This window comes from Euleptes europaea, chromosome 13 (genome assembly GCF_029931775.1).
Source record: "Euleptes europaea isolate rEulEur1 chromosome 13, rEulEur1.hap1, whole genome shotgun sequence".
Classification (NCBI taxonomy): domain Eukaryota; kingdom Metazoa; phylum Chordata; class Lepidosauria; order Squamata; family Sphaerodactylidae; genus Euleptes; species Euleptes europaea.
Window position 1 is genome coordinate 26781711 of NC_079324.1, and position 288358 is coordinate 27070068.

The window sequence follows — 288358 nt, forward strand, 5'->3', positions numbered from 1 at the left end:
GAATTTTCTCTTTGCAGCTGAGGGATCGTTCAAGGCTGCTCCTCAGTTCGCACAGACACACCGCATTTTGTTCCGTGACACACACACAGCAAATTACAGCAAACACACCGTCGGAATGACTGTTTTCTTTTCCAGAGGGCAGATCACTCGCTTGGAGAGCCTTACAAATGCTGGATCTGCCTTTTACCGAACGCTTTCTTCCGCTGCCGCCAACGAGCAGAGCAGGCATCAGTCAAGCCTCGTATCGTATATTTGGAGCAGCAGGTGGCTTTGTTCCTGGAAATAAAACAAGCGCAAGGACTGTACCAAGCATCACAAACACAGTTTCATTGATTAATGGATTCAAATGAATTCAGAAAGTAATGTCCCCTGATTATATTGTACATCTGTCGCTGCAATGCAAGTGAGAAGGGCGGGCAGACGGCGGCTGTCGGCGACCAAAACACAGCAGATTTCATTTGAATTAAAAAATGCCACATCCCAAATTTAGCGAAGGCGGTGCAGAATCAAGAGAGGAGCACAAAGCACATATATAACCCCCAGAGTTGCAGGCACAACTACATGCACACTTTTAGTTCCTGTGTTAGGGTTGCCCACTCTGGGTTGGGAAATTCTTGGAGATTGGAGGCAGAGTAGGGTTGCCAACCTCCAGGTACTAGGTGGAGATCTCCTGCTATTGCAACTGATCTCCAGCCGATAGAGAACAGATCACCTGGAGAAAATGGCCACTTTGTAGGGTTGCCAACTGCCAGGTAGTAGCAGGAGATCTCCTGCTAATTCAACTGATCTCCAGCCATAGAGATCAGTTCACCTGGAGAAAAATGCCCATTTTGTCAACTGAACTCTATGGCATTGAAGTCTCTCCCCTCCCCAAACCCCGCCCTCCTCACGCTCCACCCCAAAAACCTCCCGCTGGTGGCAGAGAGGGACCTTGCAACCCTACTGCTTTGGCCATTGGACTCTATGGCATTGAAGTCCCTCCCCTCCCCAAACCCCGCCCCAAAAATCTCCAGGAATTTCCCTACCCAGAACTGGCAACCCTAGGGTGGAGTTTGGGGAAGGCAGGGTTTGGGGAGAAGAGAGAACATGGTGGGGTGAGATGCAATAGAGTCTACCCTCCAGAGCAGCCATTTTCTCCAGGGCAATTTGTCTCTGTTTTCTGGACATCAGTTGTAATTCCTGGAGATCTTCAGGCCCCACCAGGAGATTGGCAGCTGTGTGATGGGGATTGTTACCTTTTCCCCTGACCCCTTTTTATCTGTGCCTTTAAGAGCAGCTTAACATGCTGGGGAGTTTTCTTTATTGCCATAGGGTGAAACACTAATTTCTATACCACCAGCTGTTGTTGAAGATGTAGTAGAATGGCCCTCCTGGCTTGCCATACTAGGAATGCAGCATCTTAACATGATGATTTTCACTTCCTATTTGCAATTCAATTTCATTCTTGTTAGCAACTAGTTCAGCCCAAGGTTTCATCCTCTGGTTAAAACAAAGTTCCTGTTAGTTATGTGCCTTTCATATGGCCTCCGCATTACAGAGCCAGTGCAGTGTAGTGTTGCCCTGGGAGTTGGAAGACCTGAATTCAAATCCCCATTTGGCTGCTGAAGCTTGCTAGGTGACTCTTGCCACCCAGCCTACCTCAGAGAGTTGCTGTGAAGATAAAATTAGGGAGAAGCATGTACTAGGGTTGCCATCCTCCAGGTACTAGCAGGAGATCTCCTGCTATTACAACTGATCTCCAGCCAATGGAGATCAGTTCACCTGAAGAAAATGGCTGCTTTGGCAATTGGACTCTATGGCATTGAAGTCCCCTCCCTTCCCCAACCTGACCCTCCTCAGGCTCCACCCCAAAAACCTCCCATCTGGCAATCCTAGCATGTACACTGGTTTGAGCCCTTTGAAGGATGGTTGGGATAAAAATGTAGTGGATTGAAGACACAAGAGCAGATCTTCAGCTAGTACCTGGAGGTTGGCAACCCTATTAGTGGAACCTCTGGGCTCTGCCATTTATTTATTTGTTTGTTTTGTTTCAATTTTTATCTCATCTTCACTCCCCAGCCAAAGCCGGGCTCAGGGCGGCTAACAACTGCTTGAAACTCTCCTCAGTAGGAGAGTATTGAATGTTTAAATTGGGAACAACCTCTGGGATCTGCCTTTTAGAACTGCTTTGACACTCTCTGCAGTAGCATCAGGGTAGTATATGTTTAAAGTGGGAACACCTTTTCATCTTCTCTCCCCGTGAAAATTGCTTGTCCCAGTAGGCTGGAGCTGTAAGTGCCTTCATTTCTCTCCCTGGCTCCAGCCAAATAGCTGTCTATCAGTGATTTAGGGCCAAGCTGAACAGTATCTCCATCATGAAAGGATCTGTGAACGCTGCCCCCCAAAATATAACTGGGGTGAAATATTGTCTCAGATTATTTCCAAAAGAAAAAAAATGGCGGGAGCTCTGTTCATGGTACTTCCAGTGTTGTCTCTGGAGTGGTCCATGGTGTATGGCAGGGGTGGGGAATGTCAGGCCCGGGGGCCATATAAGGCCCGCGAAATCATTTGGTCTGGCCCTTCATGGGTCCTGGCAGATCTCTAGCTCAGAAGGATGCTGCCCTGCCTGAATCTCTTGGGCCCAGCTGGGGTCAGCAGAGCTCAAAAGTGAGTCGCTCTATGTGGCAGACACTCGGAGTCGTCTCCAGTCGTGCCCCTTGGCTAAATGTTTGACCAAATATAGCAGGCTAATTTTTAAGTTGATAATTTTGTATGGCCCACAAATGATGTTATAAATATCCGAATGGCCCTTGTCAGAAAAAAGGTTCCCCACCCCTGGTGTAAGGGATAGGTTTGACCAGATACCCTCTTCTGAGAATGTTTATGCACTTTCACTTACATTCGCTCCAGTCTGTCTCGGTGTTCCTTGGAGTTAAGCATGAGTTTTCCGTCCATTAGTGATGACCTTGCTGCCAGCCCTCATAGGGTTGCCAGTTCCCTCTTCACCTCCGGTGGGAGGTTTTTGGGGTGGAGGGAGGGGAGGGACTTCTCTAGATGAACTGATCTCTATCGGCTGGAGATCAGTTGTAATAGCAGGAGATCTCCAGCTAGTACCTGGAAGTTGGCAACCCTAAGTCCTCGCAATGCTTAGGTCTTCCCATTCCTCTGTTAACCTGACTCTTCCATCTTCCCTGAGCAAAGCCCGGGTGAACTGAAATCTCCATGCAGAACGCAAAGTGTTGGGCATGCAAGCTTAGTTTTGCTCACAGCCAATTACAAACCAGTATGTCCAGAGGCAGGGATTCAAATACTTTCTGCTTCCTCATAGCTGTTTCTGAGCACAAGAAAGGCTTTTTAAAACTGAGGGTTTGATTTCTCCCCCCTCCTTTCAGATTTTTTTTTTTTTTTTTTTTGGTTCTTAAAATGCTTTTTTATGTGGCAATTGGGTTTGGGGAGGGTTTTTCTCTCACAGTAAGCTCTACAAGTAAGCCAATTAAAAAGCATCATTTAAAGGGCGGGCACTTGATTTGAGCTTGGAGACTGCTGGTGCACAGGTTCCCAACAGGAAAGTGTGAGCCCAACCAGCACCGAACTTCAGGCAAAACTCCCATGCAAGAATGACCTGAGTGTTGTTTCCCTGACCTGTTTCAGGTTTCTCCAGCGGGTTTGAGAGAATGATGTGCTGTGCCTAGATTGACTGTAATATGAAGGGGAAAGTTATGTGATTATAGTCTTTATCTGAAAGGAAACTTTTTTTTTTGGTCTGAAGCACTCTTCCTTTATATATGCAGGTACACTGCAGTTTTTTCTATTTACAAAGGGTGTTAGACACTCTGAGCATTTGGTTATAAATGAGCTACTCTTTGGAATTATAAAAAATAGGAGAGTGTGGAAAATGCTTAAAGAGTAGGCTTGCCAACCTCCAGGTGCTAACTGGAGATCTCCCACTATTACAATGGATCCCCTGCCTATAGAGATCAGTTCCCCTGGAGAAAGATGCCGCTTTGGCAATTGGGCTCTGTGGCACTGAAGGCCCTCCCCTCCCCAAATCCCACCCTCCTCAGGCTCCGCCCCAAAAACCTCCCACCAGTGGCAAAGAGGGACCTGGCAACCCTATTGAAGAGTTATGACTGATTGCTTATGTGGTACTTGGGGTTTGCAGGGTGCCTCACAAATGTCTGTGTGGAACTTGCTGGATGGGGTGTGATATATTCCTGGTTCTTCTCTGATAGTAAATTTTGAGGGAAGGATATGGCTTTTCTCATCCGAGTTTTCCATGTTGTGAAATGGGGCTGTGTACAGTTTCCGTTGCTTTTCCATTTTGGGGAACGGGTGGCAATGCATTTGGATACTTCTTATTGTTACAGAGATTGCATTTTTTCTGCTATGTATGAAACACTATCAAAATGGACATTGTGTTTGCCGCCGCTCCCTGAAAGGCACAGTGAGTCATTGGAAGGCTAAGGAGCAGCACTGAATGAGTTAAATTCATCCAGTGCTAGGTAGGGTTGCCAGGTCCTTCATCATCACAAGTGGAAGGTTTTTGGGGGTGGAGCTTGAGGAGGGTGAGGTTTGGGGAGGGACTTCAATGCCATAGAGTCCAATTGCAAAAGCGGCCATTGCACAGGATACCACCTCCAGCCCAGGAGATAGAATCCAGGTTTTTAACTACAAAAGCCAAACCACAAGTAATTGAGTAGGTAGCAAGCCAGGGTAAGGGACCTCAGACTCAGGCACGGAGTCTTAACAAAGGCAAAAAGCACCACACACAAAACTTAGAATGTTTTAAGGAAATTTATTTCGTAACAAGCATTGCAAATCAAGAATACTTTGGCAAATGGAGAAATCCATAAAACAAACAAAAACTATCAAGAAGCTAGCTCATACAGTTTAACAAAATACCAAAGTTACCAAAGTCCATAGGTTCAGGTTGCATTCAGCATTCCTCCTACAAGAAAGCATACAAGAATAAGCAGAGCCTCTCTCAGGATGCTGGGAGGGGTTGCTGATTCTACCAGGTGTATCCAGTACCTGATTAGGAAGCCAAGAACTTTAGTGGTTAACTACCCTCATCTGAAATTAAACACTAAAAGAAAAGGTCACTCTAATCTACTCCAGGAGATATCCATTTACAGCTAGGCATCTCCCACACAAAGCAGTCAACAACCTCAACCAGTTAATCAGTTAGAATACCCACCCAATATGGCACAAAAATCCTAAAAGGACCTATAATCTTAAAAACAGCAATTCATAGTTATTAAAACAAAATAATTAAACATTAATTATTTACAGCCATTTTCTCCAAGCAAACTGATCTCTATCAGCTGGAGATCAGTTGTAATAGTAGATCTCCAGCTACTATTTGGAAGTTGGCAACCCTAGTGCTAGGTAGGACATAGTTTCCGCCGGATTGCTTCAGGACCCTCACGAATCAACAAAAGCCGGGGTGATCATTTTGCATCCTTTGACCTCCTTCTTTCCTCAGTAGCTGCATGGGAATGATACAGATTGGTATATAAAAAGACCATTGTCTTATCCTATTTTCACCTTGGGGAATCAGAACAGTGAGACCTGGACTCTTTCAGCCCATCTTTCCCACGTTGAACTTTAATCTTGGACTAAAGCAAGTTGGTTTTGTTCCGTCACCGAAGCAGCGACCGTAGCAAAAAAGAAAATGCAATCAGATTGTGAACAAGAGTCTCTCCTTGTTTGTGGGGCTTCACTGGGCAGTCAAATAGACTTTTCAGATCTAGAAAGTGCACAGAAGTCTAATGGAGAATTGGCTAAAGGAATCTGTAGGCAGCGATCAAAGAATCCCATTGCTACCATGGGGCCAGCAATTTTCCAGCCCCTCATGCCAATGCTTTGATCTGCAGTATTGGAAAATGGAAAAGGCAAACCAATGACACATTGCAAATGCTTCTTATCTTGAACCACAAGGTAGGAGTGCCACGCTCTCTCTTGTTCTTTTCCAGACAGCGTATCTGTCCTGTTTTGTTTTTTGTTTTTTCCCCTTCAGTGCATGCGAAATACTATGCTGTTGGCTATGATGGCAGGCTGCCTCCTCATGATGAATGTGAAAACTTTGCCACACAGGTCAGTGAAAAGCTACCTGGTGACACCACCTTTCTGGGTGATGGGATTGTTTCTGAGCTCTTAAACATGTAACATTTCATAGCTTCTTTCAGAAACGCAATCCCCCTTTGCCTCCCTTTTTAGATAATGCCTTTTGAACATTTGTGGCTCCTATCATCTTTCTTTTTCCCTCTGTTTATCCTTGCATACTGTCAGACTTCTGATGGCATGATCTGGCACTGTGTAAAATGTGTGTCTTTTTTGGGGGGGGTATAGAGGTGCTATGCAAGCTTATTTTTGCATGGTAGTACCTGTACATGACTCGAAGGCGGGTGGAATGAGGACGTTTCCTAGTGATCCAGGAACTTGTAAATGCATGAATGTTTTAAATGCTAGTGAAGTTTTTATTCCATCTATAAGTAAATTGCATAATAGTTAATTTTTCCATCTATAAATAAATTGCAAAGTCCTCTGCTATGAGGTGACTGATCTAAAGTGTCTCCAAAAGCTTTGTTACATTGTAATCCCACAAAGGATCTCAGCCCCAGCATACGAGGTTGTCCTCTGCTCAAGTTCATTCTCACAACAACCCTGTGAAGGAAGCTGGGCTAAAAGGCTATGTTCAACTGTTATCCCAGAACCCTAAATTGTTTCTGAGCAAATGGTTTATGGTTATAACAGATTTACATTGTGTTGCCTGTAGGGTTGCCAACCTCCAAGTACTACAAAAAGAAACCTCTAGCTACTATCTATACTAGTTTGCAAATACGTAGCTATGATGGCCAGAATTATTTACTGGTAATAAATACAGTTTACTCCATAAGCTCCTTAAATTTTGCAAGGTGTATTCACATCATACAACATATCATTCTAACTTGGTCAATTTCACTATATACTTGTTAAGTCCATAAACTGTAACCAAAGAAAGTCCACTATGCATCACGTGTCTCAGGAGAGATTCCCTGTATAACATAAAATTTCCAAATATTGGAATAATTTTGTATTTGGAAATTGTATGTTATACGGGGAATCTCTCCTGTGACAGAAGATGCATAGTGGACTTTTTTGGTTACAGTTTATGGACTAAACAAGAACCTCAAGGTATTAGCTGGAGATCTTCTGCTATTACCATTGATCTCCAGCCGACTGAGATCAGTTCACTGGAAGTACATGGCCGCTTTGGCAATTGTAGTCTATGGTATTGAAGTTCCTCCCCTCCCTAAAACCTGCCCTCCTCAGGCTCCACCCCAAAATCTCCAGGTATTTCCCAACCTGGAGCTAGCCACCCTAGTTGTCTGCCATCTCCTTCAGCATTAATGCTGACATTAATAGGGTTGCCAGGTCCATCCAGCCACTGGCAGAGGGTGGAGAATTAAAGAGATTGCTGTAAGGAATTTGTGCTCTTAAAGCTATTGAAGATTTGCATATATCTTTGTATACATAAACCAAATGTTTAATAAGTCTTTCTTTATATGGCGCCTAGGAGTAGGGTTGCCAGCCTCCAGGTGGTGGCAGGACTCGGAGATCTCCCGCTATTACAACTGACCTCCAAAGCAACAGGGATCAGTTTATCTCGAGAAAAATGTGCTTTGGAAGGTAGACTGTATGGCATTATACCCCAGTGAAGCCCCACCCCTCTCCAAATCCCACCTCCTTAGGCTCCACCCCCAAAATCTCTAGGTACTTCCAAACTCAGATCTGGCTACTCTACCTAAGAGCAAATTTCTGTTAGGTTTTGAAGGCTTCCCCGCAAGTGGGAAAGCTCTTTTTACGGATGATGGATGCTTTCAGAACAACCTGGCAGAAATGGGAAACCTCTCACCGGGACTGTTTTGGGATCTTCCCTAATTATATCAATTGCCATAGTTTGACCTCCATTAGAAATTGATTTTGAAATGCCTCTATGGCTTAGATGAGTTCAGAACCAGAATTTAGGCCCAAAGAGTTTTTTCTCCACTCTATTTGGGATTGGCATATTCAAACTCCAGTCCAGCCTACCTCAATTAGTTGATGGTTCCCAAATATCGACGAGCCTTTATGTTGGCTCGCTTCAATTTAATTCCAACAGCAGAACTTTCTGGACGCTTTGGGACGATTTCCTTTGATGATAGACTTTGTAGTTGTTAGTCAGGGAGACATGACAACTTGCCCCATTGTCTATTGGACTGTCCAAAATACCATAGGTATAGGACCCAATTTGTCTCTGAGGCTCAGTGGTAGAGCATCTGCTTGGAATGCAGAAGGTTCCAGGTTCAATCCCCGGCATCTCCAGTTAAAGGGACTAGGCAGATAGGGGATGTGAAAGATCTCTGCCTGAGACCCTGGAGAGGTGCTGCCAGTCAGAGTAGACAATACTGACTTTGATGGACCAAGGGTCTGATTCAGTAGAAGGCAGCTTCATGTGTTCCAAAGGATCCAGTTAGCCTTCCAGTCCAATGTAAGCTACAAACTCTCTTGGCTGGAAGCGACTGTAAAATCACTCTGGCACTTGCCATGTTTCCCCCCCCCCTATGTAATTAAATCTAGTCACTAATTAGATCTTGACAACCTGATGCCCTAGTTGCTATAGGTGTTGTTGTTGTTGTCTTTTAAATTGTCTTGTTGTTCAAAATGTTAGTGCTCAAGACTGTAGCCATAAGAGCAGAAATAAAAGAAAGGAAAGGACTCCGATCCTTCCACTTCGGTGGAGAAATTATTTTTTCTTCTCTCAGGCTCTGATCAGTTTGTTTCCTAGAGCATTTTGTTTTGGTGACTAAGGCCATTTATGCATGGGAGGTTTTGCCTTGGATTTGCCACTCTTTAGATGCACATTTTCCCCATCCATATTCTCAAAACTCAATAATAAGCCCCCATGCAGAGTTTTGAGAATTCGGTTGGGGAAAATGTGCATCTAAAGAGTGGCAAATCCAAGGCAAAACCTCCCATGCATAAATAGCCTAAGAAAATACAGGTGAAAGCTGTACTTGATGGTTGAAGTACTTTATTTAGCTATGTACATTTTGTTAACATTGTTTTATGTGTTTATTACCTTGTTTTGATTTACTGTTTAACATTATTTTGTTTGTTTTGTTCCTTTTCTTGTGGGTTTTTTGAAATGTTGTTTTTAACTCCTTTACTATGTCACCTTGAGTTCTCTTAGGAGAAAGGTGGGTTGGAAACTTTGTGAATCAAAACTTGGGACAGCATATCATGAGTTTCTTTTTTTTAAAACAACAACTCTGAGATTGCTATGCAGCACTGGGTTTAGGTGTGTTTAATCCCACTGATTTCAATAGATGCTAAGTATTATTAATATTTGTATTGGATTGTTGACTGGGTATTTAGCTTGTATATGGGTATCACCTGCTTATGCCGTGAGGGATAAATGAGTACTTTTCTCTGAAATCTTTCTTTAAAAATATGTTCTTTTGATGCCGGTGGAAAATAACCTTTTTAAAAAAATAAAAGGAGGGAAGGAATGTTAGCATCTGTTTCTATACTGTTATCAGGTTCAGGTGTTTGTTTGTTTTTGTGTAAACTTCATTCTTTCCATCGGAGAGAATTCTCTGTTTTGGTTTGATGTTTCTTATCAGCCTCGTACTGGTAGTCAAAATTTTTAAATAAATAAATTAGGAGCGGTGTTTGCATCGTTTAAGATATGAAGTCTGCAGCGCAGCTTCTCATCAGTCTCTTATTTTAAAGTTAACTAGAATTCTCCTGCGAGACCTTGATATGTATTTTGTGTACAGATATAGGTGCACCTTTCCATTGCAAGTTCCAGAGGATGAGCTGTATTACTGCAAAACAACCACATCTTGTTTATATATATATATATATATATATATATATATATATATATATATATATATATATATATATATATATATATATATATATATATATATATATATATATATTTGATATTGGGAACTAGCATTTGTTGAAGCATAGAAGATGAGCCTTGGTTGGTAGTGTGATGTGTATATGAGTATAAACAACAATGGCTAAAAAAATCAGAAAACATTTTTGAGGGCTGGGGTTGTGCGGTGGCTAAGGGATTGACAGTGAGATGCTAAGCAGGGTTAAAACCTTCTAAGTCCATTGACTTCAAGCATTGTCTGTATCCCGATGTTGGGCTATTATTGCTGCCCTATACCAGTTATTCAGCTCCTAGATTGTCTTGCCCACAAATGAATATACAGCTATGAATAATTCTGTACAACAATGTTGGATAGGGTTGTCAGGTCCCACTTCACCACCGGTGGGAGGTTCTTGGGGTGGAGGCCGGGGTTTGGAGAGTGGAGGGACTTCAATGCCATAGAGTCCAATTGCCAAAGTAGCTATTTTCTCCAGGTGAACTGATCTCTATCAGCTGGAGACCAGTTGTAATAGCAGGAGATCTCCAGCTAGTACCTGGAGGTTGGCAACCCTACACTTGCAATATGGGGTTCATTATACCGTGAATTACCCAAGCTAGCCTGATATCATCATCTCTTGGATACTAAGCAAGGTCAGCCCTGATTAGTACCTGGATGGGAGTCAACCAAAGAAGCAGAGGGTTGCTACACAGAGACCGGCAATTGAAAACTATCTCTGTTTGTGTCTTGCCTTGCAAACCCAGCAGGTCATCATAAGTCAGCTGGGACTTGACAGTACTTTCCACTACCATGACCGGCTTCTGTTGTTGTGATGATTACAATGAGATCATGCATGGGAATCACATTAAAGCATGACATAACTTCTAAATATTATTAAACTATGGAGCAAAAGAGCAAGATGTGCAAGGGAAATAACAATGTACATCCACCATGTGTCCCCAAACCGTTTGGAAGTGCACATACTCTTTCTATGATTTATATGTTTACCACATTAAATACCAGGGGTGCTGTGGCAAGCATGATTTCTACATAATGTATGACAGAGCTCACAATCCACCATCTGGTGCATCTCTAAATCATGGACTCATCTCTGTAATCTGGAGATAAATTATAATTTTGAGAGATCTCCAGGCCCCACCTGGAGGCTGTCAACCCTACGTGCTGTAGAGCAAGGGATTGTCTTTTGTTCATGGGACTCATGTACTGGTGAGTCCTATTCTTGCTGTTGTGCAGAGTGGATATTTTGGCTGTGATTAAAAAATCTACACCTCAGATAATGTGTTCACTTTTCAGGGATGCTGGTGGACAGTCTGACAATGTGTCAAATTTAGCTTCGTATGCCCTTGGATGTGTTTTCAGTGGCCTTCACTGGCATGTTAAGTGAGCACAGATCTGAAAAGGAATATCACACAGTTGGAAAAGGTGCATAAAAATCTTTTCTGTGAGGAAATGCTTGGGACCTCTTGGTAGAAAATATATAACATGATGAATGGTGTGCAGAAAGTAGATGAAAAAAATTGCATCCTTTCTCATACCACTAGAACTGAGGGTCGCCTAGTAAAATTGGGGTATAGATCAAGTCCAGATGACAAAGTACTTCTCCCAACAATGGCCAGTTACCTTATGGAATTCATTGCCACTAGATATGGCAAAGAGCATAGGTGTATTTAAAAGCAAGTCAGGTTCATGAATGAAAGGTCAACTAGTGGTTATTGGCTACAATGCTTAATGCATTGGGAGGATTTAAAGGGGCTCCCTTCCCATGCGGCTTCAGTCTGCCACGTTTTTTCATCCCACCCTCCCTTCCCTTCTTAGGTTATTGTTAAAGTTACAATTGTTATGTCACAACTTAGGCAGTGGAGCATTGGCCTGGATTCATTTCGGGGAGATAAGCAGCCTGCGTGCCCCTTGCCTCTGCATTGGGGGATCCCAATAAGGGATCTTGGGGGAGGTCCCAAGGTAGGGCATGCCCAACTCAGGGGTGAGCCTGGATTACTCCTTCCAAGTAGCAGGGGAATCGTCAAGTGGCTCACATCCAGGTGTTATCCTGGCACTTCCATCCCTAGCTACTCACAGTGTGACTGTTGTAGGGAGCACATTGAGTCTCATTGGGGTCGGCTGATGCTGTCAGATCCAGCCCATATACTACGCCACTGTTACAGTTAAATAAATATGTTGTGGCCATTTCACTCCAACATTGTGTATATTGTGTTTTCGTTAATTTAAGAGTTATGGGTTCAGACCTTATTCTCCTCTCTCTCGCCCTGGGACAGGAAATACCACTTGCCAGAGAACAAGCCCATGGGAGTGCAGTTGCTTTCAGGGATTGCTTTGAGGGGGTATTAGGCTGACCCCTGGAAAAAACAAGGTACTGGACTAGATGAACTGTTGTGTTCAGTGCAGCGTATGTGTTAGAGTGTGTGAAGTATGTGTCATTAGTATAAAAATAAGTATCAAAACAATGATGGATTGTTCAAGGTGGAGTTACGGTGTTCCATTCCAGATTTTCGAACATACTGAATGCCCGGACCGGAGCCAGCGTCTCCCTTTCCACCCCTCATAGAAAGATCCCAAAATTTATTGTAGTACCATCAGGCCTGGGCAAGCCAGGGGGAATTAAATATCTGAAAACGAATATTGCAGTCCTTTCATAAACCCTCAGGACATTGGAACATAAAACTGTTACTTCTATAATTATATGTATTTTACGCTCTCTCTTTTTTATGGGGACTTAGGGGAGGGACTAGTTATTAAACTGCACTGCATTTAGCAGATCTGTATAAGTGGAGAACTTCGGGAGTTGAAACGAAGCTTGCTTTATAGGCATATTTATTTTGGAAAAGATACACTGTTGGGATCTCTGGGCCTGCATCTTCTGGGCCTGGCTCCCATTTAACAGAACTGAGCTAGGAGCAAGCGCACAAAGTCAAAACTGCTGCACTGAGCATTTCATGGGCATCTGTATTTCGAAGCAAATTATTAAACAAGAATTAGAAATTGTGTAATATTTTCATTAGCATTCTGGTGCAGTTTGGCTAATTTCATTCTTACCTTTATATGATTCCCTACTGCGTATTGCACTGCCATGCCTAGCTGGTTGCACTGCCTTTGTTGGGGAGCTATCTTTTCAATGCTTTCCATCTTTTTTTTAAAAATGTATTGCAGAAATCAAACTCCATCCAAGGCCAAAGATAATCTCAAACATCCATACAAACAGCTGTTGCCCCAGTCCAGAAAAGCTGGCTAGATGCAATCATTGGGTGCAAGTCTTTGATTAAGGTTGGCTAGTGCCCCCCCCCCACCGTAATACCTTGGTCCTGATCCTGTTTAGTGCTAAAGCAGAAAGGCATGACTGTTGCAAGAAGTTGACATTGAGGAGGATTTGTCCTCGGGAGTTAAAATCAAAGGAACAGTTTCAGTTGTTTGACCAAGACCAGGGTCAGCAACTGGTTCATAAGGATATTAACTTTGAGTGTATAGAGTGTGTCTTGGTATTGAAATTGGGAGATAGCTCTGAGGGAAAGAGAGTTCTCAAAAATCAGGGAGAGGGAAGTCAACTCAAGTGTATTGAGGGATCCCTAAAGGGTTGAGGAGAATTATTCTCTAGAGCCCAGAGTGAACCCAGTCCAGTTTAAGGATTAATCTGGTGAAGTGATTTGTGTAGTTCCTTACTCGAGAAAACTGAAGCAACCTTGTGTTTGAAGTAAACTCAAGTGAAATCTGAACAAGTAACTGATAAACTAAAGCAAGCCTCTCAGTGAAAAAAGGTATCCAGCATTTTGAATTGTATTTAGTGTTACCATCTGAAAACAACCAAGCCTCTCTTGTACACATATTTAAGTCTGAAGTGCCTACTCTTTATTGGTTTATGACCAACCTATCACCATTCTGAAACCAAGTTTGCCTGTTAAAATCCTCATCCTACGTTGCAGTTATTAATAAAATCGGTTGTTTTGAACTTTTACCTCAACAAGCCTCTGTGTGCCATCAATTTCTGACAGACTTCATTTCGTTGAAAGAGCCTTCTCCCCCCGTCTCGATCTGTGATGTTTATCTGCAAGGAAGGACCAGGGATGGAGAGATGGTGACAGGTTCACCATTTGATGGGAATGTCATTCCCTTTCTTAGATTTTGCTCATGTTTAGAAAATGGCAGGGACCAGCTGCAAGATTTCCTTGAGAGGGCTTAATAAAACTTGGAATCGGCTCATCCGTACTGTAGTTAAACGCTTGATTTATTTAGGAATTTATTAGCTGCATTCTACACCATAAACAGTGCCCCAAGTGTCATACAAATTAAAACAAAGAAATAATCTAAAACCGTAAAAACAGCAGTTTACAAGACATAAAAATGCATCAGTAACTGCAAGGATGGGGGAAAAAATCCTCAATAACTAAAAGTGGAATGCAACATTTAAAGACACTTCTAGTGAGCCAGTAGAGAATGGTTTCCAAAAAACAGCTATGTGTTCATTTGGTATGAGAAGGTCAGCAGTGATTGGGGCAAAAGAGCTCCACTCCAGACAGATTTCTGTAAAGTGGATACCACCATGGGGAACATCCAGCTCTGTGTCATTGCAGGCCATGTCTGCAAAAATGAAAGGATGCAAAATATAGACTCCCTTGCCTGTTTGAGAAAATGGAGAGGCACATGTGTCAGGAGAGGAAGGTGTGCAAAAATTAGATCATCTAGAAAAAAACCATCTAGAGAAAATCGACATATAAAAACCAACTCTTCTCCTCCTCCTCCTCTAAGGATCCAGTTTAAGTGGCTGAAAAACTGTGGCTGATTCTTACTGCAGTAATATTGTGTATAGGAAATTCATTCCAATGGTGGATGCTTCCATTGGCCTCAGAATTAAGGAAAGGGTATTTTTTTCTCTGTGACTGTGCATGTAATAAATCAGCATAAAGCCAACTAGGAGTAAATGCCGAGGAACTGATTCAGTTGAAAGAGGAGAGCTACTTAATCTCCATCACTACTGCCTATAAAATCTATATGCTGCTTGGAAGACTCCAGTCTAAGTAACTTGCAACATACAGTCTTGGTTAATTTATGGCCCTGGATGTCATTTTGCTTGGCTTTGCTACGGATATGAAAAGATTATAATAGCCTTAGCCTACCTTTTCTCTGTTTGTTTTTTTAAACTTATTAACTACTTTTCTATTAGAAGTAAGAGACTGCATAGTACTGGGTTTGGGGAGGGGAGGGACTTTAATGCCATAGAGTTCAATTACCAAAGTGGCCATTTTCTCCAGGTGAACTGATCTCTATCATCTGGAGATCAGTTGTAATAGCAGAAGATCTCCAGCTAGTACCTGTTGCAGTTTACTTGGAGGGGGCGGGTCAGCTCTTAAAGGGACTGCTCCCTGTCTGTGCATGTGCTTTTGCAAAGCTGGGTATTCCTCCCCACCTTTCTACCAGCCTTTGCAGCCTTCCTTCGGATGGTGGCTTCCTGCACATTTCATGAAGGTTTCACTCCCTCTTTTGTGCTTCGCTTTGAGGGAAGGGATTGGATGGGACGGACAGACTCGTGGGAGGGAGAAACCAGAATGGATGTGGGGAGAGAAACCCAAAGTTAGGGCTATGCGTGGAAATGGCGGGGATTTGCATTGCTCTTGCCTTGAAGTAGAGTTTAAATTTGTTATAAAACAGCATTCTAGAACTGCAGGGGAAGAACAAGGCAGGAGCAAAGTGACTTCTGTAGGTCAGTAAAAACTTGAATAATGCAAAGGAAGCTTTGAAGCAGTCCAGCAGGGATTGCGAGCTAAATACCCCTGCATAAATGGCCTTTGTCTTCAGACCACAGTTTCAGGGGCAAGAGTTTGCCTTCTGCTTCGGTGACTGCAGCATAGCCCAGTCCTGTCCCAGTGCTTAGTTGCAGAGGCATAGGTCTGGCATTTCCCTGCAAGTCCCTCCCTGCAATGGTCTCCACTCAGCCACTGCTACTTTGAGCCTCCCCCAGGGGCTCTCCCGGCACTTAAACTGCTTCGGCCATTCCACTCTCCTCCAGAGTGGAAGTAGCCTCAGGTCTCTGCAGGCAGCTGTGAGGTTGCTCCCTCTTCCTCTGCACTCCCTCTGCATGCAGGTGTGAGGTTCCTCTGTCCCTCGCTGACCTACAGCTTCTTCCCTATTGGCACTATTTCCCCTGGTCTCCCCTGAGCCGTCCCTCGTGCCGGCGTTTAACGCCATCTACCAGATTCCACACCCCTGCTCTCCCATCGGCATAGGCATGCTACTCCCAGCCCAGTCATAATGATCTCCAGCCAGGCCAGCAGAGACCCCTTCCTGCCAAAAGGGCATTGTGGGATCAGGCCACAAAAGTGTTGTGAGGATTGCAGTGTGTATGAAAGGGATGCTGAAATAAATAAACCATCGGTCTCATCTAGCATATTTGCCTGAGTCTTCAGAGCTCTTGGGTGTGTGTGTGTGTGAGGGGTGCCATTTGACAATTATTTCTATAAAATGTCATAATTACTAACCAATTTGTTCCCTGTGTTAAATACTTTAGAAAGATTTTCTGTCATCGTTCTTGATATACCTGTAACATTTCTGTCAAAATATACATTTCTTTTACTTACTCTGAAAGGGGGGAGGATTACTGACTTGGGGAAACAAGCACATTGTCTTGCCTTTAGAAATGCATTAAGCTACATGTTAGGACATGGACAACTCCCCCCCCTCCCATACACACTTTTAATCTAACTCATCAGCTATCAAAGTGCTGAAGCAATAAATAACATCTGAAGATGTCACAAAACTTTATGTTAATCAGCACCATTAAATAGAAAAAAAGAGCTCAGAAATAAATTAATTTGAGGAAGCAATAAAGGTTGGGTAGCTCAATATAGTATATAAGACCTTTTAGAAATTCAGTGTCTTGCAATTAGTCTACTAATCAAAGCATATTTCACATTCATTAAGCGTATTCTTTCTTGTAGTTTCGAGCAATTATACTCCAACATGAAAAAAATATATGCACGAATCACACTGGGTGCACTTATCTTGCTTCCAGCTAGTCACAATGCACACAACTTGCATACCCAGCGGTGTACGAGACTCATGGTGCAATGCAGCACAGCATGGCAATGCGTGTTCTGACGCTGAACTCAGCTGAATTTCTCCCCAGACTTGTGAATACCAAATGATCTGGTCTTGTTTTCAAAGTGGAACCAATGTATTAGGAATTTGGCACTGTTCTTTAAAAAAAATATCTGAATTTGGTACAGAGTGCTGTGTAGCTGTTCATTTCCTTCCATTTACATCTTTCTCCTCCTCAGATATGCCCTGATGAAGCGATTGTTCCAAGTAGGCCCCGTTCTTCCCATTTTGAAATGCTCCCTCTGATAGGAAACCGGTAGGAAAAGCTTTGCTGTAGGACTTGGATGGCTTCCACACAAGGGTAGGATTTTGTGGTTTTCCCCATGGTGGGTGCAGCTGCAGATAAAGGGTAGCAGCAATAAGGTTTATGCGGGGCAGGTTTCCCTGCAGTTTTCCTGTTCTGTTCCCCCAGACGTGGCCACTCCCACTCCCTGGTCTACCAAGGCTTTTTCAATTTTTATTTAAAAATTGATACTAGAACATGGTTATATCAATATACTGTTGTAACAATAGGTATGGCAGGTTCTTTGAATTCCTAGTTTTCATGTTTTAAAAAGGTAAGAGTCTAGCCCTTTCTTTTGCAAAGATATGCCTTTCCCCTTATATCTCTACAAAGAAATAGATACAGACTTACTTTAAAATTTTTAAAGCTGAGCATTCAGAGAACCTGCTTAACCTAGCATTACAACGGTATATCGATATAATGGTATTCTAGTGTTGATTTTTTTAAAGCCCCCACCCCAGTGCTGCCACAGGGACATGGTCAGGGAAAATGTCTGCCACATGAGCCAGAAAATCTGAATTTTCCCACTCACACCGCAGCCATCCAGCTGATTTTTTCCAAAATTTTGGAGCAAAGCTGGTTTGAGAAAGGGATTTCCTGCATTTTCATGTTCCTTGTGTTTCTGTTTGTTTGTTTTTTAGGTTTTGTTCCCTCTAGTAGATTATTCAACATCACAGAGCTTTAAATGAAGTATATCTCCCTGCAGATTGAAATGGAAGTGTTTTACGCTCTATTTAAAGCTATGCAATGTTGAATCGACCACTAGAGGGAGCAAAAAATGTGTGGAACTGAAACCCCCCCCCCCCGCCCAAGAAACAAGAAGTTAGACAGGGAAAGCTCAGACTGGAGAAAAGCTGAAAAAGCTCCTGGAGGTGAACAAATACTCTACAGGGCTGTGGGGAAGCAGGGTGGGGGGATCCGCTTCCCAAAAGCATTGAATTTAGGGCAGATTACCCCTGCGGAAATGGCCTTAATTTCCTCAGATGAATTCAAAGCTGAGGGAAAGGTGCTTCTACTCTGGCATATTAATACATTTCAGCACAATTGAATGAAAATGTCAAGTTCCACCTTTACAACCATGGCCTTGATTTCATAAAATACAGTTCAGTTGTTTACCATGGTCAAAAACTCTCGGTCAGCTGAGAGTGCCTACTCAGTTGACTTGCGTGTCAGACTTAATCTTCATAAGTAAAAGCACTTCAAACTTTTTTTAAAAAACTGGAAGGGGAATACTCAAGGAAAGTATTGCTTCCTTAGTTTCTTGTCTGGCTGTTCCCCTGAGGCAGTTCTCTTCCCGGTTCATACCATGAGAGACTTCTTCCAGTTGATGTGCACCTGATAGAAGATTTAAACAAGGTCTTAAGAGACTTTCTGGAATAAGTCTTTGTTCCAAAGGCCTAGGGGAGAATTCCAGTGTCCAGGTGACTTTATTCAACAAGACCTTTAGTGTAGCTTTTAGATGTTGTCCATAGGATTTTGCAGGGATAGTTGCTGTCTGGATAAAATGTGCTTATAAATATGTTTTTCATCTGCTAAATCAAAGCTCAGAATGCAAACTCTGAAGCTCAAGGACATCCTGTGGATTTGTGACATTTCCTAGAGGAATTGCAAGCCATAAACCAGCAAAAGGATGGATACAATGAAAAATATTGTAATTACTGTAGCTTTGTCTGTGACAGATTAAAAAAAAACCTCTCTCCTTTTGAGTTTGTCATCTTTGTTTAAGGGGAAAATATACACGATTTTGCAGGCTCTTTGTCACTGTTTGTTTTTTTAATTCCCAAGATAAAGCAAATCTGAAAGGGAATACATTTGCAATGGGACACATGCAAACATTTTTCTTTTCAAATAAATGTTACACTTTGTGCTGTAAAGGTCTTATTTACACTTGCCACAATGTTTGGCAACTACATTTTAGCATACATTAATGCTGTACAACACTGGAGAGCTATCAGGCTAAAAGAAAAATATAAATAATCCAATCCCACTCTCTTTCTTCATTGTTTTTCTCAGCGGTGGTGCCCCGTGGGGAAGTAGGGTAAGGTGGCCTCAGTAGGTGGGTCTTTGTACTTCTCAGCCTGAAGTTCCCACATGGCATGGTTGCCAGCTGTGGCTTGGGAAATTCGTGGAGACATGGGAAGTGGGGGGGCTGAGCCTGGGGCAGGCAGAATTTGGGAAGAGGAGGGAGCTCAGAGGTGCTATGGTTCCATAGTGCCTACCCTCCAAAGCTACCATTTCCTACAGGGAAACTGATCTCCATTGCCTGGAGATCAGTTGTAATTCAGGGGGATCTCCAGCCACCATCTGGAGGTTGGCAACATTACTTACCTCCTCCTTGACCTTGCCTTGTGTTTACCTCAGTGGTGAACTTTACTGTGCTGTCTTCCTGGCCGTGTGTCCTCAAACCGAGATGCCCTCAGTAGGGTTGCCAGGTCCCCCCTCTCCATCAGTGGGAAGTTTTGGGGGTGGGGCTGGGATGAGTGCACACAGCCGCGATCAGGTCACCGCAGCCACTTTAGCACCAAAGTGATGTGATCGCATTGCATGCGGCTGGGCGCTCGCACAATCCATGCTCCGGAGAAGCCCGGTGGATTGGAGGGCAATTGCCCGCCAAAACCACCCACCTGGCAACCCTAGTCCTCAGGGAAAAGATAAAGTTGGGGTTGGGAGAGGATCATTCTATGGATGTCTAGCTGGGCTTTGTGGCTTTCTTGCTCTCATGTTTCAGTCTCCACTGGCTCTCACCCTAGAACAGAGCTCCCGACTCTTTCACACCACTTGCTCTTTCCAGCCGCAGTGAGGCCACTAAACTATGTACAGCCTACCCTCCACCCTGCAGTTCTCTTAATCTGAGATCCAAACTCTATAACTGCAGCCTCATTTGCAGGCTGGATTATATTTACTTAAGGCTTGGTACAACATGGGGGCCATTGCCCTGTGGCTTCCACCCCAATATCTGAAATCTCCCATCGATGGGACCTTTGTCCCTCACAGAGAGAATCACTGCTGTATCATCAAGTTGCTCTTTCTAGCCTGTGAAGCTCGGGAGGGACCAAGATGATTGTCTTTCAAAGGACAGGCTGGCTTACCACAATATGAAGGTCACACAATATCTCTTGATGCTGCTGCCTCTCCCAGCCTGGACAGAGATCTGCGATAGTTGCATGGCATGATACTCTTATATGAGGCTCATGCTCTTGTATCAGTGCAGCTGTGAAAACTAGGGCTGTTGAAAAAAAAATTCGGTATAGTTCGGATTCGGCAGAATTCGGCCCGTCTCGATTCAGGATATGCTGAAGTCCGAACTCCCCCGATTCGGATCTGTGGAATTCGGTGCCTAGTTCGAGTTCGGGGGAAAATTCGGCCTAATAAAGTCATGAAAAATGCACTTGCGCCTTTCTGCGGCTCCGGGGGGGCATTTTTGGGGGTAGAGGTCTCAAACTTTCAGGGTAGCTTGAGGGGATGCTTCTTGCAAGAACCCCCAAGTTTTGTAAAGATTGGGTCAGGGGGTCCTGAGATATGGGGCCCGGAAGAGGTTGCCCCCCCCAAAAAAATCGCCCACAGTGACAGGAATAAAGCCACTTAAAGCACATTGGCTCTTTTCTGCAGCTCCAGGGGGGGCATTTTTGGGGGTAGAGGTCTCAAACTTTCAGCATAGCTTCAGATGAGGCTTCTTGCAAGAACCCCCAAGTTTTGTAAAGATGGGATCAGGGGGTCCAGAGATATGGGTCCCCCCTTTTCCCTATTGGGATGAATGGGATCAGCCGATCCTATGCATCTAGAGAGCGGCAAATCCAAGGCAAAACCTCCCGTGCTAACCATTGCAATGCAAAGCAACACGCGAGTGACCATGGAAAGGAACAGAGGCGCACTAGGCTAGCTATAGCAAAAAGGAAAAAAGGAGCAGGTGACTTGGACCGTGAAAATGTATTGTGAAAGTCAGATTTTGCAAAAACATTTTTGAGTGAGCAGCAAAACAGACCATGCAAAAAAAACACCTCACAGTTTGTATTTTCTGCCCTGCTCCTTCTTCTCATGGTGGAGGGACGCTCCCCCCTTATGCAAACGACCCCACCAAACTCAAGCAAGTCTCACCAGCACCACCCCCACCTCTCCAACCAATACTGTGCCGCGGTGCACCCCCCAAACGGGGAAAAAATCCAAGATGCAGGGGATCTCACGCAAGCCGCCCTGTTGCACTCAACCCCAGGCTAGAGGCAAAAACAGTGAAAAACACCAAGGAGGAGGCTCGACACCAAGGGTGCAGAGCGGAGAGAGACTCGCTAGCCGCCACACAGACTCAACTTTAAACTTAACTTTAAAAGCAGTACACACACTTCCACAGAGGTGAGCGGTCACACACCCCTCGGCAGAATGGGCGAAAGCCTCCTTTGGCTCCCACCCCCAGAAACTGCCCCCCACAGACTCTGCTTCCCCCCCACATACACACGGGAAAAATATAGATTAAAGCCCCAAAAGGGGTCTTACTGTGGATGTCTTCTGTTCCATCAGGAGGAACTGGGTAATCCAATACGATTCCATTTAAGCACGGGAGGTTTTGCCTTGGATTTGCCGCTCTCTAGATGCACAGGATCGGCTGATCCCATTCATCCCAATAGGGAAAAGGGGGGGACCCATATCTCAGGACCCCCTGACCCAATCTTTACAAAACTTGGGGGTTCTTGCAAGAAGGCTCATCTGAAGCTACGCTGAAAGTTTGGGGGCTGCACCCCCCAAAATGCGCCCCCTGCAGCCATGGAAAGGAGCGAATGTGCACACGCACCCCCCCCATGGGGATTTCTCTCTCACACAAACAGATATTCTCTCTCTCTCCCCGGGCCACGCAGCAGCTGGGCTCATGTGCTCAATCGCGACTGATTGGCCAGAAAAGACCCTGCTTGGCCACCGATTGGCCGCGGGAGAATGCTGCTTACTAACTGACGGTTATGCTGCTGTGCCAAACCCCGAATTTGCCAATTTTATTCACCGAACACCCGAACTTGCCAAATTCGGTTCCCCGGTTTCCAGCCTTTTTTGAGTTCAATTCCATTTGAACTAAAAACCACCGAATCGGGGGAAATTCGGCTGTTTTTCAGTTCTGGCCGAACCGAATCGACAGCCCTAGTGAAAACATCTCACTCTGTATGGTTGGGAGACGTTTCTACACAGATACACTAGCAATTTGTGGGCTTTCCCTGGACAGCAGGGAGTGCTTCTTCTTATGACCCATCATTCTTTAGGAAGGTAGACTAATAATTAGTAGTCCAAGATGGTTGACTGGTCATCTAGGGGGTTACTGAATTCCATATCACCACAGTTTTGGTTTTAAAAAATCCCCCAAATGGATCAAGAGATTTTTTTTCTTGAATCATTTTTTAGTTTCATTGTACCAAATATTGCTGTTAAATCTCTCTGTGTGTATGTGCCGTCAAGTTGCTTCTGGCTTGTGTTGACCTTATGAACTAATGACTTTAAAAATGTCCTATCATTAACAGCCTTGCTCAGGTCTTGCAGAATGAAGGCTGTGGCTTTATTGGATCAAGCCATCTCATGTTGTGTTTTCCTCTTTCCATACTGCCTTTGACTTTTTCTAGCATTATTCTCTTTTCCAGTAAGTCTTGTCTTCTCATGATGTGAACAAAGTATGACAGCCTCCTTCTAGTCATTGAGCTTCTATGGACAGTTCAGGCTTGATTTGATGTAGAACCCACTTATTTGTCTTTTAAGCAGCTCATAGTATCCATAAAACTCTCCATGCTGGGTTGTTTCACCTTTTCCCCTTTCTGTGCTATATAATGTACATGTCTCCCCCCCGCAAGAAGTTGATGCATGATTGTCTTCTTGACAAGCTATTATGGTCTAACTTTCTGTTGGTATCTAATGCTGTCCCTTCCTGGAGGCTTCCTGGAGGGGAAAAGGAACTATATATAAATATAAGATAGGATTAATTCTTTACTGGTTGTTAACTGATCTTTATAGAAGGAACAAAATTGTTTGAACATCAGAAAAAGAGAAAGAAATATCTCTTGTAATTTTGTAAGCTACAGGTGTATGTGTTGTAACAGAGTGATACAACAAGCCTGTATGTTAGGATATATATCTTGCATGCTCTGCAAATGAATTAGGAGTAAACTTTCCAAATGTCACGCAGTAGACTCTTATCAATATGTATCAACATCCTCAAGCTACTTCTTCGTAGTAAATGTCAGTTGAAAATTTTATGGCTTTTACAGCTGCTGTACAATTTGTAATAAGCTTTGTGCATGACCCATTATTTTATGCACGGTAACAACTGTCAAATGAATGCATTTGTAATGTCAGGAGTTCCATTACAACATGACCGGGGGGCTGAAGGCTAAGGTCTACGATGCCACCAGGTTTATATCTTTTTGACCGTACTTCAGTGGAAAAAAGACAACGGGGTGGGTTTGTATCTCCCAACTTCCATTACCCTTTTTTGTTACCTTTTTAAAATTAATAATTTAACTTACACTTCTTACAGCCTCATTACTACATCACTATTTCATTAACTAATCATTATGGCATTGCAGTTTATAGCTTTTCTCCGGCACGGGGACCAGAAGCATTAACTGGTAGCTTTGAGTTACTTGGTGGCAACTCTGATTTGCAATTTGTGCCTGCAGCAAGATAGATTTCATGCTATTAGAAATCTTTATCTCTTTTTTTTCCCCAAAAAAATTGAGAGAATTTGGGGGAAGAAATCTCCATTTCTTGTGGATTTTTCCTATTAGGCAATGAAGCTATGATATTAAGCTCAAATTCATAAATAATTCCTATAATTCCTGGGGAGGAAGAAAGTGAACTAATTACCTCCAGAACATTTCAGAATGAATGGGCTTCTGTCAAAAGTTTTAGAAGGGGGCATTAATACAAATTAAAGTCTTAAGAGCCATTTTTTTAAAATACTCCATCCTTATTTTATGTGACTTTTGCCAGGCCAACACAAGGTTGTTCGTGCACAAAATGGATTGTGTGTGGGGAGGGGTAAGTGGAAATTAAATATTAAAATTACCATTTCTAGGTTTTACAAATATTTTATATTTTTGACTGTTGTATTAGATGGAAGGGATTTGTGTAACCTGCTGAGCTCTGTAGAAATTTCTCAAGAAAAATGATACCCACGAATGTTTATTTTATATCTATCTCTGTATATATAATTCTGAATAATTGCTCTAGAGTATGGATAAAAAAAATACGCACAATGGGGACATATGTAAATAGGTGGGATTTTTCTGCAAACCTGAGGGAATCCACAGATTTGCAAACAAATCTAAAAAGTGAGAAAGCACATTTTAAAAAAAAAAACCTGAAGTAAAGGAAAAATAGATTTCATGGAATGAGCTCCTAGCAATGGGTTTCCTGCTATCTTGCTCCTGCCCTTGCATTCTAGGAGGTCCACATGCTGCACCCGAAGGTTGGCAATCCACAGAAGAAAGTAAAGGAGCCACACAAATGATTCAGCTGGTGACTCTGGGAATCTCTGTTCTCTTTGTCATCCAGCTTTGAGGGCCCATTTAACTCCAGCCCGGTATGAGCCTGGTGGTGAGGCACTGTGGGTAAATGATGTGGAATTTCTTAGAAATGAGGGTTGGCAGGTTGGTGGTTGTTAATGTCATATCATCCGCATTGGCAGCTTCTTGGACTTGGTAAGTGGATAGGTGGCTGTTACAACAGGGCCTCTGGAAACCGAGAACCTGGGGTTAGCAAAGGCGCTTGCTTCTCTGGTAATTAATGGTTGTTTATGCATGGGTACTTTCACGCATGTTCACACACACACACACACCCAGCCTGTCTCGGTTGTTCCTTGGAGTTATGCATGAGTTTTCCCTCCATTAGAGGTGATCTCACTGCCAGCCGTCACAAATCCTGGACCTTCCCGTTCCTCTGTTAACCCGATTCTTCCCCCTCCCCTGAGCTCCACCCGGGTGAAATCTCCATGCATAAGGCAAAGTATGGGACACACAAGCTTGGTTTCGCTTACAGCCAATTACAAAGCAGTATGTCCAGAGGCGGGGATTCAAATACTCCCTGCTTCCTCAGAGCTCTTTCTGAGCAGAATAAATGCTTTTTTAAATCTGAGGCTTGGTTTGCTCCCTCCCTTCTTTTCAGAGTGCTCCGTTTTTTGTTCTTATAATGCTTTTTTATGTGGCAATTGGGTTTGGGAGGGAGGGAACTTTTCTCTCACTTCAGCCAATTATGAAGCAACATTTCAAGGGGTGGGGATTCAAATCCTTCCCGATTTGAGCATGGAGACTGCTGGTGCATACACTCCCAACAGGAAAGTGTGGGTCCAGCAAGCAATGAACCTCAGGTAAAACTCCCATGCCTAAACAACCAGTGAATACCCCAGCCATTTAATTTCTCTGATCCAGCTGGAACAGCCTTTCAGCAGGCAGGGTGGGACAGGTGGGCAGACAGGTGAATGCAAGACATGGCTGAACTGATGAGAACTTCCCAACTTGATTAGCAACGGTCCCACTGGTACTCCAAACCAGCCCTACTGCTGGAATAGTTTTGCCAGCTATTGAAATTATTTTTGTACAGTTCAGTGCATTTGTAATTTTAAATCTGACAGCTTCAGAGATGAGGTTGAGCGGGGTAACCAAGCTAATGTGCAGAAATTAGCTATTATACGTAGGGTCACGGAAAACCGTACAAATTAACCCCCCATAAATGCCGCATAGCATTGCATTAGATTAGATTAGCTGGCGCTAGTAAGAGGTTTGCTGTTGAATGACAGGGGGAAATCACATATTGATGTGCAAAGCCCACTTGTATTATTTTTGTATTATTCCTGAGGAGAGTTTGAGAGAGTTCTGTCTCTCCGTCAGAAGAAGTGAAGTTTGTTTTAAAAGGGATTTATCATATTCCCAGATGTATTATTTCATCCAGAGCGGAGACTTTCTTTACAATCAAATGGCTGCTCCATGGCTTTCTCAGAGCCCTCTGTGTTCTGTTAATATCCAGCGTGGTTCAGAATATCATGACATCACCTGACACACTTGAGTAACAGCCCTTTTTTCCCCCCAAGTCCCTAAGTGTGCAGAAATTATACCCACAAGGTACTTATAAAATCTAGCTGTAGCACATGTGGGGGAAGGGGAAAACTTGCATTTGCTTGCAACATTTGTGTTCTTCCAATTTGCCCCCTTCTTTCCCAGCAATCCTAATTGTAGATACTGTGCTGTTAATACTTAATAATAAGCCAGCATGGTGTAGTGGTTAAGAGCGGTGGTGTGGAGCAGTGGACTCTGATCTGGAGAACCGGGTTTGATTCCCCCCTACTCCACACGAGCAGCGAAGGCTAATCTGGTGAACCGGGTTGGTTTCCCCACTCCTACACATGAAGCCAGCTGGGTGACCTTGGGCTAGTTATACGGTATCAGCCCCATCTACCTCACAGGGTGTGGGGAGGGAAGGTGATTGTAGGCCAGTTTGATTCGGTAAAATGAGTACCCAGCTTGCTGGGGATAAAGGGAAGATGACTGGGGAAGGCACTGGCAAACAAAGTCTGCCTAGTAAACGTCGGGATGTGACGTCACCCCACGGGTCAGACTCAGGAATGACCCTGTGCTTGCACAGGGGACCTTTTGCCTTTTACATGTAGGAGCTTTACCTAGAGCTGATATTGTATCGAAATAAAACTTGACTTGACATTTAGGAATCACATGTCATTGGATATTCATTATCCTAACAATTTACCTCCTGGATTTTCTTGCGTGGATAGGAAATAGTGCAATATGTCATAGTGTTGTGGATGCAGTACTAAAGCCAGTAGACTAAGAAATGAAAGGACGATTGCAGCCTCCAGGTAGGTTCTGGAGATCTCCCAGAATAACAACTCATCTCCAGATGATAGAGGATCAGTTTCCCTGGAGAAAATAGCTACTTTGGAGGATGGACTGTATGACATACCCTGCTGAGATCCCTCTTGGCTCTTGGGTTGCCAGGTACCCCCTGGCAACTGGAGGGTAGTGGGTAGGGTTGCCAGGTCCCTCTTTGCCACCAGCAGGAGGTTTTGGGGTGGAGACTGAGGAGGGTGGGGTTTGGGGAGGGGAGGGACTTTAATGCCATAGAGTCCAGTTGCCAAAGTGGCCAATTTCTCCAGGTGAACTGATCTCTATTAGCTGGGGATCAGTTGTAATAGCAGGAGATCCCCAGCTAACACCTGGAACTGGCAACCCTGGTGGTGGGTGGGGACTTATTGGCAGGAAAATGAGGTCTAGACCCCCAAACCCTCCCCTCTCCAAGTTTCACCGCCAAATCAAAAGTTGACAACTGTTAGGCTGTTTGTTTGTTTCTACACTTTTATTGCGTTACTTGTTAAAATATCATATGTGTGCTTTATTCTTATTGTTCAAGCAAGAATCTGCACAGGCAGCACACAAATGTTCTAAGTAAATAAAATAATACATGATTGCAGGCTGGAAGTGCTGGAAGCCAACACAGGAAATGGTAAGAGTGTGCAAAGAACTTCTTTTGAGCGTTCAATGTGACTTATACATTTATATCAGCAATCCTTGCTACAACATTATGCATTAGGTCATTATTATCTCCTCCCTTTTCTACCCTGATATGAATCAAGGCAGAACACACCTGAAATTTACCTTTAAAAGATGGTGGAATATCTGTGATCTCAATCTTTTCTAGTTTAAACCAGAGTCATGTCACTTTAGCTTCAGTTGTTGATCAAAAATTTATAGCAGCAAACAGCAGGGTTTGTTCCCCCCCCCCGTTATTTTTGCAGTGTTGCTCACGACATCTTTGTGCATAGTTCATGCTTGCCTTTTCAAAAGGAGATCAAAAGTGATTGCAGTAAAGTTTAGTGCTTTTTCTCTGTTCTTAACTTTTGGATTCTACTCTTGTCGCCATGTTTGTATGGACAGTTTGGTTCAACAGTGCCTGAACTCAGTCCAGTGACAATGGCATTGCTGTTGACAAATGATTTTATTTATTGATTTATCGTGCACTGTTCTCACAAATTCAAGACTGCTTACAGTATAAAAGCCATGAACTCATATTGCATAATGCACCCAATGAACAATGCAGTTGGACTAGATTTGCAGAATTAGAGGACAATTCAAACAACAAAATGTGTCCGGCAAGGTTTACTATAAACAGGGTAGCAAGTGGGATTCTGATGGTATAAGACAGTACAGTAAAAGCTGAATAATACCTAGAATAATGATTGCAGTGGACTACAATCCTATTTCGTTATCAAGCTGCTTTCCCGAACTGTTCCATTCTGCTGTGGTTCTAATCCCTTTATAAAAATGCCCTTCTGAACGTTATTGGTTTGCACTTTCTGCACAGTGATATTTCCATGCTTCTTTTTTTTTCTTTTAAAGAGCAGATCAGTAGGGTTGCCAGGTCCCTCTTCACCACCAGTGGGAGGTTTAGGGGTGGAGCCTGAGGAGGGTGGGGTTTGAGAAGGGAAGGGACTCTAATGCCATAGAGTCCAATTGCCAAAACAGCCATTTTTTCCAGGAGAGCAGTTGTAATAGCGGGAGATCTACAGCTAGTGCCTGGAGGTTGGCAACCCTACCGCTCAGGCCTAAATACCCAATAAAATAATATGATAGAAATAGCAATACATACATATATATATATATATATATTACACACACTAAACACACACACACACATATATATTTGTTCAGAAAAAATGCCCATGCTTCCTCTCCAGAGAACCTGCTTGAAATGGCTTACCAAAGCAAAACATAAGGAAAAAATATAAACACCAAATGTTAATAATAATTAAAACTCCAGCATGAAAAACCTAGCCAAGAGCATAAAAACAATATAAAACAGCTTTAAAAGAGTCTCATGAAATATGTCTAAGTCTTGAAGCAGACTGGAAAAATCAACCTCTCAATTAAAAGTCTGGGTAAATGGTCATCCGAAATAGGGCCTCTTATTTCTGCTGTTTACAAGGACAAATTCAATGAAGATGGAAATGCAGGGCTTCCTGAGTCTCATCTGGCTTGGCCCTCAGAAAGAAATTATTAGTTACAAGTTGAGTAATATCAATTTTTGAGCTATAACAGATCATCCAGGGAGTTTTCTTTTGAATACAGCTGCTCAAAATCCAACTACTGTTCATTCTAGTATTTTTTTAAAGCTGATGTACAACATAGAATCATAGAGTCGTAAGGGACCACAACTACTTTCCCCACACACACACACACACACACCCCGGTGACCCCTACTGCATGCCCATAAGATGCCCAAGATGCCCTCTTTCTCTTGATCTGCCTAAGGTCATAGAATCAGCATTGCTGACAGATGGCCATCTAGCCTCTGCTTAAAAACCTCCAGGGAAGGAGAGCTTACCACCTCCCAAGGAAGCCTGTTCCACAAAGGAACTGCTTTAACTGTTAGAAAATTCTTCCTAATGTCTAGATGGAAACTCTTGATTTATTTTCAACCCGTGAGTTCTGGTCCGACCTTCTTTTCCTTTTATCCCTTAGAAGCTCCTTGATCAATTGATCTTGAGCAGCATATATCAAGTGTTGGAGGGGTATAAGGACTGAAACAAATCTTGCCACTGACAATGTAGCCTTGGAGTCCCTGTCGCTTAGTAAAAAAGGGATTATGTCAGTCACAGAGGCATTGAATTTGTATATTAAAAGGGGGAAAATATAGTGCGATCGAAGTTCCTCGTAAAAGCGGCATTCCAAAAGGGCATGGGGTAATGTGTCAATAGAGCCAGAAGAGCACCGACCTTCTGGGGCAACAGAAAACAACTCGGCACCCTCCTCTATATGACAGCCCTTGAAGTACCGTACTTGAGGATGGTTATCCTATCCCTTTTCAGTCTTCTCTTCCTCAGGATAAACATACCCAGCTCCTTCAACCTTTCCTCATAGGGCATGGTCTCTAGACCTCTCACCATCTTTGTTGCCCTCCTCTGGACACGTTCCAGCTTGTCTACATCCTTCTTAAATTGCAGTGCCAAAAACAACGTCATGACTGAAGTTGGGAGTTCAGGCCACTTCTTGCCTAGAAAGAACTTAAAAAAAAAATCTCAGTCACTTTTTCAAAGTTGTTAAGTAGAACTTGCCAAGATTTCAAAACCTTTGGGTGTACATATATAGGTTCAGCTTGAAAGAAGAATAAAGGCTTTGAAATCACTGTCATTTTTAATGCATTTATCCTACCTCACTGCCGAAGATTTAATTCTTCCCTTTGTTGGAAGTCTCTCTCAAACCTGTCAATTACTTCCAGCTGATTAAGCTTCACTAAATCATTGGTGTCATAAGGGAGATTTACACCCAAATGTTTCCATGTGTCCTGAATCCAATTATAGGAAAATTTCTCAGAAATATGTTGTTTAACCTGAAATGGGACATGTATAGCTGTAATTTCTGATTTTGCTATAATTACTCTTTAAACTGGATAACAAGCCAAAGTGTTCTCTTGCTTTTTATATCCCTGGAGCTGAATTTGGGGGAAGCAGCAAATAAAACGATATCATCTCTAAGAAGTCCTATTTTTTTTAGAGTATCACCTATGTTAATACTTATAATTCATGGATTGTATGATGCTTTTGCCAAGGACTCTATTGAATGAACAAAAGGAGTGGTAAAAGAGGGCAACCGAGATACCTCCTTCCGGTAATCAATACCCATGTGTTTGAATTTTTCATGTCTGATGTGTCAAAAATCCCCCTCCCACATTTCAGTTTGGCTTCTCCCTTGTATGCATTGAACCCCGTCCTTCGTACTTTTGCACTATTACAACCCATTCCTGACCTGAAAGGATGAAAGTCCTTTGGAGGACAGGAAAGGGCTGTGCCACTTACACTATCTAGGTTGGCACGGACGCTGCCGGGGGGACCCAGACGCTGGTCTCCCGGCGCTGCCATGGCAGCGCTGCCCAGGGCCACTGGCTGGGCCTTCTGCCGGCATCCCACTGCTGCAAAGCCCCGCACCGGCGTCCCGGGGGTGTTTCCGGGGAGTGCCGGGGGGCAGAGCTGCCAGTAGGCAGCTTCCTGTCCCCTTTCACCCTGGGTACACTGAGGGGGAAAACAGTGTTGCTGCGCCAGCTTTTTGCTGGCGCATCCTCGCTGTTCTCAATGGGGCAAAAGGCCCCATTTATTTTAAAAGCCTTCAAAAGGCTTTTTAAAGCCTTTCAGTGGCCAGGGAACAGCTTTGGAGGTGTCACAGCAGCGCCTAGGCTACACCATCCCTGGCTGCCGAAGGCTCAGGAACGGGCTGTTAGTTTCTTCACACTGAACGTTTCTCACAAATTTTTTTAATGAGATTTATGTGTCATTAGATCAGGATTAGACATTGGCTTGGTACCCCAGAATGAAATACCCTATTCATGGCCCCAGTGATGATCAGCCATCACTGGTGCAATAATCATCTCAAGCACAAGGAAGCAAACCTGTTTGATTCACTCGGACTTGCTTTTGAAGAAGCTCATCTAGGATCCAGCTGTCAAACTGCTAATCAGTTAAGCGGCACAGTTGGGCAGTCGACTGCCAGAGAACAGCTGCCTAGAAAGGGACATAGAGTGTTCACATTTACAAGGAAACCCAGGAAACTCATTAATTAAGAAGAGCAGATAACAAACGAGCACAGAGCGGTACACCCAGCCAATGCTACTGACCTGCAGCAGATTTTACTTAATTTATATATTTGCAAGCTGCAAAGTATGGGAGCCAAGGGAGGCTATTTCTCTTCGTAGAGAACGGGACTCCAGTGACCACGCTCATTTTCTTCCATGAAAGGCTCTGGCGATTTTGCCTAGCAGGCGTATGTTCGTAACACCGTCACACCACGGTGTTAAAAAAAAGCAAAGGAAAACAAAAGCTCAAAAGCTCAGATGTGCTATATAGGGATGCTTCCAAAACTCGCTTCATCCAAAATCTGTGGAGAAATGTGGCATTCTAGACTGCTTGCTCTTGTGTCTCAAGGAATACTGATGCGCGATGAGCTTGCCATTGTTCTATCACATACTTCCAAATTTTGCACAGAGCACTGGACGTCCACATTTGTGTCTGACCTTTTTCGGTTGCAAATGCTCATGCAAAAAAGCAGGCTCAATGGGGTGGCAACAGATGGTTCTATTGAGATTCTTTTGGTGTGGTATTTCATGGATGCTCAGGAGTAAAGTATATACATCAGTAAAATGCCACACAGAAGACTGGGATGCAATCACACATATGATTACACAAAGATTATTTTTGCAGTATTTTATCAACACACACATGCTTGTCAGTAACACAGAAGGTAAGATGCGAGAGAGAGAGAGGTGCTGTGGGAAACTCACATTTTCTAACAGCTCATTCCTGAGCCTTTCGGTGGCCGGGAATGGTGTAACTGAGGTGCCACTGAAACACCTTCAAAGTGGTACCCCGGCCCCCGAAAACCTTTAAAAAAAATTTAAATTAAAAAAAAAAGTAAAAAGGGTCATTTTGCCCCACTGAGAAGAGCAAGGCTGCGCCAGGAAAAACCTGGCACAGCAATGCAGTTTTGGAGGGGGGTGTTCTTGGCCTGAAAGGGGTCAGGAAACTGCCTACCGGCAGCTCTGCCCCAAAACACTCCAGGAACCCCCCCCCCCGGGTTGATGGCACGGGGATTTGCACCAGTGTGACACTGGCGGGAGGTCGAGCTGGAGTCCCAGGGCTGTGCTGCCACACCAATGTTGGCGTCCACGCCTCTATCGGCAGAGCAAGTGGCCCGGGCGCCGGTGCAAGCAGCCCGGATGCTGGCGAGGCCACCTGTGCACCTCCTGAGCTCTTTCAGCCCCAGGGCTCGGGGATGGGCTGTGATTCTGGAATTAAAGTTAGAAATTCTATCAGTTCAACTAGAATACCTGAGAAGTAACATGCAAAGCGGACCTTTGGAACAATAACGGGATAAAACAGGGAAAACCCTCTCATCTCAAATTCCAGAGCTAAGATTTCATGCTAAAATGAGAGAGAGAAACAAAGGCAAAATACACTCAAAGAGTGGTAGGACTAGTGCTTGGCTTCTAGATTATTTTGGGTGCAGTGGGACACAGGCAGGATAACGCTGCTGCAGTGGTCTTGTTTGTGGCTTCCTAGAGGCACCTGGTTGGCCACTGTGTGAACAGACTGCTGGACTTGATGGGCCTTGGTCTGATCCAGAGGGGCCTTTCTTATGTTCTTATGGTGTCAGGTTTCTCCTAGAAATATTATATCCAGGTCAGCCTTATGTATGGTCAGGGGGTGAATGCATCCAGGTGAGCTTTAAGAGTAAACAAACAAACAAACAAACAAATGTTTATTACAGCCAAAGGCCAGCATAAAATATAAAATATACATCCTATGATAAAATTATACAGCTCCCACTTGCAACATCTTGTCCATACTAATTAAATGATACAGTTATAACACTTAAATAACTTTAATTAAAATTTAGGTTACCTTCTTCCGTCTTATTAAACATGCTTGTATGCAGAATGTGTATCTTGGACAGGTAAGCTTTAAGAGTAGAATTGTAGAATTTCTGGATTTATTTTTTTTGATGGAAATTTTGTGCAAACACTGGGTCATTCCTGACATTTACTAGGCAGACTTTGTTTACGGGGTGGTTTGCCAGTGCCATCCCCAGTCATCTTCCCTTTACCCCTAGCCAGCTGGATACTCATTTTACCGACCTCGGAAGGATGGAAGGCTGAGTCAAGCTTGAGCCGCTGCCTGAAACCAACTTCTGTCGGGACTGAACTCAGGTCGTGAGCAGAGCTTGGGCTGCAGTACTGCAGCTTACCACTCTGCGCCATGGGGCTCTTCTTGTCTTAGCATACGTACCTTAATTTTTGAGATCTGATTAGAAAGAGCTAAATTCTCAATGAAACTTTCAGTTTACCTCTGGGGCCTTGGAGCTGTTTCTGCCCTGCCTCTTTCGGATCTTTTTTCCCCCTCCTGCAAATGTAGGGCACTAAGCAACTTCTAACCCAGTCTGTGGGTTAATGTGTCACGGTGGTTTGAGGGAGAGATGAAAAGGTCACCCACATCATAAGGACAACAGAAAGCATGCAACTGTTGAGAAGCAATGAAAGCTTTGCACACACCACTCATGAAGATTAGGTATCTTTCTGTGTTAGGGTTGCCAAGTCCGGCCTGGCCACCAGTGAAGGATTGGGGGGGGGGACTTACTAGCAGCAAATGAAGGCAGCAGGGAGGCCAGAGTTGTCATAATAATGTCACTCTGGTATTTGGGCAAAAGTTCTATGGTAGAAGCCACTTTTTACCATAGAGTTTGCCCAAATAGCAGAGCATCCACGCGATTGGTGGCAGCATGATGCCATCGTGTCAACACCAGCCTCTGTTTGCAGCTAGTAAGTCCCCTGCCAGCCAGCTGAATGGCGCTGGGGGGAGGGGGTTTGGAGGGGGCTCAGATCAGGAGATCCCAACCCTAGTCTGTGTACAGAAATGTATCTTGGATTTAAGAGCTGTCTATGTTTACAGCATGTCCACCTTATCTATAAAAGCATTTTACCCATTCTAAAGCAGAAACTATTTCATAGGGAAAATATTTCATAGGGAAATATTTCATATTTCAGTATTCCCTAACATTTCCAATTTTTCCATTGGAAAAATGGGGGGGGGAGGCCTTGGGGGGACACAACTCCTTTCTCCCTGGATTTTTCTGATTTTTTCCCAGGCTTTCACATTTCTATTTGAGATATTGTATTACAGCTGATCATCCAGCTTTCCTGTTGGGGAAGGATCAACTGCAATAAAAGCTTTTCAGATCCTTCCAGCTGAACCTACAGCCAAAGTCAGTTCAAAGTATTTTGTTGCCCCAAGCAGGCCCGTTACCTTTTGGGAGCAAGTTGTGCCTTCATGTAACTAGCAATGCAGCAGTGCATTGATAACCCGCAGTGTATAGGGTTGCATGTCATTGCCTCTAGAATGGAAATAAGGGAAGTGGAGAACTTTAATCATCTACAGAAGTCCCTTTTGGTATTTGTGCAAGCAGCATGTATTACATATGCATGCATATACCTCCACCTTGAATGAAATTTAATTATTTCCTATAGATGAGTGTATGTTCCCTATTTGTTTCTTTTGCTTTTTTGCTCTTAATATTGGATATGTGTTTGTTGCTGTGCATTCATTATGCAAAAAACAGATTCAACAAAAGGTCCATAGAAATCCCATTCCCTCCCTCAAAGGTGTTGGCAAGTATTTCCCAAGAATCCTCCAACCCAAAGCTACTTCAGTGGAGTGCAGCCATGGAATAGTGGGAGAGCATCTGCTTTGCAGGCAGAAGGCCCAAGTTGAAATATTGGCATCTCACACTGAAAAAGGATCTCAGGTAGCTCTGACTGAGCTGCTGGAGAGCCACTGCCAGTCAGAATCAACAATACTGAGCTAGGTGGACTAGTGGCCAGATGAGGCTAGGCAACATACCGCGTACTATAATTTGATAATTCCATTTTTCTGACCCTCCTCTTTCTTCCACAGTTCAGGTAACTCTTATTCCATTATGCCCACAAGTAATCTATTGCTTTAACAAAGATGATGTAGTGGTTAAGAGCAGAGGACTCTAATCTGAAGAACTGGGTTTGATTCCCCACTCCTCCACATGAGTGAGGACTCTAATCTGGTGAACTGGGTTGGTTTCCCCACATGAAGCCTGCTGGGTGACCTTGGGCTAGTCACACACTCTCAGCCCCACCTACCTCACAGGATGTCTGTTGTGGGGAGGGGAAGGGAAGGTGATTGTAAACCGGTTTGATTCTGCCTTAAGTGGTAGAGAAAGTTGGCATATAAAAACTAACTCCTCCTTCTGCTGTTGTTGCTGCTGCTGTAAGGTGAAGACCACTAATGACATGCCCCAGATAGCAATAACATATGTGAAATGCTGTTTCTTGGTTCAGAAGACACTCTTCCTAATTGCTTCTATGGAGTGGATGGGTAGGGGAACAACAGCAGGGTCTTGTTAAAATGTCAGATAGCAGCCTCTGATTTTATTCTATGCTGCCCGCCCCTCAAATAAAACAAATGTGAATGTTATGTCATTCTGTCTTTTCAGGGGATCTTTTGCCAAATTCATTAAGTGCAGAGCAGAAGATTCCTTTTCTTGCTGAAGATCCTTTTTGAGCAGACACCTTTAACACTGTTTTCTTCTACACCAAGACAAATTTTAGTTTCATTAACAGATGTAAATTTACTGTTCCCACCTAATTAAAACAATTTAATCTCTTAAACCTTTTGGATAATTGCAAATGCACTAGCAGATAAACAAAGTCAATGTCAACTTCATGTGAACTGAAAAATTAATTTAACAAGAGTGCTTATTTTTCCGATGTGATTTTTTCCTCTCTGAAGTGTCTCAATTGAAGATACCTTTTTAGCATGCCACTTTGGCGTTTCTAAAATATATTCTGTATAGTCTTAACATTCGTGCCCAACAGTTGCTCATGTGACATGTCTTCATCCAAAACCGTTTAATATCACAGTCCTTCAATCACTGGCACATTCTTCTATACAGCAGCAGTGCATTCAGAACACATAATATATTTATCCAAGGTTATGCAATGTAACTGTGACTGATCTGGAACTAGGGATATGCATTGGTTCTTGTAGGTTATCTGGGCTGTGTGACCGTGGTCTTGGTATTTTCTTTCCTGACGTTTCGCCAGCAGCTGTGGCAGGCATCTTCAGAGGAGTAACACTGAAGGACAGTATATTGTCGAAGGCTTTCACAGTCAGAGTTCATTGGTTCTCGTAGGTTATCCGGGCTGTTTAACCGTGGTCTTGGTATTTTCTTTCCTGACGTTTTGCCAGCAGCTGTGGCCGGCATCTTCAGAGGAGTAACACTGAAGGACACTGAGACACTGTCCTTCAGTGTTACTCCTCTGAAGATGCCGGCCACAGCTGCTGGCAAAACGTCAGGAAAGAAAATACCAAGACCACGGTTAAACAGCCCGGATAACCTACGAGAACCACTGAAGGACAGTGTCTCTCAGTGTCAAGTGTGTAGGAAGAGTAATATATAGTCAGAAAGGGGTTGGGTTTGAGCTGAATCATTGTCCTGCAAAAAGTATCAAAGGTAATGTGCTAATCATTGTCCTGTAAGTATCAAGATAATGTGCTAATGAGGGTGTGGTATGTTAATATGGAACCATTGTATCCTGAAGTGATCTGTTAATGTGTGAAATGTGTGAACTCTGACCGTGAAAGCCTTCGACAACAGGGATATATTTTTTGTTATCAAGTCACATCTGACATGGCAGCCCCTAGTGGGGGTTTCATGGCAAGACATGTTCATAGGTGGTTTGCCATTGCCTGGCGCTGCGTCATGACCCTGGTATTCCTTGAAGGTCGCCCATCCAAATTCTAACCAGGGGCAACCCTGCTTAGCTTCTAAGATCTGACAAGATCAGGCTAGCCTGGGGCTATCCAGGTCAGGATGGCCTCTCTACTTACCATAGGCAACAATAGCTCTGTTATGTCCTATGGACAGTAGACTAGGGCTGTTGATTCGGTTCGGCCCGAACTGAAAAACAGCCGAATTTCCCCTGATTCGGCGGTTTTTAGTTTGGGACGAACCAAACTAAAAAATGGTGGGAAACCGGGGGAGCCGAATTCAGCGAGTTTGGGAGTTCACGAATAAATTCAGCAAATTCGGGGCATCAGTAAGCAGCATAACCATCAGTAAGCAGCATTCTCCTCCCCCGGCCAATCGGTGGCCAAGCTGGGTCTTCTTCTGGCCAATCAGTCAGGATTGAGTACTGGAGGAATCAGCTGCTGCGCGGCCGGGCCGGGGAGAGAGAGAGAGTGAGAGAAATCCTCATGGGGAGGTGCTTGTGCACATTCGCTCCTTTCCGTGGCTGCAGGGGGTGCATTTTTGGGGGTAGAGACCCCAAACTTTCAGCAGAGCTTCAGACGAGCCTTCTTAAGAGATCCCCCACGTTTTGTAAACATTGGGTCAGGGGGTCCCGAGATATGGTCTCCATCCCTTTTCCCTCCCCCCTTTTCCATTTCCGTGGCTGCAGGGGGCGCTTTTTGGGGGGTGCAGCCCCCAAACTTTCAGCATAGCTTCAGACGAGCCTTCTTAAGAAACCCCGCAGGTTTTGTGGGGGCAGAAATATGGGTTCCCCCCTTTTCTCTTTCCGTGGCTGTAGGGGGTGCAGCCCCCAAACATTCAGCATAGCTTCAGACAAGCCTTCATAAGAGACCCCCAAGTTTTGTAAACATTGGGTCAGGGGGTCCCGAGATATGGGCTTTCCCCTTTTCCCTATTGGGATGAATGGATCACCCAATACTGTATGCATCTCCAGAGCGGCAAAACCTTCCGTGCTTAAATGGAATCATATTGGATTACCCAGTCCTCCCAGCCCCTCCTGATGGAACAGAAGACAGCCACAGTAAGACCCCTTTGGGGGCTTTAATCTATAATTTTTCTCCTGTGTGTGTGTGGGGGGGGGGAAGCAGAGTCTGTTTGTGTGTGGGGAGGGAGCAGTTTCTGTGGGTGGGGGGGAAGCCAAAGGGGCCTTCCCCCGTTCTGCCTGGGGTGTGTGTTCCCCCTCGAGTCTCTCTCTCCCTGGTTTGAGGGGGGGCTTCAGTTGTGTGTCCTCAGGTTTTCCCTCATTCATAAGATCGGTTAGGTCTATTTTGATGCTTGCTCAAAACTGGTTTTCAAATGGTTACTTGAGAATGCATTTTCCTGGTCCCGGGTCTGATGCAAAAGGGGAAATTCCACCCCCTCCTGCTCATTATGCATAGCTAGCTGCCTCTGTCCCTTCCCATGGTTTGCAAACTCCCAGGTGTCAGGTGTTGCTTTGCAGTTGTGGGTGTTGCTTTGCAGTGTTGTTTTGCAGTTCTGTTGCTTTGCAAACTTCTTAGCACCTGCCCTCCTTGCTCTCAGCTGTTTGTCAGGGCTGGGAGCTTTGTGCGTGGGCAGCAAGCTCTGCTCAGAGATGCACATTAAGGGTGGGGGACCCCTTTTGGGGCCCATATCTCAGCCCCCCCTGACCCAATCTTTACAAAACTTGGGGGGTCTTGCAAGAAGGGTCCTTTGAAGCTCTGCTGAAAGTTTGGGACCTCTACTCCCCAAAATGCCCCCCCTGGAGCTGCGGAAATGCACTGTTGTGTTTTTAATGGCTTTATTCGGCTGAATTTTTTCCCCGAACTTTGAATTTGCGCCGAATTGCACGGACCCGAAGCGGGGGAGTTCAGACTTCTGCATATCCCGAATCCAGACGGGCCAAATTCGGCCAAATCCGAACTATACAGATTTTTTTTTTCAACAGCCCTACGGTAGACCTCGCCTCTTTAAACTTTAAAGGGCCATTATTTTCTATGGGGGTTGACCTGCCCTTCAGTTTCAGAGGCCAGGTCTTTCCACAGAAAATGATGACCCTTTAAAATTTAAAGGAAGGGAGACAGTGTCAAACAGCAGTTTGCTGAAACCAGCTTCCTCTCTCTTCCTCCCTCCCTCCCTGCTCCTACTGCCTCTGAGGGATGGGGGAATGGATGGCAATTGCTGAAATGGTCCTGAGTTTTTGAGACACCCCCCTTCCCCCCAAAAAAAAACAGCTGAAAAAAATCCTGCAATTGTCGAGCCCCACAAATTTGGGATAATGAATCGCATGTCCTCCCCAAATCTGGATCTGCAATTAATCCCAGAAATCTTGCATCCCCTGTATGGAACTGAAATGAATATTTCCAGAACAATGGGCAGGATCCACTCACAAAAATCCCTTCCATGAGATGAAAATAGTTTCTGTTCATGGAGATACACCTTGTGTTCATAGCAGAACAGTTTTGGATCCAACTTCATGTATTTAATGCTGTTCTCTTTAGAGCCATTTACAATGAAGATAAAATGCATTGAGATGAGGCCAACTCTGTTCATGAGACCACAATTCTTCTGATTGCCTTAGCATTAAAATATGCTGGAAACACTTTCCTGAGCAGGAGTCCCAATGTGGGACATGTGGCACTTGCTGAAACCTTTCCTGGCACTTGCCAAATATTTTTTAGAAACCAAATATTTTTTAGAAAATGGGTGGGGTCAGGTGGGGCTTTTTCACAGGGGGGCTCCTGATAGGCCACTGGAGATCAGAATTGCCTGTGCAGATTTTGTAGAAATTGCTTTAGCAGCTCCCAACACAGCACAAGCATCTGCACTGCATGAGTGAAGATGTTGTGTGTATGCAAGAAAATATTTTAAAACAATAGGTTCATTTTTTTAAAAAAAAACAGCGCTTCTGCCTGAAATATTGGCGAAAATGCAAGGTCACTTTAGCCTCCTTCATTCCCTGTTTCAGCCAGGATTCAGCCATGCGTTTCGTCGAACGTGCGTTCGATCCTGGCTGAATCCTGGCTGAAACAGGGAATAAAGGAGGCTAAAGCGACCATGCGTTTTCACCCATTGAAGAGTTACTATTAGGCTTATGCATGACCTCACTGCCTGACATTTTGTGGAAGGCTCCATGGGTACCTGTCCGCAGAATCAAAAGAATTGGGGGGGGGGCTGCTCTTGCAAGTAGAACTATTAAGAACATTTAAAAAAAAACATGCTGGATCAGACCAAGGCCCATCAAGTCCAGCAGTCTGTTCACACAGTGGCCAACCGGGTGCCTCTAGGAAACCCACAAGCAAGATGACTGCAGCAGCATCTTGCCTATGTTCCACAGCACCCAATATATTAGTCATGCTCCTCTGATCCTGGAGAGAATAGGTATGCATCATGACTAGTATGTATTTTGACCAGTAGCCATGGATAGCCCTATTCTCCACAAACATGTCCACTCCCCTCTTAAAGCCTTCCAAGTTGGGGTAGGAAGTTTCACCATTTAACTATGTGTTCTGTGAAGAAATGCTTCCTTTTATCTGTTTTGAATCTCTCAGCCTCCATTTGAGAACATAAGAACATGAGAAAGGTCCTGCTGGATCAGACCAAGGCCCAACAAGTCCAGCAGTCTGTCCAAACAGTGGCCAACCAGGTGCCTCTAGGAAGCCCACAAAGAAGGTGATTGCAGCAGCATTATCCTGCCTGTGTTCCAAAACACCCAGGTGTGCTCCTCTGATCCTGGAGAGATCATGGTGATGTATATACAATTGTGATGTATATTCCAATGAGTTAGCTCAGGGGTCCCCAGTGTGGTGCCTGTGTGCTCTATGGTGCCCACTGACACCTTTGCTGTTGCCTGCCATGTGTTTTGAGAAAGCGGGAAGGGCCAGGTGGGGCTTTTGCTTAGCAAAGCTTCTGACTGGTCACTGCATATTTGATTGCAGGTTTGAAAACATTGTTTTGGCAGCAGCTGCCGCTAAACCACAAGGATCTTCCCCGCGTGACTGCAGCAGCCATTTTGTGGTGGTGCCCACCACACTGTGTTAGAATTTCAAAGATGCCTACCGGCTCAAAAAGATTGGAGACCACTGAACTAAACAGTGGAACATGGTCTTCATCCAGGGTTGCCAACCTCCAGGTAATAGCTGGAGATCTCCTGCTATTACAACTGATCTCCAGCCGACAGAGATCAGTTCCCCCGGAGAAAATGGTTGCTTTGGCAATTGGACTCTATGGCATGGAAGTCCCTCCCCTCCCCAAACCTTGCTTTCCTCAGGCTCTGCCCCCAAAACCTCCAACCAGTGGTAAAGAGGGACCTGGCAACCCTATCTTCATCCTTACTTTCTGAAAGAGGACTCTGTTCTCACAGTAGTCTTACTCTGCTTAACTTGTTATTAGGGCTGTCAATTCGGTTCGGTCCGAACTGAAAATCAACCGAATTTCCCCTGATTCGGTGATTTTCTGTTCGGACGGATCCGAACTCAAAACTGGCGGGCAACCGGGGGGGCCGAATTCAGCGAGTTCAGGAGTTCGCGAATAAATTCAGCAAATTCGGCCATCAGTAAGCAGCATAACCGTCAGTAAGCAGCATTCTCCTCCCCCGGCCAATCGGTGGGCAAGCTGGGTCTTCTTCTGGCCAATCAGTCAGGATTGAGTACTGGAGGAATCAGCTGATGTGCGGCCCGGCCAGGGAGAGAGAGAGAGAGAGCCAGTGTGAATTTTGCAGTTCCCCTTGCTCCTAACTTTCTCTTTGTAATTTCCTCTTACATCAAATGTTCAGGCACTGCCCTTTCAAACTTGGTAGCGAGTGTTTAAGTCCTTCTTTTGCATCTCTTGCACTTGGGGGAACTGATTAAATGACTTTGTGGGGCTCATTTCCTTTTCTTCCCCTGCTGTATTTTTGGTGGGCTCCTTCTTCATCAGTGGCCTAATGAGTAATTTCATGCTTGAATTGGAAAGCAAAGCAAAGCCTATTTGGTTGAGTGGTAGTAAACCTGCAAACTCACAGGTGGTGCTGAACCTGTTTGAGCAGCTCTACAAACCAGCAGTTTGGCTGAAACGGTATTCTAGAAAACAAAAGCAAATGCTCTGCTTAACTGCACAAGAATAGAATTTTAAAATTCTCAGATCACTTGAGCACTTTATTTACTTATGAATTAAGTCCCAGAAAGAGAGAGGTGAACTTCTGGTAGCCATTAAAAAAAAAACACCTGTTTTGAACATTCAGATACCTTGATATGACTGTGAGTTTCATAGATTTAGAAATCTTTGTTGATTGATGAATTGAAGTCTGGCAGTCCTGATCATAGGGTTGCCAGGTGCCTGGTGGCGGCGGGCAAACCCCCAGCAATTCGCCCCTCTGCCCGCCAACCACCTGAGGGTCAGGGGGCAAACATGCACGCTCGTACAACCAGAAGTGCCACCTCGCGAGGGGCCTTATATCACTCAAACTTAGAGGCACAAGGCCCCTCGCGAGGCACGCGCGCAATCCCGACCTCAGCCCAAAGCCTCCTGCCGGAGGAGTGGGGGGACCTGGCAGCCCTACGGTATTTAGGCTTTACGTATAAGCTAAACAAGCTATAGCTTAGGGCCCCACTCTCTTGGGGCCCCAAAAAAAATTTAAAGGAAAAAAACCTGTATGTACATTTCCAAAATATAAGATAAAAAAACAAATAAAATAAAACCTACATACAGCAACAGTGTTTTGTGTTGTGTAGGCTCCTATGATGTAAGTAATGGGCCTCGCCTGCCAGCCTGCTCCCTAAAATATCACTGGTTTGCTCATTTCTATATATAGGGTGCCTACATTCTGCATAAATTACCATATAGCATATATTCAACACAAAAAACAGCGACAATTTGTTGTTGACAAAGGACAGCTGGACATATAAAGGGCCCCATTACCTTCAATAGCTTAGGGCCTCATCAAACCTAAATCTGGCCCTGGCCCTACCTGATCATGAGCCTTCATATTAGCTATGGTGTTACTGGACAATTCACCCCCTCTTGCCCTCTAACCTGTTTATGGGAATATTGTGAGAATGACTAATACAAACCCCCTCCCCAGAAAGAAACTCTATAAAGCATTTTCAGTGCTGTAAGTGTTGGTGCTCAACCTTTTTAATCCCATTGATTTAAATTGGATTTAGAAGGGTACCGTTTTGCTTAGGACTGCACTGTTAATTGATAGGGCTGCCAAATGGGTGGTTTTGGGGGGCAATCGCCCATCAATCTACCCAGCCGTTCTGAAGCAGTGATTTGGGGACTGGAGTGTTAAATCGGCTGCAGCGATGCAGTGCTTCCGGAAGTAAAACCAGAAGTGTCGTCATCTCTTGCAAATGGCCATGAGCGCATGCAGCTGCCCCAGCCCCACCCCTAAAACCTCCCATCAATCAAGATGGGGCATTGTCAAGATGTATAGTTAGAGTCCATCTCAAGAGAGGTTGTTATATGGGGGTATGACATAGAGGTTGTTAATGGGGGTATGTCATAGTGACTGTCTGGATTAGCTTGAGCACAGTCTACTTGTATATTGTGTTTTTTCCCCAATCTGTCTTTTCCTTTTTATTTATTTCTGTAACCCTATATTGAAAATAAAAATAAAATATATATTTTTTAAGAGGCCGGGGAACTGGCAGCCCTGTTAATCGACTAATGATGATCATCAAATACATCCATCATAGATGCATTTTCTATAACGCTCTGGAGTCTGGAATTCTCCTCTCTTATGAAGTTTGATTGGCTCCATTTAGCCAGCGTTCTGTGGTTTTCTAAAAACTGCTTGGGCCTATTATCTTTTATACTGCTGTTCTAGTAATGGGACTTTTTTGATATTTTAATGATCGAGATTTATGCCTGGGTGGTTAATTGGTTTGTTTTTTCACTCTGTTTGCTGCTTTGGAATTTTGGAAAAGTGGTTTATAAATTATTTAAACCGATAAATATTGGGAGGGTTTCTCCCCTTTGGGTAGGGCCATGGAGCAGAGGAAGAACATCTGCTTAGCACGGAGAAGGTCCCAGGTTCAATTCCTGGCATCTCTGGTGAAAAGGACTAGGCAGTAGGTGATGTGAAAGACTTCTGGAGAGCCATTGCCTGTCTGAGAAGACAGTACTGACCTTGGTGGACCAACCATCTGATTCAGTATAAGGCAGCTTCATTGGGTTAATTGAGTCTGTGACAAAGTTCTGAGAGCAATCACTGTATGAGCCTTGCTAGTTGCCAAGAGAATGGCATTGTAGTCATGGAAGGATATAAATACTAGCGCAATTTTGTGCATGGCGTGTTCAGGTGGCTGAGCTGGCGACATAAATGAGTTTATAATAGAAGAAATAAAATCAAGCATGATAATGAAATATAGCCTGCATTTATGGATTATGTTATGAATTAAATAGAAATGAGGATTTTACATCTTAAAAGTTTATGCGAGGCTTATATGTTATGTTGTGACACGAATATTGGCTATGGTGGTGTTTTATGGAATGGTGTGTATCGTAGAAGGGTTTAAATAAAATTTATTATTTAAAATCAATTCTCCGCACCATTTGGCAGGATAATGCAGATGGACAGTTTACCGTGTGATGATACGGATGCTGTAGCAAGTTACAACTTGGTAGACAGCTTGTTCAGTGGCTTGGCTCCAGGTGTCCTATCGCATTATGTAAAGGCAAAAATTTAATTTCCTCCATCTGGATGGTAAGAATTAAAACACACACACACACACAAACCAACTCATTGGCATGCTCCAGGAACAGGCAAATAGATTTCTAATGGAGATTAGGGATGAACATAGTGTTGCTTTGTTTGTGTGTCAATGATTTTGGTTCTCTGCTTTCCAATTAGTTTTGAGGGTTTGCTTGTATTTCTATGTATGTTGTTTAATCTTTTTATTCTTTGTATACAGTAGCATGCCCTGGTAACATCTAGATTAGATTACTAAACTGCCCTTTATATGGGCCTGCCTTTGAAAAATGCTCAGAAATGTCAATTGGTGCAGAATGCTGCAGCCAGGATGTTGACTGGAGTAAGCTATAGGGACTGTACCAGTCCAGTCTTGGCCCATCTACACTGGTTCCCAATTTGTTTCCGAGCCCAATTCAAGGAGATGGTGTTCACTTTTAAAGTCCTACATGGCTTGGGACCAGCATACCTGAAGGACCGCCTGCTCCCACATGCATCTACCGGACAGCTAAGGTCATCTTTGGGTTGGAGTTAGTATATTGGGTTGGATCCAGACTAACTGGCAATTTCGACACATTCCCTTTGTAATGTATTTAGTGGTGCAAGGACTACGCTGAACTATTGAACTGTTGAACTCAGCTGTGCTGAACAGTGTTGAGCTTGAAGCTTTGCTCCAGGCTCCATCATCTGTTCTTCCTATTGGTCTGTTCTTCCCTTTGGCCGTCCAACCACAGATGGGGGGTGGGGTGGCTCCGGGTGGTTGGGAACTGTATATAAGTTGGGGTGTTTTGCAGTTAGTTAGTTCTATCTCTTCCCTGTTAACTTAATAAAGTGGTTGCTTTTGGAACTCTGCTTCCGGCTGTCAAAGAGAGCGCCAACCGGTCTCCACCAGCTGGGCTCACTTTGTTTAAGTTTGGGGTAATCTTTTCCTTCACACCGGCCTCGTGTATAACCTACACATACATAATACCCTTCCCACTGTAGACTCTTCTCATGCCATTCCTCAGGCTCCAATGTCCCCACACAGCCAAATTTCATGATGATAAGTGGGCTGCAGTGAGAGAGGGGGAGCAGGAAATTTCCATTCTGCCACTGGAAATTTTAGTCTGGATTCACGTTTTTGTCCTGTTTTTCAGCCCAAATTTTGTCGATCGTTACTGTTGGTTTTTTTTGGATGATTTTATTTTATATTTAAGCTGCTCAAGAAGCCATTTGGATGACAGGTGTTTTTTTTTAATGCAGAATATAGATTGTTTAAATTATTAATTAAAAGTTGGCTCCCCAAGTTTCTCATGCAAATCAAAATCTAATACAAATGATGATGTTCAATACAAAGGTCATTTATCGCCACTAGAATGGGGTGGTGATTTTTTGCTGGTTCCTTTTTTTCATATTTCAGGTCCCTACTTTGGCCTCATGCTGTTCTTGAAACTCTGCTATTCCTGAGGAGAAGCATATTGGTGGACTCAATGGACTGCAGTAGTAGACAGGAACGGGGGGGGGGGATTCCTTCTTTCCACTGACACAACTGTCTTGCGCTGGCTGAAAGCATCCTTGCATTCAACTCAGTATGTTCCTTAGAAAGAAGTTGCTCTTCTGGTGGTGAATGTGGGCATGCTGTCTTTTTGCTTTCCCCTCTCTATCTGTTATGGTTTCATCAGATGGCAGCTGATGAGCGGAAGGAAGGGGTTATCAGCTGGACTTGGATCCCGGTTTAGTGGAGGAGTATCTTGTGGCTCCTTGCCATTCTTCTGATAGCCTTAATGGCCCTTGGAAGTCCAATATGTTCTTCATCCCAATATGTTCAGCCTGTGCCTACAGGGATGAGCAGATCCCATCTGTTCCATTCCTTCATTGTGCTGGTCTCTTCACTGTTACCCAAACTGGACCTGGAGAAGGGGAAATTAGCATCAAAACAGCTTCCAGAAAGGAATAACATGAGACCTTGTAGATCAAGGGTGTCGAACTCATTTGTTACGAGGGCCAGATATGACATAAATGTCACTTGGTTGGGCTGGGCCATGCCTTGCCAGCCCAGATCGGGACTGGGGGAGGTGGGATGGTTGGCTCAGCTGGCTCCAGCCCCAGAGCCTTACATTTGACACTCCTGTTGTAGAGCCGACTTGCAATCACCTTCCCTTCCCCTCCCCACAACAGACACCCTGTGAGGTAGGTGGGGCTGAGAGAGTGTGACTCGCCCAAGGTCACTTGCTTCATCTGTAGGAACGGGGAAACAAATCCAATTCACCAGATTAGCCTCTGCTGCTCATGTGGAGGAGTGGGGAATCAAACCCGGTTCTCCAAATCAGAGTCCACCGCTCCAAACCACCACTCTTAACCACTATACCACGCTATGCTAAATTTGGAATTTTTTTTAAAAAAATGGAATCATGGAGGATTTTTAATGCATTGGTTCCATTTCACAGAGAAGACCAGGTAATTTAGAATTCCATACTCCAGGAAGAAATTTCAGTGAGGAGGATTTCAGATACATCTCTGCTACTTATCCTGTATAAGTCATCACTTTGGAAGACTGAAGTTGCACTAGCTTGACATAAATTTGTGTCAGTACATGTATCAGTTCCCCCCCACAAAGAGCACTACGCCCTATTGATCTTTCTCTTTCATTCTGTAAACAAGCTCTGCTTCACAGTAAGAATTAGCTTTGATTTTTGGAGTCTTGCAGGAGACCAATGTCAGTCCCCATAGTGGTAAGCCAGTTGACAAGGCTTTCTGACCTTTGTATTTATTACAGAAAATGTTTCTGGATTTGAGGTGAGCAGAACAACTACACGCACCATAAGTGTGTGTGTGTGTGTGTTTTATAATGAAGAGTGTGATGAGTTGTGTGTACTTCTCAGCAATACAAAGAAGTTTCCATGTTTTATTATCAAAACCGCTTTGGCTTTTAAATTAACTTCAGACCTACACCCTTAAGAACAATCAACAATATTGAAAAATAATTACATAGCAACTTTTTAATTGCTCTGGTTTTCTGAGCCAGTGTGAACTCAGTTGCTCTTGGTATATTAACTGCTCACTTTATGAGCAGATTTGAATCCAAACAATATGAACCCCACACACCACACAAAATGAAAAGGGACCAACAGAGTACCTCTGTTTTCAGGCTTTAAAGTTGTGGCATGTGCACATTTCCACTGGCTCAGGGCTACAGCTTGCATCCCAAGTGGATGCTTTCGAGTTAGGGTTGCCAGGTCCCTCTTCACAACCGGTGGGAGGACTTTGGGGTGGAGCCTTAAAAGGGTGGGGTTTGGGGAGGGGAAGGACCATAGAGTTCAATTGCCAAAGGGGCCATTTTCTCCAGGTGGATTGATCTCTATCAGCTGGAGATCAGTTGAATTAGCAGGAGATCTCCAGCTAATAACTGGAGGTTGGCAACCCTTTTTCTAGTATGCAGAATTAGTGCCATGTGCCATCTGCCTGCTTGATTTGAAGATGGTTGTCATTGTACAGATGGTGGTGGTTATTGAACCTTGAGTTGGGCATTTTATGTCACACAAAACAACCCCTTTCTTTGTCGTTGCAATAGCATTAATATGGGAAGACCTTATTCAGTGTTCTGCACTACATAGTTTTGGCTAAAAACGGTTGATGCCTTCTCCTGTGTCCCTCTCTTACTTCCTAGACTGGCTGAGGAGACCAACTGAAAGGAAGAAAAAAAGAGTATCCTTCACTTCACATGCCTTTCTGTGTCCTTCTTTGTCTCCATTATTTCCAACCTCAAGCCAATTTGGTAGCATTGAATTTTTGCTATCTAAATAGCTCAGGTGACCCGACCTGGATGGCCCAGCCTAGCCTGATCTCATCAGATCTCAGAAGCGAAGCAAGGTCAGCCCTGGTTAGTACTTGGATGGGAGACCACCCAGGAAGTCTAGGGTCGCTACGCAGAGGCACACAATGGCAAACCACCTTTGTTAGTCTCTTGCCTTGAAAACCCTACTGGGTTGCCATAAGTCAGCTGACACATGGTGGCATTTTACACACACCCAAATAGCTCAGGTAATGAGAAAGTCCTGAGAAAGGGGAGAGAGAGCTTTTCCTTCTCTTGGAAAAAGATGAAGAGTTGGTTTTTATATGCCGACTTTCTCTACCACTTACAGGTACCCCACCAGAGTCTTAAAATATTTATCATTATTATTTTGGAAATAGTCTCACACAGAAGTTATTTATAGGTTTGAACCTGTAGCTCACCCCAAAATAAACTTCCAAATGAGGTATTCCAAAGTTCATCCTTTCCAAATCTTGCTTCCATCTCTTTTTATGAAAGTCCCAGAGAATGGTATCCACTTCAAAGACCATCGCATTGAAAATTCCCCAGCATGGAAAGAATACACACGCACCCTGGGATGCATCACTGACACTACAGGCTTTCAATAATATATTGAAGTGGGTGCTTCAGGCTATGGTAGTAGATTCTATACACTGACACAGTCAGCTTTTGCCATTTCTATGAGGATCTTTCAATTATAGATGGGGACAAATGACACTCTCTGATAGAACAATGTTGGCACTAAGAAAGCCACCCTGTGTCAATGCTTTCTTCTTTAAGGAAGGGGGGGAACCTGTTGTGTTGGTGATGAGTATTCCAATATATTTTATTTTATTTATTTCATTATTTAATTTCTACCCCGCCCTCTATCCCTGGTCGAAGCCAAGCTCAAGGCGGCTTACATCATTGAATATAATCCATATCGCGGTACAATAAAACCTTAAAATCAATCTAAAATCACTTTCCAACAGATAAACATTCCGAAGGAGTAAACAAGTAGTGCAATATAAGAGAAACAGGGCTACAGCGAGCCTAGCAATACAGTCAGGTTCCCTAATTCAATTTGATAGACTCTAAAGGGGAAAACAGGGGTTGGGGGGTCAGCTTTGATGGAACCATTGAATAGTTCTTGCCAAATATTGTTGGACTTGATTCTTGGCCTATTGGTCTTCTTACTAGACAATATCGGGATTTTTTGTTAGTTTTCACAGCTGTCGTTCCCTGATTTTTAATATTTCCATTCCTGACCTTTGAGTGTAGTGGTTATAGAATTAGGATCGTGAACACCCAGGTTTAAATCCCCACTCTTCCATAGAAGCTCATATACTATCAGCCTAACTTACCTTACAGGGATGTTGTGAAAATAAAATGGTGGGGAGAACAATGTGCTTTTCTCGTGCTGGCTTGTAGCATGAGTTGTAAAACAGACTTCCCTTGATTGGAAAGTCTGATCGATTGTTTTAAGGTAAAGAGATGCTAAAGTGGCCTGAAAGACTGGATTTGAGAATGTGTAGAAGCTAAAATGACTAAACTGAGGGTCTTGTACATTATGAGAACACAAGAGTCACTGGAAGACAATAATGCTAGGAAAAACTGAAGGCAGCAGGAAAAGAGGAAGACTCAACATGAGATAGATTGACTCCATAAAGGAAGCCATGGCCCTTAGTTCACAAGACCTGAGCAAGGCTGTTAACAGTAGGACATTTTGGAGGACATTGATTCATAGGGTTGCCATGAGTTGGAAGCAGTTTGATGGCACTATACACACACACAGTTGTTGTTGAATGAGTGATGGAATGCCATGTGGTATACAGGTTGGAGTGTTGGATTAGAACTGGCAAGACCCAGCCTCAGATCCCCATTCAGCTGTGAAGCCGTGTCTCTTGACTCTTTCTTGCCCCCCCCCATAGACTTGCAGAAGGTCTACACACTCATCAAAACTGTTATTTTCTCTAAATTTCCCAGATGTTTCACCTCTAAATTAGGTTTCTTTTTCCTGGGGGAATTATGATAGCAATGCTTTCTGTCACACCTGGGATGCTACTTGAATCACTCCCAATTTCATGTACATCTGCTGAAAAGTTTTATGCAAGTTTGGAAAATCACACTTTCTTCCTTACTGTCCTTCAGTGAACTCTAAATGCCTCGGCTGAAATCTTTGCTGTCCCTTTAAGATATTTGGATTATGCTTTCTACTTCCTATTGTGGCTTTACCTGGCTGCTTATTTTGGTCTGACCTACTTTCCCGATTTGTTCTTTAAATGGTAGCATTAATGCATATTATTTGTATTCCATGCTTTGACTGTGTGACTAATTGGGTAAGTTTGTGATCTTGCTGTCTCATATTAGCATTACACTGCATCACTCCTTGCAAGAATAGCCTTGTTCTTTTAATGTACGGCTTACAGATACTTATGCCTTTTTTGCTTTCATAGTAATATTACCATATTACAGTGCCTTTTTGTTCATATGGCTTCTAAGAAAGGGCAGAAGTTCTGGGCAGCTGAGCTCATGATAATTTTATAGGGTTGCCAGGTCCCTCTTTCCCACTGGTGGGAGGTTTTTGGGGCAGAGCCTGAGGAGGGCGTGGTTTGGGGAGGGGAGGGACTTCAATGCCATACAGTCCAATTGCCAAAGAGGCCATTTTCTCCATGTGAACTGATCTCTATTGGCTGGAGATCAGTTGTAATAGCAGGAGAACTCCAGTTGGCAACGCTTTAATTTTAACAGGAAATGCATATGGCACCACGCAGCTGAGCTCCTTCTCTTTTCCCGTCCCCAGCGGATACAAGCCAATCATGCTTGGTGTCGTTGGGGGTGGGTCCCGGTTGGCAGGCTACACGCCCAGGTTTTTTGTTCAGGCTACTGGCCAGTTATTTTATTGTGCCCTCACCTCACTTGCTGCACACTTTCTTCAGGTTCTCCCACCCTCCCTGCCTTTATCTTGGTTTTTCGGATGTTCTTTCATTAATTTCTTTTCTATTTTGTCACAACTTTTGGCGATTTTTGCATGGGGTGGATCTAGTTTTGGGGGGAAGGCCGGCTTTTGTGCCCTCTTTTCCCACTCTGGGGATCCCCATAAGGGATTTTGCGGGAGGCCTGGCAGGGGACATGCCCAGCTCGGGGGCTGTCAGGGTGGCCTCCCTACAAGTGAAGGGGAAACACAGAGTGGCTCCCATCCAAGTGGTGTCCCACATGCCTATTATTTTGGGTGCGGTGGAACACAGGTAGGATGGTGCTGCTGCACTTGTCTTGTTTGTGGCTTCCTGGAGGCACCTGGTTGACCACTGTGTGAACAGACTGCTGGACTTGATGGGCCTTGGTCTGATCCAGCAGGGCCTTTCTTATGTTCTTATGCTCACATACTGCCTTCCCAGGCTACTCCCAGAAGGCGGCTTGGGGATGCACCCCAGCAGGCGGGTTGGGGAGCAGGAGGTACAGCATCAGTCAGCAGGTTGGGTCGGCTGATGACCTGGATCCAGCCCCTATGCTATGCCAATGCCCTTACACTGTAACCAATAAAAGTTGTGGCCATTTTCATCCCAATGCTGTGTCTTGTATTGATTGTGCATGCCTAGGTTTTGGGGGTGTCTGGGTAGCCATCTCCAGCCACCCCCACCCCCCACAACTAAGCACTAGGTCAACAACTATGAAATACTTTCCATTTTGCAAAACAGTTTCCAGTTTGCCAACAAAGAAAGAAGGAATTCTGTATCCCATACTGCAAAAATAAGCTTTCCTTCTAGAAATATTAAAGAGAACCATTTCCAGCTCTGACTTCCTGAGACATTAGTTTGCTAGCCTGATGTCAGAGTGCATATATCTGAACTTAACAAAAGAAACTTTATACCAACAAGAGCGGAGCATGGACTAGAATATTTAGCACATTATTCAGGAATTAGTTCGTAACAGATGCTCTAAAAGAATTAAGTGTTTGGACACATTTCAGAATTTATCAAAACACTGTAAGCTGTCCCACTAATTCTGGAGGTTCTTTATCCCCTAATGCCAAACATATGTCAATAAAATGACTTGGTAGCAAATATTACAACTGGATTTTATTCTTTTAAAAAACTAGGCAGACAAAAAATGTTAATTACCACCCAAAAGTTACATTGGGTCTGAAATTAATTTTTCAGTCCATAGTATAAATGTGTGTGTGTGTTTGTAAAGTGCGGTCAAATCGCAGCCGACTTATGGCGACCCCTTTTGGGGGGGGGTTTTCATGGCAAGAGACTAACAGAGGTGGTTTGCCAGTGCCTTCCTCTAGTATAAATGTAATTTTCCCAATTTCTTCTGGGGGGGGCACTTTCATTGTATCATATAAACATTGCCGTCGACTCCATCTTTTGAATGCAGTCCACTTGGGGAACATCTTTCTTTTGCTTAATGACTGTCCATTCTGAGTAAATGGAAATGATGCCCTCTTTTCTGTTTTTTCTTAAGAATGTTTCCCTTGCTAGCTCAGTGAAATATTGGAATTAGTTGCCTCTCCTTGTTATAGTTTAGTTTTATCGTGGATTTTATTAGCATCCAGAACTATCCTGTTACTACCATAAGTCATACCTTGGGGATTTTGAAGTTTGAATGACACTATCTACTTGGACTAGTTTGGGGATCTCCCATAAGCCATTTCTGGATGGCAGCATGTGTCACAAATGGCAAAGAAACTCAGAAAACTTGGCATATCATTTTCTCTTCGGATGCTATAACTATCTTGGGGATCTCTTTTGCCCAGTGACTTCAATTTCCTCTGCTCGACAGACCTTATCTTATCAACAGCTTAAACCATGTTTACAAATACGATTGTAGAGCTCTGTTTTTGATGCCAAATTATTCTGTAAGCTGTTGATCTTTATTACAGATTTGCTGCATGTTACTAAATAACGGAGGTAATTATACTATTGGGATGTCTGTATCTTGTAGAGTTTTCTTTTCTTTTGTACTTGATGGCTTTTTTTGTCACCCACAATCAAAACAAATGCAAAACTCTATTCATTTGTTAAATTAATTTCAATTATTCAGCCATTTCAGTCAAAGCATAAGGGCTGCAGTGATGCTGTGATCCCTGCAATTAACATGTTTAAAAAAACTAAACTTACTGTGCTTGCAATGCACAATTTTCTCAAGTCAAGAACCCCTGTATTCTCAAATTGCTGATTTGTATGCAATTTAAAATGAGCAATATTTCGAGTGCATTTGTGTCTTCACAGTTGGCAGCATTTATCATTGCACAAGCAATCAGTCAGTCGATGCTGTCAGTCCATGTTGGGCACTTATTAGATTGCTGGGAGTGATGGGAATTGATCCTCTTGGTCTTCCAGTTGAGTTTGGGAGGTTGAGAACTACAATTTCCATGAGCCCTAGCAGGAAGCCATTCTGGGGGAGATGGGGAAGTTGGGGTCTATTGTTTATTTAAGGTGCTATCTCTCGTGGCCAGTTACTCCACCTCCCGTTTCAGAAAGGTAAGGTTCTATGTGTTGGGCTAGGGAAGAAGTGGTAAGGGGGTAGTGGTAGAAAGGAAGGCACATCCATGTTCTGTCACCCTTATGCTTTTATTGAAATGTATGTGTGTTAGAACAACAATAGCAGTAGGGTAGCCAGCTCGAGGTTGGGAAATACCTGGAGATTTTTGGGGCGAAACCTGAGAAGGGTGGGGTTTGGGGAGGGGAGGGATTTCAATACCATAGAGTCCAATTGCCAAAGCAGCCATTTTCTCCAGGTGAACTAATCTCTATCGGCTGGAGATCAGTTGTAATAGCAGGAGATCTCCAGCTAGTTCCTGGAGGTTAATAGAAAAAAGAGACACCACTGTACTGATACCATATAGTTAGGAAATAAGCACAGGAGCGACACAACAATGTAGTTACAAAATGCAAAAAGATTCTATTGGAAAAGTTACACATAGATGTCATCTTTGGAAAACAATATTTCATCTGCTGAACTATCTTGAAAATACATACATCAGTGACTATTGGACTTTACTATTATAGATATAGGATCTTGTTAGACCCATTGTTTTTGCATTGTTGTTGCTTACTATGTGTAACTTTTCCAATAGAATCTTTTTGCATTTTGTAACTACATTGTTGTGTAGTTCCTGGAGGTTGACAACCCTAAATAGCAGTGATTAACACTACAAAAAGGAGAGAGGTGTTCAGAGGGTTAATTTAGACCAGGGGTGTCAAACATAAGGCCCACGGGCCAGATACAGCCCCTTGAGAGCTCTTATCTGGCTCGCGAACAAGCCAAACCAGCCACACACACCCACTCTCAATCTGGGCTGGTGAGGCATGGCCCGGCCCAACCATTTATGTCATGTCTGGCCCTTGTAACAATTGAGTTCGATACCCCTGATTTAGACTATGTGCGTTACCTAGCAAGTGACTAAACCTAGAAGTTTCTCTTCTAGTTTATCCCTCTTGCTGTATCTGCTGCAGCTCAGGGGACAGCTCTACACTCTTCCTTCTCCAAATCTGGATTGTTGTAGTTTGCTTTGTGTATTTAAAAGCCAAATTTCAATTTTTTACTTCTTGAGAAGAGTCTTCACTGTACACTGTACACGTGGCAAACATACACTTGGCAAATACCCTCGTAGGTTTTCAAGTGCTCAACAGAGATGCTCACAAATATGCAACTGGTGTTCGCACATCATGAAAGGGCTGCCATCTAGAAGTCACCCCTCAAATGCAACTGCAGTCCAATAGCTGTAAAGCAAAAAATAGCAAAGGTGTTGAGAGAACACAATCTGGGGGGTGACATAAGAAAATAAAGAGCAGCGGCTGTTGGCAACAGTCGCTAAGTAGAACCTCCATGTTCAGAACCAGTGTGCCTCTGAATATCTGCTGCTGGAGTGATGCAATACAAGAAAATTGGCACTATTAATGCCTCTTTTTCAGCCACTGCTGAAAACAGAATGCTGAAAGGGGTAAACACTAATCCAGCCACATTGGGTTCATCCTGTGACTTTAGAACAGATAGTGGCAACCTATGAACTGGCTTCTCCCATCTCCATTTTTGTGGCCTATTATGGGTTTGGGCCTGTTGGTAAAAGTGGGTGGAGTTTTTCTAGAATGATAGCGGACCTTCTGTGGGAGCACAAAGAACAAGTAAGTTGTGCAAAAGTTGCCCTTTTTAGACATACTACTGTTTGTTTGTTTTTCTTTTATAACTACTAGTTAGTAGGCTGCTGCTTGAAACAGATTGCTAGACCAGATGGACTACTGGTCTGATCCAGCAGAGCTCTTGTTATGTTCATGCCCTACAAAAATACAATAGCCAGGCCTGAATATGAGCTCATCAGTTGCATTATTTGTAGAAAGCAAAGGTCAGCTAATATGGGAATAGAAATGCTAGGAAGTATTTGCCACATCAATCCAGTAATAGAACATCTGTCTTTATTTTAGATACGGGAAGCTTCATATGTATATACAATATGGTCTGAGGCTTTATATTTGTATTTATATTTGAGTGGATCCAACCATCCTCCAATGAGCGTTCCTCAAGCCTAAGGAAACTTCCACCAAATTTAATTACCTCTTCCAGAATGAAAGAGCCACTTAAATTGGAGGAAGTCTACTTAGGCTGGAGGAAAGCTTCAAGCTTTGCTCAGTGCAGTAGGAGGATAGGGGTAGGATCCATCCTATTGGTGCTTTTTTAATTTTTTTAAAACATCTTAAGACTTATGAACCATTGGACCAAAACCTTTGCGAATGAAGATGCTGGGGTACTGACAAGCAAAAGAGGATGAGAGACATGGGGCGCTTTCACATGTGCTGAATGATGCACTTTCAATCCACTTTTAATGCACTTTAGTGACCATTTGCAAGTGGACTTTGCCGTTTCTCACAGTAAAATCCAGTTGCAAAGTGTACCGAACGTGGATTGAAAATGCTTTATTCAGCATGTATGAAGTGCTCTAGGTTTGTAATTGGCCAGATGCAATGGGAGCAAGGTAAGCCCCATTGGCACTATCACCAGCAAACTTGCGCCAGAAAAAATGGCGGCATAGCCCTGTGGAACTGCATGGAGCAGTTTCATGAGGTTTGGGGGGAAATTCCATTTTTCAGCTTGCTGCGCTGGGCCAGCCAGCTGCTCAGAATGGGGCTGCCAGATCCTGCTTCACCACTGTTGGGAGGTTTTGGGGGCGGAGCCTGAGGAGGGCAGGGTTTGGGGAGGGGAAGGACTTCAATGCCTTAGTGTTCAATTGCCAAAGTGGCTATTTTGTCCAGGTGAACTGATCTCTATTGGCTGGAGATCAGTTGTAATAGCAGGAGATTGCCAGCTACTACCTGAAGGTTGGCAACCCTAGCTAAGAAGGCTGCGCGGCTGTGTTGTCCCCCAGTGTCCTGCAACTATCCCCTCCTTTGGTTGGCGCTGCTTATGTCTATGATCTGGTCACTAGGTCCCCTGTGCTTCTTTCTTAGAACAGCTGTGAACACTGAAACTTAACACAAAAAAGCTTCCAAGTTCCAAGAGACTTTGCTGAGCAAATGCATTCGAAATGTGTTGGTGTGGTGTACCAGCTGTCCACAGCAATGTAAAGACTTCTTAAATGTAGTTACATTCAGTAAGTTTTTACTGCTTTTGCGCAGTTCTTGAAATTGTTTTTGTTTTAAATTTCATTTGTGAGTCAGGTTTAAATGCATCTTTTATGTCTTGACTTAGAGGTGGATTTTTTGTAATAAACCTAGTCTCATAAAGAGTATTTCCATACTACACTGTTTTGTCTCTCCAAAGGCATGAAGCCATTAAACTTTTAAACGTTTTCAAAATTCACCTATGTTGGAAACCTGAATGCTGTTAATATAATGATATCAAGTCCATTAAAATGTGAACACTTCCCAAAGTGATATCCCTAGGACTTTTGAAACTTTAATGTCTAGGTTCGATTTTCTTTAAGAAAAGTGGATTAATAGGACAAAATAAATTACCTTTGTTCTACCAAAAGAAATGAAACTTGTGCGAATATTTGAGTCGCTGACATATCTGCCAGAGTTTATTTTAGTAATGTGTAGCTTTTTCTGCCAGATTAAAATGTGTTGTTTACCAGAGGACAGTACTGAATTCCTGCATCGGGGGTGCAGGGAGGGCTTTAGATAACCTGTAATTTTGGGGGGATAAGATAGTAATAACTGAACTTCTGTTTATGTCAAATGCTGCATTTTTCTTAAGTTGTTTTATTGAGTATTAAAAGTGCATCTGTTGGTATTCTGAGAATCCACGCGAGAACAGTGGCAAAAAGTGAATGTAATAGCCAGCAGTTTCAGGGGGCAGCTATGTTGATCTGAAGTAAAAGAGCTGGTTTCGAGTCTGGTAGCACCTTCGAGACCAACGAGATTTTTGTGGTATAAGCTTTTGAGACAGATATATGACGAAGGGAAAGCTGATCCCCCCAAAAATCTTGTTGGTCTCTGTGGGGTTTTTGGACTCGAATCTAGCTCTTCTAATAGCGGAATCCCACTTTGAGTTTTTAATTAGTTGCTTTGGATCACAACTACCCCCTAGCAGTATGAACATGATTAAATGGAAAGTAGAATGATGTGGGCCTCTTCTAGGGCTGCCAGCCTCTGGGTACTAGCTGGAGTTCTCCTGTTATTACAACTGATCTCCAGCCAATAGTTCACCTGGAGAAAATGGAAGCTTTGCCAATTGGACTCTGTGGCATTAAAGTCCCTTCCCTCCCCCAAACCCTGCCCTCCTCAGGCTCTGCCCCCCAAAACTTCCTGCTGATGGCTAAGAAGAACTTGACAACCCTAGCCTCTTCTGAAGTTTAACACCCAACTTACCAATTTACAGCTTAGTGCTTAGAATGTAAAAGGAGACCTTATTGATTTTTACAGCAATAACTGTGTTGCATCCTAAGTTATTTGGAGTATTTGTAATCAACATAAAGGGAACCCAAGGCTTAGACTGTTAAATACTTCCACTTAGGGCTGTTGAAAAAAAAATCAGTAAAATTCGGAATCGGAAAAATTCGGCCCGTTTTTATTCAGAAAATGCCGAAGTCCAAACTCCCCCAATTCGGGTCCGTGCAATTCGGCATGTGGTCCGGAGTTCGGGGAAAAATTCGGCAGAATAAAGCCATTAAAAACACAACCGCACCTTTCCGCGGCTCCGGGGGGGGGCATTTTTGGGGGTAGAGGTCCCAAACTTTCAGCGTCGCTTCAAAGGACCCTTCTTGCAATAACCCCCAAGTTTTGTAAAGATTGGATCAGTGGGGGCTGAGATATGGGCCCTGAAAAGGGTCCCCCCTCCTTAATGTGTATTTGCAATTAGCAGAGCTTGCCGCCCACTCAACGCTCCCAGCCCCGACAAACAGCTGAGCTGCGGGGAGCAAGGGCAGGGCAGGTGTGAAGAAGTTTTCAAACCATGAAAAGCAACACAGCTATGCAAACCACCACGTTTGCAACCATGCAAAGCAACACCTGACGCCTGGGAGTTTCCAAACCATGGAAAAAGACAGAAGAAGTTTGCAAACATTGCAAAGCAACACGTTTGCAACCATGCAATGCAACACCTGACGCCTGGGAGTTTGCAAACCATGGAAAGGGACAGAGGCATGCTAGCTAAGCATCAGGAGCAGGAGGGGGTGGAATTTCCCCTTTTGCATTGGACTCGGGACCAGGCAAATGCATTCTTTAAGTCACAATTTGAAAACAATTTTTGAGCAAGCATCAAAATAGACCTAACCGATCTTATGAATGAGGGAAAACCTGAGGACACACAACTGAAGCCCCCCCCCTCAAACCAGGGAGAGAGAGACTCGAGGGGGCACACACACCCCAGGCAGAATGGGCGAAAGCCCCCTTTGGCTTCCCCCCCACCCACAGAAACTGCTCCCTCCCCACACACATACAGACTCTTCTCCCCACCACACACACACACAGGAGAAAAATTATAGATTAAAGCCCCAAAAGGGGTCTTACTGTGGATGTCTTCTGTTCCATCAGGAGGGACTGGGAGGACTGGATAATCCAATACGACTCCATTTAAGCACGGGAGGTTTTGCCTTGGATTTGCCGCTCTCGAGATGCACACAGGATTGGCTGATCCCATTCATGCCAATAGGGAAAAGGGGGGACCCCATATCTCAGGACCCCCTGACCCAATGTTTACAAAACTTGGGGGGTCTCGCAAGAAGGGTCCTTTAAAGCTCCACTGAAAGTTTGGGGTCTCTACCCCAAAAAATGTGCCCCCTGAAGCCACAGAAAGGAGTGAATGTCTGCTTTAAATGGAATAAAAATGCACATTAAGGGGAGGACCCCTTTCGGTCCCCATATCTCGGGACCCCCTGACCCAATGTTTACAGGAGAATGGCTGCAGGAGAATGCTGCTTACTAACTGACGGTTATGCTGCTGCGCCGAACCCTGAATTTGCTGAATTTATTCGCCGAACACCCCGAATTTGCTGAATTCGGCTCCCTGTTTTCCCGCCTTTTTTGAGTTCAGTTCCATCCGAACTAAAAACCGCCGAATTGGGAAATTCGGCTGTTTTTCGGTTCGGGATGAACCAAATCAACAGCCCTACTTCCACTGTAACAGTCAGGGAAGTCTTATCTGATCATGCACTTCTTTATACCATCGACTTGGTCTAGATGGAATGTGCAACCACGGTTAAATTAAATTCAGCATCCTCTGAACTCAACTCTAACTATAGTTAGTTTGGCTTTCTGAAGCCAGGATAGGAAGCTGGTTTATTAACCACAGTTACTTTTTAATATGATTTCACAATACGCGTACATGGAGAATCTTGGTTGGCCCCCTTGTACCTCTAGAGAATTTCTTTCATGCACTTGGCTGCAAGAGGAACTGGTACCTTCTGCCAGCTGGCTTGGAATCACAGGAACAATAGGTTTGGCAACCACCTGGCAAGGCCTGCAGAACTTGTGGTCTCTGTGCCTGGCTTAGTGGGGTCGCAAGGCCTGATACAGTGTGCACGAACGAACAAACCTCAACAGCTTAGAAGTTAACTGTAATAAACTCACAGGCTCACTTCTTTTCCTCGAGTTGCTTGACTGAAACACATTTCAGGTGGTGCCATTATGAAATGAGTAGGTGATCGAGTAATCTGTAGGTGCTTAAGTTATAATTGCTTTGCAGATGCCAGCTGAACCAGGATTTCAATGGGAAAAAGCAGGGGGAGGGGTTGAATCTGAATTTAGTGCAGGGAGTTAAAGTCTTCCCAACTGTAGAAACTCAATCCAGTGCATATATTTCCCCCAGTACACAGAGTTGCTTAAGAATTGTACTTCTTAAAATTGCACAGATGTTCTAATTGAAAAGAAAATCTTCCAAACCAGCAAGATAGTTTGCATTATTTTATTAATATGTCATTTTATTTGTATGCGGCAAGCATGGAGTCTTGAACACAGGGAAGCTTCCATATTCTTCTTCTAGAGGAATTCTCCTGAAATCTGCTGTCCTGTTCTGAGTTGGCAGTGTCAAGGAACAGAACTACATGCATCTTCTTCTAGTTGGCTTTCCGCTGCTGAGTCCTGGAGTCTTTAGAATGGGGGGTGGGGATATACACTACGATATACATTTGGATGGATGACTCTATTGAAGTATAGATCGCAACTAGGGTTGCTGGGTCCCTCTTTGCCACCAGTGGAAGGTTTTGGGGGTGGAGCCTGAGGCAGGCGGGGTTTGGGGAGGGGAGGGACTTCAATGCCATAAAGTCCAGTTGCCAAAGCGGCCATTTTCTCCAGGGGAACTGAGCTCTGTCGGCTGGAGATCAGGTGTAATAGCAGGAGGTTGGCAACCTTAAGCGCAACATGGATATAAAATGTGCCTCCAAAAGTGTACAGCGTGTGCATGCACACAGAATTCATAAAAATGGGTAAAAGGCTACTCATAGCTGCTTTGCTTCAGCCAGATTGTTCCGCTGTGTGCTTTTGGATTTGCACGCAATGGTTGACAGCAGTCATCTGACTCTTGGAGATGTAACATCGCTGGAAAAGTCAAAGAAAACAATTGAATTATTGGGGAGGGGAAACCCAAATGTATGCAGTACTGACTTTATTATGTCTGGACTTATTTAAATGCTTTGGCAACATAGTGTGTATAGTTGTCCTGTTTTAACTTTTTTATGAAATTTGAAAGTGTAAACAGTGGCATGCTAAGCAGAGTTATATCCTTCTAAGCCCATTGACTTAGTGGGATTCGAAAGGTTGGAGGCTGTGTTTAGGATTGCAGGATGAAGGCCTTAGTTTCCTACAAGCAAAACTGCAAGTACAGCAACACTAACCGCCCATTCCTGAGCTGAGGCGTACGGGGACAGAAGGGCAGAGGCGCAGTGGCACCTCTTCCTAAGCCAATCCCCGTACGCCGTTAAACAAAAAAAAGCAGTTTCATGGCTTTTTGTTGTTGTTGTTGTTTTACCGGGGCCTTTCGCCCCATAGGGAATAGCGAGGCTGTGCCTGCTAAAAGGCAGGTGCAGCATCGCCATTCCCGGCACTGGCGGAAGTGGCCGAAAGGGAATAGGGAACGCCCCCTGAATGCTGGCGCCACATAGAGGCCGCGCCGGGCAGAGGGAGGAGGCGGGGTCATGCGGTGCTCGGCTGCCGCCGGGATTGGCCTTGCCACCGGTGTGAATGCGTGTAATCATGTGATTACACACATTTATGCCAGCGACCAGGTCATGCTGCCTCCTATTGACTTTCAGCCCCATTCTCAGGAATGGGCTGTACAGACAGAACCAACAGAAATACTTCTTTATACAATAAGCAATGGTGGCTATCCATGGTGACTAAAATGAACCTTCACATTCAGAGGCATCAAACCTCTGAATAACAGTGTCATAAACCAGCATCAGGGAAAGCCTTGGTATCTATGCCCTGCTGTTGGCCTTCCATAGTAACTGGTTGGACACTGAGAGAGACAGGATGCTCGATTACGTGGACCATTAGTCTGATCCGGCAGGAGTCTTCATATGTTCTTATGTGCATGGAGATGGTCCATAGAGCAATAATTGGAAAGCTTCCCTCACCCCAGGTTTCCTGCTACATAGGGGTTATTGTGGTGAGTCTATCCTTATTTCAAAGCAAAAAGTTTTGTGTTCATGTTCTCCACACTTGAGCGTGGGAGGAGTTTTATATTGTTTGGAAAGGATCAAGAAAACTGCCTGGGATTCTTTTCTTGAATCTAATGCACTTTCAGGGAAAAGCTTTCATTCCGAATTTAAACTAATGCCAATATTTCAGAAGTAACAAGAGATTTATGAAAACAAGAGAACTGCAGCTGACAGTTGCATTAATTCAGAGAAATAAGATTGACATAATCTTCTTAATAAAAGACTACTTTGATTAATAAGCCAAAAACAAATTACATAAGATTACCGTAGAACTTCAGTAGGTTTCTTAACTGCTCATTTTGTAATCAAACGGACTACTTTGCAAACCTTGGGAACAAATGATAAAGCCAAATTCATACACAAAAGGAAACGGTAATTCTACAGTTTCTTGATAGTAGTTTATCCTTTGCCAAATGAGTGTTCAGATTACCCAAGCAAAGAGTATGGCCCACTTTAAAGGGGGAGAAAAGCTTTGTCCGATTTACATTTTTATTTATAACTGTCCTTTGAGAGAAGTTAGTATCAAAAGAGGTAGGTACACTGGATCCCAAAGCAATAATCTAGAACACCAGCATTCTGGTGAGTAATTGTTATCTGTTGTAGACAGAAAGTTGTACCTGAGTAAGGAAAAACAGATTTTCCATTGCTGACATAGCCATGCTAGTGGTCTTTGGGAATGTATGAATACATCATTTGTTTTGTGTTGTCACTGTTAGACTATGGGTCTTGTTCCACTGTTCCACAACAGTCCTTTCCAACCCTGGGGAATCTGATTTTCAGGGTCACTGTATCCAGATTGGGAGGCTACAGACAGGAAATGAAATCAACCCTTCTCCCTCTTCATCTATGGAGATGTGCTGATGGACGAGAGAGATTTCCATTAGAAGGGACTGGTGTGGCAGAAAAAAAACAGGGATGACCCTTGACTATAACAGCCTTCCACTGATGGCTGTCTGGAACCAACCCACAAAATATCCTAAACAACAACAACACTGGAATTCAGGCCCAAATGACATGTTACATTTAACATGTGATTCCAAAGGGGACCGGTGCCAGGAGTCCAGCTGTGAGTTCCCTGTGGGAACTCAGTTCTAAAGCACTGCAGAGACCTGATTTGGGTCATGGCATAGTGTGGTGGGGGGGATGTCTCCAGCCTCTCCCCGGTGCCTTTTTTCCCACCTGAAATGCCCCAGGTGAGGTGTTATTTGCTTGGGGGGGGGGAGACTGCACTTGCAAGCATTCATTGCACATGCAGCCATCCTGTGGGGCAAATGACTCCAGGCTGTTTGGAGTCAGGAAAATGTCACAGAGGGAAGGCTGGAGCCCCTCTTCCCCCATGCCACAGTACCGATCCAAATTGGGCCCCTGCGGCATGTTAGAATTGAGTTCCCACTAATCTGGTGAACCAGGTTGGTTTCCCCACTCCTCCACATGAAGCCAGCTGGGTGCCCTTGGGTTAGTCACATTCTCTCAGCCCCACTTACTTCACAGGGTGTCTGTGATGGGGAGGGAAAGGGAAGGTGATTGTAAGCCAGTTTGATTCTTCCTTAAGTGGTAGAGAAAGTCAGCATATAAAATCCAACTCTTCTTCTGCTGCTGCTGCTGCTGCTGCATGGCTGCAAGTCCCCATGGTGTTCACGTGTTAATTGAAATGTGCACCTTGGGTCTCAAGAGGCACAGAACAAAGTATGGAATTAATTTGGGAACAAAAAAAAAAGGATCAGAACTGGAGAAAACTCTCATTCCTAGGCACTAGCAGTAACTCCCGAAGAACGTCCATTCACTGTCACCAGTTGTCACAAATCTGCACTGTATTCTTCCCTAGCAGGTACAACCCAACAGAATCCCCATTAAGCAGTGGAAATCTCCCCCCCAGTATTTGGTTTTATATTCTTCAGCCGAGTTCTGTGCGCATTGCGCACCTGCAGCTGACATCTTTGAATATCCAATTTCACAGTAAAATGACTGGTTGTCTCAGCAGGTCCAAAGCTCTCCATGTCCTCCACTTTATTTATTATACCGTGTTTGTCATCGGGGATCTGGTCCTACATCTTGCTTTCTTGGCACCTGGAGGCTTCGCTGTGTATCGTCAGCAATGGCTTTGGCACCAGGGTAATTGGAGTTGCCACCCAAACAGATTAGCTGTGATACTGTTCGCTGCCCTAAAACACTCCTGTGCCATCTAAGGAAAATGCATCCTTCATTACTTAGTCCACAGCTCCTGTTCTGGGCAATGTCATGGTAACAGCAGTTCTCTTTTGATCAGCAGCCTAGCCTTCTACAATCTTATCTGCATGAATATTTTAGCTCTCTTTCCCCCCCCACCCACTGCCATTTTTTTCCCTTTGGCAAGCTAAGATTGCCCTCCCACCTACTGCAAATAGGAGAGAAAATATTCCTTTGATTTCATGTCTTGCTTCCTTTCTCTCTCTTTTCTCCCCACACCCAACAATGCTCTTTGCTTTAAAAAAAAATGTGTATGATTACGACCAGGATCCAAATAAATTGGTTAGGGCATTCAGATTCCTTCCCTCTGAACAACAGACTGTTCACGCGTATTGCGAACTGTTTTTAAAAGCACCACTTGGCCCCTTAGTAGCAGCCTGATTAGCCCATTTGGTTCAAGCTCATCAGGGCCTGGGAGCTAAGCAGGGTCAGTCATGGTTAGTAGTTGGTTGGGAGACCATCAAAGAAAAGCAGGTTGCTATGTGGAGGAAGGCAATGGCAAACCTCTGCTCAAACCTCTTATGCCTGGAATGCCCTGGGGAAGGGGTTGCCATGAGTTGGTTGTAACTCAACAGCATGTTCTCCTTCTCCTCCTCCTCCTCTTCTCACATGAACACATACTTATACTGAACCTTATACTGAATCAGACCCTTGGTCCATCAAAGTCAGTATTGTCATCGAAGTCCATCGAAGTCAGACTGGCAGTGGCTCCCCAAGGTCTCAGGCAGAGGCCTTTCACATCACCTACTTGCCTAGTCCCTTGAACTGGAGATGCCAGGGATTGAACCTGGAACCTTCTGCATACCAAGCAGATGCTCTACCACAGAACCACAGCCCCTCCCCTCTTAGAAGTATGATACCTGCTGACCCCTTGTGCATTTTGAGGTAACAAGTAAGAAAGGAAGGAAGGCTACAGATTCCAGTAAGATATGTCATGTGGCAGGAAGTAGGAAGGCAACCTTTGCGTTTTAGCCAATCAGGGTGTATTGTTCAAGAAGTTTCATTTCCTTCTGTACATGAAGCTTGATGGTGAGCTTCAGCATTCAAGAACATATCTATATCTAATATTATCTATCCATCTATCCATCCATCTTTCTCTCTCTCTCCATCTCTCTAGCCATCCATCCATCCATCCATCCATCCATCCATCCATCCATCCCTCCCTCCCTCCCTCCCTCCCCCCCCTCTCTCTCTCTCTCTCTCTCTCTCTCTCTCTCTCTATCTATCTATCTATCTATCTATCTATCTATCTATCATCTATCTATCTATCTATCTATCTATCTATCTATCTATCTATCTATCTATCTATCTATCTATCTATCATCTATCTAATTTAAAATACAGCTTAAGTACATTGTACCAGTAAAATAATTCCCTGGTTGAACTGCTTGCTGTCATTCTGCCTGAGAACTCCCAAGAGAACTGGAGCTTTTCCTGAGAACAAGTCCCCAAGTGGCTAGATTTATACTTAACCTGAGGAATGATTGAATGTTAATCTTCCTCGGGATGCGGTTCATTCTTAATCTAGCCAGGTAGAAGCGCATTCGCGAGGAACCTTTGCTGCCAGTGGGAGATATATTCTGCTCTGCTGGAGAGGGGGGTGTACATTGTATAAATGTGATGCAGAATGAACAAGTGTACCTTATTTCATTTCTTTTTATATTCTTGGCCATTCTCAACTTTTCATTATTGATCCTGTAGATGTGGACTGAGTATGCATGTTGTGAATCTATACACAGTATCTCTGAGCATATGACCCCCATCTATGTGTTCAGTTAGTGTGCAGTGAATAGGGTTGCCAACCTCCAGGTACTAGCTGGAGATCTCCTGCTATTACAGCTGATTTCCAACCAATATAGATCAGTTCACCTGGAGCAAAAGGCCACTTTGGCAATTGAACTCTATGGCATTGAGGTCCCTCCCCTCCCCAAACCCCTCCCTCCTCAGGCTTTGCCCCAATATCCTCCCGCCAGTGGCAAAGAGGGACCTGGCAACCCTAGCAGTGAAGTAGATCAGGCATGTGCCCATTGACCAAGCACCCTGCTTCCATGTGATTTATGGCTCCGCAGCACTGTGCCTGCCCATGGGGGTTGGACTAGATGACCCTGGTGTCCCTTCCAACTCTATGGCCATTTATGCAGGGTCAATTTTGATGCTCGCTCAAAGCTCTTTTTTAAAAATGTGATCTTTAAAATGCCTCTTCATGGTCCCGAGGCAAAAGGAGAAATTCCACACACACCCCACTCGCCTGCTCCTTCACTTCTTTGTTTGCATAGCCATTGGCAATGGTCTTTTGCATAGCTAAGCTGTGTTTGTGATTTTTCATGGTTCCTTCAGTAAATGCTTTGGTGCGGGGGTGGAGGAAATACAAAAGGTTGTGTTAAAGGGGTTCTTAAGAAATGTGTAGCAGGTATGTGCCGGCTTCGCAGTCACTTCCTGAATGACAGTTCAGCGTGAAAAACTCAGTCTGGAACGCCCTGCTAATTACCAAGCATAAATGGCCTATGATTCTAAGTGTGGGTGTGTATGCTCCCTGCCCATGATCTGGGATGCTGCTTCACAAATGTTGCTGATTACAGGATGGGAGAATAGGTGCACACGTTTCTTCCAGGCATAGGCACAGTGCTGTCAAGCAGGCGAGAGGTGGGCTCATCGCTCTTGCTCCTGCTCTCCCTCTCCAAGTGTTGCAGAACATACAGAGGGACTAGGGTGTCATTGATATGCATGATGCATAATACAAAAAAAATAGCAATTAAAAACGTATACGATTCATAGGGAGAAATCTAGGTACGGAAATAAAAACAGGATAAAATAAAGAAGCATGGGTTTGATGCGCCCAATGAAGAAGTGACATCAACCCAGGGTTTTTTTTTTGGGGGGGGGGGGGTTGGGGGATTGGACACAGCAGGGCTGAGAAATTTGAACTTCTCACTAATGAGACCCCCTGCAGGAAAACATAGCACAGATGCAGTGTCAAGTTTGCGTGGCGTAGAAGTTGTTTAGGACTTTTCAGTGGAAAGGCAAACTAATTTAGCTGCCCTTCCTTTCCTGAGTTGAGAAAGCTGGAGCTTTCTGCCTCTGATTAGGAGCTGTGCCTGTGTGTGTGCGTGTGTGTTTGATATACACATAAATCAAAACTCACCAAAGGCAGCCATGCATAAAGTGACAGCTGTTTATTTAAATTATTCTAGCCTTGGTGTACCGGCATCTCTCTTTGACAGACGTATGTTAAGCTATTGCATTGGAAACAGAGGCACATATTGTTTGCCATACTGCTGTAACTAGGGACTGGACAGTACCAGTTGCTCAGGCAGTCGCAGTATGCCAGGGACAGATTTAGCAAGTCTTATAGGTGTGTGTGTGTGTGTGTTTGTGTTTTAATCCACAAATAAGGAGCGCATATGTTTGGGATAACAATTTTGACTAGATTTCTCTCGAGTGACTCTTTAAATGACTTGTTCTGAGCAAATGTGTCGGTAGCAATAAAGGACAGCTCTCAAGTTTTACCAACAGACCAACAACTAATATGGCTCGATGAAAGGGATAGGTTTTTTTAAAAAAAGTCGCTTTGCTATTATGCAAGCAACGAGGGGCATGTTGATTGATAGCAATGTATTATTATAGAAGGTCTATTATAGAAAGTCTGGCCCTAGATTTCCAAGTCAGATTGAGAATGGGACCTTTGCATTCAAGGGGGCGGAGGGTAAGAAGAGAATGCTGGGTAGGGGATGGCCAGTGGGAGATATATTCTGCTCTGCTGAAGAGGGGGCGTACATTGTATACATACGATGCAGAATGAACAAGTGTACCTTATTTCATTTATATTTATATTTTTGGCCATTCTCAGCTTTTTACTATTGATTCTGTAGATGTGGACTAAGCATTTTGTGAATCTATACATACAGTACCTCTGAGCACATGACCCCATCTATGTGTTCAGTTAGTGTGCAGTGAATAGGGTTGCCAACCTTCAGGTACTAGCTGGAGATCTCCTGCTATTACAACTGACCTCCAGCCAATAGAGATCAGTTCACCTGAAGAAAATGGCCACTTTGGCAATTGGACTCTATGGCATTGAAGTCCCTCCCCAAACCCCACCCTCCTCAGGCTCCCGCTGGTGGCGAAGAGGGACCTGGCAACCTTAGCTGGCCATACACTGAGTGGTTGTGGAAATCAACTTTGGGGGTAATTCACATGAAATCTTCTTTTCATCTTGCGTTGGCATTAATTTAAGTTCTTTTTTGGACTGTTCTGTGTCCAGAAATCTTACAGCTCTTGATAAGTATTCTTGGTTTGGCAGATTTGTCCATTGATATTGAGAGATGGAGTTGAAAAGAATGAATTATCTTCAGAATTAAAGAAGACTGACCAAGAATTCTGAGAACAGTAAGTTTCACCACCTATTAACCCAATACAAGAATGTGTAGATTTGTCAGTTTTCAGTGTGTGTGTAGGTTCATTAGTGTTCCAGGAGCCCAGGTTCTCTCCCCCCCCTTAAATTATTTCCCTGAATATCTGAATTCAGCGGTTGTGTCTAATTTTAGTTGACTGTATTTCCAGTGACAGCATACATGTAACTTTTAGTGTTGTAATGTCACCTTATTGTACATTTGACCATCTGTTTTATGGGTAAATCTTTTTGAAGAAGATGCATATCAACATCCCAAACTGACTGCAAAGTCAGTTCCATTAAATCCAAGATTTCAAAATTGAAACGAACCCTCCACCTTCCTGTACCATTTATTGTCTTATTTACAGTCCTTTTGTAAATATTGGAGCAATCATTCTGAGTCATCAGCATATCAAAAGCACGATCAGCCAGAAAAGATATATGTGTAGTTAGGGAAAAAGTGTGGGCCCACAAAAATCATGGGGGGAAATTTCATCTCCCCCCTCTTCCTCTTACAGCCTGACTGCAGCAGAGCTCCACCAATGCAAATGACTTGCCTGGCGCATCTCTGGGTGGGCCCATGGAGCCCCCCCATTGCCAATGCCTCACCCAGAGCTGCTCCAGGCATGCTCACGAAGCCCTCTTGTCACTGCAAATGGCTCGCCCAGTGCCGCTTCGAGCATGCACCAACTATGTTTTGTTTAATTTCAGGGAAATTTAAACCCCTGAATTTTTTTTAATTTTTTTTTTAGATTTTTCTGTAGACCCAGGGTGGTACCCCAAGTCTGCAAACAAAATCTGTTGGGGGAAGTGTGCCCCATATCTGTGGATTTAAGTATCCGCAGACATGGGGCACATGTGGGAAGTAGACATATAGATACTATTTCAAATTTCTGCATAGTGGGCATCAGTGTTGATGTCTCTGTTCTATCAAAGTTCATCCCTCAGCTTAAAAAAAAAACACCACTTTGAAAGAATGGCTTTTACACCCCCATGCATAAATGACTTGGAAATTTCCTTCTCGTCAAAATTCCCTTGTCCCGGGATACTACTCTTTGGAACATAAACAGTCTAATTTTTCTGTCTTTCTTTGTTTTTGTTCATCTCTTCCATTAACTGATGCTCAACTACCTCTGCTTTCTGTTCCTCCTAAACCACGGCCAGGCCTTTTTGGAGTGTTCCCACCATCTTTTTAATACACTGAGTAATATTTTTCTATATACCCGAGGAGTCCCCCTTGTATGTGAATAGCTCCATTTCACTGCACTACTGATAGACATTCAGACATCAAGGTTGGTATCAGATGAAGTGAAAATGATTTAGAAGAAGTATACCTCTGAATACTAGCAATTTGGGAACAACACAGGGAGGGCTACTACCTTTATTCTCCCTTTCCCAGTGGATGTCCTGGAGCCATCTGTTTGGCCACTGTTGGAAAAGGATACAAGACTGAATAGACCTTTAGTCAAATCCAGCAGGATTCTTATGTTATGCGCCATTGAGGAATACAGGTATGAAAAATTAACCGGAGTCGTGCACGGACAGCCAGGCACGTACAGCTTTAGTGCAATGTCCCTATAGTGATTGCCCTCCTTCAAGCGCACAACCTGCCCCTTCCAGCTTGCCTTCATCTTCAGGAAGTTGAATTGCCATTTGAGAATCCAGCAGAGGTACTTCAACTACAGTGGAATGTAATTACTTTCCATTCAGAGTGCTTTGAGGCAGCCTAAACAACAATAAACAGTGGACAAAGCAAGGGTATTTTTAGACCCAATCATGTTATAAAATAAAAACGATTGTGCAGACCCTGGGCAGTAAAGGAAGTGGAAATGTCCGAGCAAGGAAGCATTCAAGGAGAATGTACCCATCTTTTGATAGCATCCAGTTTCCTTTGCTGTTCAAGCTGCCACCAGTATTTGCCTTTGGCATCCCACCACCTCCCTCCCTCCTGATACGGGCTGAATTCTAAAATAACTGCTGCTGCCTCATTTCAAAAAAAGGGATTGTAGGAAAAGGAGAATTCTGCCCTAGAATTTAGAACAATGTGGGACAGGCAGTCCTTGATTAAAATGTATATGTGGCAAATATCTATCATATTTTGATCCCACCCTTTCTCTAAAGCAGGACTTCTTAAACTTTTCCCACTTGCAACCCCTTTTCAGCTGAGAAATTTTTACGCAACCCCGGGTATATTGGTATATAAAATAGGTATACAAATCAAGCATTGACTGATAATAAATCATAAAGACATTTATTCTAAAACTATTATTTGGTATACATACAATTTTGCCATTTATTAAAGACAAAAGCAAATTTGCATGCTAATGAGATGGATGTGCTTGTTGCCAAATTTTTTGTGGCCCTCACATTCAGTTACGTGACCCCACATGGAGTTGCGACTCACAGTTTAAGGAGCTCATTCCGTGATTCTTCTCACTGTTTTATCCAAGCAATAGATCTGTGAGGTAGGTAAGTGACTGGCCCAGGTATGTGAGGAGGTCAGCAAAGGGATGTCCGAGGGGCCTGGCAGGTATCTCCTGTGACCTGTCATAGATCCATTCAGAACATATTACCAAATCCTCTGCAACATACCAGCCAACAGTTCAGCACAGAAAACTGTTCCCTGAAGTATAACTTTTTTTTAAAAAAAACTGCCTTTTTAGTGAGCATATTCCCAAATCAGGAAAATAAAAATACACATTCCGAAATGCTCTAAGAACATTAATAAAGCAGGATAATATCGAATTGGTGCAGCAGTAAAATGAGGTATAAAAAAGACACGCACGAACCTTTAAAGTGTATTGGATACAGAAAGGTGGCTGAGGAAATGGTAGGACGAAGTTGCTGAGGTTTGTCCAGCAGTGTCAACATTTAGCCTTACCCTTCAGTTTATGTTTAATTTTACAGCATTCAATAAAAAATCTATTCTCCTCAATTGGTGAATAAATACTGTAACTATATGTCATTTTCCTTGATTTGCTAGTCTTGCTTTTTCACTCTGTTCCCTTTAATCTTTATTGAGTAGGGCATTAAGAGTTTGAGACCTTCTCTCACCTCGTCCTCATGGCCCCTGCAATTTGATCAGAAAAATCAATACGTTGTAACTAAAGAGACTTTACTACCTTGCTTGCAAAACGAGATAGCCAAAGCAATGACGATCGCATCTGTAATGTGCTATGTTCTGAAAGTAAACCTGAATGGGCAGTTGTCCTGAGTACCCATTTGTAGGGCGGGAGCCTGAAGGGCAGGAAAAAAAATGGGGGGGGGGTTCACAAGAGATTAACACCACTGCCAGCCTGGGTCAAAAGCCCAAGAAACAGGAGGGGAGGAAGTAAAAAAATGTGGTGTCCTACTACAGAGTTGGTTGGAGTCATTCTGATCCACATTTGCATATGTGAAGAAGAAGAAGAAGAGTTGGTTTTTATATGCCAACTTTCTCCACCACTTAAGGAAGAATCAAACCAGCTTACAATCACCTTTCCTTCCACTCCCCACAACAGACACCCTGTGAGGTAGGTGAGACTGAGAGAGCTCCAAGAGCTGTGACTAGCCCAAGGTCACCCAACCGGCTTCATGTGTAGGAGTGGGGAAACCAACCCAGTTCACCAGATTAGGGTCTGCTGCTCATGTGGAGGGACGGGGAATAAACCCGGTTCTCCAGATTAGAGTCCACTGCTCCAAACCACTGGCCTTAACCACTACACTTTGCTGACTCTCAGCTGCCTTATATCAGACCATCGACCCATGAGATTGTCTACTCAAACTGGCAGCTACTTCCCAGGGTTTCAGGTAGAGGTCTTTCTGCCTGATCGTTTTAACTGGAGATGTAGGCGATTGACGCTGGGACCTTCTGCATGCCAAGCAGATGCTCTGCCACTGAACCACAGCCATTACCCATCTGTCTCCCATAAGCAAGAGGGAGACCTCATGGGGACTTGCGAGGAAGGCCTTACTTGAAAAGAGGAGAGAGGGAAGGGAAGGCTGGTGCTTCTATGCCAGTAAGGCAATATGAAGGGTGAGGCCTGAAAGCTTCCCACTCTTGGAGTGTAGTCCAAACTAGTGGCAATGATGGAGGGCAATCTCAGCGCTAGCCTCTTGCTCAGGGAAGGAGGTCACCCTGTATCTTCCTAGCCTTGAACTATGGAAAGCAATTGTACTTTAAAACAACAAACCCAAATAAAACTAATCCTATCACCCCCAAACCCCAAAAACCTTAAACCAGATGCAAAAAGCCAATGGCACATAATCAAGCACAAGACGTAGAACAATGTAAAATCTGGCCCAAACCCTTGTAAAACAAGATAGAACAAAGACCATAAAAATCTATGAAGTATTTCCAAATAACCCCCTAAAAAGTAGGGCAATGTCTTGACAGAGTATCTCAATGTCTGCCATTCTTGAAATGTCTGCTTAGTTAGTGGAAGGCCATGTCAAAGGCAGGGTGTCAACAATGGAAAAGCATTGTTCTGTTTCCCATCTGTCTCATCTTCATGGGTGGAGGTACCCAGAGCAGTCCTCATGAGGAAAATCTTATCTGGTTAGTGGGGTAGAATGGAATAGGTTGGTCTTTTCAGAGCCCACGGTCCCAAAATGTTTAGGGCTGTGAGCATTTTGAATTATGCCTGGAAACAGCTAGACTGCCAGTGAAGATCTTTTAATACAGGGATGGAAAGATCTTTGTAGGGCTGTCAAAAAAAAAATTCGGTACAGTTTGGATTCGGCCGAATTTGGCCCTTGTGGGTTCGGTACGTGCCGAAGTCCGAACTCCCCCACTTCGGATCCGTTCAATTCGGCGGGAATTCAAAGTTCGGGAAAAAAATTCGGCCGAACCGAATTGACAGCCCTAGATCTTTGTATCCATTCCTCAACAACAATCTGGCAGCTTTGTTTTGAACTGACAGAAGTTTCTGGATGGTTTTCAGAGGCTGCACCAGGTAGCCAAGTTGCAGTAGTCTTACTTGCATATGACCAAAGCGTGGGTTACTGTGGGCAAATAATGTATATCAAGGATTGGCTGTAGCTGGAATGTCAGCCAAAGTTGATCAAAGGTGCTCCATGTGATGGACAAATCTTGAGCTTCCAACCATAGGACAAGACCCAGCATTATGTCTTTCTTTTTGATTTTCTTCTGAAGTTTTTTTGTTGTTGTTTTTAATGTTTTATGTGTGACATTTTTACAACTAGTTTATTATATGTAACTACCCCCAGGGAGCATTTGTGTTAAGAAGCAGTATAGAAATGTGGAAAGTAAATAATTAATAGACATAGAATGAATTTACACACTTCTGAGGTTAGGGGAGAAAAACACAAAACAAATTCTGGGTCAATGATTGCATAAAGGCTGTGACATGTGGAAGAAGATGTATGCCTGAGGATTATTGGTGGTGGCAATTTCCCACGGTGATGCACTTATACGAAATGTAAATCTGCTTTAATCATATTAATGCCAAACTATTCATAGCTAGCACCAGAGACTCGACTGCTATTCCTATCTTCATTGCTGAAACCTGGACTGAGTACAAGTAAAGTAGGGTACTTCTACATGGGTGCTATGTAAACGTGTAGCTTCTACAACTTCTCCAGATCCTGTTATGATTTTGGATAGGAATTTACTCAAATGCAGAATCAAATCTGTTTCTATCTATAGTATTTTTGTCTGTGTACAGGAGATAAGTGACACAGTTGTCATCTCCAGCAGGGTCAAGGTCTGCACTATCCTTACATGTTGCTTTGAAGACTCAGGGTCAAACTAGACATGTCAGAGATAACAGATTTCACCCTCCACTCCATTTCCATTTATAAACAGGTGCATCTGTACAACTCATAGGTTTTTAGACATTAGGAAGTTACATACAGTGCAATGTTTCCCAGGATCCTTTGGGCTGAATTAAAGTCCTGTGCTGCTATGATTCTACTTTCAAAGTTTCTAGAAAGATCCAGTCACAGATCTCCCAGTTATGACTCTAGACTTGTTTAGGGTATGTCTTTAGTGCAAAGTCCCACACTATATTGTATTCACTGGCAGCCCAATGTAGAGCACATTCATTTAGATCGGATGTGATTATAGCATGGTTAACTGGGCTTAGTCACTGAGATTCTGTCTGGCCAGGACTAGCTATGAATGTCTGACCAACATCTTTTTCTGGATAACATCATTCCCAGCTATTAGTAAAAATAGATGCTAGTCATGATGCATACCTATTCTCTCCAGGATCAGAGGAGCAGGCCTGTTATGTTAGGTGCTTTGGAACACAGGCAGGATGGTGCTGCTGCAGTTGCCTTGTTTGTGGGCTTCCTAGAAGCACCTGGTTGACCAGTGTGTGAAGAGACTGCTGGACTTGCTGGACCTTGGTCTGATCCAGCATGGCCTTTCTTATGTTCAGATTGTGGTCTAGTCTGTAAAGCTCTGTATGAGATTTCCAAGCCCATGTACTCCCTAGTTCCATAACTATTTCCTCCATTTCTCTTCCTCCCTGTTGCCTCAGCTGTGCCTTAGGATGAGCAAGTGTTCTTTATTTCCTTTCTTTTTGTTATGTTTTTACCCACAGTTTCTGTTCCCCATTTTTTGTTGTTGATTTTGTAGCTCTGTTTGCATTCTTTATGCAAGCAGTTCAGTTTGGAAGCATACAACATCTGTCATTGATACATATAATACAGATGTGAGAATGCTGAATGGGTAACACATCAGTACACTTCAGATAGAAAATTCAGTGTGAGGAAATGGATTCAGAGGTCCAGTTTGTGCAACAGAGAAGCAAAATTGGCACAGGGACTCACGGGTAGAAACAGACGGGAATGGAAAACAAATCCCGTACTCTACTGGACTGGTCCAACATCGGCCCCTGAACTAGGGTTGCCAATCTCCAGGTACTAGCTGGAGATCTTCTGCTATTACAACTGATCTCCAGCCAATAGAGATCAGCTCACCTGGAGAAAATGGCTGCTGTGTCAATTGGACTCTATGGCATAGAAGTCCCTCCCCTCCCCAAACCCCGCCCTCCTCAGGCTCCACCCCAAAAACCTCCCACCGGTGGCAGAGAGGGACCTGGCAACCCAACCCTGAACTCTGGCTTCTTTCCATGTGGATTCGTACGGCCAACTTCAGTGTGTCCCTGGCTGCCCAAGCTCTAGCACTGACAGGTACCTGGGTGGCTCATTCCCTGCCCCTGGATATCTAAAGTGCATCAGCAGGCTGTGATTTCAGAATGGAAGAGGAAAGAACTTGGAATCTGAGCACGGGCAGTCGAACACCTGCTGAGCTGGAAACAAAGGGAAGGCTTTGTGTTAGGCGACTCAACGCGTGGCAGCACATGGCAAAGCAGGCGAGGTAACTTTCCGAGGCTAGAGAAAGAGGGAAGAGCTGCTGGCGACAGTTGCTAATAACTGTGTGTTTAGCTCGACTTCTGAAGCAGAGATTCCCCCGTGGAGTGTGGCTGCTGTTCCTACTGTACTGCCTTTGTTTGAGGTGAAACGAGGACTCGGCACATGTTGTGAATAAAACGGAGGAGGAGGAGGAAGAACAGCTTCTTGTGAGGGCTTTCTTGTCCCTAGCTGGGGATCGGCCCGCTTGATGTCTCGAGAAGTTGTGAGAGATGCTCCTGTTTATGATCCCCATTTCTCCCTTTGCCACAACACAGCCCTGTTAGGGAAAGTGTATTGGGCTAGAATCCTTATCCGTGAAGAGAACACCAACCTATAAGTAAGTACTTATTTACTACTTACTTACATATGATAGCTTGAGCAGTGTGCTCCATAAACTGACTCCAGGTGGGACATGGAGATCTCCCAGAATTACAACTGATCTCCAGACTACAGAGGTCAGTTCCCCTAGAGAAAATAGCAGGTTTGGAGAGTGGACTCTATGGCTTTATATCCTGCTGAGATCCCTCCCCTCCCCAAACCCCACCCTCCCCAGGCCCACCCCCAAATCTCCACAGATTTCCCAACCTGAAGTTGGCAGATTAAGCCCTGCACAGGCAAGACTCCCCACCCCACCCAGGAATGGGCAGACATAACACATTTACACTACAATCCATATTGCTCCATGCCAATGATGATGTGAATCATATTCCCCATAGTCTGTGTTCTTATTCTTCTACCCCAGGTGTGATGCACCTGGTCATTGCCCTACCATGCCTCATATACAGAATTCTTGCTGCCTTCTTCTTTGCAGGCCCTGAGCATGCCGTAGCTGATGTTGCATTACACCAGGTACAGTGGCAGAACATCCTGTTTAAAGGGGAGGAGGTGAGGAGAGGGTACAAGCAGAGGCACAGGGCAAGTGTGGTGTAGTGGTTAAGAGTGGTGGGCTCTGGACTTCCGGTGGTGCCGCTGGAGAGAGCACTCCATTTCCCCAGGCTGTCCTGGGAGAAATCCAAGTTTGCGTTATTTCTGGGGTACATAGATACCCCAATCCGACCCTTGCAAGTGGGTTGGAAAGCAGGAACTCCCTGCAGCCCGCAAACGCGGTTTGACCTCCTAGGTACTCTGAGGGGGCTTTTTTAAGCCCCTCGGAGTCCTGGACGCCGGTCCTGCGAGGGCACTAGGGAAGGACATCGCCAAAACGCAACTTTGGCCTCAAGCTCTACCCTCCACCACCTTAATACCAACATAAGGACTACATAAAGAAAAGAACCTCACCTCTTGACACCCAAGTGAGTACAAAAGAACTCTGCGTCTACTTACTGGAAATTTGAACAGACGGGGGGCTGATAAGAATATTTCTGGGACCCCCACTCCCCCTTAATTCGAACTGAAAAAGTTTGACTTGAGTTAGTCATCGGGATTAGCGACAGGAGCCTTATCAAATCGATCAGCCTAAACCATAACAAAGAGTCGGAAGGATACCTTTTAGATTGACAAGAATTATCACCAATGAGAAGGTCCGAGGAAAGGGGAGGGTGATCTTTCTTCCTGATTTTCCGGCGAAAAGAATTTCCTGCCACGTTTGTAGTAAGGGAGTGCCTGGAACGGAAGACTCTCTATAACACCCTCTCTATCATCGGAACTAAAACAACAGGAAGTAGCCGTGGGACTGAATACGCGTCGCACTCGAGTTACTTTGAAATCATTCCTGAAGGAATAACAATCGAGAAGAGGCGGTAGAAGGTCCGCAACACTAGCAACTTCCGGTATACTTCCTGATTAACCCGATCTAGAGTGACCGAAAAAACTCACTGGTATTTCAAAACTTTAAAATGCAATTCTAAAGCCAATTTCGACTCTTTTCAACCCGAAAAAATTATAAGGCTGATGTTTGAACTATTATCTTTTAATTAGTACTTTAAAGGCCCTGTCTGTGGACATGTATTTTACCAGCTTCTTCTGAATGTAAATGTCTCGACCCCGCTCTGGCTCACTACACAGCCCTGCCTATACTAAACTAAGGGACTCATTACAAACCTCAACCATGGAAAAAAAATTACAGGACATGCTAACTAAACAAACTGAGGCAACAAATAAACAGTTTGAACAGATGTCTACACAGATGGCACAGTTGACTTCTATGATGACAAATCTTGGTCAAGCATCCCAAGCTATTAATCAGAAGTTGGATGTGGTTACGGGAGACTTGAAAGAAGTAAAAACTCAAATGACTGTTATGAAGACAGATATGCAAGCGATGGATGCATCAATTAAGAAAGTGATGGATGAGCACAAGGATACAAAGAAAAAATTAACAAGCCAAGAAAAACAGATTGAAACAATACAAACTGATCAGATGGCGGCAAAAAATCAAATGGCAATGATGGAGATGAGAGTGAGAGAGACTAATCTTCGTATACGCAACTTTCCAGATATGATGGGAGACAATAAAGAAACTGTATTACCAAATTTGGCCTACTTATTTCAGATAGATGAACAAGAACTAAAACAAGCCATTAACAGAATATACAGGATACCACTACCTGCTAGAATGAGAAGATCTAAGCCAAGAGATTTGATGATAGTGTTTTATGACACTAGAGTTAAAGACAAGATTATGAAGATTCACTATGAAAATCCAGTGTCAGCAGGAGATTCCTCTCTTATATTACTGAAGGATATTCCAAGGCATCTACTCTCACAGAGGAATAATTACAAAGACTTTGTGTCTACATTGAAAGCTAATGGTATCAAATACCGTTGGATCATGCCACAAGGTTTGGCTTTCACCTACAAGGAAGTGAAAACGACAATTCTATCTCAAGCAGATGTGGGGAAATTTCTGAGAAAATATAAAATGGACCTTAAAGAATTACCTGGGGAGAAGGAGGAAGAAGAAGAGGAAGAAGAAGAGGCACAGGGTGCAGAAGGAGGTACCAAATTATAGACTTTCTATTTTGCTAAAAAATACTACACCATGGCAAAAGCAATTTCTTGGAATGTAAATGGACTGAATGAGAAAACTAAAAGGGCTAGAATTTTCAAATATTTACAGAAATATAAATACTCCCTAATTTGTCTACAAGAGACTCATATAGCTTCAAAGCATAAAAAATACTTGGAGAAACAGGTGCTTGGACAAGCATTTATCGCCTCAGCTAAAACTAAAACAAAGGGAGTGGTAATTTATGCCCACCCTAGTCTTTGCCCAGAATTAGTATATAAAGATAATGAAGGAAGAATTGTAATTATCAGAACTAAAATATTGGGACAAAGGACAATAGTGGTTGGAATTTATGCACCCAATGAAGGGAAAAAATCCTTCTATGAAAAACTACACGATTTGATAGCCCAACACGCAAAAGATCAAATCTTATTGATGGGCGACTTCAATTGAATTATTCTCCCATCTTTGGACAAAAAATCAAAAGCAAAAGACGCCAATGACGGATGCTTACCTAAAACTTTCTTCACCATGGCTTCAGAATTAGAATTACAAGACATTTGGAGAACAATGAACACAACGGCTAAAGAATACACCTTTTATTCAGCGAGACATGATTCACACTCCAGAATTGATATGATATGGGCCAGTAAATCAATCTTCACTCAGCTACGCAAAATCCATATCTTACCTAGAACTTTTTCTGATCACAATCCTGTTACTTTTGATTGGAACAATAAACAAGCATTTAGATGGCGAATGAATGATAAACTTCTAAAAGACAATAAGATACAAAAGGAATTACAGGCTTTAATGAAAGACCTTTGAAATTAATCTTAATGGGGAAACTTCTCTGAATACAGTTTGGGATGCATTTAAAGCTGTTTTGAGAGGTTTTATGATACAGAAACATTCGGCTTGGAAGAAGACCCAATTACAATTTACAAACAATATACTTTGGAATTTACAAAATTTGGAGCAGAAATTGGTAATGGTAACACAGGAAGAGGAGAAAAGAGAAATTCAAATAAAGATTTCTGCATCTAAACACCAATTAAATTTGGTAATAATGGAGGAAATGAATAAAAATTTGAAACTTGCTAAACAAAAATATTTTGAATATGCAAATAAACCAGGAAAATTTTTAGCAACACAGTTGAAGGATTCATTTCAAAAGAAGATTATAACAAAAATCCAAACTGTTAAAGGACCAGTCTATTCAACTTCAGAAATTCAAAAAGAATTTGTTTCATTTTATTCCAAGTTATATCAGAAAGAAAATACTCCAAAGCAGAAAATAGATAAATTCTTAAATTCAATACAGATGAAAGCTTTATCAACGACCCAGAGAGAATGTATTGAAGCTCCAGTTACAAGAGAAGAAATACAAGAAGCAATACTGAGACAAAAAACGGATAAAACACCTGGACCAGATGGAATTACTGCACTATTTTATAGAATATTCAGTGACAATCTAGTTGGCTTTTTTGATTTACTCTATAATGCAATTTTGGACAAGGGAATATCCTCGGAGACTTGGTCACATGCATTTATATCATTGATACCTAAAGAAGGAAGGGATCCAGAAAAAACATTTAATTATAGACCTATATCGCTGTTAAATGTGGATTACAAAATTTTTGCTTCGGTTTTGGCATGTAGGATAAAACAATTTATTAAGGATCTTATACACGAAGACCAAGCAGGCTTTATACCAGGTAGGCAAATAAAAGACAATGTAAGAATTTTACTAGACTCATTGGAATATTATGATCAGAACATCCAACAAACTGCGGCCTTTGTATTTTTAGATGCAGAAAAAGCCTTTGATATGGTCTCTTGGAATTTTTTAAAACAGATTTTGGATAAATTGAATTTTGGAGATCGTTTTCAGAAAGGTATATCGGCTATCTATACCTCCCAACAGGCGAAAATTTTGGTTAATGAATCAATGTCAGATAATTGCCAAATCACGAAAGGAACTAGACAGGGATGTCCCCTGTCTCCACTTTTATTTTTGTTGGTGTTGGAACCGCTATGTGTGAAACTAAGAAGTATGGAGGACATCCGCGGATTAAGAATTAAAAAGCATGAATTCAAGTTGAGAGCATTCGCGGATGACCTCCTGTTAATTTTGGAGAATCCAACACAGTCAATGAACATACTTCGGGAGACTTTGGACGACTTTGGGAAAATATCAGGCTTTAAAGTGAATCAAGAAAAAACAAAGATAATATTTAAAAATTTACTGGAAATACAGCAACAGGAATTTATATCATATACTGGTTGGGAGAAAGCCAACAAAGTTAAATACCTGGGAATCTGGATTACTGCAAAGAATAAAGATCTGATAATTAACAATTACCTCAAGCTATGGGGTAAGATTAAAACTGATATGATTATATGGTCAAATAAAAAATTGTCATTAATGGGACGTATTTCAACGATTCAAATGAATGTTCTACCAAGGATGCTCTTTTTATTCCAAAATTTGCCAATAATATCACACACTAAATACTTTGATACCTGGAGGAAAGACATTTCAAATTTCATCTGGCAAGGGAAAAAACCAAGGACTGCTTATAAATATTTAGTGGATCTAAAAACTAGAGGAGGTTTAGCACTACCTAACCTTCAACTTTACGCTGAAGCGGTAGCTTTAGTATGGATAAAAGACTGGATGGATTTGTCAAATACACGTTTGCTAGACTTGGAAGGTTATAATAACTTAAGTGGATGGCATGGCTACTTGTGGTATGATAAAATTAAATTACAAGCAACATTCCGTAATCATATAATCAGGTCCTCTTTATTCCGTATTTGGATGAGATATAAACATATTTTGGAACCAGAAACACCAATGTGGATATCGCCTCAAGAAATGTTAACATTGCGCCCACTTAGACCAGACAAATTTATCACCTATCAAGATCTAATTAAATGGGATGGAAAGAAATGCTCACTAAAAGACTTTCAACTTCTTAAGGACGATTTACAATGGCTCCAATACTATCAAATTAAATCAGTTTTTGTACAAGATGTCAAAAAAGGATTTTCTAAAGAAAAATCTTCTTTTCAAAGGATTCTATTAGATAATAATACAAAACTGATTTCTAAAATGTATAATCTCCTTTTAACATTATATTGTGAGCAGGACACGATCAAACCAACTATGATCGATTGGGCTCAAAATGTGGGACATGATATTGCCTTAAATAAATGGGAACGACTATGGTCTAAAGACCTAAAAGGAATAAAAGCACAGTCAGTGCGAGAAAACATTTATAAAATGATGTATAGATGGTATTTAACACCTAAGAAGATTGCAAAGATTTACAAAACAATGTCCCCTATCTGTTGGAAATGTAACAAAGAAATCGGTTCCTTTTATCATATGTGGTGGACCTGTGATAAAGCTAAAGACTTTTGGGACATGATCTACAACGAATTGAGACTAATATTACAAAAAAATATACCCAAAACACCAGAAATGATGTTATTGAGTATGATTCCAGACGACTTATTAACACAAAGAACCTTTTTGATTTATGCCACAACAGCTGCGAGACTGCTTTATGCAGCGAAATGGAAAGGGATCGAAATTCCCGAGAAAAAAGACTGGATTGTTAAAATGTTTGAAGTGGCAGAAATGGCAAAACTCACAGCTATTTTAAATGAAGAAAGTGAGGCTCGGTTTTTGGGGGAATGGGAGGCGTGGATGCATTATTGTGAATATGAGTTAAAATTGGGAAAAATGGAAGAATATTTTCTAATCTGATCCAGAGGATTTCTTTGTCTTTTTTATAATGAATAAGTATAATTATATTTACTAACAGATTATGGTTTTCTTTTTGTTAAATGATATTGATAGAGCATCAAGATTAGATTAACTACGACGGGATGAACTTTTTATTAAGAGGCAGATGGAGGTGAGGGGGAAGTCACAGATTTTCCATTTTTTTTTTATTACTATATGTTATGGAATCATAAGAACTTCAAGTTAGAATTGAAATTTTATATTGTTATAGATGTTGTTTATTGCAATGGAAAATTTATAGTATAAAACCTAATAAAATTTATACAAAAAAAAAAGAGTGGTGGGCTCTAATCTGGAGCATCGAGTTTGATTCCCCACTCCTCCAACATGAGCAGACTTAGGGTTGCCAGGTCCCTCTTCACCACTGTCGGGAAGTTTTGAGGGCAGAGCCTGAGGAGGGTGGGGTTTGGTGAGGGGGGGACTTCAATGCCATAGAGTCCAGTTGCCAAAGTGGTCATTTTCTCAAGGTGAACCGATCTCTATCGGCTGGAGATCAGTTGTAATAGCAGGAGATCTCCAGCTAGTACCTGGAGGTTGGCAACCCTAGGCAGACTCTAATTTGGTGAACCGGGTTGGTTTCCCCACTCCTACACATGAAGCCAGCTGGGTGACCTTGGGCTAGTCAAAGTTCTCTCAGAACTCCCTCAGCCCCACCTACCTCACAAAGTGTCTGTTGTGGGGGGGGGGGGGGAAAGGTGACCATAAGCCGGTTTGAGATTCCTTAAAAGAGAAAAGCAGGGTATAAAAACCAATTCTTCTTCAAGGGAAATTGAGCCTTTTGCAATATAATTCTAAAATGGTGTTCCTTCCACTGCCACTTCTTCCTCTTGCAATTCTATCCCTTACTTCCAACCTACCCTTTGAATAATACTTGTTTTTAGGGCTTAACAGCACTGTTAGTGATAACATAAGATATATAATCACTATGACTGTGTGACAAGATACGAAAATGTACTGGTTGCTGAGAGGTAGAGAATACAACCGCTGTGCTTGTAGCAAGCTCAAGATTACAAAACTGAAGAAGTGAGATTCTTCTTTTGAGACTGAGAACTATTTTATTAATTTTCCAGCCACCAGCCTCTGATGATATTTTATCCAATATCCTCTTCTGTAATATATAGGTTTTCAAATTAGCTGTGGTTGGGTTCTTTTTTTATTATTTATGTATTTATTGTTATTATTTATTAGATTTAAAGTCTGCCCTTTCCTGCCCAGGCCAGGCTCAGAGGGGCTCACAACCTTTTAAAACAGTTTAAAATAATACATACAATATATAAGAAGAAGAAGAAGAGTTGGTTTTTAGATGCCGACTTTCTCTACCAGCTTACATTCATTTTCCCTTCCCCTCCCCACAACAGACACCCTGTGAGGTAGGTGGGGCTGAGAGAGCTCTAACAGAACTGTAACTTGCCCAAGGTCACCCAGCTGGCTTCCTGTGTAGGAGTGGGGAAACAAATCCAGCTCACCAGATTAGCCTCCACTGCTCATGTGGAGGATTGGGGAATTAAACCCGGTTCTCCAGATCAGAGTCCACCGCTCCAAGCCACTGCTCTTAACCACTACATCATGCTCTTAACCACTAAACCAGGCGCCTTCACAATAGCAGCAGCAGTATAATAGTCAATACCGATTTGCAGGAGTGTAGCAGAGGTGGAGTGAGGGGAAGGAAGGGAGGCCAGCCAAAGGGAAAACCGTCACTGTCCTCAATAGGATGGCCAGTTCCGGGTCGGAAATACCTGGAGATTTTTGGGGCGGATCATGAAGAAGGCATGGTTTTGGAAGGGGGAGGGGGAGTAGGTTTGCTCCAGGTTAAACAAAGTATTCTTTGGTGGGTGTATCGAGAGAGGTGGTCCTGCAGGGCATTTTGATGGTTATATGAGGCCCAGAATCTCTCTCTCTCTCTGTGTGTGTGTGTATGTCTGCTTGGTTCTTTTCGGGTCACTTGGCCAGGAGATTCCCCTATACAGTATTCAAATTGTATCAGGGCAAACTGGGGTCACAATGAATATTTGCAGGAAGTGAACATCAGTGGTTCCACTAAAGTGCCTTATAGAATGGTTGGTTCAGTAGGGGGTGGGCATGAGAAGTAGGTTCACCAACCTCCAGGTACTAGCTGGAGATCTCCTGCTATTACAACTGATTTCCAACCGATACAGATCAGTTCCTCTGGAGAAAATGGCCACTTTGGTAATTGGACTCTATGGCATTTAAGTCCCTCCCCTCCCCAAACCCTGCCCTCCTGAGGTTCCGCCTCAAAAACCTCCTGCTGGTTGCGAAGGGAGACCTGGCAACCCTAACGAGAAGCATTGGGCAGTGAGTAGCTATTAATGAAGTACCTGCCTTTAAAAAGAAAATAAAGATTATAGATCCAGGCAGCAAGAATGACACACCTTTGCAGAACAAACGTGCACAATTATATTATTATTATTATTATTATTAATAATAATGATGATGATGATGATGATGTGCAAAATGTGTGTAGCATTGCAGCTTTGGGGGGGGGAACAGATTTTTTAAGTTGTATTTCAAGGTCATTTATTGACGAGTGGATGAGATACTGTCAGACGTGCCAAAGACATTTTTCATTCAAGGGCTGAGAACTCAATGGCTTTCTTCATTGAGTCACTACACTAGCCTGTTTCAGAAAACTGAATGTGATGGCGATTATTACATTTGGATATTAAAATATGTAGTAAAAAGATAATAGTCTGGATGATGATTCCTTTTGGGGTGGCTGGATGTATGTCTAGCATACAATCTCACTTTAGCATGTCCTTGTCCTGCACTACCTGTTTTAAAAGTAGCTGGCTGATGTAGGAAGCAATCCTAAGCAGGTCTACTGGTATGTAAGTCCCATTTTATTCAGTGGGGCTTACTCCCAGGAAAGTTTAGGATTACAACCTTAGTTATATTTATATCTAGGTAGACTGGTATTGAGTTGGTCACAGGTGTACAGATTGGTCCTTCCAGCCTGGATATTTATATCCAGGTAGACTGGTATTGAGTTGGTCACAGGTGTACAGGTTCTTCCTTCCAGCCTGGATATTTACATCCAGGTAGACTGGTATTGAGTTGGTTACACGTATACAGGCTGGTCCTTCCAGCTCAGCAGTTAGAATAGTTGAAACCCAGCCAAGGGCTGAATAATGGTAGGTCAATGAATGATGAGTTTGACTTTGGTATTGCATGCACCCCTCCTGCTTGAATTTAAATATTTATAGACTTCTGGTTACTGATAATCTGAACTGAATGCATATGATTCCCACAGATATTGAAAGGCAGACTGCTCAGCAGGTAATGGTATTCTAATGAATAAAATTATTATTTTTAATTGTGGATCTACTTGGGATTTACTTCCAAATGAAATGAGAAGTATCAGAAACATACTTTACGCCTTCTGCATTTCACACTGAGTAATCTTTCTATCCAAATATGAGCCACTACATATTGCTGCATTTATAGCTGGAAGAAAGCAGATGGAGTTCTCAGCTGACCTTAGAGATTGTCACAGGAAGGAGCAGTCTCATCTGTCTGTAATCACCGGTTCCCGGCATTCCACCTGTTTGCCACACTCTAGTTGTGTCCATAAAGAAACAGAAGTTGAGATCTGCCTTTCAAAAGGAAGGGGAAAGAAAGGCAGTGTGTTAGATGTACAGGTGATATTGGAAGGAAATACTACTAGGAGAGCATTTATTATATTTATTTATTATAGCTTGATGTTCGGCTCTGCCCTCTGCAGTATTAAGAGCATAAGAACATAAGAAAGGTCATGCTGGATCAGACCACGGTCTATCAAGTCCAGCAGTCTGTTCACACAGTGGCCAACCAGATGCCTCTAGGAAGCCCACAAACAAGACGACTGCAGCAGTATTATCCCCTCTCACAAAAGTTCTGTCCCTGCAACAGTGGTGAACCGGAAACACTGGAACATGTCCTTCTCAGGTGCAGTTACTATAAGGAGGATAGGGAGAAGATTCTTGGCCCTCTTTTGAGAAAGAGTCCTGGTTATCCTGGATCCATTAAACATCCTTCTTAAAGATGAATTTTCTCAGGTAACAAAGTTGGTGGCCAAGTTTTGTAGAATAGTATTTAATTTTTGGAAATCTAAATAGTAATGAAAAGTCATTGATGGGTTTGATTGTTTTCAAATTTATATTGTTGACCAGTTTTTAGCCATTTTAAAGAGAGCAATATTTTTGTATAGTGTTTTAACCAAAATGAATTTTTTTATACTGCCAGATGGGCAAGGCAATGTAACTGCAAAAATGTTATATTTGGTCTAAGGACCATAATAAATCTACTGGAACTAGATGTACAGGGGAGATGAATAGCTCGTGAATTGTGATGCTATGATCTCCACAACCAGGGTCTGAAAATGAAGCTTATGCCATTCACAAAGTCCTCCCCATTTTTTCCCCTTCAGCCAGGTATTCCTTAAAACTTGTGCTGATAATTTGTTCTTAACTAAAAATGAGTGTATTTGCTTTGGTGGAATTAGCAGCGTTCATCATAACGTAGGCGACCAGCCAGTAATTATTGCTGGTGTATCCTCAGAATTTAGTGAGTCGCATGTGGTCACTGAGGATTGTAGTCTTCTTCAGAAAGTAGTTCTATTCAGAAGGCTACAAACAATATAGTCCCCTTAGCCCCCAAGAATGCTGGGGGAGATTGGGGAAAAGTAATTTACCAGGAAAGATAAAGCCCTTTCTGTAGCTTACTTTAAAGAACCATTCTGCACTGCAGTTTGCTTCCCTCTCCCTTCAAGAATGTAAAATTTGTGGATGGGGAGGAACTTTTGCTCATGTTCACACGTGATTTGTGATTGTCTGACTCTCACATATACCCACGAAACATTTTTGAGTGTTCAGCAGGGATGCTCGAAACAATTAGTTTGGGATCAAGCATGGCAGGTTCACCCATCACTACGTTTGAGGTGCTGAAGAGCCTGGAGAAGGTTTTTATATGCCAACTTTCTCTACTTTTTAAGGAGAAGCAAACCGGCTTACAATCACCTTCCCTTCATCTCCCCTCAACAGACACCTTGTGAGGTAGAGGTGGGGCTGATAGAGTTCAGCAAACTGTGACTAGCTCAAGGTCACCCAGCTGGCTTCATTTGTAGGAGTGGGGAAACCAATCCGGTTCACCAGATTAGCGTCCGCCGCTCATGTGGAGGAGTGGGGAATCAAACCCAGTTCTCTAGATTAGAGTCTACCACTCTTAACCATAATACCACGATGGCTTTGTTTCAAAATTGAGTCCACAACACAGCACAATGGTGGGTGCTTTGTGGCTCTCTTTACCAGCCTCTAAGCTAAAGACAAAGAACCAACCCCGATAGTCCAGTCTGCTGGTGTTAGTGATGCCAAGTACCATGTATCCACTGTTTTAGGCATGGTAACAGGTTTAAACATTAATTTCCAATGGCAGCCACCTCAAGCAGGACTCTGAAAGGGCAGCACAAAAATCTCCTGCATAAATATATAGTATCTCACCACCTCCTTCCCTTCCCCTCCCCACAATGGACACCTTGTCAGGTAGGTGGGTCTGAGAGAGACCAGAACAAACTGTGACTAGCCTAAGGTCACCCAGCAGGCTTCATGTGGAGGAGTGGGGGAACCAACCTGGTTCACCAGATTAGAGTCTGCTGCTCATGTGGAGGAGTGGGTAATAAATCCGGTTGTCCAGGTTAGAGTCCACTGCTCTTAGCCACTACACCACACAAGTCCAGGAGAGAAGTGCAGCAGGTACACAGAAGGTGAGAAAGCAGCAGCAGTTGGTGTGGCTGGGAGAGAGAGGGCGTGGGTCAGTGATGGAAGCAGAAGCAAGGCGAGATCACGGCAAGAGAGCACAGTAGAGGTAAAAGGAAAGTCCAAGAAGCGGAGGCAGTTGTCAGTGTCGGTCAGTCACTTGTGGAACATTTTTCTGTTTGTTATTAAGGTCATTTATGCTATGCATGGTCGCTTTAACCTTCTTTATTCCCCGTTTCAGCCAGGATCAAAGTAACCCGAATTGGGGGAAACTGTATGCATTGGCTGGAATGATCAGGGACGAAACTGTGTGCTAATGCAGTGTCAGATAGGGCTTCTGACAGCTCCGTCCTCAAACAAGATGGTTCCCCCGCAAACAAGATGGAGTTCTCCGTGCACTCCTTCCCCCCTGGTTTTGCACACGAGCTCCGACCAGAGATTTACAATTGTATTGGGACCCGCCTGTGTAAATCTTCGATCTGATATCGGGTCCCGCGCACAAAGCCGGGAGCTCGGCCATCTCCTCCACTGATTGCTCATGATTGTTTCTGTTTCAGTTTTACTTAAGTCGCTACCGGCAGGAAACGATTACATTGTCTCTTTGTTTCTGTAACCCTATTGTATCAGCCCTACAAATGTATCCCCACTCCCCCTGACATGTATTCCAACCTTGCGTCTCTCTTACTGAAATCACTGACTTCTGAAATAAATCTTTGAATCGCTGCTCTGCCTGGATTGAAGGTCTGTTGCTGAAACGCTGTGAATTTGCTGGAGCCTGACATGGAGGCATGAATACAGAAAAGCAGTCTCCTAAGTTCAAATCAAGCCCCACCCCTTTAAATGCTGCTTTGTAATTGGCTGACTTCGCACTACTCACCCTGAGAGAAGATTACTGTCCCCCCCGACCCAACTGCAGCATAAAAAAGCATTTAAAGAAAACAACGACGACGACAACAATGGAGCAATCTGAAAGAAGGGGGGAGAAATCCAAGCCTCGTTTTAAAAAAGCCTTTCTTTTGCTCAGAAAGAGCTCCGAGGTAGCAGGAAGCACTTGAATCCCTGCCTCTTTACACACTGCTGCATGATTGGCTGTGAGAGAAGCCAATCTTCTGTGCTCCCCCTGTTTGGCTATCTGCATGCTGCCTTGAAGAGGGATTTGGAAAAGGGTGGGGCGAAGCTCAACCCGAGAACGGAGTATGCATGCTCTGTGACTCCGGAATGAGCCAGGATGAACGGTTTAATTCGGGCCAGAAGAGGAAAGGGAAAAGCCGGGTTCATTTTGCATTGAAACAGCATTGAGCGTCCAAGGAATGAGGTAACATGCATACTGAAAAATTTGATCCTGGCTGAAACAGGGAATAAAGGAGGGTAAAGCGACCATGTATAAATGACCTAAGAGTTCTGTGGCTAGTCCTCAGGTGTCCAGTAGACCAAATAAATAGTCCCTGATTTTTTTTAAAAAAAAAAGAAGCCCTGCTATATAGAAAACAAAGGAGTCTATACAATTCCGCTTCTCTGCATTTTTTCTTTTAATGGCTCATGAGACGGTTGAGATTTCTCTGCTTAATGCCTGTAAATGCTTCCAGATCCGTGGATGAAAGGTGCTGAATATTGAAAATGCCATGGCAAGCATAGCCCGAAATAGGATTAGTTTCAAGAACTGTATTTCATTTAGAAATTGAGTCGCTATCTTGCTGTGGAATTGTGCTCCTTTTTTTTTTTACCCTCTTTGAACTGTGCAACCCTCCCTCCCCCCCACCCTAAATAGCTAACTTTCCACAGCAAAGCCACCTTAACCATCAAGTGTGAATATTTTATAGAACTGGGATTCAGGAAAGGACGTGGCGGCGGTCGGGCCTGTGATGTTTGTAGCCTCCAGTTGGTCAGCTGCAGACTGCTATTCTGTCGTCATGGAGACCCAGAAAATATCAAGCCCTTTTCGGCAGATAAAAAAAAAAAGTGTGCCTGTGCTGGTGGTGGTGAGGTTGGGAAACTGCAAATAAATCTGTTGTTGGGAGGGTTGTTCCCCTCCAGGGGTCCGATAACCCGAGCTTTTGTAAAATAAACACAAACAGTACAGGAGGAACAAGACATTTGGCGGTAGGCCTGTGTCTCAGAATACCAGTTGCCACTGAACGACTGTAAACGGCTGGGTGGGTGGCCAATTTCGAGCACAGCAGGGAAGGGGGGGTGCTCTGAAAATTCGCACTGCCTGTCTGTTGTCCTCCGCAGCCCTTTCTCCCACCTCTTAACTATGCTCCAAGGCAAGAATCGAGCCCTTTTACAGGGGAAAAAACATACAACCCAGAGGGATTCATAAGGAGGAAGTGGAGAAAGAATGCAGCGTGCCCCATCCCCCCGAAATCGCCTGCCATTTCTCTGCTCGAAATGCCTGGTTTGTTACAGCTCTTTGGTGGCAAGCAGAGAAATCGGGTTTTTCCTTTTTCGCATTCTGTCCTGCCCTACCATTGACTGAAAAGGCAGAACGCTGCGATGGGCTCTGCCTTTCCCTGATGCTGTCCCCCCCCCCTTGACTACAAGTTCTCATGGCCTGTTTGCACAGGGAGTTGCTACAGCCGGAGGTGCTCTTTTAAAGGAGGCTACACGGAAACTGCAAAATCGACAAGTTGCCTCATCAGGGAAACTCCAAGGGATCCCCTTCTCAAGGCGATTTTGCAAATGGAACTCAGGGGACCCAGATGCCATTTGGCATCAGTTGTTTCATCGATTGTAAGAAATACAAAGTGGCCCGCGTGAAATGGATCTGTAGGTACAGTATATTCAAAAATGGAGCCCCGATACAAAGCAAGAGCTTGTAGGCAAGTTGCTAGCAGATGTTGATCCAAATGTGTCCTTGGCGGTTGCAAAATTCGTGTCTATGGCATTAAACGGTATTACTTTTTAAATTTTAACTTGTGTTCTCATGTAGTTAAAATAAGCAATTTGAAATGAAATGCTACATATGTTTTTAGTTATATATTTGTGAATTTGTATACTATTTTTCCTTTTTCTTGTGACGTGTTGGTCTTTGAGCAGTAAATAAAATGGAATGGAACAAGTTGCCTCATTGCGACTGAAATAGGGTTGCCAGGTCGCTCTTCGCTATCGGAGGGAGATTTTTGGGGCAGAGCCTGAGGAGGGTGGGGTTTGGGAGGGGAGGGACTTCAATGCCATAGAGTACAATGGCCAAAGCGGCCATTTTCTCCAGGTGAACTGATCTCTGTCGGCTGGAGATCAGCTGTAATAGCAGAAGATCTTCTGCTATTAACTGGAGGTTGGCAACCCTAGACTGCAAACATACTTTGGGGGAAACCATGGACTGAAGTGGGTGTTAGTTAGAGCCACTAGGAGCTGGAACTGGAAAGCCGGAAATGCTCTTGGTATATGAAGCTGAATTCCAGCATGTTAGGAGGGGCAGTACACTGTATGCTTCAGCATTTCTGACACTGTGGAGAGCCACAAGGTGACTGAAATAGCGGTTGCATGTTTTGTCCCTTGACCGATGCAGCATCAAATGATGCCAGGCATGGAGCATTGCCATGAAACTTTTTGCCTAAAGCAGCATTTGAAGAGAAATTGCTTTTCAGGCAAAACATCTCAAGGAAGTGCCAAGGTTTTAAACACAAGCCAAAATTAATTAGAGCTGTTAACCACTACGTGAGACGGATCTGTGGCTGTAGTGAGGGGATGGCCCCAACGACCCTTCTCTGGTCAAAGGATCATGCTGCCATTTTAAGGAGCTGAGCAAGATGAGAATTCTAAGCCCTGATTTACAGGCTCTGAAAATATAAGAACATAAGAAAGGCCCTGCTGGATCAGACCAATGTCCATCAAGTCCAACAGTCTGTTCACACAGTGGTCAACCAGGTGCCTCTAGGAAGCCCACAAACAAGACAACTGCAGCAGCACCATCCTGCCTTTGTTCCACATCAACTAATATAAAAGGCAACTGCAGCAGCATTATCCTGCCTGTGTCCCACGGCACCTAATACAATAGGCATGCTCCTCTGATCCTGGAAAGAACAGGTATGCATCATGACTAGTATCCATTTTTACTAGTAGCATGAATAGCCCTCTCCTCCATGAACATGTCTACTCCCCTCTTAAAACCTTCCAAGTTGGCAGCCATCACCATATCCTGGGACAGGGAGTTCCACAATTTAACTGTGCTTTGTTTGCAGTGAACAGCCAGCAGTTGCACCAACTTTGGGATCAGAGACTAAAATTCCACTTCTCTCTTCCCAAAAGCAAAAGTAATAATTGAAACACAGTAACATCCTGAAGAATTTCAATAGGAAAGCAAGATATGGGGCACAATTTCTTATCTCTTGGATGGAAAAAGAACTAGCAGCAGAGTTTCTCTCCTAAACATTCCTATCAACATAAAGGGAACAAGCCATCAAAAGTCAAATACAACAGACAGATTTATATCGCTCTCAAACAATGCATTTTAGCAAGTTCTGTTGAGAGATAGTAGTGTCACACAATATAGTGATTGTTACAAACATATGTATGTGATCAACCCAGTCTTCATTCAGATCATTGCTATCTTGGGCCTTGACATTTTCCATTGGTGAACACTGGTTAGCTTCCAAAATGTGTTTGCAAACCCTCTTTGGAGAGTTGGCAGATCAAGTTTAGTTGGTTCATTAAAGTCTTCAGCAAGTGTGAAGAGGAAATAATGCATGATTTACTGTGGAATGGCAGGATATTGTGGGCCACCTGATACTGATGGTTTGGTGCACGCACGTGCACAGACACACACACAGAGTATCCTTTTAAGATGTTTTGATGGAGGGAAAATAGAATTGACATCAAGGGAAAGCTTATTCTGTATATGTTGTGTAGGGTTTTTCCCCCCATGTTGCTATTTTCAGATTTGAGTTCTTCTTTTCCTCCCAGAGTCTCCTAGTTCTGCTCTCTAGACGAAACAAATGAATCTTTTTTCAAAGGTAAATATGTAAACAACAGATGCTTTCAGACTTCCTCTTCCTTTCTGGGCTTAATGCGAATGTCATTTAGTTCAAGTTGATGCTTTTCCTTCCAAAGAAGAACCAGAGGGGCTGGTTTCTCACTAGGCTTTTAATTCTCTAACCAGAATTCTCAGCAGTGGTAATTAGCAGTTATATCATAATTTATTAACCTGCTGGAACATTTGAGCTATTTTTCATGCTTAGGAATCGCAGAACTGGAAAAAAAAACAGAAGGCTATTCGTTTTGGAGTCCCGCTCTTGGCCTCAGAGGGCAGTGATACATAATGTGGTGTTTGGAAGAAGATGCTGTGCATGCGTGCGTGTTTTTCTCAGATAAATTGCTGAAGTCTTTCTCTTGGGGAGGTGGCCCTTGAAAACATGAACTACAACTCTAATTATGGATGCCACCACTTTTCAAACTGCTCTAGGGAGATTGTGTGGAGGTTGGCTGGATGGTCCCAATATGGCTTTGGTGCATAGAAATGTAAGGACTCTAACAGTGCAACCCAAAGAGCCCCATTGAATAAACCCAAGTCTGGTTCTGAGGAGACCTGCTTAGGGTTGCTGCGTAAGTGATCTAGCTTGTTTTCATCCTGACATGCTTGTTTTCTATGACCGGGGAGGTTTTTTTTTGAATGAAAGTGCATTTAAGCACAACATGCAGTCTGCAAAGTGGTATAGGCCAGCCAAATAAGCTGTCCCCCGCCCCCTGACTACTTTGGGGCTTTGTTTTCATTGTGCACATTTTCTCCAACCTTTAGAAGTGACCTCTCTCTTTCCTCGCATTTCTCCTGCCTTTTCTGGATGCTGTTTTAGGCCAAAATTAATATCTGCATCGATCCCAAATTGATTGCTAGTCCTGTGCATAGCTGTAGTTTGGATTTACCTCCCCACACCCATAATGTTGCTTCTCCCTCCCACTTGCCTTTCCCCTTCCTCCAACTATTCCTCTCGAAGCCATTTTTTCCCCCTTGCGAGTGCAGAACTAGCAATAGAATGCTGGAATAATCACCACCAACCTATGAGGCTGCTTATTTCTCCATTCTCCATTTATATTGTCCTCTTCATCCCCCCCTGCCCATTTTAATTTTTTTTTTTTTGTGAGTTCAAGATTAGCGATAGAATGCTGCAATAGTACAAATGACCATGTGAGTGTTCTTATGTTCCCTGTGTTGAGATAGCAAGAAATTTGTAATGGAAAGGTGCATTGGTGGACATTTCTCCTTTTGGTCATTTTGGGTGGAATCGTGGTAAAGCAAGCATGTGGAATCAGACACTTTTTTGTGTGATTCTCTGCTTTGGTTGTGAAATGGCTACTTGGTTCAGTTAAAGTGTAAGAATCCCACAAAATATATATATTTACTTGCTTTACCACGATGCTTGCTTTACCACGATTCCACCCAAAATGACCAAAAGGAGAAATATATATATTGCTTGCGAGTATAAGGTAACGATAGAACGCTGAAATAGCACAAATGACCATGTGTATTTAAACACACACACACACACACACATTACAACCAATTCCATGAGTGCTTTTTTTCACTAGCGATCTAGTGATCTATTGCTAGAGTGCATACGTGAAACAAAAAAAAGGGGAGGTGGCAAGCCGCATAACAATGATGACATAAGTGACCACTCCCCCATTAGTTTAGACACTCCGCATTTTCACTGGTGATGCAGAAATTTAACCCCAAGTAGTCTGGGAATTTCTTCAGGGGGGAAAGCCCCTGTGCAGAGTGATTTGAGAATTCAAGTGCAAAGACTATGCATCGAGAGAGCTGCATATCCAGCAGAAACAACCCATGGATAAAAGGCCCTTCAGCTAAATCTACACACAGCCCCTAATTCTTGCTATTGTAATAAATAAACTAATGCCCATAATAACACACATTTGAGCATGCTGGCAATTTCAGTGACTGTATGCATGATGCATAATAAACAGCACATTATGGGAGCCACCTGGTTTGGGTTATTTTTCCGTTTTGCATTCCTTGATCTCCGATCTGCATGTTGAAGCCAAACGCTCCTTTAGCATGACCACCTGCCTACAAAGCTCTCTCTCCTTCCTAGCTGCAAAGCAGTAGTTAACATCCACTTCTACTGTAACTGGAACATCTGGTGGGTTTTCTCCAGTTGGAATTGGCAGAGACGAGCTTCTTGCAAATTGTTTAAAGGGATGTCAGTTATGTGCCTGCTCATTACTCTTAACTGTTCACTTCTTCAAGCAATTACTCAACTGATCAATTATGCCTCAGTCAAGTTAAATGCACGGCTTCGATGCTAAGAGGGTTCTGCCTTTAAACCAGGTTTGCTCCGCGAGTAATTCATTCGCGATGGGGTGTTTCCCCTCCCCCTCTTCCTCCCTCTCTCTGTGCTTCAAGAAATAACAGTTTATATCCAGCCTGGTATTAGCTTCCATTCCAATTGCATTTCTCTTTTAATTTGTTTGTTATTCAAACAAATGAGGTTGTTTTACCCTGTTGCGTTGTGTATTGTACCTTATAAGATTTGAGCGCTGGCTGATGATTTGATTACAGTGAGCGCAAACAAAGATGAATGCTTTAAGAGACAGGAGTGCTTTCATACTGGGTGGCTGTGCCTAAGCAGATACAATTTGTTTCAAACGTAATAAATACTGTGGTCCAAATTCATTAAACTGGTGCTAATGGGGATGAGCTTTGACAGCAGTTTCTGGGATTTGTGCATCACACCGTGTGGCTAGATGGGAAAAGGAAGGGGTTAAGCTATGAATGAACCGATGCTGAATGGAGGGCAGCAATGTTTCTATCTACAAGATGCATTATGATAATCCTACAACTAGTTCTGATCACTCGAAAGAAGAGACTGGAGCTATTGGGATATTCTAGATTATATATGAAATTTTAGTACGGAGGATTAAGATGAGGAGCAGGGGAATTTTCTTTTGATGGAAAAATCAGTGGAGGACCAAGGCCAGCTGAGGCTGTGGGGAAGCCTTCTGTTGATGTGATTCTCCATTGACTTGGCTTGACTTCATCCTGCAATAGATAACAATCTCAAGGTCCTGGGCTTTATCCTGTCTACATTCAGTGCACAGAAGCATGATTCCCTTGCCTCCTCTCTTGAGCTGCAGCCTAAAATCCCTCAGAAATGCTGTTTCTGGGGATTTGGGAAGCCCTAGGAGTAGCATGAGGGGTAGTTGGAGGGATGCCATGGGAGGAGGGAACCAGCAAAAATTGTCCAACACCCTTGTGTGCATAAATGTTTTCAATGGTATTCAACCCTTCGTCAAATAGATCTTAGAAGAGAAGAAACACTTGTTTCCTAGATTTCTACAAAGTAGGTGAAGAAATAATGTTCACATTAAGTATGGAAAGATGAACTAGCAACTTTTCAGCTGCATTGTAGAGTAGGCTATCCTCTAAAATCATGGCATCTTCTTCCATCAAATTTTGAAGAACAGGTTGTGTATCTATCCATTGGAGTTGTTATGTTTCAGGGTGCAGGAGTGGATGAGGCAGTCCATTCAAAAAGTGCCTTCTAAGACCATTGTTTTTTTTTTAAATATACATTTCTAATTATTCTTTGAGATACACTATGTCGGGAATAGAGTTGAGAACTCATAGCAAGCATTTAATATGTCCATGATTTGAGAAAGTGAATAGGAGGATGTGACTAATACAACCTGTGATTTCCTGGCCTCAAAAACAAGGATTGGTTGTCCCAGACAACAGCTATCCCTGATGTTCCTAAAGATATGGTTAGCTGCGGTTTGCAGTACATGCTTGGAAAGGAACCCTAATTGTTTTCGTATACTGGTTTGTTAAATTTTGTTAAAGAGTTGATTTCATGAACCATAAATCAGCCTCAGTGCATCCTGAGTATGATCTTATTTGGGCTCGCTTTTGCCCTGCAAGGTTTGGTATTGCTTTAACAAAAACATTAACTTCCTGATGCAGAGTGGAACAGGTAACCAGATCTGCAAAGGTAAGTAATTCTGCTGGGTAAATATCATCAGCTGGTATTAGTAAATTGCTCAAGGACATGTTTTCATGTGCAACATTCAGGGTAATATACTGTATGCTGACAAAAAGAGAAAGTATTTAAACCAAATGTAAGACTTTGTTATGAGACTAGCTTTTTAAATAAAATATGCGTGTTTACAATATCGTAGCTCCAGGGCGATGAGGCAGGCATAGAGTGTCAAACATGGTAACATGCTGCCCTCTCCTGGCTTACACAGGTTTATGGCCTGCAGAGTTCTTTATGCACCTTTCCTTCTGCCTTCTGTTAGTCTGCAAAAATGGTTCTCTGCTCACATGGATAGTGACTGGAGACGACCGTTGCACTCCTTGAAGATGCAGAATGGATTTAGAATGAGTGCCTGCAGTACCAGTGTACCTAGAGCAGGTGACCTGTGTGTTTTCCTTGGAACTAAGCTCTCACACTAATATTTCGCGCAACATTTGAACAGAGAAACTCTGAAGCGAGGCCACTGCTGCATCTGACCATATACAGGCAACACTTTCGCAGCGCAAACTTGAACAGAAATACATGGAGTTCAGTTTATGTGCAACTTATTTTTTCCCTAAGCCACCATATCCTATAAAGGGTTGTTGTTGTTGCTGCTGCTGTTATTTGGCCCATGGGCACCCATGGTGGCTTGCAATATGATCTAAAGATTAAATCCAGAGAATGATGATTTAAGAAAAGATGAGTTCAAGTTGCTACTCTTAATTTTTGTTGCACTTCTGGAGGACCTTGGAAAGACAAAATTCCTCACTTTAGCCCTTAAAGGTAAAGGTAGTCCCCTGTGCAAGCACCGGGTCATTACTGACCCATGGGGTGATGTCACATCCCAGTGTATGTTTATGGGGTGGTTTGCCATTGCCTTCCCCAGTTGTCTATACTTTACCCCCAGCAAGCTGGGTACTCACTTTACCAACCTTGGTGGGATGGAAGGCTGAGTCGACCTTGAGGCAGCTATCAGAAACTGACTTCCATGAGGATTGAACTCACATCATGAGCATAGCTTTGACTGCAGTACTGCAGCTTACCACTCTGTGCCACGGGGCTACTTAGAGCTGTAGATAGTCTCTTTAGAAGGAAATCAGCAGCTGGCAGTTCTTGGGATGAATGTGACCCCCTATGGGGTATACTGTCTGCCCCCTTCCTCATTTTCCCATTCTGAGCAAGGAAAATATATGGAGGGAATGGTGGTTTTGGTCAGTGGAATGGGCTGCCTAGGGAGGTGGTGAGCTCCCCTTCACCAGCAGACTTCAAGCAGCATCTGGATGAACACTTGTCGGGGTGCTTTAGGCTGATCCTGCATTAAGCAGGCGGTTGACTAGATGGCCTGTAAGACCCCTTCCAACTCTATGATTCTATTCTAGTTCTTGTTGTGGTGCTAAACCTTTGTCCTTTGTGTATGTGTAGGTGTGTTTGTATCATACAAATAGCACCACCCTAAGCAGAATAACATCCTTCTAAGTCCTTAGCAGTCAAAGGCAGTGATAAAGTTGCCATCTGTGTGGTTTAGCTTTAGGATACTTCTCTTTGTGCAGAGAAATATCATAAGCAAATTCCCCCAACTCTGTTCCAGCAGTTTCTCTCATTAGCTGCATGTTGACAAGTGTCTTTCTTCAATTCCTTTCATTAGACTTTAAAATAAAAATCACTATGTCACCCCAAACCATGCATTTGAAGGCACTTTTTCCCTTTGCAGTTCAGGATAATATTTGCTATGAGTTTGACGAAATGAAAACTGCCAACATACACTGTTCACTGAATGCATTGTGTGTGGGGAGGGCTTGCCTGAAATGGATGAGATTGGAGGCAGAAAACACTAACCTCCATGATCAACTGCTGCTTTCCTGCCTGTACTATGGGATGGCTTCTGTGGATCCTGGCAATTTTATCAATAGGTACCTGGGTGTGAAAAAATACATTAATAACTCCACAGGCAGGAAAATGAGGGGAGCAAATATTTCATGCCAAAGAGTAAACAGAATTTGGGGACAGAGTCGATTATTTTTTTGCTCCAGAAATTCACTCATCATGGCCTTCCAATTAGTTCCAGATTAACTAAGAGAATGTCTAAAATTATTTCCAGAATTGGAGCATGGGCAGCGTACTGTAGCTTTCATTTCATTTGTACCTTCCCTACCCTGTTAGTGCATTGATAAAACACCATGCAAAGCAGCCTTGACATGACCATGTACATAATTTTATTAAGATTTTATATGTGATGTTTTACTGGTAGTCAAATGCATTCTCTGTATGGGTAAAATAACACTCTAAAATAATCTGGGTGGAACCTTACGTAATTCTCATCAAGATTGGTTCTTGTAGGTTATCCGGGCTGTGTAACCGTGGTCTTGGAATTTTCTTTCCTGACGTTTCGCCAGCAACTGTGGCAGGCATCTTCAGAGTAGTAACACTGAAGGACAGTGTCTCTCAGTGTCAAGGGTGTAGGAAGAGTAATATATAGTCAGAAAGGGTTGGGTTTGAGCTGAGTATTGTCCTGCAAAAGTATTGTCCTGTAAGTATCAAGATAATGTGCTAATGAGGGTATGGTATGTTAATATGGCACCATTGTATCCTGAAGTGATCTGTTAATGTGTGTAATCCAAAACTAATCTGTATGGCTATTGTTGAATGTTGTCTTTGTCTGGAGGTTTTTCAGGGCAGGAAGCCAAGCCTTATTCATTCTTAAACTCTCCTCTTTTCTGTTAAAGTTGTGCTGATGTTTATGAATTTCAATGGCTTCTCTGTGCAATCTGACAAAATAGTTGGTAGAATTGTCCAGTCTTTCAGTGTCTTGGAATAAGACCCTGTGTCCTGTTTGTGTCAGTCCATGTTCAGCCACTGCTGATTTCTCAGGTTGGCCAAGTCTGCAGTATCTTTCATGTTCTTTTATCCTTGTTTGTATGCTGCGTTTTGTGGTCCCGATGTAAACTTCTCCACAGCTGCAAGGTATACGATATACTCCTGCAGAGGTGAGGGGGTCTCTTTTGTCTTTTGCTGATCGTAGCATTTGTTGTATTTTCTTGGTGGGTTTAAACACTGTTTGTAGGTTATGTTTTTTCAAAAGTTTCTCCATCCTATCAGTGACTCCTTTAATAAATGGCAAGAATACCTTTCCTATGGGAGATTGTTTTTCTTGAGTTTTCTGATTTTTGTTTGGTTCAATGGCCCTTCTGATTTCATTCTTGGAGTAGCCGTTTGCTAGCAGTGCGTGATTTAGATGGTTAGTTTCTTCCTTGAGAAACTGTGGTTCACAGATCCGTCTTGCACGGTCCATTAATGTTTTGATTATTCCTCTTTTCTGTCGGGGGTGGTGGTTGGAGTTTTTGTGTAAGTAGCGATCTGTGTGAGTTGGTTTCCGGTAGACTACCGGAAACCAACTCACACAGATCGCTACTTACACAAAAACTCCAACCACCACCCCCGACAGAAAAGAAGAATAATCAAAACATTAATGGACCGTGCAAGACGGATCTGTGAACCACAGTTTCTCAAGGAAGAAACTAACCATCTAAATCACGCACTGCTAGCAAACGGCTACTCCAAGAATGAAATCAGAAGGGCCATTGAACCAAACAAAAATCAGAAAACTCAAGAAAAACAATCTCCCATAGGAAAGGTATTCTTGCCATTTATTAAAGGAGTCACTGATAGGATGGAGAAACTTTTGAAAAAACATAACCTACAAACAGTGTTTAAACCCACCAAGAAAATACAACAAATGCTACGATCAGCAAAAGACAAAAGAGACCCCCTCACCTCTGCAGGAGTATATCGTATACCTTGCAGCTGTGGAGAAGTTTACATCGGGACCACAAAACGCAGCATACAAACAAGGATAAAAGAACATGAAAGATACTGCAGACTTGGCCAACCTGAGAAATCAGCAGTGGCTGAACATGGACTGACACAAACAGGACACAGGGTCTTATTCCAAGACACTGAAAGACTGGACAATTCTACCAACTATTTTGTCAGATTGCACAGAGAAGCCATTGAAATTCATAAACATCAGCACAACTTTAACAGAAAAGAGGAGAGTTTAAGAATGAATAAGGCTTGGCTTCCTGCCCTGAAAAACCTCCAGACAAAGACAACATTCAACAATAGCCATACAGATTAGTTTTGGATTACACACATTAACAGATCACTTCAGGATACAATGGTGCCATATTAACATACCATACCCTCATTAGCACATTATCTTGATACTTACAGGACAATACTTTTGCAGGACAATACTCAGCTCAAACCCAACCCCTTTCTGACTATATATTACTCTTCCTACACCCTTGACACTGAGAGACACTGTCCTTCAGTGTTACTACTCTGAAGATGCCTGCCACAGTTGCTGGCGAAACGTCAGGAAAGAAAATTCCAAGACCACGGTTACACAGCCCGGATAACCTACAAGAACCAATGAACTCTGACCGTGAAAGCCTTCGACAATATATCTCATCAAGATTGCTTTAAAAAAACCAGTGTTTTTAACCAATGTATTTGAAAAGCATGTAAATACACTTGAAGGTGATATAAAGAAACCAATTTGTGGCAAACGGCACATGCTCAGTGCCCTTTGCAGAATTTGGAAATTTAAAAAGGAGATGGAGCAAATCTGGGGATGATATCTGCATTAGCAATGATAGCTAAATGAAACCTCCATGTTCAGAGGCAGTGTAGAGTTGGGGTCAAGAACCGGAGGAGTCTTTGGATTCTCGGTCATGCGTTTATGTATTTCCAAGATAAGTGGCTTGCTAGCTGCTGTGGTAAACAGGATACCAGGCTAGATGGAGCATTCCTCTCATCCAGCAGGCCTCTTCTTGTGAAATAATGGAGGACTCCCAACAATCAATATTATGGATAGTAGTAATCTCAGTGCAATTCACATTATTTGATTGTTTTTCTATATTCTGTATTCTGTATATCTTTTGTATTAATGTTTTTGTATTTGGTGTGGGGTTGCCCGGTTCCTCTTTGCCACCGGCCGGAGGTTTTTGAGGTGGAGCTTGAAAGAGGGCAGCATTTGGGGAGGGGAGGGACTTCAAGCCATAGAGTCCAATTGCCAAAGCAGCCATTTTCTCCAGGTGAACTGATCTCTATCAGCTGGAGATCAGTTGTAATAGCAGGAGATCTCCAGCCACTATCTGGAGAATGGCAACCTAATTTGTTGTGTTTCTTTGGTGTGTCTTTTCTGTATCTTTTTGTATTGATTATTATATTATAAAATATTAAAAAAGTTATTTAAAAAAATAGAGGACTCCCAACAAATTAGTTCCATGTCAGAAACCAGACCATGTAATTCAGAACCAAGAAGGTGGATGAGGAGAATTTCAGAAGTACCCATCCCTACTACCCTGTCACCCATAAAAACCAACACTATGACCTATAATGCTATATTTTTCCCCATACCATAAAAAACCTCTCCTACTGCCAGCGAGGATTAGCAGTTTGAAAACAACCCCCCCCCCGCAGCTGTGACCCTGGGTAACCAACCACAGAGACATTAGCCACACACGCTCATCTGTGTAAACTGTCACGGCCCCAGAATTCCCACACTGCAGCTGATTCTACCTTTCTTGCTAGCTGCAGAAATGCCAAATAAATATTAGTTGATAAAATCTACAGGGTGCAGGAACTGGAAAACAAGGTTAGAAGCACTGTTCAAGCTGTGCTGCCTCTTCTAGAAACGTCAATAAAGTTGTCCTAGTTTCTCTTTTTTTCTCCCCCTTCAAACCCTAAGAAGAATTCTTCATTGTCATGAAACTGCTTTATACCAATTCAGACCATAGTCCATCTCCACTGACTAGGAGGGGCTGTGGCTCAGTGGTAGAGCATCTGCTTGGCATGCAGAAGGTCCCAGGTTCAATCCCCGGCATATCCAGTTAAAGGGACTAGGCAAGTAGGTGATGTGGAAGACCTTTGCCTGAGACCCTGGAGAGCTGCTGCCGGTCTGAGTAGACAATACTGACTTTGATGGACCAAGGGTCTGATTCAGTATAAGTCAGCTTCATGTGTTCATGTGTAGTTCTGCCTAAAAGGTCCTTTCCAGCACCTGTCCAGCTGGTATCCTGGAACTGGAGCCCTTTTGCATGCAAAACACGTGCTCTACCACTAAGTCCTGGTCTGTTCCCTGGAAAAAAAATAGCTATATGAAGCTGCCTTATACCAGTTTGGACTCCCTAGCTCAGTTTTGGCTACTCTGATTCAGTGGCTTTTCAGGACAGCTTTTCCAACACCTGCTTTTTAAAGCCCTTTTCGCTGGAGATTCCAGGGAACAAATCTGAGATCTCCTGCATGTAATGCCTGCGATCTGCAACTGAGCTGTAGCCCCTCATCCACCAGCTCCTTCCCCCTTTTGAGTTCTGTTCCCCAAATTCTCCTGTTTATGTACTAGTTACCTTTCAGTATTTTTTGACTGAAACTCTTGAATAAGCAAAGAGAACAAGAGGAGAAAGGCAAGGCTTGTGATGGAATATTTCTAATCATGGAAGGATGGGGAGGGGGGTAGTTCAACCAACATAAACTTAAGCTGCATGTGGGAGGTTGTTATAAGTTCTTCCTCATCATATCAGATCCACATGTGTGTGTCAAGTGCTGTCAAGTCACAGCCAACTTCTGGTGACCCCAGCAAAGATCTTTTCAAGGTGAGTGAGAAGCATTGCCTTCCTCTGTAGAGTCTTTCTTGGAAGTCTCCCTTCCGAGTAGTGACCCTGCTTAGCTTCGGAGATCTGACGAGATCAGACTATACTATGCTGCCTTCCCTCCTGATCAGATCCCTATAGAGCCTTAATATTAGCAAGATGTTTAGGGCATGTGGCATGGAAAATGTCCATGGGAATGTCAGCTGCTGCTAGGATTACAAGGGCTTTCCATGCAACCATGTGGTAGCAGCCTGCAAATAAGAAGGAGAAGGAGAAGGAGAAGAAGAGTTGTTTTTTATAAGTTGACTTTCTCTACCACTTAAGGAAGAATCAAACCGGCTTACAATCGCCTTCCCTTCCCCTCCCCACAACAGACACCCTGTGAGGTGAGGGAGCTCAAAGAGCTGTGACTAGCTCAACATCACCCAGCTGGCTTCATGTGTAGGAGTGGGGAAACAAATCCAGTTCACCAGATTTGCCTCCGCTGCTCTTGTGGAGGAGTGGGGAATCAAACCTGGTTCACCAGATCAGAGTCCATTTCTTCAAACCACCGCTCTTAACCCCTACACCAACATCTGTTTTCTGTACTGTATTAGTGTTCCCACCCAACATGAGAATCTGTCCCAATATTTCAATCTACTTTTTTCTTTTTTTTACTTAAAAAATGGACCTTCCAACTCTATGATTCTATGTATGTAATTTCAAATTCCTTGAAAGAAACAGTAAAAGCTAAATAACATTTAAAAAAAGTTCTCACCATTTGGAAAATGGCCACCATTGTATTTCTCAACCTAGAGCATTGCCATGAGCATGTGTAGCCGTGGCAGATGAGCAGCAAGCGGCAGTGCTAATATTAAGCAGAAGGAGGTTTGCCTGAAGTCTTCCACTGTAGGATACAGGAAAGCATGCTGTTCCAAAAAGCAGTAGAAAACATGAGCAAAAAACCCTCATGCTATTTCATAAATAACAAAATATATTGACAACTTAGGCGAAGCATTCCATTACTAAACAGATGTTTGTTTCCTCTGCAGCAACAATAACCTTGATTTGGAGTACCAGGAAAGGTAAATTTTACATACTTGTGGGTGAGTCATCAGGCTTGATTTCTTCACCCGCACACCAGTCGGTGAAAAGCTCACCCACATGACAGGAAAACAAGAGAGCTTTTAAAGGCAGCTCTTGCGAGCTTTTTTATGGGCACATTGGTTTCCAGTGGATCAGAATTCTTAGGAAACACGGTCATGGAAACTGACAATTTTTTTCTGAAAAGCACTGGGTCAAAAAAAGCAGAATTACAGACATGGGAGAAAATAGAACTTTGTGCGGCGCTTTCCAGATAGAAAGGTATTCATGTACCCTTTCTCGTTTCCTTTTGTTTGTTGATTGTGGTGACTATTTTTGTTTTGTCCCTATTTGTTTGTTTTATGACACTTTTACGCTGGTGTTTAACATCATTTTCAATGCCTTTATGCATCAAGGTAGCACAATAATGCTGAAAAACGGGCTCCAAGCGACCAAACTTACATTCTCAAGGCTTCAGTTTGCACAAGGGAGGAATCAAATTGAAACAGGGATTTTTCAAGTGAAAATGATAGGGATGCTAAGTTCAGTAACCACCTGTTTGCAGTATGGTAAGGTTCCATGTATCTGTGGATTGTCAAGCATCTCCTTGCATGCACACACGTCCAGAACTCCCTCAAGCAAAAGGAGAGATGCAGTGGTTGAGAGACAAAACTGTAAATGGGGGAAACTGGGAAGCAGAAGCACCTTTAAGGACTGGGAAGAGAATGAGCAAACCACTGTGGTCTTTTATGCATGGGCACTTTGACATACTTTTTCCACTGGTCCAACTTGGGTTTTTTTGTGGTTGTGTATGAGTTTTCCGCCTCTTAGAGATGACCTCACGCGCCCAGCCCACACAATGTCCGGGTCTTCCTGATCTTGTTGTAATGCGATTCTTCGATCTCCCCTGAGATCTGTCCGGGTCAAATAGTTCCCATTTCCATGCATAAGCCAATCGTGGGAGAGGGGAGCTGGGGATGTTTTTCTCACAGTAAGCACTACAGACAATTACAAAGCAGCATTTTCAAGGGGCAGGGACTCAGATGCTTCCAGATTTCTGCTGGTGATTCTGCAGTACTCCGGAAACCCCAGGACTTTCTCCAGGGGAAACAACAACATGCATAGTATTTTTAGGATTCAGGACAGAAAAGGGTGGGTCAAGGCAGCCTCAAACCCTAGGTAAAATTCCCATGCATAAAGACCAAAGTTTTCTCCTACTTGAATTTGCTCTTCTGTGCACACCGAGCACACACGTGCCCCCCAGCCCCCCTAAAATATCCCGCCAATCAAGGGGGGGGGACACCTTGCAACCCTACAGATTGCTCATGACCTCTCAGATAATTGTGGCCAAGGAGAGCAGGGAGGGGCAGTGGATCTGTACAGGTCCCAAGAACAGAAAGTAGAGAGTCTTCTCTGATGACGAGGCAGAAAACAAACTTCCCAGTGTCTGTACCACATCTGGCCAATCCATAATATTCATACTACTTCCCACCAAGAGTGATTTGGCTTGTGGAATTAGCTGCTGCAGCCTTTGATGATGGCCACTAGACTAGTCGGCTTTAAAAGGGGATTAGACAAATTCGTGGACAAATTCATGTCCATCCGTGGCTATTAGCTTCAGTCAGATCACTAGCATTCAGTGGGGGCTGGTGTTCTCCTGAAATCATAACTGATCTCCAGACTGTGGGGATTGGTTCCCCTGAAGAAAATGGCAGCTTCACCGGTGGACTTCATGGCATCACATCCCTGAGGAGCTCCCACCCCTACCCAAACTCCACCCTCCCCAGGCACCACTCCCAACTCTCCAGGAATTTCTCTGCCCAGAGTTGGCAACTTTATATGACTTCCTACCAAAAATGTTTTTTATGCTTTAACAACCCAACACAGTTTGTTTCAATTAATCAAATATTTGACAGGCACAACACTGGTGATCCTTGCTCTTTGTTTATAAAGCAAGCTGGGTGAACTCAGCTGTCCACTTTCAAACTTTATATCAGTTCATCATTGTGAAGTTAAAGCTCGTATAATATCCTTACTGTATCTCTCTTTTCCTGCAACTCCTCTGTCCCACCTCCTCCTAAAAAAGGTTGGTAACTTCCAGCTCACGTTTACTTAGTGACATATGGAAGTCTTTATTTTAGAGCACCCAGAGATTTTCTTGAAAGGATGAATTAAAGCTTGTGTTCTGTGCAGGAAACAGGGTGTCAGCACTCTTCTAATTGCAAGCATAGCACATTATAAAATATGCTAATAAGAAATTTATCTTTACTGAGCCACAAAGTGCAACTGAAAAATTAAGGGTGAAAACATAAAATTGGTAGAAAGGGCGCAAATGTGGGAGGATGGGACGGGCGGTGTAGGACATATTTGCTAATGCCCTACTCTGATTCAAGTCAGTAGCGAACAGACCACTTTTTGCTGCCTTTGCTCTATCCTTTGGGGCAGGGGAAAACTTTGAGAAAACATGGGATCAAAAATGAAATAAACACAAACACTGAGGAGCCCTTGAACATTAGCACAGGAGTCATCATCCCAGGTTCTACCTTTGGCACCTGCCCTTCAAGTTCTAGGGGTTGGCAATGACCTTTCTCTGACTGAGAACTCTTTTGGCTGCTTCTAGCCAAAACAGACAAGACTGATCCAGCCCTGACACAGTGCAAGACAGTTTCAAATATAATATTCAGGTAGGGTTAACAGCTCCGGATTTGGAAATACCTGGAGGTTTTGGGGGTGGAACCTGAGGAGGGTGGGGTTTGGGGAGGATCTTCAATGGGGTATAATGCCGTAGTCCACTTTCCAAATTGGCCATTTTCTCCAGGTGAACTGATCTCCGTCGCTTGGAGATCAGTTGTGATAGCAGGAGATCTCCAGCTACCACCTGGAGGTTGGCAACCCTAAACATTCAGCTATGTGCAAGGCACAGTCAGCCAGGAGATGTATGCTGCAATCCTGTGGGGAGTCACTCCAGTCTTAAACCCTTGGACTGGAGTAACTGCATAAGGCTTCACTGGTAGTCATGCCAGATAAATGAAAAGTGGTTAATGGGAGTTCTGTGGTTATTTGAACGGAGCCTGTTTGTGAAGTGTGCTTGGAGTGCTCCATTCATTGGCTAATTGCAGGACCACTCATCTCAAAAGGATAATAGCGGTCATTCGATGCAAATTGTTAAGCCCTTCACTAAAGGCAAGAGCCTCAGGGTGTGTATGTCTGAATTTTCAAGAGGACACAGCTAAAGCCTTTAGGTTTTCTTTTTCAGAAATGAAAGTTTTATACTAAAAGAATTGGTGCCTGCTGTGAGTCTGCCCAGGTCTGTTGCCTAGGGTTGCCAACGTCCATGAGGTAGCTGGAGATCTCCCGCTATTACAACTGATCTCCAGGCGATAGAGATCAGTTCACCTGGAGAAAATGTCTGCTTTGGTAACTCGACTCTATGGCATTGAAGTCCCTCCCCTCTCAAAACCCCGCCCTCCTCAAGCTCCGCCCCCAAAATCTCCAGGTATTTCCGAACCTGGAGCTGGCAACCCTATGCATAATAATAATAATAATAATAATAATAATAATAGTAGTAGTAGTAGTAGTAGTAAATACTTGTATGCAGTATTTTCACAGGTTAAAGTGCTTCATGGATGTTATCACAATAAGTCATACAATTGCCCTCTAATATAGGGCAGTGTTATTGAAATCCCCATATTGCAGAGTAGGACTGAGTGGTTTACTGAAGACCACTAATGAGTCTGGGCCTGGCATGGATTTGAACTAAAGCCCACCTGGGCGACTGCTTTTTCTCTTAGCCATTACCCTATACTTTGCTGCAGGATGCTCGTGAAAACTAGCAAGCTGGACTGAAAAATCTGTCTAGATGTTCAAGTAAGGCCTGAAAGCGGAAGACTAGATTTCTGCCCAGCTCTGATTACAGATCTCTTCTATAAAACCTGTATGAATTATACCTTTCTTCCACTGTGCTTTCCATAAGTATTTCTCTGTGAATGAAAAACGTTTCACCTGGACTGGCTCTTTAAAGAAAATAGTGTGGTCTTCAGATTTTTTGAGTGTTTTAAGATGAGTGAGTCTGCTTTGAGGAAAATTTCCAATATGTCCTCAAATAGATACTTCAGTTGATGGAATCTCTCAGCTCAGCTGTAGTAGCGAAGTCACTGTTACAGTTGCTGTGAAGAATTAATAAAGTTGAGGACTGTGGTACAAGACTTTGAGGTAATTGCATTTACCCCCAAATGGGGTAACTTGAGAAGTAGACTTAGTTTGGTAAAAAGTAACAATTGTGCCTTCTTTTTCCCTTTTCCTCCTCATACCAAGAAATGTGGTTACCTCATGGACATTTTTGAACTGTCCTCAGAACTCCTACAAACATTTCAGCTGAGTTGGGCTACAGAGTTAGGCCTGGTTGAACACCTGTTCACCCATGTGCACTCTTGAACAACTTTTGGGGAGACGTGGTTTATATTCCCTCCGATACCGCAGTCTGTTGTTGTTGCTCAAGTAGCTTACTTATACAAAGGATCAGAAGCAGATCACAGCCCTAAATAATAAATCTTGTGATAAATCAGTTTAATGCACAGTTGCCAATAGCAGGCTGTAAGCAAGTCATTTAAAAGAGGTTACCTAGTGCATAGGTGCAAAGAGAGGACAAACAGGGTGATCAGTGCGCACTAATGACCTGCGGGGGAGATTGATTTTCCCTGCTCTGTAGATGCAAAAAGGATGACAAAGCATAAGAAAAGCAAGAGCCAACTATAGATACCTTACAGCTGCATGACTGTCCAGCTGGGTGTATCTGTCACTGTCAGATGGTTAAAGGTAAGGGCAAGAGGAAGAAATCAGAGATTGGACTTCTGAATAAGGCATGGTAACCAAAGTAGGTTAGAGCCCCGTGGCGCAGAGTGGTAAGCTGCAGTACTGCAGTCCAAGCTCTGCTCACGACCTGAGTTCGATCCCAACGAAATTTGGTTGCAGGTAGCCGGCTCAAGGTTGACTCAGCCTTCCATCCTTCCGAGGTCGGTAAAATGAGTACCCAGCTGGCTGGGGGTAAAAGGAAGATGACTGGGGAAGGCACTGGCAAACCATCCCGTAAACAAAAGTCTGTCTAGTAAACGTCGGGATGTGACGTCACCCCATGGGTCAGGAATGACCCGGTGCTTGCACAGGGGACCTTTACCAAAGTAGGCATGTTTATGTGGTGAATGTGTATGAGGACAGTTCTTCACATCAACGTGTGCTTCAGATGAAATTTGGTGGCAACATGGGGTGCACAAAGATCACTAATATTATTGACGGTCAACCAACATGAGATGCTGAGGATTCTGTTGTATAGAGCTCCCAGTTTTGTTTTTTAACCTTTTGATGGAGCTAAAGTGTAGGGTCCCAATTCCAATCAGGACCATGACATCAGGTGAGGCAAGTTAAACCTTCCCCTCGGCTGTTTTCTTGTCCTTAAATGACCTGGACAGTATCCTCCTTTGAGCATCTGATAGATTCTAGAAATATTTGCATTCAGTTCCTATGAAATGCGTTGAGTCAAATTGAATTGATGGTGAGGGGCCTGCTGAGAAGAGGGTCACATGAGGGCAAGGAAGTAACTCTGCAGAAGGAGAAATTATACCAACTCTGTGAATGAATTATAGGTTAACTAGTATTCTGTTCAGCAAAGCACTTGTCGGTGTTATTTATATCAGTTTCCGAGAGGGGAAAATGTAATAAAATGAACTCTCGAAGAATAAAAAAGAACATTACCTACCCCTCAGGCAATCAGAATTCCATGACTTTTTTTTCCAGCAGGGTTCTTCAGCACTCACCCTTTGTAATAAAGTTAAACAGTGCTTTGATCGAATTTATCAATTTTGATCCATTTCTTTTGTACATTGTGCCTGAATTCTCTGTAAACTCAGTTGTGCAAAATCACATCCCAGGCTAACACAGGTGTCTCCCTCATAAACCAATTCACCTGGCAACTCATGGGAGTGACACTGAAATGAAGAGATGTTGAACAGCATACGAACATAAGAAAAACCCTACTAGACCAGACCCAGGCTCATCAAGTCCAGCAGTCTGTTCACACAGTGGCCAACCAGGTGCTTCTAGGAAGCCCACAAACAAGACGACTGCAGCAGTATCCTGCCTGTGTTCCACAGCACCAAATATAATAAGCATTCTCCTCTGATACTGGAGAGAATAGATATGCATCGTGACTAGTATTCATTTTGACTAATAGCCATGGATAGCCTTATCCTCCATGAACATGTCCACTTTCCTCTTAAAGCCTTTCAAGTTGGCAGCCATCACCCCAACCTGGGGCAGGGGAGTTCCACAATTTGACTATGCGCAGACCCTCATGGACAATACCCATTGTCCTCTTGAATGTGATGGTATTGTGATGGGCTCGACTCAGAGAGATTATGAAGAGCGCAGCCGGATTTGGGGTGTGAACTGAATAGCTGGAAACTTGAAATGCATTTGATGGACTTGCAAGAGCAATCCATCTCCTAGAAATGATTGGCAGCTCCTGAATGATGCAGATGTGTGCACGTCCCTTGGGCAGGAAGTGATGCTTTTGTGGGAGTTACGTGGTTCATTTGCTGATCTCTTAGCCTCTATCTATGGAGCAGCAGGTGCTGTGGTCCTATGGTGTTGAAATGGCATTTTTCTGTCACCGCCAGTCTCATCAGCTGTCCCCCTATTTGTCCCGGTCAGACCTGGCCACAATGATTCATGTGACGGTCACCTCCAGATGGGATTTGCTGTATGCAGGGCTGCCCCTGAAGATGCTTCAGAAACTTCAGGTTGGTCAGAATGCAGCTGCCAGGCTGTTGACTGATACATCATGGTCTGCACCTATTCAGCCTATTTTGAAGGAGCTGCACTGGCTTCCCATTGGTTTCTGGGTCAAATGGAAGGTTCTGAACCTTTAAAGCCCTAAACTGTCAGAGGCCGTCATACCTTAAGGACCGCCTCTCGTGTCATGATCCCCCACAGTCCTTCCATTCTACTTCACGAGGACTTCTGATGGTGCCTGGCCTTCAGGTAGCTCATTTAACTTAGACCAGAACAAGGGCTTTTTAAATCATGGCCCCAATCTGGTGGAAGGCTCTTTCTGAAGAGACTCATGACCTGCGGGAGTTGTCTAGGCTCTACAGGGCCTGTAAAACGGATTTTTTCCCTCCAGGCCTTCCGTTGAGGCAGTCTTATTGGGCTTACTATCAGCTTCTCTGATTATCATGCCAGAGTGCCAAATTGTTTTATAGAATCCAATTTCAAAGGGAGATTAGAAAGAGAGACTGCTGAATTACAACTAATAATGAAACTCAAGACTGTGCATTCTCCGGGACTTGATAGAGATCTGGGATTCTTGTCTCATTACCAATGTTAATTTCTCCATGCCTACTACCCCTCTGCATATCTCACCTAATCCAGTCACGCCTGCTAATGTCATTTACTTGCTTTTGACATTTACACTGCCAGTGTGTGTCTAATTCACTCATCTCTACTTAAGTATAGATAACTTAACTATAGGAATCACATTCTAGCTGTATCTGAAGAAGTGTGCTGTGGCTCTCGAAAGCTCATTACCCTGCCAGATATTTTGTTAGTCTTTAAGGTGCTACTGGACTCTTGCTCTTTTCTACTGTTTTATAGAATGCTTGTATTTTTATTTATGTTTTGTATTTATGTTGCTAACCGCCCCAAGCCCTATTTGCCAGGGAAGGGGTGGGATAAAAATCAAATGAAATACATAAATGAATAGATAAACAATATCAGAGGTAATGAACCTCTGAAATCCAGTGCTAGGAGGCAACACAGAAGAAGGCTGTGGCCTTTATGACTAGTTTTTTTGCCCTCTAGGGCAACTTCATGACTACTAGGTGAAAAAAATGCTGGAATAAATGGGCCCCTGCTCTCACCCAGCACAGTACATCTTATGTTCTTATAATGTAAATTAGTTACATTTCTTAAGGGTTGGATTATGGGCCTCATCACATGGCCTATGTGGTGGTGTATGCTAACTGGACAACAGAAGTGTCTGGAACCAGGTGAGTCTTCTGAGTAGGGTTGTTAAAAGAAATTCTCTTAATTCTTCTTTGCCCAGTTTCTCCATGAAATCTAACAATTTCTCCCCCCCTTTTTTTTTTAGGAACTTGGACTGTGTTTCTATTCAATTCTGTTTTCATCACAGAGAAATTTGAGTAGAGCAGGGGTAGGGTTGCCAGATCCCTCTTCGCTTTTGGTGGGGGGTTTTGGGGGCAGAGCCTAAGGAGGGCGGGGCTTGGAGAGGGGAGGGACTTCAATGCCATAGAGTCCAATTGCCAAAGCGGCCATTTTCTCCAGGTGAACTGATCTCTATCGGCTGGAGATCAGTTGTAATAGCAGAGGATCTCCAGCTAGTACCTGGAGATTGGCAACCCTAGGAGGGGCTGGAAGGGTGGGTTCTGCAGAATTTCACTCTGTGAATTCTCTGAGGCAGGCAATGTCTTCCCAAACCATTCCTACTACTTTCCTACAAGAACACCACCCTGTGTGTTCAAACAACTGCAAGGGCTGAAGTTACAAAGGGGTGCACTGATTTCTACTCAAAGACAAATAAAAGAGAAATCCTGTTTAAAAGAGAGAAAGAGAGAGTAAGAGGAATCAATGCCTATTTCTAAAAAAAGTGAATTTTGGAAAAAATAAATCCCCCTCCCATAACAACAGTACTTCTGAGTCACATAGTAAACTCCTTTTTTTAAAAAAAATTTTTTTTTAAAGAATTGGGACTAAGTACAATCAGCTCAGCTCTACATGCAATGTGGTATTTTAGTGAAATGTTAAAAATTCAGGAAACTTTTGTAGTTTAGGTGTATTTCTTAACTGAAAGAAATGGGTAGTGTTCAAAAACTGCATTTAAAAAAGGGGGAATAATACGCTTCAGAAGAAACTATTTGTGGTGAGGGGCGGGGAGCAATATTAAGTGCCACTTGATTATTTCCCTCTGTCCTTTTCAGCAAAAGCTATTCATGTGGCTAAAAAACAGACTATTTGGCACAGAGGTAAAATTGGTTACATTTAGCACCTGAAAAACACTTTACAAACTAGACCTTGAGTTGAAGAAACTTCATGTTCGTAGTAAAGGCTCCTTGTGAGTGATTTCTCCTTCCCCCTGCTTCCTAGTGAAAGAAAACATCTCTTCTCAAAATAGTCCCAATAGGGAGAAAAAATAGAATCTGTATTTGGATTGCAGAGATGCCTCGGGCAATAGATGTTAAAAGTGTAGATATTTCACCATGAACAAAAGTTCCACTCTTTAACTAACAGAAGGTAAAATAGCATTTTTCCTTCTTTTACTTGTTGTTGGACTCACAATGTTTCCTGCCTCCATAATATTTTGTAGCTAGATGTCACAAAAGAAGGAAATTCTTGGAAACTCTAGTCTAATCTCCTAAATAAAGCATCAATTCAAATCACAAGGGAACCATACAAGGTGGAGATCTTGAGCATTGATATGTAGACATATTGATCCAAAATAGCCAACTTCATCTCACACTGCAGTTCTGAGGCATGAATTGAATAGGGCAAAATTCAGGGGAGCTAATGGGTCGTTTAAATAGGGTTCTGTACTCTGAACGAGTATGTCAGTGTGGTTCTGGCCAAATAGATACATTCTTTATTTAGTTGTGCACTGCTCATTGAGGCCAGAAACAGATGGATAAAACCTTTTATCCAGAACCCTGTGTGTAAACTGGATAATCTGAGGGTCCTTTTAGCATGGGTGGATTTTAATACTACATTGGCAGTTGCCAAGTTTCTTTCCCGGTCAATTAAATTTTTTTAAAAAATATATTTTTATTGGTTATTTAGATACCTATTTATATACAAATATATATAAAAATATGGTTCCTTTTTCTTTCATTCCAGTCTCAGTGTGACACTGTTCAAGGCCGAACTGGCTACCTGAGCAATATCATTGAAGTAAAATAGGGCAAAATTACGGCTGTCAAGGAAGTTCATAATCACCTGGTTCAGAGTATGCATGTATCCTGTCCCGTGTGAATGCATTACAAGTTAAGTTTATTTCCCTGAGTTCTTCTCCATATTAAAATGTAAAATGAGGTTCTGTACCTAGGGTTGCCAACTCTGGGTTAGGAAATTCCTGGAGATTTGGGGGTAGATCCTGTGGAGGGCAAGGTTTTGGGGAAGGAGGGACTTCAGTGCTATATAATGCCATGGAGTCCACCCTCCAAAGCAGCCATTTTCTCCAGAGCAACTGATCTCTGTAAACTGGAGATCAGTTGTAATTTCTGGAAGATCTCCAGGCTCCACCTGGAGGTTGGCAATCCTACCTTCAGACTAACTTGGCTTCTTTCTCAGTACCTGCACAGAAAATTTTCTGCACGCAACATCATTCCCAGAAATAATCTATTAACACATTGTCACTATTTAATTGTTGCTTATTACAGAGTTTGTTTACACTTTTGCAGGCTGGTGTTTCTTGCTTCACTTTGAAAGAGGGCTAAAAAGAATTATCTGAACAAAGCAGAAAACCCTTCTGATATATTTTTGGATGATGGATGCTCTGGTTCAGCTTTTATTTGTACACTGCATTTAATATTCCAAAAAGTCATTTAAACCGGTATGAGTCATAAAATCAATCTTGATTATTATGAGGAATAAATATCTGTATTTTACTGAGATGGTAAAACTTTTTAAAGATTTTGGTGAAAATGATGAAGTTACAACAAAAATAAATGCCCATGCAAAATCCTTAATTGCTTTGAAAGTCCCTGGGAAAAAAATTATTCTAGCATCATGACCTTTATCAGCAATTCGTGACAACCCCAATAATGAGAAAACATTGGTGTGTAAGAAATATCACCTATACCTTTTCATTTAAAATATTGATGTACCACATGCCAAATTAATATTTCCAAAGTGGTTTCCAACAAGGGTAGAATGGAAATTTTAAAAAAGCATATTGAAGAGGAGCTTAAAATGAAAGCCAACAATTTAACAGCAGAATAAAATTAATCTGAGGATCAACGGTAAAAATAGCCACAGTGAAGCTACAAACAGCTCTATCATTCATTCATGTTAAAAAAGCACCCAAAAATATTACAATAGCTGTTAAAGAGCATGTGCAAATCCATCAAGAAAAGAAAATGTGCACAAACCAAACCAGATAACAACCTGAAAATGTCTTAAAAAAACAAATATCTCTTTGGTGGCCACTAGAAAACATTAACACTGGAGCCAATGAAGGAAACCATATAAGAAGGGCATTCAGTTCGAAAACCCTGTGTGTAGTAGCTGCCCACCTGGGGGAATAAGAGGGACACCAAAACAGATTTAAGATTTAAGGTGGAAAAAGTTCATGCAAAATTTTACAGTCCTCTGGATATAAACTGCTAAACTCTTTAAGTACCAACAGAATACATTCTTATTATCGATGGTATATTACACTAAAGGATATCGAGAAGATGAATAAGAATTATAATGGGAAATGTTGGAAATGTAAAGAGGTGGAAGGTACTTTCTATCATATATGGTGGACATGCCAAAAGACAAAAAATATTGCAAAGGAAAATGATGAACTCCAGAAAATCTTAAACAATAAATTTGCTATGGAAGCCAAGAGTATGCTATTGGGCATTTTGCCCAAAAACCAAAAACCTTGGAAGAGTTGTTTAGATATATGATAATGGAGACCAGAATTATATTTGCAAGAGAATGGAAAGCAGAAGAGTGTCCATGATGGAAGACTGGGAAAATAAACTAGCCGAATATGCAGCAATGGCAAAACTAACAAACTATGTAAATAATAAACCAACCAAAGAATTTCAAGACAAATAGAAAGCATACCACTCATATTATTCTTAAAAAGTGGGGACTAGAGGAGGATGTAGTTGAAATCATATATATGAATTACTAACAATGCTCTTGCTATGTTGTATTGAAAAGGTGTTTAAGGGGAAAATAAATATATAATAGATAGATATAAATATATAATAGATAATGATAATAATGTATGAACTTAATTTTCAATATCCAGGAAATATTCTTAGAATTATGTCTAGATTTATAATAATCATTACTATTTCAAGTTTCTTATTTTTTATCACCATTTATTCTACAATATTGTTTAATGTTATATTTGTGGTTATCAAGTATTGTCTAGTGTATTCTATGTATTATCTTCTTTTCTGTTTCTTATAAAAATGACCTGTGTCCTTATTTTCCATTTTTTATCTTTCTTTTTCTTTTAGTTCATATTTTTTTAAAAAGAATACATTCCATGCCCCCCATATTGAACCATTCAGTTAAAAACAAGTATCATAGTTCTGAATATCATAATAAGCAGGGCTACTCTAGGTGTGCCTGAGGCCTTGAATGTGCCCTGTGAATTCTGGGACACACAATCAAGTTCAGAGGCTTCTGGGATGATCATTTTCCAGTGGGAGGAGTAGCCTCAGGCAAGGTAAGACATAGAGCCCTCTTTTGACTCAGCCCAAAGGGACAGTCATGGCCCACTACTATCTGCAAGTGCCACCAGTTTGCCATCCTTGCTCTGCAGTAAAGCATCTGCCTCTTCCGCATTTGGTTTCAACATTGTTTTTGATACTTCCTGGAAGGGGCGCCAACTTCCAGGTGGTGGCTGAAGATCTCCTGCTATTGCAACTGATTGCCAGGTGACAGAGATCAGTTCACCTGGAGAAAATGGCGGCGTTGGCAATTGGACTCTATGGCATTGAAGTCCCTCCCCTCCCCAAACCCTGCTCTCCTCAGGAATGCCCCCAAAATCTCCAGATATTTCCCTACCCGGAGCTGGCAACCCTATTCCTGGATTGACCAGGAAGAAAAGTATGCTAGTGAATGGCATATGGTTGTGAAGTGACACTCAAGCATAACTGGATGGTAATGAATAAGGATAAGCCAGGTCATAGTGTGTCACTTTTGAATGTGAATATGTTGTTGGTAAAAATTTCAAGCATGCCAGAATTTGGGAGCAGCTTTTCCTATACAATGTCAAATTATGGTGCAACAGAAGCGAAATTGTCCTGCAGGTTTCAACTCACATCTAGCAGTGTCTCAGAGCAGTTGGTTGGAATAGCATTGTTACAGCAGAACGCCACACCAGTGAAGCTCCAGAAAAGTGAGAGAGAATGGCTAAATTGTTTGCTGCTGCTTTTTGGTTACTTTTGAAGAAAATCGGGACTCTAAAATTGGATTTATGCGGTAAAACTATGCTTCGTTGTATGTGAGTGTTGAGGGGGTGCCCTCTGCAGAGCAAATCTCCATAATTTTTAAGTGTAATGGAGAGTTGGTGGCTGTAGAGAGACCAGTTCCCAGGGCTACATCTGTCTTGGAAATCTCTTTAGTACGTGTGGCCTGAATACCCCGTTTCCCTCCTTAATGTCAGCCGGCCATCTCTCTTCTTTACACGGACCATCTATTCTGCCCTTAAATAAGTACTTCCATTTATAGCCCTCCTTTGTCCTCCCAGGTAGAGGGAGAAGTTGTTTCCTGATACAGACTTTCCCCCTCAAGGTTTCAGTGCTACCAACTAATCAAGTTGATCCTTTCCCCCTCTTTCAAAAGCTTTATTCTTAGGATGAAACAGAACTACATATCAATGAAATGCAATGGCTCTGATCCATCATGAGGCATTTTAAGTGCACTGAAACCTGCTGAAATAAATGTGTTGAGGTGCCTTCTGCTCCACATAGGATTATGAACACATTACAGTGGTGTAGCATCACACAGTTGTTTCCCACTGCAAGTAAGGCAACCACACAGACACAATCTTCAAGATAATCACCATTTTTTGAAGAGGAGCCAATGACTAGATGCAGTGCAAAGAGCTGTTACTTAGTGGTAGGGCACAAGTTTGGCATGTATAAAATGCCAGGCTTGATCTTGGATGAATTTCAGCATTAAAAGACACCGAACATTTTGTATATACTGCCAAATATTTGGATGCTTAGCTCAAAGCAATATGCCAACTTTGGCTTCATCACTGTCCCTTTGGCATATCTGTTACCTTGGCCACAAGCCTGCAAGTGCCTTCCCAGCTGACAACATACATCTTCCTCTGTCCCTAGTCTTGGTTAACTTTTATCCCTGACCTGCATTCTCTGAGGTCCCTGGCTCCACTTCTTTTTTTTAAGGACCTGCCCCTGAGTCCCAAGTTATCTTCCCTCCACTCCTTTCCTTATTTGTCTTCTCAACCTTCAGTTCTTCTACCTGCCACATCACCCCTTTTCTTTCAGAGTGCCTTTGGCTCAGGGATGCAGCATGTGTTTTGCATGCCAAAGGTCTCATGATCAGTCAAGCAAGTGTTGGTGTTAAGTGAATTAGATGGGGTCTCCTGGTTTTAGTGGGGAAATTTATCTATGGTTATGTGAGATGTTATCAAGCCAAATCTTGGCCCAATGTATATGGGGGGATGAGCAAATCAGTGGAAAAAGCTTTCAATAAAAAAATAATTGAAAGACCTCTGCCTGAGACCCTGGAGAGCCACTATTGGTCTGAGTAGACAATACTCGCTTTGATGGACCAAGGGTCTGATTCAGGATAAGGCAGCTTCATGTGTTCAAAGAAATGTTTGTATCAAATAGAAAGGGTTTTATTGAAGGGATTTAAAAGGGGTACAAGCGTACACTAAGCACAATATGAGAGCACACAGACACACACACAAGATCTATAGGCAAAAGGGATAGAGGGGAGTTATATCTACCTTTCAGAGGAGGACAACATCTGGGCAGCAGCTGTGTGGAGCAATCAATGGCCAGCATCTCTTGCAAAGAAGAAGCTGCACAGCAATAGTGTGGGGCACAGCATTTGGCTCCAAAATTAAGTACAAGGAACCATAGCAAATGGTGACTATATTTATACCCAATTTCTGCTTTGAAGCAGGGTGACTACACTGGCGATGGTGGTCATTGAGAGTGGACAAAGGCTGGTTGCTTCTGGACTGGATTAGTTATTTGAGTAAGAAAGGCAGGAGAAGAGGGAAGATGTGAGGCAAATAGTTCTGTTTAAGTATAGTTAAGTATCTGCCATAGATTTTTAGATGGGGAAAGTTATTCTAGGGCCTGTTCTCAGGAAAGTCAGAGGGTGAGTCATGGGTATGTTGACTTCCAATTCTGATGAGATTACCTGGCCCCTCAGCCTTGAGGAGGGATGTTCCGGGAGTCTGAAGGGAATTTGATTGTTTCCAAACTCCGGTGTGATTGGCATACCTGTTGCAAGGAGAGCATGAACACAAATGCAAAGAAGGTAATATCCTTCCTACTGTGTGACGTTTGCACCTGGCTTTGACTTGGGTGTGTGTGTGTCATGTAGGACTCCTGATCTTGCCCTGCGAGCCTGTTCAGAGCTATTCCCAATATGGGTGCCAAGCAACTTCCATTTTGTCCTGGGCAGCACAGCGGTGCCTGCTCTTGTGCTTTACTCCATTCCTGGGCCCCTCTCGTGTGGGTGCCAGGTTAGGCCTAGGGCAGGTAGGTGACCTAATAGTGGGAAATGCCTCTCTCTGTCCAAGACCTTGGAGAGCCACTGCTAGTTATAGTGTAACTGTGATATGCTAGATGTACCAATGGTCTGATTCAATATAAAGCAAGGGTCCCCGACATGGTGTCCATTGGCACCATTGCACCCACTGACCCCTGTCCTGGTGCCCCCCTAGTGTTTTTAGAAATTGGGTGGGGCCAAGTAGGGCTTTTGCTATTGGACATTTGATTGGCTGTGCAGATTTTAAACATGCTGGTTTGGCAGCAGCTATTACCGCAGCTCAAAAATCTTCACAGTGCGATTGAAGGTAAACTGCAGCAGCTATTGGGTAGCTAGCTCTGCCTCCTGTGGTAGCCATTGTGCGGCTGTGCCCACCATGCTGTGTCAAAATTCCAAAGGCTCAAAAAGGTTGGGGACCACTGCCGCAAAGCAACTTCATAGATTTACGTATGTTCTTTTCACCATTCCTGCTCAGAAATCACAGTTCCTCCTGAAGTTTTTCTTCAGGCCATATTGACCTCTCACTTCCCGTGAAGAATCCATACTATTGATCAACATTCTGTTGCTGACACTTCCCTCCCCTCCATTCCTGATGCACACAGCAATAAGAATCCTTGCCAACGAGCAATGAAACAAATTAGCCACTGGGAGTGGGAGGGGGATAGTCACAGGCAACCCACAGCTTGTAGCCTACCGGATCTCAAAATGGCGCGTCTCGTTTTCTTTTACAACTTTATTTCCATATATATATATATTTCAATTGTCAGTGTGAACTTGCCGGGTTTTTTGCCAAACAAGAAAAGCATCTTCTTCAGCAATGGTTTCCTCCGGGAGGCGACTGTTGCTTTTTTGCATTGATTCTAATTGACAGCTGCAGAGATGGCCCAGGCCGGAGCACTCCATAATTTCAGCATTTTCTCTTCTGCCCAGCTGGAGTGATCAAAGGGATCCAGTTCAAAAGAGCAAGGCTTGTCAGAGCTCAGCTAACATATTATCACAGGGCAAAGGCTGGGTTGTTTAGGAGAGACTTCAGGCGGATTTGTTGTCAAATCGCTGTCAAAGAAGCCGTTGCGGGTCTTTCAAAGGCAGGCCGTCACCCACGTTTATTGACCATTGCTCGCTTTCCTTTTTCCGCTCCGTATTGTTTTATGCTGTAGGTTCTGAGCACAAATAATGGCGTACTTCTGTGGGAAGGGGGGGGGAGAGAATGACCACCTCAAAATAAATACTCAGCGTGTGAGGGAATTTTACACTGGGTTTGAAAGCGTACCTTTTGGAAACCATGTGCCATACTAGACAGACCTTTGGTCTGCTCCAGTACGGCTCCTCTCAGGTTCTTGTTAATCAGAAGGTGGAGCTGGGAATCTTTCTCCCCCCACCCCAATATGGTACTCCTCACAGAGAACCAGTGAGGTAAGAACATATAAGAACATAAGAAAAGCCATGCTGGATCAGATCAAGGCCCATCAAGTCCAGCAGCTGTTCACACAAGGTCATCAACCAGGTGCCTCTAGGAAGCCCACAAACAAGATGACTACTGCAGCATCCTGCCTGTGTTCTTGATGAGATCAGTCAGATACATTTGCATGGTGTTTTTCTGGTGTGTACATGTGCTCCTGCACATTGATGCACAAAAAGTACCATGAAGCATTGAAGCTCACTGGACCGGTCACTGTTTCTAAGCCAAGCCTTCTTCACAGTGTATATGTGAGGATAAAAGTGTTCTTCTGCTGAAGCAAGGCTCCACACATAACTGGATAGAGTACTAGGGCGCAACCCTTGCATATGGAAAGCTACCTCATCAAGGAGAAGCTCGACCCTGCTCCGCAGACTTGTGAAAGCTTTGTGTGAGCCAGAAAGCTAAACTGTGACCAATCTGACTGTCCCACCAAATCAAAGAAGTTGATCTGGTGAGCACATGGGAGGTGGCCTTTTCGGTGGTAGCCCCACAATTGTTGAACAGCTGTGCACCCAGGGAGGGGCTCCTGGCCCCCTCATTGTTGATCTTCAGCAAGCAGTTGGAGACAGTTTTATTGTGTGCATTTTTAGCACTGTTGTTGTATTTATATTGTTTTATTGGTTTTTCAAAATAATCATTTAATTTATGCTGTAAGCCACCTAGAGTTCTGCTAATGAATGTTCTAAATCAGGGGTCCTCAAACTTTTTAAGCAGGGGGCCAGTTCACTGTCCCTCAAACACTGTTGGGGGCCGGACTATAGTTTGAAAAAAATATGAACAAATTCCTATTCACACTGCACATATTTTATTTGTAGTGCACAAAAAATAAGAGAAACAATGTAATATTTAAAATGAAGAACCATTTTAATCAACATAAACTTATAATATTTCAATGGGAAGTATGGGCCTGCTTTTGGATAATGAGATGGTCAATATCCGGTTCCATATTTGTCACTGCTAGTCATAGCAAGTGATACAAGTCTATTCTAACTAATAGCCATGAATACCCCTCTCCTCCATGAATATGTCCACTCCCCTCTTAAAGCCCTCCAAGCTGGCAGCCATCATCACATCCTGGGGCAGGGAGTTCCACCATTTAACTATGCGTTGTGCGAAAACATACTTCCTTTTATCTGTTTTGAATCTTTGAATGTGGAATCTTTGAATGTGTTTTGAATCTTTGATGTGGAAGACCTCTGCCCAAGACCCTGGAGAGCCACCGCCAGCCTGAGTAGGCAGTACTGAGGGAGATCAGGGGCGCCACCCTGAAATCTCTGTAGCCCTATAAAAGAGCAAAAATCCAGCAGTACCTGAGAGACCAACAGAATTTCTGGCAGGGAATGAGCTTTTGTGAGTCACAGCTCCCTTCTTCAGATACCAATCTCTGAAATCTCCGCAGAGGCTTAGCGGAGGAGTTTTGGCTGGGCGTGCTGAGGGTCCCAGGGCTAACCCCTGGCAGCATCTTTGGCTAAAAGGGCAGGGAGGAGGTGACAAGAAAGACCTCTGAGGCCTGAGACCCCAGAGAGCAGCTGCCAGTCTGAGTGGACGAGGCTGACTCTGACGGACCATCCCAGAGAAGGCGGCGTAACGCGACCCTCCGGCTTGCTCTACCCCTGCTCCAGGAGGGCAACCCCCAGGCCCAGCATGGCGGTCAGAGCGGTTATCCAAGGGGTCAGTCCAAGACACCAGCTGCCCCCCCATCCTGCTTTCCCAGAAAGAAGGCAGGGAGTTCCTGAGGATCGCGAGAAGTCAGTTAACAACAAGCTGCTCATAGCGGCCCCTTTGCCCTGGCACCGATCCTGGAGTAGGAGGAGGGGGCAAGGTCGCTCTTTCTGGCACAAGGGGCCTGGGGCAGGACTGGCACAGAAAGGAGTTCCTTCAGATGCCTCCCATGGCATGGCATGGGACAAGCAGGAAGCGGGCACACAGGCTGCCCTCTGAGGTTTGCATCTGAAGATGGGTGTGAACTCAGACCAAGGGGAGGGGGTGAATTCCACCTCAGGATTCTGGGCAAGTCGGTCTTCCCCTGCAACTTCAGCTCCCTTTTCAGAAACCATATAACCAACCCTGCAAGGCAGTTGTGAAGGCACACCAGGAAGCATCGTCAAAACACAGTCCGCATGCATGCTCACGAACACAACTCTCCCTCCCTCTCCTCAAAGATCCGAATGCTCCAGTGCAGGCAGGCGGTGGCAGCAGCTGCAGGTGCGGCAATGCGCAGGAGCCCCGAGCCCAAGCGTGGCAGCTCCTGGTCCTGCCGCAGGCGGAAGCTGAAGTTCTTGTGCAGCGCACCCCAGCCCGCCCGGCCCTCTGCCGCCGTGTTCGCCCACGCCCATCAGCAGCCGCCGCTGCCGGCATGCCCCAACCTGGCGCCGCAGCACCTGGCAAGCGCCCGCCTGCATCCCGCCCACCGGGAGTGGCGGCCCAGCAGCCCCGGGGCGGCACAGAGCAGGGGGGCGGCTGGACCTGCATCCTTGTGGCTTGTCTCTCTTCCCACTTCCTCCCAGCATTACCTTGCGGCTGCACTCTTTTAAAGGGGCCGGGTTCAGGACCCTGACGGGCCGGATCCGGCCCCCGGGCCGTAGTTTGAGGACCCCTGTTCTAAATACATAAAATAAATAAATAACCAGCCACCTATAGGAACTCTGCCACATGATCTAGTGTAGCTCAGCGCTGTGTCTTAATGCAGAAGAGTTCCAGGCGATGTTCAGTGCATTCCTAAAGAGAGTTACTCCGGTCTAAGCCCATTGAAATGAATGGCCTTAAACTGGAGTAACTCTCCTTAGGAATGCACAGTTAGTTAGAATGTGAAGTGTGCCTCTTTCTGGGGAAAATACCTCCCAGAATTGGGGTGCTTTAGGGATTTAGACTTTAATCCTCTTAAATTCATTACACTGAAGTCATTAACTTTGTAAAGCAGTTCAAAGAGTTGTCATTATGGCAACCTTGAGTAAAAAAAGAGAAAGGAAAACTCCCCAAGAATTTTCAGTAAAGGCACCTGAGTATGTTTTGATGTGGATAAATAACACAAATGAATATTCATGTTGAACTGTGTGTGTGTGTGTGTGTGTGTGTGTGTGTGTGTGTGAGAGAGAGAGAGAGAGAGAGAAAGGGAAGTGTGGCAGTAACAGTTTTGAGAACAAATGTGCATTTTTTAAAAAGTTAATTAAGAGAGAAAAACTTCAGTATTGAATTAGAAGTGCAAACAGGACTCAAAATCTTTTGGGGTCCGTGATTTTTAAATTGGTTTTATTGGTTTTATTGTATCATGGGGTTAGCCCAAAGAGAGGGCAGAAACTGATATACCGTAAATCAAATGTATGATAATCCCCTTCTTCTACTACTGCTTCATTCAGTTGTGGAATGCTTCTGTCTGATTTATACAAGTATTGCCACAATATCTGGTTATGTTTCTGAAATAAAACTAATGCATTATCTTTCATGGTTCTGTTTTGATTGTGAATTTTGCCCAGAGCTCTGTGCGTGCCCAGATTGTTGTAGCTGTCAAGGCCTTTAGATCATTCATGGCTTTTCTCTCTTCTGCATTGCCATTACATATATGTGCATCGCTTAAGCACTGCAAAAAACAAAAACAAAAAAAAAGCACTTTCCGTGATACTGAGCACATATTCTATCAAGATTTTTTGTGTGTACAAGATGCCTGGACATCCATTATTTAATCTCCTTGGGATTTTTTTTTAACAAGAATTACAGCCAGGTGTGGGCCTAATGGGGATTGGGACTGTATGGAGAGGGCTGTTAAACCCTTCTGTCCCCTCTCCCAGTGCTGCATTAGCCCTTTAAAGAATAAAAGTGCCTGCCTTTAATTTCTTTAAAGGGCTCATGATAGCACAAGGAAGAGGGAAGGTGGCATGGTATAGCCCAGTCTCATCCAACATCGGAAACTAAGGTCATTTATGCATGGGAGTTTTCCCTGAGGTTCGTTGCTCGCAGGACCCACACTTTCCTGTTGGGAATCTCTGCACCAGCAGTCTCCAAGCTCACATTAAGTCCCACCCCTTTAAATGCTGCTTTGTAATTGGCTTACTTCATTATGCTTACTGTGAGAGAAAATCCCCCAAAACCTAATTGCCACATAAAAAAGCATTTTAAGAACAACAACGTCAAAAAAAACCGGAGCAATTTGAAATAGGGGAGAGAAATCCAAGCCTCAGTTTCGAAAAGATTTTCTTCCTGCTTCTCCAAGGAAGCAGGAAGTATTTCAGTCCCCACCTCTGGACATGCTGCTTTGTACTTGGCTGTGAGCGAAACCAAGCTTGTGTGCCCTGCACTTTGCCTTCTGCATGGAGGTTTCATCCGGGCTTTGCTCAGGGAAGATGGAAGAGTCGGGTTAAAAGAGGAATGGGAAGACCTGGACATTGCAAGGGCTGGCAGCGAGGTAATCTCTAACGGATGGAAAAGTAATGCATAACTCCAAAGAACAACCTAGACAGACTGGGGACGAATGTGAGTGAAAGTACCCATGCATAAACGACCTAAGAAGGGAAGACAAAGCAACCACCAAGGAAGGCTTTGCAGAGGAAGGCAATGACAAGCCACCTCTGCTTCTCATTTGCCTTGTTGCCCCTTGCTGTGGTCACCATAAGTTGGCTGCGACTTGATGGCCTTTTACAAACAGAATAGCATAGGGGGGTTCTTTTCAGTTAGGGAAACTACACTGGCTTGAAAAGCCTTCTCCCTTGCCTTTATGGGCCCAAGCTGGGCCCAGGCTGCTGTAATCCTGCTTTGCAGAATGCTCTGTCATCATGATTCATACCTATTCCCTCCAGGATCAGAGAAGAATGCCTAGTATATTAGGCGCTGTGGAACACAGGCAGGGTAATGCTGCTGCAGTTGTCTTGTTTGTGGGCTTCCTAGAGCCAGCGTGGTGTAGTGGTTTGGAGTGGTGGTTTGGAGTGGTGGACTCTGATCTAGAGAACCGGGTTTTTGATTCCCCACTCCTCCACATGAGCAATGGAAACTAATCTGGCAAACTGGATTTGTTTTCCCACTCCTACACATGAAGCCAGCCAGGTGACCTTGGGCTAGTCACAGCTCTCTTAGAGCTCTCTCAGCCCCACCTACCTCACAGGGTGTCTGTTGTGGGGAGGGGAAGGGAAGGTGATTGTAAGCCGGTTTGATTCTTCCTTAAGTGGTAGAGAAATCTGGCATATAAAAACCAACTCTTCTCCTTCTTCTGGTTGGCCACTGTGTGAACAGACTGCTGGACTTGATGGGCCTTGGTCTAATCCAGCATGGCTTTTCTGATGTTTGACTCTGAGAGAGACTAGAATAAGCATGGAACCCATATTTTTGTAGCATGGTATTACAACCACAATGATACTAGCTCTTCTCCAAGAAATAATGTAGCCAAAATGAACTACTTTTTCACCTGTTGTCCCTTCCTGTTCCCATCCCTGCCACGTTTACTGTCCAAAGAAGTCATTTTTTGCATCGATGATCCACTTTTGAAAGGCACCTTGCTCTGTCTAATGTCATTCACCATAGCTTGGCCCTGTCTGGCTAATTAGAGCTCCTGAGAATATTTGCCTGGAGATGTCAATAAGCACATGTGTCAAACCAGTGGTGAACATTGAATCAACAAAACCACACTGCGGTTATTTGATTGAGCGTTATTCAAGCCATGATCAATTCAGTTCCAACTCCTCTGCAAACACAAAAGGAAAACACACCATTGAGTCTACATATTTGTTCTTCTTGGTGTTTATTTCTGATGTGTTCTGGGAACAAGTACTCTTCTTCTTTTAGGCATGGATTCTTTTGTGGGCCTGGTTTTGTAATCAAGGACGCATTTCATAACATGCTTTGCATAGCGTCTCTTTCTGTACTTGATAGGAGTAAGAAATGTTCAAGTGTGTGTTGAGAGTTGTGTATCTTGTATTTGCCACTATCCTAAGAACTATTCTATTCTGAGTGTCTTGCTTTGGTGAGAGCTGTTAAAATTCCTCAAGCATTTCTGCTTGTTTGATAGAAATGAAGATATACTTGACCAATATTGTTCTTCAAAAGCCAGTATCGTGTTATGGATATCGTGCAGCTTAAGCAGGACATGTCCTTCTGGTAAAGACACAACGGGAGCTGGGAGGAGAAAAGAGTCATGAAATGGTGGGGTTAGAGGCAAAGGGGTAGTGAGGGGGAAAAGAAATCTGTGATGGAGAGAATGCCTGGTATCCCAGGACCCACAAATATTTGCACCTGTTTCTGTATAATTCATAGGGCATTTGACAAAGGGAGCTTTGACTACCAAAACCTTATACCCTGGAAATCCTGTTGGTATTTAAGGTGCTACTGGACTGGGAACTTGCTCATAGGGATTATTGTCAGGATGAATTGAGGATAACCCAGTGAATATCCCTAACATTCATTCTGATTGGTAGTTGCTTACTGGTGGAGCTACTACTGGATCTTCCCCTACTTGCATATCTCTTAAACTTTAGCATTACTGCTACTGGCAGTATAGAGCTATAAACTGCAAGTAGAAGATTCAGTAGTGCTTTAATGCTTCGATGGTACTTTACTTCTGACTTCCAGGGATTGTTGAGTTCTTTTGTCCTGGTAGGCAGAAATAGTTAGATCCATTTCCTTTTTCAAAGGCAGCATCCTCCTTGCTTCCCTTTTCAGTACAAAAGATTGGGGAGGGGGCCCTCGTTTTCTTATATCTCTGGGCACAAAAAGTGGACTGAATTTAATCATCACTGAAGTGGCACGAACAGCACAAAAGTGAAGTCTCTTTCTGCGGAAGTTAGTGGTTGGTTAAAACCATGGGCGTCTGAAAAGGTAATTGAAAGCTGGAGGATAATTTTACATCTTAAACATCATCAAATCTCTACTTTAAGCACACAAAAAAGGAGAACTGATTCTTTTGGGGATTGAAAACTTATTTTTCTCAGCAACTTTGGAATTGGGGGGTCTGCTTTCATCCTCTCCCCATCTTCAATCAGTTTGTTCGTCACACTTGACCTCTTTCTTGGTTCTTGACTTTCTGCATGACCTCACTGACTGTTTGGAGGAGCAATCTGTTCCCGTTCCAAGCTGTTTCATACCTTGGCGATAGCCTGCTTAGTCTCCTTCAGGCCTGCCAAGTATCAAGGTCTCTCTGTGTGACACAGAGCTACCATGTCACTCACATCATCACTGAGTGAAACCAGTTTCCATGACCCTGCTTCTTCTGTTCCCTTAAAAGACCTCTAGACTGTAACATTCGGTCTCTTCCCCAGCTGCTGAGCTGTTTCTGCATGACACGGAAACCACTGAGGCAGCAAAGTGGCTGGGGGAAACTTTTTTTAAAAGTTGGCAGCCTTTGGGCTACACGGCAGCCAAGGAAATGCTTTCATGCGAGGCGGAGGGGGTGGCCGGGCTGTTAAGCAAATGAGTGATAAAGAGAAAATAGAAATCTTCGTTGTTGTCAAACATAACTGGACCTGGTTTCTAGATATTCTGCACATGCTTTGCTTGCAGAAGGCCCCAGGTTCAACCACCAGCATCTTTAGATAGTGGCTCCTTGGTAGAAGTACAGGAATGGACCTTTGCTAGAGACCATGGACAGCTCCTGCCATTTTATGAACAAGATACTGAGCTAGATAGACCAATGTCCTGGCGAAAGGAAGAGGAGAAGGAGAAGAAGAGTTAGTTTTTATATGCTGACTTTCTCTACCACTTAAGGAAGAATCAAATCGGCTTACAATCACCTTTCTGAGAGGGGCTGAGAGTGTGTGACTAGCCCAAGGTCACCCAGCTGGCTTCATGTGGTGCAGTGGGGAAACTAACCCGATTAGAGTCCATCGCTCATGTGGAGGAGTGGGGAATCAAACCCGGTTCTCATAATCAGAGTCCACCGCTCCAAACCACTGCTCTTAACCACTACACCACGCTGATTCTGGTACGATAGCATGGATAGCAAGCAGCTTCTGAATATGTATCACTCTGGTTTTGATCTGCAAAGTACTTAGCGATTTATGCTCTGGTTCACACTGTTTCTCTGTGATGTATCATCAGCTGGCAGCATACACTGTGGTTTACCTTTGGTGATCAAAACCATTATTGTTCGATTGGCTAGTGTCGTGGTGCAGGCAAGGAGTGAGGGCTGGAAGCTGGAAGCGTAGTCCAGGGAACAGTCCAAGGTCATTCACAGTTCAGGCAAAGTCCAAGATCTCAATACCGACAAGGGAAGTCCGAGGCAATAGTCAAAATCAGTCCAAGGAGATTGGTGACAAGTTGTTTGCACAACAGCCAAGCCTAACTGATGGCTTAAATCCCTTCTCCTGCTGATGAGGCTGAGTTCACAGGTGGTGCTTCAGCCCTGCTCTTCCTCATCACTGCTACTGAGGAGGTTCCTCTGTAAAGCCTTCAGTCAAGCACTCTGCCATCTCTGCTGCATTGCCAGACGGACCTATTTTCTTCTCTGCTCCAGTGGCCTTGGCGAGGCCTCTGAAGACACTGCATGTTGCAACGTGTCAGGACAACTGGAGTCCTTGAACTGGCAGGCTGCAGGCATGGTGAGTCATCTCCTGATTTTGACTGATCCTCTATTCTGGCAGGCTGTAGGTCCTGTGTTTGTTCCTGTGGGACTTCTGCCTGAGCATGTCCCTCTGTTCTGGCTTCTATTTCCCCTTCATCAGAGGAGGTCTCGGCAGGCTGACTCATGACAGCTAGGAATTGTTATAAGGACAAACAGAAGAGCCTAACGCTATATCCAAAGTATGTTCTCAACATCAGTAGCTCAGGGATGTATTCTACATGCCCTTTACCTCACCCACTTTCCCAACATGCTGTTGTTAGTTTACTTCTCTAGAAAGGACATTGCTGAGATCAAAAAAGGTTTAACAGAATAAGAAGAAACTCAGACAATTCAGCATTGCCATCTATATGCCCAGCATAAGAGTCACTGACCTTGAATGTTGAGGACTCACTCTATGTGTGCAGGGGAGTAATGTGCAGTTAGTAACGATTGTGGTATAAATATGAGCACGGTGAGAGATCTTGCCTATAACCTATAATTCATACAGAAGGGCATGGAAGGTTTTCTTAAGGACTTAAGCCCTACCTGTACACAACTTTCCGAGTGAGAGATAATCCTTCCTTTTCTCTCTGAGCACAGCAGCATGAAGGCATGGAATATATATCAGGATTCAGGGTATGATTACACAGCACCAGTCTAGCCTCCTGGGTCTCATGACATATTCTCATGCCATTTTTTGTACCCCAGAATCTGAATAAAGCAGAATGGATAAAGTACTGTATACATACCTGCACAACATGAAGAATATCTTGAGTAATGCCTGTCTGTTAGGCAATGTTTGTTTCTTTTCATTGGTTTCTGATTATGTGCTTTCCTTGATACATATCTTCTTCTTGAAGATATTCCTATTTAAGAAGAAAAAAATCTGTGATTTTGGTACATTTGCTCCACTCCTCATGGTGGAGGAGAGATAATACATTTTTGTGTGTATATGAATAATGCAGTGGTAGCTGGCTAGAAATTAGAGATGGTTTCTAATGTCTCATCCCTGCTGTGTTGACTCAAAAAATCCATATTTCAATAGCATTTCTCTCTTGTGCAAACTGAACCTGAAAATCTTTATTATTGTGCCATTTCTACTTCCTTTGCATTTCTCCCTCAAAATTTATGCATTTCCAGTGGTGTTTGTGTGTCAGTAAGTCAGCATTAAATACATTATACATATATTAATATGTTTCATACCCTGTCCATTCTGCAGATAAATGGCATACAACATGCAACCGTAATACACAGACCACCAAAAGCCTACAAAACCCACCAGCAGAAAACCAAAAATGTTGATAAAATCGGATGTCAGAAAGAACAAAATAGGAAACATCCCCTTGTCTGTAGACAGCCCACATTGTAAAGTGGTTAGAGTGGCAGACCAGGATCTTTGAGACCCTGGTTCAAATCTGTCTTATGCTGAGCTTTGCTGGATGATCCTGAACCTGTCAGTCTCTCTCATCTTTAACTACCTTACAAGGTTGTTGGGAAGATTAAAGGAGGAAGAGAGGAACATTTGCATCCCTTTGATCTCCTTGCAGGAAGGATGGGGGTAAAAGTGTGCTAGACAGAAACTGAGTCATTTGAAGAAACGGAATAATAATAATAATAAGAGTTGGGTTTTATATGCCGACTTTCTCTACCACTTAAGGGAGACTCAAACAGGCTTACAATCACCTTCCCTTCCCCTCCCCACAAAAGACACCCTGTGAGGTAGGTGTGGCTGAGAGAGCTCTAACAGAGCTGTAACTTGCCCAAGGTCACCCAGCTGGCTTCGTGTGTAGGAGTGGGGAAACCAACCTGGTTCACCAGATTAGCCTGCGCTGCTCATGTGGAGGAGTGGGGAATCAAACCTGGTTCTTTAGATCTGAGTCCTACGCTCCGAACAATGCTCTTGACCACTACACAAATGAAGCTGCCTTATACTGAATCAGACCCTTGGTCCATCCAAGTCAGAATAGTCTACTCTGACCAGCTGTGGCTCTCCAGGGTCTCAGGCAGAGGTCTTTCTCATCATCTACTTGCCTGGTCTCTTTAACTAGAGATGTTCAGAGATTGAACTTGGGACCTTCTTCATGCCAAGCAGATGCTCTACAAACTGAGAGATAGCATTTTATTCCTTACTTACCGGCTTCGGAATATGTCTCTCCAGGCTGAGTTTGACAGTGCAGCAGAAAATGTAAGACAATTAAAGACCAAGTGACAATGAACTGAGGGAGCTCTATAGACTCTACAATCTACTGTGGGAAACATTAATATTGAATGTCCAGGAATGCTAGACTTGAAAGGCAAAGCCAAATGGGAAGCTTGGAACCTTAATAACGGTATGTCAAAGGAAGATGTCATGAAAGCTTATATTTCTAAAGCAAATGATCTGATGCAGAAATATGGAAAGTAGAGTACCCGCAATTATATGAACTCTTCCGTAACTGATGGATAGTTTGAAGGCAAGGGTACTACTGACTTGGCAGTTGATATGATGCTCTACAAACTGAGTCACAGCCCCTCCCCTTAACTTCTACACTGGTCAAAAGCTTCACACAAAAATTTGGATTGTGGGGTGTGGAATGGTATGGAATGGTCTGACCTTATCAGATCTCACTGAGGAAAACTCTGCAGAAGAATGCAATGGCAACCCCCACCCCCCGCTTCTCACTTGCCTTGAAAGCCCCTTGCTGGGTTGCCCAGCAAATTGGGGCCCGGAGATCTCCTGCAACCACAACTGGTCTGAAGACCACAGAGGTCAGTTCCCCTGGAGAAAATGGCTGTTTTGGAGGGCAGATTGTATGGCACTATACTTATCTGAGGTCCTTCCCCAGGATGCACCCCCAGATTTCCAGGAATTTTCCAATCCAGAGCTGGCAACCCTATGGCATATACATATCTGGATTTTATGTTCTAATTTTTTTTACTTGTGTTTTTTTGGGTGGGAGAGAGCATTCAAGAATAATGCATAATTTGTGGGCAATAGCAGACTAACTACTGCTTTGGCAGTTGGTGGCTATAATTACTCAAGATGGACTATGGGGGAAGGGCCATAGCTCAGTGGTAGAGCTTCTGCTTGGCATGCAGAAGGTCCCAGGTTCAATCCCTGGCATCTCCATCTAGGCAAGTAGGTGATGCGAAAGACCTCTGTCTGAGACCCTGGAGAGCCACTGCCAGTCTCAGTAGTCAATACTGACTTTGATGGACCAAAGGTCTGATTCAGTATAAGGCAGTTTCATGTGTTCATGTGTGTTCATGTGTACCCCATTTTATAGATGGTGATATCCAAATGCCTGTCTTCTAAAGCTCACTGTGATTTTTGACCCATTCCACCCAGGTTACACAGAAGGTTAGGAAGTCAGTTATGTCAATTTTACCTCTCTGTCTTTATTATCTACAGTCATTTGTCTCAATTAGTTTCCATTCAATCTTTTAAATCTTATTTGCAAGCGAAGGCTTGATACTCGGAACACTTGCAGTTTTTAATAAAAATATCCCAGATCATAAATCATCCTTTTTCTCGGTACATTATCCTTCTCTTGTGTTCTAATTTCTAAATGTCCTTTCTGGGAATCAGGAGTCACCTGCTGCTCCTTTCAAACCTTGAGTATATTTTCAGACATTGACATGCAGAGCCATCCTTTGGGTAGAGCAAATTAAGGGGTCTGTCCTGAGACCCACATTTTGACATCTCCTCTGGCTGCCTATTTCTTTCTTTTCAAGGCGTTGGTACTTACCTCTAAACTCTTTCGCAACTTAGGACAGCGTGGAAACCATGGCACCCACAGAGACCTTTCTGGGTGCCTGCCAAATGTTTTTAGAAAGTGGGTGGGGTCAGGTGGGGCTTTTGCCCAGTATGGCTTCTGATTGGCAACTGGAGATCTGATTGACTGTGCAGATTTTTTTTATAGTTGCTTCAGCAGCAGCTGCCACCACAAAACAAGGATCTTCACTGTATGAGTGAAGTTGTATGAGCTCTGCATACACAAGACAATATTTTTAAACAATGTGTTCATTTAAAAAAGGCATCTCGTAAAACAGAGCTTCTGTATGAAATGCTGAAGAGATACTACTAGAGTTATGCATGACCTCACTCTCTGAGATTTTGTGGTTGGCTCTGCCTTTTTGTGGCAGCCGTTTTGTGGTTGTGTCAAGTGTCAGAATTCCAAAGGTGTCTACAAGCTCAAAAAGGTTGGGACCCCCCAACTTAGGGCCTACTTGCCTGAAGGACCACCTCATCCATAGGGTTCCTATCTTCCTAGTATTGGCAGGCAATCATCTGCCAATTGAGTGGGCTGCTCACCAAGACCCAGTTGGTCGGTGGGCAGACGCAGGCCAGATGAAGGAGGGAGTGATCTGTGAGCCTGGCACAATGACATCACTTTCGGGTTTACCCAGAAGCACTGGCATGGAAACCATAGAGTTTTTGAAGGACAGTTCTAGAGTGTCCCAGTGCGATACCAGTGCTTCTAGTTAAACCTGGACGTGACATCATTACAGATCACCACCCCCAGACCCACCCCCATGGCCAGAAGGGACCTGGCAACCCTATGCATCCTGTGGCTATTTTGATTGTCCCAACAGTGTCTTCTTCTTGTCCCTGCTCCCTTGGCTAGAGTATGATCAGCTACAGCCCAGATATAGGTATTTTCAATTGTTAACCCTTTCTTTTGGATCCACCTCGCAGAAGTCCTTGATCGCCTTCTAGGGAGGCTGTAAAACGGATTTTTGAAGGGCTTTGGGGTCTGATTAAGAATTGTCAACTTTTTTAACCCTATATTCAGAGCTGAAATATATATGGCTTAAGCGGGGGTTAGTATTGTTAAACTGTTATTTTAATTATTCTGTTTTTTGTTTTTATCTGCTTTGGATTCTAGCTGAGTTGGGAGTAGAGTAGGCTTTAAAGAAGTTTAAAACAAATAAATTGAAGCCACAGCCACAAATCACCTGGGCAGGAGGGCAACTCTGGTACTGAAGGCCCATGCCAAGTCTCCATGCACTTTCAGTCTCAAAGCCACCACCGGTCAGCTTGTTGGTGGGTTTCCAGCATCGCTTCCTTGGGTGGTTGCTGCTTAAGTTGTTGCCAAGCAACCGACACAAGATTAAATAGCGTAAGACCAACACGCTTGATATATAGATTAAAAAGTTCATATCATTAATAAGCCATCCTGAGCAGGGGACATTCCCATAAACTATACCATATAGATATTAATCTGATATTGAGTAGATAGTTAAACCATGTGATTTTTTTATCTGTATAGAATGTCAGCATTACTGTGTGGGTGTGCTGTCTTCTCAGTTCATCTGATCGGGGGGCGTGGGGAGTCTCCTCTGGCTAGCTAAGATCCATTCTAGAATCTCATACCTTTAGTGAGTGTCAATAGGAAGGGGGGATTTAATTTGTCCTGCTCTCCCTCTTCTGTATTCTATATTTAGAGAGGGAGAGATAGGGAGCCCTCTTCATCTCTCTCTTGCTAAGATTTAAATGCCTCAGTGCAGGGCTTGCCTATCCTTGTCCTGCTTCCCCCTTAAAGACCAACCTGATTTCCAGGGTATAAGCTTTCAAGAGTCAACACTCACTTCATTAGATACTCTCAAAAGCTTACACCCTGGAAATCGGATTGGTCTTTAAGGGGCTACTTGTTACAATTGCCTGCCATACTGGCTGCTCCTCCTGCCTGCACCAGGGACCAGCTCAGTTGTTCAGCATCCAGGGCTGTTACCACTTCAGATGGTTCTCTGCTGCAGTCGTGAGGTTGCTGAGCCAGAAGTCCTTGGTACATCATTGGGATTCGCTGGCCATTCAGTTCATCACTCCAGAGGGCAGACAGTGACGTGTATCAAAAATCAAATTCTCATAGCTAAAGAAAAAGAAGAAAAGACTCAAGTGGTAATTTGTGTCACCAGGGGGTTTGGTAGTTCAGGAGCTGTCGCCGCAACATCACAAATGGTGGGGCATTAATCATTTTAACAGATTTCCTTTTTGCAAAACCAAATAATATATTTTGAGGAATTAATCCTGAGATGATTGAATGGCTGTGGAGTTGTGTCTTGGCCAATATTGCTCCGTCGTCTTTCCCTCTCCCCCATTTCTCACTTTCTGTAGCTTTCCTCCTGTAAGCTTGCAATATTGGCACAGAAATAGCGCCACTTAAAAAAAATATAATTAAAATGCCCCTTGACAGTTTAATGACACTGATCATCTTTGCCATTTGAACAACAGATAACAGCATAATCCAATTTTCTGTTCTCCCTCCAACGATCCTTTGAAAGAATTCGACACTTGTCTTCCTGTGTTTTAAATACGTGATACCCTTAGCCTTAGCAACCGCTGTCAATTACTAATCTTTTATTATTGGCTGCAGGAAAGATGAAAGGAAGAGCCAAAATGTAGCTGACAGTTTAGTTATCACATCTGGAGTAAATGAAAAGCATGGCCTGAATCCATCAGAGACGATTAGGTAAATATGAGGAAATTACGGATGTCCTTTTACACATGTAAATTTCAAGTCTGCCTTTTTTTTAAAAAAATGATGTGTCTCACCAGTGACAGATTTCCTTCCTATACCACCAATTTCTTGGGAGCTGCGAGCTGAACGGCAAAAGGTAACTCGAGACATTTCTTCCCATCAGCGGAAACAATTGCAATAACATTGCTTTTACCACTCACCTCCAGAGAGACATGAAAATGTCAGCTGTGAATAAAATGTACTAACTTCTTAAGTGACAAACGAGACTGAAGAGCAGCCGGCTGCGGTTCCTATTGGGACAAAACATTAATCAAAGGAAGGCAGACCTTGAACCAATACCGGAGAGATGCATTGGCATGGTGCAGTTTGCCTTCTCATGCCCGGTGCTCAGAGATTTGAAGTTATGCTCACCTTCCCAAGGAAAGTCTTCAGAAGGTGGATGGTGCAGCAACACTCTTGTACCTACAACATAATGACCCCATCCTCATCTCATATCTCATGGGAGGGGCCATGGCTCAGTGGCAGAGCATCTGCATGGCATGTAGAAGGTTCCAGGTTCCATCCCCAGCATCTCCAGTTAAAGGGTCTTGGCAGGTAGATGATGTGAAAGACCTCTGCCTGAGACTCTGGAGAGCCGTTGCCAGTCTGAGTAGACAAGACTGACTCTGATGGACCAAAGGTTTCATTCAGTATAAGGCAGCTTCATGTGACCATCTGATTCATGCAAGGCTTCACATGGTGCGATTATATCAGTGTGACATTCACAGTCAGGGTGACATGGCAGCTCTTAAGTGTTTGGCTGGGGGGGAAAAGGGCTCAAATCCCTGCTGAGCCTTGAATCTCACTGGGTGACCTTGGGCAAGTTATGGTTTGACTACCTACTGCTTGGAGTTGTGGGGAGGAGGAGGAGGATAAGCAGCAGCTGGTTTTTATATACCAACTTTCTTTACCTTTTTAGGGGAAGCAAACCAGCTTACAACCTTCTTCCCTTCTCTTACAACCTCACTTTGTGAGGTAGGTGGGGCTGAGAGAGTTTGGAGAGTACCGTGACTGGCCCAAGGTCACCCAGCTGGCTTCATGTGGAGGAGTAGGGAAACCAACCCGATTCACCAGATTAGAGTCAACCACTCCCAACCACCACACCATGCTGGCTCTCATATATACGAAGTGGCAGCTTCATTCTTAACTATTTTCAGGCTGTTTTATGACTATTGTGTTTTATTCTAGAGCAGGATTTCTGGAGAGGTGGCATAGAAATGTTCTAAATAAATCTGCATAAGAAGGATCCAATAGCTCTGCCTAGAATCCTAGAGGTTTGCAGCCAGTTGGAGTAAGTGACTTGGGCTAGACAGACCAGTGGTCTGACTTGGTACTGGGAAGCTCCATGTGATTGACAGATATTTTATCCTTAGGAGATTAGGCTTTTCTGCACGTGGACAGATGGAGATTGTCTCCAGGTAAAAGGATCCAGTATCAGGTGATGTGAGAGACCTCAGCCTGAGACTCTGGAGAGCTGCCGCCAGTCTGAATAGACAAAACTGACTGTGATGGACCGATGGTCTAATTCAGTATAAGGAAACGTCGTGTGTTCTTGTGACCTACATCTGTCTTCCTTAGATCTGCACAGTGGTAGTGCTGAGAATTTAAGATGGGACATTTAAACCAACATACTAACTTTGACCAATGTACTAAATTTGACCTCTAGGATGCTGAAACTTCTTCTGCCAAGCCCAGATCAAGAACATGGAAGAAGTTCAAACTGGTTCCTAGTTTTGAAGGTGCAGACAGTTTGTTTAAACCAGAAAGATCTTTTCAAAATGTTTAGCTGGCTTTCCATCAGTAGTTTTGTCTCCCATTTTTGCTGCCAGCAGTGCTTTTGATGCAGCATGTCAACTGATGATGTTACGTAACACAATTCCCATAGAGTGCTTCACTGAACAGGAAGGGGGGGAAGCTGAATTGACGGAGATTAGGGAAGATAAGAAAGGGTGAAATTTCTCTATTTTGATGACAGCCAACAACATTTCTCCTACCTAAGCAAAATTCATGGTGTCTTGGCTGAGGTGGGATGATAAAAATGGGATGATAAAAATAGCAAATGCATGGCAGATCTCTTTTGTGAGTAGAAAAACAGGGATGAAGGGTACCACAATGTTAGCAGGAGAACAAAAAGAAATGGGTAACAGGCAACCAAAAGAATGCAATCGCTAAGAAAAGTTGTAGAGTAGGGTTTTTGTTTGTTTGGTTGTTTTTCACAGAACTCTTTGCTTTGAAACAAGCCTGGGCGCAGAATTTAATTTTCAAATGCTAATTTTGAAATTTGCACCTTTTGTTCTGGATGATAGTCTGGCATTTTTGCCACATAAAGGCTATACTGGGCTATATTGTATCACTAAAAAAAACTGCAATATGTTGCAGAACCTTAAATTGCAAATGGTTGGAGTTTACGCCAGTGGAATAATTTAATATGGAATATTTCTGTTAAAAGCCTGCCCTTGTTAGCAGATTGGGGATTCTAACAAATCACACCTGAGGGTGTTTTGGTCGTAGCATTAATTTTGAATTTCTCACCCCTGGTGTTTCATTTCCCAAATCTATTTGGTTTTTGCTCCTCGCAGGTACAACAACCACAAAACCCTGTGGTTATTGTTGTGCTAGTTTCTGTTTCCTTGCACTGACCCCTGCCGCCAGTAGACATTTTCCAAAATAATTTGGGTGTCAGTAAATTAGTGTTTTGTGTATATACTCTGCTTAATCACTCTGCCTTGGAAACCTTATTGGAACCCCATAAGTCCGCTGTGTGTAAAGTGCTGTCAAGTCACTGTGTGTAAAGTGCTGGCATGGGGGGGGGGGGGGAGAGAGAGAGAGAGAGAGAGAGAGAGAGAGAGAGAGAGAGAGAGAGAGAGAGAGAGAGAGAGAGAGAGAGAGAGAGAGAGAGAGAGAGAGAGAGAGAGAGAGAGAGAGAGAGAGAGAGAGAGAGAGAGAGAGAGGATTTGCCACTCTTTAGATGCACTTTTCCCCTATCCATATTCTCAAAAGTCAAAAATAAGCCACCATGCAGAGTTTTGAGAATTCAGATGGGGAAAATGTGCATCTATTGAGTGACAAATCCAATGCATAACCTTCCATGAATAAATGGCCAGAGAGAGAGAGAGAGATACACACACACACACAATCAATCAACACCAAAAACCAGAAAACTGAAATAAACAGTTGTCAAAACAAATGGGCATAGGAAGAAACTATACAGGCAAAATTTCTCATCCCTAACTAGGCAGAATAGCTCACAATTGTATAATAATAATCTTTGTAATAGATAACTGTACAGTGCAGAAATTTATTCACTGGGTTGAAATCACTCTGTGCAATTCTAAGCAAAGCTCCATAGAAGCCAGTGTGACCCCTATGCCAGTGTTTGTGCCACTTGCACCATGGAAACTGGCCCGGACACCTCGTAAGGCGCCACAGCAGGGAGCAACACAGCAGTGCGACACTGGGACAACGGCACAGCCTCCCTGGCAATATTGTCCCAGCGTATCTCCTTGCATCAACATCCTGGGATGCGTTCCTGGGGGCATTTCTGGGGGCGCAGCTGCCTTTAGGCAGCTTTCAGACCCCTTTCACCCCCGTAATGCCCCTTTATGCTGCAGCTGGGCTATGACAGCAAAATAGCTGGGATAGCCTCGCTAAACCCAATGGGCGATTTCCCCATTCTTTAATATTTTAAATGTTTTTGTGTTTCCTTTTTCTGGCCGGGGACCCTTTGTGGAGGTGGCGTGGCTGCGCCGCTCCCGGCCACCGTGTTTCTATACCCACCCACCCCCAGGAATGGGCTGACTGTTTTTAGGACTGGTGCTCGAACTCCATTCTGGTCATTAGAATGTGAACATTCTCGTGTACACAACACTGATTCCTCTTAAAAACCTGACTGTTCATACAGCATCAGTCTTGCTCATTGCTCATGCACCGCTTTGCCAGAAGTAGAGCTGGTGATACGGGATGGGTGGTTCGTACTGGGAACTGAACAGGGCACAGCACGAAGAAGGAGGAGGGAAGGATGTGTATGGGGACAGACCAATCCCTTATTTCTGCATTGCTCGATATCCCCATTTTTTTGGTACTCCTTTTAATGCACATTGCCCAGTGGAAGCTGAAAAGGGAAGGAAATTCTCGGAGCATTAAACAGAGCAGATGTGGACCCCCAACATTGTTTCTGTTCCGGCATGTGTTTGGTCTTAATGAAGAGTCCCTGGATTTCCTCCTTTGTTGGCAAATAATCTTAAAATGATATTTTCATCTGAGCCAGTTAAGCCTTTTTGATTGTTTGTTTTAGAAAAGGATTAATTTAATAAACATTCCCTTTTATTTATGTTCACACCACAGGGAGGCCTAATTAAGGTTTATTTCCTGCTGATATAATTATGAAAGTTTTATTCTTGCATTACTGAGTGTAGTGCTTCTGGGAGGTACAAATTGACGGCAAACTTGAGAGAGGGGGGGAAAGAGCCAGAGAGCATTCTGGGAATGTGAACATTCTACAGTCACATGAAGCCATGAAGCTGCCCAGGTGAACCATTGGTCCATCTAGTTTAAGGGTATGTAAGTTGCCTGGCATTGACTGTCCAGGGTCTCGGGCAGAGAGGGATCTTTCCCAGCATCTGCTACCTGAGGTCCTTGTCCTGGACATATTTTGGATTGAATATAGGATCTTCTGCATGCAGAGTTTTCTCCACCACTAAGCCAAGGCCCCTCTGCACCAAGAATGGATTGCATACATTTTCATAGGCTTACTTGTATGTTACCGTGAGTTGGTATGGTGTTTTGGCTGGCTCACAGACTGCAGTCCTGGTTGTTTTCACCTTGAGGGAAACCTGTGAGCTCCCTGGTCCTCTGGGTAGTTATTTGTGGCTTCTTTTGCATCAAACTGTCATCTTAAGGGCAAAAATTAATCTATAAAAATGGAAGTGTACGTACACAAGACTCAGGAAAATAAGTTTGTCTTATGAGATGCCAAAGGAAGCATCCACAGGTAGTTAACTAAGTTTTCTTGGTGAACCACCTATGAGCCAGTGTGGTGTAATAGTTAAGAGTGGCCGACTCTAATCTGGAGAACTCCTCTGCACGAAGCCTGCTGGGTGATCTTGGGCTAGTCACAGTTCTCTCAGAACTCTCTCTGCCTCACCTACCTCACAAGGTGTCTGTTGTGGGGAGGGGAAGGGAAGGTAATTGTAATCTGCTTTGAGACTCCTTGTGGTAGAGAAAAGTGGGCTATAAAAATAACTCCTCTTCTCCTCCTCCTTCTTCTCCTCCTCCTCCTCTTCCCCATCCTCCTCCTCTCTCCCTGCCTCAAAAGATATTCCATCAAAGGAGATGCTATAGTACTACATTAGTGCAAAAAAATGTTATTTTCGTATTCTTTTTTTGGGGGGGAGGGGAGATGGGAAAAGCAAAACAAATATTAAGAGGAGGAGCAGAAAAAAATTGGGGGACGATCTAGACACAAGTGGATTGTTTAAAAGGAAATTGAGAATGAATTTTGGAAGGGAGAAAATGCAGAATAATAATTCTTAATGACTGCATATGCTCCATGGAAATAGGATTCAGTATGCTCCTCCCCCCCCCCCCGCAAGGAGGTGACAGGCTCTTGTAGCGGGGAAAAGTTAGTAGATCCCATCCACGATATGAAGGAAGTGGCTTGGTAGGATGAGTGGAACTAAATAAATTCTCCCACGCACTGTTTGGAAGCACAAGCTACCATTGTGTCTTGCTCCTGTGAGAAGAAAAAATCTGGACGAAATACAACTTGATACATTTTGTCCGGACCAAGTAGACTCCCTAGCCTACATTGTTTTAGCATATCTACAAAAATAATACTGCACAAAATAAATATATTACTCCCAGGATAAAACAGCTAATGACACTTTCTGAGAAGCAGATACTGCATTATCTGCTGCCAAGTAGATCAGTGAATTGCCTGAGAGATACGGCAACTTTTCTCTCTATAGTGTCAAGGAAAAAAATTAATTTTCATCTCCCCCCACTTTTTTAAAGTGTGAAATGGTAGATGAATAGCCAATGGCTGTTAAATGTAGGGAAAGGAAGCTGTGGCTGTTTCTTCCTTAGAAAATTCTAAGTGCTCTCTGATCTGAGCACTCAGCAGTTGTTCCTATACCATTCACCGCCCCCTTTCCTGTCAGTTATAGAATCATTGTGGTAGAGTTCCATCAGCCGCTTCCTTGCAAGTAGGGTTGCCAGGTTCCCCCTCACCACTAGCTGGGGGGGGGGTTGGGTGGCCAGGTCTAGGTTGAGAAACTCCTGGAGATTTGGGGATGGCACCTGGGGAGGACAGGGACCTCAGTGGGGTACAATGCCATAGAGTCCACCCTCCAAAACACTCATTTTCTTCAGCAGAACTGATCTCTGTAGTCTGGAGATGAGCTGCAATTCCGGGGGGTCCCCAGGTCCCACCTGGAGGCTGGAGTCCCTAATTGAAAGCCGGTGCTGCAGATTGTGAAACGGCATGAGTTGTGTTCAGGGAGATTTGGCTTATTTCTTTCACTGGATCATGGCCCCCTTTCCAGATGACTTAAGACAGGAGCATCTCTGCAGCTCCATTCTGGTTACAAGAAGGGGCCGCGCAGTGGTAAAAAAAAAAAAAAAAACCCTTCAAACAAGATGCATTTTTCATCAGCTGCGAATGTATGAATCACAGGAGAGCTACAAAGCTTGAAGTTTAAGATGTCAAGGGAAACACATGTAAAGGGTAGGCAGACTAAGCAAACTCACCTGGAATGGAAATGTGCATGGCACCACAGAGGGCTTGCACTTTTCCATGTAGGAAGAAAGGGAGGGAGAACCAAGGACAAACACACAGATAAAAAGCCTCTCTAGCCAACTAGATGGTTTCCTTGCTGCTGCCTTGAAAAATGTCCTTTTCTGGCTGTGGAAAATGAATGTCATTTCTGGGTAAATGTACATTGATTTATGATGTTTAAACTCACACACGCAACTTCATTCTTCCGCTTAGTCAACATGGTCAGGCATAACACTGCTAGCAGAGTTGAAGAGGCACGGCTGCCATTCAGGGTGGAAGTGGACAATAGGTTTGAAGACGACTGAAGCAAGGTTTTGCTTCCCATGGCTTGTAGGCACATAAACCTTTCTTTTGTCCTACTTTCACCTCTACTCAAACCAGCTGTACAGGTTTTTTTTGGAGCATGACAATAAAACTCTTTATTAGCGGACACACCATGCTCAGCGATCCCTCTTTTGCATCACCGTTCGCTCTGTGAAATAATTCTGCCTTCTGTTTCCGTCCTCAGTCTCCAGTTTGAGAGGGTTGATTGTTGTCTTCCCAGAATGTCACAGGAAGAACCGAAGCCGCCTTAACATAACGCTTTTGTACCTTCTGACAGCTTCCCTCCGAGGGATCCAGGGCATAGTTGTACCGCCACAAAGTCACGCTGCTTCCTTTCCCCTGTGCGGGAGGCCTGAACTCCATGGGAGAACATTTGGTTTTCATGCCGAAAGGATTAAATCCCTGACATGGCCAGTTAAAAGATCTCAGGTGGATGGTGTTTTTCTGTGCCTGTGGCCCTGGACAGTCGCTACCAGTCAACGAAGGCAGCCCTGAATGAGGCAGAACAAAGGTCTGACTCTGAATTCAAGAGCTTCGTGTTTCCCAGTCCCCAGCCAATGTCTCCTCTTTTTCTGCCGGCTGCTGAGGATCATGTCACAACAAACATCTCTCCCGCTTCCCGCAGGATTTGATGGCCCTTTCTGACAGGGATGAATCTAGCAGTTCTGTAAATAGCACGGCAGAGCCAATAATTTATACAACTATCAGGAGAACAGAGCCTGAGAGCTATGAGCCAAGCAGGTGTTACTGACGGGAGACAGAAATGCCACTTAGAATAGCACAGCCCAAATGGAGTTGATTTGTGAAATCAATTTCAATAATCTTGGAGTATTTTTTTGTTCTTTTTGTTTTCATCTTGCAAAATAAAACACTCACCATGGAGCATTATTTGTTTCAGTCAGAGAGAAGCTTTGCAGCTGAACTGGGTAAAATTAAAATGATCTAGGGACTGTGTGTGTATGGATTCTTTCGTTTTACATAAGGCTAGCTCAAACCATTTGCTTGCCCAGTATCTGTATTCCAAAATTCAGTTGTTTGGAAGAACAAAAAGCAATAAACAGTTTTTTCAAAAGATAACTGTGGAGGAAAAAACCCTGATTTAAATTTGTTTAATATTTTGAGTGTATGTTGTTAAAGTGGGGGAAAAAAACACAACAACCCACACACACACACTATATGTTGAGTGTTGGCGTTTTAAATTCCAAAAGCTGTAAAATTGCAATGTGTAAAATATATGTTAAAAGGTGGAACTATTTCTCAATGAAATATAAGGCTATTTAAAGGAAAGTAATGTAGTGAGAGAAAGATGATGCCTTAATCTTGGCACAATTTAAAAGGGAAATGCTAGAGGAAATGCTATAAAACAGACTGGATCGCTCAGCATAAGAATATTTCTGTTCATTACAATTTCTCATTTATCAGCTTCCGCTTAATGGCTTCAGGAGAAGCCATAATGCAAAAGGAAGTCCCACTTATTTCACGGGAACGTCTTCCCATGGAATGGTGTTGAGGGTTCCAAGAGCAGTCTTAACTGGGTTTTGTATTTTTGTGGCAAGGGAGATGCACAGAGGGAACATTATGAAACAAGCCACCTCTGCAGAATGTCTTCCCTTCACAAAACCATTTGTTATCCATACAGCCAAAAGCAGAAAAGGCACCCCTTGCTATGGTAGCCAAATGTTTTGTGTAGGGAGAGGGACTCAGGCACATGATGAGGTTTGTTGGACAGATGAATGTATAGAATGTTACAAACAATCACTTTTATAGATATTATTACTGATTTAAACATTACAGTTCCTCTAAAATATTCTTGCTATGGCAACTTCAGTGCCTAATTCTCAAGAAATCTCTTCCTTAGCTTAGACGCTAACATAAAAAAAAAGCCACGCTACGTGTGATCTTGGAATTAACATCTGCCATTTAAAATCTAACTCGACCCTCAACTGTATCTAACACATCTGGAATAGGCTGGGTTAATCTGAAGCAAATGGGGTCATAAAGGGGGCAACTGAGCAGAATATGTGGGAGGTCCTCTATTGAACCCATGGAGTGGGGACATAGCCTTTGATTATGCGGGACTTTTTAATATCTGCCATGGATATAAGGTGAAGGCATTGTTTGAAATTGTGCTGTTGTAATGCAGATGAATGTAATTCAATGGGTCTTGTGTTTGAGGGTGTACATTCGGAAAATGAATGTATGCTTACACTGGTTCTTTTTGGTTGTCTCTTTGGCACAATAGGTTTTGCTTCCCATGGCGGGTAGGCACATAAAACGTGCCATGATAATTGGACACCGCTGCATTTTAAAATATAAACAGCACTCGAATTAATGTGCTAACAACTGCTCTTCCTGTTAGAAAGTTTCTCCTCATGTTCAACCACATCCTGCCCTGCCCACTCAATCTAGGCCTTCCATCTGAAGTTCCATTGAACAAGTCTTTGCCCTCATTCCAGTTTCATGTTTTCCTTGTGGCAATCAAAGACATGCTTTTAAAAAAAAAAATTATGCCATTTACACTTTCCTCATACTGAATTTCCCCCCATGAAATGTATTCTTTTTTCAGCATGTTTGTGTGTGTGAAATTCAGCTCTTCAGGTGTATATGAAATTAAATTCTTAGGAGTTTATGCGAATGGTTGCCAGCTCTAATACCAAGGTGGAGGCTTAATAAGGTATGTTGCTAACTTAAACACTGCAAAAATGTCACACCAGCCAAAAGTACTTAGAGATGTGACCAATCCTAGCAAAGGATGTCTGAGGTGGATCATCTGAATTGGCCAGATTTGCATACCAAATGTATATGCAAAGCTTAAGAATGCTTGATGTCCTATGACAAGTTGACAGCCAAATAAGGGAGTCTTGGCATACCTCTGGATTTCGGTAACAATAGAACAGGCTGATGATTTGAGGGTCTGAGCGAAGTCCATATTGCATTAAATGGTCAGTGGCACACAGGTGCGCTTCATACATTTGTAACACAAGTATTTTAATTTCTTGCAACTGCTTGCAACACATTCGTTACAGTCGGGAGACAATTTATTGGTTGCACTGAAAATAATGTTCTTATTAGAAAAAAAAGATTCGGGATGATCCTAACAGATCATTCATAATCTTCTGTGGTGATAAAATAATATATGCGAAGCACTTTGCACACTCAAAAAGGTGTATTAGAAATGCTAAGGACTATTTTAATTTTAAAAGGAATGTTAGGAAATACAGGTTGTCACCACTTTGAAGAGACTGTGCTCAGATACACATCCAAATAGGGCTGTTGAATTAAAAAAAATTCGGTATAGTTCGGATTCGGCCGAATTCAGCCCATTTAGATTCGGGATATGCCGAAGTCTGAACTCCCCCACTTCGGATCCGTTCAATTCAGTGGGAATTCAATGTTCGGGGAAAAATTCGGCCGAATAAAGCCATTAAAAACACAACCGCGCCTTTCCGCAGCTCTGGGGGGGCATTTTTGGGGTTAGAGGTCCCAAACTTTCGGCAGAGCTTCAAAGGACGTTTATTGAAAGACTCCCCAAGTTTTGTAAAGATTGGGTCAGGGGGGGGCTGAGATATGGGCCCTGAAAGGGGTCCCCCCCACCCTTAATGTGCATCTCTCAGCAGAGCTTGCCGCCCACGCACAAAGCTCCCAGCCCCGACAACAGCTGAGAAATTTGCAAAACAGCTGCAAAACAACACAACCTTGTTAAACAACACCTTTGCAACACACAACTGAAACCCCCCCTCTCAAACCAGGGAGCGAGAGACTCGAGGGGGAACACACACCCCAGGCAGAACCGACGAAAGCCCCCTTTGGCTTCCCCCCCACCCACAGAAACTGCTCCCTCCCCACACACACACAGACTCTGCTTTCCCCCACACATACGCACATACACAGGATAAAAATTATAGATTAAAGCCCCCAAAGGGGTCTTACTGTGGCTGTCTTCTGTTCCATCAAGAGGGGCTGAAGAGGACTTGTAATCCAAGATGATTCCAATTAGGCACGGGACGTTTTGCTCTGGAGATGCACAGGATCGGCTGATCCATTCATCCCAATAGGGAAAAGGGGAAAGGGGAAAGCCCATATCTCGGGACCCCCTGACCCAATGTTCACAAAACTTGGGGGGTATCTTAAGAACACTGGTCTGAAACTCCGCTCAAAGTTTGGGATCTGCACCCCCAAAAATGCGCCCCCTGCAGCCATGGAAAGAGAAAAGGGGGGAGGCGATATTTCTGCCCCCACTGAACCCATCTTTACAAAACTTGGGTAGTATCTTAAGAATAATTGACTGAAGCTATGCTAAAAGTTTGGGGGCTATATCCCCCAAAAAGCGCCCCCTGCAGCCACATAAATGGAAAAGGGGGGAGGGAAAAGGGGGAGAGCCCATATCTCGAGATCCCCTGACCCAATGTTTACAAAACTTGGGGGGTATCTTAAGAACACTGGTCTGAAACTCCGCTCAAAGTTTGGGATCTGTACCCCCAAAAATGCACCCCCTGCAGCCACGGAAAGAAAAAGGGGGGAGCCCATATCTTGGGACCCCCTGACCCAATGTTTACAAAACTTGGGGGGTATCTTAAGAAGCTTCATCTGAAGCTCCAGTGAAATTTTGTGTCTGTACCCCAAAAAATACGCCCCCTGCAGCCACAGAAAGGAGCGAATGTGCACAAGCACCCCACACACACACACGAGGATTTCGCTCTCTCTCTCTCTCTCTCCCTGGCCGGGCCGCACATCAGCTGATTCCTCCAGTACTCAATCCTGACTGATTGGCCAGAAGAAGACCCAGCTTGGCCACCGATTGGCCGGGGGAGGAGAATGCTGCTTACTGACGGTTATGCTGCTTACTGACGGCCCCAAATTTGCCGAATTTATTCGCGAACTCCTGAACTCGCTGAATTCGCCCCCCCCCCGGTTGCCCGCCAGTTTTGAGTTCGGTTCCTCCCGAACTAAAAACCACTGAATCAGGGGAAATTCGGCTGATTTTCAGTTCGGGCCGAACCGAATCAACAGCCCTACATCCAAATTCTTCATTTTTAGAGAGTAATTTTGTTTGCACATTGCTGTTATGAGTCATGTACAGTGGTACTCTATCCTATTAAAATACTCCTCATTGTGTTTTAAAAAAACAAATTTTATGATGATTGTTATTGTTAAATGCTCATACAGGCCAACTGTACTAAGAGAATCAGGTTGTCCTGGGTCTCCTGGTGCCTTGGAAAGGTTAAGCAGGATGAATATCACGATTAGTCAAGCTATTCAGATAAAGCTCTTGTGAGGGATATGGCACCTCCACCTTGTGGGCCCAAACATCAGCTGCCTTTGCAACCGACAATATGAGGCACAGCAAATTGAAGTCAAAGCGCTTAGACCAATTCAGTCATGGCCAAAGCCAAGGAGATGTGGCTTAGCTAATCCATTTTGAAAGAAAGGTACTGGCTATAGGTGCAACAATACACATGATATTTATGCAATTTTTTCTGTAGGGTTGATCTGCTATTGCAGGAAGCTATTGCTGTTGTCGGCCTTAGGACCTCTGGCCAGATTCTGTGATTATTATTTTTTTAAGAAGAAGGGTTGGTTTCTATATGCTGACTTACTCTACCTTTCAAGAAGAATCAAACTAGCTTACAATCTCATTCCCTTCCTCTCCCCACAACAGGCACCTGGTGAGGTAGGTGGGGCTGAGAGAGTCCTGAGAGTCCTGAGAGAATTGTGACTGCCCCAAAGTCAGCCAGACTAAAAAATGGGGTTGGCAGAGGAGGCATTGTATTTTGGTCACATCATGAGACGACTGGAAAAGACAGTCATGCTAGGAAAAGTTGAGGGCAGCAGGAAAAGAGGAAGATCCAACAAGAGATGGGTTGGCACAATAAAGGAAGCCACAGCCTTCAATTTGCAAGATCTGAGCAAGGCTGTCAAAGATAGGACATTTTGGAGGACTTTCATTCATAAGGTCACCATGAGCCGGAAGCGTCTTGACCACACTTAACACACACACACAGAGGAGGCATCATACAATCATTCTTTAGTGGCCCGGACAGAAGCCCCACCTCACCCAGTAGCTGACCATGATGAGATCATTATTCAAGAAACTTCCAGCCACAATCAGAACCTGTCACACTAGCCTTTCCGAGAGGATCCACATCCATACATGGTGAAACACCAGTTCATTTCCTAGCATGAACTATTTGAAATGTTCATTAAAGGCCCGCTTACCAAGACTTCCTCCACACACACACCATGGGAACCTACTCTCTTTTACCTTATTTAAAAATATTCCCAGGATCCTGAAACACTCCTTCTGTCCCCCTGCTTAGTAAGGTCATACCGCTGAGGCTCCACCCAGTCCCTCTCCTATCTATCCAAGTCTGGAAAGAAAAGTATCTTTTTGTTTTTTAACTTCTGATTTTTCGGTGGACTTTTTTACTGGTTATGAGCAGCTCAAACCCATTTGGTGGGTAACCTTTTCAGTGAATTAAAACAGAACAGTGCAATACAATAGGCAGCATTTAGCACATGTATATTTGTGCAAAGTTCAATGGGAATTGTATTTCTCCCCCCTTCCCCTGTACTAGGGTTGCCAGCTCCGGGATGGGAAATACCTGAAGATTATGGGGGTAGAACCAGAGGAGGGTGGGATTTGGGGAGAGGCTTCAGTGGGGTATAATACCATAGAGTCCACCTTCCAAAGGGACCATTTTCTCCAGGTGAACCAATCTCTGTTGACTGGACATTAGTTGTAATAGCGGGAGATCTCCGGCCACCACCTGGAGGTGGGCAGCCCTAGTCTGCACACACACACACACACACACACACACTTGCCATCACTACTTCACCACAGTCTCAGTCTAATCTTACGCATCCCTATTCTCTTTAGTGCCAAAAAGGCTTTTGAGACCTAAATTTCCCATTCTGAGGTGAGTGGAAAGTCCCTGCTTAAGGGGAATTAAGTTTCTGGTCCAAGAAAACAGTGTAATCCTCCACAAATGGCAATGTTGTTCATAGATACTTGACCTCAACCTTTTTTAAAATGTGCTGTGTCTAATCAAAGTGTTCCAAAGTGTTCCAAAGTTGGATAGCGTTACTCTTTTCTGGTTGTTTGAGACCACTTTTTGGCTACGTAAAACCTTTATGTTCTCTCTGCTGAGCTCAGATATTACCCACTTCATTTGATTTACATAAATTTTGTTTTTTTTTGGATGTTTGTTGTAAAATAGAAAAAAATAATCTTAATAGAGAGAAGCAGGCGCAAATAACATCCCAGGCTGAACATTCATCTTTAACGTATTAATATGTGTTATCTAAAAAGAAACATTTTTCACTGGTTGATTTAATTATGGTTTTCATGACTTTGGCACTAAAGGGGGGGGATGTCTGTATAAAAGTTTTATGAGAAATGAAAATATGTTGAATGTACTATCTAGCACAATTTTCCAAAAAAGAAAGCTAGCTGTTTGGAGAAGGAGCCCCATGGTGCAGAGTGGTAAGCTGCAGTACTGCAGTCCAAGCTCTGCTCATGACCTGAGTTCGATCCCGACGGAAGTCGGTTTCATGTGGCCGGCTCAAGGTTGACTCAGCCTTCCATCCTTCTGAGGTCGGTAAAATGAGTACCCAGCTTGCTGGGTGTAAAGGGAAGATGACTGGGGAAGGCACTGGCAAACCACTGCCTAGTATACATCGGTATGTGATGTCACCCCATGGGTCAGAAATGACCCGGTGCTTGCACAGGGGACCTTTACCTTTTTAGCTGTTTGGAGACCAACAGTGCCATCAATAGCAGGGTTACACCCTTCTAAGTTAATGGGCTTCGAAGCACGTAACTCTGTTTAGGTTGGCCCTGTACGACATGGAGACTCATAAAGGGCTGATTTACAGTTGTATCACTCTGTCAGTGAAGTCCAGAGGGTACATAACCAGCATCATTTCTTTAGGTCACACGCAAGTTCCTCCCATATCTGCATACCTTGCATAATTATTGTACTTGTTTGCACAGCACTGTTTGTTGAGTGTAAAGCTCAACAAACATTCCCTGGCCCCAAATCATCATTGTAAACCTAGGTTAAAATCCAAGTTCTGTAACTAAGAAGGGGGGGGTAGATCCGTGGCAGCTGGGAGGGGCGGAGCTACGCCTCTGCGGCTTCCCAGCCGCCGCAGAGACAAAAAAGAGAGGTTTTAAAAATAAAAATGCTGAAAAAGAGGAAATGCCTCATTGAACAAAGTGAGGATGCGCCACCAAACAAAGGTGGTGCAGCCCTGCTGCAGTTCATGGGGGAATTTTCAGGACAATCGGGGTTAGTAAGCAGCCCAAAGGTGGACTTGGGAACACTCCCCGCCATGTCGGCATAGGCCTTTCCTTGTGGGAAAGCCCTGCCGGCATGGCTGTGCTGCCAGTGGGGGCCAGTGGCTCCTGGACACTGGCATGTTTGCCCCCGTGCCAGCATAGATGGCACTTTATTCCATAATTTGGTGGCACTTATGCCAGCATGGGGTCATGCTGCCACCTAAGAGCTTCCCCCCTTCAGGAATGGGCTGCCCTTCTGTACATCTGGGGGGAGGGAGTTGAATGTCTGTCCTTGTGCCACATGGCTTGGTTGGTACTGTTGAAACTTAGAAAGAGAGTAGCTTGTTGTGGCTGTATGACAGCACTGTTCACATCAAAGATCCTAGTAGGCAACCAAAGCTCTTTTGGTTTGGCTGAAGTAGTTCTCTGGATCCTTGATGAGCCCATGATGGTATGCTGATACAGTTGGCCAATTTTTCTTGTGCTATGTACCCCTTTATTCAAGTTTCACTCTTTGGGAATAACCACCATGCCATAATCCTATCAAGGCAGGAGATAATGTGTATTGGGATTATCTTTGGCGCAGATTCCAGTTAGTGTAATGTGGTTATGTATGAAGTGCCACCGAGTCTCAGCCAACTTATAGCAACCCCATAAAGCAAGTGATTAAGCAGTGGTGGTTTGCCATTGCCTTCCTCTGCAGTGTCTTCCTTGGTGGTCTCCCATTCAAGTATCAACCCAGTTTAGCTTCCAAGATCTAATGTGCATCAGTTCAAATGAGAAGTTGAGCCCATGCAGACCATAGGGTTGCCAGGTCCCTATGGGGTGGAGCCTGAGGAAGGTGGGGTTTGGGAGGGGAGGGTCTTCATGCCAATCAAGTCCAATGGCCAAAGCAGCCATTTTCTCCAGGTGAACTGATCTCTATCGGCTGGAGATCAGTTGTAATAGCAAGAGATCTCCAGCTAGTACCTGGGGGTTGGCAACCCTAGCAGAGCAGCATGGGGATGGTCTTTTGGCTCAGCAGCATTATGTTTAAATCAGGCCTAATTAAGGAACCCATGATAAGCTTTGAGTTGACCCTCCAGGTTGCCCAAAATACAATTTAAAAGCTACCTTCACAAAGCTTGGGTATACACACAAAATGGCACATTCCCCGCCATTGCAGAGCTGCCCTGCCATGGAAATTTCCTTTTCATCTAGTGAGAATTTATTCCTTGATTAACCTGGCTGTCTACCTGCATTACAGATCCTATGGGATGTCACCGGCGGTGTTATCCCGCTTATCCCAGATGACAGGAGGTCTCCGTCAGGATTGAACACATTTGTATAATTACCTCCGCCTTGTCTCTGCTATTAATCCTGCTCAGAATTTCATTGTGTCCTCTATTTTTTTTAAGACTAGATTTTTTTTAAAAAAAAATTTTTGTCAATGTTAACCTCCAGCTTCAAAGACAATTCAGATCCTCATTAATTACCCAAGTAGACAAGAAACAAGAGGGGGTTCCTGTTTGCATACCTTTGAAAACCTGTTACAATGTGGGTGGCAAGAGATTGTGAAGTAACAAAGAGGAAAAAAACAGGGAATTTTTTTTGAAGTTCAGAGTACCTTTTATCCCTTCTATACTTGAACCCCAAATTTACCCATGAAAGTCCCCAGCTTGAGCCTTTTATGTTCATCAAGAACAGCAGGGTGTTGATTATTTTGATGGGATTTGCTAGCTACTCTGATATTTTAACTATGATTGTAAAGTTTGGCTGCGTGTGATGTTGATTCATTTTGCCCCCATTTTAACAGATTTGTTAATTCACTTAAAAGCTATAAAGCATATTCGTGTTTGCACAGATTATTCTTTAAAAACTCATGATGAGATGATTATGGCAGCAGGAAGTTCAAAGGGCAGCAGAAGGCCACATGTTTGGGGGATGGAGCAAGTAGGCTTGCCGTATACCTGATTATGATGGGCAATTGCCCACCAAATAACTGGGCTGCCCACTGTCTAGGCTTGCCAGGCCCCTTATCTCCACTGGCGGGAGCTTTGCGGGGCCATGGTGTTCGATGCGCGCGCCTGCGAGCATCTGGCGCAGCACATGCACACACACACCCTGCGACGCGCCTACGTCACTTCCGGGTTTACCCGTAAGCGACGCGGATGCTCTAGCAATCTCAGCCAAAACTCTATGGTTTCCATAGAGTTTCAGCCGAGGTTGCCATAGCATCTGCGTCACTTCCAGGTAAACCCATAAGTGACATAGGCGCGTTGCGCGGGTTGTGCGTGTGTGCCGTACCAGGCGCACACATCACACACCGTGGCCCCGCAAGCATCAGGAAATGGAAGGTGGTCCTAGAGTGCTGTGTGACACTGAGTGGACCTCTGGGGCAATTCTTCATTTCCTGGTGGGAGAAGCACATGGCAGGGAGGGCAGGAGTAACTCTCCCTGTTGCACTGTTTAGCCCTGCAAGTTCCTTGGAGAATTTCATTCTGCTCCCTCCACTGTTTCTCCTCAGGAAATGAGAGATGACCCTCGGCAGGCTGTGCCATCTTCCTTCAGCCTCAGAAAAAACAAGTAGTGATAGAAGTGTGGCAAAATGTTTGAGTGGGTCTGTAGCTCAACGACAGAGCATTTGCTTTCCGTGCAGAAGTTCCCACATGCAGTCCCCCAGCATTTTCTGCTTTAGGGTCTGGTAGTAGGCAATATGAAAGTCCTCCACCTGAGTCGTTGGAGAGCTGCTGCCAGTCAGGGTAGACAATATTGACTTTGACAGACCGAGGGTCTGACTCAGTCTACGGCAGAGGACATTTGAAATGATGAGCAGGTGGAGCGGAGAAGCTGCGCGTTCAAGTGGAGGACACTGCAGGACACTAAATGGATTAGGGGGCAAGGTACTTGAAAGACTACCCTTCTCTTTTGTTGTCCAGCCGACTGGTTAAGATCTATCGAGCAAGGCTTTCTCTTGGTGTCTCCACCTTCAAAGATGAGGTGGGTGCCATCCAGAGAGGGCTTTTTCAGTTCTACCAGTAGTGGCACCTTGCTGATGGAAATCTCTTCCCCTTGAAGCTCAGTTGGTGCTATACGCTGCTCTCTTTTAGGTGCTGTGAGGGTAAAGTGCTGTCAAGTTGCAGCTGACTTATGGCAACCCAGTAGGGTTTTCAAGGCAAGAAACTAACGGAGGTGGTTTTCCATTGCCTTCCTCTGAGTAGCAAATCTGGCATTCCTTGTGGTCTCCCATCCGAGTACTAGACAGGACCAACCCTGCTTAGCTTCTGATGAGATCAGGCTAGCCTGGGCCATACAGGTCAGGGTCTTCTAGTTTTATTGTTCACTGTTTCCGCTTACTACCCCGCTCTCCCCGGCCAAGGTCAAAACATTTCTGTTCACCTGTGCTTTAATTAAGGGGTCTTTTAACGTTTTACTGTCCCTTTTCATCTGAAACTATGATTTTAACTTGCTTCATGGTTTATGTTTTTATGTTGTGTGGAGTTACAATGGCTAGTAGCCTCTGAGGGATCTATTGTCCATGGATGTATCTAGTCACCTTTTAAAGCTTGTGGCCATCCCTACATCATCTGGCAATGAATTCCACATTTTGATCGCACTTTGAGTAACTAAGTACTTCTTTTTGGTCTGTCCTGAATCAACTGCCCATCAATTAAAGTGGTTGCCCTTGAGTTGTAGTATTTTGGGGAAAGGAGACTGCGGTAGGATACAGATGAAATACTACCTGCAGAAGTGGTCTAAGGGGTATGTTATTTCACCCCTTTGACAGATCGATTGGTAGAGCCACAGTGCCCAGAATTCCATCCGTTTCATTTTGAGGAAAGCATGGTTATTCTTTGGAAAGCCTGTGGTTCCCTTGGGGTGAGACACAAGGTTCAATAAATCTGGTTAATGACAAATAGTTCGGGGTCTGACCACATTTATGATGTAGATTAAATGGCTTGCGCTTTTGCTTCTTGATATGCTGTTGTATTTTGCTCAGCATGGAGAAAGGTTAAGCCATGTATAATAAATTCGATTAAACTTCTGGCAGAACAGTGACAAAATGGGGAGGGGGAGTAAACAACTATTTGCATGTCATCGTCTTTCAGTACATTGCAGGGCAACTGTCTAAACTCCACTCTCATTAATAACATTTTCTCCTAGAGGCACAATATATTGCTTGAGCTTTCCCCGAGTCTTTGAAATTTCATTGCTGGTTGAATTAACTTCAAAATACAATGGAGGGACAAGGTGTGATTGAAATTCCACTTTACCGGTGGCTGCTTTTTGCATTGGGCTTTTCGTGGGCCCAGTCCGTCTGGCTCATAAAACCTCATGTGGCTGTATCCACCCAGTGCTTCCTCCTAGGGGAGGAATAGGAGAAGACAACCAGCTATGCCCCAAGTGATAACGGTAAAATTCTAAAGCCGAAAGCTCCTTGGGGAGTGATATGGCCAAAGTCCAAGAAACTAGAGAGGCTTTGGAGAGTATGCCAGTTATCCAGCATCCCGTTGGCATTCCACATTGCATGACAAAGCTGGCATCTTCATCCATCCTCAGCCCTTCTCCATACAGCTTTTGATCACTCCACCACAGCCTTTTTTTGTTTGCTCTTTCCATAGACCCTACTGAATCTTCTGTTAACACAACTCTAGGTATGCCTGCGTGGTTGCTGTGGCGCCATGTTTTGCCGGCTTCTCCTTGGTCCCACCAATTTGTCCAGCCTTTCAGAACCTAATTAGACCCCATTAAAGATTTGTGTTTCTTTTTTATGGGACTGTCCTTTCTATATAAGGAAAGGGGTAGAACGATCGTACTTTTACAGAAAAGGGAGAACATGGGAGGGAGTTTATGATATTAGACTATTGATTTAGAAGGGAGAAAAAAGAAACCATCCTGGGGGGAAGGGGAATAAGGGGGAAAGGAAAATTAAGCATCTTTTTTCCGTTAAGCTTCTTGCAAAAGCAAGATCGAATCCGACCCATCCTAAATGTGAACAGAACCAAAATGCAAATGAGGGCCCTGTCATATCTAGTTTGGCCCTTTTCAGCTCTCTTCCCTTTGTAGCGTTCCCTCTTCATCACAACCACCCAATACAAATAAGATGCACTGCTAGGGATGGGGCAGGTCTGCCACTATAGCATGAGACATCCCAGTATGACCCCTCCATTCCTTGCTGTTGCTTCATAGGCTGGCAGGGAGGAGCGAGGGGGCCTTCCACCAGAAAACCAGAAGTGGTGTCATTGCATTGGGAAGATGCTCTAGGATTTGCCCAAAACTCGATGGAAGTCGTGTCGTCACACTGCCTGAGAACCTGTCCTCCCCTCCCCCCATTTCTTCTAGTTGACAGTGTTGGATGGTGTTGTCAACTCTGGGGTGGGAAATTCCTGGAGATTTGGGGGGTGGCGCCTGGGGAGGGAGCACAGTGGAGTATAATGCCCTTGAGTCCACCCCCCCAAAAAAACCCTGCTGTTTCCTCCAAGGGAACTGACCTCTGTCATCTGGAGATCAGTTGTAATTACGGGAGACCTCCAGGCCCCACCTGGAAGCTGGTAACCTGAGTGTTGGACTAGAGTTCTTGGGGTGGGAAGTTAATTCTGTGTGCCTTTTAATTTGTGCATTTTTCATTTTGTTAATCGGACTGGCTATGTTTTGTGTCCTTCCAACCTGGTGTTGCATTGTGAGCTGCTTTGAGAGTCTGAGACGATAGGCGGGATATGAATCTGTTAATAAATGAAATACATAGAATCTGGGGAGATTATTTTTCCTATTCCGATACTAAGGTTGCATCCACAGATCGCTGCATATTGTGCTATCACAGAGCTACAGCAGTCATTCACAATTTATCTTCCTGGGTGGATAAGATGATTCAGTTACAAATGATTGTTACTATGCAAGGCGAGCTCGGTGCAATAGCCAGTGATGTATGGATAGAACTTTAGTGACAGCTACAAGTAGCATGGCACCGGCCTTCTAAAGATAGCTACAAAAAGTGGGGACATGAAAGGAATTTGAAGAAAGGAAAGAGGGATGGGACAGCGATTATGGTTACTTTCTCCTTCTTTCCATAGTAAGTCATCACCCAGTGGCCCCAATTCCCTCTGCAGCTTGTAGCGAAATGGAAGCAAACGTGTGGAGGGTCTGCGGCTCAGTGGTAAAGCATTTGCTTGGCATGCAGAAGGTTCCAGGTTCAGTCCCCGGCATCTCCAGTTAAAAGGACCAGGCAAGTAGGTGATGTGAAAGACCTCTACCTGAGACCCTGGAGAGCTGCTGCCAGTCTGAGTAGACAACACCGACCTGATGGGCCAAGGGCCTGATTCAGTATAAGACAGTTTCATGTGTCCATGTGTGCTACTGTCATGGACTGACCCAGGTTAGTATGGGTCTTTACAGTTCTTCTGAGTCCTCATCAGAGGAAGAGGACCTGCCCCCAAGCCCTGGCAGATGATGATGATGATGAAGAAGAAGAGTTGGTTTTTATACCCCACTTTTCTCTACCTTTAAGGAGTCTCAAAGTGGCTTACAATTGCCTTCCCTTCCCCTCCCTGCAACAGACACCTTGTGAGTAGGGTTGCCAGTTCCAGATTGGGAAATACCTGGAAATTGGGGGGGGGGTATCCTGATGAGGGAGGGATGTGGGGGGAGGAGGGACTTCAGTGGCATAGAGCCCAATTGCCAAAGCAGCCATATTCTCCAGGGGAATTGATCTCTATCAGCTGGAGAACAGTTATAATAGCAGGAGATCTCCTGCTAGTACCTGGAGCTTGGCAACCCTACTTGTGAGGTAGGTGAGGCTGAGAGAGTTTTGAAAGAACTGTGACTGGCCCAAAGACACCCAGCAGGCTTCATGTGGAGGAGAGGGGAATCAAACCCAGTTCTCCAGATTAGAGTTTGCCACTCTTAACCACTACACCATGCTGGCAGATGCCTCAGTGCCTCTCCAAATGGAAACTTCTCCAGCACCTTCACTGCCCCAAGCCAGCAGGGTCCTCAAACCAGGGGGTCCCAGTACAGACCCACCCACTGCCAGATCTGCCACAATTTCCCCCAGGACCCTCAGAATGGATGAGGCAAAGAGCCAGGTGCAGAGGCCTATACCAGGTGCAGGAGTATGTCCCTGCAAGCCTGAAGCCTCCCCTCTACTAATGAAGAATCAAAAGAAACCAGTAAGTCACAGCAGGATGTGGGACCTGCTGCTCCTCATGAGTAGAGGAGCAGACTCAGCTTGTGAGATAAGCCTATCACTGGACCTAGCCTCACCTGCAGGGAAACTCCCTCTATAACCATGAAACCACACTGGCTCTCGGTTGATACTTAAGGATGTCTAAATCTGCCCTTCTGTAGTTTCTTTTGTTATAGTACGTTAATGGCTTGCAAGCATTTTCATTTCACCCTTGTTCATTGTTGAGGATTCTAATTTGTTTCTATCATGCCACTTTAAAGTTGCTTACATATTCTATATATAAAAAAATCTGATGCCAAAGTAGTGTTAAAATTGCATAAGTTTTAAGAAAAGAATTTGGCACAAGGAAAGGGAAATAGCACAGGAAAGAAGCAAACCAAAATGAGGATTTACAAGTCAAAATGGTTGAATTCTATAATTTGATAACATTCCTAATGATATTTAATCTGGTGTCAAATTGCATTTTAAAATTTCTGTAAAGTAGAATGTACCAATTATTCCAGTACTGAAGACACCAAAATACTACCAGGAAACCGTTGCAATATCTTCTCTCTTTTCCCCTCTAAATACTTACTTTTTAAAATGTGTTTTCTATGCATCTTCTTATATGATGAAAAAGAAATTACACTCCGTGTGTATCTGTCTTTAAAACAACTAATTTAATTCATTAAGTAGCTTTTCGTAGAATGAAGCTGGAGTTTTTAAGCGATTTATAAGATGCTCTTTGATTCTTTGCAAGCATTAGTGAGAATGAAGTGATTTTGAGTTAACAAGCTATCCATTTTGGAGAGCAAACCTTTGATTTAAGCTGCCATTTCAGACGCTGAAATAAATTATTTTTAAATGCCGTTTGTGCATTTCAAAAATTTGATGTTTGACTTCTTAACGGAGGGTGGATGCATAAAAATGATAGTTGTAGGGGATTAACATAATTCCTAGGATAACTCCTGAAATCTTCAAAGTGCCACTTTGTCATTAACTAATACAGAGAGAATAGTTGATTGTGAGCCTGTGATCATAGCACAAGTGTCGAAGTCTAGCTTCCCGGAGGGTGTCCAGTACCTTTTGCAAGCCCCAACTTTTCATTCCGAAATGGGCATATTTCTTAGTTGTTGTTGTTCTTGCCATCAAGTCACAACTGATTTATGGCGACCCTCTTGGGTTTTTAAGGCAAGAGACATTTGGCGGTGATTTGCCGTTGCCTGCCTCTGTGTGGGCTGACAGAACTGTGACTGACCCAAGGTCACCTACCAAGCTTCGTATGGAGTGGAGAATCAAACCCAGTTCTCCAGATTAGAGTCCTCTGCTGTTAACCACTACACCATGCTGACTCTCAGGCCACAGGTAGGATTTGCCTAATATTGATTGGGTATGTTTTGCTTGGAGAAGGAGGAGGGTTATTTTTTTATATATATATATATATATATATATATATATATATATATATATATATATATATATATATATATATATATATATATATATATATATATATATATATATATATATTCCACTTTTTCTGTACCTTTAGGAGTCTCAAAGTAGCTTACAATCACCTTTCCTTCTCCACCCCCAACAGAGACCGCGTGAGGTAGGTGGGACTGAGAGAGTTCTGAGAGAACTATGACTAGCTCTATCTAACAGGCTTTGCCCTTGGGGCAACAATTGTATTGAAACAGTTGCTCATGTCTTATTTTATTGTAGTTTCTACACAGAATCTCATAACGAACCTTTAAGCCCCCTGTTGGTTAATAGACAGAAAGTCTTCGATTCTTTTAACGTTTCCTATTTATTGAACAATCGTTCGCCCCATATATTGGAGACAGTGGCACAGTTTTTAAAGTTTGTTTTAAAAGCCCGCCAAACGGTTAATCAGATGGCAGTACCAACAAACAGCGCTATTTGATGTAACGGTCTTTTAACTATGCCATAAAGGGCACTTTTTAATATCTCCTTTCCTTTTGTACCCTTTTTGTATTATGTTTTTATGCCAATAAAGGGATGATGATGATGATATGACTAGCTCAAGGTCACCCAGAAGGGTTCGTGTAGAGGAGTGTAGAATTGAACCTGGTTCTCCAGATTAGAATCTATTTTCCTAGATGGTGTTCAGTGCGTTTTGCAAACCTCAACTTTCATTCTGAAATGGGCATGTTTCTAAATCTCTGTAAATCAGCATTATTATATGTATACATCCTACATATAAATTGCATACAAAAACTTTACTGTAGGGTGGATCCAGTGCGAAAGTTCCCCTTACTCTAGAGAAAAAGACCTGGATAGCCACTTGCGCTGTGAAGCTTATTGTATTCACACTTGTGTTTTCACTTGTACAAGATCTTGTGGGACCAGTTTCTGGGCACTATAATGCATAGAAAGGAAAGTGCTAGGCAATGCACAAAATCTTGCACAAGTGGAACCACACTAAGTCAGTTAATGTTTCCGCTTGCTCATCACGGATCCAAGCCAAAGGATGTAATGTAAAAATAACCTGAAAAGCCAACAGTGAAAAATGGAGAAGCTAAATGGTTGACAAAAATAATAGACCAATACAGAAGGAAACAAAACAGGGGAAATTGCCCTCCACTATCCAGCAGTTAGTCATGCATTCACGTGACCTGGAAGCCAAATTTAGAAAACAGTTCAGCACAGATTGGAGCAGGCTGGATTCAAAGCGGCTAGGGTTCATTAGAGGAGGAAGCAGGTTTCATGGATAGACATGGTCTCCAATAGCTTTGTGTGGGCCCATTCATGGGAAACAGTTTTCTCACAATTCTTGGGTGTGAAGGCAGCCATTACAGACTATGCAAAGGAAGCATATTTAAAATTTTCCAGGGGGAGCATTTTTCGAGGTAGAGTCACCAAATTCACAGCGTAACTACAAGGGACTTTCCTTGCACAAACCCCAAAGATTGGTGAAGTTTGGGACAGGAGATCCAACTTTATGGGACCCCGAAGGGGTTGCACCCCTCCTCCATAGAAAAGCATTGTAAATTGCAATGCTTTCCTATGGAGAATGGAGGCGTCTCCTATCCCAAACATTACTAAACTTCAGCGTTCATGCAAAGAGAGTCCCTTGCAGCTACCCTGAAAAGTTGGTAATTCTACCTCAAAAAAATGCCCCCACTCCGAGCTCTTAAAAAAGATTCCCATTGGGAAAAGCTGGAGCCGAAAAAAGCCGAATACCTATCAGCTATCTGGCTTAGGCTTGATTCCCAGTGTTAATATTTGGCTGAAATTAAACCTGAAAGAAGCCAGAAAGGCCTTTTTGGGGGTTATTTTTGGTTTGGTTAACCTGATATGAACAGCCCTAGTGACTGCTATTGTTTATGGAGGTTGGATTCAATCATTGTGGTGACAGCCATTGATGGACATGTCTGCCATGCTTTTTTCCCCAATGTGGACCTAGCTCTGTTGTGGCAGTGAATGCCACATAATTAAAAAAAAAACTTGCTGAATTGATATGACACTTTCATTTATGTAGTATTAATTTTAAATACTTCTACATTGCCTTTCTCCTTAATAAAGGACTCGATACAAACCCAGTCACGTTCAAAGCAGCTCACAAAAGATAAAAAGAAATCAGTGTAATGCACAGCTGGGCTCTGAGAAGGGAAAGGGGTGTGGGGGGAGTTGCTTTGGCACTGACACAAAGAACTTTTTCAATCAGTAGTTTTAAAACTCCGCTTTTTACTATAAACCAGGAAAATCTCTCTCTGAAATCCAGTGGATGTATTTCACCTATTGGTCCCCAACATTTAGGAAATGGGCATGTTTGGATGAGGGGGGGATAGCTGGTGGAATCCGGTCAGGGGTGGTCTTCGTGATTCTGGGGCCCTAGCCAAAATTCCCAAATGGGGCCCCAGAATCACTGACCTACCCCCCCCGCCCCCGTGGGTCCAAGGAAAAGTTAGCCCTCACACTTAGGGTTGCCAGGTCTCTCTTTGCCACTGGTGGGAAGTTTTGGGGTGGAGCCTGAGGAGGGCAGGGTTTGGGGAGGGACTTCAATACCATAGAGTCCAATTGCCAAAGCGGCCATTTTCTCCAGGTGAACTGACCTCTATCAGCTGGAGATCAGTTGTAATAGCAGGAGATCTCCAGCCACCACCTGCAGGTTGGCAACCCAGATGAAGTGAGCACAAGTGGTCTTGACAAGGTGGTCATGAAGGGCTGTCACTGTGAACTGTTGGCCTGGGGCCTAGACTGGATTGGTGCAAGTGGCAATGGTGGGAGACTGCTCTCTTTTCCTTCCCCCACCTTCAGGGGGAAGGGCTGTGGGCCAGCAACCCCCCAACACAGGTCACAGGACAGCTTTGTATCGAGTCCTTTATTAAGGAGAAAGGCAATGTTGCCCTGTGATAAAATACTTAATCCAGCCAGCTTTTTTTCACTCAGCCTCATCTGGTTCCCCTCCTTACTGCATCCCCTGTTCCACATGCCACTGCTGCCTGTATGTAGGGTTGCCAACCTGGATGTATGTAGGTGGCACTTGGAGATCTCCCGCTATTACAATTTATCTCCAGACAACCAAGATCAGTTTCCTTGGGAAAAAAATGGCTGCTTTGGATGTTAACTCTATGGCATTATACCCTGCTGAGGTCCTCCCATCCCCAAATCCACCCCCCCCCCGCCCGGCTCAGGCTCTCCCCCCAAAATCTCCAAGTATTTCCCAACCCAGAGCTGGCAGCCCTACCAGTATGTCCCATTTTCCCCAGCATAGCTTTTATGGGGAATCAAAGGGCACCCCTTCCTCACTTTTGTACCAGCAAAAAAACCCTGATTGGATCCAACTTCCTGCCAATAGCTGATGTCAGTTTGTCTTTGTGGAGAAACTTCCTGTAATCACTTAATCCATTTGTAATGGATTAGGGTTGCCAGGTCCCACTTTGCCACTAGTGGGAGGTTTTTGGGGCAGAGCCTGAGGAGGGCGGGGTTTGGGGAAAGAAGGGACTTCAGTGCCATAGAGTCCAATGGCCAAAGCGGCCATTTTCTCCAGGGGAACTGATCTCTATCGGCTGGAGATCAGTTGTAATAGCAGATCTCCAGCTAGTACCTGGAGGTTGGCAACTCTATAATGGAGTGATATAGTGGCTTTCTGTCTACGTATGCATACCCCACTGACCATTATGATGGGCAGTTCACTACTACCATTTCAGTTTTTGTCAGAACCTCATGTGTTTCTCTTTGTAGTTTCAAGACCCAGGTGTGCATTCTATTGTTCCTGTCTCTTTGTATTCATTAGTTAAGTCATTTTCTGCAGTTAAGGAGCCCTTTTCAGTTACTTGCTATTGCAGATTCTGCTGTTTTTGTATACAAGCACCCTCCCCGCCCCCCAATGCTGGGTTTGATGGAATTCTTCTGCCTGTGCTTGGTGTTGTACATATATGGATTTTTGGAGATAAATGATTGTAAATGTGTGTGGGGGGAGTTGTTTTTTGTTTTTACTTTTTGCAATTTTTGAAAGAAAAGAGCAAGAGTCTAGTAGCACCTTAAAGACTAACAAAATTTCTGGCAGGGCATGAGATTTCGTGAGTCACAGCTCGCTTCTCCAGAAGAGTTACACTTTGAGTCCTTTGCAACTAATTGCCTCTCAGGTACCTTTCTAATTAAAGACTTCTTTGCAAAGGATGGCACCTTTTAAATAGTGATTTTTTAAACCTCGAGGCTGTGAAAAACAAGGCTGAGAAATACATAAATGTGGAGTTGAGAAATAAGGTGTGAAGAACTGAATGGAAGGCAAATGAAGTGGCCCAGAAATTTGAAGTTTGGGTTGTTGTTTTTTTTAAGCTCAGGATTTCTATTATCAGAGATGTGGGCAGCTACATTTTCTGCTCAGAGTACAAATCACCAGGCCAGATTTAGGGGGTGGCAGCCAGGGCACTGAGCTTGTGGGTACTGAACTCAATGGGTCTTTCTCATGGAGGTACCCTCTCAATTCTCCACTTAATGACTGAAGTGTAAAAGAGGCAATGCTAATCTACTTGGCAATATGGTTGCTTTAACATTATTGCTGTGCTCAAGAGAAGATGCACAACATCAGTGCTCATTCAACCAAAAATCCAAGGGACTATGAGGTCATCAGTATCATTAAAAAATGATAAAGCATCACAAGATTATGTGTTCATTGCCATCAACTCACTTCTGATTTATGGCAACCTTATGAATTGCTGACCTCCAAAACATTCTATGGTTAACAGCCTTGCTCACATCTTGCAAACTGGGGACCATGGCTTCCTTTATAGAGTCAATCCATCTCATGTTGGGTCTTCCTCTTTTCCTGCTGCTTTCAACTTTTCCTAGCATTATTGTCTTCTCTTCTCATAATGTGACCAAAGTATGATAGCCTCAGTTTAGTCATTTTAGCTTCTAGGGACAGTTTGACCTTCTGGGATAACAGAAAACAATTCGGGCACCATCCTCTATATGACAGCCCTTCAAGTACTTGAAGATGGTTATCATATCACCTTTCAGTCTTCTCCTCTTCAGGCTAGACATACCCAGCTCCTTCAACCTTTCTTCATAGGACTTGGTCTCCAGGCCCAGATCCTCTTCAGTTAAAGAAGTGTGATCACACACCGTCCATGAAAGTTCCCGAGGAAGCCACAAGTTTGTGTATGTTCCAACTTTGCTAATTAAGTAGGGAGAGTCCTTATTTTCTGGTATCCACTAGTGTTGTTAGGGGTGTGTGCGTGGAATTTCTTTTTCTGAAATTCACTTTTTTAGGTACAGCCTTTGATTCATGTTGTATCTCTTTCTCTTTAAAGGGTTATTTTTCTTTCATTTCTCCTTGTAGATAAATCAATGCACCCTTTTGTAACTTCAGCCCTTACAGGTGTTTTATGTAATACGCCACAAGGCAATTATCTAGCAGGAAAGTAGAAAGGTTTGTGAAGACATTACCTGCCTCTGAGCATCTGGAGAGTGAAATTTGCAGAAGCTCTCTTTCTCTCTTAGAATTTCTCTTTGATCAAAATGGAGTTGATTTGGAAAAAGAAATGGATTGTTGTGTTTCAGAGAGAAATTGGTTAAAGAGGAGTTAAGAGAAATTTCTCTTAATAAATCTAGTATGCACCCCTATTATATAACCATCGCTAATTTATCTCTATTCTTTTTTCTTCGGGAGATGCTTTCTTATGGTATTCTTAGTGCAGGATGCTAAAATTATGCATTGCATTGCACAACTTCACACTTAGCTGTCTGCATCTGCTGGCGTATATTTTGAGTTTTGAATAACCCATTGTAGGTAGGCCTGGCAACCAGGGGGAGGATTTGGGGGGGGGGGCAGGGATATGGGGGGCATACGATGTCAACGACAACACTAATTCACTTCTAGGTACAACCTGAAATTGACAGTGGGTAGCTCTAGGAATCACCAGAAACTGTATGGTAAAACCATAGAGCTTCCGGCAATTCCTTGAGTTACATATTCCTTGGGTTGTGACCAGAAGTGACATACTGGAACAGGGCCTGGCAGCATTTTTTGATTTTCTCCCACCACTAGGGTTGCCAACCTCCAGGTACTAGCTGGAAATCTCCTGCTATTACAACTCATCTCCAGCTGATAGAGATCAGTTCACCTGGAGAAAATGGCTGCCTTGGCCACTTTGGGACTCTATGACATTGAAGTCCCTCCCCTCCCCAAACCTCGCCTTCCTCAAGCTCTGCCCCAAAAACCTCTCTGAAAAGATTTGGCCACCTTCCTGAGGAACAAGGGTCCAAAGGAGAGATGGCTAATAAGGAGTTTCTGTTTTCTTCCAAACACTGGAATTTGTTATTTGTTGCATTTATATCCCCCACCCTTCTTCCATGGGCAACTTGCTTACAGAGGATTCCCAAGAAGTCTCCCATCTAGGTAATGACTGGACTCCTATCTGCTTTTCTGTTAGCCAGGAGCTCCATCAAGTGCCCTGTAAGCATATTCCAGACCCAGTCTCCCTTCTCCATTTATTTTAACCCATGATTTCAGCATACTTAGAAAGCTTGCCAGCATTTGACATTATTAGCCACTGTGCCTAGAAGGCAATTTATTTATGCATTTTAGTTTGAGTCTTTCAAATGGATTTTCAATGGATTTTTTTTTTAAAATCCAACCCAGGTATGATATTCATGTAGGAATTCAGAACCTGCTTACTTTCCGTGCCTTTTGTGACTCGGAAGGGGCAATCGAGTTGTATCTTAATTACAAAAGAAGTCTCTACATTGGGGTGTGTGCTGAATCTTGCAAAGGTTTTAAGGGATTTTACGCCCTCTTTAGACAGCTGCTAATTTTTTGCTGAGGTTTACAGCTCTGCAGTTGCATCCTGAGCCAGCCAAGCCCCCGGAGGGTTGAGTAATCCAGAATGTTGCGGCAGTCTATCTAGTGGCAACTTGTTAAGAGTGTTTGCTTTCTCACTCCGTCTACATTACATATGTATGATATATTTTAATATGTTATTGCTAAATGCAACTAATTCTGGTTTTGAAATAGCATCTAAGCATTGGTGCTAACAAAATATAAACAGAGACTTCCTAGATGAGGGATTTGCACGTAGAGGCACCTGTATACAGTATACATTGCTTATTATGAACAGCTTTAAATTATTCAAATCCAGCAGAGTGAACGGGAACCGAAGACATAATTCCTCCCGAGCTCTGTCATGTACTTCTCATTGCCTAGTAATGATAACCTAATTCTTCCACAAGGAATCCTTAATAATATAGTATCATGTCTGGAAATTTAACAATTGAGTTAGAGAATGATACAATCCAGTAGCTTAAGGAAACCCATTAAGCAAAGTTTGAATAAATCATTGTCAAAGCACACTGTTCTCTCTTTTAGCTGATATCTTCCTTCCTGGGGGCCCCCAGGCAAGTGATGTCCACCAGAGCCTGGTGGAAATCTCTATCAAATTTTAAAGCCTTTTACACTTGTAACCATCACCACATCCTCTGACAGCGACTTTCACTATTTTAATTACTCATTGAGTACAGTGTCCAGCCTGAATCTGTGGTCCATAGGGTTGTCAACCTCCAGCTGGCACCTGGAGATCTCTTGCTATTACAATTGATCTCCAGGCAACAGAGATCAGTTCCCTTGGAGAAAATGGCTGCTTTGAGTTCCCCTGGAGGTAATGGCCACTTTGGAGATAGACTGTATGGCGTTATACCCCATTGAAGTCCCTCCCTTGGGCTAGTCACAGATGTTTTAGAGCTCTCTCAGCCCCACCTACCTCACAGGGTGTCTGTTGTAGGGAGGAGAAGGGAAGGTGATTGTAAGCCAGTTTCTTCCTTAAGTGGTAGAGAAAGTCAGCATATAAAAACCAACTCTTCTTCTTCTTCCTCCTCCCTCCCCAAACCCCACCCTCCGCAGGCAGCTCCACCTCCAAAATCTCCAGGTATTTCCCAAAATTCCCCAGGTATTTCTGGAACTGGCAACCCCGGTTGCCCATCAACTTCAGTGGGTGTCCCAAGAATGTCCCCACCCTAAATATGGGCACAGCAAGTCTTCAGATTCATTCCCAGTTACTTCGATCACAGTTATAACTTTGCTGTCGCATCTGCCCCAACCTAAATAAGACTTCAGGGGAGTTGGCATTTATTAATTTATTTATCTTCCGAAATGGATGCAAGGTAAAATCCTATCTTTGCATTATGACAGAGCCATTAATTACAGACTGAGAGCTCGAGCGTTGTGCTGTCGAGAAGTTTCCACAATTAAAAGTTTTATTCCTGGAGGAACTGGAAAACAAATGAAACACCACCAGCAAATTAAAGGCTTTATAGGTCAGCCATCCCATTAGGTCTCTTTAGGGATGCTGTTCTCACATAAAGCATGCCATAACCTATTTGCATAATGATTCCATCTTAACTGTGCCTTCTGCTCATTTATTGTGTGTTGTTTATCCTTCTGTAAAGCTGATATTGTAGAAATTCAGGGAATGCAGACGCTGTGCTATTTATGGCAAGCCGAAACACTGCCATGTTCAAATACATTTATCGCCAACAACAGCGACACCAAGACAACAGCAACAAATTAGCACACGGCAATCAATTTGCATCATCATCATAATTTTATCACAGTTTTCCTCTTCTTTCCTTTTATATTTTTAGGAATTTTGCACAAAGCCAGTGTCCCTGGCAAATCAAGGCCAATGACACATGGTGCTGGGTCACAGAAAATACCCAAGCCAGTGTTTGGTTTTGCCAGAATTAGTCATGGAAGATATGGAAGGAGCAAAATAAAAGATACTTACCACATGGTTTACAGCCCATTCCTGAGAGCTGAAGTGGCCGGGGATGGTGTGGCCTTGGCGGTGCCATAGTGCCTCCCAAGAGGTTTGGTTGCTGCAGCAGAGGAGAAAAGGGCTTTTTAAAAAGAAAAAAAAATAGAAAAGGAGGGGGGGAAAGCCCCATTGAAAACAGTGATTCTGTGCCAACAAAACGCCAGCACAGCACCACTATTGCTGAAGGGGGTGTTCCCGGGCTGAAAGAGGTTAGGAAGCTGCTTACTGGCAGCTCTGCCCCTGGTACACCCCCAGAATGCCTTTTGGGATGCTGGCGCAAGCCTGAGCTGGTGCCCAAGGACTGCTCTGCCATGGCAGTCCAGAGGGTCAGCACAAGTGGCACTACAGTTCTGGTCACCACACCTAAAAAAGGACAGAGCTTGAGAAGGTGCAGAAAAGAGCAACCAAAATTATTAGGGGACTAGTCCTATGGGGAGCGGTTAAGACACTTAGGGCTGTTTAGCTTGGAAAGAAGGCGGCTGAGGGGAGACATGATAGAGGTCTATAAAATTATGCATGATTTGGAGAGAGTGGACAGGGAGATGTTTTTCTCCCTATCCCATAATACTAGAACACGGGGTCATCTGCTAAAGCTGGAGGGTGAGAGATTCAAAACTGATAAAAGGAAGTATTTCATTACACAACGCATAGTTAAATTGTGGAACTCCCTGCCCCAGGATGTGGTGATGCCTGCCAGCTTGGAGGGCTTTAAGAGGAAAGCGGACATATTCATGGAGGAGAGGGGTATTCCTGGCTATTAGTTAGAATGGATACTAGTCATGTTGCATACCTATTCTCTCTAGTATCAGAGGAGCACGCCTATTATTTTGGGTGCAGTGGAACACAGGCAGGATGGTGCTGCTGCAGTCGTCTTGTTTGGGGGGCTCCTAGAAGCACCTGGTTGGCCACTGTGTGAACAGACTGCTGGACTTGATGGGCCTTGGTCTGATCCAGCAGGGCCTTTCTTATTTTCTAATGTACACCAGCATCCGTGCCAGTTTGCATGGTGCAAGGGGCATGGATGCTGGCCTAGGGGTCATGGCACCTCCTAAGTCCATTCGGCCCCAAAGCTCAGGAATGGGCCGTTAATCATTTACAATGGGAACTGCAGTGGTAGAGCACTTTTTTTGCTTGCAGAAGGTTACAAGTTCAATCCCCAGCATCGCCACTTAAGAGGATTGGGTAGCAAATGATATGAAAGACCTCAGCCTGAGACCCTGGGAAGCCACTGCCAGTTAGAGTAGACAATACTGACCTTGATAGATCAATGGTCTGATTTGGGATGGGGTGGCTTTATAAGTTCAATGCAGCCTCTCTGTAACCAGTTTGGTCATAAATCAACTGTTGGTGACTGCCTAGGGCAGCAGCCTGGTAGGTTTGCTGTGCTGGGAAAGCCAGCATGGTGTAGTGGTTAAGAGTGGAAGACTCTAATCTGGTGAACCAGCTTCAATCCCCCCACTCCTCCACATGAGGCCTGTTGGGTAGGGTTGCCAGGCCCCTCTTTGCAACCAGCGGGAAATTGGGGGGGGGCGGAGCCTGAAGGGGGCAGGGTTTGAGGAGGGGAGGGACTTCAATGCCATAGAGTCCAATTGCCAAAGCGGCCATTTTTCTCCAGGTGATCTGATCTCTATCAGCTGGCGATCAGTTGAATTAGCAGGAGATCTCCCGCTACTACCTGGCATTTGGCAACCCTGCTGTTGGGTGACCTTGGGCCACTCACAGATCTCTCAGAACTCTCTCAGCCCAACCTACCTCAAAAGGTTCCTTTTGTGTGTGGGAGAGAGGAAGGCGATTCTAAGCCATTTTGTGACACCTTCTGGTAGAGAAAAGCATGGTAAAAAACCCCTGTTCTTTTGGGGCAGCAGCTGTGGCTCAGTGGTAGAGCATCTGCTTGGCATACGGAAGGTCTCAGGTTCAAACCCCGGCATCTCCAGTTAAAGGGACTAGGCAAGTAGGTGATGTCAAAGACCTCTACCTGAGACCTCAGAGAGCCGCTGCCAGTCTGAGTAGACAATACTGACTTTGATGGGAAACATTAATGAGAACAGGGCTTGCTGCAAGGAATGTTTAGGGGAGTGGCAAAGTGTTTGAATGACAGCCAGAGGGGGAGATAGGATGTTCAGTGGGACTATAATTGGGGTGAGGTTGCTTTAGGCAAGTGAATGACATTGGTACATTAGAGTCTACAGCTCTTTGACAAGTGGAGAAGGAAGATGCACAGCCCCAGCAGGGAAGCACCTGGAAAGGTAGCATTCTGATAACTGCAATTCACCACACCTATTTCCATACAAGCCCTTGTGCTTTCAGAAGGGATGCAGGCAGCCCATTCCTGAAGGGTGGGGTAGATCCACAGCAGCCGAGAGTGGTGCAGCCATGCTGCCTCCACAGAGGTTTCCCAACTGCTGTAAAAATATTTTAAAAGTTTAAAAAGAGATTTAAAGTAAATGGTTCTATTGAAAACAGCAAGGCTGCGCCACCAAAGAAGTTGGCACAGCAACGCCGCAGCTTGAGGAGATGTTCCCTGGGCGAAAGGGGTTAGGAAGCTGCCTAAAGGCAGCTTAGCCATCAGGAACACCCCAGGAATGCCCCCTATGCTAGTGCAGGCTTTCCCTTTTGGAAATTCTCTACTGGTGTGGCTGCATTGCCAGTGGGGGCCGGCGCAGCTCTGTGGATCGCCAGAGCCAGCATTTTTGCCCCTGGGACAGCTTAAGTGCCTGTTATCCCAGGATAAATGAGCACTTACGCTGCCACAGGGTCACACCGGCTCCTAAGGAGTTTCACCCCCCCCTTTCAGGATTGCAGCCTAAATCCAGATAAAAAGCAGAACATGCCAAGATGTGTAGAATAGTTTCCAGGGTTCCTACGCCTGAAGAGTGACTGAACCAGAGCATGCTTGGGTTAATTTTTAGGTGACAATTTACAGACCCACATTATTGAAAGCTATGTGGAGAAAAGTGCGAAGGCATTAAAAATAATGTATTGTTATGAGTTACAAAAGGAAGGGGAGGAGGAGGCAGAACATAAAAGAACTTAAACAGAGCAGTCTGTGTTCCATTTGTAAACTTCATTAAATGCCTATTACCGTGCAACTGTTAAAATGAGACTTTGCTAGTACTTAAAATATCTTTATAATGAATGGGTGGTGATTGGGTGAGTGATGGATTGTCCAAGTCACTCGCTCGTGTACCAGATTGTAAAGAACCCCTTGTGACTTTTAGCAAGTATTAGTTGCCATTGTGAATGTCGGCAGCCCTTTTACCACTCACAGGGGGTTCTGTGGCACTCTTCCAAGTTGCTCTGGGGAGATGCCTGAAGGGAATGAGGCGTGATTCTTGCTCTTGTTATAGCTTTGCTGGTGCCAACAGAACTTTAACAAACATGCAGATTTCAGGTTCTGTTCCTTCCAGGAATGTGTGTGTGTGTGTATGTGTGTGAACACACATGGAGTGATTGGTCGGAAAAACTGCAAGGTATCTTGCCCAGGGCCCTCCTTAGTTTCCATATTTATTATTCATTAGCTTTGGGGGTGAAAGAAATACATAGCAAGAGGGGCTAAGAAGGGAAAGGAACCAAGGAGAGTGTGTGTGTGTGTGTGTGTGTGTGTGTGTGTGTGTGTGTGTGTGTGTGTGTGTAAAGGGCCGTCAAGTCGCAGCCGACTTATGACGACCCCTTTCGGGGGGGGGGTTTCATGGCAAGAGACGAACAGAGGTGGTTTGGCAGTGCCTTCCTCTGCACAGCAACCCTGGTATTCCTTGGTGGTCTCCCATCCAAATACTAACCAGGGCTGAGTCTGACCCTGCTTAGCTTCTGAGATCTGATGAGATCAGGCTAGCCTGGGCCATCGAGGTCAGGACCAACCAAGGAGGTGCACTGCTAATTTTACTGGTTGGTGTGTTTTGGTAAAGTGAGATGGTCTTGGAGGTGACTGGGGAACTAGCGTTGTGGTACTGTAGAACTAAGGACTTCTGGTGGACTTGCTTTAGGTTAGGCAGTTGAACTGAATAAAATTTGCCCCAAGATATCCAAATTGCATGTCCAGAAAGGGTTAGTGAGTTGCTCCCATATGTAAATGAATTACCGTATTTTTCGCTCTATAACACGCACATTTTTCCTCTTCAAAAGTGAGGGGAAATGTCAGTGCATGTTATAGAGCGAATAGGCAGCAGGGCGCGGAGCCGGGCCACCCCAGGAGCCGGCTGGGACGCCACCAGCCAGCTGGGGGCTGGAGGCCCCTCCCAGCCACCCAGCGCAGCGCAGAGGAGTTTAAACACCCACCGCCCTCCTTCCCGGGAGTCCCTGGAAGGGGGGCGGTGGGTCTTTAAACTGCTCTGCGATGCCTGGGCAGGCAGCGCAGAGGAGTTTAAAGACCCCCCCCCCGCCGCCGCCGGGCTTCCAGGGAGTCCCTAGAAGCCGGGCTGGGGGTCTTGAAAGTGCTCTGCGCTGCTAGCCAGCTGGGGGGTGGGAGGCCCCTCCCAGCCACCCAGCACAGAGGCAGCGGGGCACGGAGCGCCGTCGGCGTGCTCGGGAACGCCCCTTTTTGTTTTTACTTTTTGTTTTGTGCTGGCGTATCTCCCTCATAGGGTTTTTAGTGCCAGGTTTCGACGGTGCAAGAATCCTCTTTAGGAGGCAACGCCATTGGGTTACCTCCTAAAACCGTAAGGACAAGCCTCAATTATTTCCCCCACTGTGTGTGAGAGAGGCAGGGAGCCAGAGGCCTGTGCTTTTGGCCCCTCCCCCCTGCAGAAGGCTGCTGGGGGGGGTGAGATCCCACCGGGCCTCCATCCAGTCACTCTAGCTCCAGCCAGGCCGACTCCCCATAGAGGGGTCAACTGCAGCAGCCAAGCAGGCCTCTTTCCCACCCACCCCCAACACCTTGGCAGCAGCCAAGCAGGCCTCTTTCCCACCCACCCCCAACACCTCTTTCCCACCCACCCCCAACACCACCCATCCCACAACACCCCAACACCCACCCCCAACACATCAGCAATAGCCCCCACCTACTGATGCCCCCAAAAGCGGATGCTGCCGGTTCAAAGCCCCCCCCCCCTTCCCTCAGTATTCAGTATTACGGTAACTTCAGGATTCAGGTTACCAATTGCCATGTTGGCACTTTGCGATAAATACCATAAGTGGGTTTTGGGTTGCAGTTTGGGCACTCGGTCTCTAAAAGGTTCGCCATCACTACACTAGAGGTTGGATTAACCCTGCTATGTTTACAGCCACAGGGTTAAAACTAGGGGGACCTGGCACCCAGACCACTTCATTGAGCTGCCTATAGTGGTCCTTTAAGCAGTATTAGGATAGTCAGCCACATGTTGCCTATAGTGGTCCTATAGTGCCTATAGTGCCTATAGTGGTCCTTTAAGCAGTATTAGGATAGTCAGCCACATGTTGTACATTCTGTTTCTTCAGAATATTTTTGCTTTCTGCCACCAGAGTGTGTTTTCTGATTGAAGACCATGGTCAGTGCTAAGTAAACATTGGAGATACCGGTACATTACTGACAGTTCCTTCATTACTGTATTTTCTTGCAGAAAACCTCCCCCATTCTACATACAAGGATGCTAAAGTAGAAGAGACTAGCATATAAGATACCTTTTAAACTAGAGGTAGTAAAATATGCTAAGGAGCATGGAAACAGAGTAGCAGAGAGACGTTTTGGGCCACCTCCAACTGAAAGAATGATAAGAGAGTGGAGGAAAAAGGAGGATCAGCTGCAAAAAGCAGATAAAAGTAAGCACACTTTTCGTGGAAGTGCCGCAAAGTGGCCACAGTTAGACGTGGCCATGAAAGAATGGATCACACATCAGTGGAATAATGGCTTCTCAGTCTCTACAAAAATGATAAGATATGAAGCCAAACGCATTGCTGCAGAGAAAGGCATTCATGATTTTACTGGATCACCATTGTGGTGCTACAGATTTATGAGGCGATGTGGCCTTGTTATGCACACCACAACCAGAATTGCGCAAAAAAATGCCAAAAGAATATGTCTGTCTTTTCATAAATTTGTAATTGATGCTAGGAAGAAATATGGGTTTGAAATTGGCCAGATTGGGAATATGGATGAAGTCCCACTAACCTTTGATGTACCATCTAATAGGACTGTTGATCTGAAAGGTGCCAAAACTATCACCGTGAAAACCTCCGGACATGAGAAACCCATTACATGGTTGTGTTGTCTTGCTGTGCAGATGGCACCAAATTGCCACCCATACTAATTTTCAAAAGGAAAACATTTCCAAAAGAAGTGATTCCAAGAGGAGTTGTTGTACATGTTCATGAGAAAGGATGGATGGACGAAAATGGAATGAGAGTATGGGTTGAAAAAGTGTGGTCCAAATGTCCTGGAGGGCTTCTGAAAAAACCTGCCTTATTAGTACTAGACCAGTTTAGGGCACATATTAGCGAAGCTACAAAAAAGTGCTTTAGAGAAGTGAAGACTCAACTATCTGTAATTCCTGGAGGTCTTACCAGCCAGTGGCAACCTCTCGACGTTTCCATCAACAAACCATTTAAGGTGTTTATGCGAGAAGAGTGGAACAAATGGATGGCTGCTGGTAATCATGATCTGACACCTACTGGACGAATGAAGAGGCCCACTATCACTCAAGTTTGTGAATGGGTGAAAACATCATGGCACTCGGTGAAGGAGGAAATCGTTGTCCAGTCATTCAAAAAATGTGGCATTAGCAATGCTTTGGATGGTAACAAAGATGATATCTTATATGAAGATAGCGACGAAAGTGATGTCAGTGATTGTGAGCAACTGAGCTTCCTAAATTCTGACTCTAGCGATGACGAGTTCTTGGGGTTCACAGAAGACTAGAAGAGTACTCGAACCTTAAAGTCTCTCTTCATTTGTTAATGACAGTGATGATGGTTCTTAATGCCACTGTTGACTGCTGTTCACTTTACATGGTTGAAATATTATTCGAATATACCGGTAGCTTATTAAATAGTTTAGTACACCATTTGATACAGAATATATTTTTTCTTGTTTTCCTCCTCTAAAAACTAGGTGCGTCTTATGGTCAGGTGCGTCTTATAGAGCGAAAAATATGGTACATTTATCATAGAATAGAATCATAGAATGGTAGAGTTGGAAGGGACCTCCAGGGTCATCTAGCCCAACCCCTTGCACAATGCAGGAAATTCACACTTGCCTGCCCCCACACGCCTAGTGACCCCTACTCCATTCCAAGAAGATGGTAAGAAAAAATTTCCAGGATGCCTGGCCTGGAGGAAAATTGCATCCTGACCACAAAGTGGTGATCAGTCTTTCTCTGGGCATGTAAGAAAGGGCCATGAGAGCCAAACACTGATGCAACCCTTCCTGCCCTCCCTCTCATTATCCGTCTAAGTTCACAGAGTCAGAATTAATGACAGATGGCCATCTAGCCTCTGCTTAAAAACTTCCAAAGAAGGAGATAATTTACCTAATTTATTTTTGTTTTGCACTGTGTGGGGCAGCCAAGACTTCCACCTCTGGCTCATCATTTTGAGGACACTATTGAATAAAGTGGGACTTCTGAGTTGAGGGGCTTAGGGTGTGTTCCCTAATTTTTAGAAAGCTGTGAATTCTTCATGCCATGCCAAGTTCTGTAGCCTTCCTGTAGTTGTACAGAATCGAAGCATGCACATTTTTCTGTTTATCAATGGATCAGACTATAAGGGTTGGACTCTTTTTCCTTTTGGAAGTGTTCAAGCAACAACAGAATCATAGAGGTGGAAGGGACCACCAGGATCATCTAGTCTAACCCCCTGTACAATGCAGGAAATTCACAACTACCTCCCCTCCAACACCCCCAGTGACCCCTATTCCATGCCCAGAAGATGGCCAAGATGCCCTCCCTTTCAAGATCCACCTAAGGTCATAGAATCAACATTGCTGACAGATGGCCATCTAGCCTCTTCTTAAAAACCTCCAGGAAAGGAGAGCTTACCCCCTCTTGAGGAAGCCTGTTCTACTGAGGAACCACTCCAGCTGTTAGAAAATTCTTCCTAATGTCTAGGTGGAAACTCTTTTGATTTAATTTCAACCTGTTGGTTCTGGTCCGACCTTCTGGAGCAACAGAAAACAACTTGGCACCATCCTTTATATGACAGCCTTTCAAGTACTTGAAGATGGAACTTGAAGACAACTTGTTTCTACATAAAATTGTGCAGTTCTAATAAGAACTGTTTTTTTTTCTTTCTAAAATAAATGGAAGAAAGATTGCTGACAATTCATTTCTTTACACCTCAACCATTTTGCAGGATGGTGGTTTGTTCTCATGTGAATGCAGTCTTCAAAATACTGTGACCTCCATCTTGGCCTTGGGGTTCCTGCAGGTCTCATCCTCAAGGCATGACTTTGGTTAATCAGTGATGAATATTCTGCATTAATAGGAAGAAGTAGTAGTAGCGGTAGTAGTAGTGTTCAGAAGCACTTTACTCCCTCAAAAGTTCCAGAGAATGTTAATGATTTGGTAGATTGAGAGTTTAGTTTGGACAGATTATTCAGTGGGAGAATGAAATAGAGGATATGGGGAAACATTTGAGTGTACACACAAGGAAAAATGCACACGTGTGCTATAGTGATGCATGCTGCATGTACAAATGTGGTGCATGTTGCATGTGTTTAACTTTCATGCTCCCCCATTACAGCCCCATAACTGTTCAGCAAATGTCCCTGTAAATTTTTATGTTTTTGTTTGAAAACTTCCCAGGAAAAACCTGGAAGAACTTTTCTCGAACAAATCAATCTCCAAATTGGGATCACAATCCACAGCAGGAGTGGCCACTTTAAAACTTCGACATTGCAAGGATCAGTTTACACTAATTTGAGAGGTCCACAATTTGCACTGCTTAATATGGCTCTGGCATTCCACCAGGAGGATGACTGTGTTCTCTCATCTGCATAAAAAACTAAGAATATTACATCCCATCTTCTTGTTAATGCAGGAATTATGCCAGTGGAGACTAGAGATTCCCAGCTGTAATGCTGTAACTAGGTCTGAGCAGATGTTGTTCAGATCAAGATAGACTACCATTGGGCACTCCATCGCTGCCAACTGTACAGCGCTTTGTACCTTTATAGTGGAGATGAATATGCTTGTTGCTTGTGCGGTTTATAGGTCTCAGGGTGACACTTGGGACAAAGCTGACAAGTTTTAATATTTATGCTTAAACTAGGAGAGTTGCCAAAGACGCTAACTTCTAAGTATACAGAAGGCATAACTACCTGGTTCTACAGGCTGGCTGGCTCAGGTGTCCCAGTGCTTAGGTTAGAGCAGGAAAACATGGGTATTGTAGCTTAAAGCATACCGGTTGCTTTATCCTGTTCCATAAGCCTAGGAAGGGTACCTGCTTTTGATGGCTAGCTGCTGTAATCAGGTTAGTCTAACTTGGATGTTCCCAGTACATCTTTGCAGTCTGCCATGTGATGACCAGAGTCCAGGTCTTGGGCTTTTTAATCAGATCCTCAGGAATACTTGAAAATGACCTCTTGATTTAATCTGCATATATATGTAGAAAGCACCAATATAGGGTCATCTGTGGCTCAGTGGAAGAGCATCTGTTTTGCCTGCAGAGTCCTTGGTACAATCCATGACATCTCCAGTTAAAAGTACCAGGCAGTACGTAATGTGAAAGACATCTACCTAAAACCCTGGAGAGATATGCTGCCAGACTGTGTAGACAATATTGACATTTGATGGTCCAGTGGTCTGATTCAGTATACGATAGCATCATGTGTCTTCATACAGAGTTTCCAGTTCCAATTCAAAGTGCTGTTTTTTACTTTTTACAGTTTGGGGCCAGTTTCCACATTGACCTATCCAGAGAGTGGAGTTATTTTCAGAGGTCCTTTCATATGTGCCTTAACTATATGGATCACAAGCTAGGGTGTCAGCTATAGAAGCAGTACAGTTCTAGATGGGTTTTGTAAGCTGATACTTGGATAATTGTTAATTTTAAAAGATACCATCACCAACCATGAATAGCTTTATAAAGTGTATTGGATTAAACATATAGATCCAAAGGATCCTTAAAGTCATGGAGCCTAATTTTCATGCTTTATTTAGTCTTTGTGTACATTTTTCAATCTGACAGGCCAATGTTCACATTGAAACTACCCATTATCTTCTAATGTTCACACCAAGATGTTCTCTACTGCAAATGTGTTGCTATTACATCCTATTAAAAAAGCTGTCCGCTATCAACTTGTCCATCTAAGCATGGCCTGTAGGCTTTCAACACACATTCAGGTGGTTGTGTGAACATACCAGAAAGTCTAGCACTGAAGTGAAGGTTATAGTGTACTTTCCTCTGACACATGTCAGAACACGTGAAAGTACGAGTTTTGTATTGGATTAGAAAGCGGCTATCCTAAGGCAATGTTCTGTCTTGTCAGCTTCAATCCTATTTTGGAAATGGATATATATTAGAGTGTTTTTCCAGGACACCAACCTCTTTCCAGAAGAGCCTATTATATTAATTGTTGCATTTTCTTTAGCAAAGGTGCCATTCCAACTGTGTTTTTTTTTTCTCTTTTTCTTTGCACAGCTGAATTAATCATAATGTAAAATACCCTAGAGATTAGGGCCTTGGCTCAGTTTGCTACCATATTTATCTTGAGTTCTGTGTCTCCATTTTGCTTCTAGAGGTGAGACCAAATTTCAAAAGTTGTCTGGTACAGTTTGAGTAGCCCAGTTTCAAATGAGGGTTTCCCTTGTGAGAAAGGGACACGCAGCTCTTTATTTCTGCACCGGTTTCTTTTTCTGCACACTGAATTTTTCCATTTGAGTTTATACACTTTCCGATGCTATTTTGGTATCAAGTGCAAATAAATGTGGACATAACCCTGCCTCGATGAAAAGGTGGATTAAATGCTTCAAGTGTGTTGACTTCTGTGTTTGCTGTCAAGATAAATGTCTTATAAATGGATATTTTAAAATATCAGGGAAATCAGTATTTTTTTCAGCAGCTACTTCATGTCTGTAGGATAGACACCTGCATGCTGAAAAGTATAGAAACAGGGCATTTTTAAATGCTTTAATAAATTTAAGTGGAATGTTCTTTTATTATTATAACCCAGGTATTTGCCATTTAACCTTTTTGGTTTTTTATGACTTGACATCATTTAAAACTCTTTCTATAAATAAAAAAGTGCATATAACACATGCTACATAACATATATCATATAAATAGCACAACAATGTGTTTTCTAAAAAAGGAGGGCATTAAAATGGTGGGGAGATGGCACAGAAGAAACCGCAAATGGAGAAACAGAAAAATAAACAAAAATGTCCCGATTAGCTGATCCCTATTCACTTAGTACACCTCTCTTCCCTAAATCTGCCCAGCAATTAGGGTTGCCAACCGCCAGGTACCAGCTGGAGATCTCCTGCTATTACAGCTGATCTCCAGCTGACAGAGATCAGTTCACCTGGAGAAAATGGCTGCTTTGGCAGTTGGACTCTTTGGCATTGAAGTCTCTCCCCTCCCCAAATCCCACCCTCCTCTGGCTCTGCCCCCAAACCCTCCCACCCTTGGCAAAGAGGGACCTGGCAACCCTACCAGCAATTCATGTTGTTCAAATTGGAATGCTTCCAAATCTTCCCCAGTAACCACTCCCCATGGCTGCATTCTCTTGTGGGAGTAACTTCAAGTGTCTCCCCATATAAGACTTGTATAAAGCTGAGCCTGTTCAATCCCTGTGTAAGAAGCTGTATTTGCACATTTAAGTCACTTATGAACCTCAGCAGATGTTTTTAGGTTGAATCCATCTAACTTAGTATTGTCTACCATTGACAGCATCCTTCCCAGGTCTTGAAACAACCTCAGTAGCCTCTACTGGGGCTCAAACCTAGGACGTTCTGTGTGCAAAACATGAAAATCTACCAGTGAGCCACCTGCCCCCCCCCCCAAAAAAAACATACAGCCATCAGGAAATCACTGTTAGCATTCTGTGGAAGCATGTATCAGAGATTTGCATCTGTTTAACCATACAAATAAAAAAAATGTAACCAGATGTAAATTACAGGAATGGGGGCATACAAATTTTCCCTTGTAAATAATAAATAATCATTCAGTCCTCTGTTGTTGTTCTTTTTTTTCATTTGCTGAAAATTCACAAACTATTGACCTAGTTTGTATCTCCAGTCATCCAATTTCATGCATGCATTTCAGATAGGGGACCATCTTTGGTTCCCAACACCAGAAGTGGAGACCTCAAGTTGAAATGAGGCCTTTGGCGAGGATAAAGAAGTCTATCCTGCAGTTTGTCACAGATTTGCACCTGCTTTGAAAGCCTGCTTTGAAAACAGAGACCCCCCCCTCCTTTTCCCCCTAAGAGTGCAAGAATGAAGGTCCTCTCCGGTAACGTATTTGCAGAAGTGCGTGGCTCTGTGCAACAGCAAAGTCGGGGTAGATAAAATATGCATTGAGAGAGGGAAAGAGAGTGCAAAGAACAAAAATCAATAAGGAGGTCTTAAAAATTCCATTAGCCTTGGAGGCATCAGTGACTCCTAGAACATGCCAACAAATTAAGTGTTTTATTTGACAATTTGCTCAATTATTTCATAAATAAGTATGTACTTACCCGGCCTGATAATTGGCAGCACAGGAGGCTGCCACTAGAAACTTGAGGGTTCCAAGATCGAGGTTCTCATTAACTCTGTAAGTGGAGAGAGGAGACCTGATAAAGTAATAGGTTGGATGCATTATGTACGGGGCAAAGCTCTGGCTCAACTTTTCTTCATACCTCCTTTTTTTTTGTTCGCTGATGGAAAAAAAAAAGTGAAGGTTCCAGGAGTAGAGATGGTAGCACATCAGGTTGCTGAAAAGCAGAAAGCAGGATTTTGTAAAACCAAGATGTCCTGAAACTTGCTAAGGACTTTCTTCTAGGAGTGTGCACCATTTTTTTTCTGGTATTTTTCAGGTTTGGGTTTAATACATCCGGACATTTCGAAAAATCTGGAAAAAGCAACATACTTATTTTGTCTTTTCCCAAAACATTGAAAAATTTCGGGTTAATAAACTCGAACCCTAAAAATACAGGGCGCAGAGTTGAAGTCTGGGCTCGGAGTGACCCCAGCTTTCAGTTCTGAGTCCCCACTGCAGCCGAATCCCATGTGGTGTTCGGCTGCATGGGGAAGAATTGAAGGCTGAGCAGGCTCCCAGTGAGCCCAGCCTTCCATTCTGCATCCCCTCAGTGGCGGACCCAGTCAGCAGGTAAGTGAGGGAGGGGGAAGGAGAGGGAGGGGGTCAAAAAGGGCAGTGGGGCCAATGCGTCCCCAAATAATTTCGAATCAATTCTGCAATTTTCGGGATCCGTTTTTTCAGCTCCTTTTTTTGCCACTATTTTTTTACTCGTAACCCCCTCCCCCCCCCGAAAAATACCAAAAAGGTATTTTTAGGGAGGTTTGGTTCAGCTTTAGCCAAATGCACACCCCTACTTTTTTCTTCAAGCCCTGGATTTAGAACATTTTTTGGCAGAATTTTCAAGTCTCCATCGTTATGTATTTTCCTTTGGCAGCTTTTTCAGTGCCTTTGAATCAGTGCAAAAAGGACTCTGAGCCTATGGTACGTTTATCCCCCCCCCCCCCCGCCCACAGAATAAATAAAGAATAATCTCTGGTCCTGATGGGGGGAAAAAAGATTTGTATTTGGCAAAGTGATAAAGGGAGGGAGCACTACAAGTCAGTATCACAGGAATCATAATTGTCTTCAAACAAGAAATTATATGTATTAGTTTTTTTAGCAGTAGTTGACAACCTGCAGGTCTGTGGTCTCAGCAACTGGTGGTCACCAAGTGGCTGCTCTTCACAGAATCGCTATTGAATTTTTGCCTAAACGAAAAATTTAAGGTGAACATGAGCTTTCTGCTTGAGTAAACATCCAAGGAATAACAAAGGAAGCAACAAGTTTTGATAAGACTAGCAAAGTTTCTTGGTAGGGCATGTGCGTGTGAACATCTCCCTCAATGTCTGCTAGATTCTCTTCATATCCAGTTTGTCTTTCTGGCTTATATATCCCACTGTCCTGCATTCCACCATCCTGTTTGCTTCATGTTCTCTGGATGACTGTAAGATTGCTTTATGCTTTGCTATCTTGCTGTATTTCACACTGTAATGAGCACCTTGCAAGATGCAGTCCAAAGCATAAGAGCATAGTTTAGTAGTAGAAGACTCAACTCCAGGTTTGGTGGTTCCCAGTTAGTGACTGGGTTCCCCCCCCCCCCATTATTTCACGTTTTTCACATAGAAGAAGGTGCAAAGACTGGTTTGTTTTTGGCTCTGTTTGGGTTTTTGCTGCTACAGACAGGAAGATATAATGGGCTTACGTTAAATGAGCGAAAATGTCCATTGAACATTAAGAGAAACTTGCAAGTGGTGACAGCAATTTGACAATGGAACCAGTTCCCAATTGGGGTGAATGAGTTCTCCCTGGGTGGAAGTCTTCAAGCAGAAGCTAGATTACTTTCTAGCACTATATTTATTGTACTAGTCAGGACAGGGTTAGACTTGGTGGCCGCAAATGGAGAATCTAGGTAAGATTGGCCCTAAGCTATATAATTGGAAATACACTGAAGTGCTGGGGGCAGTGGTTGAGAAAGATTATGAAAGACAACAATGCAGAAGGGGAAAGGGGGTCTATGCCATTTTTTCTCCAAGTAATTTCCCCCCTTCAGTAGAATATTTTGTTTCCATACCAAGGTCCTACTTGCTATGAATTCAGTCCAGAGGAGCAGACACATTTCCCGGGGCCTTGGGGTAGCACATACATTGCAGCTGGTTTCCCATGATGGTCTTGGCATAGCTCTCTGCTTTTTTAATGATGAACTAATCTGCACTGTCAGGCTGTCAATGTCATTGGTGTCACCACCAACACATTTCCTCTCATCGCCAAAAGCACCCATCCTGCTTGTGGGGAACTTTGCAGAAGATGGGCCAGATGTCTTCCTATGACAACAGGCAGAGCAGGCACCCATAAGGCAGCAGTGCATGACCAAGGGAAGCAAAGGCCTGTTTCAGGATATCACCATCGTGTTTTCATAGCTATGGAAAGAGCATCAATCCACAAATTCAGAAAATCCTTTTAGGGTTTCACTGTGATGCTTCATCAGGATGGATTATTTCCTTTTAAGATTTTGCTTTCTCTCTTGCCCTTTTTGTTTTTTTCTGTTTATAGCAATAGTCTTCAAACTGTATTCAGGGCTCGTTTCCCTCCTGTATTCTCTCCCCCCCCCCCCCCCGCTGAAAGTTACAAATAACTTCCCCTTTAACGTTCTATTGGACTCCCCCCATTGTTTCAGTACAAATGAAATAAATTACAATTTCCACTCCTCCTCAACTAAAAGAAATACAAATCCCCACAGAGTGCCAGCTCTCCTTTCTTGCAACCCAATTCTCCATCCCCATGGCCCCAGCTTTGAAGAAGCAAGACTCAAGAGTACAAAAAAGACCTGAAATGTAAAGTGGACAGCTGAGATCTGGACACTAGCCACTTCGGTATGCCAGGCAAGGCAGTATGCATCCATTATTCTCTCCCTCTTCCACAGAACTTCAGGATTACGGGTGTCTGAACATTTTTTGTTTGTTTTGTCTTTTCATTTTTATGCATGGGCAGGAAGATCGTTTTCATCCTATTTATTTTCTTTGCTTAACCAGCTTTCTATGAAGGGGGGCAATGTGGCACAGGGTCCCTGCAGGTGATGATAACCACTGGGCAGATTTGTATGGAAGGAGACTCCAGACTTATACCATTTAGGGCTTTATAGGGAAGAAGAAGAAGTTTTTATATGCCGACTTTCTCTACCACTTAAGTAAGAATCAAACTGGCTTACAATCACCTTCCCTTCCCATCCCCACAACAGACACCCTGTGAGATAGGTGGGGCTGAAAGAGTGTGACGAGCCCAAGGGCATTCAGCTGGCTTCATGTGTAGGAGTGGGGAAACCAACCCAGTTCACCAGATTAGCCTCCACCGCTTAAGTGGCGGAACAGAGAATCAAACCCAGTTCTCCAGATCAGAGGCCATCGCTCCAGTCCAAACACTGCTCTTAACCACTATACCATGCTGGCTCTAACTATCATTTTAAATTTTGTCTGGATATGTTATATATCAGGGATGGATTTGAACTGTAAATTGGCTAAATCCTAATATAGACCTTAGATACATTTTGAGTTTAGGGACCACTGAAGTCAGTGGCATCAGCTGGAGATAGGGTTGCCAACCTCCAGATACTAGCTGGAGATCTCCTGCTATTACAACTGATCTCCAGCTGATGGAGATCAGTTCACCTGGAGAAAATGACCACTTTGACCATTGGACTCTATGGCACTGAAGTCCCTCCCCTCCCCAAACCCCACCCTCCTTAGGAGAATCAAACCCGGTTCTCCAGATCTGAGTCCACCGCTCCAAACCACTGCTCTTAACCACTACACCACGCTGGTAAACAGCCATGCATAAAATACTCAGGACCAAGAGACACAGATTCAGATCCAAACCCTGTTATTAAATTATTGAATCAGTCTCTATCTTTAAGCCTAACTGGGTTTCTGTGCGGTTAACATGGAGGGAGGTATGTGAACTCATTGGTGGAAAGGCCGGTTAGAAATGTGAGTGATAACATCATTAAGATCCTGCTCTGGACTGCTGGATTGTGTGTGTGTAAAGTGCCGTCAAGTCGCAGCCGACTTATGGCGACCCCTTTTTGGGGTTTTCAAGGCAAGAGACTAACAGAGGTGGTTTGCCAGTGTCTTCCTCTGTATAGCAGCCCTGGACTTCCTTGGTGGTCTCCCATCCAAATACTAACCAGGGCTGACCCTGCTTAGCTTCTGAGATCTGATGAGATCAGGCTAGCCTGGGCCATCCAGGTCAGGGCGGACTGCTGGATTAGTTTGGGCTAAAAAGAAGCTGCTGAACCTCTGGTGTCTTTGGCCCTGTGACTCTGTTCCTTTAAAAATGGGACTCAAAAGTATTCTTTGGATGAATTTTTCCTTCTTTTTCTCCTGTTTGTACTTGAACTATCAAGTTTTTATGACTCTCTAATTAAACTGAGCGAGGACTTCTTTGTATCTCCCCTTTGGCTGAGGTCACTGATGCTGAAAAAAGATGTCCTTTTGAACACCAGGAGTGGCTACACTTCAGTAGTTTGGGTGCTCTTTAGTCCTGTGAACTGAGGTTTCTTGTGGATAAACTCCTCTCTATCAATGCAAATATCATGCACTCATCCATATTAATACTTTAGAGAACAAAGTAATTTCACATTAACTCTACCAGGGCAGCGCAGTCAGAAGTTCCTTACTTAGGCAGAGTGGAGGTAAGTTGTAAAAAGTACAACATACCCATTTTATTTTAAAGGAAAATGCCAAAATATAGGGATCGGGGTCAGGTCCCTCCATCAGCCTCACTTCCAGTGCCTCCTATCAGTACCCCCAGTGAGAGCTGGAGGGGAGGGGGTTCTCTGGCTCCCCTTCACACCCTGTGGAGAGTGGCCAAGTGTTGTCCTCACTGGTCCCACACATTACCCTCCTCAAAAGTGGCAGGGAGCCAGCCAATCTGCGGCAACAGTAGGATTGCCAACCTCCAGGTACTAGCTGGAGATCTCCTGCTATTACAACTGATCTCCAGCGGATAGAGTGGAGAAAATGGCCTCTTTGGCAATTGGACTCTATGGCATTGAAGACCCTCCCGAAACCCCACCCTCCTCAGGCTCCACCCCAAAAGCCTCCCACTGGTGGTGATGAGGGACCTGACAACCTTAGGAAACAGCAGGGAGCCCTTCTTATCTGAGCCACTATAACTCAGCTGCTACAGGGCAGGTTTTTTTTTTTAATGGGCCAGGTTCCACAGTGGTTGCCCCATATAATCCCCCCCTATAATGGTCATGGGTTTCTCCACCCAGGGACAGTATAGTCAGCATGAAAATAGGTGATGAACAGAGAGCCAGTGTAGTGGTTAAGAGCAGTGGATTCTGATCTGGAGAACCAAGTTTGATTCCCTACTCCTCCACATGAGCAGTGGACTCTAATCTGGTGAAGCAGGTTTGTTTCCCCACTTCTCCACATAAAGCCTGCTGAGTGACCTTGGGCTAATCACAGTTCTCTTTGAACTCTCTCAGCCCCACCTACCTCACAAGGTGTCAGTAGTCGGAAGAGGAAGGAAAGGTGCTTGTAAGCCAGTTTGGTAGAGAAAATCAGGGTATAAAAGCCAATTTTCCTTAAAGGTAGAGAAAATCAGGGTATAAAAGCCAATTCTTCTTCTTCTAAAATGGAGTTGCAGTGATCCAATGCTAGACTGGACATTTGAAATTCCAGGCATGTGGGTGTCTTTCTGTAAAGTTGCCTTTGATTGCAGCAGCTCTCTCCCAATGTGTTGTGTTTTTTGTTGTTGTTGTTGTTAGTATCTGACTAAACACCAAACTCTCCCAAAGCGATTAAAAAACCCTGTGTGGGACCCATTCTTGACAGAATATACCACCATGGTGATGGTGTGGGACTATGGATGCTGTACAATTGTTTCAGCTAAGCAAGGTTGGGTTTTTGTACATACCTGGGATGCTGTTGGAGGTTTGTGGGGAGACTCCGAGTGATTTGGCTGATGGTGAGCAGCTGTATTTCTTCACCCAGCACATAGTTAAATTGTGGAACTCCCTGCCCCAGGATGTGGTGATGGCTGCCAACTTGGAAGGCTTTAAGAGGGGAGTGGACATGTTCATGGAGGAGAGGGGTATTCATGGCTACTAGTCAAAATGGATACTAACCAGGATTCAGACTTATTCTCTCCAGGATCAGAGGACCATGCCTATTATATTAGGTGCTTTGGTACACAGGCAGGACCATGCTGCAGCAGTTGTCATGTTTGTGAGCTTCCTAGAGGCACCTGGTTGGCCACTGTGTGAACAGACTGGTGGACTTGCTGTACTTTGGTCTGATCCAGCATGGCATTTCTTATGTTCTTATGCCACTGTTTCTTAGACACCTGCCCAGATGAACAAATTGCTGCTGCCAGGGATCAAAGCCCCCACTCATCTGCTCTCTTCTGTGCCTTAGCAGTGGCAGCGGCAGTTAGCAGCCTTCACTGTTTGCTTAGGCAGGTGCGTAAAGAATGGATGGTGGGACACAATGATCACTGTTGTTTGCTTTCTGGCTCTTTAGCAGAGGAGGTAAGGCGGAAGCACCTCCTGCTTTGCCCTAATGGCCTACAGGCCAAGAGAAGGCCATGGAATGATCAGTCCTAGTCCTTTCAGTGCAGCAAAATGCCACTACTGGCAGTAGTCAAAGGGAGAAAGCACGCTATAGAAGAAGAAGAATTAGTTTTTATATGCCGATTTTCGCTACTTTTTAAGGAGAAACAAACCAGCTTACAATCTCCTTCCCTTCCTCTCCCCACAACAGACATCTTGTAAGGTAGGTGGGGCTGAGAGAGTTCAGAGAACTGTAACTAGCCCAAGGTCACCCAGCTGGCTTCATGTGTAGGAGTAGGGAAACCAACTTGGTTCACCAGATTAGAGCCCGCCACTCATGTGTAGGGGCACTTTAACACAGCCCAAATAATGCACTTTCAATCCACTTTCAATGCACTTTGACGGTGGATTTTACTGTGTGAACTGGCAAAATCCACTTGCAAATTATCATTAAGGTGCACTGAAAGTGAATTGAAAGTGCATTATGTGGGCTGTGTGAAAGGGCCCTAGGAGTGGCGAATCAAACTTGATTCTCCAGATTAGAGTCCACCGCTGATGTGTAGGAGTGGGGAATCAAACCCGATTCACTAGAGTCCGCTGCTCCTGTGGAGGAGTGGGGAATCAAACCCGGTTCTCCAGATTGGAGTCCACCACTCTTAACCACTACACCATGCTGGCTTTCAGAAATGACTGCTACACTGTGGTGGGACATCCCAAGGTCACTGGGCCTCAGCAGCTGCCTGATGATGCTTATCCCTGGTGCCAGCCTCAATATACTGTTTATGTAGACTGCAGACATTGGCACTAAGGCACTGTACCCCTCAAGTTAAGAGTAGTCTGAATGTGTCCTTGGTCTCCTTTTCTTCCTTCGTTCCTTTGGGTAAACACCAGAGGCTGAAGGGACTCAAACTGTCTTTTCCAATTAGTGCAATCTGTGGATTGACAATGGGGGATAGTTATACCTCCTGCCGCTGGGGGAATAAACCAAATGTGTCAATCAGGCTTCTTTTAAAAAAAAGAAGAAGAAGAAGCAAACAGTCTGTGCAGGCTTTAGATGAAATGTCCACACACACGAAATAATGCTGGCGTAATTAATGTTTAGATTTCAGAAATCACTTGAGGAACAAGGAGGCCCAGGCAGAATTACAGTCTTGTCAGTGTTTCCACAAGTGTGGAAATATCAAGAGCACTGTTACATGTTATTAAGTGAGCAAGCCGCCTGATTATCAGCTAAATGGAATGATTAATGGCTACACCCTGGTACGTTTCTTGGCAGTCGTCTTTTTTGCGATCGTAACATCCCAGTTTTATAGAATCCCCGAGCTGGATCGCCTGTTTCCTTGCCTTTGCTTAACCTTGCTGCCTAAGCGTTTTCTCTGCCTTCCCACGGAAAATGAAAGTGCAGCCTCTCAAATCCGAACGATCAATCGCCGAATTTGCAATGATGTTAATTAGTTTGCCCTCCTTCTGAGATGTGATGAAGCAAAAGTGTTGCATTTAGTATTGGGGTTATGGTTGTTAACCTCCGGGAGGTTTGTGGGGCAGAGTCTGAGGAGGGCGGGGTTTGGGGAGGGACTTCAATGCCATAGAGTCCAATTGCCTAAGTGGCCATTTTCTCCAGGTGAACTGATAGGGTTGCCAGGTCCTTCTTCACCACCAGCAGGAGGTTTTGGGGTGGAGCCTGGGGAGGGTGGGGTTTGGGGAGGGGAGGGACTACAATGCCATAGAGTACAATTGCCAAAGTGGCCATTCCAGGGGAACTGATCTGTATCGGCTGGAGATCAGTTGTAATGGCAGGAGATCTCCAGCTAGTACCTGGAGGCTGGCAACCCTACAAGCAAATCATTGCGCATCTCCCTAATTATTTTCAGTGACACTTATTAGTTGAGACTTCTTTATTTGTTATTTATGGGGTGGAAGATGCTGTTCGAAACATGGACACATGGGCGGGGTCTGGAGCTCTATGTGAATATTTGAAGCAGACCCTGCAGGTGTCAAGCAAAAGCTAGACTTTGCTTTTTCTGGCCTGATGTGTTTTCTGGTCTGCAGGGTTTTCGGTTTTGTTTTGTTTTTACTTCCCAAGCTTACATAGTGATGCAGTTCCTGCATTTTCATTTGTTTCCCAAGAAGGGGATCCATGTGGGAACATATGGCTATGGACAGAATATCACTTCTTCTAACAGTAAGGGAGCTGATCCCTGTTATGGTCATGAATGCATGAAAACTGGCCTACCCAAACAAGTGCAGAAAAAAATTATATTTTGTAGCTTAAGACAAAATGGGAGGAAAAAAAAACCCTGATGAGGACTGAAGAAGCTTAGAATCATAGAGTCATAGAGTTGGAAGGGGCCATACAGGCCATCTAGTCCAACCCCCTGCTTAATGCAGGCTCAGCCTAGAGCATCCCTGACAAGTGCTTGTCCAGACTCTGCTTAAAGACTGCCAGTGAGGGGGAGCTCACCACCTCCCTAGGTAGCTGATTCCACTGTCGAACAGCTCTTACTGTTAAAAAAAAATTCCTAATATCCAGCCAATACCTTTCCACCCGCAATTTGAACTCATTATTGTGAGTCCTGTCCTCTGCTGCCAACAGGAACAGCTCTCTGCCCTCCTCTAAGGGACAGCCCTTCAAATACTTCTGGGAGCATGAAATTATGAGAGTAGCTGGAAGTCAGTTAAGGGAGGGGGATATCACTTGCTGAACCTCTCAGAAATGATAGACTCCTGGAGAGGGAATCGCTCCTGCAGCTCGCCAGGATCCCTAGTTGTTGTGCCTTACTCGCCCTTACCTCTTAGACAAAGACCTGCTCACTGCAGTCCATTGTGTTCAATTCTCTTCAGCGAAACCATTCAGCAATGCAGCCTTCAGCTCTTCATGGGTTTTGTGCGATTCTCTGTTTCCATCAGCTATCCATTCACTTGCACACAGGCGGATGCTTTGTAGACGCAGAATATGTCGCCGAGATTCTTGACATTTCAACTTAACCGTTATATGGTTTAATTTTGCTGGGGCGCAGCTGCTTCGTGATGACATTTTAAGATTTCCAAAAGTTGTTAAACCATTAAGGTTTTTTTTTTTTTAAGGCTTCTGTATCTTATTTTTACAATCTGGCATTCCGACGGTGCTGGCTTGTTTGTTTGTATCTCTCCCCCCCACCGCCAATTAGAGGCAAAAGGGAAAGTGCCTTGTAACACTGCTGCTTCAATTATCATTCGGTTCAATTAAGAGGATCAAGCAAAGCCAAGTTAATTCTGAGCTCACTTAGAATGTGCAACCTCTCGAGGTAAGCATCGCCAAAGAGATACCGGGGTTGCAGCCGAATCACGTAAAAAAAACAACAAGAAAATTTATGACTGAATGTCAAATGTTATGCATAGCTCACTGAAGCAAATTAAGATGAATGCAGTTCAATTGTGCCGGCTTTCGACTCTGGCTCCGCTGTCAGAATATTGTCTCTGTTTTGTTTATGATAAAAAATTGCTGTATGGGGCAACTCTCTCCCCCAACCCACCGCATCGCAGCAGATTTTTTCCCCCAAGGGATTTAAATGTTGCCAACTTCTCCCTTTATAATTTATCTGTAAAAATAATTTATATAATCTGTGAAGGATAGGTTGGAAGGTGTTAGGGCTGATCCATCATTTCCAGTTTCCTTGGTTTATCACTAACCATACCTATTGTGGACTGAATTTAGTATTATTGCTTTCTGTGCCTGATTTAAATAATGGTGAGACAGCTAGACCTGCAGCGTGTCCTAACAAAAAATATGGTAAATGGGCCGGTGTTCTGACAGTATGTGTTCTTCATATTAGTTTGTATAAAAATCTTTAAACTTTCTGCCTAGCTTTCTATATGGCTTACAATATATTTGAAAAGTTATGACGGAGATAAAACAGGAAGCTAAGCATATACCGGCAGATTAAACCAGCCAAAGATGAATCCATCACACCAGAGACCACTTAATGTCCAAACCAAAAATTGTCTTCTTCTAGAACCATCAATGCAGGTGAAAAGTCAGCAAGTAGAAGAAGAAGAATTGGTTTTTATATGCCAACTTTCTCTACCATTTAAGGAAGAATCCAACTAGCTTACAATCACCTTCCCTTCACTTCCCCACAACAAACACCCTGTGAAGTGAGTGGGGCTGAGAGAGTGTGACTAGCCCAAGGTCACCCAGCTGGCTTCATGTGTAGGAGTGGGAAAACAAAACAGATTAGCGTCCTCAGCTCATGTGGAGGAGTGGGGAATCAAACCCGGTTTTTCAGATCAGAGTCCAGCGCTCCAAACCACTGAGCCACTACACTACTCTGGCTCTTCAAGTATAGATAGGATTAAGTAGGCATGGAGAAGGTGTCACCATGGAAAAGGCCCTGAGTGTGTTCACCAGATGGAAACATATAGACTTTCAGATCCCCTGGTGCCTAAGCATTTAGGACTTTATTGGTCAACGATAGCATTTGGGCTGACTAAAAATCAATCTTCTTAAACATTTTTGTTCCATTCCAAATTTATTTGCATGCAGTGCAAATGAAATTCACCTCATATTGTTATGCACATCTGCAATCAGTGTGCATGCAGAAGTGGGCTCTGTAGACTGGTTCTGTAGCATGTATCACTTGGTGACTCCAACATTAAGTACTAATGTGTGAATGGACTACCACCAGGGCTGCCAAGCCCCGTGTCAGAATGGGGGATCCCCACCCCAAGCTCCCGTTGCCCAAGTGGTGGGAGGACGGGGACTGGAAGCAACAGCAGTAGTTCTAGGAATTGCCAGAAAGCTATGGTTTTATCATAGAGATTTCAGGGATTCCTAGAACTACCACCATTGCTTTTGGGTTTCCCCCAGAATTGGTGTCATTGCACTCGTGATGCTGCCTCCCCACCATGTTACCACCTGCAAAGTTTTCAGCCTGGCAACCCTAGCTGCCACAAATACAGCATCCCAGATATTCATGTCACTTCCAGCACAATGCTTTCTAGTAAAATCAATTCACACATTCAGTGTGCGGTCATCAGAAGCTCTCTTCAGATGACATGTGTAAAAAAGAATTCATGGGCGGCAATGAGCACCCTGGTCCTGCCCCTTTTTCTTAAACTTGATCCCCAGATTTGGCTACAGAACCTATACATATACATCCCCATGATTGGCAGAACTTATTTTTTCTAGTCTTGGGGTGGGAGCCTACATGCATACATTTTGTATATATGCATGGGCAGGGATATAGCCAGTATGCTGCTTCTGCTCTCATTCAACCCATGTACCCTTCATACATCATCTGAAGAATACTTCAATGTGGAGATATCAAGAGATGTACTCATATGTGAAGAGCCCCATGGCGCAGAGTGGTAAGCTGCAGTACTGCAGTCCAAGCTCTGCTCACACCCTGAGTTCGATCCCAACTGAAGTTGGTTTCAGGTAGCCGGTTCAAGGTTGACTCAGCCTTCCATCCTTCTGAGGTTGGTAAAATGAGTACCCAGCTTGCTGGGGGTAAAGGGAAGATGACTGGGGAAGGCACTGGCAAACCACCCCATAAACAAAGTCTGCCTAGTAAACGTCGGGATGTGATGTCACCCCATGGGTCAGGAATGACCCGGTGCTTGCACAGAGGACCTTTACCTTTTCCCTACTCATATGTATGCACTTGCATGTATGATCTGATCCTTTGTGAAGAGGTTACCAAGTTATAGCCTTCATCTCCAATTGACCAGGGCAAAGAGCCAGAGATCCTTTGAAAGCTTAAGCATTTCCAAGAAAGAAAACACTTTTTTTAAAAAAATAGTCCACCTCATTATAACCCTTTTCAGTAGTAACCTGAGAGAGAAATGAATCCGCACAGAATTATTATGCAGCGCCTACCTCCTCATTTACTTTTAATCTCTTAACAATATGTCCAATCAACAGCTTGCATTCATAACATCCAATTATGCGAGGACATTATTAGATTAGCAACAGATTAAGGGCATTATCAATTCATTTTGAAATAAGCACATACCGAGGGCTTCTATTTGCCTTGTAGCAATGAACATGATGACAGCTAAATTTAGCTATCTGGGAAGGGGCTGGCTGATATATACAGGCTTTTCCCTGTTTCTCTTGTGGGGAGGGATGAAGAAATACTGCAAACATTTGATCTAATATTGAACTACCATGAGTGGCAGAATGAGGACAAGGATTAGATGAGATGGGGGGAATCAGTGGTAGCAATGGGGTACCCCATGGCCAAGTGCAGGGGTATCAGACATAAAACCCATGGGCTGGATCCGACCCCTTGAGAGCTATTATCCTGCCCAAGAGCTAGCCGAGGAAGCCACCACCACCCCACTCTCGAGCTGAGCTGGCGAGGCGTGGCCCAGCCTGACCAAGTGACATTTATGCCATATCCGGCCCTCTTAACAATTGAGTTTGACACCCCTGGTCTAGTGCATGGACCAGAGACATATGATCTATCATACTTGCAGAGCAATCCTAATACTAGTCCCAATTGGTTTACACTGGAGCAACTCTACATAGGATTGCACTGTTAGACTGACCAGTGTGTGGAGAGGAGATTGCCTGGGACCCCCATATGACACCTTGCATTCTCTTACAGAAGTAGTAGCGTTGGTTTTTATACCTCACTTTTCTCTACCTTTAAGGAGTCTCAAAGCGGCTTACAATCACCTTCCTTCCCTCTCCCCATAACAGACACGAGTTCAGAAAGAACTGTGACTGGCCCAAAGTCACCCAGCAGGCTTCATGTGGAGGAGTGGGGAAATAAACCTGGTTCATCAGATTAGAGTCTGTCGCGCTTAACCATTACACCACACTGGCAAGTTGGATTATTCATGTAAGCAATAGGAATACATCACTCAGTCTAGTGGTATTTTGTTAATAGACCTGCACTGAATCTGAGAGGAGGGGGCAGAGGTTTTCATCACATATACCACCACCCCTTTGAAAGGGATAAGAATTCAGAGTACAAATGAACCAGCGCCAAAAAAAATGTAGCCTTTTTTTGAAACGGCGAGCACTATTTTTTAAAAAGACCACATATTGTTTTATTGGGCGAAAATGCGCGGTCGCTTTAGCCTCCTTTATTCCTTGTTTCAGCCAGGATCGAACGCACGATCGGCGAAATGCATGCGTTCGATCCTGGCTGAATCCTGGCTGAAACAGGGAATAAAGGAGGCTAAAGCAACCATGCGTTTTTGCTAGGGCTGTCGATTCGGTTCATCCCTAACTGAAAAACAGCCGAATTTCCCCTGATTCAGCAGTTTTTAGTTTGGATGGAACCGAACTCAAAAAAGGTGGGAAAACGGGGAGCCGAATTCAGCGAGTTCGGGGTGTTCGGTGAATAAATTTGACAAATTTGGGGTTCGGCGCAGCAGCATAACCATCAGTTAGTAAGCAGCATTCTCCCCCGGCCAATCGGTGGCCAAGCTGGGTCTTCTTCTGGCCAATCAGTCGCGATTGAGTGCATGAGCCCAGCTGCTGCGCTGTCCGGCCGGGGAGAGAAAGAGAGAGTGTCTGTTTGTGTGAGAGAGAAATCCCCGTGGGGGGGGGTGCTTGTGCACAATCACTCCTTTCCATGGCTTCAGGGGGCGCATTTGGGAGGGTACAGCCCCCAAACTTTCAGCGTAGCTTCAGAGGAGCCTTCTTGCAAGAATCCCCAAGTTTTGTAAAGATTGGATCAGCGGGGGCTGAGATATGGGCCCTGAAAGGGGTCCCCCCTTAATGTGCATTTTTATTCCATTTACAGCACACATTCGAGCCATTCTGTGGCTGCAGGGGGTGCATTTTTGGGGGTACAGCCCCCAAACTTTCAGCATAGCTTCAGAGGAGCCTTCTTGAAAGAATCCCCAAGTTTTGTAAAGATTGGATCAGCAGGGGCTGAGATATGCCCCCCTTTTCCCTATTGGGATGAATGGGATCAGCCGATCCTGTGTGCATCTCGACAGCGGCAAATCCAAGGCAAAACCTCCCGTCCTCCAAGTCCCTCCTGATGGAACAGAAGACAGCCACAGTAAGACCCCTTTTGGGGCTTTAATCTATAATTTTTCTCCTGTGTTTGTGTGTGGGGAGGGAGCAGTTTCTGTGGGTGGGGGAAGCCAAAGGGGGCTTTTGACTGTTCTGTCTGGGGGTGTGTGCCCCCTCGAGTCTCTCTGTCCCTGGTTTGAGGGGGGGCTTCAGTTGTGTGTCCTCAGGTTTTCCCTCATTCATAAGATCTGTTAGGTCTATTTTGATGCTTGCTCAAAAATTGTTTTCAAATTGTGACTTAAAGAAAGCATTTGCCTGGTCCCGAGTCCGATGCAAAAGGGGAAATTCCACCCCCTCCTGCTCCTGATGCTTAGCTAGCATGCCTCTGTCCCTTTCCATGGTTTGCAAACTCCCAGGTGTCATGTGTTGCTTTGCATGGTTGCAAATGTGTTGCTTTGCATGGTTTGGATGGTTGTGTTGCTTTGCATGGTTTGCAAACTTCTTCGCACCTGCCCCGCCCTTGCTCCCCGCAGCTCAGCTGTTTGTCAGGGCTGGGAGCTTGGAGTGGGGGCAAGCTCTGCTAATTGCAAATGCACATTAAGGAGGAGGGACCCCTTTCGGGGCCCATATCTCAGCCCCCGCTGATCCAATCTTTACAAACCTTGGGGGTTATTGCAAGAAGGGTCCTTTGAAGCTACGCTGAAAGTTTGGGACCCCTACCCCAAAAAATGCCCCCCCGGAGCCGCGGAAAGGTGCGGTTGTGATTTTAATGGCTTTATTCGGCTGAATTTTCCCCCAAACTCCGGACCTCATGCCGAATTGCACGGACCCGAAGCGGGGGAGTTCGGACTTTGGCATTTCCCAAATAAAAACGGGCCAAATTTTGCCGAATCCGAATTTTACCGAATTTTTTTTTCAACAGCCCTAGTTTTCGCCCATTGCCTCTGTTTAAAGAGGATGTTTCAGCCAAGTGAAGGGTAGCATGAGGCCCGGATCTGTGTCACCCCCAGTCTTCACAAGTGTTTTCCCAAGTAAGGGGAAGAGTTGCCAGTTTCACAGTGAAAGGCAGCCTTTTTCACCATTAGAAAAGAGCTGCTCTTTTGAAGAATGTATTGAACTCCCCTAAATTTTACTTTAATTGCAAAAAATCCCGAACCTCATGAAAATACACTGCCTCCTCAATTGTGAACGTAAATGCATCCTTTGCAGTTCTTTTTTACATGGCTGCTTGTTGTGATCCATTCCTCTGGCCTTTGAAATCATTACTAATCATCAGAATGCAAACCGATGAAGGCTTTCTTTTTTGCCAATAACACACAGGGGCAGACTGGCCATTTAACTTACAGGGAAACCTCGCAGTGGGCTGCTAGCCTAGCGGCCCACTGGTGGCTATAAGCAAGGCAAGCCAAGCCAAACCTCAGCAACTTTACCCATACCTCAGGGGCCATTTTGGCTCAGACCCTTCAGTGGCTGTGACAGTGTCTCAGTGGGGCTGCCAACCCCCAGGTGGTGGCTGGAGATCTCCTGCTATTACAACTGATCTCCAGGTGACAGAGATCAGTTCACCTGGAGAAAATGGTGGCTTTGGAAGAAGGGCTCTATGGCATTGAAGTCCCTCCTCTCCCAAAACCCTGCCCTCATCAGGCTCCACCCTAAAATCTCCAGGTATTTCCCAACCCAGGCCTGGGAATAGGGTTGCCAGGTGCCCGTTGGTGGTGGGCAAACCCCTGGTAATGTGCCCTTCTGCCTGCCGACCAGCTGAGGGCTGGCGGGCAATTCTGCATGCGCTTGCCAACACCACACTTCCCGTAAACCTGAAGTGCTGTTTCAGCGTGCGAGCGCACGAGATCTACACAGAAACCTCCCGCCAAAGGTAAGTAGGGACCTGGCAGCCCTACCCGGCAATCCTATGTCTCAGGGACCACTTAGTTGAGCTTGTTCAAATTGCCAGTCCACTCCTTTTAACAGATGAGGTAGTCAGCCTATTTCTAGATAGTATTAGGTGGGGGCTGACATGACTAAATCATGCTCACCCCCCCCCAAAAAAAACCTTGGCTGTAGAATTAGCATGTGGAGGCTAAACCAGAACTTTTTAAAGATACCTGGCTATTTCATTAGACACAGTTCAATTATCTTGAGATGAAAACAGCTTTTTTCCATCAATGTCATTTTGGCTTCCCCTTCCCCTGCAATGAAACAAAAGCATTCCAGATGGCCATTAAGTAAGGTAGACTGCTCCCAACACGCCAGACACCAATTTTTATTATTCTAATAACAACTTGAAATTAAAAAAGATAAAGTCTTGTTAAATAAGTTGTTACCTTTACGACTTAAAAAGAATTCAATTGCAGAATGTTCTATAAAATGCTAAAATTATTTGGCAGCCTACAGCTGGGGATAATTTTCTCTCAGGAGATTTCCATTCAAGCTGAAGAACATTCTGGGAGAATATTCTATCTTCTTTTTTCCAAGTCACATTTGAATAGACACAACATCTGCCATATATACATAATTATTACTAGGCTGTAAATGTACTTTTGCAAAAGTTAGGATCCCACAAGATCAGTGTAGCGTATGTCTCCAAAGGGGTAGTCACGTGAGTTCATTATGGCAAAATAAAACAAAAGTCCAGGAACAACTTTAAGACTAACAACATTTATTTCAACATGAGCTTTCACGAGTCACAGCTCACTTTTGACTGTCCTCTGCTCAGGCACCTTACAGGTACTCCATCTCAGGAGAGGAACACAAAGGGAAGCCCCCACCCCACAACTGGGAATGCAAGGGCAATGGCCCCCTCACTGGTGAGCAAGGGAGGGGGATTTCTGTCTTAATCTTTGACTCCTGGAAATGTTTTCCATGCCCCTGTGCCTACAACAAATCTTCCCCCTTAACAGTTGCTAGCCATCTGACTTCCGGTGCTGACGCTGGGCTGATTGCCACGTCCTCCCAGGGGCTCCTGGGGAGAATCCAAGTTTGCGTGTAATTTGGGGTGTTTTACCACACCCCAATCCAGCCCTTGCAAGTGGGCTGAGAAGCAGGAATTCCCTGCAGCCATATATGCGGTTTGATCTCCTGAATACTCCGAGGAAGCTTTATTAAGTCCCCTGGAGTTTCAGACGTTTGATCCCGTGGGCACGAAGGGATTGAAATCGCCAGCGCGCAACTTCGGCTTTAGAATCTACCCTCCAGCACCTTATAAACATCATAAGGACTACATCAAGATTAAAACCTCACCTCCAGACGCCCAAGTGAGTAGATAAGAATCCTTCGCTTTTCACTGGCGTTATCGAATAACAGGGGGTTGAAGAAAACATTCCTGGTAACCGTTTCCCTCCCTTAATTGAACTGGATGATTTTGCTGCATGAGATCCATCAGACAAACCAGCAGGAGCCTTATCAAACTGATCAACTTAAACTAAAACAACGAGCTTGAATGATTGACGTAAGATCTGCCAATCCGACGCGTTCTTAAAGGAAGGGGAGGGAGAAACCTTTGAGAATTTGCTTGGGGTAAAAAAGGTCCTCCAGCCACGTTTTACAACAAAGAGGATTTCTTGACCAGAAGACTCTGTGCTTCATTCAATATCCCTCTCTATTGTTCTACAAGCAAATCAACAGGAAGAAGGTCGTAGGACCGGAAATTCGTCTTACTCGTGTTACACCAAAACCATTCCTGAAGGTAACAACCATAGAGAAGAGATGATAGAAGGTCCGCGATGAGGCAACTCCTGGAATACTTCCTGGTTCTGCCGATCTAGAGCATCTGGTAAAATTCGTTGGTATTTTCTACTTTAAAAAGTTATTTTAAGCTTAAATACTCACTTCTTCAACCCGAAAAAGATATTAAGCTGGTCAATGAAATATTCTCTATCAACTACATGTAATGGACTCCTGCTAGATGACCATCAATTTTTTAACTAAGTTACATATGTAAATGTCTGGAACCTCTCCCTGATATGGCTAAATTCATAGCCCTGCCCTTATGAAATTAAAGGAAACTTTACAGAATTTAACCATGGAAAAAAAAGTACAGGACATGCTTGCTAAACATTCTGAGGCGACAATTAAACAATTAAAACAGATATCAACACAGATGGCTCAACTGATTTCAATGATGATGACTCTTGACCAATCATCACAGGTATGTAATCAGAAGTTGGATCTGGTTACAGAAGACATAAAAGTTATGAAAACTCAAAAGATGGCCACAAACACAGACATACAAGTAATGGATTCTTCTGTCCAAAAAGTCATGGAAGAATACAAGGATACAAAGAAGAAGACAGAAGTCCAAGAAGGTAACCAGCTGGTGACAAAGAGATCAGACATACAAGAAATGGACTTTTCATCTAAAAAAGTCATGGAAGGACGTGTGGATATAAGGAAGAAGAGAGCAGGTCAAGGAACACAGATTGAAGCCATGATGGAAATGAAGCCCAGAAAGAATTATTTATGGATACACACCCTGTCTGAGGAAATGAGAGAGAATAAAGAAATCCTGTTCCCATACCTGACTGACTTATTTCAGTTGCAGAAGGAAGTATTAGACCATGGTTAAAGGATTGATTTAAATATTATTGCTGGATTGGAAGGCTTTGACAGTGTGGATGGGTGGCATGGCTATTAACGATGTAGTGGAATTAAGATTTAGACATCATTTTGGGATTATGTAAACAAGTCCTCCTTATATAGACTATCAATTGATATAAAGGTATACTGGAATATGTGATTATTACTTTAAGGAAAATGTTGGAATGTACTAAGGATATTGGTTTTTTCTCCTTTTTTTATAAGGGGTGGACTTATGATACGGTTGGGATATGATTTACACTGAAATAAGATCGATTAAACAGGAAATATCCCTAAAATATTGGAGAGGATGTTGTTTAGTATGATTAAATTTATGTTATACTGGCTGCAATCTTATGCAGCCAAATGGAAAGGGACAAAGGTTTCAGAATAAAGGGATTAAATCATTTAAATGTTAGAACTGGTGGAGTTGGAGAAACTAGGGAAAAGGGGAGAATTGAAGGAATCATTGTGATAATGTATAAGATCTGGGAAAAATGGAAGGTTACTTTTTACTCTGATCCAGAATGTAAAATTTTATATAACATGAAACTTTAGAATGAGATTAATACTAGGATCAGAATATGTTAACGAAGGATAATAACATTTCATTAAGAGGTAGATGGAGGTGATGGGGAAGTCGATTTATTTTTTATGTTTAATGGTAATCAAGACAACAATTAATGTAATTGTGATTGTGATATTATTTTTACATTGTTGTTAAAATTATGAAGAATTTATAGTTTTAAAAAACCAATAAAAATTTATTTAAAAAAAAAACAGTTGCTTGCCATCTGTATGATGGAGAAAGGGGCATCATAAGAGCATAAGAAAGGCCGTGCTGGATCAGACCAAGGCCCATCAAGTCCAGCAGTCTGTTCACACAATGGCCAACTAGGTGCCTCTAGGAAGCCTACAAATGAGGCCACTGCACCAGCATTGTCCTGCCTGCGTTCCAAAGCACCTAATATAATAGGCATGCTCCTCTGATCCTGGAGAGAATAGGTATGCATCATGACTAGTAGCCATTTTGATTAGTAGCCATGAATACCTCTCTCCTCCATGAACTTGCCCACTCCCCTCTTAAAGCCTTCCAAGTTAGCAGCCATAATCTCTTCCTGGGGCAGTGAGTTCCACAATTTAACTATTTAACTATGTGTCCCTAGGGATGCCAGCCTCCAGGTAGGACCTGGGGATCCCCCTGTAATTACAACTCATCTCCAGATTACAGAGATCACTTCCCTGGGAGAAAATGGATGCTTTGGAGAGTGGTCTCTATGGCATTGTACCCCACAGAGGTCCCTGTCCTGCTCAGACTCCGCCCCCAGATCTCCAGGAGTTCACCAACCTGGATCTGGCAACCCTACACCCCCCTCCATTTGCCACTGGTGGCCAGGGGGGCCTGTCAACCCTAGGCATCCCCTGTGTAGATAAAAGGGGAATCTGAAGAATAAAAATTTGAAATAAGCATAATTATATATTATCAACTTTAAGGTAAATATTATCTTACACTGGAACAGGAAACACATATCCAGCAAAGCAAATCATTGACATTCAGCCATATTGACTAAATGGAGACAGAAATTAACTGGTATTTATTTTTTGTTTGTTTTTTTAAACTTTAATTTGAGATGGATTCAATTTGTCCTGGTTTCATAAGCTCTTGACAACAATTAAAAGCTTCACAGTTTGGAGAAAGAAGTCCAAAAAGTTTCATTATAAGGCACAACGCGCATTACCCAACAGAAAATGAGCACAGCAGGTGATCAAGAAATGTTCTTTGGATATGGGGGCTACTGTCATGACAGTTGCAAAAATGATTATATTCAGCAAAAAAGCTTTTAAATAAAGATATTGCTTAGGTGAAATTTATTCTGACTATTGCTGCTCTGCACAGTTGGAGCATACTGAAGAAGGGATTGGTACAAATGAGAAATTTCCCAGAGTTCTCTGGGGGGAAGGAAATGGAGTAATTTATTTTAGCTTTTCTTCGAGTGAAGCCAGCTAATCTGTTGAGAACTTTTATCTCCTCATGGATCATTCTAAATTTTATTCTCTTTCATTTAGCACAAGCACCAAAAAAATGACTCTGCTAGTCACGTATTGGCTTCCTGTTTTCTTCTTAAGGTTTTCCACATGCTATTTATTTGCTGATGTGAGATATTTTCAGCCCAATCCTGAGCCAGAGGGCTGAATGGGGTGAGGAGGTGACCAGCCCCCTACGCCGGCGCCCGTGACACTTGCACTGAGCAAACTGGCATGGACACCAGCGTAGTACCTGTTGCAGCGGTCCCAAAGTACCTCTTGTGGCATCACTTGCGCCGGCATCCTGGGAGGCGTTCCCAGGGAGTTCTGGGGGCGAGCTGCTGGTAGGCAGCCTCCTAATCCCTTTCAGCCTGGGAATGCCCCCTTCAGAATCAGCGGTGCTGCACCAGCTTTTTGTCATTTTAATTTTTTTAAGGGTTTTCTCCCCCTGCAGCAACCACGGACCCTCTTCGGAGGCACCGTGGCAGCGCCTCGGTCACACTGTGCACGGCTGTTGCAGGGCTCAGGAATGAGCTGTGTCTGTCCATTGTTCTGTGATTCAAGGCAGGTTACAGTTCTATTAAATATATATGTGTTGGATCCAATCAAGGTTTCTACTGCTGAAACAGACAGGAAGGGCCCCCCTTTGACCATGAAAAAGGCTATTCTGGGGACTATGGGGCCTACATGGACAAAGGCCATGTGTGGCAGAGGCTGTAGGAAGGAGGAGAATTGGGTGAGGCTGTCTGAAAAGTATGGCTGGACCCAACCCTATAGCTCTCTCAGCCCCACCTACCTCACAGAGTGTCTGTTGTGGGGAGGGGAAGGGGATTGTAAGCCGGTTTGATTCTCCTTTAAGTGGTAGAGAAAGTTGGCATATACAAACCTCCTCCTCCTCCTCCTCCTCCTCCTCCTCCTCCTCCTCCTCCTCCTCCTCCTCCTCCTCCTCCTCCTCCTCTTCTTCTTCTTCTTCTTCTTCTTCTTCTTCTTCTTCTTCTTCTTCTTCTTCTTCTGAAATAATTAAAAAGTTGATCCAAGGCGACACAATGGGATACTGGAGTCTAGGAGTGAACAAGGTATGCAGAAGTTATTAGGCAGAAAAAGAGAATGTCAGCTATGACTCTATGAATGAAATAAGTACACAGCCGCATGAGCCGCCATAAAAGAGAAAGATAAAATGCTTCTTGATATTCTCATAAGAACTGTTTAATATGATAATGCATACCCCACTGCTCAGTGCAACCCTCTTTGTAGAAAATTCCAGCAGACATAAACACATCCTTTTATTATCTCTGTTATAATGATTTATTGAAAACTGCAATGTAAACGATTGATATAAAGATGCGATGTTATGCAATTATACAACAGTGTAATGCAGATAACATGAAATGCCAACTGAGAGTGAGAACACAGGCTATTTATGTACATGTTCTTAAGTAATTGCTAATTGTGATTATTTTTTCTCCCATTTTCACGTTAGCTGTCACAGCAAGTGTAATTTTTAAATTTGATTTTATTGTTTAAATATTCTTTCCAGCTTCAGGGAGATGGTTGGTTGAAGAAAGATTGGTACCAGTTTTATTCAGTAAGTTCAAACTTTTTGTTGGGTCCTTTGCATTTTGCAGTTTGGTCCTTGGTTTGCTCTCTGTGCCCTCATTTCCCCAGGGGTCAGGAACTTTGCATGAGGAGGTCATTCTGGTGAGGATGTCTAAATCAGAGGTCAGAGGGACAAAGGTCGGTCAACTCCTGAAACACAGTCCAGAGGAGAAAAGTAGGCTGTGGGATGAGCTGAAACCAGGGAACCAAAGAGGGGCCAGTCTAGAAGGTCCCTCTGTGAACTCCATGTAGGAGGTCCAAGGTTGGCAATGGGTTTATCATGGGCCATATTTTCAATTGAGAAGGACTGAAGGCCACAAATGTTAGTTTTGCCAATTGATTTTCTCCTCCATGAGAAGAGCTTCTATTTTGCATGCAGAAGGTCCCAGGTTCAATCACCAACATCTTCAGTTAAAAGAACTAGGCAGTAGGTGATGTGAAAGACCTCTGCCTGAGACCCCGGTGATCTGCTGCTAGTCTGAACAGACAATGCTGACTTTGACACACCCAGGGTCTGATTCAATGTAAGGCAGCTTCATGTGTACCAGTTCCTCATGTCTTCACTTGCAGAGGAGGAAAGATCTTCTATGGGGAAGGGTTTTCAATTAGCTGTTTACGAATCCCACTAGACTGGAGGCAAAATTTGGCTACTTGAATGGTTATCTCCTGAGAGGAGTCTGCTAAGAGAAGGGAAACTTTAGCTTCTTCTGGTCTCCCAGGAAAGGATGACAATATGGGGAGAATGTACTGTGATCTTATGTCATTGTAGAAGGGACATTGCAGCAGAACATGTTCTATTGTTTCCACTTTCTCTGTTTTGCACGGGCATAGTTGTTTATGAAAGCGAGTATGGAGATACCTGCCTTCCAGGACAGCTGAATATAAGGTGTTGAAATGCGCAAGAGTAAAGGCCCTTTGATATTTGGATACTCCAGGAATCCCTTTTACCTATATATATTCCATGGCAGAGTGGGATTCAATGCCTACCAGTTCTGACGCTAATCGTTACACTGTGCTGGCACTGAAAGCTACCTGTATGACTTTAAAAAAATCCAAGTATTTCTAAAGATGGAAAATATTTTAGCGGGAGGGATGTCAAATAGTATTTCTTCATTTCCTTTTGTTTCCTTGTATCATCGGCTTCTCCTCTTGCTCGGTAACTGTCTCATGAGAGGATGGCTTTCAGAGTGCGAGTCTCGTGAAGTGTATTGTGTCGGTTGGTGTTTGGAGATCAAAAGATTTGTGAGGGAAAGTAGCTCATGCCGGCGCAGCACTTGAGGAAACATTGGGGAGGGCGTATTTGTGAAGATTGCGGTCATGGTCGGCATTTCCAAGAAACAAATTAAACGGCTCGCAGTACAAAAATCACTTTGTAGAGGTAGGCCGAGAGTTTTCCCTCCATTGCTTGCATTACTGAGGACACTGAGTGCAAAGTGTTCATCGGCACAATCCATTAGTCTGCATATGTAGGAAACGCAAGTGGAAAACCATTCAGAGAAGACCAGTGTAAGTGGAGGCAGGGGACAATACAACATAACGGCTGTAGTGTCTGCTGGATGAAGTGTGACATCACTACATCGCACAATTAATACAGTGCTTTTTAGCCCATAACTCTTTAGCGCAATTAAAGTGTGTTTCAGTAATGGAATTTGTAATGCGAATTCTGAACGTGGTTGCAATAGAGGCAAGATCCCATTTCCAAAAAGAGCATCCATTTTAAAGCAGAATACATTTAAGATGGGTGAGAACCTGTAAATTAGTGAAGTTGAATATCTTTAAACTTGGCAAGGTGTTTTTACGAGTCAGTATTTTTGTGGCATGATAGGATTTGAACAAATCAAGGCCATAATAATCAATGTACTGAGGTAGCTTAAAGTGTTTCATGTGCAGGATCTCAATCATCCTTGCAATAGCCTGCTATGGTATCATCTTCTCCATGTTTCAGATAGGGTGCTGCTGAATCTGGGATGATAATGAGACACATTAGGGCCATCTAGTGAGTTGGTGCTCATGTTGAACATCAGGATCCCTTAGCTCACAGCTCTTGTTCATGCTTCACCCACAGATCTCAGGGTCCCACTGTCAGAGAACTGATAGTTGCCTCCAGAGTAGGGCTGTCAAAAAAAAAAAAATTCGGTACAGTTCGGATTCGGCCGAATTTGACCCTTGTGGGTTCGGTACGTGCCGAAGTCTGAACTCCCCCGCTTCGGATCCCCGGTAATTCGGGGGGATCCGGAGTTCGGGGGAAAATTCGGCCCCAGCGCGCCTTCAGAGGGATTCCCTGAAGGCGCGCGGGGGCGCTTTAAACTGATCTGAGCCTCCCAGCTGGGAGGCGCAGATCAGTTTAAAGGGCAGCCCGCCCCCCTTCAGCGGGCTCCGCTGGAGAGGCTCGGGCTGTCCTTTAAACTGATCTGCAAGGCTCAGATCAGTTTAAAGGGCAGCCCGAGCCTCTCCAGCGGAGCCCGCTGAAGGGGGGTGGGCTGCCCTTTAAACTGATTTGTGCCTCCCGGCCGGGAGGCACAAGTCAGTTTAAAGGGCAGCCCGCGCCTCTCCAGCGGAGCCCGCTGAAAGGTGCGGGCTGCCCTTTAAACTGATCTGTGCCTCCCGGCCGGGAGGCGCATATCAGTTTAAATGATAGCCCGAGCCTCTCCAGTGGAGCCCGCTGAAGGGGGGCGGGCTGCCCTTTAAACTCATCTGCGCCTCCCGGCTGGGAGGCGCAGGTCAGTTTAAAGGGCAGCCGGCGCCTCTCCAGCGGAGCCCACTGAAGGGGGGCGGGCTGCCCTTTAAACTCATCTGCGCCTCCCAGCTGGGAGGCGCAGGTCAGTTTAAAGGGCAGCCCGCGCCTCTCCAGCGGAGCCCGCTGAAGGGGGGCAGGCTGCCCTTTAAACTGACCTGCGCCTTACAGCTGGGAGGCTCAGATCAGTTTAAAGGGAAGCCCGAGCCTCTCCAGCGGAGCCCGCTGAAGGGGGGCGGGCTGCCCTTTAAACTGATCTGCGCCTCCTGGCCGGGAGGCACAGATCAGTTTAAATGACAGCCCGAGCCTCTCCAGCGAAGCCCGCTGAAGGGGGGGCAGGCTGCCCTTTAAACTGACCTGCGCCTTCCAGCTCGGAGGCTCAGATCAGTTTAAAGGGCAGCCCGTGCCTTTCAGCGGGCTCCCCTGAAGGGGGGGCGAATTTGCCGAATTTATTCGCGAACTCCCGAACTCGCTGAATTCGGCCCCCCCGGTTGCCCGCCAGTTTTGAGTTCGGATCCGTCCGAACAGAAAATCACCGAATCAGGGGAAATTCGGTTGATTTTCAGTTCGGACCGAACCGAATTGACAGCCCTACTCCAGAGCATAATCCAGTATTTGACTCCAACAAGTCATACACCAGAATTTCCATCTGTTAAACAAACATTGGTGAGAATGGGTATACTTTGCCAGGGCCCAGACTGAGCTGCAAGCCCACTACTGTGATATGTGTGTGTGTCTTAAGTGCCGTCAAGTCGTTTCCGACTCATGGTGACCTTATGAATCAATGTCCTCCAAAGTGTCCTATCCTTAACAGCCTTGCTCAGATCTTGCAAATTGAGGGTCGTGGCTTCCTTTATAGAGTCAATCCATCTCTTGTTGGGTCTTCCTCTTTTCCTGCTGCCTTCAACCTTTCCTAGCATGATTGTGTTTTCTAGTGACTCTTGTCATCTCATAATATGTCCAAAGTACGACAGCCTTAATTTAGTCATTTTAGCCTCTAGGGTCAGTTCAGGCTTAATTTGATCTATAACCCACTGATTTGTTTTTTGGGTGGTCCAGGGTATCCGTAACACTCGCCTCCAACACCACATTTCAAAGGAATCTACCTTCTTCCTATCAGCTTTCTTCATTGTCCATCTCTCACACCCATAAATAGTAATAGGGAATATGATGGCAAGAATTAACTTGATCTTGGTTGCCAGTGACACATCCTTACACTTAAGAATCTTTTCTAGCTGTGATATACTGAAGTCTATTTATTTCTTTTCAGAAAAAAATGACAATTTTTCTTTTATGACTCATGAAATTGTATGTATGGATCATGGGTGATGGAGATACCCAGGGAAACAATGCTTGGGTCCTGGCCTTAGGGTTGCCAGGTCCCTCTTCACCACCGGTGGGAGGTTTTTAGGGTGGAGCCTGAGGAGGGCAGGGTTTGGGGAGGGAGGGACTTCAATGCCATAGAGTCTTTTTTGCCATACTGCAACTACGTTCTTTTCAACAATAAGGACATTATTAAAAACTTTATAGCATGATAAGGATTAGTTGTGAGAGTTGGACTCTCCAATTTGATTGTGGGATTGTTATGTTTTGATATTTAGCTTTTTGTGTAGGATGTGAATGCACTACCATATATAATATGACACACAACTTGGAGCTTTTTGATGTTATGTTTATTATTGTTATGTTCATTATTGTAGTTACATTGAACATTAAGATTGCATAAGACTTTTGGCCATAGTGGCTGCAAATTGTATATAAGTACAATGCCATAGTGCAATGCCACAGATCCCCCTCTGCAAAGCCTCCATTTTCTCCAGGGGAACTGATATCTGTAGTCTGGAGATGAGGTGTAATTCTGAAACATCCCCAGGCCCCACCTGAAGGCTGGCATCCCAAAGACTTGCTCAGCTGTGACTTGCACAGCGGTTTTGAGCCAGGCGGACACACTTAAATTAACCCATCCATGCTACTCTAGGACTAGGGTTGCCAACCTCCAGGTACTAGCTGGAGATCTCCTGCTATTACAGTTGATCTCCCGCCGATAGAGATCAGTTCCCCTGGAGAAAATGGCCACTTTGGCAATTGTACTCTATGGCATTGAAGTCCCTCCCCTCCCCAAACCCCACCCTCCTCAGATTCCTCCCCAAAAACCTCCTGCCAGTGGTGAAGAGAGATCTGGCAACCCTACCCAGATCCCTTTTGATTTATTGTGCTATTGCAATGTGCCTCATCAAGCTTGGGCCCAAAAACCTCCTGAAGAGGGACCTGGCAACCCTATCTAGGATCCTTGGGAGAAGGCAGGATACATATGTGACAACTAACTATATAAAAAACCCCATTTCCTCCCTTTGTCATGCCTTGTGCTCTTCTTTCGTTCTTTTTGCTGAGCATAAAACCAGGCAAAGAAACTTGGATTTTCACGACAGCAGTCAGATTTTATGTCATTGTTCAAATTGCATGGTGATGAGACCTGGAAATAGATTCCTTCTTGCATTCAAAGTAAAGGATTTGCAGCATTAGCTCTAATGGGTGCCCCCCCCCAATCTTTGTTGTTCATATGAAGTAGGGGGAGGAATGGGAAATGAAGGGCAGTCATTTAAAATAAATCTACTTAATTTTTTTCCCTCCAGCATTAGACACAACTGAAAGCCTTTAGCCCTTCCAGATCATTCTCTTTCATGATGCCGAATAAGGACTCAGTCCTGGAAGAGTGGATTGTATGCTGTGATTTATTTATGGAGTCATTTCCTACAGTCAGAGGCTGAAAGCTGTCTGTTGTAATGTTTACTGAAGCCCTCAGTCTCCAGTCCCTAGCAATGAATGGGCTGACTCGTTACAGATAAAAGTGCACAGTCTAAATGCAGCAGTGTATCAAGGATGTGTGAACATATGGGTCTGCCTTGTTCTGAGTCGGACGATGGAGGCCAGAACTCTCCCCTGATTGGTAGTGGTTCTCCAGGGACTCAGACAAAGATTTCTTCCAGTTCTGTTGAAGTTCTGCTTAACTGGCTGAACCCAGGACCTGCTGTAGGCAAAAACAGTGGACTTTGCACCTTCCACTGTTGCCTAATCTGCCGTCTCATTGTTTTGAACTAGGACGATCAATGAGCATGCCGTGCTTTGGATCATTTAACCATGAATTCCTATGCCTTTCCAAGGGGAATTCCTCCAAGAGGCCTTAACCATGACTAAGTAAGCATTCAACTGCTTAAGAGAATGTGCTGGGATTCACAAGGTTTCTGTATCAAACGTTAATCTCCCTGAACTCTCCAGATAGCCTTGAACAAGCCGTGCTTCCTCTCGGCATTCTCCCCAGAATCTCCAAAATGGAGATGGTATGGTAATACTAGCCTACCCTGAGAGCTATTGTAAGGATTAAAATAGGACAATGTGTCTGAAGTGCTTTGAACACTGAAAACATTATAGAATCATAGAGTTGGAAGGGACCACCGGACATCTAGTCCAACTCCCTGCATGATGCAAGACATTCACAACTACCTCCCCCCACACACTCCCAGTGACCCCTACTGCATGCCCAGAAGATGGCCAAGATGCCCTCCCTCTCATGATCTGCCTAAGGTCATAGAATCAGTACTGCTGACAGACGGCCATCTAGCCTCTGCTTAAAAAACTCCGGGGAAGGAGAGCTCACTACCTCCTTAGGAAGCCTGTTCCACTGAGGAACCGCTCTAACTGTTAGAAAGTTCTTCCAAATGTTTAGGCAGAAACTCTTTTGATTAAATTTCAACCCATTGGGATTTGTTCACTGGGATTTGAACCGTGTTTCATGCATGTGCAAACAACCAGTGAGATCGGCTCACAAATGGATTTGGTCTGTTCGTGAAAGAAGGTAGTTCTCCACCATTTCAGTGTCTTGTTATGGATAAAGTAATAATATTTAGTGCTCATGAATAGGAAGGTAACTGGGAACAGGGTGAGAGTTCATTCACATTGATGCACAACAAGTTTGTAATGTTAAGTCCTTACCACAGATCAGGTTTGTGAACTTTGCTCTTGAAGTACAGGATCTTAGACCTGGTCTATACATGCAGCACAGAGTGACGTGATAGAATCCTGAGGTGATAGAATAGGCAGGAAATTGTGTTTTTGAATGCTCTCCTACATTAAGGGCCCATTCCTGAGAATTGGGCCAAAAGCCCATAGGAGGCCGACTAAGGCCTCCGCTGGCGCAGGGGCCCACACCGCTGGCGCCCAGAGTGAGTGGCCCCAGCGCCAGCATGCAGGTCCAGGCGCTGGTCCCCAGCCTCCGCCTCCTCCCGCCGGCCTCTGGTGAGCCAGGAGGCGTTCCTGGGGTGTTACACCAGCCGGGGGGCAGGGCCGACTTTAGTCGGCCTCCTGAGCCCTTTTGGCTCGGGAATGCCCCTTTTTCGTTTTACAAAGATACGCCAGCTTTTTGCTGGCATATCTCCCGTGCAACCCTATGAGGGGTTTTTTTTTTTGGGGGGGGAGGGTTATTTATTTTGGGTTTTTTGCACCGGGCGAAGGTTTTGGCAGTGCCAAAACCTCTTTAGGAGGCAACGCTGCTGGGTTGCCTCCTAAGCCCAGAGCAGGCATTCCTTTCAGGAATGCGCTGAAAGAAGAAGAAATCCCCTGCATGCGGACAACTAGTAAAACAGGGGATAAGCTAAGCTACCCCCTTTGTAAAAAAAAATGACAGGGTATTCAGAAACTACATCCCCCAATAGCAGCCTGAAGTAGTCCAGTCTACCCCTGCCATATACAACCAATTGTGAAGAGTGATCTTCAATTCTCCTCTAGTAAGCGACTCCACAAAATCATTCCAATGCTGGAAAATGAGCTAAAGCAGGCAGAACATGTCTGGACTGTCCCCAACACTCCAACACACCTCTCCTTTTCACGTACGGAGCTGCGTGTAGTGTGGCTTATTTATTTAGAGAATTTATCTGCTGTTCTCCAGAGACCTGTTGAAACAAAAAGACTTTCCTCTCTCCAAAAAAAAAAGTTTGCTTCCCATAATCCAAGCTCCGTGTGCCATAGCTTACTTGCTGAAATGAAATTTTCTTACATTACAAAGGTTTACACAACGCTGTACCGCTACCTTGCTCCAAACAGGTGAAGACTACATTATAATATACAGCATCCAATCATATCAGCGAATCTGGGCCATAAAACCCAGGGCTCGTAAACTGTCTGAGGCTGAGCACCTGTGCTGCATGTTAATACCTTTTCTCCACTTGCCTCTATCATTAAAACTGACAGAGCAAATTTTATTCCCTTGTGCTGGGGCGTTAGGATGACTGCCCGCTAAATATGAACCTTAAGTGAAGATGACTTCACCTTGGTACTGTACTTTCTTTGCTTCAATTAACTTGAGCACTTTACCCTGCTTCAATTAACTTGGCACTGTCTGGCCTCTTATTAACGTGAGCTATTCCATGGAAGGCGGGAGATCCATATTGGCAATGGCGGCTGCACAATGGGACAGAAATGAGCTCAGCAAAATGTCTTGACGACTGAAGCATCCAATTAAATGATCATTAAGCTCTATATTGCATAAGAGCCCCTATCAAAAGGATAACACCCCCTGGCTAGACTGCCAGTACTCAATAGCACTTTTTGTCTCCTGGCCGTGTTTTGATTCTCTAATGGTTATAGATATTTGTAAATTGACTGTGTATTTCTGCAGGTTGAACCTGTGAGGGCTTGGGGAGGGAAGAATGTGATAGCATTCATGCTCATCCCCTAAAATGAGGCTGTACGCACCCAACGAAGGAGCTTTGATTACAATTTCTTAAATACGTTCCAATTTTTTAATTTCTGTTTCTTTAAGTACCATTCAAAATGCAGTGCCAGGCTAAGAACAATGATGAAATAGCATCATAATTCAAACAGTAGCACACTCACTGCAGTGTGAAAGAGTCCACAGGGCAGAACTGGAGCAGGCTATCATATGCATGGAATTATCATCCAGGGAATATTTGTCGGGGAAAGCCAGGCTTTGAACAAAAAGGCACACAGTGTAAGGGTTATATAGGCCTCAATGTATAGGATGTTTCACGGTGTGGGTACCAAAACAGAGACAATCGGCGTATACCTTCACACAGGTCTCATGGTCTAACCAAAGAGAATAGAACGTTGGGCTTCCCTTGTGGTTCCAGGAAGGCAACACCCAGGAGGAAGCATTCCATCAGGTACTTGGAGCCTAAAATATTCACAGCTTTAGGCACCGATGCATTTGACTTAATACTGGAGTAACCTGTTCTCTACTCTTTGTCCCCATCGGGACCTGAGCTGCAGCATTTTGCCCTGGCCTTCAAACATAAAGTGCATTGCAGTAATCCAAACAGGAGTTTACTAATGTGTGGATTACAGGAGAGAGGTCACCCTAGAGGCCTCCACACTGGAAGAGTTGCCTCACTTATTTTTCTGCTGCTGTTGCCATCATCCGCTTAGAGCTTCCAAAAGTACTTTTCTTCTTGCTATAGGGAAAACCTTCCTCCGCCCTTTTGGTGCTTTGTGAACCTTTCATCAAGTGGCTTGTGTGTTTATAAATGCATCATTGCAGACTCTCCTGCATTTGGATGGCTCCACTTTTCTACCAGCCAGTGAGATAAAGCTAGTTCTCTAATCTCTCAGGCTTGTGTTGGGGTGTTATTATAGTATTATCTGAATTGTGCACCTATACTGTGCTCCAGTGCAATCTTTTGTCATGCTATTTTCTGTTTTCCTGCACCATGTTTTGCCGTAATTTATATATGTTGTTCAAAATAACTTTTGTGTATCAATAAATCAGTGTTATTCCAGAGAAGAACAGCCACAGTCGATGTCAGGACTGGTGAGGAAGTAAGCAGGGAAAGAACTGGAGGAGGTAGACACTTTTCCTTGGAGATGTTTTCTGCTTGCCTGGCCCACCAGATGGAACTGGGGACCAGGGTCCCATCTTAAACCCCTGTACAAAGAAGGTCAACAAGGCTACCCTGACCATGGAACGTTGTCTTTACCCAGGAAAGAAGCCAACCCAGATTTGGCAAAAGCAAACCTAGCCAGTCAGGTGAGTTGAAACATTTAGTACTGCATTTGAAAAGATGTTTTGACCAGCAATGAGGTGGTAGTGGTGGGATACAGATACATTGAACAGAACCAAGCCTATGGGCTAGTCAGCAACGCAGACTGCAGCCCAATCTCTGGAATACCCTTATATCAGCCATCACTATCTTTCTTTCTTTCTTTCTTTCTTTCTTTCTTTCTTTCTTTCTTTCTTTCTTTCTTTCTTTCTTTCTTTCTTTCTTTCTTTCTTTCTTTCTTCTATACATTATACATATAACAACACATGAATTCTGCATAAACACAACAAGCATGGACAATCCAAAAAAATCTCCATAAAACCAACAGCACAAAATGGAGGAGCGAAAATCTTTCCAGAAATGTAGACAAGCATAAAAAGAAATGAAATATCTGTTCATCTTTTCCAATAGTCCTAAACTATCACACTGAGAATGATTGTCTAAGCCTGCTGTGCTTAATGCAGTGGTGTGTGTGTGTGTGGCAGCAGGAGAGACAGAATCGTTTTGGCTTTACATATCTATCCAATGCTCTTTTATTAAGCAGTGAAATATGAGATCTTATTTAAGTTCTATGGAACTCATTATCTTTAGCCAGCAATGTAGTGTCCTGGAAAAAAAAGAGAGAAATGTGATTTACTATCTGCATTCCTTTCAGTCTCACATCAAGTTGTCTGTGTCTACTTCTGAAATATGAAAATGAATTTCTCTAGGAAGATGAGATGTCTCATAGGGAACCATTAGGCATGTCATACTATCAGGGGTGACTTCTACTTCAGTGGTAATTAGCTCTTAAAGACATGCTACTGACTGTTCAGATCACAGGGATGGAAACTAGTGGAAGTGTTCAAGTCTTGTGGCTCTCATTTTAAGTACTCGAGAAAAGAAACTACATTGTTAATGAACCATCTCAGGCTGGAATTAGACATCACAGCAAACACAAGGCTGCCGTCAAAACTGGTATCCTCATGTCTCATTCTTCCCTTCTCTGGGGAAATGTTCACAATTACTCAGTGTGTGATGTGATGTCATTACACTGCTACTTTCCCTGTCCTCAAGACAACCAGGTAAACTCATCATGTAATGGCGTGCACAGGTTGAGTAGAGAGGTGAAAGATTCTTGGGGCTGCTGTTTTCAGCAGCAGCCTTGTGTTTGCGTTAGATTCTAGTTTCAGACTGAAAAACTGTGCTGTCAAGCTGTGGTGTTCTCCAGTTTGATTGTTGTAGTGTTAGGTAATCAGTAATATGAAAGGCAGGAAGATCAAATGAAAAAAAGTTTTGTTATTAACATAATAAGCAAAAGAAACAAAAAAATTATTGGTAATCTCTAATTCAATCAGCACCCTGTCTTCCTTCCCCAATCCCAAATTCATATATTAGTGCTGTGCATCATACTTTAACCCTCTAAAAGCTGTATCATCACAGGGACCTTCTGTATTTGGCACTGATATAGCCAAGGTTGAGAAGATGTATCAGAATCAGGAGCAGTCTTAGCCAGTGGGAACAAAAGCCCTGGTGTCCTCTCAACATACTATGGTCCCCCCAAAATGTGGGAAGAGTATGCTTTTGCCACTGCTTGATCCTGACCCGTCTGGGGCTCAGGAACCTGGCTTCTAAGGGGAGCAGTAGCTTCCAACCATCTTACGTGGGGCAAGTGCCACCCCCTTGCTTGGCATCAACAGGGCGAGGCCAGCAGTGAGCTGGCAGTGGTTCTGGGGCTCCATCCTGTCCTTTTTCCCAGGGTCCCAGAATCACTAAGACTGTCCCTGACCAGAATGAGGGCATGTGGAAGGAAGCTTCCTCCGGCTGCACGTTATGTGGAATATAAAATATCAACATATGAAATTGCCTTATACTGAGTTCAGTCCATCTAGCTCAGAAGTATTTACTTTGATTGACCACAGCTCTGTGCTCTCAGGTAGGCTAAGGTCCTTCCCAATACCTGCTACCTGACATCTTTTTGCTGGCGATACCAGGAAGGAGTGACACGAGGAGGAGTGACAGGATACCTTAGATGAGACCCCTTCCTCGGGTGACAGACCAGTATCCCCTAATACTAAGGATACTGCTCTGGGCTGGAGGGGTAGGTGGGCTTTTGGTATTGGGTGATTCAGTTATTAGGAATATAGGGAGTGGGGTCTGTGAGACGTGGTTCGACCACATGGTGACTTGCCTGCCTGGTGCAAAGGACACCAGGCTACCTAGAGGCACCTGGTTGGCTGCCTCTGATCCAGCAGGGATGTTCTTATGTTCTTATGACATCACACCCTGTCTAGATAGTTTGACCAATTGTGCTGGAGCAGTGTCGGCAGTCATGGCACTTGTTGGCACCAGTAACATGGGAAATGTAGTTGTGTGATCCTGTAGGGGAAAAAAATAGGTTACTCGGTAGAAAGGTAAAGGCCAGGACCTCAAAGGTAGAATTCTCAGAATGGTTACCATTTCCACATGCAAGGCCAGCTAGACAGGAACAGATTAGGGGTCCAAACCCTAGAGCAAAGTTTCCCAAACTTTTTGAATCATGGAGCACTTTTCAGGAGAGAAATTTGTCACAGAGTACCAATTTTCACCTGGGACCTTCTGCAAGCAAAGAACAAGCGCTACTATCAAATCCCAGCACTTCCTAAAGTTAACTTTCTCACCCCTTATCGTGTACAGGGAGATGTTTTATACTGAGTGAGTCTGTTGGTCCATTTAACGCAATAATTTCTGCACTGGCTGGCAGAATAGACTGTCTTCTCTGAGATCTCAGGCAGAAGTCTCTCTCGGAACATCTGTTCCTGATCTCTTTAATTGGCAGTGCCAGGGACTGCACCTGGGGTTTTCTGCATTCAAAGCTGCTAACCTACAGCCTCTTCTTAATAATTTCCTGATACCAAACTTCTGCCCCATCATGGATAAGAAAACAGTGGGATTTGAACCCACAGCCCTCACAAATGAACACATTTTGCTGTGTTCAGGTGTACGAAATTCAGATCACATGGATCTCTTCATTTTTTTATTTTGGAAAATGATAGCATGATGTTAATGCAGAAAGAAATGTTTCTAAAGCAATTTGAACTCCAGGAAGAAGCCCAGCTGTTTTAAAGTTTTTTAAACAACTGCTCCTGAGCCAAGACTTTTTTATTATTATTTTCCATCACCGAGAAAACCCCTGCAACTCTCTTGTCGTTCTGCAAATGTGTTCATTATGAGCTTCATGTGTTGGTATAATCACAAGTGAAGCAGGGAGCACTTCCTCTAGGGAATTAAATCAGCTAATATATAGCATTAAAACAGAGCTGCTCTGTTTTTCACTTAATACTTTTCATAGTAAAAGGTGATGAAAACAACGGATGTTCCAATGCAAACACCAGTTCTTGCCAGCATCTATACACACTTTCGTTTCCATCCCTGCAGTCTCATCCTAGGCACAATTTTGGCTGCTGCAACACATGCTGTTAATGGAAGAACACACACATACACAAATAACATGGAGAACCTAAATGGAAGAAGAAAACCACCACCAGGGTCTCCAAAACTTGAATTGGTGACCTGAACCTTGTATCTAGCGATAGAGAAACAGCTGGAAACCACTCCAGCTGGAACTTGTATCTAGCGATAGAGAAACAACTGGAAACCACTCACATGTTTGCAGCCCTGCTTGCTTAATACTTGCAATGATTTGGGGGAGGATTTGCAAAATGTCTGCAAGTCTGCCATCTTCTCTGTTTAACCCCCAACTGCACATGTGCTTGCATCCAGCCTCTCAGGGTTCTTATATTTGCTCCGTATCCCTTTTTCTTGCTTTGGTGCCCGACGGACATCTGTAAAGGAGAGCCTTGACCATGTCAGAGCCGCATTCCCCTTTGGTTCATGCCTCCTTCCTGCCACTTTTGGTCCCCAAATGGCCTTATGGAAGGAGGCAAGGAGGGTTGTCAGCAATCTCATCCTCCTCCTTACTTCGACCCTACCCACTGCATCTGGGAGCACATGACCATTTGCTTCCTCTGTTGTATCTGTTGTGAGCCACCCTGAGCCCTGCCTTGGTAGAAAAAAGATGGGATAAAAGTCTAATAAATACACAAATAAATAAATGGGGGCCCCTCCTGTATGCTCACTCAGCCTTCTCCACATCTCATGAGAGGTCAAGAAACCATTTGGCCCTACAATCAGGTCTAGGGTTGCCAAACTCCAGGTACTGCTACAAAAAATCAGTACACAGCCAGCTAACAAAATACTATTTCATTAATTACAACATACAAGTGCAAACGTGTCACCATACATATACTTAGTGAATGAAAGTGAACAAACAATGAACATACAAGGGAACAATGCAATTATATACAAATCAGCCCAGCTTTCAGTGGTCATAGAAAAGTGTACTCTGTTGAGGACTGCATTTTCAGTCTCTTGAATTTGCTACCCAGGTAGCTGAACATCTGGGCTGTGCTCACAACTCTCCTCTGCCCTTACAACCTTAAGATATGTGATTTTGATGTTATCCATCTGGGCAGCTCTTCAACAATTGTTCAAAGAATACACCTTTGCAGGAAACAAAGGTTAATTCTGCATTGGCCCCTTCTCTCCTTTCTCTGAGCTACACATTGTAAACCTGTCAAACTGCTCAACCTGAATGTTTGGTTTTAAGCCTCTCTGAGGAATGATACCATGACGAATTTGGGGTGTCTACCTCATAATCGGTGTGTCTGCCTTTTGTGTTCATGCAAATTGCATTGTGTCACCCAGAGCAATTGTTGAGTTCAGTGACTTTTTCATTAAGTGCAAGGGACCTTAGCGTGTTAACCTTCCTTAAATTTCTTTTGCACTGGGCTAATGATCGCGCTTGTGAAGGCTTCCATTGTGCGTTTCATCAATGTTAACATGCTCACGAGCTATCAACCCCTTTAAAAACGGAAATGACGGGGCTTTGGAGCTTGAATGTTATCTGCATGGCTGCTGAGCTATGAAGGACTTGCTCTGCTGAATAATTAGCTTGGATCAGGTCAAGAGTAGCATTTGCCTTAAGCCCTGAAGCCTGTAGAAAGTGTCTCCTTCTCCAGTATTTACCACTTAAAGACATTTCTGAATCAGGCCTTGTTGTTTTGCAGAAGCAATAGCCAGGTTCTGGCATTCCTAAGTCTTTCCCGGTGCACTTCTAGCTCCAGCAGTTTCCAGCTTCATTTTATGCTCCTCATGTTGTCTGTATATTGCCTAGGCATTTTGAATGACTGAGTGTCAGTGTGGTGACCTAGCCCAAATCCCTACTGAGCCAAGAAGACAACTAGGTGATCTTGGGTCAGTCACACTAACTTACCTTTCACTGTCTTTGTGAGGATAAGATGGAGAAATGAAAGAGTAGCAGTGCCCTAGATGGATAGACTTTGCCTAGCATCTCCCTCTGAGCTCTTATGAAGCTGCCTTAATCTATCAAGGTCAGTATTGTCTACGCTGACTGGCAGCAGGTCTCCAGGGTCTCAGGTCAAGGTCTTTCACATCACCGGTGACCTGAAATATAAACACACACAAAAACATACCATGGGCAAACAACATCAGAACATATCAAAATGCAAGTGTAAACTATAAATCCCGTCCAGTCACTATTTATAATATGCCCAGTATACAACACAGCTAAAACTTAAGGCTACAGTTTAGATATAAATCCTTGTTAGGTAGCCCATATAAACTCTTCCTCGAGTCTCAGCAAGAAAGGCTGAGATGAAATCAATAACTAAATAATAACACTAATAACTAAATTATTAGTTAGAGCCAGCGTGGTATAGTGGTTAAGAGTGGTGGTTTGGAGCAGTGGAATCTGATCTGGGGAACACATGAGCAGTGTAGGCTGATCTGGTGAACCGAATTTGTTTCCCTATACATGAAGCCAGCTCGGTGACCTTGAGCTAGTCACACTCTCTGAGCCCCACCTACCTCACAGGGTGTGTGTTGTGGGGAGGGGAAAGGAAGGTCATTGTAAGCTGGTTTGATTCTCCCTTAAGTGGTAGAGAAAGTTGGCATATAAAAACCAATTCTTCTTCTGCTAAATAAATAACAATAATAACAATAATAAAGTAATAATTTCAGCTTTCTGGCGTTCCTCCCGATTAAACATACCTGTGTCTGCAAATAGGAATAATTCATAGCACTGCCAAAAGCAATATGATCCAAACACACACTAAAACACTGATCAGGAATTCTGATCAAATGAATTGGGTACAATACTAGTCATATTAGTCCATATTAGTCCATATACTTTCTAGCAATCCAGCTTCCCCCCATATCAATAGCTCTGAAGCTGCTCAAAAGTTGTCAGAGACGCAACTGAGAGAAACACGGGGGTAGTAAATACAATTTCTAAGTAATTCAAGGTCAAAGTTCTGTTTTAGCAGAATTTGGAATAATTTGCTTCATTAAAAATTAACATGTTTCAAGCTAAGCTATATATATATATATATATATATATATATATATATATATATATATATATATATATATATATATATATATATATATATATTTGAACAGTAAAGAGCCCTGTACGGAGATAATATGGATGGACTTTTTAACACTTGAACACTAAAGAGCCCTGTACGGAGATAAATGGCCGGTTAGCACCACCTTCTGACAAGCTGCACCACCTTCTGACAAGCTGCAGTTTTGGAGGTAACCTTGGAGGGGGGGTGTTATTTTTTTAAAAAACACCTTGCTATACATATTTTTGGGAGCTTTCAAGATGAATGATAGCCTCCTTCCTATAAACAAAAACGCAGGTTGTTGGGGAGGGCAGTTTTCAGACATCAATAAAGCATGCCAATGCGTCCTGATGTGAGGTAATTGACTGGGGAGCAAAAGAACGGGCTCCGTATTTTGTTTTCTAATTTCTAAGAAGCAACAGGGAGCACGATTGATCTATGGATTTGCATGCCACCTAAGGAGAAAAAACTTGGAAATCATGTGAATGAACAGAAGCTTCACCAAGTATTGGATGTATTTCTGGGGGTTAACAGGAACTTTTCTTTTGATCCGGCCGTTCACTGAGTAAAAAGGCCAGCAAAGTATTTCCTCAGTGTGTTGAAGCAGGCAGGAGAGAAGCTGGAATGCATGTTTTGCATGCAAAAGGTCCCAGGTTCAATCCCTGGCATCTCTAGTTAAAAAGGTCTTGGCTGGCAGGTGTTCGGGGGGAAAACTTGTTCATTGCTTCAAGCTTTGGAGAACTACTGCCAGTCACAGTGGACGAGATTAGCCTCGAGGGGCCAGTGTTCTGACTCAGAATAAGGCACTGCCACAGAAGTTAGAGGTGGGTGGAAATCCAGCCTGAACAGCTCGTAACAATAACACCAAGTTAACTGGTGTTTTGAGAGAAGGGCAATTAAAATGCCAGGAAGACCCCTGAAATAGTGCATAGCAATGGATCATGTGTAAGTAACTTGTGACTCTTGGTCTTGACTGTTGTGAGGTGTTGTACATGGGGCTACTCCTAGAGAGCAAACTTCCTTATTCACCTCAAAGTTGCAGTTTATTGCATTTGGAAGTTTAATAACTTAATATTCAACTGGGGCCATTCAGATAATGCAACTGAAAGAGCCCCATGTTCCATGTCTAGGGTTGCCAGATCCCTCTTCACCATTGGCGGGAGGTTTTTGGGGCGGAGCCTAAAGGGGGAGGGGAGGGACTTCCGTAGAGTCCAATTGCCAAAGCGGCCATTTTCTCCAGGGGAACTAACCCAGTTGAAATAGCAGGAGCTCTCCAGCTAGTACCTGTAGGTTGGCAACCCTATCCATGTCCCATCCTTTTCCAGCTCAGTGGTATAATCTGTGTTTCCTCCAGGGAATGTTGCCATTGAGGTAAGACCTTTTGGTTTACCAATGCTTTTTAATGGATGAAAAAACTGCTTTCTCTTATGGTCTGTTGCTATTTCTTGGTTTGTTCCAAAGGTGCTACTCCGCTCCTGGATATATACCATCTGCTCCTGTAAGGACTATGAGGACTATGAGCGAAAGGACATAGTTTGGTTTTATGGCTGTATTTGCGGCTGTTAGATTTTGAACGTTTGCATTGGTCTAAAGGGAAATTTTTGTGGTGGTGGCATTTGCTGTCCAGGGCAATTTGATGGAAAGATAACATATCAATATATATGACATATATATAACTGGCCAAGTTGGGACTTTTACATGGGTGAGATACAGTGTTTAAAACTGGCGTTTTCCGAACAAAACTGTGTTCTCCAGGGTGGTTGTGACAGTGTCTCAGAATTAAAACCCTAATGAACCATTGCTGTCTGAGGAAATGCTTCATTTTACAAGTGCTTCAGTGTAATTTTGCGAGGTTGTTTACCTGTTGACTAACTTCAGGGCTTTTAATTTACCTCAGCAAAGTGTTGTGATTATAAATGCCATTTAGAAATATTACAGCCTTTTCTTTTTATTATCGGGCCTTGCGGCGGTAATGAATGTTCTTTGACATCTTTTGATAATCATTCAATCTTGTTAGGAAAAATGGATGGTGGAGATGGAGCCAAAGCCATTTGTGAAATGAAAGGTTCTGGGGGTGGTGAGAAAAGGTAACAGTTCTCTGCTGAGCTACCATCTGTTTACGACTCACAAAGTTTATTAGAAGCGTAATACTTTTTAGCAGCAATAGAGTGTCTCTAATATATGGTCTTTGTGCAGATCCCTTTGCTGAGGTCCCTTGGATTTTCTGTCTTCTCTAACACTGTTTCTTCCTTCTCTAACACTTCCCCCTTCCTTCCTTTCCTCCTGGGGCTTGTAGTTCTGCTTCCTGCACCATTCCTCTCCAAGGTCCCAATATTTCCCCCTTGGTTCTTCATACTCAGCGGCTCATTCAATAATGTCTAAGTGACTTTGCAAAACCATGGCCGCTGTAGCGCCATACCTCTAAAAAAATGCCCTGGGTTAGGTTGAATGGTTCCCTTCAATTAAGTGAAAAATGTTCCATTGGAGGAAAACTCCTTTCATTGGAATACGTCTGACTCAGCAGACGGAGGCCATTTGGTTCATCCTCATCTGTTTATGCAATTTAAAAGCTTTTTCGTTGCCATTTATGCACTGGCGGTTTTGCCTTGGATTTGCCACGCTCTAGATGCACATTTTTCTCATCCGAATTCTCATATCTCAAAAATAAGCCTCCATGCAGAGTTTTGAGAATTCGGATGAAGAAAATGTGCAACTAGAGAGTATCAAATCCAAGGCAAAAAGCTGCCATGCATAAATGGCCACAATGTCCCCCATTCACCACCAGCTACCCCCACAGTTTGCCTTTCACCACATTCTTTAGGTACACAAAGCTTTAACACTTCAGTCTCACTATGTCCCTTTCCACTACTTGAACAATTGGCACTTGTGTGCTTTTACACTGCCTCATGGGAACAGTAGTTATGAGACAGGAGATAGCATTCCCTAGACTTTTGTTCATGGTGTCTCCTTTGGCTGAAACATGTGTTTAGAATGTAGTTTATTTACAGTTTGTCCATGAAGTGTTGGACACAAAGCAATGTAGATAAGAAAGCCTACGGAAGTGACTATACAGAAAGCAGCCAGGCTGAATGTTGCACATTGCACAAGTGCAAAGCTGATTAACATGCCATCCAGTCTGAACTTCAGAGAAATCAACAGATCAGTTCCCATGTAAATGAGCAATTCTGTCATGGTATGTTCACCCATTGACAGGGCTGTAACTAGGGGGGTGAGGAGTGGGCCGGGTAGGAGAGGCCATTCTGCCGCCTTCTCTGCATGCCAGAGGGGCGACGGCTGCCCTCCTTGCCCCCTAGGGTTGCCAAGTGCCCGGTGATGGCGGGCAAACCCCCGCCAATCCACCTGGCTGCCTGTTGACCAGCTGAGGGTTGGTGGGCAACGCATGCATCTTTTACCATTCAAACTGGGAGTTTGAGTGGTAAACAGCCCCTTGCAATGCGTTTTACACCCGGAAGTGTTTGAGTGGTAAAGGCCCCTTGCGATACAGCACTACCAGGTGTAAACTGGAAGTGCCATGATTGTGTCAGCGCAGCTGCGCGTGCGATCTCACCTTACCTCCACCCAAAAAACCTCCCACCGGAAGAGAGGGGGGACCTGGTAAGCCTATCACCCCCCCAGCTACAGCCCTGCCCATTGATCACATAACTTGCAAACTTCCCTGCTGGTGATGAAATGAGTGAGGGTTCCCTGCTTGTTGGTTGATCAGTCTATTGGGTAGACATCCCCCGTCCATGTATACATGAAAGCTTCTTGATCAGGGTAATAGCGTGGTTCTCAGACTATATTTGTAAGATGCTCAGCCAGGCCACATTCTGGCTGCTGGGAACACTCTCAAAAGCTTGGACAATCTTTCTGCCTTAAGGACCATCCAAAGTATTATTTGACAAAGCAGAGCATTATTCTATGTGATTGGATGCCCAGAAACTGAAGCTAGAATGACTTCTGATTGCCTTCTCATGTTACAAGGTAAAGCTGCAGTGTGTGACTCGGACATGCTCTTTCTGTGCTTCCTGAAGGTCTAACTCCTTGAAGTGAAATGAATGAAACCCATTCACATTACAACACTTGCCCATCTCTGCAGAAAGGGCATGCATGATTTCCCCGGTACGATACATTGTACAACACTATAATGGAAGTTTGAAACTGGAATGGCATATTCAAGTTACTCCCAATTCCAATAATATATAAAGCTGCCCTGAAAGAGTGCGTTTTCAGTCTGCTATTTCAATTCCAGCTTGAGTACTGAGTGGGTACAAGTATTCCACAAGGGAGCATATTCAGAGAGCCGCTTCCCTTGCACAGACGCACACTCAAAATCTATATCTGTCCTCCCCCACCCCTTGCAGGGGTAGCAATAAACTATCCAGTCATAAATGATTTAATGGAGCATGAAATAACACATAGTGGCTTCGAGCCAGAAGACAGGATATTTTACTGACGAGAAGTGGTTATTAGGAAGGTCATTTTGGTTATTGTTATAATCGAAAGCTATCACACCTCTGGTGTTTAACATGATAGGGTGATCACTGTTACCGTCTAATGCAGTAAAAAAAGGGGGGCGTTAAAATCCTTCTCTCTTTTCTGTCAGCAGCAAGAAGCTTGCTAGTTTCGATACCTTTCATTACAGCTCATTTTACACCCCAAAAGATTGCAGAGCCCTAGCAGGGCTCCGATGTACTTTTCGAAACTGTCGGCATTTGACTGCGGGGTTGGACTTCTAAGAGAGAGACGTTCTCCAATTCCGTTTGACGTACACCTAAGTAAGATGTATCTCCGTCTGCTCTGAGGGAATCACAAATCAAAGGGTTCCTTTCAATTGTCACTCATTTGTCATTCTGGGAAGGAAAACTAAAACAAAAGAAAAACCTTGTAAATATTTCTGGGAAACAGAAAGGAGGATGTGAGCAGCTTAATTCTAGGAGCACAGAGCAGATCGTCATCTTTGTGACTGAAAATATGCATGGGGAAGTCAGATCTATCAAACACTCAAAACTGGGGGGAGAGGAAGTGCTCTGATAGGCATAGAAGAGACTGCAAGGTTGCTTTAATTTTCAGGTGGCTAAAAAATACCCTACTGAGGAACAAGCTCTCTTACAGTTCAGCAGGCTTCTCTGGCTTGTATGTTCCTTATTTCTTCTCTTTGTGCAAACTTTCTTGATTCAGAAGCAGAAGGTATTGCAACTGCCCTCCACTTTGGTTTCCTGTCTGTCTGTCTGTCTGTCTGTCTGTCTGTCTGTCTGTCTGTCTGTCTGTCTCTCTCTCTCTCTCTCTCTCTCTCTCTCTCTCTCTCTCTCTCTGCAAAATTTATGTCAGATTTTAAAAATATTTTTATTGTTTTTTAAGAACACATACATTTCATGCACATCACGCACCCCATAAATTCCATATCAATGACAAGATCCCCCTCCAATAAGAAACAGACACACAGAGCGGAGCTAATACATTCTCTAACAGTTAATGCATTTCTTGTCAGTCTGAATTCACACTATATTCTTTACTAAAACAAATACCGTATATACCCATGTATAAGCCGACCCGCGTATAAGCCGAGGTGCCTAATTTCTCCCCAAAAATGGGGAAAAATTAGGCACCCGCGTATAAGCCGAGGGTCGGCTTATAACCCCTCCCCCCCCGCAGGCTTACCTGACAGGGCTCTCCAGTGGCGAGGGTCCGGCGGCGGCGCGTCCCGGGGGGGCCTGGGCAGCCTTCCTGCAGCTGCAGGAGGCTGCCCCAGGCCGCTCCCGGCGGGAGGAAGCGGCGGCGAGGCCCAGGGGGACCTGGAGAAGGCTTCCTGCGGCTGCAGGAGGTTGCCCAAGGCCCCTCCCGCCCGGGAAAAATGGCGGCGAGGGCGGGAAGGGCCGGTGCAGCCTTCCTGCGGCTGCAGGAGGCTGCCCAAGGCCCCTCCCGCCCGAAAAAAATGGCGGCGGGGGCGGGGGGGCCTTGGGCAGCCATCCTGCGGCTGCAGGAGGCTGCCCAAGGCCCCTCCCGCCCGAAAAAAATGGCGGCGGGGGCGGGGGGCCTTGGGAAGCCATCCTGCGGCTGCAGGAGACTGCCCAAGGCCCCCCCGCCCCCGCCGCCATTTTTTTCGGGCGGGAGGGGCCTTGGGCAGCCTCATGCAGCCGCAGGATGGCTGCCCAAGGCCCCTCCCGCCCGAAAAAAATGGCGACGGGGGCGGGGGGGCCTTGGGCAGCCATCCTGTGGCTGCAGGAGGCTGCCCAAGGCCCCTCCCGCCCGGGAAAAATGGCGGGGGGGCGGGAAGGGCCGGGGCAGCCTTCCAGGAGGCTTCCCATGGCCCCTCCCACCCAAAAAAAATGGCGGCGGGGGCGGGGGGGCCTTGGGCAGCCATCCTGCGACTGCAGGAGGCTTCCCATGGCCCCTCCCGCCCGGGAAAAATGGTGGCGAGGCCCAGGGGGGGGCCGGGGCAGCCACTCCTGAATTTGTTTGGTTAGCACAAGATGTTCCAAGCTGCCAACTCATGTTCATTTTCCACTTTTGCAAGGGTATGGTATATATACCACCCAACCCAACTTTAGCACTTGTCTTCCAAATGCTCATCCAAGAGCCTCAGAAAGATGTATGAAATTCCTGTACAGTTAGTTGTTACATCTATCTGCTGTTAACCATGGTTAACTCTAGCTATAGTGCACTTGTAATCCAGAGTTTCAAGCTTCCTACAAGATCTAGCTTGGTTAGCATTCTACTAGGGATGTCCAAACTAATGTGCAATTGCCAGTCATGAATATCCCCCATTTTGATTGGTGTTCTGATCAAGAGATCACTGAGACATTCATCAGAGTTTGCTAAGCAGCTGACATCTAGCACAACAGCACCCATGGACACATTTATGGTTTTTGCACAGGCATGACACAGTGACATGTTAATCGTGGGCAATTTTCTTTCAACAATTTCAACTCCGATCAAGGCAGTGCCCCATCTATATTTCTCTTTTCCAGGAAAACAAGCATTGGTCCTCTAGCCATAGTTAAATATTACACCTGCATTAGCCTTAACAGATGTATATGTTCAGTCCTCTATTTGAGTTCAGCCCTGAGACATGGTCCTTTCAGAACATGAACTTGCAAAATAATAAACAAGACTGTCTCTGACTGTATCCTAAGTCTAATTCAGTCGCCACTGTGTACCTGCAGCTTGTCCTTAATCACCTTGGATTTCAGGTCAGCCATTTAAACGGTAATGTCTGCATGATTCTCTATAGGAATTGACTAGCGTGTTTTGGCTAAATGCTCATATTCTCCTTTTTTTGTGTGCCAGAAATGTTTACAGCACTGGCCATCCAATTGGTAGGGAGACCCTCACATCCATGTGTATGAAATCTTCCTGCACTGGGTAGTGTCAAGTCCCAGGGCCAGAGGAAGGGAAGCAGGGTCAGGAGCGGTCCAAAGTCAAAGCCAGTGTATCTGTAGAGTTCGGTAAGTAGTACAAACATAGTCCAGGAGAATAGTCACGGTTCAGTCCAGGGTCATAGGTACACAGAATTCAGTTCCAAGTAGTACAAACACAGTCCAAGAGCTTAGTCAGGGTTCAGGCCAGGGTCATAACGCACAGAGTTCAAACACAGGTAAAGTCACCATTCACACAAGGTGATGACACAAGTTGTTCCCACACCCTCCTGGATGCAAGCATCTGCTTAAATAAGCCTAGAAGGAACCAGCTGTTGCTGGTTCCTCTGACTCAGCACTCCTTGGGGAGGAGGCTCATTATTCTCACTGCTGTCAGATGATAGTGCTCTTCTTTGTGCTAGCAACCTAGCACTTCTCCTGTGCTTGAGTAGGACTGATCTACTCTTCCAGCATTGCTGCTCCAGAGGCTGTGGAGGGCTGCTGTCAGACACAGGTGAGTCCCCTGCCCTGGATGGTTGTAGGCATGGGGAACATTCATCTCTCCATGCCTGCTTTGCCTGCTGTGGTCCTTCCCTTCCACTGTCTGCTGCTTCCAGGCCCTCTTCCTCCAAGGAAGCCTCAGCAGGCTGACTCATGATAGGTATCTGGATCACAGCCATTAGCTTAAACACCACACAGGAAATACATGGCATGTGCCCCGACTTTTTTTAATGTACTGCGCTACAGGGGGTGCTTAAGCTTTTCACCATGGGCTATTTTTCAGTTTTCCCCCCAGCTGCTGCCTTGCCCATTGGGCAAAATAAAATAAATCTCCATATATATCTCTCTCTCTGCTGTGGAAAAGCAGCTTGGATACCGCAGTTTTGTAGTGCACAGATCCTTTCGGAAAAGGGTTCAGCTAGCACGTCCTTCACTCACAGTTTCGATCAAATTCAGAACCCCACCCTGGTTGCACTGAAATAAAACACTCACATGTTCCCCACACTCATGTCTAGCTCAGCACTGCATTTTTATTAAGAGACAAATAAAGATGTGAATGTTTGTACTGGGTGAGGGATGAAATTAAATAGGAAGGGGTTCACAAGTTAGTAAAGATGATAGTGGAAAAAGGTTTTTTGGGAGAGGGGGCCAATAAGCAAATTCGAAAAACACGAGTGATGTGTTCGAAGGATATGAACCTAGCACTCGTTTCTTTCAACGTACAAATCTGCTCTTCCCCCCCATAGCCTTTGTTTTGAAGGAGATGTTAGTTGATGGTAATCAGCGCAGCCCATATCTGTTTCATCTGGGTATTGCAGAAGACAGGCCTCTAAGATCTTCCTAATCTTTTGAAGATCCCTACGGCGTAACGAAACACCTGTGCCTATCTTTGAGTTGCCCTTCCTTTTGTGGGTTTAAGTTAGATCCCCTCTGCGCACCCTCCATAGTATTATTTGAACATACAGGATTTTTTGAGTGTGCGTGTTTCTGTCTATGAATAAGCTCTTTGTTTTTGTTTTTTATGTTTTTTTCCGAGAGATAACAAAAAACAAAAAACAAAAACAAGGCTATAAATCCCAGCGGTAGAACTTGAAGAATTGGGTTTGTGTGCTTGAAATCTTTTGAAAATTCTATAAAGCAGCAAAAGGCATTGTTCTATTCAATTTCGAGCTATTGATCCAACTGAATGCTTGTTTGGAAATTGCTTTTGCAGCTTTATTTGAACATAAGAGATACTTTTCACTCCCTGTCGTTAAAGGTTGGGTGACTGGGAATTTAGCAGACAGGGGCCACATATTATGTTCATAGAATATTCATGCAGAATTCAATTAAAGGATTTTGCCCTTGAAAAAAGCTGTTGCTGTATATCTTCACATAGAACTTAGGAGTTTACTATCTAGTACATTTGTATCTACCCTTTGTGTGTGGGTGGGGGGGCGGGATATGACTAGGAAGTAAAATACATGCTTTGCATACAGAAGATCCTGTCTTCGATCCTTGGCATCTCCATTAAGATCTCAGCAGCAGGGCCAGAAAAGAATTCTGAATGAACATTTGGAGAGCTGCTGGCATTTAATGTACTGGGCTAGGTGGGCTTATGTTCTCACCTGCTGGAAGGAAACCTTCTATAAGCAAGCAGCAGTACCCCAGGGGGTAAAATAAACCCAGGGGACAGGGACGGAGTGACGTCTGTCTGTAGTATTTTATCAGGTTCTCCCTCCGACGAGCTACGAGCAGCGTGCACCATTCTCTCAGCTCCCATGGTTCTCCCATCTTCCATTTTATCTTCACACTAATCCTATGAGGTAGGTTGGGCCGAGTCAGAAGGGTTGGCACACCCCAATGAGCTTCCATGGCTGAATCCAGGTCTCCCCAGTCCTAGCCACTTCACCACACTAGCTCTGTTTTGACATTGTGGAATGGGCTGAAATAATGGGCCCTAGTGCTGCTGACCACAGGGTCAGGCAATGTTTTCATAAGAACAAGGGTTCGACAAAGAGGGCAGGCAAGAACAGGGACAAGACCTGGCTTGGATGGATGCCAGCTGCAGGACCTCGGACAGCTCCAAGGCAGGCAGGGAGTTTTAATGAAGGTTGAAACAGACATACCCCAATAGGCTGCACCTCTCCAAGATACAGAAGACTTCCTTAAATACTTCTGCATGGGACCTTACATTCCTACAGTGCTGGGAGATTTTTTGGCATGTCCTCTGTGCATCTGTTGGGAAAGGCTTGGGTTAACATGCTGTCTGAATAGCCAGACTTTGTAGGGTAATACTGCTTGACAGCTGAGGATTGCAGGTTGCTAATTCTGATATTTAAATTTTGAGGGACCATTTTCTTTCCCACAAGTTTTTTTGCCACAAAGTAGGCCACCGGTTCAGCTAGGTGGGTCTTCCATTGCTTGTTCTTGACTGTCCTGATGTTTTGGTATGGTGTTTCTTCCTTTTAGACTTCATATCTGTCACTGAGTAGTCTTAAGAAAAAGTACTATAGCCCTAACTGAGAGAGCAAGAGAGAGAGGATGGATGGATGGATGGAATGCATGTATGTATGGGGCACCGGGGAAGGATGGTTAACTCTCCTCATCCATTTCCCCAATTGAAACTGTCCCTGGGCTGCTTTTAACCCTTGAAGGGAAGCAAACAGATTTCCATATGCCAGTCTTTTCCTTAATGCAACCCAGGATGATCAATTTCATTGTGAGAAATGGTGCAAAAAGGACAGTTACCCCTCAGAAGTATTTAACAATAGTTTTAAAAATCAATCCAATGACTAGGCAGTGGGAAACATGCCACAATGATGCCCATAAGTGCAATTTCTAGATCAGCACGTCCCAGCTACACCTACCTTTCCCAAAGGAGCAAATCAACAGCACGAAGTTTGGTAATAGATGGGTTGGGGGTGCTTCTGTACAACTCCCCTGCAGTTTTGCATAGTACTACACTGGATTACCCTGACCTGGATGGTCCAAGGTAGCCCAATCTTGTCACATCTTGGAAGGTAACCGGGGTTGGCCCAGGTTAGTACTTGGATGAGAGACCACCAAGGACATCCAGGGTTGCTACTCAGAGGCAGGCACTGGCAAACCACTTCTGTTCATCTCTTGACTGGCGAACCCTAGTGGATCACCATAGGTCGGCTCTGACTTGATGACATTTTTCACCACTGTACTGATTATGTTGTTCAGTCAAGGCTGAGATCTACACCCATCTCCCCGCATTTAGTATCCGTTTGCTAATTTGCGGCATGTAGTTACAGTCTGTGTTAACATTTTCCGTGTTTAGTTCAGTTTAAGTTCAACACAACCACGGGGTCCTTTGAAGTACTGCATTGCATCCCACCTATGATGAAAATAGGTTATTGACTTTGAGTTTCATACAGTCGTAGAGACTTTTGCAAAGCAGTATTGATCCATCTTCAGTTTAGAAGGTCAGCATAAAGTTTACTGGGGAAACGGCATGAGGTGAGGTATCATTACCTGCTTATTAAGTGCTAAAAGCAGTTTCCACACAAGCTTTGCTACCGTCAGCAACTTGGCCTAAACATTGGAGTCAGAGAGGCTGGTGTAGCTTAGTGGCTAAAAGTCACATGCATGAATTAGGAATGCACTGAACTCCCTAGACGGCCTTAGGGAGACCATTCTCTTTCTCTATTTCATCTGCAGTATGGGGATAATAAAACCTTTACAGGGTTGCTTTAAGACATACGGCAATATTTATTTCTTTTACACACATACACAATGGAAAGGGATCTAGCCATTAAAAGTAAAACGATTAAAAACCATTAAAAGTAAAACGATTAAAAACCATTAAAAGTCCTCAGTAGAAACAATAAGTCTTAATGCGCTTCCTTGTGGGGATGCTTCTGAAGGTGTCCTGGGAAATTTCAGTTGGTACACAATGCTGTGGTCCTTTAATTGACAGCTATGGACTGCTGAGTATGCATTACACCCATAATAGAACAACTTCACTAATTGCCTCTTTGTTTCCAGGCTCAATTCAAGTTTCTCATAAACCCCGTCATGATCTGGGACCCCCATACCTGGAAGGCCGTCTCTCCCTGTATCAATTTTCCAAGCATTTTTGCTTGTATTTTAATGAATATTTAATGCATTTTGATTGTGATTATGTGTGTAAGCCTTGTAAAAATGTATTTATTGTTGAAAAGTGCATTGCCTTGTTTCACCTGTATAGTTGTGAAGCACTAGCCTGAAAACACTTCCCGCAAGAGGGAGGTGCTTCTTACAGGGGAGGGAGGACACTCACCCTGCCTGGCAAAAGGGCAGTGGAAGGAGGGGGGATGACTCCAAGAGGGGACAGCTACAGGAGAAGCTGAGGTGTCTTGTCCTCCTGATGTTGTGGGGAATTTAAGGAGTTCCTGAAAAAAAAAAAAAAACAGATGGGGAGACAGAGAAAGGAAGCTGGCGGCAGAGTGGCCATCTTCTGGTGTGGGCCTTCCATCCTGAGTGTTATGGCTTAACCTATGTCATAAGGTGCTTTGAGCATTGGAGAAAACAGGGTGCAAATTGCTAAATAAACTAACCAGTTTCTAGAATGTTAGAAGAGATTTCTGTAATCCAGGGGCCATTGCAGAGAAAGCCCTGTTCAGGCTGCTGTCCAGCTTTTGTTCTCTCACTTGAAATCACACAGGCAAGAAACATGAATGAAAGTGTTTCTTCAGGTATTCAGAACTAAGTTGTTCAGAGCTTTGAAAGTCAACAGCAGATAAGACATGTGACGTTCTTGCAATTCTTTATTAAAAAATATGACATTGATTATTTTATCACATTCTCCATGACTGGAAGTTGAGGAAGCATCTGGTTGTAAAAATGCTCTCTTGCTGTTTGCAGTCTCTAAGCAGTAGGGAGTTCAGTGCACCCTTTGCAGAGGTCAGTTCTGTTTAGAAGCACCACCAATGGCTTCTAATGTCTTTGTGATCCATTTATTTACAGACTGAAATGATTGATTTTAGTAACTTCTGCTCCTTTGTGCTGAAGTTGTTCACTCTGTATGAAACCTCTCAAAGGGGTAACCTCTCAAGCTGGGGTGAGATCCCAGAAGGTGGTCACAGACAATATGACTGTGGGAACAATCTTAAGCAAGTCTGTTCAGAAGTAAGTTCCCTGTTATCCAATGGTGCTTACTCCCAGGGAAGTGTTCTTAGGATTTTAGCCTTTGTCTCAGATGCACCTACATTCCTGTTGTTGTTATTTTAAACTTAATCGTAAATGTATTCTTGAATAACAAACCATTCCACAAGGGATAGTTTTGAATTCCCCATCCCTACAGTTTCGAATTGAAAATCTTCATTATGATTCCACTTTTCCCATGTGTAAACTGAGTCCATGCTACTGTATTTTTCTGCCCTGTTCGGTTTTCTTGCCCCAACATAATCCCCATATTGGCTTGTGTTTTGAACATTTGTCCATGAACAAATCAACATTATGCATATATTCTCCATGTAAATGGCATTTGTACACCACATTAACTGTATATGAAAACTGTCCAATATGTACAATCTAAAGAAACCAGTAGTCAAAAACAAAGAACCAAAACTGTTGGCAATGTATACAGGAATATAAAAAGAAGCAAAACAGGGAACATTCACTTGGGGAGGGGTTGTGGCTCAGTGGTACAACATCTGCTTGGCATGCAGAAGGTCCCAGATTCAATCCCCGGCATCTCCAGCTAAAGGGACTAGGCAAGTAGGTGATGTGAAAGACCTTTACCTGAGACCCTGGAGAGCCACTGCCAGTCTGAGTAAACAGTACTCACTTTGATGGACCATGGGTCTGATTCAGTATAAGGCAGCTTCATGTGTTCATGTGTCCTTACTTGGAACCTTGCTTGATCCCCTCCACACACACACCATATAGATGTGCATTAAGATTTAAAATGGTGCTGTGAGAAAGTCTGCCAAGGGCCCTCACAAGCCCCTGGCAAAGATTCCCCCTGGGGCCACCTCCTCACATTACCAAGACACAGTGTAAACATCAATATGAAAACAAGTTACATGACTTCCCAACTCCTTGGACCCCCAGGGTGAGCATAACCCCCCCCCAGAACGTGATTCCTCTTGCGTACCTCCCCACCCAACAGCTCTGAGTTTCTCAGCCTCCATTCTTTATGTACAAAACTAAGAACAACATTGACATGACCTTAGAAGGGTGTTTCGATAAATAATTAAGCGAAAGAGCGTGACGTGACAAATAGGATTGCTAACTTTCAATTATATAGGTCGGCAACAGTAAATCGATCTCTCCACAAAGGCTAACCCATTATCCTAGGATTTGAATACTTGAAGAATTCAGGGATGGAGTGCCCCAGTTGCTATAAACCTCCAGACCACTCCATTACTTAATGGTATTTTCTAATTATGAAGGCAGCCCGGCAATATCCTTGACTTCTTTGACACTGCCAGTCAAATTTTCCCTCGCTGGTAGGCATCGATTCCAAGCTCCTCAGCTTCAGAGCAACTTCTAATGAATAAATCAAACTATCTTTAAACATGTTAATAGTCTTTATCTCCTACATCCCCCTTAAGGTGTAAAAACTTAATTGATATATTAGAAATATGGAAATTAGGATTTCAAAGTAGGACAATGATCAGAGGGGTAGAGGAGGAAGTAACTGACAGGAAATAACATCAGAACTGGGACAGTATGAGGGCGGGTCGTTTTTGGTGAAGCTGAGTGAGCCACAAGGACCCTAAAGAAAAATACAGGGTGAAATAAAAATGGAAGCCAGTTTTATGATAACAAGATGCTTGAATTCTCCAAAAGCTACCCTCTCTGCCTAAGATTCCTTTCCCTTAATTCAACATAATGGGATTGATGGTTGTAATGACCTAGTCCTAAGGGATGATGAGGAACTAAAACCTGTAGATGCTCAAAGGGACTGTGGCTCAGTTGTGGAGGATCTGCTTTTCATTCAGAAGGGCTCATGTTCATGCCTGGGCATTAGCAATTAAGTTGCAGATGTTAGGGAGATATTTCTCTTCTTGCAGCCCTGGATATCCACTCCCAGTCAGAGTAGACAAGCAAGTGATCTAAATAGGTAGGTCTGTGAGGTAAGTCTGGCTGAGAGTGTGTCACCAGCAACCTTCTACGGCGGATTGGGTATCTGAGTATTACAGACATGTGACAGGTTGCTTAAAAGCTCTCTTATCACATGTTGCCTATCATGAAAATAACCTGCTTCCAAGTGTTCTAATTCCCTTCATTTTTGGCACTAGGGCTATGCACCATTTTTTTCTGGTATTTTTCAAATTCGGGTTTAAGAGACCCAGAAAATTTTGAAAAATTAGGAAAAAGCCAAATCACAATATTGGCTTTTTCCCAAATATTCAAAAAAATGATTCCAGCCTCTCCTCTCCCCTCCCTCCCCCCTCACTTACCTACTGGATGGGTCAGAGGTGGCGGCACAGAACTGAGCCCAGCATACTTGTTGTCTCTCGAGAACCACATGGACTTTGGAGGCAGTGGTGGTACAGACTCAGCCAGCAGGTAAAAGAGGGGGAGAGGGAGGGAGAGCGAGAGGGAATCCTCCCCGGTTATTTTTTTAAATGGTGGGGGTGCAAAGCAGTCCTAAATAATGCCCCCAAAATTCAGCATTATTCAGGATCTGCTTTTCGGCTCCCTTAAATTGCTGCCATTTTTTTCCTGGTATTAAAACCCCCCAAAAATACCAATAAGGTATTTTGGTTTTTTTTTCTTCCTGTTTTGGCTTTAGCCAAATGCACACCTCTATTTGGCACTGCAACTTTCATCACCCTTTTTGGGATGGTGGCCAGTTTTCAAACGTGTAGAATTATTTTCTGATGTGTTATGCTTGCCACAAACAGAGACCCTTAGCTTCCATTGCAAATAGTGTGGGGTGTGTGTCTCACCTGGGCTAGGACATTCCCATGCCTTTCAGTTTTGACCCTGGAGCTCCCACAATCGTCCCAAAGCTGGTGGTCAATTTTGAATGTCCTACCTGTATTCTTTGATGAGTTATGTCTGCCATAAATGGACAAAAGGATAGATGGCTCTTTTGTTACTCTTTTGTTATAGATTCATGGTAACAGCAAGCAAAGTGATTTGTTATGATATTTGGTTTTGGATCAGGGTCATATGTGGGGCAGGTGTAATCTTTGTCTGGTGGCCCATGGTGGCTCTTGCGATTGCAGTTGGGAGCCCTGGAAAAATCAGAGTTCTTGTTGGCACTAACAGTGCATTCCTAAGGAGAGTTACTCCAGTCTAAGCCCATTCATTTCCGTGGGCTTAGACTGGCATAACTCTCCTTAGGAATGCACTTTAAGAGAAGCATATATGTGTACATGCATACACTGTTTGCATAAGTTCCCACGATCACACATAGAATATGGGTGAACCTTTTTTTTATCATGTCCCATTTCCCCTCCTTCTCCCATGCATGGTTACTCTACTCTGACTAAACGTCTGAAAACATTCATGTCTATCTTGTGCCACATTCCTTACTGGAGTACACACATGTCTACACACCCAAGATTGTCCCTGGTTTTAGCTGTGCAGTGTTGCAGGCTGTAGTGTTCATTTTCTACTGCATGATATGGGAAAAAAATCTGAACCAATAACACTCCACTGTTGACTCTCTTTCCCAAGGGCATTTTAATGAGAGAAAATTGCTTGTTACCAAACATGTTTACCTGCGTTGCAATTAAAGTAATGAAAATGTGTTCGAGATTAATCAAAAAGAGCTATAGATATTATGGATAATGAAATCTCCCTTGGCTGACTCCGTATATGCACAAGTGATTTTTTTTAGTAGATTGCAAATTAATTCTCTTCCATTTTCACTCTTTTTTTCCTGTATCCCATTTTGCGGCAGCATCCAGAGCCTGCTGCTATGTGTAAGCTTTTTAACTTCTTCATTAAATGTTTTCCAAAGCCTATTTAGCAAAAAAAAAAAAAAAAAAAAGGAGGAGGAGGAGAATAAAACACAAATTCTAGCACAGCATAGAGAACATCTAATTTCCTCAACAATGTAGGTTTTCTGTCAGATAAAAATTGAATGCATGAAGCTGTCTTATACTAAATCAGACCATTGGTCCATCAAGGTCAGTGTTGTCTACTCAGACTGGCAGTAGCTTTCCAGGGTCTCAAGTAGAGGTCTTTCATGTCACCTGCTACATGAACCTTTCGGTTGGAGATTCCTTAAGAAGCCTACCCCATACCCAGGAGATCTCAGTAATTATTGTCCAGCCTCAAATGGTCCATTCTTGAGCAAGGTGATTGAACTGGTGGTAGCTGGAAAATGCCAAGCTTCTCTGGATGAGGCAAATTGTTTAGATCCCTTCCAGTTTGGGTTTAGGCTTGGTTATAGCCTTGGTCATCCTAGTGGATGACTTGCACCAGGAGATGGACAGAGGGAATGTGACTGTGGATTCTCCCGGACCCCTCATCAGCTTTTGATACCATTGATCAGGGTATCCTAGCCCCCTATCTGGGCTAGGATTGGGAGCCACTGTTCTGTGGTGGTTCTGGTCCTATCTGGAGGATGTTTCCAAAGGTGGTGCTAGGGGACTGCTGCTCAGCCATTTGGCCCATGGGGCCCCAAAAGTTTCCATCTTGTCCTCTATGCTCTTTAACATCTACATGAAACCGCAGGGTGAGGTCATCTGGAGATTTGGGCTGCGTTATCACCAATATGCAGAGGACACTCAACTCTATCTCTCACTTACAGCTGATCCCAAGGAAGAAGAAGAGTTGGTTTTTATATGCTGACTTTCTCTACCACCTAAGGAAGAATCAAACTGGCTTACAATCATCTTACCTTCCCCTCCCCACAACAGACACCCTGTGAGCTGGCTTCATATGTAGGAGTGGGGAAAGCAAACTGGTTCACCAGATTAGCGTCTGCCACTTATGTGGAGGAGTGGGGAATCAACCCCGGTTCTCCAGATTAGAGTCCACTGCTCCAAACCACCACTCTTAACCAATACACCACACTAGCTCTCAGGAGGCTGTAGAAATGCTGAAGCAATGCCTAGAGGCAGTTTTGGAATGGGTGCTGATAAACTGAAGTGTAATCCTAACAAGACAGAAGTGGGACTGGTGGATGGAAGGTCTAACCCGAGATTTAAGGTGTCACCCATTCTGGAGGGGGTTCCACTCCCTTTGAAGGAACAGTTCTATCTTCTGGGGTGGGGAGGCTGTTCAACTCTGGCCTACTGCTGTATAATCAGGTGGCAGTTGTGGCTAGGAGTGCCTTTTACCAGCTTCAACTGGTTAGCCAGCTGCAGTCTTTCCTGGGCAAAAAAGATCTGGCCGCTGTGGTACATGCCCTGGTTACATCTAGATTAGATTACTGCAATGCACTCTACATGTGGCTGCCCTTGAGAAGTATTTGGAAACATCAATTAATGTAGACTGCTGTAGCCATGATATTCAATGGAGTAGGTTGTAGGAACCATATCACTCCAGTCTTGGCCCATCAACAATGACTCCCAATTTGGCACAATTCAAGGCACAATTTAAATCCCAATATGGTTTGGGACCAACATTCCTGGAAGACCACCTACTCCCTTGTAAACTCAGCCAACTACTACAGTCATCTTCCAAGGCGCTGCTTTAGGTGCTCCCGACATCTGAGATTAGGCAGGTGGCAAATGGTTAGCTGCCTTTGTGTCCCATGTGAGGGCAGAAAGGTGGGATATAAATTTTGTAAATAAAATAAATAACTGCCAGGGATTGAATCTGGGACCTTTTGCATGCCAAGCAGATTCTGACCCACTGAGGCATATCCCCTTCCAAACAAATGGATATGGATTCAATAAAATCAGGATGTTGGTATAATGTATATTGCTGTTAAACATGATATAAAGTACAATTCTACAGCTCTTATTTGAGGACCAAGCCACATGTGGTTCTGGAGTTCCTTGCTTTGATATCCAGATCAAAGAGATACAGCAAGGTGTAGTGGTTAAGAGTGGTGGTTTGGTGTGGTGGACTCTGGTCTTGAGAACAGGGTTTGATTCCCCACTCCTCCACACGAGCAGCGGACACTAATCTGGTGAACTGGATTTGTTTCCCCACTCCTACACATGAAGCCAGCTGGGTGACCTTGGGCTAGTCACACTCTCTCAGCCCCACCTACTTCACAGGGTGTCTGTTGTGGGGATGGGAAGGGAAACCAGTTTGATTCTTCCTTAAGTGGTAGAGAAAGTTGGCATATAAAAAACAAACTTCTCTTCTCTTCTCTTCTCTTCTCTTCTCTTGATGTATAACTTGACTCTTAAAAGCAGTAGGGATAACAGAAATTCCAACGATGATTTTCTCTTTACATATCTGAACAAGTGAGCCATAAGTCAAGAACCATGTTTAAATAAATGTTGTTAGTCCTTACGGTGTCACTGGACTTTTGTATGGCTCAGGTGCAAGGTGAACAGGGAAGAGGGGGCTCATCTCTTTCCCCCATAACATTTCCTTGCTCAAAAATGCTACCCTGGACTGCTTTAAAGTCCAGTCAGGAAAAAAGACAGGTATCCACATAACCCTATCTTTTTCCTCTCCAGGGCTTCAAACATCTGGAGGGTGAGCCACTGGGAAATGGTACAAATGCAGAAAGTTAAAATATCCTGTGTATACATTTTTTTATCATGCTCTTCCTTCAAGGAGCTATGGGTGGCATATATGGTTCTGCTCTCCCACATTTTTCCATTCTGTTCTCACAACAACTCTGTCAAATAGGTTGGCTGAGACAAGGTGAGTGATCATGAACCATCGTACCTAGGGTTGCCAGGTCCCTCTTCGCTATCGGTGGGAGGTTTTTGGGGTGGAGTCTGAGGAGGGCAGGGTTTGGGGAGGGACTTCAATGCCACAGAGTCCAATTGCCAGTTTCTCCAGGTGAACTGATCTCTATCAGTGGAGAGCAGTTGTAATAGCAGGAGATCTCCAGCTAGTACTTGGAGGTTGGCAACCCTAATCATACCACATTGGCTCTCAGTGTGGCCCCACACTGGCCTTCCTTCTGCAGCACCATGGCCTTGATCCACCCCCCCCCCACAAGCTGCTTTGCACGTCTGAAGCCCATCCTGGGATTCAATCACAGATTCCCACTGACATTTGGGCTTAGGCCCTTGGAGAAATACTAAAGCAAAGACCAAAGAATGGGGGAGGGGAGGCCAGCTCAGCTTAGCTTGGCTCCCTCCAAGAGGAACTTCAGAATGCACCATGCAAAGTGGTTGTTTTAAATAATTCTTAGGCTTTGGGGGCTCCTGCCTTGCTCTCTAACCTCTGAGGTTCCTTTAAATAGTTATAGAAAAATCAGTGTTTTTTTGCAGCGCAAAGCCACCTGTGTGACAGAAATCATGACACTGGGTGATTTTTTTTTTAATTAAAGAATGAATATAGCTCCTTCTCCAAACATCAAGTTAATATATTTATGAGGAAGGGGGAGAAGGAACCCACATTTTTAATGTTCTTTTGTTCATCAGTTGCATATAAATGGCATATAATGTAAGAAAAGCACACATCAATATGGAACAGCATCAACAAATATGGATTTTTTTAAAAGTCTGATGGTGAAAGCATATGGAAACAAAAAGATATGATGAAGGTCATATCCATACATACTTCCCTCGTATTCCAGAAGAAATTTCTCCTGGGGAGGAATTTGGAAGCATGCCTGAGGCAAAGTATAGGCTCTACCACTGGGCTTCCTTCCTCACCAGGATATTTTGCTGAGAGAGAAGGCTATGACCCTAGACGTCCATTTTTCCATTTCCTGTAGTTATTGGGGAGGCCAACAGTCCTGGGGAAAAAATCCTTACCCTGTTAATACCAGCATAATGTATGGAAATGGACAGCTAAAGCTTTTCATGGTATGATGGTAAATAACAGATAAACAGAGTACAGCAAATGTGGCTGCGGGGCAATATATCAAAAACTATTCACATCATTACAGCCATTTATTAAGACACATTAGTCCCAAACTGCAAGATAGTAAACAAAGATGTACATTCCACCAGAATTCAAAAGTCTTCCTCTGCCACAATGACTTACCAGATGCAATAAATCTTCACAATCCTTCCAGTGAAGGAGAACCATTGGGCAATAACCAATTAAATCTGTAATCCTTCTTTAGGATAAAGATAAATCCTAAGTACTAATGTTAGTCATATGGAGGTAAATAACATCACCTGATAAGTAAGTGTGTGTGTGTGTGAAGTGCTGTCAAGTCAGAGCCAATTTATAGCAACCCCTAGTGGGATATTCAAGGCAAGTGATTAAACAGAAGTAGTTTGCCATTGACTTCCTCTTCAGAGTCCCCCTTCCAAGTATTGACCCAGATTAGCTTCTGAGATCTGAGGAGATCTTCTTCTCCTTCTCCTCCTCCTCCTTCCCCATCCCCCACCTCATAAATAGCATCCCACTAAGACTCTGTCAAAGGGACTGGGCAATTGGTAACAGTGGTTATCAGTAGTCTGGAAGGGGCCATGCCCAGTGGTAGCATCTGTTTTGCATGCAGAAGGTCCCAGGTTCAATCCTCAGCTTCTCCAGCTAACCGGATTAGGACACAGGTAATGTGAAATGCTTCTTCTTGAGACCCCAGAGAGCTGCTGCCTGCTAGAGTAGACAATAGTGACCTTCACAGACCATTGATCTGATTCACTGCACAGCAAGTCCATGTGTAGTTGTATAATGTTCATGTCCTAATTAGAGGAATTCATGATTTTCTAAACTAAAAAACACTAAGGCAGCCTTAGCGACTCTCTTAAAGAGGAAAATTATTGTTGGATTTTTTATTATTATTGTTTTGTTTTGTTTTAACCTTCAAACACTCTTTAAGAAAGTCACATTTTGTTTTTATAGGGTCATTGGACTAAAGTATCATAATTCTTCATGACATGTTGCCCATTACGTTCAAGCATTAATTAGATTATATAAGGCAGAAATGCTTTTCATTCCCTAATTATACCTACACCACATAAAATAACCCTTTGGCTTTTCCCACTTCTAATATAATTAATCCTATTATGCGAGTAGTAGAGTTTCATGACATTCAGAACAAATAATAATGTAATGGAATTTACACTCAAATCTGAAGTTTTAAATCAAACATCTTCCATTGGTTTTAGCCATTACTTAGAATGAACTGCCACTAATTCCAGCGGAACATGTTCTAGCATAATGCTTTTTATCCAGGGCATAGGCTGCTCACGTGAAAGTGGTTTTCCTCATTCACTTCAGAGGAGAATGCAGCTACACATGCAGATTCTTTTTTTTTTTCAAATATGCTCATAAACTGAACAATTGGCTGTAAATATTTTAAATAAATAAGAGCCTCCCTTCCACACACTGGAGTAAATTAAGAGGTACTTGCAGACAGGAAGTTACATGTATTGATTTGAGATGGATCGGGGTCTTCCCCAGTTACACTAGCCCAGGTCCATGGATTAGTTCTGCTGTATCTTTGCAAGCAGTGACTGCCCCCCAAACCCTTCTGTGAATAAGAAGCAGAAGAAGAAGAGGAGTAGGAGTTAGTTTTTATATGCCAACTTCCTCTACCTCTTAAGGGAGTCTCAAACTGGCTTACAATCACCTTCCCTCCCCTCCCCACAACAGACACCCTGTGAGGTGAGTGGGGCTCAGAGAGTGTGACTAGCCCAAGGTCACCCAGCTGGCTTCGTGTGTAGGAGTGGGGAAACAAATCCAGTTCACCATATTAGCCTTCGCTGCTCATGTGGAGGAGTAAGGAAGATCAGAGCCCACTACTCCAAATCGCTGCTCTTAACCACTACACCACGCTGGCTTTCATTACTGCCAAAGGAGAGCAAGTAACACAACCATCATCCATTGCTAATATCAGAACACCCTGTCTTTTTATAGCAGCATTAGGAGTCTAACACTAGTTTTGGGGAGTTTCTGTGCCAGTGCAGTGGGCTGTCTACTGCTGAGTTGTCAGATCCAAGTCCTGTGAAAATGAAGGGGACCCAAAAGCAGATATTCTAGATGCTCAGACCAATGAACATGTCTAACCTGCAAAAATGTATATACAAATCAGAGAAGATCATCTAATTCTCTCCGGTTTGAGAGAAATCGGTCTATACCATGCCTCCTTCCCTTCCTATGTAAAATAAATAAATAAGAACATAAGAGCATAAGAGTCCCTACTGAACATAAGGACATAAATATTCCCTACTGAGTTCAAGACCTATTGAAAGCTTAGCTCAAGCCCTGTCATAACCAATGTCATAGTGCAAAATAAAAGCTGCCAGCCTCAGCTAAGACTGAAGCCTGTGGAAGGTTTGCTTAAGGTGGAGGAAGGATCCTTAGGCTGGGGGAAGTTTTCAAATGTTGTTTAGCAGAATGATCGGATACAAACCACTATGCTGGCCACCAAGGGCAGGAATGGCTCAGAACCAGTGTGGTGTGGTGGTTAAGAGCGGTTTGATTCCCCGCTCCTTCACATGAAGCCTGCTGGGGGACCTTGGGCCAATCACAGTTCTTTCAGAACTCTCTCATCCCCACCTACCTCACAGGGTATCTCTTATGGGGAGGGGAAGGGAAGGAGATTGTAAAAAAGTTTGAGGCTCCTAGCAGTAGAGAAAAGCAGGGTATGAAAACCAACTCTTCTTCATATGCATTTCATTTCTTTTTCTCTTTTTGAATGGCCCCGACTTCAGCAAAAGAAACATGTTGGTTGCCTCGATATTATTGAATGCTACAGCTAAATCCAGGCGTTGTGTCCCATCCTATGTATGAGTGTTCAGTATGCAGCATTGTTTGAGATATGGCCCTTCTGGGTGATCTTGGGTACGTTGGGATTAATTGCCCTCCAGATGAGGGATGGGACTTTTTCGTCATTTTGCGGCTATTAATTTACAAATATTCTATAATATATCAAGGAGACATTTTTTCTAATTCCATGTTGGCACAATATCTATTAAACTATAATTGAACTTTAATGATGTGACAGATACAAAAATAACTTCGTTAATTGAAAAGACAGCATTTGAAGACAACTGCCGACGATGTGCGTAGGACTTGCTAGTGTTGTAATCTGTATTTTTCCCACCTGCCCCATTACTCTGCCTCCAATTTCTCGGATAATTATATCAGTGTATTCTGTCTGCCAGCTGATCTGTTGCATTAAACTCAGTTGTGGGATTCTGTGAATGGCTCGAATATTAAGAGTGCCATTGTCATAAAATGAAAATGAAACTCTGTGGCTTCAATCCAGATTCCTGTATATAGAACTTCCATACCTTTAATCATTCCATTTGTATCCCTTCCAAGTTCCTTCTCAATAGGAATTCTTCCCATCACAGGCCATTTCCATCTTAATGCCATCACAGAACTGAACTTTATGCCCGTGTTCCAATGCAGTGTACCATATTTGAGAAGTGGGGTTCACCTTAAACATGCATTTGGAATAGCTGTTGAGCTTGGAGGATGTATGCAGTGTTCAATGTGATTCTGAAGGTTTTTTGTTTTGTTTTTTTGTTCCTTTGGTTACATGCTCAAGATGCCAGTCTAGGCACATTGCACACTAGGCAAGGTTTTTGCGAGTGCACAACTTTGTTTCAAAACTCCCAAGCTTTGCAAATCGATAGGGGTTTTTATTTGATGCATCAATTTGATATCTCTGTGTTGCCAGTAACTCCTCTAAAAACGCTTTGCCAGCAGCTGCCCAAAAGTACTTCCACATAGAAACTTGCTTGTGAATCTTCTTGCAGAAGCCTCATTCCAAGTATCAGCTCATTCACATTTGTTATATTTCAGGGTCCATGGGTGAGACTACCAGAATGAAGAATGGCTTACAACAGCTTTAATATGAGAGCAACTAAAACATTGTGTACAACAGTCTCTTAAGTGTTGTTCTAGAACTTAAAAGGGGCCAAGATGCTGACTTATGCGGAGATGTAGGGCCAGCTCCACTTGCAGAGAAGGAGCAAACAACTAAAAAGAGGAGGAACTAGCTATTGGCAGCCACTCCCCTCTCCATTCTGAAGCCAAGAGACCCCTATCATGTTCACACCCATTAAATCAGCATCTGGAGGGGGGGAGTGGTTCCCCCTACTGGCCTGGTACCACAAGGACTGTTAGCCAAATTGCTCAGTTATGAATATTTATATGGGGAATTAGCAAATATATAACTGGCAAATAGGCATAACTTAAGCAGGATCTAACCTGTGTCTACCAGAGTCCGTACCATGACCACAAAACAAGGCGGAAGCAATGAAATAAATTAAAAGGGTGTTTACTTGATTATATGTTCACACACAAACAAAACAGATTCTTACAAAACACACACAGAGCCTAGAGAATAAAAGGTGGTAGAATAGAGGCGTTCGCCAATGTGGCCGGTTCCCTTTGAAGAGAGGCTATACTGCACCTGATCCTGTAGAGGGGACGTTCGAGGTTCCGTGCGGCTAAAAGCAAGAGAAAAAGGGGGCAGGGGGGTTCCTGGGACTTGGCCAGCAAGGCTGGAGAGCTGTGTGGCCTGGCATTGCTACCCAGACAGACAGAGTAACAGCAAGTGTGGGAGGGAGAGGTAGCTAGTTTATGGATGCGGGCATCCCCAGTTATACTCTTCTGGGGCGGGGGTTAATTAGATTACCCCCTCGTGGTTCCCGGTGTGAACAAAGACCTTAATGGTCGGCTGCTAAGGTGGGGCAGGGAGGCACTTTAGACAGGCTAACCTAAACCATTGACAGTGCACATTCAAAGAGGTCGGGAGACAAAGGTTGATGGGATTATCGGGTCGGAGACTAAGACGTGAACAGCTGTGTCCGGGCGGGTTACTTCCTGGATGCTGGAGGATCGATCTTTCGGAGCTGATATCTTGGAGGCTTCCGATGAGCCATTAATCATGCAGATGGAGGGGGGGAAGGACTGTGTGCGTGCCTGGTTGTCTCTTGTGAAATGACAGCTAGTTGGAGATTGGGTCAGAGAAAATGGATTCCCTCTGATTCTTCCTTCTTGCTAGTACGGGAGTCTCTGTCCATGGTGTCTGGGCTTGACTTCCATCTAGAGTGGTGGGGACACATGTCTCCAGGTAATACAGTCTGGGAGGTGGCAACCACTGGCTTACAGGACCTCACAGAAAATTGTAACAAACTTGTTTAAGGAGCCAACTTTAATGCAAGGTTTCCAAGTTGTCTCCAGCACAGCCTCCAGTAGAGATCTTAAAACAGTTACACCATTTAAACAGTCCACTCCCCCAAAACACATGACAACAAGTAGACACAATACACACTAAAACTCACACTCAGATGTACAACAACAACACCCACTGGTAGGAATGCTTATATAATCATTGCAATATCTGTAAATTGTAAATTCTGTCGCACCAAGATTGGACGCCATGAAAGTTTTGTTGAGCAACCATCCCAGAAAGCTGTGATTCCCTCATTCAGACAAGTGTTTTGCTTCCAATCTTGCTAGCCTTCTGTAGATGGGAATAAATGTATGTGTTTCAGGTGACTCTGGAATAGGGTTGCCAGGTCCCTCTTCGCCACTAGTGGGAGTTTTTTGGGGCGGAGCCTGAGGAGGGCGGAGTTTGGAGAGGAGAGGGAGATCAGTTGTAATAGCAGGAGATCTGCAGCAAGTACCTGGAGGTTGGCAACCCTACTCTGGAAAGTATGACTGTGATCCATTGGTTCTCCTGACTTCTGTTGATGTCTCCCAGCTCTTAGCTTTCTTACATGGCTTTTTGTATGATGCGTTAAATTGTTTTTGAAATATCATTTCATTTCTGTGTACCAATTTGAAACCTTTGGATGAGAAACAGGGTAAAAATTCTATAGATCAATAATGCAATCAAACTTGAATTTGTGGTTTGTAAATATGCATGTGTGTGTGAAAAGTGCTGTGAAGTCACAGCTGACTTATGGCAACCCATAGGATTTTCAAGGCGAGGGACTAATGGAGGTGGTTACACTATTGCCTTCCTCTGCATAGCGATTCTGTAATTTCCTTGCTGGTCTCCCATCCAAATACTATCCAGGGCCTGCCCTGCTGAGCTTCTGAGATCTGATGAGACTGGGCTAGCCTTGGCCATCAAGGTCAGGGCCACATGTATGCCTTTTTCTAAAGAGGCATTTAAAGAGGAGAGTTAGTGTGGTGTAGTGGTTGGGAGCAGTGGACTCTGATCTGTAGAACTGGGTTTGATTGTCTGCTCCTACACATGAGCGGTGGAGGCTAATCTGGCAATCTGGATTTGTTTCCCCACTCCTACACATGAAACCAGCTGGGTGACCTTGGGCTAGTCACCCTCACTTAGCCCTACCTACCTCACAGGGTGTCTGTTGTGGGGAGGGGGAGGGAAGGTGATTGTAAGCCAGTTTGATTCTTCCTTAAGTGGTGGAGAAAGTCGGCATATAAAAACCAACTCTTCTTCTTCCTCCTCCTCTTCTTCTTCTTCTTCTTCTTCTTCTTCCTCTTCTTCTTCTTCTTCTTCAACATAATCGACAGAGTGGGTCTTACAATCCATTCACAGGGCTTGCCAACTAAATGGCCATTCAAGAAGTGATGCATATACTTTTTCTGAATTTGGTTTTCCTAAAGAGAGAATAAATGGCAGTTCCCACTTCAGGTCATTCTTAGGAATGTGCTTGGGATAGGTGAATACGTCCTGCAAGCAAAGAAGAGGTAAGTACCCAGTTCCTCCTTCAGGAGTCACATTTTAAAATACCGTATATACCCGTGTATAAGCCGACCCGCGTATAAGCCGAGGTGCCTAATTTCTCCCCAAAAATGGGGAAAAATTAGGCACCCACGTATAAGCAGAGGGTCGGCTTATAACCCCTCCCCCCCCCCCAAGACTTACCTTCTGGGCTCCTGGCGGCGGGAAGCGGCAAATCCGGCGGGGGCGGCGGAGCGCCCTCCCCGCGGCCGCAGCAGGCCTCTAGAGGCCTCTCCCGGCCGGGAGAAGGCGGCGGGGGGGTGGAGCGCCCTCCCCGCGGCCGCAGAGGGCCTCTAGAGGCCTCTCCCGGCCGGGAGAAGGTGGCGGGGGCGGCAGAGCGCCCCCCCTGCGGCCGCAGGGGGGCTCTGGAGGCCGCTCCCGGCCTGGAAAAGATGGCGGTGGTAAGTTCCCCCCTCCCTCCTCCCTCCTCCTTCCCCCCTCTACCGTATTGACCCGCGTATAAGCCGAGGCCGGCTTTTTCAGCCCTTTTTTTGGGCTGAAAAACTCGGCTTATACGTGAGTATATACGGTAGGCCTCCTTCTGGCTGTCCAGCATGGCTATGGATTTTGAAGCTGCTGGTCTTGGTGAGTCTTCAGGAGTTGTTTTAGCAGAGGTGGAGTCACTAGATGGTCACTGAGCCAACCTAGTATACCTCCATTATGCCAACTTAGTTTCCTCTTCAAAGGGAAGGAAAGTAATTTGCGAAACCTCTCTCATTTTCCTTTCCCACCCCAGTTCTCAAAAAGATGTTGAAGATAATACTTTACACCCAAACATGGATACAGGGCAGAGTTATCCATCTGATTTCTGCTTGATAAACTCAAATTAGTTTTAGATAATTGCTTTGTCAAAGTAGTCTCCCAAATCTGCTGTCAATTTTTTTCAGCTAATTGAGCTATTTCAAATTACATCTCGTTTGCCTTTGCCCGAATAAAAAAGTGATTAATTGAAGATGCTTAATATATCTTTGCCGAAGACAAGTTCAGTGTTCAGTGATGATGTTTCCCTGAAACCCCATTTTACATGAACACCTTAACCAGCAGGGAGGCATTAAAATAGAAGATTTGCCAGAGATCCCTTGAGAACATAGCTGGCACAGAGCATTCTAGAACAGCTGTTTACAGCTGTGTTGCCTCCCCACAATCAAAATTGAAAAAAAACCAAGAACATAATCCATGTAATAATACAAGTGTTAGGCTAACTAGTGGTCAGTAGTGGTTGTCAGAATACAATGGAATAGTTTTCCAGGGTCTGAACCAACCCTGCCATCACTGAAGAGAAAGAGAAAGAGTAAGTGGTGTTCACCTACACATTTTTATTAACTTTTTATTTTTCTTATATCTTCCCAATCTTCCAAGGACTCATATCCTCCAACATTCCATAGAGGGAAATAGAGGCACACTAATAGCATCCTTATTTGTGTGTGTGTGTGTAAAGTGTTGTCAAGTCACAGCTGATTTATGGCAACCCCAGCAAGGGGCTTTAAAGGCAAGTGAGAAGCAGAGGTGGTCTGCCATCTCCTTCCTCTGCAGAGTCTTCCTTGGAGGTCTCCCTTCCAAGTTAACCAATCCTGCTTAGCTTCTGAGATCTGACAAGGTCGAGCTATGCCAAGCCATCTTTCCCTCCCCTTTATTCTCATGCCAAAGATTATTATCCAAGCTCCTCACCCCACACTGCACATTGCCCAAGGCTCTGCTCTAGTTACAAGGGGTTGTATCCCTTAATCCTCAATAGCCAGTCCAAAGAGTCACTTTTAGTAGGTAGGAAACCAATATGAAATGTCAGGACATTTATACTGAATGTGTCGGTGTATTTAATATTAACATCTGTTAGTTTACAGTATGGGTTTAGCTGATCACTTTGAGGATGAGCAGGAATTTTAGGGGACTGTATCATTGTGAGAGGGTCCTTTTTTCACATGCTTAATACTGTGCTATGGAGTGGAGATTTATTTAAATAAATACGGTTAAGGTAAACTGAAAAGGTCCTAACTAAAGTGGCAGGTTTGATATGGACTGGAGGTTAAGTTAGTTTATCGGCAAGCACACTGAATTGTATTGGGATAGGGAGAAGTAAAAAACAAGACATCTGTCAGTTCCAAGTGCCTGGGGGAGTAATTCTTGGTCATCGATGCCTAAACCATCACACTGTCCAGCCCAGGGGGATAATCTTGATGGGCAACATGTCTCGGTATGACTTTGGTGTGCAGAGCTGGACGCAAATGAACAAGGAGCAGCTTGGTTATCACTTTGTGCTTGGACCCAGGCTGAGATTGCCCATAAGCTGGTAAACCCATAGAATGCTTAACTGTGTACCCTATGCAGCATGAGAAGGGAATCGGAAGGTAGACCAACTGATCAGAGTGGAAACACAGAGGCAACGGTAAACCAGCTCTGTTTGTCTCTTGCCTTGAAAACCCTGCAGGGTGCCATAAGTCAGCTGCGACTTGGTGGCACTTTCCACCACCAAAGATTTTTCCAGTTGCAGCTCAGCTATTAAAGTTAAATAAAGAAGTATGCCTATATGTATATAAAAATAGCCAGTCCTGCACAGTTTTGAAAGCTCAAAAGCTGTTCTTTCGGTTTAAAGGTATGCTAGAAAAGCAATAACGAGGCATATAATCAGTTGAAATCAAGCTTCACCAGTATGTGAAGCAGCAAGATGAGTACTATGTTGCACCTTAAAATTCACCCATTTGCATTACAGATGGCCTCTCATTCACATATTCAACTTCTTGGAGACCCTAGGGAGAAAACTGAAGCCTGTAGAATAACACTTTTGCATAATATTTTAACAATGCTTTCTAAGCAGCAAAAATAGGAGCAGAAACATAATAAGGAGATATCCCCCCACCAAAATAGATACTGTGTGTGATAAATAGGAAGAGCTGGTCCACTTGCATACATGGCCCCCTCCTCCCATATCTTTACATTAACCTTATGAGATGTGATGAAGCAGGATTCAAGTAGCACCTTGAGAAAACTAACACAATTTATTCCAGCATAAGCTTTCTAGGGTCAGGGTTCACTTTATCAGATGCATTCAAGTGTCCGTCCATAAGGAGGATGCTTTTATATTCATAACAGAAAGGTATGGTGCAGGGGGAGCTGGGAGAGATTACAAAGGAGAGGCTGGTTTAAAACAAGGTCCAATAATAAGAGAAATCCATTCAAAGACTATAAAAGCAATGGCCTAATCAATGTGCACTTCAGTTCATCTGATGAAGTTAGCTTTGACTCAAGAAAGCTGATGTTGGAATCAATTGTATTAGTCTTTAAAGTGCCTCCTGTTTTATTTGGATACTATAGAGTAACACAGCTACCCTTCTGGAATGATCACCTCTGTGATAAATAAGGCTGAGAAATTGGCCCAAGGCCGCAAGTAGATTTTGTGGCTAAGAAAGTGGAGATGTGAACCTAGATCCCCCAGATCAGAGTCCAGCCCTCTCACCACAATACCACACTGGCTAATCTATAAAATTCATGTCTCCTCTATTTTTATTTTCAAATGTACAACCTACCCACAAACTTTCTAAACCCAAGTCATCTTAACTTTGATTTACATGTTAGAATCATAGAAGTCATAGAATCATAGAGTTGGAAAGGACCATCTACTCCAGGGTCATCTAGTCAAACCCCCTGCACAATGCAGGAAATTCACAGCTACCCCCACACCCCCAGTGACTCCTACTCCATGCTCAGAAGATGGCTGAGATGCCCTCCCTCTCATCATCTGCTTAAGGTCACAGAATCAGCATTGCTGACAGATGGCCATCTAACCTCTTCTTAAAAACCTCCAGGGAAGAAGAGCTCACCACCTCCCGAAAAAGCCTGTTCCACTGAAGAACTGCTCTAACTGTGAGAAATTGTCTAGATGGCAACTCTTTTGATTTAATTTCAATCCATTGGTTCTGGACTGACCTTCTGGGGCAACAGAAAACAACTCGGCACCATCCTCCATATGACAGCCCTTCAAGTACTTGAAGATGGTTATCATATCACCTCTCAGTTTTCTCCTCTTCAGGCTAAACATACCCAGCTCCTTCAACCTTTCCTCATAGGACTTGGTCTCCAGACTCCTCACCATCTTTGTTGCCCTTCTCTGGACGTGTTCCATCTTGTCTACATCTTTCTTAAATTGCAGTGCCCAAAACTAAACACAGTACTCTAGGTGAGGTCTAACAGAGCAGAGTAAAGTGATACTATCACTTCGCGTGATCTGGACACTATACTTCTGTTGATACAGCCCAAGATCGCATTTGCCTTTTTAGCTACCACATCACTCTGCTGACTCATGTTCAGTGTTTGGTCTACTAAGACCTCAAGATCCTTTTCACACACACTACTGCTCAGACAAGTCTCCCCCATCCTATAATTATGCATTTGATTTTTCCTACCTAAATGCAGAACTTTACATTTATCTTTGTTGAAGTGCATTTTATTAGTTTTAGCCCAGTTCTCCAGCCTGTAAAGATCATCCTGTATCCAGGCTCTGTTTTCTACCGTATTTGCTAACCCTCCCAATTTAGTATCATCTGCAGATTTAATAAGCATCCCTTCTGTTCCTTCATCCAAATCATTTATAAAGATGTTGAACAACACAGGGCCCAGGACAGATACCTGAGGCACTCCACTAGTCACTTCTCTCCAAGTGGATGAGGAACCATTAACAAGCACTCTTTGGGTGTTACAGATCCACCCAACAGAAATAGAATCTAAACCACATTAGGTTGAACCTGGAATTTTGGGATTACTTCTGGGCTAGTTTTTTGAGGTTGCTGTTGCTTCTGGTGGGGGGAAGAGTCTTCTTCCAACCTGTGAATCTGAAAGAATAAGAGTTGGTTTTTATATGCCAACTTCCTCTACCTTTTGAGGAGAATGAAACCAGCTTACAGTCTCCTTCCTTTCCTCTCCCCACAACAGATACACTGACAGGTAGGTGAGGCTGAGAGAGCTCTAAGAGAACTGTGACTATCCCAGGGTCACCCAGTTGGCTTCATATGTAGGAGTGGAGAAACCAACTTGGTTGACCAGATTAGAGTCTGCCGCTTATGTGGAGGAATGAGGAATCAAACCCAGTTCTCCAGATTAAAGTCCACTGCTCCTAACCACTACACCATGCTGGCTCAATTCAATTTTGTTGTTAAATTCACAAACCAGGGTAGCATAATTCTATACTTTCCCCATTTTAAGTTTCTGCTCCTTTGCTCTGAAGTTTGTTAAATGTCATATAAGATCTAAGTGTTGGTTGTTCGATACAAACGTTCAACACTCAGAGCTTTTTTTTTCAAAATGTCAGGTCAATGAATTAATAATTATTCTCGCAATGCGTTCATCTGAAGATGCTTCATATAACAAGATGTTTCTTTTTCATTTAACATCCCAATTCATTTGGAAATTAATTGATGTAACTTAGTCCTTTAAAAGTTAGTGAATTCTTTCTTATTGCTAAATTGCCAAAGTGGGTGTATGAATTGGAGTGCGCACATCACTCTTAATTGTTGAAAAGCTCATTTTCTTATATGCAATTATGAAATAGTAACCATGTGTGTCTCCAGTGGGGGAGACCTTTAAGGTGGTACCATATGTTTTTGAACATCACAATAATCATTAACTGCATAATCAAGACCACATTTATTAACAGTGACATTTCATGGTTTACTTACCAGGTTCCACTGCAATGGTGATATAAATAATCATGAAAGCCAATGACTGGAAGCATCAAAACAACTTCATAAGAAGACATAATAGATGCTTGTCCCCACAGCCTTCCGCTTCATGAGCCACTGAAATGACAGTAAATTTCCCTGATTTCAGAGTGAAACGTGAACTTTCCCAACAAATTAAACGGAATAGTTTGTACAAGCTTTACAGTAACACAGCTTGTTCAGGGTTTAATTTTTTCTCCTTCCTGTCTGAATTAGAAAGTAATGCCAAGAAGAATAAAATAACATTTACAGAATCTAAACCAAGAAGGCTTGTATTGTTAAGGGACCATAGTGCATTCTTCAACATAACGGGCTGGACTTCAAAGAAGTGTGAACAGTCCTCGCGACCCCATGCCTGCTGGAAGCTTCTGTGCCCCTGAAATATCGCTCCTAAAACCTGCCTCTGGAAAAGCAGTCCATTAGTCATAAGATACTACTGTTGGAAGGGAAAAATTCGAGAGAACCCTGTGCCAAAATAGAAGATATTGCTGTTGAGGACTACCAACATCCAGGTGGTGGCCAGAATAACAATTGACCTCCAGACTATAGGGATCAGTTCCCCCAAAGAAAATATCAGCTTCAGCAGCTGGACTCTAGGGTATACCATATTGCCAGGAAGAAACAGAAGTTCTAAGTTAGCTTTAAAACATGGGTACTCTAGGATTTCTGTTTCTCCTATGGAAAAAAACAACATCCCCACTGAGCAATTCTCTCTTGCTAAATTCTGCCTTTCCCAGGCTCCACCTCCAAATCTTAAAGAACTTTTGAAGGCAGAGTTGGTAACCCTATCTCCATGCTATGGGGAGGGGAGATTTGCCTTCATGGTCCAGATGCCAAGATGCTAAACCATAATGAGAGATTCCCTCCCCAGCTTCACTTTACCAAGGAAACCTCTTGCCCCTTGCTACCTCCAGAAGCTTATATTGATCTGCCCAGTTTAGTCCTTCTGGGAATTAAATCATTAGACTCTTGGGGGGGAGGGGAACTCTACTTCAGATGAAGAACCACAGACTTTCCCCAGGTATCCATTTCAATTTCATCAAAAAGCATTGGAAAGACTTTGAAGTCCAGCCTGTTTGATCCAGGCAGAATTTTCCCCAGATTAGAATGTATGTGGAGCAGAATGGACACCATTGTTTTGTAAAAAGAAAAATAGCTAGATTCTAGTTCAATAGCACCTTAGAGATTGAGAGGATTTGGGGATATAAGCTTTTTTAGAGTAAAAGCTCCCTTTAACTAAGGGAGCTTTGACTCTCCAAAGCTTATACCCCCCCCCAAAAAAAAAATCTTGTTGGTCTCTAAGATGCTACAGGACTCAAATCTAGCTGTTCTACTGCAGACCAACATGACTACCTTCTGAAACTGTCTGAAAAGAAAAATGGCACTTTACTTGTAAGGGGAGCCATTGATTGCAACAGGAGTTTAAAAAAACAGATGAGCAAAAAGTCTACTGAGCAAAGTAAAACAAATTCTTAATCTAACTCACTCTACCTCCAAGGAGTTTAATTCTCCACCACCCCATTCCATTTATCCTCACAACAACAACACTGTGAGATAATCAGGCTGAAAGAGAGTGGTTGATTTGTGCACCCCCATTGAGCTTCATGGCAGAATAGGGATTTAAACGGGGTTTCTAACATTATAGCCCAATCCTCTAAGTCAGGGGTGTCGAACATAAGACCCGCGGGCCGGATCTAGCCCCTTGAGTGCTCTTATCTGGCCTGCAAGCCAGCTAGGGTTGCCAACCTCCAGGTAATAGCTGGAGGTCTCCTGCTATTACAACTGATCTCCAGGTGATAGAGATCAGTTCCCCTGGAGAAAATGGCCACTTTGGCCATTGGACTCTATGGCATTGAAGTCCCTCCCCTCCCCAAACCCCGCCCTCCTCAGGCTTTGCCCCAGAAACCTCCCACCAGTGGTGAAGAGGGACCTGGCAACCCTAGAGCCAGCTGAGGTGGACACACACCCCTACGTTTGATCTGGGCTGGCGAGGCATGGCCCAGCCCAACCCAATGTGATTTATGTTACATCCGGCCCCCGTAACGTTTGAGTTCGACACCCCAGCTCTAAGTGTTATACCAGGAAACTTTCATTTATATGCAAGTGAGGAGTAAATGTAACCCTATTTACCAAAAGATAAAGCCTATCTCACTATTGGTAGATTAAGGGAAGCAAAAATACATTTCTTCCCCAAATTTCACTGTCTAACATTTTGTCTTGTAAGCCACCTCCTGAAACTGTGTATTTTCCATCATGCCTGCATGTCTGAGGTATTCTTTCAGCCAGTAAAGAGTAAACACAGCTGTCCCCCCACCCACAGGACTCTCCCAAACAAAGCAATTCCTTTTCTTCTATGCTCATCACACCCCACCTATCTGATTCCCAAAGGTTCCAATGTGCTTCAGTGAGAACATAGTTTATTACATGGATTCAGAAATAGCCCGTCTTTACATACCAGTTGCAACTCTTCGAGCAATACTGTTTCCCAGCTGGAGGCTAAATTGGGAAACTTGCTATTTCTCACATTTGTCCTGTCAGGGAGGCTTGTTGACTATAACTTTTGAGCACTCGCAGAAGACAAACTGAAGTCTAGTTCTGACACAAGTTAGCCGTAAGGTGAGATAACATTGCACAAAAGCCAGCTGTGCATCCTGACGAAAGGTCAGTGAGACGGCTTAATTCTCCTTGAAGTTGAATCCTTTCCCACGATCTTTAAGTTGACGACGACTTCCTATGGGATCTTGAATAGTTGCTGTATATGATTTTTTGCACACTGAAAGCACATTGGCTCCGATCAGATAGCTCACAGAATTGAGAATTAATTAAACTATTGTTAGTTGTCCAGAATTAATGAAACTATTATTAGTTGTCCAAAAGCAGGACCACTGGACTAATGGTGAGTTAGAATATGTCACATCAGGATCAACAACTATGGTTTGTTTATTTTTAAAAAAAATATTTGTACCTGCCTTTCTCCCATACTGGAGGACCAAAGCACCTTACATAAAAAATACACTATAAAAATACAATTAAAACCAAGGATTACAAACTAACAGGTACTTAGTACATTTTTATGCATCTGATGAGATATATAATCATCATGGGCTGATGCCAGTTCGGCTAGCATGTCTCTCACAGGACCACAGGTTAAGAGTCAAGGGCCAAGATTCCTTTGGCTCTTTCCCTTCAGCTTACACCAAAAGTTCATACCTTTACCAAGCACAAGCTTCAAATAACTGCAAACAAAGTTCTCAGCTGGTTCAGGTGTTCCCAATTTCCTTTCTTTTGGCCACAGTAAATCTTAACTTTGGATTCAAGTGACATGCACACATGGATATCCTTTCTTGTTGCTGTAGGAGAAATCTGGGGTTGAACCCCATTTATTTTCTCCCTGCGAGCCTGTAAAGTAGTGACAGAAAACAGGGGGAGGGGGAATTATGGAGGTCTTCTGTTATATCGGGAGACCTGGGCACCCTACCTTGCTGGAATGTAGCCAGAGACACTAGCCAGATTTAAAGTCAATTAAGCCAGTCTTTGTTAAGGCAGAGGGGGATTTGAATGATCTTCTGCAAGCCAAATCCTAGTTTCATAATAGGGTTGTTGTCAGCTCCAGGTTAGGAAATACCTGGAGATTTTGGGGGTGGAGACTGAGGAGGTCAGGGTTTGGAGAGGAGAGGGACTTCAATGCCATACAGTCCAATGGCAAAGCAGCCATTTTCTCCAGGGGAACTGATCTCTGCTGCCTGGAGATCAGTTGTAATAGCGGGAGATCTACAGCCACTTCCTGGAGATTGGTAACCCTACTTCACAAACCAACCAACCATGGTTAAAATCAGCCAAGGTTTCATCTTGTGTCTGAAGTGAACCACCATATTTTTTTCACCAAGCCATTAAATAAATATGCATCAAGAAAACAGCTGTAAACCATATTCTTAATTTACTGTTTTGGGGGCAAAGAACTATTAATGCAGTGAACTATTAATGTCACCAAATGAATGCAGTGTTTTGAAAATAGTGTGCTTAGGAGATGACTTGTTGGAAAAATACACTGAAGAGCACTGCTACAAACCTTTGCTGAAGCTGTTCCCCCAGTTTGGCAGCAGTTGAGTGGGAATTTGATCTAAAATCATTATTTCTCTACCTGGTCCTGGAAAATGAAGAGCACAGAGTCTTCCCCCCCTTGATGTCTGTTGCCATGAAATTTTAATCTTTAGGCTGTTCCTTTCACCTTTATTACCAGGGATCCAACAAGACTGCTCACACACGAGATTGCAAATTCTGACAGGTTTCTTGTCGGCAGGAATCCGAAAGGAAAACAATGTCAAAAAAATAGAGTGCATTAGTTTCTGCCGTGGCTTTCTTCTTCACTTGTTAAACTGGTTGAATGCCATTTTATGGGAAGCCAGGAGGAAGCAGACCTATGAAGTTACAAGAGGAAGCCTGCAAAATTTCAGATATTTAAGGGAAATATCACTCCCTGCCACACTTTGGACTGTATCTGGAGGCTGGGAGTTGGTGTGGAAGGCTCCTGAATGAGCCATCTTGACACTCCCTTCAGGAGCTAGCAGTCAAACGATGCTTCGTAATGCCAAGATCCAACTCAAGCTGAGAGTCCTTCCTCCTTCCGGCTACCATCAGCGAGGAAAGACTACCATAAGAGTAGGAAAGACTGGAGCCATGTACTTTGCCATCATGCCTCGGTCCATCTCTGGTTGACCACTCCCTTTCCCTCAGTTACTAAATGTCATCAAGAAAGCCAGAGGGGAAAAAGGCAGATAACATTTCCAGTTCATGAATATGCATGTCAGCGGCTGAACATAACAGTAAAGTTGTTTGGTATACAGTGTGTCATTTCACACATTTCAGCTTCTGAGGGACAGTTTGAACTATGGATAATCTACTGTAAGACAATTATGTTTTCTATTAAATCTTTAATCAAAAACACAAATACCATTCTGGTGTTTGTCAGTAGAAGGCATGCTTTTGAAAAGAAACTGATAGATACAAGATCATTGCCTTGTAATGATGGCATCATGGAGTAGAGCCTTTAGTAAGGTTTCATAATGGCAGGAAGCAGAAGGAGGAGGAAGAATTGGTTTTTATACACCAATTTTGTCTACCTTTTAAGGAGAATCAAACAGGCTTACAATCTCCTGCTCTTCCTCTCCCCATAACAGACATCTTGTGAGGTAGGTGGAGCTGAGAGAGTCCTGAGAGAACTGTGACTGGCCCATGATCACACTGCAGGCTTTATGTGTAGGAGTGTGGAAACAACCTCGGTTCACCGGACTAGAGTCCGCCAATCATGTGAAGGAGTGTGGAATCAAACCTGGTTCTCCAAATTAGAGTCCGCCACTAATGTGGAGGAGTGGGGAAACCAACCCAATTCACCAGATTAGCATCAGCCGCTCATGTGGAAGAGTGGGGGATCAAACCTACTTCTCCAGATCAGAGTCCACCACTCTTAACCACTACACCACACTGGCTCTTGTGGAGTTAAAAGAGTTAAAAAAGTTATTTCTGTATCATAGTGTACTTGGTTCTCTCATCTTAATACTGTGAAGTATTGGGGATATGATATATGGACATTTGAAAAATTCTGGAAGAAGTGTGGGTAGTATGGAATGGGTGGTATGGTAAAAACTGAGAAAGAAGGAAATAGATTTTGTTGAAGGCACAGGCATGGGCATAAGCAGTCCTCATGAACCCCAGCTAATTGGCTTTAAACTTTCCCTAGACTTGGAGAGTTGGAAAATAATAAGTGAAAAATTATGCAACTCAACTTTAGAAAAGTAACATACTGGAAATTACAGTTTCATTCTGTGTTCTTCCAAACTCAGTGCTTTGATAAAATCTCTCTAATCCACAGAATTGGTGCTGTAATAATTTTGTAATTATTTTTTTGCAACTCTAAAGCACCAGATTTATCTTCAAAATTAAATAATCCTGACTGTGTTTGACCTGAGATAGTTACAACAAATTATTAACCTACCCCTGGTGTTAAAACCCACAATGGCCTCGTACACTGTATCAGATGAACATTAATCTCCACCATGGGGATATTAATCTAATAAGCATTTTTCATCTAACTTCAACTCTATGGGATTCAGCTTGTAAGATTTACTCAATTTAGTAACAGACATATTTGTTCTAATCACCAATGTATCTGTAAAGTTATAGCCTGTTTCTGAGCTTTGGAAGACGAGCTAGTATTTCGACTGTTCGCTCTTTGATATTAAAACTTGAAATTTTCTTGATATATAACATAATGGTTTAGCTGAGATGGTAAATCTCCACTCATGGAAAGCATTTCTGTCAGCGGAATGGCACTTCCTCACCGCCCCCTTCTCACTGCACCCTGAAATATTGTTCCTAGGAGAAAAGAATCCCCAGAAACAGCATGAGGGGCAAATCAGAGGTCTGTAGCAGGAAGGGGGACCTGTGAAAATCACCCCCATCCTTTGGTTGATGGAAATTTACCTTAGGATGCAAGCCAAATAATGAAATGTTGGGGGGGGGGTTGTGGAAATTTGAGGAGTTTAAGATTAACTTTTCACAAATGATCAATGTCATGTTTTAAAATTCAGAATCTATTGGTTCTTGTAGGTTATCCGGGCTGTGTAACCGTGGTCTTGGTATTTTCTTTCCTGACGTTTTGCCAGCAGCTGTGGCAGGCATCTTCAGAGGAGTAACACTGAAGGACAGTGTCTCTCAGTGTCAAGTGTGTAGGAAGAAAGCCTTCGACAATATTTTGTGTAGGAAGAGTAATATATAGTCAGAAAGGAGTTGGGTTTGAGCTGAATCATTGTCCTGCAAAAAGTATTGAAGGTAATGTGCTAATCATTGTCCTGTAAGTATCAAGATAATGTGCTAATGAGGGTGTGGTATGTCAATATGGAACCAATGTATCCTGAAGTGATCTGTTAATGTGTGAAATCCAAAGCTAATCTGCATGGCTATTGTTGACTGTAGTCTTTGTTAGTCTGGAGGTTTTCAGGACAGGAAGCAAGCCTTATTCATTCTTAAACTTTGATACTTTTTGCAGGACAATGATTCAGCTCAAACCCAACCCCTTTCTGACTATATATATAACTCTTCCTACACACTTGACACTGAGAGACACTGTCCTTCAGTGTTACTCCTCTGAAGATGCCTGCCAGAGCTGCTGGCGAAACATCAGGAAAGAAAATACCAAGACCACGGTTACACAGCCCGGATAACCTACAAGAACCAATGAACTCTGACCATGAAAGCCTTCGACAATATTCAGAATCTATTGTCCTTGTTTGAGACACATGAAGGAATAAGCTGAGTGTCAAATGATTATGGGAGATCCTTGTACTTTGTGTGCGGTTTTGTAAATAGTATCTTCAGAGACCTCCAGTTCAGAGCAAAGCACAGGGAGCAGGAAGTTTTACTTCCTTGGAATTTTGCACAAGATGTTCTTCTGGTTGTCTACTTGTGCAAGATGTTCTTCTGGTTGTCTTTCCTTTCCTTCCCCCCTTAGAAGCTCCTTGATGCATAAACCTTGAGCAGCATAATTCTAAATCTGTTGTTTAGGGACTGAGATAATTTTTGCCACTGCCAGTGTAACCTTAAAGGTAAAGGTCCCCTGTGCAAGCACCGGATCATTCCTGACCCATGGGGTGACGTCACATCCTGACGTTTACTAGGCATACTTTGTTTATGGGGTGGTTTGCCAGTGCCTTCCCCAGTCATCTTCCCTTTACCCCCAGCAAGCTGGGTACTCATTGTACCAACCTCGGAAGGATGGAAGGCTGAGTCATCCTTGAGCCGGCTACCTGTAACTTGTGGTGGTCTACTAGTGTGATGATATTAATGGGAAAATCCTAGGGATGAAAACCAATTGTGCAAATTTTCTGAATAGATTTGATTATCCTTATTTGGCTTTTGTGTCTCTCTTGCAAGGAAAGAACTCTTTATTTTTGAACTATTTTCTATTCCTTCATGCCAAATTTTCTCCCATAAAAAATGTACACATCTTCCAGCATTATTTCTACATCAATAGCAAAATGTCATAAAAGAAGCTAAGGAATGACAACTGTCAATCGAAATGAGGCAGAATGAAAGTAATGGAAATGACAACATATGGAATCAAAAATGACCTTATTGATTCATTCCAAAAATTTCTCTCTTACATTTGAGAGAAGGGAGTACTAGAGATGTAGTAGCTGCCAAGACTTCTAATCAGTACAGTATATGTTTCTTTTCTTTAAAAAGCAAATAGGAACCCCCAGGAAGGATTGATAGTGTAAAAATGCCAAAGAAAAGGGGCTAAACCTTCCCCTTCATGTGCCCCAGTGTGAAACTAAGGTATCTGCAGATGTTATTCCCCCCCCCCAAAAAAATCCCCCATCTTACATGGATATCCCATCATCATATATGGTTTTGGACTACATGAGCATTCCATTTTTTTTCCATCACATTTTTTGTTAGTGGCAGTTTCCACACTAATTATCTGTAACGTTTAATGGAATGTTTTATCTTTTTGTGTCCACACTATTTTCCCTCCATTTGGGATCGGATTCATTTTCCAAAAGTTTTTTCTCCATATATTGTGCAACCACTTATATGATTATGCATTCCTTTTCTCCATTTCCAAGAAGACTTCCCCTGAGGTATGGACATTCTGGAGACACTATTTATATCTCCGCTCAATGTGCAGCCCATCTCTCTCCCCTTTCCTCTCCTCCCGGCAGCCATTTCCCAGAGTCAATTTTTTTTAATATGCATTGGGACTAATGAAGCAATGTAGGGGTGTTTGAATAACCCTCCACGTTGACTTGTGCGAGGTAGCTCTTAGCTCATGCCAGAGGAAGAGTGCAGCCAGCGGGAGGTGGGTGTCAAAGCCCCAGAGCACCCATCCGAGCCCTGGCTGGGCTTGCGGCATTAAGCAGGTGGGCACCCTCTGAGGCGGAGGCATTCACAAGAGGGTGGATGAGCATTCCACTGCCCCCTACTTGGTAAATTCCCTGATGAGTCAGTTGAGCTTTTGGCAAAGAAGCTCCTATTAGGAGAAGACCCTCAGCTTACACTCCAAACTGCCAAGTTCTGCGCTGTTGCTATTAAAATACGCAGAGCTTTATTAGATAATGATTGTTAGAATATTTTACAATTTTATCAATTTTAACCAGGGGTTGCATTTATTGACCTTACGCCATTATATGTACGGGCAGTCTGTGATTCTGCGGTGCAAAACTATTGTGTCTGGAAATTTTGATGTGTTGGCACGTGATTGGTCAGTCAACCATATTAATAAACTTGACTTGGCATTCCACTGCAGAGGAAAAGCTATTTGCGAAAGTTAAAAATGTGTGTCGTGAATCACCCCACACACCCCAGGAAAACAAATCTGGGGAAGTGCGGACAAAGTGAAATGTTCTTGAAAAGGAGATGTGGGGACCAAAAGATGGAATGCATTTCCAAGCCTCGCGGAATGATCACGAGGATTCTCTAGAGTAAGTTATTGGTGTGGAAACGGTCAGTATTTAGTTAGTTAAAACAAGCAATAAGTTTCCAAGGCACCATTACGTTACACTTTATCTTATTCCCCTTACTGTTGTTTCATTATATTTAGTATGACATTTGAAGCAAGATGTTAATAATGTTCAGGAGAAAACATTAAAATTCACATTGATAAATTATACACCCCAATGTGCATGTAATGACCAAAACCAAGCAATTTTTCTGTCACTTCAGATTCCTCATCCTATGTCCCACCAGTCATTTTCTAAAAGCTTTAAGCATTATTTTCTACATTATGAGTGGCTAATATATACTGAGGAAAGATAATGCAGCTTATTCTGTCATTGTGCCAAATGAATAGAAGGGATGAATAGAGAATATCCATTGAACAGAACATTTCTCCCCCCACCCCAGTCTTCTAACCCAGCTTTAAAGTATAAAGTAGCATATTACTACTTGTCTAAAGTTTTGAATTCCAGCTCACATTTATCCCCGAATTAAAATCCAATAATTTAATTGCTAACAATTATATGATCTTAATCATCTAACAATTATTTTAATTAGGAGTGTTTAAATAGTTATTTAAGACTGCCTATTTATCATTGCAGTCAGCAGATGTAGTTTGCCACAATAATTATGACAGAAGAGCTGCAGATGGCCCAGATTCTTCTCCTTGTCTTAAAATATATACACAAGGATGCTCTAACAACTCAAAATGTATAATTCTGAATTGGGGTAAACACCCACGCTACAGTTGCCTGTGAAATTAAACACCTGCAGACAGAACTTCATGTTCAGCCTGGACCAGTTTTTTGAAATTACTCTGTTTTGGGGCCTTGATAGCTCATCCCTGACCCACATTCTTTCTGCTAGTTATGGATTTGCAGCTGGGTTCCCACTCATGAACAGAGTGTAATCCCAGTGGTTGAATTATTGGGGTGAATTCTAGTGTGGATGGTGTTTCTCCACAAGGGTATCACCATCCCTTTTAGCATTACCATGCAATCCTGAGGGGGGAAGTGTCCGTGGTGGCCAGAGGTGGCGGAGCCACACTGCCCCAGAGAAGCTTGCTGCCAGTGCAGGAAGCCGGAAAAAGGTTTTTTTAAAAAGATTTGTTTTAAAAAGCCCTGTGGAACTCCCCATAGAGTTCCATGAGGCTGCGCCATGAATTTTGCAGGTGTATCTTGAAGCCTGCAAAATAGTGCATTTTAAGCCTGAAAGGGGTTAGGAAGCTGCCTAATGGCAAATCTGCCCCCAAGCATACCCCCGGAATGCCCCCCAGGATTCCAACTTGGGGAGATACATCAGGGAAATGCCAGCGGGAGGCTGCACTGGTGTCCGAGAGTCATGCTGCCACCACTTTCCAGAGGGACCAGCATAAGTCGCCCTACGCCGACGTCCATTCCAGGTTGCATGCTGCAGGTGGCATGGGCGCTGGCATAAGGGTCAGGTTGGTTCCTATGAGAATTACCCACCACCTTTAGGAATGGGCTGTTAAAAATACCAAGACATATCAACATTTCAGGTGAGCACTCCTATGTGATGCCAACTCTGGACTTCAAATTTAGCTATCATCAGCATGTATGCTGGAAAAAAAGAGCAAGCTGTTGCTTTGAAATCTGAGTGTTCTGTGTATAGACACTTTCAGTGGATTTCATATTTTGGAAAGCGGTTGAAAAAAGTTAATCTAAGAAGAGCCCTGCAGTGGTGAGGCTAGTGGTGCATCTAGTCCAATATCCTGTCTTACACAGAGGCCAACCAGGGCATAGAGGCCAAGGACCTCTCCTGATGTTGCCTCCTGGCACTGGTATTCAGAGGTTTACTGCTCAGTGTGGAGGTCCCCTTTAGTCACCATGACTAGTAGCCACTGATAGACCTATCCTTCATTAATCTGTCTAAAAAAATTTAAAAGCCAACTATGCCTGTGACTATCACTACCTCCTCTGGCAGAGAAGCTAACATTTTAATCACTTGTTGTGTAAAGAAGTATTTTCTTTTGTCCTTCCTGAATCTGCTGCTCATCAACTTCATTGGATGCCCCTAAGTTCTAGTATTTTGGGAGAAAATGAAAAAGTCGGCTTTGTCTATTCTATATCTTATATTCTAATAGTGAACTTGGGCAAATCTTTGGATATTTAAATCCAGTGGGCAAGAATGGGCAAGACAGATTTTCTACAAACCTAAAAAGGGCCCCAAGTTTGCAGAAAAATCTGAAATCTAAAAAAAAAAAAAAAAATACATTATGGGGTTAAAAAGCCCAAAAATGATAAAAGGAGTCCCTGTAGCTTTAAGCAACAGATTCCCTCAGTAACTGTTGCTAGGCAACCACAGTGTTCCAAGGCAATAAAATAAAGGGGAAGGGGACTGAGCCCTTTGCAACCCTATTTTGGCCTTTGAGGGAGGGCTCATTGGGGCCAGGACTGGCTAGGGGTGCCAGCTCCAGTTTGGGAAATTCCTGGAGATTTTGTGGTGGAATCTGAGGAGGTCAGAGTCTGGGGAGGGAAGATGGGGTGGGGGCAGAAAGAGAGAGAAAGTGACAAGCATGGAGTAGAGAGAGAATAAGAAAAGGGGTGGCAGGAGGGAGAAACGGTGAGAGACTGAGAGAAGTAGGGGGAGAGGGAAGGAAGCAAGGTGGGAGAGAACGGGATAGCTGCTCCTGCAAATTTCTTGTGGGTCCCCACTTGTACCATATAAACCTCTATCATGTTCCCGCTTTGTCATCTCCTTGATAAACTGAAAAGTCTCAGACGCTTCAGCTTTTCCTCTTAGGAAAAGTACTCCAACCCTTTCATCATCTTGGTTGCCCACTTTTGTACATTTTACAGCTCTGCAACGTCCTTTTTGAGATCCAGTGACCAGAATTGCACACAGTATTCGAAATGAGGCTGCACCTTAGATCTAAACAGGGGCACGGTAATATTGGCTGTTTTATTTTCCGTCTCTCTCCTAATAACCCCCAGCAGAAGAGTTTGCCTTTTTCTTGGGAAAAAGTTGGAACTTGCTGAAGAACCAAGCCCCACATGGTATGCTACAGACACTGTTTTCTTAACTGCTGATTAAAGTTTAACCTCCGCCTCCCCCATCCTGCAGTGGTAAATGGCAACACTTGCGGTGACTGTAATGGATTGGGATTGTAGGCTTAGAGGTTCTAAAATTTCTCTCCCCTCCTATCATGACAAACTTGAAAAGAATGTCAATTACACATGGAAGGTTTTCAGAAGCAATCCTCTGCTGAGATAAGTAGAGCTGGAGCCCATGAAACACTAAATACAAATTTTGAAAGGGGTAGAAACACACTTTTTCATAACAGGGAAACAGCGTTTATGATTAGCATAGTGCAACTCTTTACACAGACTTTTGAAAGAAACCAGTATGCGAAGGGTGAACTTCCCAGATCTGTAAATGTATCATAATTATTATTGTTGCTCTTGCAGGTTTGTTGATCTCCTTTCTTCTCAGTTAGGCAGCATTGGTATAATTCAGCTACATCTGAAGTCTTCTATTTCGCCCTACTTTTATCTTTGCGTGATAAAAAACAAGTTCAATCTAATTGCTACTTTCTCCTTCTTTTGACTGCTAGAATGTGATCGAGGCACTTTACAAGGGTTCTCCTTAATATTTTCCTTTACTCTTGGACATGAATTAAAAACCCTGTATGTCTGTGTGCGAGCACACCCCCACACAAACTGTCTTCCTCCTTTTATGATCGAAGATTGGCAGTTACTGCTTCGTTGGTAATCAGCGCAGGCTCTGAGCACCATTTAATCAAAGACTACAAATCATGTGGCAATTCAGTGGGGTGTAAAAGGGAGGAAGAGTCTTAGTGTGGCTGTATGGGGTAAGATTCCAGACAATTGGGGCAGTAATTTCCTGCCATAAATTGAATGGTAGAAGATATATAAATGGTTATCTTTTCCAGCACACACGCACATGCACACACACAACATGGATAAAGTAGGGGGAAGAAATAGGATTTGGCCATGATTGGTAGGAAGGGAGAGCCAGCTGAGCTGATGCTATGTGCCTTACACATGGTGTTGGGAGCAGCACAGAGGAAGGCCATATAAGGCCCAACCTCTGCTCAGCCTAGGGTTTCCAGGTCCCTCCTCTTGATCGGCAGGAGGTTTTAGGGGTGGGGCTAAGGCCTCGTACACACAATGTCACTTCCGGGTATATTTCTGGAAGTGAGCATAGCTGCAGCCGATTTAACACGCAAACTCCCAAAGTGATGTTATTGTGTGAGCGCAACTGCGTATGCACACAATCACCACTTCAGAGCAGCTGGGTGGATTGGCAGGCAATTGCCCACTGAAAACCACCCACCTGGAAGCCCTAGCTCTGCCCCTCTTGGTCTGGGTGCTCTGCAGATCTCCTTTTGAACAATGTGATATAAAGTAGGCCTTGACTCAGCCTTCCATCCTTCCGAGGTTGGTCAAATGAGTACCAAGCTTGCTGGGGGTAAAGGGAAGATGACTGGGGAAGGCACTGGCAAACCACCCCGTAAACAAAGTCTGCCTAGAAAATATCGGGATGTGACATAACCCAATGGGTCAGGAATGACCTGGTGCTTGCACAGGGGACCTTTACCTTTACCTTTTTTATTATACCAGGTGATGGTGTCAACTCTCCTTATCACAAAGCCCATGATACTACTTCAAGACCTCTATCTAGATGGTCTGCCACCAATAGTTGTTTGTTTGCACCGTTTCCCAATTCTGTAATCCTAGTCCTACTTCATTGTTTATTGGATGTCTTATGCTGTGTGGCTGAATTTTTTTCTGAATATATTTTGCAATCCACCTTGAGTCTCAACGAGAAAAGTGGACTATTCAGGAAGTAAATAATGTAGATATGGTGCAGACATGTTCCTTCTACCCAGAGTATGTGTGCTGCATTTACAGTTCTTGCACTCTATCATGAAAACAGTAGTATTGCGATAAAGCTTGACTATGAATGAGACGGACAACTATGAATGAGACAACTGTGAATGAGACTGACAACTAGCACGAGAGCTAGGTTGTTTTCAGGGCAGAAAGCCACATAGAATACCAGCATACCTTAGTAGTTAGTGTTGTTCTGAGACTGGGAAGATGCTTGTTCAAATCCCCACTCAACCATAGAGCTCACACAGTGGACTATTGTCGAACCCATTAGCCCTTCTCTCTGTGCCCCTTCCCTCAGAGATTGAGTGGCAACTAGAGTTAGGGCATTTTCAATTATCGTAACTTGCCTTTGGCTCCTATGGTACATACCATAGAGTCTTTTAGGCATCAGGCCAAAATATTTATTTTTACCCAGGCTTCTAACTAATGGGTTCTATCACTATTAGCTGGTCTTATGGTTTGCTTCTGGTCTGAGATCTGTATTATGAATACTTTTAGGGTAGTCATTGCTTGCTTTATGCTGTTTTTAATGGCTTGTTTTGTTTTTATATTGACAGTTTATGAAAAAAACTGACTTTTATGGTATCGCTTTTACTTGTAAGGCACCTTAAGACAACATATAAAATCCCTAAATGAATAAAATAAAATAATTCTCTCACTTTTGTCATGAGATAATGAGAGTGAATGATGTACCCTGCCCTCAGTGAAAGGCTTGGTTCAAAGTAGGAGATATATAATCAGTGCAACTTAGTCACTCAGGAAATTTCAGAAAATCCTATTGGGGAGCAGTAGATGTTCTGTCCGAATCCTTCCATCCATGTAGACCCTCCAGTCCCACATGGAGTGGAATATGATGTCAGTGCTAAGGTTATGATTTTAGAGGAGCTCTACAAAGAAAGGATATAGGTGAACTGTGCAGGTCAGGTAGAGAATCACATGCTCAAAAATGTGCTAATGGATATGTTTTGTTCTGTGTAAAAGACTAGGAATATGGAACCCCAAATATGGTGGAAACGTTTGGAAGGGGCAGTTCCATGAGCATCCCTACTGTGAAGCAGTAATGAAACAGAATAGAAAAATTTACTGATCTGTACTTTTTAATGTTTTTTTTTTGGCAGTGTCTCCCCCCATCCCACCTCCATGGTATCTATTTCAGTAATGAGCACAATGGGAAAAAAACTTGCCAATGTTTCATAAGAACATTAATAACCCTTTAGGATGGGATAAATAAAAAAAAAATCTTCCTACCAGTGTGATAGTGTTTATCTGCATACACAATGGGCTACCATGCTGGGATAGGGGAACATAACAGATAAAGGAGGTACACCCCATGGAATTTCCATGGCAGAAATATTAGAGAATGGATTAAAAAAAAACTGATCTAATTCAGCTGCCATTTCCAGCAGATGGCAGATTTTAGTCTTTAAAATTCAATTAGCCGAGCAGCTAATTAAAAATTTGAGATATTAGAGACACAGGGTGTTAATCAACAACTTTTCTGGACAACAAAGAAAGGCACAAATAAGCCCCAGTAGCACAGAAAGATTTCTGATCTCTGAATTGTAGTTATCCTTTGATACCTTCTTGCCCTTTATGGTACAAAACCAAGGTGATTTTTTCTGTAGATATTTTGTAATCTACCTTGAGTCTCAACGAGAAAACTGGACGATTCAGGAAGTAAATAAAGTAGATATGGCACAGACATGTTCCTTCTACACAGAGCATGTGTGATGCATTTATAGTTCTTGCAGGGTACGCTCTGGCCCCACTGGACACAGGCATGATCTGGCCCAACCAACTAAATCTGGCTCAGCTTTCGAAAAGAATATGCAAAATCATTCCTAAAGCCAGTGTATGAATTCAAAGATGCAATGAAGCAAGACATCCAGTAACAAGTGCTTCTCCCCCCCCCCCCCCGCAACTTCTGTCAAGCTTGGCAAATAGGAACTGGAGGTTTCTCCTGAGCAAAGATTTGTCATGGTGCCTTCTGCTTAAGAAGTACAATTCTAACAATCTGCATTTTATCAAAATGAACCTATGAGGAATGTGACATAGATTTATTCAATATGTACCGGCTTCTAGCTATTGGAATGTCAATGTATCAACTGAGTTTCTTACATGCTCAGCTGCCACTGCCTTTTAAAACCTGACTTTAAATATGAGCGCTTTAGATGGTACATGTGTCTATCATACTTGAGACTTCGTTATATTGATATATATTTTACAGATCCCCCTGATGGAGCATAGGCAAAACACACAGGGATTGTCAAATTGAATACATTATTTTACCCACTGCCCCAATTTTTCATTGGCTTTCTCTTGTTCTGGTTATTGGTGTGGTCCTCTTTTTCACACTGTTCCTAGGTTCAGCCTGAATTGTTCCTGCCTGCAAGAACATGTACGGCTGTAGTCTTGTTGACTGTCTTGGGAGAAAATATCTCCTGCAAGATACAGGGTGTATCCCAACACCTTCCGGATTTGCTGTTGTGTAGAAAAGTAACACTCTACCCCTTCAACACCCACTTCCAAAAGTACCTTCCTTGGTACAGTTTTGCATAAATGCCCCCTTTGTGATTGAACCTTCTCCTCCTATAATGAACCTACATGAAAACCCTGCCCCCAGTGGTCTGCAGTCAAGAAGGGAGTCCTACTAGTATCTCATCTCAGACTTGTCCAGTGACTCTTGACTGTGCTGCTTTGCATTGGCAATAAAATTTCCAATCTCCTTCACCAGGGCAGCTATAGTGAGGTGAGGGGGAAAAATTGAAGAATTGAAAACATGCCAACTTTCTCTACCACTTAAGGAAGAATCAAACCAGCTTACAATCACCTTCCCTTCCCCACAACAGACACCCTGTGAGGTAGGTGGGGCTGAGAGAGCTTGAAGAGAGCTGTGACTAGCCCAAGGAGGAATGGGAAAACAAATCCAGTTCACCAGATTAGCCTCCGCCGCTCATGTGGAGGAGTGGGGAATAAAACCCAGTTCTCCAGATCAGAGTCCACCACTCCAAACCACCGCTCTTAATGACTACACTACTCTTAACCACTACACCACGCTGGCTCTCAGTCAGTGTTGACATTTATTTTATTTTACTTCATTTATACCCCAATTGGGTCTCTCCAGTGGGGGCCCAAAGCAGCTTACATTGTTCCCCTGTCCTCCAGTTTATCCTCACAACAACCCTGGGAGGTAGGCTGGGCTGAGAGAGTGTGATGGCCTGAGGTCACCCAGCAAGCTTCCATGGCAGAGTGGGGATTTGAATGTGTGTCACCCACATCCTAATCTGACGCTGTAGCCACGATACCATTCTGTCCCCTTGTGTGTGTGGATTATCACAAGTATTATTCTTCAGGGTTTCATCATCCTTCCCAAGGTGTCTAGAAGTTAAGTCTTGGAGTGGATGCACCATCTCTAGCGCTAAGGCACATGTATGAACACTGAGTCACCATGCTGTGCACCGCCTAGGGTTGCCAACCTCCAAGTGGTGGCTAGAGATCTCTCGCTACTACAACTGATCTCCAGCCAATAGAGATCAGTTCCCCTAGAGAAAATGGCCACATTGGCAATTGGACTCTATGGCATTGAAGTGCCCCCCTCCCCAAACCCTGCCCTCCTCAGCCTCCACCCCCAAAATCTCCAGGTATTTCCCAACCCAGAGCTGGCAACCCTAGCACAGCCTGCAGTTTCATTCAGTGCACCTGCTGACATACATTGTGAAATGCTGACAAGTTGTTATGGCAAGCTCTGGTTTTTATGTCTGTCTTTAACCCAAAGAACAAAGCTGGTTTTTGAACTGACGGCAGGCTTGTGAGTGGACAGTAAATGAAGGCAATGCGTAAACGGTAGTGTAGGGGCTTCGGCAATGAGTTCAGAAAGTTGGCATATGTGGCTTGGAGAGCCATTCACAGTACAACAGTTGGAGCATTCCAAGTATTCCCTCATTTTTAATCTGTGCGATGTTGGAGTGAGCATGAAAATGGCGTGTGGTTGTGGCCTCCACAATTTTCTGGGACAATGTGCACATAAAGGGTTTTTGCCTGTGTGATAAAAATGAAAAGGAAGGAAAGAGCTGAAGCAAGATTAACATGTTTAAAAATAGCACTCTGCAATAGCGAGAGTCTATCATGACAGGAATGTAAAGCCTAAGAAAATATCCTTGGAGAATAAGAGAGATGATTAGCAATATCATTAAAGCCAAGGAGGCATCTGTTTGAGTCCTTTGTGAGGCACCCGACTCACCCATGTGCGCGCACAAGCGAGAGCTCGGCTCGCTAATGCTCCAGCCTGAACACTAAACATAACATGCTCTGCATTTAAAGAACATACAAATTAAATTGGGGGAAGCTGAATAAGTGAGCGGAGTCGGCCATAACGATGCTCTGAGGAGTTAAAGGAGATCGCATCGACACCGACAGCTGTCCAGAGCGAGCAAATGTTAATTATGGTAAATTTCCCACCAGGTATCCATAACACAGCACAAACAGGGGAGTGAAAAGTAATCTATTTTTTTAATCGCTTGTAGGGAATATAAAACTAATGAGTAAAGATCAGCAAGAAAGGTGATTGCGAATCCTCTTTGACCTGCCTAAAGAAAGAGAGTAGATAATTTTTTTTAGACATCGCTCCCTCATGTCTTTGCTGTCGTTCTGTAATTGGATGGAGGAGTTTTCACAGGTTGCCCCCAATCACCCTCAAAAAGTACATCTAACTTTGTCATAAAGCGTTCAACCAGAAAATGCATTCTGTATTTTGCCTTTTGTCCGGTGTCCTTTATTTGGTTTATCCTGATGTAAAGCTCTGTATGGATTCCTGTGATGTAAATGTGAAGAAGGAAGACGGCTAGAGTTTCGGCCCCTCAAAACACAGCTGAAGCACACCTGGGGGAAATCATCTCCCCCTCACCCACCCAAACAGCCTGGCATGCCTCACAATAAAAGCAGTTGACCCAAGAAAGTTGAGGTACATGTGGCATAACTAGGGTTGTGCATATTGATATACCAGAACCGAAAATAAACATGAAATTAGGCGTTTCAGCAATATTCAGTTTTCAGTTTTACCGAATACCAAAACCTGGGGATCTCCCCGAAGTCAAAAAGCCAAATAATTATTCGGCTTTTTAGGGTCCGGCTATTCGCCTTTGCTCAGGTGCACAGCTCTGTGCTTTCTCCCATTTTTGTATCTTTTTTTTTTTTTTACTGGTTTTGTTAGGGCCCCATAGCTGGGGCCCTTTTGAGGTAGGAGTTGTTTAATCGGAGCCAACTTGGTCTGACCAACCATTCAGTGGGTTAATTTGGATAAAGCATAAGTTCATCAAATTTCAGTAACAGTCTAAGAAGAGTCCCTTGTAGCCACACTGCAAATTTGGTGACTCTACCACCAAAACATGCCCCCACAGGAGCTTCCAAAAAACCCTATAGACTACAATGGACCTGAAATTTTTGGTAAACCCAGAAATAAAGCAGAAATACCCCTTTACCAGTATGGGTATTCAGCTTATTTGGGGTTTACCAAAAACATCAGGTCCAATAAACCAGAACCCGAAATGTACCAATTTTTTTTTTGCACAACCCTAGGCATAACAGCATTCTTTGTCAATCACCTTTCCCCATGCCCTCTATTCCAGGCACAATTAGACTGAGCCAGGAAAGAAGCCCATGGTTTGGTGAGATACCCATACTTGAGCTGCTGTTCAAGTGGTTGAGAGCCAGCATGATGGAAGGGTAAAGATGTTGCAGTCAAATCTGGGAGACTCGAGTTCAAATCCCTACTCTGCCTATGAAAGCACACTGGGTGACAATGGACAGGTCACTTTCTCTCCCCCTAACCTGCTTCATAGGGTTGTTGCTATGAAGATAAAATGGAGGAAGCGGCAAGTCATTGAAGTGTAGCGTTGCCAGGTCCCTCTTCACAATTGGCGGGAGGTTTTTGGGGAGGAGCCTGAGGAGGGCAGGGTTTGGGGAGGGGAGGGACTTCAATGCCATAGAGTCCAATTGCCAAAGCGGCCATGTTCTCCAGATGAACTGCTCTCTATCGGCTGGAGATCAGTTCTAATAGCAGGAGATCTCCAGCTAGTACCAGAAGGTTGGCAACCCTATTCCAGTGACAGGAGCCAGCTGAGTAGGAATAAGAAACAGATTCAGTGGGGATGAATCAAGGTTAGGGTAGGCATGACTAATAATATAACTAGGAAGACAGGAGAGGAAATGAAAGGCGGGGAGAGGGGAGGGAGGCCAGCTAAGATGGAAGCCGTCACTGTCCTCAACCATAGGCCTGGGGGAACATCTCCGTCTTTCAGGCCCTGCAGAATTGCATCAGGTCCCACTGGGCCCTTAGAGAGAGAGTTCTACCAGGCCAGGGCTCCCCAGGCTCCGCCCCAAAAATCTCCAGGTGTTTCCCAACCAAGAGCTGGCAACCCTATTTATGGGGTCTCAGGCAGAGGTCTTTCACATCACTTACTGCCTGTTCTGTTTAACTGGAGGTGCCAGGGACTGAATCTGGAACCTTCTGCATGATAGGAAAGATGTTCTACCACTGAGCCCTCCCAAGTTTCCTGTCTCTTCCTTGCCTCCACTTTGGTGTAACACCCACCAGGCTTCTTTTGCACTCTTCTTTTCCTGAGTGGCAGAAGCAAGTGCATGAGTTTCATCCCCATGCAAGAGGGTGGTAGTGCTGTCCCCCACGATGGATACCAAGAAGCAGGCTTTAAAATCCAGAAAGCCTATTCCACTGTGTGTGTGTGTGTGCGTGTGCGTGTGTGTGCATGCTGAGGATGGCCTTTTAAAAAATGTTAGCTTTTACCATAAATATTGTACAAGTGGAATCTAGTGGCGACATTTTTATGAAACACATCCTGCTTTATGGCCCAAAGCAACTCTTATTAACACAGATGGAAGCTTCCCATTAATTTTTATAGGTGTTAGACATTGGCTGATAAGGTAATATCTCCCTTGAAAGCACATTAAAGAAGAAACTTTGCCCCTTGTGGAGTGATCGAGTTGGAAAGCTGATTCCAGCTTGTACGATTTCACCCGTGCTTGGGTACGTATCCGTGTAGCCATTTGGGTCCTGACTTGATCGCAGAGCATAATTATGTATATATTTTTTTAAAAGTTGCCCGGGATCAAACTTGACTACAGATAACATTCTGTGATCTGTGTATCCCACCATTCATTCCCATACAGTTAGACATGGGTTGTGGATTTCTAATTTGTCCTTCCTGCTGCTTCAGACCAAAAATAAACCTATTTCTTTTCTGCTCCTCTTTTATGCAAATTGAGGCTATTTCTGTTTTTCAGCTATTATCCTTGCTCCTAATTTTGCCTGTGAAATGCATGCATCTTTCAGAGTCATTTGGACGTCAATAAATCAGTATTATACCTGTATTATGCAGCCCAATTGTATGTATAAAGGCTACATAAATTGTGTCTAAAAGCCAAGCAAACTGCATACACAGTACAAATCAATCAAAAACATGAACAGTGGAAAGCAGAGAACCAAAACACTGACAAAAATGTAAACAAATGCAACAAGAAACAAAACAGGAACCATTCACTCATTCCAATTTGCTGTACTTCATTTATGTTTAAAAAAATCTAGGACACATTGCAAACATTTGCTAGTGGCATGAGAACAAGATAATAGCCAATAAAACAAGACATCAATATAGACAGCGCAGTAGCACTATTAAAAGGGGAGAAACCAGGAGAAAGTATTTTAAAAGCTGTCCTAAGCAAGTTAGGTCATCCATCGTTTCCAAAAACTCAGTACAGATTGAGAAACAGTTATTTCATGGGAGAGAATATTCCAGAACTGAGGCTACCACTGAGAAGGTCCTGGTACTCATTGAGACTAGCCTGGATTCCCTGCAAGATGGAATTTGGAGCAGTTTCCTCAAATGCCCAACTGGAGTGATTTAATTTTTTCTGACCAATTGTGCACATGGGGCATGGTGTAGTGGTTAAAAGAGGTGGACTCTGATCTGGAGAACTAGGTTTGATTCCCCACTCTTCCACCTGAGCGGTGGGCTCTGATCTGGGAGAACCAGATTAGATTCCCCACTCCTCCACATGCAGCCTGCTGGGTGACCTTGGGCTAGTCACAGTTCTCTCAGAATTATCTCAGCCTCACCTACCTCACAAGGTGCCTGTTGTGGGAGAGGGGGAGTGAAGGTTATTGTAAGTCACTTTAACACTCCTTTCAGTAGAGAAAAGTGAGGTATAAAAGCCAACTCTTCCTCCTCTGGAGATCAAGAATCATTGCTATGGTATTTGTCCCATGAGCTTCAACAGGGCTTTGTTCTATTTCCCATGCTTTTTAATCTTTACGTGAAGCCTGTGGGGGAAATTGTCCATACTTTAGGGTTGAGGTAGGGTTGCCAACTCTGGGTTGAGAAATACCTGGAGATTTTTGGGGTGTAGCCTCACAAAGGGTGGGGTTTGGGGAGCGGAGGGACTTCAATCGGTTATAATGCCATAGAATCCACTTTCTAAAGCGGCAGTTTTCTCCAGGTGAACTGATCTCCATCAGCTTGAGATCAGTTGTAATAGCTCAATATGTTGTTGCCACCCTGCTCTGTACTTCCTTATCTAATGATGCAGTCCTAAGCAGAGGTCCATTGAGCTCAAAGGGCTTTGAAATGTGTACCTCTGCTTAGGGTAAGTCTCCAGAGGCAGCTGTTGCTATAGATTCCAAAGCCACTGTTAAGTGGCTCAAGTTGGACAAGCTCAAGATGAACTTTGATGAGAAAGATGATAGTGGTTGGGAAACCTAAGATTTTGGAAGATATTGTTCAGCTGGCCCTATTCAATTGAAAACCTGTGAATCATACTGGACCTGGCTCTGTTATTAGAAAAACAGGTGAATTCTGCTGCAAAAAAAAATGCCTCCTTCCATCTTCATCTCATGTGAATGTTGACTCCCTATTAGGGTCAACTGGCCCTATTTAATCTGTGCCATAATACACTTGAGATTGGACTGCAATGTTCTATACATGGGTCTATGCTTGAGGACAATTCAGAATGTTTATTCATTCATTTATTTCATTTATAGGCCACCTTTCTCACTGAAACGCTACGTGGACTGCATAATTTAAAACAATGCAATACAGACAATATTCCACACAGTAGCCTTAAAAGAGGATTACAGAGTTAGGAACCAATGCATCAATGAACGTTTAATACATGCAACAAACAGTGAAGTTTGTTCACCAGAAGTGACAGGGTTGCATTGCTCGCGTCCGCACACACGCACAATCCTTGCTGTGAGCTGGCCAATGGATTGGCAGGAAGTTGCCTGCCATTCCAAGCCACCTGGCAACCCTAGGCTACATCTTAGTTATAAAGGCAGGTTCTGGTGCTAAGCTGTGCCAAATTCCATCTTAAGACAAGCCCTGTTTTGATTTTTACCTAGCTGAGAAGAATCTTCCCCACCTTTTCCATAACTGAGTCTCTGCTGGGCATAGGGTTGCCAACCTCCAGGTATTAGCTGGAGATCTCCTGCTATTACAAATGATCTCCTGCCAATAGAGATAAATTCACCTGGAGAAAATGGCCGCTTTGGAAATTGGACTGTATGGCATTGAAGTCCCTCCCCTCCCCAAACCCCGCCCTCTTCAGGCTCTGCCACAAAAACCTCCCACCAGTGGCGAAGAGGGACCTGGCAACCCTAGCTGGGCAACTGAAACAGTAAAGGCCTGTCTAGTATGTGTGTTTTACATTTGTATTTACTCTTTCTCAGTATACAGACTTTTATTAATCCTGTGCAGCCTGTTAAAATCATGCTTGAGAGTATTTATTAAAGGGTTTAAAGTTAATGAATTCTAATCTCATGGCCAGTTCGAGCAGCATCTGCCCAAGAGGTGCAGGACTGTAGCCCAATATGTAAGAAGTGGAGCATAGCTGGATTTGGATGTTTTCGACCATCAAAATACTGACTAGTTTCTTGATGTACACATTTTAGGCTTTGAGCAAGAGCTCAAGAAACCTACGCTGACTCAAAGGTTCCTCTGGAGGACCCCCCAACTAATTGTTACAGAGAAGCCTCAGAAACCCCCGTAACCCAGGTGGAAGTTCCGAGTATGGCTTGTTGTACCCCACCATTTTCTCTTTTAAACTATCATTTAAAACCTGCAGAAAATCACTTTATCAAACCAGTCTGTTCTCAAGACCTCTAACAAGGACCACTGTTAATATTTCAAGCTTATATCTGCCATTTATGAAGGAATAGAACCTTAAGATTCCAGCAAAATGAAGGAATGTGATTTAACTGCAGATGTGTGTTAAATAAATCAGTGTAGGAAAAAGTGTTTTTTATAATGACTGTGTTTTCATTACTGAAGGCATAACAAGCTCTTTTGAGTAGAACAATATCCTGGAGGCTGCCATAAGTATGTTCAAGTGCTCCCAGTGTATTTATGAACACCTTCTTTAAAAAGAACATTTTTTTGCCTTCAAGGACTCCTCAATTTACAGTGTCTTAAACTACTTCCTTAACGTGAGTCTGCTGCTCTTAACCACTATGCCACACTGATGCTCACCAGAAAACTAATCATACCCATATTTAGGGTTGCCAACCTCCAGGTACTAGCTGGAGATCTCCTGCTATTACAACTGATCTCCAGCTGATAGAGATCAGTTCACCTGGAAAAAATGGCTGCTTTGGCAACTGGACTCTATGGCATTAATACCCCTCCCTTCCCCAAATCCCACCCTCCTCAGGCTCTGCCCCAAAAGCCTCCCACCGATGGTGAAGAGGGACCTGGCAACCCTACCCATATTGTGTAGACATACTGGAAAACAAGTACACTAGTTATGGCTCCATTAGTTATTGGGCGTCTGTATTACTTTGACAGACTGGTGATTCCATAGGACTACAAGGAAGTGAATACGAATTTATTTTACAACAAAATGGTATGAGGGGGTCTTCTGTATAGCTGGTCGAGTTTGGATTACTTTTTTTCTGAAAGAGGGAGGGGAAGGGAAAGATGTGCTTTGATGCATTTGGTTCTGGTCCTTGTTCTTAAACAGATATACGTCTTACTGTCATGAGGCTGATTAAAGAAAAAGCTGGGCAAATATCAGGGCTGTCAGTTTGTTCTGTGCCGTACACACCAACTTAAAACTGTAGGCATTCAACTGTCAACGGCATTAGCATCCTCCGGCTCAACATTTTACAGGATTGGCACTCAAAACAGCCGCGGCCGAGCATTGCGGGCCTTGCTTGGTTAGTTGCCACTCTCGACAAGCTGTTTTATGTCAAACCTGAAATTACATATAAAGATGGCATTTGTCCAATATAAAAATGGTAACATCTCTTTCAGCCATGCTATGGAGATGTGAAGGCTTTCAAGGAATTTTGGTGGCCTCACCCACAGGTTGGTGGTTAGGGTTGCCAGGTCCCTCCTCCGGTGGGAGGCTGTAGTCTGAAAGTGCACGTGTGCCAAAGCGCACACATCCCTTCCGGTTTAGAACTGGAAGTGCCGCCTCGCAAGGGGGCCCTTACCTCTTAGAGGGTGGCAGAACTGCCTCTTATAGAGGAGGAGTGGGAGCCTATGTGCTGAGTAGTTCTGTGGCTCTCTGCATGCCACAGGGGTGGCGGCTGCTCTCCTGCCCCCCTCCAGGTAAGGTCCTGCCTGTGGCCTCGCTTATCCTTGCCTGCACATAAAGGGCTGAGAGATTTCCAGCCCTGGCCCCCTACTCTTATGCACCATAAAGCTGCTACCAGGTTCAGGAAAATGCACCAAAGCCACTCCTTCACAAGACCCAATTCATAGTGAAGGCAGCGATGGTCTGATCAGAACACTCCCTCCATCATGGGGGAGGGGGAGGGCTATGGCTCAGTGGTAGAGCATCTGCTTGGCATGCCAAAGGACCCAGGTTCAATCCCTGGCTTCTCCAGTTAAAGGGACTAGGCAAGTAAGTTGATGTGAAATACCTCTGCCTGAGACCCTGGAGAGCCGCTGCCGGTCTGAGTCAACAATGCTGACTTTGATGGACCAAGGATCTGATTCAGTAGAAGGCAGCTTCTTGTGTTCATATGTGTTCATGTCTGATAGCTCAGGGTGATCATCACTTATCGCTACCTAACATGAGCAACCCACTCTATTTTTGCTAAACTAGCTATGACCTAAACAGTCCCTCCCCTCCCCAAACCTTGCCCTCCTCAGGCTCTTCTTCAGAAACCTCCCACCAGTGGCGAAGAGGGACCTGGCAACCCTAATGTGGAGTTAAATTTTGTCACTACCCTGATATCTCTATTAGAATATCAGCTCCTGGAAGGAAAAGACCATGACTGACCACTCCATAAGTCACCAAGTTTGCTGGTGGTAAGGGTTGCCAGCTCTGGGGTGGGAAATACCTGGAGATTTTGGGGGTGGAGCCTGGGGAGGGCAGGGTTTGTGGTGCTATTTAGTCAAACCGATAAATGATTATATATATATATATATATATATATATATATATATATTTCCCAGCCTTTCCCCCTTTTTGTGTAGTAGATTGAGCTCAGATTGAATGACAGGTCATGCAATAAGCTTTATGGTAGAGTGAGGATTTGGACCCGTCTCCCCTATCCATAATAAACTCTCTGAGACACCCCCCTCCCCAACTGACTGGAGGCAGTGACCATTCACTGCAGTCTGACATCTGTGTCTAGGGTTACCAACATCCAGGTGCTAGCTGGAGATCTCCTGCTATTACAACTTATCTCCAGCTGACAGAGATCAATTCACCTGGTTGCTTTGGCTGCTTTGGCAAGTAGACTCTATGGCATTGAAGTCCTTCCCTTCCCCAAACCCCACCCTCTTTAGGCTCCACCCCCAAAATCTCCAGGTATTTCCCAGCCTGGGGCTGGCAATCCTATCTGTGTCTAAATATTGTCGAAGGCTTTCACGGTAAGAGTTCATTGGTTCTTGTAGGTTATCCGGGCTGTGTAACCGTGGTCTTGGAATTTTCTTTCCTGACAGGAAGCCAAGCCTTATTCATTCTTAAACTCTGTCTTGGAAAGACACTGAAAGACTGGACAATTCTACCAACTATTTTGTCAGATTGCACAGAGAAGCCATTGAAATTAATAAACATCAGCACAACTTTAACAGAAAAGAGGAGAGTTTAAGAATGAATAAGGCTTGGCTTCCTGTTCTGAAAACCTCCAGACTAACAAAGGCAACATTCAACAATAGCCATGCAGATTAGCTTTGGATTACACACATTAACAGATCACTTCAGGATACAATGGTTCCATATTAACATACCATACCCTCATTAGCACATTATCTTGATACTTACAGGACAATGATTAGCACATTACTTTTGCAGGACAGTACTCAGCTCAAACCCAACCCCTTTCTGACTATATATTACTCTTCCTACACACTTAACACTGAGAGACACTGTCCTTCAGTGTTACTACTCTGAAGATGCCTGCCACAGTTGCTGGCGAAACGTCAGGAAAGAAAATTCCAAGACCACGGTTACACAGCCCGGATAACCTACAAGAACTATCTGTGTCTGACCATACAGTTGTAAACTGCCTTAGAATGTTCTCCATTTCTCATTGCAAAGGATTGATCTAGCTACTGTGCATTCTGTTATCAAGCCAGGAGAGAGGGTTTTTGGAGAGAGAGGGAGAGGGAGAGGGAGAGGGAGAGGGAGAGGGAGAGGGAGAGGGAGAGGGAGAGGGAGAGGGAGAGGGAGAGGGAGAGGGAGAGAGAGAGAGAGAGAGAGAGAGAGAGAGAGAGAGAGAGAGAGAGAGAGAGAGAGAGAGAGAGAGAGAGAGAGAGAGAGAGAGAGAGAGAGAGAGAGAGAGAGAACGAACAGTGACAAAAAACTTTTTAAAGAAACTGGCACCGAGAGCAAGCATTCGATAACCTTCATTTGTTTTGAAATAAACTTAGTTGAAAGCCTCCAGTAATGTGACTTTCATTCCCAACAGCTGCACCGTTAATAAAAGCTTGCTTGTGATAAGAAGGTGCCACACTAGGAATTTTGCATCTTGTTTTTACCATCTTATACTCACTGTATCTTATTAAGTCTGCTTCCCTCCCCTTAGTTTTCCCTCCTTCAAAGACTCCTGATCTTACAGGCTTCCATGAAGACGTCTTAAAAGCAAGCATCTTGTTTCCTCAGATACTGGGGTTGGGAAGCAACAAGACCTGTTCTTCATGAAAGCCAAGGTGAACACTCGGGGCAGTGTGAAATGAAAGTCAATGAAATTCACTAAACAGATTAACCATCAAAGACGGTCCAGAAAAGAACTGTTCTACAAAGCTGATTAATTTCAAACATTGTCAGTGAGAAAATGGCAAATATGCCGTATTCTTAATCACATACATGTGCGCAATGTAAACAGCCAATGGAAATTGCTTGCTGCCCCCCAACCACAGATTGCATGTTGCAGCACTGGATATGACACGAGCACACATTAATGGACAAGATTTTGATAGTTTAGGGTTTGATGATGTATAGGGTTGCCAGGTCCCTCTTCGCCACCAGCGGGAGGTTTTTGGGGTGGAGCCTGAGGAGGGCAAAGAGGGACCAGGCAGCCCTGCCATAGAGACGTCACCTCTAAGAAGGATGGGGGATGCAGTAAAGGTTGGAAATCCAGAACCCAGCTGGAGTGCCAAGTAGGGCTGGCAATTCGGTTCGGTCCGAACTGAAAATCAACCGAATTTCCCCTGATTCGGTGATTTTCAGTTCGGACTGATCTGAACTCAACTCTGGCGGGCAACGGGGGGGCCGAATTCAGCGAGTTCGGGAGTTCGCGAATAAATTCGGCCAATTCGGCCCCCCCTTCAGGGCAGCCCGCTGAAAGGCGCGGGCTGCCCTTTAAACTGATCTGTGCCTCCCAGCTGGGAGGCTCAGATCAGTTTAAAGGGCAGCCCGCCTCCCTTCAGGGAAGCCCGCTGAAGGGGGGCGGGCTGTCCTTTAAACTCATCTGCACCTGGCGCAGATGAGTTTAAATGACAGCCCGCGCCTCTCCAGCGGAACCCGCTGAAGGGGGGCGGGCTGCCCTTTAAACTGATCTGCGCCTCCCAGCTGGGAGGCTCAGATCAGTTTAAAGGGCCCCCGCGCGCCTTCAGGGAATCCCTGAAGGCGCGCTTCGGCCGAATTTTCCCCCGAACTCCAGATCCCACCGAATTACCGGGGATCCGAAGCGGGGGAGTTCGGACTTCGGACCGTACCGACCCCAGAAGGGTCAAATTCGGCCGAATCCGAACTGTACCGAATTTTTTTTTTGATAGCCCTAGTGCCAAGAAGGGCTTAAAATACAATCCTATGCAGAGCTACTCCCTTCTAAACCCACTGATTCTAAACAGAGTTTGACTCTCATAGGGTTGCACAGGAGATTCACCAGCAAAAAGCTGGTGTATCTTGTAAAAAACAAAAAGGGGCGTTCCCAAGCCAAAACAGCTTGGGAGGCTGACTAATGTCGGTCCCGCCCTCTGTCCGGCGCCGGCTCACCCCGGGAACACCTCCTGGGGCGCCGGAACACCTCCCGGGTTGCCGCCGCAGCCTATGCCGGTGGCCAGAGGCCGGCGGGAGGCCACGGCAGTGGGCAGGCTCAGCACTGCCACTGCGGCATCCAGGGACCAGCGTCCAAGCCTGCACGCTGGCGCTGGAGCTACGCACGCCGGCGTGCGCCATCCGGGCGCCAGCAATGTGGGCCCCTGCACCAGCAGAGGCCTTTGTGGGCCTCCTAAGACCTTTCACCGTGGCCACCAGAGCATTTGAGAAATGCGCTGATAGAAGACTCCCTCTTGCTGTGCAAAAACATTTGGTGTGAACTACCAGGCTTGGGATAGTTGGCTTGCATTGAAATGTACTGCTCAACTGGATAATCATTACTTTAGCTCATGCTCCTGGTGACACAAAATGGTCTGATGAATACAGAAGGGAGAGAAGAAGCGGCCCTGTTGGGCTTAAAATGAGACGCAGCCTTGGCAGGGAGCTAGTCCTCCGAAATCCATCTTGATTTTCAGAAAGTACTCTGAGAATTCTGCATGTTTCTTCGTGTCTCATTACTTTTATGAAGACAGCAAGCCGCATTACAGCTGATGTATAAGGCAGCGTTCTAAAGTTACACAACTCCAACAGCCGTTGGTTTACATTTTTCTTTTTATAAGACGTATAAAGTATGGGGGCTTTTATATCAAGAGCATCAGTTCCCGGATTTTTATAGCTGCATTTTTTCCCCTTCCTTCCATTTATGTTTTACAATTCAGGTTGATATGGTATAAATTAGTAGCGCCATTCACTGGGGGGAAAGATTGAAAATATGGTGCTAACTTCATTTACAAGTAGGCAACATGTAAAGCAGTGATGTTTTCCTGAGGTCACAAAAGAATCTCATTAACAGAACAGAGCTTATAAACCATGTTCTCAGTCCATCAAGAGTCGACGGGAAAATAAACCTTCCTTGCAACTTAGAAATTGTTGGCTTACCTGCTGGAATTACAATGTAGCATTTATTTCAAGCCACTTTCAAGCCTTGTGAGTCAGAAATAAAATTTCGAGAACATGGATCACAAAAGGCTCATTTAGGGCAGATATTCAGCCATTTAAGATATATTTGTTACCCCTAAATACTCTTTATTCATCTAATCATCCAATCGAAATCATTGAAATAATTGAAAAATCAGTTTGTGTTTGCATGAAGAATGGGCTCTCCTAGTTTCTCAGACCAAGGCTGACCTGTAAGCCTTTGTGGGCAATTCATACATTATGGAGTATACAGGTTGGGTCTGGGGGCCCTACCTTGTGTCAGATACGAGTTGCAGGTCTCCTCAATTATTGCACATGCTAAGGGATTGTTAATCTGAAGTAAATTCAGGTGAAGAGTAGAAAAAGAGTAGTTACATGGGTCGTTTATGCATGGGAGTTTTACCTGAGGTTTGTTGCTCGCTGGACCCACATTTTCCTCGTTTTTAAAAGCATTCTGCTCAAAAAGAACTCTGAAGAAGCAGGATTTGAATCCCCGCCCCTTGACATGCTGCTTTGTAACTGGCTGTCTGCCTGCTGTGAAAGAAACCAAGCTTCTGTGTCCCACGCTTTGCATGGGGATTTCAAGCGGGCTGAGCTCAGGGCAGAGGAAAGAATCAGGTTAATAGAGGGACAGGAAGTCCTGGGATTTGTGAGGGCTGGCAGTGAGGTCATCTCTAATGAAGGGAAAACACATACATAACTCCAAGGAACAACCGAGATGTCTGTTATGTATTCATTGAGTGAAAGTACCCGTGCATAAACGACCAGGGCTACCCTGAATCAGATCATTGGTCCATCAGGTTCAGTATTGTCTACTCAGTTTGGCAGTGGATTTCCAGGATCTCAGATGGATATCTTTCACATCACCTACTACCTGATCCTTTCAACAGGAGATGACAGGGATTGAATTTGGGACCTTCAGTATGACAAGCCCTTGAGGTTCAGCTGGCACCTGCGTTATTGTGCTTTAGGCATTAGGGCAAAATGTTCCTGTGAATCTTTGAACACCATTTTAATAGTGTGTTTTTATGCTGAAAACTGCTATTTGTTCGAAGCGGCTTGCTGATTTGTTTTATGCTCGGGCTGAGTTTTTAATGCTGGATTTCAATTAATAACTCTTAATGTTTTATGTTTTTAATTGTGTTTTATTTTGTAATCCACCTCAGGCAGGTTCCCCTGGAGAGGCGGCGTAAAAATGTTCAAGGAAAATTAACTGGAGAGGAGAGGGAAAGGACACAGAGAAAGGTAAGCACCCCTGCATGGATCATGTGTACATTTTGCAAGCATGGCATTGAATGTCTGTTTTTGGAGAGTTCTGTAGGGATGCTCACAGACAAAAAAATGAGAGCAGTTTCTGATAGAGCATGAGAGTGTTTGACCATAGAATCTACTCTCTTCCTCTACAAGGGGAAAACACACACCATCTCAAATATAAATCCATTTCCAGAATTCAGAGGGAGACATAATACAAGAATTCCGGAAGCTTCCAGTATCGCTTTCTCTCTGTTCCAAGAGGATAAGAACAGAAGTATTTCATTCATTTTGACTGCATGAATGATCAATTGAATAACTGTGTATGAAAGGCGTGTAATTTACGAAGCAAACAAGTTAAGTGTGTTGGTTGGCAACCAGATCTCTTTT

The 288358-nt window shown here is 43.8% G+C and overlaps 1 protein-coding gene across 1 annotated transcript; it reads left to right on the top strand.

The window, feature by feature from the left end:
- The first annotated feature begins 133931 nt into the window (after positions 1-133931).
- Positions 133932-134205, top strand: LOC130486460 (acyl-CoA-binding protein homolog). Its single transcript, XM_056859731.1, is given in 1 exon segment — positions 133932-134205. A coding segment is annotated over 1 exon segment (258 nt). The 3' UTR covers positions 134190-134205.
- The last annotated feature ends 154153 nt before the right edge of the window (positions 134206-288358 follow it).